The 246,101-nt window shown below is 44.7% G+C and overlaps 2 protein-coding genes across 7 annotated transcripts; one reads left to right on the forward strand and one right to left on the reverse strand.

The window, feature by feature from the left end:
• The first annotated feature begins 206 nt into the window (after positions 1-206).
• Positions 207-108,383, forward strand: CFAP36 (cilia and flagella associated protein 36). Of its 2 annotated transcripts, XM_045011930.1 has the most exons (11): positions 207-580; positions 24,505-24,573; positions 38,720-38,784; positions 42,689-42,790; positions 48,106-48,220; positions 51,641-51,728; positions 59,990-60,041; positions 74,375-74,507; positions 100,938-101,110; positions 101,608-101,760; positions 107,783-108,383. In XM_045011930.1, the coding sequence occupies exons 1-11, from the start codon at positions 454-456 to the stop codon at positions 107,870-107,872; spliced, it is 1,167 nt and encodes a 388-aa protein (XP_044867865.1). In that variant the 5' UTR covers positions 207-453; the 3' UTR covers positions 107,873-108,383. The 2 variants fall into 2 exon arrangements, with proteins under 2 accessions (XP_044867865.1, XP_044867866.1); XM_045011931.1 differs by lacking the exon at positions 24,505-24,573 and having other exon boundaries at positions 209-580; positions 107,783-108,381.
• A 1,122-nt stretch (positions 108,384-109,505) lies between these two features.
• PPP4R3B (protein phosphatase 4 regulatory subunit 3B) lies at positions 109,506-212,496 on the reverse strand. 5 transcript variants are annotated; one of them, XM_045011925.1, is made up of 17 exons: positions 212,478-212,496; positions 204,354-204,600; positions 203,198-203,253; positions 193,742-193,840; positions 182,009-182,632; positions 175,370-175,447; positions 174,339-174,455; positions 163,648-163,764; positions 162,712-162,861; positions 161,187-161,289; positions 153,917-153,958; positions 145,213-145,371; positions 144,063-144,232; positions 136,921-137,060; positions 135,792-135,976; positions 113,491-113,693; positions 109,506-112,246 (listed from the first exon to the last, which is right to left on the reverse strand). In XM_045011925.1, exons 2-17 carry the CDS (start codon positions 204,493-204,495, stop codon positions 112,148-112,150), a joined length of 2,484 nt encoding a protein of 827 aa, XP_044867860.1. In that variant the 5' UTR covers positions 204,496-204,600; positions 212,478-212,496; the 3' UTR covers positions 109,506-112,147. The 5 variants fall into 5 exon arrangements, 4 of the variants coding, with proteins under 4 accessions (XP_044867860.1, XP_044867863.1, XP_044867862.1 ...); XM_045011928.1 differs by lacking the exon at positions 212,478-212,496 and having other exon boundaries at positions 162,730-162,861; positions 204,354-204,786; XM_045011927.1 differs by lacking the exon at positions 212,478-212,496 and having other exon boundaries at positions 109,506-112,243; positions 204,354-204,784.
• Positions 212,497-246,101: the final 33,605 nt, after the last annotated feature.

Here is a 246,101-nt window from a genome sequence, read left to right on the forward strand (position 1 = left end):
GGGCAGAACCTTCGGAGAAAACAGGGCGTCCCACCCTCGCACGGCTGTTCTTGCAGTCCAGGAGCTGCACCGGGACCAGGGAGTCCCACGGGTTCAACGCTCCTCCGTTCCTCGGGCCCTGCGCTCCCGCGCGCCCCCAGCGCCAGCGCGTGGCCTCGCAACCAGAGACCGGCCCTGAGGCGCGGCCCCGCCCAACGTTCCGTCCGCTCAGTGCCTCTCTCCCACCTGGACTGTGTCACAGTGACGCTGCCGCCGCGCGCTTCACACCGTTTAACACAAGGAAGAAAGCGCGCGACGGGATCGAATGCTCCGCGGAGCGCGCGCTCCCTGTGTGACGACCAATGCGATAGTGACCTAACGAAGCCCCAACCGCCGCCGCAACTCTACCCGGGCCTTCCTGGGTTCCCCCGGAGCTTGTGCGCGGGCAGTCGGCGGCGGCCCGGACGCGCCCCGATGGCGGCGGAGGGGGAGGCGGAGGCGGAGGCGGACGTGGAGTGGGTGGTAGACAGCATCGCCGGCTTCCTGCGCGGGCCCGCCTGGACCATCCCCATCCTGGAGTTCCTGGAGCAGAAGTGCGCGGGTGAGAGGCCGGGGGCGGGGACCCTGCAGGGGCTGGAGCGGCGGAGCCTTCCTTCCCCCCCCCCCCAAAGCGCCGTGGCAGGGGCACCCTGGGGAGAAGGGCGTTGCTAGGCCTGTTGAGAGACATTCCGGCCCCAGCTCTTCCTGCGCGCTGCCCACTTTCTCTTTATTGGCAGAGAAGCTAGCGCGGTCTGGGAGGCCCTGAGATGAGGATACCGTTGTGCCCCTCCCCTGGCTCCTTCTCATCCCAGAGAGCGAAGGCAGGTGCATCTACCGCCCCCTGCTCCAGGCCTGGACTCCTCTTCTGTATTCAGTGCCGTCCAACCTTTCTGGAGCACGTAGGGTGATCAGCAAACGTGAAAAATCGGGACGGGGTGGTGGGTAATAGGAGCCTATATAAGAAAAAGACCCAAAAATCTGGACTGTCCCTATAAAATTGGGACATCTGGGCACCCTAGGAGCGTGGGACCTCTTGGCCTGCAGCAGCGTTGGCTCCCCCAAGCGCTGTCACCATGGCTACTTGGGGCGTGGCCTCTCTGCCAAGTCTGGCTACAAGGCCACTGGACAATGGCCACTGGGGATGCGAAGGTTGGTGCCCTGGGATCTCGCCTGCAAATGTCCTGGACTCGTTCTCTGGGGGCATCTCATCAGGCACCATCCTTCTCCCAGGGACTTCTCAGAAAGCACTAAACTGATTCTTAGATCTGCTTCCAGGTAGAAACACTTCACTGAAGTGTGCTCTGCTAGTCTTACTTCCTAGTGACTCAGTGCTGTGCTTTCAATAGGGGATAGTATCAAATAAAGACGGAAATTTTATGTGTTCCATGGAAACATACTTAGGAAAGTTCTTCATTGTAAACTTATAACTGTTGTGACATTTATAAAAGGTAAATGGAGTTGCTTTAATAATTGATAATTAGCATGGCTTTTAATTATTGCATGTTAGAGTCAAGAGTTCATGACAGTAGTTTGGCAGGAATTAAGATTTTCAGGACAGTTATAGACACTAAAAAAAGTTTTTACTACTCTTTGCAGGTTTTACATTACTAACAAATCCATTAAAACATTTTATATCTATTGTTTTGCTCTTGGAAAATTTAATTTACAGTAATTGACAGATAATTTACTGAATCAGTACAAGGAATGAACTGGTCATTTACTGCTATTTACCATCTAGAAATGCTAATTATTATTCAAATTTTTCTTTAATCTAAAGTTTATATAAACAAGTGATTGTGTGGTATAAAGATTTTAGTGGTATGGTATTGCTTATCATGAAGCAGTCACTTCTCTGACCTGTCAGTCCTCATCCTTAAAGAAAATCTGCACAACAGTTTCAGCAGATGAGCCTGGGAGTTTAAATTAATTCCTCTGCTAGACACTAAGGCAGGGGTCGGCAACCTTTCAGAAGTGGTGTGCCGAGTCTTCATTTAATCACTCTAATTTAAGGTTTTGTGTGCCAGTAATACATTAATGTTTTAGAATGTCTCTTTCTATAAGTGTATAATATATAACTAAACTATTGTTGTATATAAAGAAAATAAGGTTTTTAATTTTAATTTAAGCTTCTTAAATATTTTAAATTAAAATGCAGAGCCCCTCGGACTGGTGGCCAGGACGCAGGCAGTGTGAGTGCCACTGAAAATCAGCCTTCAGCACCACTGCACTAAGGCTATGTCTACACTAGAGACCTTACAACAGCACAGCTGTACCGATGCAGCTGCACCAATGTAACGTCTCTCGTGTAGCTGCTCTATGCCAAAGGGAGAGACCTATCCTGTCCACATAATTAAACCACCCCCAATGAGAGGCAGTAGCTGTGCATACTACTACTTATGCCAGCGAAACTTGCATTGCTAGGTTGTTGTTTTTTTTTCCCCACACCACTGAGTGATATAAGTTTTGCCGACATAAGTGGTAGTGTAGACATGGCTTAAAATCAAGAACTGAACAGAGATACTGGATTTGTGGCTTATTACAACAATCTGTAACCCACTACCCCCTCTTTTTGTCCTGTGACTTCAGAGGTGTTAATGGGCCACTCTGCCTTGAATGTATGTGCTAACTACGTATGCTGAACAATCTGTTCCACCTTGCATGTTGCTGTGACACAGGGAGTACCTTTCCCATACCTGAAGAAGAGCTCTGTGTGGCTTGAAAGCTTGTAACTACCCCCTGAATTTCTCCATCACTCCCTCAGTGGTCAACTAGTTACATTAAGTGTTGCCAATTTAGTCCTTGGTTGGAAATTTGAATTGAAATTGAAACATTAATACACACTTTAAAAGCACATACAGTGTATGATAAAATACTTGTACTGGAAAAAGCATAATAGGTTTGAAAATACGAACAAAGACTAGATTCCTCACACAGCTGTTGTCAGTGCATGCTTTTTGGTGACGTTGGCCAACTTAATAATTTCAAATTGTGATTTGTAAGCAAAGTCTGAATGAGCTCTCCCCTGATAGCTAGTTATGAGCCAAGTGGTGGAGAGGAAAGACTTCAGGACTAGACTGTACTTAAGAATGGCCATACTGGTGTGACAGGTTCGGTCACAGAGATGCCTTGGGACTGTCACCTGGTGAGCTGAGATTACCTCTGAGCCCATTTTCCCTGCCAGCTTGGGACTCCAGAATCCTGCCTTGTTGAGCCAGACACACTAGCCTGCTGCAACACAGACCCAGGTCTGGTCCACGCCCCACAAAGCTGCTGACTTTAACCAAAAACTGCTCAGAAGGTCACCTATCTCCAGCACCCAGACCCCCAGTTCCCAATGGAATCCAAACCCCAAATAAATCCATTTTACTCTGTATAAAGCTTATACACAGTAAACTCATAAATTGTCCACTCTCTATAACACTGATAGAGAGATATGCATAGCTGTTTTTTCCCCCCAGGTATTAATGAACAAAGGTGATTTTATTAAGTGTAAAAAGTAGGATTTAAGTGGTTTCAAATAATAACAGACAGAGCAAAGTTAGTTACCAAGCAAAATAAACCAAAAATACGCAAGTCTAAGCCTAATACATTAAGAAACTGATTACAGGTAAAATCTCACCCTCAGATGTTCCAATAAGCTTCTTTCACAGACTAGACTCCTTCCTAGTCTGGGCCCAATCCTTTTCCCTGGTACAGTCCTTGTTAGTTCAAGCAGACATCTTAGGTGGAAAACAGGGGTGTTTGCATGACTTGCAGCCCCTTTGTTCTGTTCCACCCCTTTTAATAGCTTTGGCACAAGGTGGAACTCTTTTCTCTCTGGGTCCCTACCCCTCCTAAATGGAAAAGTACCAGATTTAAGATGGATTCCAGTATCAGGTGACATGGTTACATGTCATTGTAAGACCTCATTCTTCATTACCTACAGACTGGCCCACATGCAGCCAGGAAGATTTGCAAGTAAACAGATCATTTACAACCAATTGTCCTTGTCAATGGGAGCCATCAAGCTTCTAAACCACCATTAATGGCCCACACTTTGCATAATTAAATAGGACCACAGAATTATACTTCATATTTCTACCTTCAGATACAAGAATGAGGAGGAATATATTCAGTAGATTTTAAGCTTTGTAATGATACCTTACAAGAGACCTTTTGCATAAAGAATATTAGTTACATTATATTCACACTTATAAGCATATTTCCATAAAACATTATGGAGTGCAGCATCACAACTGGGTCAGACCAAAGGTCCATCTAACCCAGTATCCTGTCTACCGACAGTGGCCAATGCCAGGTGCTCCAGAGGGAATGAACAGAACAGGCAGTCATCAAGTGATCCATCCCCCGTCTCACATGTCCAGCTTCTGACAAATAGAAAGTAGGTACACCATCCCTAAACCATGTGGTTTCTGGTGAGTATTTGCTTCAGGTTCAGGGGTTGTCTGTAAGCGAGGACAAATACTCACCAGCAACCACACATCACTGAACGAAAACACTAACCCAGGAACCTACCCTTGTAACAAAGCCCGATGCCAACTCTGTCCACATATCTGTTCAAGTGACATCATCATAGGACCTAATCACATCAGCCATACCATCAGGGGCTCATTCACCTGCACATCTACTGATGTGATATATGCCATCATGTGCCAGCAATGCCCCTCTGCCATGTACATTAGCCAAAACGTGTACATCCTATTTATGTCAATGTATCATTCTTGTATCTGAAACTAGAAATATGAAATATAACTCTCAGGTCCTATTGTAATTATGCAAAGTGTGGGCCATTAATGGTGGTTTGGAATCTTTTTGGCTCCCATTAACCAGGACAATTGACTGTAGATGGCTCAGTTTACTTGTAAGTCTTCCTGTATACCTTTGTGCTGGTAAGTGGGTAATGAAGTCTTACAGTGACATGTGCTCATGTCAGCTGAACTGGAATCCATCTTTAACCTGGTGCTTTTCCATTTAGAAGGAGGGGTGGGAACCCAGAAAGGGACAAAGGATTCCTGCCTTGTGCAAAAGACATATAAGGGGATGGAACAGAACAAAGTGGGTTACAGTCATGAGAAATCCCCTAGTTACCACGAGCTGGAACAAGGACTGTACCAGGGGAAAGGATTGGGCCCAGACTAGGAAGGCATCCAGTCTGTGTTACAATCTTATTGAAACATCTCTGAGGGTGAGATTTTATCTGTATTCAGTTTCAGAGTGGTAGCCATGTTGGTCTGTGTCATAAACAGATAGTTAAGGGTTAATGCCTCTTTTACCTGTAAAGGGTTAAGAAGGTCACTGAGCTTAGCTGACACCTGACCAGAGGAACCAATGGGGGAACAAGATGTTTCAAAAGGAAGGAGGGAAGTTTCCTTTGTTTAGAGTCAGTTTCAGTTTTGGCCAGAGTGGAAAAGATCAAGGAATCAGCCTCTTATCAGAGTAGTGAGTATTAAGGAAGGAAATTGAGGCAAACAGGTTAAGTTTTCTAACAAGACTCTGTTAGAAATGGCTTCCAGCTGTGATAGTTGGAGGGTAATTAACACTGCCAGACAAGTTACAAAACGGGTTTTACTTGTTCCTTCTTACTGAGGTTCAAGTTACATTCACAAAGGAATTACAAGCTTTTTTTTTTTTTTTACCTCTCAAACAAAGATAGCTAAGGTAGACCAGGGAGAAAATGTCAGGCAAAGGAAAAAAAAACTATGCAACAGGACCTAGAATTAGCCAAATTCCAGGATGAGGAGAACCAAAAGGAACATGATGGACAGATGGCCAGGGCTGAGGCTCCCCACAAAAGAGCTATGGAGGAGAGGGAAAAAGAAGAAAAAGCCAAAGAGGATGCCCATAAAAAAGCTATGGAGCAGAAAGAAAAAGAGATGAATCATGAACTGCAGTTAGCAAGGGCTAGGCAAAATATACCAGCCAACCCCTTTCCAGGTACCGCTCCCCATCCCAGAAAATTCCCCAGCTACAAGGCAGGCGATGATACGGAGGCCTTCTTAGAACATTTCGAAAGGGCCTGCCTTGGGTACAACATCTCTACAGACCAGTACATGGTAAAGCTGAGGCTGCAGCTCAGTGGACCCTTTGCAGAGCTGGTGGCTGAAATGCCTAAGGAACACATGAACAGTTATGAACTTTTTAAAAACAAGGCCAGAATCAGAATGGGGCTAACACCCAAGCATGCCCGTCGGCAGTTCAGAGCCCTAAGGTGGAAACCAGATGTCTCATTTACCTGACATGCCTACCACATTGGGAAAAATTGGGATGCCTGGATATCAGGAACAAGTGTTAAATCTCCAGAAGAGCTGGCCGTTCTGGGGTGAACAGAACCAAAGACCGTTTGGGGAAGTCCTTCCACTGGGAGGGAATGGGCAAGGATGTTGCTAATTGTGTCCGGTCTTGTGAGGTGTGCCAACGAGTGGGAAAACCCCAAGACCAGGTCAAAGCCCCTCTCCAGCCACTCCCCATAATTGAGGTTCCCTTTCAGCGAGTAGCTGTGGATATTCTGGGTCCTTTTCCAAAAAAAGACACCCAGAGGAAAACAATACATACTAACTTTCATGGATTTTGCCACCCGTGGCCAGAAGCAGTACCCTTAAGCAACACCAGGGCTAAAAGTGTGTGCCAGGCATTAGCAGACATTTTTGCCAGAGTAGGTTGGCCCTCCGACATCCTTACTGATTCGGGAACTAATTTCCTGTCAGGGACCAAAAAAAACAAGCTGATCTCACAGACGACAAATTCAAAACACAGGATGTTCCCCTGGGCAAAAACCTTAGTACACACAAGAATACCAAATTTGATTATCCCCTTAATGCCAAGACAAGTTACAAAAAGAAAAAAAACATAAACCTATTTATTTCCTTCCTTAATACTCACTACTCTGATAAGAGGCTGATTCCTTGATCTTTTCCACTCAGGCCAAAACTGAAACTGACTCTAAACAAAGGAAACTTCCCTCCTTCCTTTTGCAACATCTTGTTCCCCCATTGGTTCCTCTGGTCAGGTTTCAGCTAGGCTAGGTGACCTTCTTAACCCTTTACAGGTAAAAGAGGCATTAACCCTTAACTATCTGTTTATGACAGTCTGTGTCAGCAAAAACAACACAAAGTCATTGTGGCACCTTAGAGACTAACAAATTTATTTGGGCATAAGCTTTTGTGGGCTAGAGCCCACTTCATCAGATGCATGAAGTGAAAAATATAGGAGCAGGTATAAATACATAGAAGGATGGGGGTTGCTTTACCAAGTGTGAAGTCAATCTAATGAGAGAAATCAATTAACAGCAGGATACCAAGGGAGGAAAAATAACTTTTGAAGTGACCCATTACAGAGAGTTGACAAGAAGGTGTAACAGTAGGGAGAAATTAGTAATGGGGAAATTAAGTTTAGGTTTTGTAATGACCCAACCACTCCCAGTCTTTATTCAGGCCTAATCTGATGGTATCCAGTTTGCAAATTAATTCCAGTTCTGCAGTTTCACATTGGAGTCTGTTTTTGAAGGTTTTGTTGTTGAAGAATTGCCACTTCTAGGTCTGTTATGAGTAGGGTGACCAGACGTCCCGATATTATCAGGACAGTCCCGATTTTAGGGGATTTGTCCCGCGTCCCGACCTTACCTTGGTCGGGACACACTTTGTCCCGATATCGAGGGGACTGCGGCAATCCGGCACCGTTGGCGCCACTCACCTCTCCTCCTGGGGGGCCCTGGGACAGCGCAGCTGAGCTCCTGGCACGGCAGCGCCAGCCCGCCGGCCAGCAGGAGTCTGCAGAGTGCAACCCTGCCCCAGGCACACAGAGGGGGCAGGAGGTCTCCGCTCCGCTGCATGCTGCAGCGGGGCGGGGCTTGTAGATGTGGGCAGCAGGCGCCAGCGGGAAAGAGCCCTCCTACCCCCCTTCAACCCGACCTGCACGGCCCTAGAAGCCAGAGGGACCTGTGCTTCCTGTGAGCTGCTCCAGGTAAGCACTGCTGGGACTCACCTGGCCGGCCCCCTCTGGCAGATCCCTCTGGGGGGGCTCCTGGCCAAGCAGGTGTGAAACCCGGCAGCCAAAGGGAGGGACTCCCAGGGTGGGAGGGTTCGGGGAGGAGAAGGGAGTGAGGCGGGCTTGGGGAGGGGCGGGGAGACCAGCACACCAAGCCACTTGCCTTTCTCCCTGTCTGCAACAGAATTGGGTTTATCTTTATATTGAGGAGCGAGTCACACTGAGTCCAACTCAATCTGCAGTGAGCACAACTCCTGAGTAAGAACATGAAAAATTTTATATCATCACTTCTTGGAGTAGTACTATGCTATGAAATTTTACTGTGATCTTATGAAAATGTCTATTTGAATCTGTCTCTTGAACTGAAATATCACACTACTGTGTATGCTACATTTCTGAGCTTGAAATAAAACCATGATAAATTTTCCCTTTTAAAGGAAAACTAGAATGATTAGTTCCGACACCTTGGATAGCTATATAAATATTTATTACACAAGACTATATCAAAATTACTTTTCTTCTGAAATAACTACCATTCTTTCCTTGGCTTTATAGCTCTGATATTAATGACGCCTAGAAAGATTGAATAAAACTTTTCTTCCTGACTGGTTTTGAAGAATTCTGAATGCAAAATATTGGTCACTTTGTGGCTAGGTGGATTCTTCCAGGTTTCAGGAATCCTCTCAAATACCCCATGGCCAAAAAAGTCACCCAAGTAGTAGTATGTTGATGCAGTCTCTGGATTCTAGCAATATTTTTGTTTCACCTCAACAAAGTACAAAAATACATCAGATTTTTACAGTAAACGTTTTGTAAAAGATTTCACATAGATATTTTTTAAAATATGTATAAAAAGTTAAGTGGCATAAAATTCATCAAATTGTATTTAAGTATTTTTAAGATCACCTAACCGTCTTAGTGCAATACTTACCATTTTGGCTTTCCTAGGTTGAGAATCTCCCTTCACATACATAGTTAGCTTTATAAATATATTTAAAAACACTTGGATTATAAAAGAGAGAATAAAATCCCTCACCCAGTGCTCTTTGATTAAGCCTTAATTTCCAAAATATTTCCCTTATGTATTGGAACAGTAATAATGGTTTGCACCACTATATGTCCAGACAGTTACATCACACTCATCACTATATCTTTAAACATGTATAGCATTTTTCTTCAGAGAATCTCAAAACATTTTACAAGGTTTATATCCTCACAATACACCTGAGAAGTAGCTAAGCATTATTAGATCCAGTATCCCAAGCACAAAGGGGCTAGTTAGAGACTCTGTATTATTGCTGTATTACAAAGAATAAATCATAATTATATAGATGGGGAAAGGTAAAGTAATTTCTCCAAGACCACATAATAAATCAATGGCAGAGCCAGAAATGGATTTGAGGAGCCCTGATTCAAATTTCCCTTTTCTAACCACAGCAGCCACTATTGGGGGTGAGGGTTTGCCTTACACTTTCACTTAGAGCTTGTGAAAACAAAATGAACCAATTCTCAAGGAAAGGAGGCACCTGCCTCTGCACATGCTGATTCTACACCGGGCAGGACTGAGCACTGCTAGGCTGCTGCCCTGTTCACTTACCCACATTAGCAAGCAGGGATTGCACCTGGCAGTGTACATCTGCTTAATGTACAATTGGGACACCATTGTCCTGATATTCAGGTACAATTTTGCATTTGGTAGTGAAATAGAAAATTAGTTGATTGGGAATGTCCCATTAAACTCGACTGTGATACATTATCTACTGGCATTTTTGTTTTTTCAGATTGTTTTCCGGTGTAATGCAAATTTACGGTAGTTTACAGTTCTGAACCACAGTGCCGTAGGACAAACTACAGTGGGCACGTAAGAAGCACAGAGACTGCACAGTTGTTTTCAGTGGCTAGCTAGCTAGCTAACAGTCTTCAGCTGAAAACCCCACCTGAAATGTAACGGCAAGGGATGATTCAACTACCAAAAAATAAAAAAGACAGTGCAGCTACAGGACAGAATGGGAAGCCACTTACACCTGGATTCGGAAATCCTATGAGTGTGATTCAAAAGCTTTTTGTAAAGCATGCAGGAAGGAATTTACCATTTGCCATGGCGGTGAGTCTGATGTTAAGCATCATGCTGAATCAAAAAATCATGGACAAAACACCCAGACTCACAAGAGCAATACCCTGGTCTCACATTTTTTCAGCAAGCCAGATGAATCCTTCAATAACAAGGTTATCGCTACTGAGCTAACTCAAATTTACCACACAGTAGTCCATCAACACTCCTATCGCTCATGTGACTGTGAACTTAAACTGGCACCTACCTTGTATCCAGATTCAACAATTGCAAAGCACGTCAGCTGTGGCCATACTAAAGCAGAGGCATTGATCAAAAATGTGCTGTCACCACTCTCAACAGAATGTTTAAAAGACCTCAGCAAGCCAGATGGTCCCTATTTCTCAGTTGCCACAGATGCATCTAACAAGGGCAATGTGAAAACTTTCCCCTTATCACTGAGATACTGGACACCTGAACATGGGGTCCAAGATAAATTGTTAGACTTCTATGAGAAAAGGGAAGAAACCGCAGAGGCAATAAGCAACACATTACTTGAAAAACTTGCAACACACAAACTAGACCTAAACAAAGTGTCTTCCTACTGTGCTGATAATGCAAACGTGAATTATGGAAAGCGACAATCAGTGTACCAGAATTTAAAAAAACAAAATAAAAATATCTTGCCAGCAAACTGCCCTGCCCATGTTGTGCACAACACCGTCAAACCTGGTAGCAATACACTACAAATTGACATTGAGACTCTGGTGATTAAGATGTTCAATCATTTCAGCAGTTCTGCTAAGAGACTTTGACTTTGTGGATATGGAGTATGCCACTTTATTGCGCCATGTTCCGACACTTTGGTTGAGTCTTTTCCCAGCTGTAAACAGGCTTGTAAATATGTGGCAGGCTGTTAAGTTCTACTTCGTTTCTCTGGGCAGTGAGAAGTGTCCAACGTTTCTATGGATGCTGTTCTTGGACAGGGAAAACGGTGAACAAGGTGAGGGGCCTAGCAAAGTTGAGGTTCATCTGTTTTTCCTCTAGAATGTCCTGAAAATCTTCAATGATACTGTGCTCTGTTTGGAAAATGAGAGTATGACAGCATGTGACGTGTATGCCATAATGAATACTCTGAGAATTAAACTTCAGCAATGGAAAAATGACCTATTCTTTGGCATCAAAGTTGAAAGTGCATTAACTGAGATGCTGCCTGTCACTGCTGCATGTCTCCAGAAAGACTTCATGAAATGTTACGATGTGTCAATCCTATATTTGGAGAAATAGGTTGATTTTTCAACAGCTGGATACTTGTTCAATATCCAGTGCCTGAACATCATAGTTAATAGGGTATTCGAATTCAAGGATCTGTCTGCAGCCATGACAGCTGTAAACCTTCAGAAAACAGTGGATCTTGATCAGCTCTATGATGAATACTGTATCATCCAAGACAGCAACTCCAAGTTGGAGCCAGGAAACTGTTCAGTTGGGGAACTCTGGTCTCAAGTGCTGAGAAACAAGGACAGTAGCATTGAATTACTGAACATGGCAAAGCTGGTGTCATACGTGCTCAGTATACCCATAAGCAATGCATACTCAGAACGTGTATTTTCAGTCATGAAAGGGCCTCCTTCCCATGGGTCCAGATGATGAACATGTCATCAATGTAGCGCAAGTAGAGTAGGATTGTAAGGGGATGAGAGCTGAGGAAACGGTGTTCTAAGTCAGCCATAAAAATGTTGGCATACTGAGGGGCCATGTGGGTACCCATAGCAGTCTTGCTGACTTGAAGGTATAAATTGTCTCCAAATCTGAAATAGTTGTGGGTGAGGACAAAGTCACAAAGTTCAGCTACCAGGTTTGCCGTGATGGTATCAGGCATGCTATTCCTGATGGCTTGTAATCCACATTTGTGTGCTTCTACATCTATAGGGGCTAGGATGGTTTTTCTGGAAGATCACCAAAGTGTCTCAAAGATAGCTGAGAGTGCTGGTAGCATAGGGCCCGAGCAGTGACGAGCTGCCAAAATATTAACAACAGGTTCCCTCCTTCTCCCCTCACGAGGGGGTCGTGCCTCTCCCCCGGGGGCTCGTGCCCCATCCAACCCCCCATGTTCCTTGACCCCCCCCCGGGACCCCGACCCATCCCCCCCTTCCCTGTCCCCTGACTGCCCCCCTGCTGCGCCATCCAACCCCTCCTCTCATTCTTGATGGTCCCCTGGGACCCCAGCCCCATCCAACCACCCCTTCTCTCTCTCTGACTGCCCCCCACCACCTCATCCAAACCCTGCTCCTTCCTGACTGCCCCCCGGGATGCTTGCCTCCATTCAATCCCCCTGTTCCCTGCCCTCTGACCGCCTTGACCCCATCCACCCCCCACCGAACACCCCCTCCCTGCTCCCTGCCCCCTTACCACACTACCTGGGGCTGGGACCGGGTCTTCTACGCCGGGACCGCAACTGGCGCCGCGGGACCCGACTCCCCGAGCCGGGCCAGGCCGGAGCCGCTCATCTGGCACTGGGACCGGCGCCGTGGGGCCCAACGTGCCGGGCTGGAGCCGCTCGGCCGGCAGCGGGACCGGCGCCGTGGGGCCCAACGTGCCGGGCTGGAGCCGCTCGGCCGGCAGCGGGACCGGCGCCCCGGGCCGGGACGGAGCCGCTCGGCCGGCAGCGGGACCGGCGCTGCCGGGCCCGACTCGCCGGGCCGGGCCGGGGCCGCCTCGGCCCGGCGCCGCCTCGGCCTGGGGCCGGGGAGCCAGACTCGCCGGGCCGGCCCGGCGCCGCCTCGGCCTGGGGCCGGGGAGCCAGACTCGCCGGGCCGGGCCGGGGCCGCCGGGACCGGGGCCGGGGAGCCAGACTCGCCGGGCCGGGCCGGGGCCGCTCGGCCGGCGCCGCCGGGACCGGGGCCGGGGAGCCAGACTCGCCGGGCCGGGCCGGGGCCGCTCGGCCGGCGCCGCCGGGACCGGCGCCGCCAGACTCGCCGGGCCGGGCCGGGGCCGCTCGGCCGGCGCCGCGGAGCCAGACTCGCCGGGCCGGCACCGGGGGGCCCGACTCCCCGGGCTGGAGCTGCTCGGCCAGCATCGGGACTGGCACCATGGGGCCTGACTCGCCGGACCAGGCCAGAGCCGCTCGGCCGGCGCCGCGGGGCCCGATTCACCTCGCCGGGCCGGGCTGGGCTGGAGCCACTCGGCCGGCACCGGGACCAGCGCTGCAGGGCCCACCGGGCCGGAGCCGCTCGGCCGGCTCCGGGACCGGCGCCGCGGAGCCCGACTCGCCGGGCCGGAGCTGCTCGGCCGGCACTGGGGCAGGCGCTGCAGGGCCCGACTCGCCGGGCCGGCACCGGGGGGCCCGACTCCCCGGGCTGGAGCCGCTCAGCCAGCACCGGGACTGGCACCATGGGGCCTGACTCGCTGGGCCGGAGCCACTCGGCCGGCACCGCGGGGCCTGACTCTCCGGGCCGGGCCAGAGCCGCTCGGCCTGCGCTGTGGGGCCCGATTCACCTCGCCGGGCCGGGCTGGGCCGGGCCGGAGCCACTCGGCCGGCACCGGGACCGGCGCTGCAGGGGCCACCGGGCCGGAGCCACTCGGCCGGCACCGGGACCGGCGCTGCAGGGGCCACCGGGCCGGAGCCACTCGGCCGGCACCGGGACCGGCGCTGCAGGGGCCACCGGGCCGGAGCCACTCGGCCGGCTCCAGGACCGGCGCCGCGGGGCCTGCCAGGCCGGGCCGGAGCCGCTCGGCTGGCACCGGGACCGGCACTGCGGGGCCCGCCAGGCCGGGCTGGAGCCGCTCGGCCGGGACCGGTGCTGCGGGGCCCGAGGTGGGCCAAATCGGAGCCGCTCGGCTGGGACCGGGACCAGCCCGAGCCAGGGGTGCTTGGCCTGGACTGGGCTGAGGCGTTCGGCCAGGGCCAGGGGGAGCCGTTCAGGTAGAGCCGGACTGGGCCGCATGCGCCATCCCCCCCAGCCCGGCTTACCTGCCTGCTGCTTGGTTCAGGCTTCCCGCGAACATTTGATTCGTGGGAAGTAGGGGAGGGGCGGGGAGAAGGAGGGCGGAGCGTTCAGGGGAGACGGGGAGGTGAGCTGGGGCCGGGTGGACAGTTGCCCAAGCCTTTGTTAAATTTAAAAGCTTTTTTAGAACCAGTTGTCCTGGAACAACCGGTTCTAAAAAGGCTTCTAAATTTCACAACCGGTTCCTATGAACCGGTGCGAACCGGCTGGAGCTCACCACTGGGTCCGAGGAGAGAGTCTACATAGCCAGATAATCCTGCTGGCAGGGTGCTAATGCCTGAGATGATGGGGCATCCAGGATTCCCAGATTTATGGATTTTGGGTAGCAGGTAGAATGTCCCTGGTCGGGGCTCTAGGGATGTGTCAGTGTGGATTTGTTCCTGTGCTGCTTTAGGGAGTTTCTTGAGCAGCTAATGTAGTTTCTTTTGGTAATCCTCAGTGGGGTCAGAGGGTAATGGCCTGTAGAATGTGGTGTTAGAGAGTTGTCTAGCACCCTTTTGTTCATATTCTGATCTATTCATGATGACTACAGCACCTCCTTTGTCAGCCTTTTTCATTATGATTTCAGAGTTGTTTCTGAGGTTGTGGATGGTGTTGTGTTGTGCATGGCTGAGGTTATGGGGCAAGTGATGCTGCTTTCCCACAATTTCAGCTCGTGCATGTCGATGGAAGCACTCTATGTAGAAGTCCAGTGTGTTGTTTCGACCTTCAGGAGGAGTCCATGCAGAATCCTTCTTTTTGTAGTGTTGGTAGGAAGCTTCCTGTGTGTTAGTGTGCTGTTCAGTGCTGTGTTGGAAATATTCCTTGGGTTGGAGACGTTTAAAGTAGGATTCTAGGTCACTGCAGAACTGTATCATGTTTGTGGGGATGGTGGGGCAGAAGGAGAGACCCCAAAATAGGACAGATTCTTCTGTTGCGCTAAGAGTATAGCTGGATAGATTAACAATATTGTTAGGTGAGTTAAGGGAGCAACTGTTGTGGCCCCTTGTGGCATGTAGGAGTTTAGATAGCTTAGTGTCCTTTTTCCTCTGTAGAGATGCAAAGTGTGTGTTCTGAATGGCTTGTCAACTGTCATGGGCACTCTTTTACCACTTCAAAAGTTATTTTTTCTCCCTTGGTATCCTGCTGTTAGTTGATTTCTTGTTAGACTTACCTCGCACTTGGTAAAGCAACCCCCATTCTTTCATGTATTTATACCTACTCCTGTATTTTTCACTTCATGCATCTGATGAAGTGAGCTTTAGCCCACGAAAGCTTACTTGTCGTCGTTTTATCTGTATTCAGTTTTCTTACCGTATTAGGCTTATACTTGCATGTTTTTATTTTATTTTGCTTGGTAATTCACTTTGTTCTGTCTGGTATTACTTGGAACCACTTAAATCCTACTTTTCGTATTTAATAAAATCACTTTTTACTCATTAATTAACCCAGAGTGTGTATTAATACCTTGGGGGGAGGGGAATCAACTGTGCATACTTCTCTATCAGTGTTATAGAGGGTGAACAATTTATGAGTTTACCGATTTATTTGGGGTTTGGACCCCATTGGGAGTTGGTCATCTGAGTGCTGGAGATAGGAGCACTTCTTAAGCTGGTTTCAGTTAAACCTGGAGCTTTTGGGGGACGTGGCTCAGACCTGGGTCTGTGTTTGTAGCAGGCTAGTGTGTCTGGCTCAAACGAGGCAAGGCACAGAAGTCCGAAGCTGGCAGGGAAAGCAGGGGCAGAGTAGTCTCAGCACATCAGGTGGCAGTCCCAAAGTGGATTTCTGTGATCCAACCCGTCACAGTGGCGTAGTCGAGCAGGATCTGTGCACAGCTGATTGCTTTGAGATACTGGTAGTGATTTTGAGTGAGTTTGGGTGTTGGGGCTGAAGAACAGACAAAGTTGTTACTGGTTTGTTATTTTCTGTTTGCTTTAAGGGAAATAGGTACAGAAAAGTAAGGAAAATAAGTAAGAGTGAAGATCAGAAGAAGCTAGAACTGCACAAGTTGCAAACTGCCCAGAAAGGATGAACACTGGGCGCTGGGAAAGTCTTTGTTAGCTAAGAAGCCCCTGAGCTGAGTGCAACTCAGTTTCAGTGAACTGCAGAGGGGTGTGGTCCAACCTCTGTGTCTGTTCTGAAGCTGATGGGAATGTCTAGCTCAGCAAGACAGGAGTGGAAGGGCGCCTGTTGTGGCAGGAGAGGGTTCTCAGTGGTATCTCAGCTCATTGAGTGACAGTCTCAAGAGAAGACAAATGGAAATTGATGTGCAATTTGCCTGGGAAAAGGCTGCCCTGGAAAAAGAAAAGGCTGCCCACCAGCAAACCCTGGACTTAAAAGACAAAGCAAATTGAGACCCAGAAGCATGAACTGGCTGTGGAAGTGGAAGAAATGCACAGAGACATGAATCCTGGTGCTGGAAGTTGGGGTCCTGGTGACTGCTGCAGTGGGAACAGACCCCAAGGACTCTGTATCTAGAAGCAAGCCCAACCTGAGTGAAAGGGGAAGGGGGGAATTTGCTGGCCAGTGAAGGGTCTGTCATAGCTGGTAGCTGTGAACCCACACCTGGATCAGGGTCTCCTTCCTTTTTTGGAGGACACAGGAGTGTCTGCCCCAGAGCGGAGCCCAAAAAGGAATTTTAGTTATACTGCTTCCGCCATGAACAGTGTTCAAGTCTCTGGAAGTTCAGGAGTAGAGTGTGACGTTACACTCTATATGATTTTATGAAAATATGCTAATGAGTTTAAATATAATGTAACTGGAATATGCTCCATGCAAAATGTCTCTTGTAAGGTATCATTGCAAAGGTTATGATCTACTGACTGTGTTCATCCTATTTGTATAAATGGATCATTCTTGTATCTGAAACTAGAAATATGAAATACAACTCTGAGGTCCTATTGTAATTATGCAAAGTGTGGGCCATTAATGGTGGTTTGGAATCTTGATGGCTCCCACTAACCAGGACTATTGACTGTAGATGGCTCAGTTTACTTGTAAGTCTTCCTGTATACCTTTGTGCTGGCATCTGGGTAATGAAGTCTTACAGTGACATGTGCTCACGTCAGCTGAACTGGAATACATCTTTAACCTGGTGCTTTTCCATTGAGAGGGAGGGGGTGGGAACCCAAAGAGGGACAAAGGATTCCCGCCTGTGGAACAGAACAAAGGGGGCAGCCATCATGATGAATCCCCTAGTTACCACCTGAGCTGGAACAAGGGCTGTACCAGGGGAAAGGTCTGTGCCCAGTCTAGGAAGGCGTCCAGTCTGTGAAAGAAACTTATTGAAACATCTCTCAGGGTGAGATTTTATCTGTACTCAGTTGTATTACTGTATTAGGCTTAGATTTGCGTGCTTTATTTTATTTCACTTGGTAATTCACTTTGTTCTGTCTGTTACTACTTGGAACCACTTAAATCCTACTTTCTGTATTTAATAAAATCACTTTGTACTTGTTAATTAACCCATAATATGTATTAATGCGGGGGGGGGGGGAGCAAACAGCTGTGCATCTCTCTCTATCAGTGTGATAGAGGGCAAACAATTTATGAGTTTACCCGGTATAAGCTTTATACAGGGTAAAACGGATTTATTTGGGGTTTGGACCCCATTGGAAGTTGGGCATCTGAGTGTTAAAGACAGGAACACTTCTGTAAGCTGCTTTCAGGTTAAGTCTGCAGCTTTGGGGCATGTGGTTCAGACCCTGGGTCTGTGTTGGAGCAAACTGGCTTGTCTGGCTCAGCAAGACAAGCACTGGAGTCCCGAGCTGGCAAGGAAGGCAGGGGCAGAAGTAGTCTTGGCACATCACTTGGCAGTTCCCAAGGGGGTTTCTGTGATCCAACCCATCACACTTGTTATACAAGATCTTGCACAGCTCAGGTCCTTGGAGGTTCTAGCTGCAGCTCTCTTGTAATATCTGATATATTAGCATCTGACAGTGATATGCACTCATTTTTAATTGTGTGGAGTAGACAGAGACTTTCATAGAATCCATAGAATCTCAGGGTTGGAAAGAATCTCAGGGTTGGAAGGGACCTTAGGAGGTCATCTAGTCCAACCCCCTGCTCAAAGCAGGACCAAACCCAACTAAATCATCCCAGCCAGGGCTTTGTCAAGCCTGACCTTAAAAACCTCTAAGGAAGGAGATTCCACCACCCCCCTAGGTAACTCATTCCAGTTCTTCACCACCCTACTAGTGAAAAAGTTTTTCCTCATGTCCAACCTAAACCTCCCCCTCTGCAACTTGAGACCATTACTCCTTGTTCTGTCATCTTCTACCACTGAGAACAGTCTAGATCCATCCTCTTTGGAACCCCCTTTCAGGTAGTTGAAAGCAGCTATCAAATCCCCCCTCATTCTTCTCTTCTGCAGACTAAACAATCCCAGTTCCCTCAGCCTCTCCTCATAAGTCATGTGCTTCAGCCCCCTAATCATTTTTGTTGCCCTCCGCTGGACTCTCTCCAATTTATCCACATCCTTCTTGTAGTGTGGGGCCCAAAACTGGACACAGTACTCCAAATGAGGCCTCCGCAGTGCTGAATAGAGGGGAATAATCACATCCCTCGATCTGCTGGAAATGCCCCTACTTATACAACCCAAAATGCCATTAGCCTTCTTGGCAACAAGGGCACACTGTTGACTCATATTCAGCTTTTCGTCCACCGTAACCCCTAGGTCCTTTTCTGCAGAACTGCTGCCCAGCCATTCGGTCCCTAGTCTGTAAAAGTGCATGGGATTCTTCCGTCCTAAGTGCAGGACTCTGCACTTGTCCTTGTTGAACCTCATCATATTTCTTTTGGCCCAATCCTCTAATTTGTCTAGGTCCCTCTGTATCCTATCCCTACCCTCCAGCGTATCAACCACTCCTCCCAGTTTAGTGTCATCTGCAAACTTGCTAAGGGTGCAGTCCACACCATCCTCCAGATCGTTAATGAAGATATTGAATAAAACCGGCCCCAGCACTGACCCTTGGGGCACTCCACTTGATACCGACTGCCAACTAGACATGGAACCATTGATCACTACCCGTTGAGCCCGACCGTCTAGCCAGTTTTCTATCCACCTTACCGTCCATTCATCCAGCCCATACTTCTTTAACTTGCTGGCAAGAATACTGTGGGAGACTGAATCAAAAGCTTTGCTAAAGTCCAGAAATAGCACATGCTTTTCCCTCATCCACAGAGCCGGTTATCTCATTATAGAAGGCAATTAGGTATTATCCAAACATTTTGTATTCCAAATTGAATAAAACAATTATCTGCATTTTGATTTAACCCTTCTATTTAATTATGAACTAGACTGTCCCATGAAAATATTAAACACAGCAATTTTGGCCACAAGACAGATACCACAAGACAGGACATAGAACACAGAACATAATTCCTGTTGTGCCAGTATATGCATGGTATGTTGATTGCTTTTCAGCTGGCATCAGCTTTCTCTGTTTTTCTGAAAGACAAAAAGAACATAGGTCTACCCCTTCTGGGGCAGTCAGTCATTGCTTAAAATACTTCCTTTTTATACAAATACCCTTATTAATTGCAGGCAAAACAGAGGAATTACCCATATTTTCTTGTAAAAGCAGCAAAGAGTCCTGTGGCACCTTATAGACTAACCAGCGTATTGGAGCATGAGCTTTCGTGGGTGAATACCTACTTCGTCAGGCATCCGACAAAGTGGGTATTCATCCATGAAAGCTCATGCTCCAATACGTCGGTTAGTCTATAAGGTTCCACAGGACTCTGCTGCTTTTACAGATCCAGACTAACACGGCTACCCCTTTGATACTTGACACCATATTTTCTTGTATTTGTTTCATAGGCAGCCCAGGTTTCAATGGCTTCTATCTTTATCATTTAGGTAATTTGCATTAACACAGACTTTCTCGGCTTGCTTTTGGACACAATTAACTTTTAACTCCTGTTTTCAAATGCACAGCGATCTGAAAAAGACAACACAACCTATTGTGGCTCCCTTTGGAGTTCTAATATGATTTTAATTAAATAGCATGGTAGGTTTGCATTTCTCTTACCCCTGTTACAATATACACTGCATACGTTCTGGGGAAAATGCACATTTCCTCCATAATCTGCTATTTTGTTACCCAAAAATAAATTCAAATCTTTTAGTCTCCTGGCTTTGACTACCCTGCTGCAGCCACAACCTTTGGTCTTTATTTAAAACATTTTAAATCTTGTAAAGCATTAGGTCACCTTAAGGATTAAATGCTAAATACCATATTAAACAACACTAGTTTCCTGTGTCTGGCAAAAGTATTCTTGGTTTTGCAACTTTAAAACAATACCAATTCATCTCAAACTTATAAAACACAGATTGTACACAGGAGGAGTGTTCTTCAGCAAATTCGACTAACTTATTCGTAGTCGAATGATTCCACTTAAATAATGTCTTGCCTGGATTACTTACAGATATTCCTACCAAGTTTCACTGCTTGATTTCCTCCAGCAACTACAGAGTTAACTTTTTTCCCTGTTGCCTGCTTGCTTTCTGGGCCCGATCCTTTTTTCTTGTTGAATCGTTTCTTCCCATGGGCTCAGGCTTGTTTCATTACCAATTTAGCAAGGAGGGTGGGCTTCTCGACTAGCCCCTACCCTTCCTGGTCTCTTTTCTTAACAATATCACTCACACAGTGAGTCACCTGAATTATTCCCCGTGAGGCTTGCCACCTGGACAGAATGCACAGCCAATTGGCGTTTAACTGTTCAGTTTTCTCTCTAGCTGTCAGGTATACATCTCTTCCCTTATTCCCCAACTCCTCTATTTCCCAGTCCTGCTACGACTGGGGGTAAATCCACCTGCCACCCTTCCCTGTCAACCGGGGTGGAGAGAGGACTGCTAAACCCCACTCCTGTTCCCAGACCTACTGCGGCTGAGAGAGAACACACCTTTAATCATGAAATTCTTAACATATAATACCAACAATACCAAGCAAAGCAAACAGAAAATAAGAAGGGCAAAACATGATGTGCGTTCTGCAGGGCTCCCCCCTTTCTCAATTTTCCACCAAAACTGACAGATTTCTGTTACCAATCTATCCCTTGTGTCAGGTGATCAGGCTGATACTGCAGGATCGTTGGGGGAAGATGAAGAAAACACACCATATGACTGAATTTTAAAGCTTCATTAATAAAATAATAAAACAACAACAGAGTGTGTTGGGAATGTTCGCACATCACTCAGAGGAAGAAAAACGTTAATGCCACAAGCCCTAAGCCACTTTCATACTCACACACGTACGTCCAGAGTGGCCGCGTCTGTGTGTAACGGCCAGATAAGGTGCTGTGCAATCTCCAACTTGCTTCCGCTCTTGAGAGGGCTGTTCTTTTACGCTCTGGGGTGTCCTGGGGCGTCTCTTTCAGAGAGATTCGGTATTCCAGTCCAGGCTAGTTGACTGTGGCTTCTTCAGTGTCCCCAAACCACATCAGCTCCAGGGTCGCAAAGGCAGACTGTTGGGTCTCACTGAGCAGCCAAGCTTTGCAAATGTAATTTCAGTCCTGTAACTTGTATTGCCTTTGGTTTACCTCTGTCTCTATTTTTCACAGCCAGCTGCGCTGTGTTAGAGAGCTTATTCCTTCATTCTCCCACTTCCCTGGTCCTTCTCGCATGAATAGAGAGCAACAATACCCGAAGTCCGAAAGTGCAAACAGTTCGATGTTTATTGGGGTGAACTTCCAGCAAGCTTAAATCCAAATTCCTTTTTCCTTATTTTCGAATCCCAACTTACTTTCTGTTTGCCCCTAATTTATATAGTAATATTCTTAGCTATACCTTAACCAATCATTCTACTAAAATTTACCTAACCGATCCTAACATATTGTAACATGATTAGCTAACCAATTATATCCCACCACCTTAATTAGTTTACACCCAGCAAAATTAATTATACAGCAGACAGAAACAATCACAGAACCAGACAGAGACCATGCAAATAAATATACAAAACGATACAGAAGTGAGGATTTCACAGCTATGTTTATACAGACATAAGAGTTTTCCAGCTGTGTCTATTGATAAGTGGGTTCTTACCAGACAGAAAACTATCAAACTAAATTTCCTTTTACATGTTCTAGGCTCTTCCCTTTCTCTGGAGGTGATAGATCATGGATCACCTTCCTAACAGCCCCAGATTGCCTTATTTCAATATGACTAAACAGGGCCTTAGACTGTCACAGTGAGAGAAGGCCCTTACACAGATAAACAATGATTTTGATTTTCTTTTATACCTCTATAACTAGCTAAGTGATAAGAATACACCTAAATTCTTAAAATATAGGCCTTTGCAGACAGGCTTGAATATCTATATCCGAACAGGCTGAAAGCAGTTTTTCCTTTGTACTTGGCATAGTCTGTGTTGATTCTTGACCTTAAATGCAGAGCAGCTTTCTCTTTATCTCTGGGCCAAGCTGAATTTTCAAATTAACCCGTTCCTTTCCCTCCTCGCTTTTAGCCTTACCTTACTTGGAGATATAAAGAAGCTGAGGGAGTTAATAAAATGGTTTGGGTAGGGAGGCATCTAGATGCTATAGACAAATTGCTCCCACTACGTGTCAGAGGCTTTTGGTGATGTAAGGGTTCCTCTGAGGTATGTGAGTTTATCTAAATCAAAGGTACCTTCTAGTGGATATTGTTTAGATGGATTATCATGCATGCAAAAATTCAAATTTTCTAAATACCTGCAGGTTCTGGGACCATAATGTATGTACATGTAATATGCTGGGGTACCCTTAGGAGGTGAGGGGGAATGCTTAGACTGTCCCTCACCCATTTTCCAATCACACAGGGAGGGCATCCTGTCCGCTAGCGGCTCATAAACTAAGGGTCTCACCCCACTGGGCACTCAGACAGGAAAGATGAATGAGGATGGCCAACGACCCTCCTACACCTCCTTTCAGCAAAGAGTGTTGGCTAGTCTCAAAGAGATGGCACCACTTACTCTCATTGCTTCCAGTGAGATGGTCAGATCAGTCAGTGGCTCACACAGAGAGGAAAGGGGAGGGGAAGATGGGTTTACACAATCCTAGACCCAGGCAAGCCCCTTGCCGGACGATGCCAGGCAGAGACAGCCCAGCTTGGGTTGGATTTTTTCTGATCATCTAGGTGGAGTCACCGGGCTTGCATTAGAGTATTTCTGGTCACGAGCCTACGACTTCGCAGAATACTCTGGGTGTCTTCTGGTGACTCTCATTCACATTGGTGTACACACACATTCACTAAGCCTCTGTTTCTAAATACCACAATGCATCTGTACTTTATGTCCAGACTCAATACACTTTTCCCTTATCTGAGGCAGACAAAATCCTTCTTGAGGCGGTAAAACCCCTCAGCACCGGTGCATTAACCTAATGCATTTCCCTTATGCATTAACCTTGTTGGGGGCAGCCAGACTATAGTCCCCAGTACCGCATACAACTACCTTAGTGAGGGTGGCAAGCTAAGTCCTCAGTACCACTTCAAACCTTATTGAGGGCGGCAAAACAGTTCCCCAGTACTGCTCTGCATCCTGATATCTTATTTTTCTCACCAATTTAAACTATAGTCTACATTCCATACTCATCTGACTCAAGGTTGCAAGAACTTCTCACACAGTTCTTACCCACTCGCCTCACACAATCCTTGCTTCTACAAATCTCATGTTATTAGGGTTACATCTTAGCCTGACAATTGCTCACAGAGGGGACTGTTTGCTTGGAAATCCCCTTCAAATCCCTGTCAGTTCTTTCTCTACCTCCACATCATTAAAAGGTGAAATCACACCCAACTCTGAAGTCACAGTACTTAGATCTCAGTATCATGTTTCACTAAACCCCCTTTTCAAAATAGGTGCTGGTTCATCATAGTCTACAGAATGTAAGCCTTCCTGTGTATTTTCTTGTAATGGTAAATCATTAATATGGCTTTCCGTGTCTTAGGCCGGGTCTTCGCTGGGGGGGGAGGAGTCGATGTAAGATATGCAACTTCAGCTACAGGAATAGCGTAGGTGAAGTCGACGTATTTTATTTCAACTTACCTCCCGTCCTCACAGCATGGGATCGATGGCTGCGGCTCCCCCGTCGACTCTGCTACCGCCACTCGCCCTGGTGGAGTTCCGGAGTCGACGGGAGCACGTTCGGGGATCGATATATTGTGTCTGGACGTATCCTTCGTTACACCAGTAGAGAGGTCCACCCATGTTGCTTTCTCCCAAAACTGTGTGGAAGAAAGGCTCCTAGGGGTTTAAATGGGGAACACAGAATAGTTTTGTCTTGTATCAATACATATTTAGTATACTGTTTGCCATTTGCCTATTTTTACATGCAAATTATGAAATACTGTAAATTTATTAGGTTTTGGGATGTTGGCTTCAGTCTTCTTGAGGTGAATGGTCACCTCTGCGCCACAAGATTAATTTTCTTCTGTCTGAACATCATGTTTAAGATAAAGTTGATTACATGTTTCTGTTTCTGCAGTTGGTTCAGGACAATGTCTTCTCGTGTCTGGGGGGAAAAGGAAGTATACACATAGTTTTAAAAAAAGACGTAAGTTAGAAATGTTGCAAGTTATTTTATATTTTAAGATCTAGACTTAAAATTCACTGGGCAGGTATGGGTTTTAAACTACTTTTTAGAAGTTGCTACAATTTCCATTCTCACTGGAGCCTCTTCCTCAGGGAAAATGGGCCATAGCTAAAAGCCAGGCCTATTACTTCTTAGCTCCTTGGCCAGCAATTGTTGGATAAGAAGACAGCAACAATTTAAAAAATATATCCCTTGGTGCTACTGAGAGGTGTTCATAAGAGGTGTAGACCTAGACTTGCTGACTTGGGCCTCAGCTACGTTCCCACTGAGTTCACTCAGTGAAACTCAAGAGAGGAGAAGGAAGACACTTCTAAATCTGCTTCTTACACTGTTTGCAGCAGTGGAAGAGGAGAAGACAGCTTGCTAAACATGGCCTTAGTGCTACCTTCTTCAGCTCTTCAACCAATGAGTCCAGCTACTCAGATGTGGATGAACCCAAGAGCTCTACTCTTCTCTCATTTCTCCTGTAACTGCTCGAGACAGGAACAGTACAAAATAAACATCTCTCCAGGAGGGAATTGGGAAACAGAGACATGAAGAGGAAAGGGGGCAGTTAGGGAGTAGGTAGCAGAGTGGATGCAGAAGATATCGGAGGAAGATATCGGAGTGCCCCAAGGGTCGGTCCTGGGACTGGTTTTGTTCAATATCTTCATTAACGATTTGAAGGATGGAGTGAACTGCACCCTCAGCAAATGTCCAGATGACACTAAACTGGGAGGAGTGGTAGATATGCTGGAGGGTAGGGATAGGATACAGAGGGACCTAGACAAATTAGAGGATTGGGCCAAAAGAAATATGATGAGGTTCAACAAGGACAAGTGCAGAGTCCTGCACTTAGGACAGAAGAATCCCATGCACTGCTACAGACTAAGGACCGAATGGCTAGGCAGCAGTTCTGTAGAAAAGGACCTAGGGGTTACAGTGGATGAGAGTTGATAGTGTGTCCTTGTTGCCAAGAAGGCTAATGGCATTTTGGGCTATATCATAGAATATTAGGGTTGGAAGGGACCTCAGGAGGTCATCTAGTCCAACCTCCTGCTCAAAGCTGGACCAATCTCCAGATTTTTACCCCAGTTCCCCCAAATGGCCCCCTCAAGGATTGAACTCACAACCCTGGGTTTAGCAGGCCAATGCTCAAACCACTGAGCTATCCCCCCCCCTCCTATAAGTAGGAGCATTGCCAGCAGATGGAGGGACGTGATCATTCCCCTCTATTCAGCATTGGTGAGGCCTCATCTGGAGTATTGTGTCCAGTTTTGGGCCCCACACTACAAGAAGGATGTGGAAAAATTGGAAAGAATCCAGCGGAGGGCAACAAAAATGATTAGGGGGCTGGAGCATATGACTTATGAGGAGAGGCTGAGGGAACTGGGATTGTTTATTCTGCAGAAGAGAAGAATGAGGGGGGATTTGATAGCTGCTTTCAACTACCTGAAAGGGGGTTCCAAAGAGGATGGATCTTAACTGTTCTCAGTGGTAGCAGATGACAGAACAAGGAGTAATGGTTTCAAGTTGCAGTGGGGGAGATTTAGGTTGGATATTAGGAAAAACTTTTTCACTAGGAGGGTGGTGAAGCACTGGAATGGGTTACCTAGGGAGGTGGTGGAATCTCCTTCCTTAGAGGTTTTTAAGGTCAGGCTTGACGAAGCCCTGGCTGGGATGATTTAGTTGGGGATTGGTCCTGCTGTGAGCAGGGGGTTGGACTAGATGACCTCCTGAAGTCCCTTCCAACCCCAATATTCTATGATAAGCTAGATACCTCAAAAATTCTTAGAATGGGGTGGAGTAATATGATGGAGAATATGGAAGCTGATTTTGTTAGAATGGGGTTTATATTAGTTTCTTTTGGCTCTCAAACTCCCATCATTCAGATGGAATGGTTACTTACTTTACAATAACTGTGATTCTTTGAGTTGGTTTGTGCATGTGAATCCCACTCATGGCACCCCTGCACAAGAGGTTGGATTTTTTTCTCTAGCAGTGTGCTCTGGGGGTCATGCATACATTTCTCATGCTCTCAAGCTCCACCTCCCGAGAGCACTAGCGGCAGAGCGACCCCAACCGCAAACCAGCTTCTTTACTGCCCAGAGCCTCAGTAAGATGCCACTGTGGGAGCGGAGGGGGGGTTGTTGGCTCCACATGCACAGACCATCTTGAAGAATCACAATTACTGAAAAATAAATAACTGTTTCTATTTGGAGTTCCTGTGCACGTGGATCCCAATAACAATGACTGACAATCAGTTTGACTCCTTGGAAGTGTGAGCAAGGAATTTATCAGAACAAAGGTTGTAGGACTGCCTTTCCAATTTGAGCATCCGCTCTGGATGAAGCCTGTAAAGAGTATTGCTTAGACAGTGTGTGAATCGAAGACCATGTAGCTGCTCTATGTATTCGTATCAGAGGGACTTGCTGAAATATGCTGCTGAAGAGGCCAGTTCCCTGGTAGAACAAGCAGAAATGTTCAAAGGAGGGTTCAGTTTATTAATCTCATAGGCTGTTCTAAAACAGATGACAATCCGATTAGACAGTCTGAGATTAGATTGATTGATTGTAGAGTGGCAGAGATAAGGCAAATCTGAGTTTTCCTAAAAAGTCTTGTTCTGTTTATGTAATATAAAAGGGCTCTTTTAACATGCAAGGTATGAAGTTTTGACTCTGACGGAGAACAATGGGGTCTAGGGACAAAAACTGGGAAGTGAATATACTGGTTAATATGAAAATCCAAAACCACTTTTGGGTTGAATTTAGGATGTGACCTTAATGTGACTCTATCAGCATGAAAATACTGTGTATGGAGGGTTAGACATGAGAGCTTGAATCTCCCTAACTCCATGGGCAGAAGTAATAGCCATTAAAAATACAGCCTTTGCTGGTAAGTGGTGAATAGAACAGGCTGATAATGGCTCAAAGAGTGGCTCCATCAAAGCTGAAATCACTAAATTCAAATCCATGGAGGAGGAATTGTTTTAACTGAAGGACACATGAGATGACTGATAGGAAAAACCTGAAGAATCTGATACCAGTGAGCGATAAGCCAAAATTGCTGCCAAATGAACCTTAATAGATCTTAAACATAAACCCAGGTGCTTTAAAGATAATCTTATAAAATAAGTGGAAAAGTAGAGGAAGTAGGAATACATCCTTTTGTTTTCGTCCAAATAGAAAATGTCTTCCATTTTGCCATGTATCTTTTCCTAGTCGAGGGTTTTCTACTTTGTAACAACACTGATTGTACTTCTAGAGCACGCTCCTTGTCCATTGGTGTTAGCCAAACATCTTCCATGTCATCAAATACAGAGATGCTGCATCTGGGTGAAGCACTAGACCTGAGTTTTGAGAAATAATGTCTTTTTGGAGAGGAAGGTTATAAATTGGTTCCTTGAAAGGTTGAGGAGATCTGAAAACCAGAACTGACAAGGTAATGTCAGAGCTATGAGGATGACAGGAGCTCTGTCTTGCTTTCTTTTCCTTAATACTTTTGGGATTAGTGGAAATGAGAGAGAGAGATACTTTAGACATGACGTCCAAGGTATTAGAAAGACATCTCTCAGAGAACCTCAGTTCATCCCTCCTCAAGTGCAATTTACTGACTCCGTACAACTAACCTAATACTTAAGCTTGTCTCTCCTTCCCTGGGCCAAAAATAAATGAAAATATGAAAACATAAACTATCTACCTTAATCTAAAACTAAATAAAGGAGGAGGAGGAACACTGAGAAGTTCACTCTTTGACAGGGTGGTCAGAAGAAACTGGTTGATATTTGGGGTCTCTCTGCCTCTTATGCTTTTGGGAGAGGGCGCTAGAGAGCATGAGAAACCCCCTCCTCCCAGTGGATACCATTAGAGAAAAAAATTCTGAACTCCTCTGAAGGGGTGCCAGTACAGCATGAGTGGGATCCACATGCACATGAGCTCGAAGTACTGTACTAGTATTGGTATCTGAAAATACTCAAAACTTCCTCTGGATTTTTTTTTCAATCCTTTCATTGGAAGAATGTTAGATGGGTGTTCAGGAGCATGGGCAAAAGTGAAACTGAAACAATGTTAATCCTCCTGTTCTGAAAGGATTGCTTAGTCAGAGTGACTAAACTGTTTGACTAGATTCTCATCATTGCATCACTGGGGGTTGTTAGGGGATGATATGAGTAATCTCTCCTATAGGGACAGCCATCTCACATAATATTTTATAAGGGTGCAGTGTGACATTGGCTTAGGGCCATCACAGCTGGAGACATGATTATTTCTTAAGCTACTATTAATTTGGATGAAATTAATACTAATTCTAAGCACTTCTGTAGCACCATTCATCTGTGTATGTCAAAGCACATTACATAAATCATTAATAAAACTTCACATCCCATCAGTGATGTAGGGTAAATAGAATTCCCATTTTTCAAAGGGGGAAATGGAGACACAAATGAGAAGTGACTTGCCCCACATGTCACAGTGAGTCATTGGTGGGTATGGGAGAGAAACTGAATTCCTGACTTGTATGCCCATATTCTAACCTCTAGATACCCTTCCTCTAAACTTTAGAGGAAGGCCAGACTTAGACTTTAAGGCCAGAAGGGACTATCATGATCCTCTAGTCTGACCTGCATATTGCAGGCCACAGATCCTCATCCACCTACTCCTGTAATAGACCCATAATCTCTGACTGAGTTACTGAAGTGCTCAAATCATTAATTAAAAACTTAAAATTACACAGAATCCACCACTTACAGTAATTTAAACCTGCAAGTGACTTATGCCCCATGGTGCAAATGAAGTCGTCCCCCGCCCCAGGTCTCTGCCAATCTGACCCAGGGGGGAATTTCTTCCAGACCCCAAATATGGCCATCAATTAGACCCTGAGCATATGGGCAAGACCCACCAGCCAGACACCTGGGAAAGAATTTGCTGTAATAATTCAGAGCCCTCCCTATCTAGTACCCCATCACCAGCTGTTGGAGATATTTGCTGCTACCAGTTGCAGATTGACTACATGCTATTGTAGGCAGTCTCATCGTACCATTCCCTCCATAAACTTATCAAGCTCAGTCTTGAAACAAGTTAGTTATTTTGCCCCCACTGCTCCCCACGGAAGACTGTTCCAGAACTTCACTCCTCTGATGGTTAGAAACTGTCATCTAATTTCAAGCTTAAACTTGTTGATGGTCAGTTTATACCCATTTGTTTTTGTGCTGAACTTAAATAATTCCTCTCCCTTCCTGGTATTTATCCCTCTGATGTATTTATAGAGAGCAATCATATCTCCCCTCAAACTTCTTTTGGTTAGGCTAAACAAGCCAAGCTCTTTGAGTCTTCACCCATAAGGTAGGTTTTCTATTCCTTGGATCATCCTAGTAGCCCTTCTCTGCACTTGTTCCTGTTTGAATTAAGCTTTCATAAACATGAGAGACCAGAATTGCACATAGTATTCCAGATGAGGTCTCACCAGTGTCTTGTGTAATAGTATTCCAGATGAGGTCTCACCAGTGTCTTGTGTAATGGTACTAACACTTCCCTCTCTCTACTGGAAATACTTTACCTGATGCATCCTAGGACTGATTTGGCCTTTTCCACAGCTGCATCTCTTTGGCAACTCAGTCTTCCTGTGATCAACCAATACACCTTTCTCCTCCTCTGTCACTTCCAGCTGATAAGTCCCCAGCTTATATCAGAAATTCTTGTTGTTAGTCCCTAAGTGACCTTGCACTTTCCACTATTAAATATTCCTGTTTTCAAGGTCATCTAGGTCGTCTTGTATGATATTCTGGTCCTTCTCTGTATTGGCAATACCTCCTAATTTGTATCATCTGCAAATTTAATTAACACACTCCCACTTTTTGTGCCAAGGTCATTAATAAAAATGTTAAATAAAATTGGTCCCAAGACCAATTCCTAAGGAACTCCACCTGTAATGTCCCTCCAACCTGATAGTTCACATTTCAGTATGACCTGTTGTAGTCTCCCCTTTAACTAGCTCTGTATATACCTTTTAATTCTCATATTAATCCCCATCTTCTCCAATTTAACAAATAATTTCCCATGTGGAACTGCAATCAGATGCCTTATTTAAATTCAGATAGATAAGATCTACTGCATATCCTTTGTCTAAAAAATCACTTATATTCTCAAAAAAGGAGGTCAGGTTGGTCTGGCATAATCTACCTTTTGTAAAACTATTTTGTATTTTATCTCAATTACTGTTAGCCTCTGACCTTAACTACTTTCAAAATTTGTTCCAAGACCTTGCATACAATGGAGGTCAAACTAATAGGCCTGTAGTTTTCCAGTTCACTTTTTTTTCCCCATTCTTAAAAATAGGAACTAAATTAGCAATTCTCCAGTCATAGGGTACAACCCCCAAGTTTACAAATTCAGTAAAAAACCTTGCTATTGGGCTTGCAATTTCATGTGTCAGTTCCTTTAATATTCTAGGATGGAGATTGTCTGAGCCTCCTGATTTAGTCCCATTAAGATGTTTGAGTTTGACTTCGACCTCGGAAGTGGTAATTTCTACTTCCATATCCTTGTTGCCATTAGGCACCCTGTTAGTACCCTCACGCTTTCCATTAGCCTTATGAAAAATTGAAGCAAAGTATTTGTTTAGAGTAGGGGGAGGCATAGCTCAGTGGTTTGAGCATTGGCCTGCTAAACCCAGGGTTGTGAGTTCAATCCTTGAGGGGGCCATTTAGGGAACTGGGGGTAAAAATCTGGGGGTTGGTCCTGCTTTGAGCAGGGGGTTGGACTAGATGACCTCCTGAAGTCCCTTCCAACCTTGATATTCTATGATTCTAACCTTCAGCATGCAGCCCATCAGCATAATCCGCTGGCAGGTTACAAGACATTTTGTTTACTTTGACCATCCTCAGGCATGGCCCCCTGCAGCTCCCAGTTGCCGCGGTTCACCGTTCCCGGCCAATGGGAGAGGCGGGAAGCGGTATGGCCTGCAGGCCACTGGGATCTGCAAGGGGCTGTGCCTGCGGACGGTCAATGTAAACAAAATGTCTCATGGCCCACCAGCAGATTACCCTGATAGGCTGCATGCCGAAGGTTGCCTATCCCTGTGTTAGACCATGCTTAGATTATTTTTAGTCTCCACCCCATTCTCAGTACTTAGTGGTCCCACTTTTTTCCCCTTGTTTTCTTTTTATTTATATGACTGTAGAACCTTTTACTATTGGTTGTACTTTCCTTTGAAAGACCAACTCTGCATGACTTTTGGCACTTCTCACTTTATCCCTACACTTTCTGATCTCCAAGAAGTAATTTTCCTTGCTGATCCATCCCATCTTCCATTCCTTGTAGTCCTTCTGCTTTCTCTTAATCACCTATTTGAGATGCTTGCTCATCTAGCTTGCCTTCAACCCTTCCCTACAATTCCCCCTTGCCCCCCCCCCCGTGCTTGGGAGGCAGGCTTCAGTTTGTGCAACTTTCAGTTAAAAGAACAGGAGAAGTTGTGGAACCTTAGAGACTAACACATTTATTTCAGCATAAGCTTTCGTGGGCTACAGCTCACTTCTTCGGATGCATAGAATGGAAGAGTCTAATCTGTTTAAACTAATACCAACAGGAAGAGTCTAATCTGTTTAAACTGTTTAAACCTAAGTTAATTGTATATAATTTGCATATTAATTCGAGTTCAGCAGTCTCAGTGACAGACTTGAAGGTGGCAATTTTGCAACAAAAAAACTTCAAAAACAGAGACTGGGAATGGTTGGGTCATTACACTAATTGAATCTATTTCCTGACGTTAAGTTCTCCTCACACCTTCTATGGGTCATCTCAATTATCACTTCAAAAGGTTTTTTTCTCCTGCTGATGATAGCTCATCTCAATTGATTAGACTCTTCCTGTTGGTATGCATACTTCCACCTTTTCATGTTCTCTGTATGTATAAATATCTCCTGTCTGTGTATTCTATTCTATGCATCCGAAGAAGTGAGCTGTAGCTCACGAAAGCTTATGCTGAAATAAATTTGTTAGTCTCTAAGGTGCCACAAGTACTCCTGTGCTTTTTATGGATACACACTAACACGGCTGCTACTCTGAAACCTTTCAGTTAAAAGTAATTCCAAGCCTCTTCCACATTCAGATCCTTGAATTCTTCAGTCCAGACCACTTTCCTAACCAGTACCCTTAATTTTTTTAAGTTTTCCCTTTTGAAATTAGTGACCCTAATTGCAGATCTTTTTTTGCGTATCCTTCTATTTAGATTAAACTGAATTAGCTCATGATCACTCGAACCAAGGCTGTCCATTACAACCAGTTCTTCTATGACTTCTCATGACTCATCAATACCAAATCTTAAATGGCATCACCTCTTGTTGGTTCAGTGACTGTTTGGTGAAGAAATCTGTCAGCTATCACACGCTAAAAGATTCTTGAGTGACCCTAAGATCCTTGGGGATATACATGTTGGCCTACAAAAGAAAATACTCCTGAGGGAATTCAGTACCAAAAAAAATAAAAATTATGCACACAATATTTTAAAATTCTGTAAATTTTATTTGTCAATAAATACATGTGGCTCCAGCATGGCAATGGGGAGCACAGGCCACTGGCTGCATTGAGGTGGGAGATCACCCTGAAGGCCCCACCTTCTCCAGTACAGAGACTCGGCAATGAGACTGCACCTGACCCTGACACAGTGCCAGGGCTGGGCCTGCCCCAGAAACACCCCGGGCCCTGCCCCTCTGCACCAGGTGTGGATGGGCAGGCTCAGCTCAGCAGAATCCAGTGTGGAGGGGCTTAGTGTGGGGGTATCCAGGTGTGGGGTGATAGGTTTCTGTGTGGGGCAGTCTGGGTGCAGGCGGCTCAGTGGGAGATCTGGATGCACAGAGGCTCATTAGGGGGTTCCTGGTGCAGGGGCAATGGGACTCTGCAGGGGATCCAGGTGAAGGTGGTTGGGATTCATGGGGGGTCTGGGTGTGAGGAGGTGGGGCTCAGCAAGGGGTTCTGGGTGTGGAAGGGTCCAGGTGCTAGGGGAGTGGGGCTTGATGGGGTGGGGTTCTGCGTGTGGGGCTCATCAGAGGGGTCCAGGTGTAGGGGGGTAGAGCTTTTCAGGGTGAGGGTATGATTAGCCTGCTTAACAGGACAGACCCAGTTGCTGCCGAAGGAATGCCACATGCTGGGCTCCCGCTTCCCCCAGCTATTCCTCTATCCCCTTTTCTTCTCCATCTCCCTCCCCTCACTCCCACATTCCTCCTTCCCCAGCCCTATTCCATCCTCCTTCCTTCCCCCCCTTCCCTCATTTCCCCCACCCCCACTTACCCAGCCCCACAATGGGCACTCATTGTTGCACAGAATAGAAAACAGGAAGGCTCACAGCACACAGAAGAGGAAAATGACTAGTACTAGGACCCAGGAGGCAATGTTCAGCTGCAGAATCAGTGGACCTAAGACACAGACAATCTCCTTCAGTTGGGCAGCTCTGCACTTGCAGAATGGGGGGGGGGGCAGTGGCATGTAACCCCGTGTACCTCCCATTTCTCACCTCTGCTTGGAGGGGGACAATCCCCCCCAAAAAACTGTGCCCATGGTTGCCCCCCCATGTGGCTTCCCTTTGCTTCCCTGATGTTTTCTGCAGGGAAACACAGGAAATCTGTGTGGCGGGGAGGACGTTTTCTGTGGATGAGCAGTCCTGCAGAATCCCCCCAGGAATAATACAGCCCTCAACCACAGTTCAAGCCAAGATCGTTGCAGTATATGCTCCAATACCCATTGCAGAGATCATATGAGCTACAGAGAAAGAAATCTAAATTCTCTAAGCACAAACAATCAGGGCCACAATCATCCTCGTCTCAGCCCTCAGCTTCAAAGTGCCAGTTTTGATGGGTTGGTCGAGGTGCCAATCGAACACTCTCCTTACAAGCTCATGCTGGGAAACTCCATTCCTCCTTTTGGAGGCCGCCTTTCCCTGTTCCGCAGCACCTCCAACAATTGGGTGCTGGAAATTGTCCAAAGTTGATAGGCCATCCACTTCTCCTCCCTTCCTCCTCCAAAACACCTCTCCTCATCCCTCTTCAGGGAGCCTTCCCATGAGAGTCTACTACGCTAAGAGGTGGATCATCTCCTCAGTGTAGGAGACATAGAGCCGGTACCCACACATCTCAGGGGCAAAGGCTTTACTCTTGTTACTTCCTTATACCAAAGAAAAAAGGAAGTTGGAGACCCATACTGGAGATTAAAGTGCTCAACAGATATGTAAAAGCACAAAAATTCAAGATGATTACACTGTCAACAATTATCTCAGTCCCCGTTGGAAAAAGGAGACTGGTTCTCGGCCCTTGTCCTTCAAGATGAGTATTTTCAAATCTTTATCATACCAAGACACAGGCATTACCTCAGGTTCACGCTAGGCCAGGAACACTACTAGTACAGAGGACTCCCTTTTGGCCTTGTATTGGCCCTGAGGGTGTTCTCCAAAGTCCTTTTGGTAGTGACAGCCCATCTATGCTCTCAGGGGATCATGATTTTTCCCTACCTGGACAATTGCCTTCTCAGGGCACGGTCCTTTGCAGAGGCCCAATGAGTCGCTCAGACCATGCAAGACTTATTTCTAAAATTGGGCCTACAAATCAACAAACAAGTCATCCTTAACACCAGTTAAAAAGTAGAGTTTATAGGAGCTGACCTCGATTCAGTTCAGACAAAGGCACTCCTACCACATCACAGATTTCTCAGTCTCTTCTTGTTGGAAGAGACAATACAATCCAGCCCTCAAATCTTGGCCAGGCACTGCCTTCATCTTCTGGGGCACTTGGCTGTGGGCACATCAGTCATTGTTTATGCCAGACTACACATGAGATGTCTTCAAGCATGGGTGGGCTTGGTATACATACCAAAGAAAGACAATATAAACAAGCTCCTGTCTATGCCCAGCGTTGCAAACAGTCCTTGAACTGGTGGAAGGACCCAGCGAATGTCTGCATGGGGATCCCATTTGCCTAATCTCCCCCATCCCCTCATCTGGCCACCGACACATCCCTCATAGGAAGGGAAGCGCTCAATGGTTGCACTGTTCAGGGCAAATGGTCTCTCCACACCAACTTACTTGAGCTCAGAGCGGTTTGAAACGTGTGTGCTCAGTTCCCTCCGCTGATCATGAACACGCACATGAAAGTAATTATGGACAACGTGGCCAGTATGTACAACATAAACTGGCAAGGAGCTCCCAGGTCTCATTCCTTATGCACAGAAAGCTAGGGAATTGGTGCATCTCACACAATGTCCTACTATCAGTGGCCTACCTACTGGGAATATACAACACGACAGCCTCAGCTGCAAGTTCCTGCTTGATCACGAATGGGAAGTAGAGTCAACTATTCTACATGATATATTCAGGCAATGGGGGTAGCCCAAGATAGACTTGTTTGCTACCTACCAGAGAAAGAAATGTCCGCAGTACTGCTCAAGACCGGGGATGAGCCGACACTCCAGGGGAGACGTTCTCCTTCTCCCTTGGAACAAGGACCTTCTTTACACCTTTCCTCCATTCCCTCTATTACTAAAGGTGTTATTGAAGACAAAAAAGGAAAAAGCAAATATTCTGATTGCTCCCATATGGCCCAGACAGATATGGTACCCTTACCTGTCCCAGCTGGCATTGTGTCCACCAGTGATTCTACCATCACTCCCTACCTTCTGTCACAGAACAAGAGTCTCACCCTTCATGTCAGTTTATGGATCCTACATCTCAAAATGTGGCTCCTTTTTTGTTTCCAGCACATAGAGACATTCTGCTTGGAGGAAATACAGGAGGTACTATTGCACAGTAGAAAGGGTTCTCCTCATCACACCTACCTGCAGAAATGGAAGATATTCCAGATATGCTGCCAATCCACGGATGTCACCTCTATCCTGGCAGCAATTGCTACCTTCCACCAGGAGGTGGAAGACTATTTGATCGTCTCTCACCTGACTACAAAGAAAAAGGTATAGCAAATCTTTTCCCACAACCCAGGACCCCTACTCAGCAATGGGACCTCAACCTCGTACTAAAAGGACTAACTAGACCGCCATTCGAACCCATGGCCACTTGTTCATTAACTCACCTTTCCATGAATATGGCGTTCCTCATGCCATCACTTCTGCAAGAAGGACAGGGGAGATAGCAGCTTTGATGGCGCATCCCCCTTTTACGGTGTTATTCCCGGATAAGGTCACACTCAGACCAAACCCCAAATTCACTCCCAAAATAACTTCTGTAGTTCAAATGAATCAACTCATTCAACTCCCAATATTATATCCAAAACCAAACATGGACAATAGGGAGGTCATCTTCCATATCCTCGATGTGAGGAGAGCTTTGGCATTCTATTTAGACAGGACATAGACCTTCTGAAAATCTCTGAGGCTCTTCCTTTCAGTTGCAAATAGGTCAAAAGGTGCAGCGATATCCGTTCAGAGATGACTCCTTGCTGTATTGGACTCTGCTACCAATGGCGAGGGGTAACACCCCCACCTTCAGAATGCATGTATTCCACAAAAGCGGTCTCCTCGACTATCGCCTTCTCCAAGGGTATCCTCATACCAGAGATATGCAGGGCAGCTACATGGGCCTCTGCACATACTGTGACAAAGCTCTGAGCCTGTATTGGTGGGTCTTGCACTTCTGGGCGGATTCAGTGGCCTCAGAAGCTTGCTAAGGCCCTCAATGTGACCTCCCTTTCTCAGTGTAGCGGCAAGGATCACAGCCTACTGAGCTACTTTCATCACAGGCCAGTATGGGAGGTGGGAAGGGGGGATACCCCACAGTCTCTGTTGCTCCTTTGAGCTAGTAGGTGCAGTAGGCGTGGTCCTGCCTGGACCGAGGTCTGCTTCCCCTCTCAAAGGGATCTCTGTAGAGCATAGGGCAGGGGAGGGAACCCAGGCCCACCCTCTACTCCCGGGTTCCAGCCCAGGGACCCTAATGGTAGCAGCTGTTCGCAGCTTCCCCTTCACTACTGGAGCTGCTTTGATTCCCTGGGCCACTTCCCCATGGACCCCTTTTTCTAGCTTCACCCTTACCTCAGGCTTCAGCAATGCTTCCTCTCCTCTAGCTCCTTTCACCAGGGCTCTCCTGAGGGAACTGGAAGGAGAGCTTTTAAGCGATATGAGTGGGACCTTGATTGGTTCCAGCTGTCTCCATTAGCCTAACGGCCTAACTGGTTAATTGGCATCAGGTGTCCCAGTTGCCCTGGAGCAGCCCCTGTTTGGCTGCCCAGGGAAAGGGACCTGCTCATCCTGAGGCTGATACACCTGCCTTCCCCCACTCTCCTTCAGGTCTGAGTCCGTCACAATACTTTTGCAGAACACTATGCCATTCTGAGTGATTCAGCTCCAGACGCCCAATTCAGGGCCTCTGTATTATCATCTATATCAGACTTGACTCCGAAATCCCAGCCTCCAGCGGTGGGTTCTGCTTGGGAGTCACCTACAGTAGAGCACCCATAGGGACACTACTCGAAGAAGAAGTTACTCACCTTGTGCAGTAACGATGGTTCTTCGAGATGTGTGTCCCTATGGGTGCTCCATGACCCTTCCTCCTCCCCTCTGTTTTGGAGTTTCCACTGGTTGACTCTGTGGTAGAAAAGGAACTGAAGGAGGAATGCCCATGTACGCTGATTAGCTTTGTGGCAGGTGAGGAGCCATGTGTGCGTGGGTGGGATGGACAGCTATAGAAATGTTTTGATCGACAGTGCGGGGGTGCACACACACAATACTTAGCTTGAAGTCTTATAGCAAACAATATGTGAGTTGTATTGCAAATCATGCCATACATTTTCTTGATAATTGGAAATTGGGCATATTGAACTGTTATCCATCTGAATATAATAAATATTTATAATTTGTAGGTTTTTCTGCAGTTTAACACTGTCATAACATATTTTTCTAGCAGTTGGAAAGCTGTGATATTCCTGTATATCATTCTATCCCTGGATGGCTTGGGGCCATGGCTGGGTATGTGACTTGAGGTTAAATATATATTACCTTTTGTAATAGGTAGATCTTATTTTTTAATTAGGGCTGCATTTAATTGAAGGTCATTAATTTTAATATTTCAATACTTGAAATACTCTTTGTACTATTGACATATACATTTTTAAGAAAAGTCAAGTGTTTTTTTTTAATTTCAGTTTTTGATGATGAAGAAGAAAGCAAGTTGTCCTATACGGAGATTCATCAGGAGTACAAAGCTCTGGTGAGTATTATTCACCAATGGCTAGGGTGTAGGAATCTGGAGCATAGGTATGGGCATATTGAATCAGCAGTAGTTCATTTAGTCCAGGCTCTTGTCTCTGACAGTGGCCAGTACCAGATGTGTCAGGGGGATATGTGAGAACCTCATGGTTATTCCATTTTTGTCCACTAACTGAGAGGTGACATTTCTTCCTAAAACTAAGCCTTAGTAGTTGACTTATACCCTGAAGTGTGAAGGTTCATATACCGTCTAAAAACAGTTTTATTCTACTTAATGTAACTGTGTATGTCTTCACTATTTCTATAAATAAAGAATTCTTTTCTGAATCCTACTAAATTTTTGGCCTTAGTGATCTCTTGTGACAGCGAGTTCTACAAGTTAATTATGCATTATGAAGTATGTATTTCCTTTATCAATTTTAAATTTGTTGCCTTTCAACTTAATACAAGAACAAGGAAATATTTAATTATGGGAGGATAAGTAGAAGGAGCTTATTTGCCCTTTTAAAACTTTATTATTTTGTTTACCTCTCATGAATCATCTTATTTGTGTAGACTAAAAAATACCAAACTTTTCAATCTTTTTTGTTTTTGGAAGTCTTTCTATAACTCATTATTTTCAGTGCCTGTCTCTGAATTCCTTATTTTTTGAGCTAGGGTGACTAGAACTGAACACAGCGTTTCAGGTGAGGGTGATTTATATAATTTCCAACCCTCTGGTTTCACTTTGGTTATGGTAGAGTCCATCTCATCCATATAGGTTCTCTCCAAAAAAGTTTCTCGGTGCCTAATAGATATAATACTCTACTCTGTACACCATGCATTGGGATTCTGAAATTCCTCCTGTTTAGCTGGACATAAGCCGTTTTCATAGTAATCTAAATTTACTTTGTGGGATCTATTTGTGACACCTACTTTTTGTTAATGGCATAAAATGTAACATAACCAGAGGTTCCTTCCCTGCACGCACTAGAAATGTAAGAACATAAGACCGGCCATACTGAGTCAGACCAAAGGTCCAGCCAGCCCAGTATCCTGTCTACCGACAGTAGCCAATGCCAGATGCCCCAGAGGGAGTGAACCTAACAGGTAATGATCAAGTGATCTTTCTCCTGCCATCCATCTCCACCCACTGACAAACAGAGTCTAGGGACACCATTCCTTACCCATCGTGGCTAATAGCCATTAATGGACTTAACCTCCATGAATTTATCTAGTTCTCTTTTAAACCCTGTTATAGTCCTAACCTTCACAACCTCCTCAGGCAAGGAATTCCACAGGTTGACTGTACGTTGTGTGAAGAACTTCCTTTTATTTGTTTTAAACCTGCTGCCCATTAATTTCATTTGTTGGTCCCTAGTTCTTATATTATGGGAACAAGTAAATAACTTTTCCTTATTCACTTTCTCCACACCACTCATGCTTTTATATACCTCTATCATATCCCCCCTTAGTCTCGTCTTTTCCAAGCTGGAAAGTCCTAGCCTCTTTAATCTCTCCTCATGTGGGACCCGTTCCAAACCCCTAATCATTTTAGTTGCCCTTTTCTGAACTTTTTCTAATGCCAGTATATCTTTTTTGAGATGAGGAGACCACATCTGTATGCAGTATTCAAGATGTGAGCGTCGCATGGATTTATATAAGGGCAATAAGATGTTCTCTGTCTTATTCTCTATCCCTTTTTTAATGATTCCTAACATCCTGTTTGCTTTTTTGACTGTGGCTGCACACTGCGTGGATGTCTTCAGAGAACTATCCACGATGACTCCAAGATCTCTTTCCTGATTAGTTGTAGCTAAATTAGCCCCCATCATAATGTATGTATAGTTGGGGTTATTTTTTCCAATGTGCATTACTTTACATTTATCCATATTAAATTTTCATTTTGTTGCCCAATCACTTAGTTTTGTGAGATCTATTTGAAGTTCTTCACAGTCTGCTTTGGTCTTAACTATCTTGAGTAGTTTAGTATCTAGATGTACCTAGATGTTTAAAGAGATCTAGCACTTTCAATCATAGTAAGAAAGACACAAAATGCCTCTCGCAGGCATCACATATAGCTATTGAGGTTGTGATTGCATCTAAGGAATTGTACATTTAAATAAGTAAGGAAATAGTGGTTTTTTTCCTTGCACTTGCAAGACTGTTACTGCTGGCAGTTATAGTGGTGCAAAAGTCTGTTTATCGGACAAAGGAAATTTATATCAGAATGTGTGCAAGTTTTAGTTGTTTGTAATTTTGTTTTACTGGCTCTCTTTTCTCCAATCTTAGTAAAGTGATGATTCTTCCCTGATAACTAACCACATGCAAAATTTGAATTTTTAAAGTTACTTTAATTTTTGAATATTTGAAAAATATCAGAACAATCTCTTAAAGCAGAGAATAAGTATTTCTCCAAAATACTCATCTCTGCATTGTCCCATATTGCCCATACCCTTGCACACAGGCATGGCATAAACTTGTCATACTTTATGGCCTGAGAGTGGATTCCATTCTTCCCACCTCAGCAGATATTCCATGCTCAAATCCCATTGTCTCAGTCTTGAAATAGGGACTAGGATTTGGCAGTTGGCCTATATTTTACTGCCTTCTTGGACCCTGTTCAGGTTACTATTCTTGAAGTACACAGTGTGGTTGTATCATGTTGATGTCCATTTTTAAGATCAATTTAATTTTATCCAAGATCTTTTTCTTTAATTTGGCCATTGTGGGGCATGCCCCAAACACACATACATAGAAATCATGGTGTAAACTGTGTATTCAAATGGTATCAATTCAGATTGGATTCCTTAAGTCCCAGACTTTGAAGTTTCTCCATAATCCAAATAAAGCATAATGAATAAACCTAAAATATATTAGTTTTAAGCATGCATTTAAATTATAGTCTTGTAATTTGTGTGGACATTTATTTATTTATTTTATTTTCTTCCAATTTAGAAAAAATAAAAATTGTCCATTCACAGACTTTGAATGTCCTGTCAGTTGTTTAAAATTAGAAAACCCTAATGCAATACAGTCAGTCCACCCCTTTTAACAATCAACAACACGATCAAATACTAACATCCCCATACACTGGTCTATATCCCCCTATATTTCTTCAGAGTTGAGCTAAAACAAACGGGCCCTACAACGTGCCTTGAAAGTTCAATAAACCTGTGCTATTTTGTACAAGGGGTAGGGGTCTTTCTTGAGTTATGAGCCCTTATGCAGAACACCAATCTAAATCCCCATCTTATTATATCCGGGTGAGAGGCTAGCATCAGTGCCTCCACTAACTGCAAATGAGGCAGTGTCAAAAGTAGGTTGATACATACTGGGCCATTTAGGTCTTTATACGCAAGTACCAAAACCTTAAAATCTAATCTGATATTTCATTTATACTTCTCCATATCCTTGTTCTGTATCACATTTTAGATTAAAATATTGTTCTTATCAAGAAACTTTGATACACAACTGTATCGTTTTTAGTGTTACCACATTTTCTTCAATTACACTGACCTAGTCTCTAGCTAAAATACTCTTTGCATTCATAGACTTGAGAGTTTGGTATCCACTATTTAGTCAAGCTGACAAGCAGAATCCTGGCTGGAATCTGTGATGTATGCCTTCTATTTTGTTCAACAGCTCTGGTAAAGTTTTCTAATTAACTCACTAAACCACTGAGGATTTCTGGAGGATACTACATACCAGCAAGTTTCTGAGATTTTCACTATAACTAATTTTCTTAATAATATTGTAGTGACTTTCAAATGAATCAAGATACTGTAAAAAAAATAAAATTCACAATAGTAAAATAATGTATTGACAATTAGTATGGTTTGACAGATGTTTAAAAGTTTGGTGACTTATATGTCTATGTGCTGAGGTAAAAATTAGTAGAAGGTAAGACTCATAATTTTTTGTAGGTTGAAAAACTGCTAGAAGGTTATCTTAAGGAAATTGGAATTAATGAAGAAACATTTCAAGAAGCGTGTTCATCTCCTCTTGCAAAGTCACATACATCACAGGTATATTTTCCTATGTTATGCTGTTATAGTCCACAGTAATGGCTGGATTTTAATTGATAATCAGTTAATTTTCTATTTCCACTAATATAGCATTACAGGTCCTTTTTTGCAGAAAATTTTTCATTTTCTAAAATTCTATAATAAATTCATACCCATCAGCTATGAATTATGGCTAGCAAACTACTTCTGCAGTTTTAATTTAGATCAGTGGTGTCACTTGAAGGCCATATATTTGTATGTGGCATCAAAAATTTATCAAAATTTGTTTTCTGTGTTTTGTATTTTTTTAATTAATTTTTAAGTTGTATTAACTACACAATACAAATGAATTAAAGTTAACTATGAAAGCCATACAACTATCGCTGTATTTTAGAGAAGCCTTATTGAGGGTGCAGGAACAAACCATCTTGATGTGCAGAAAGAATAGCAAATATGGCAGGCGACCAGCTTCGCTTAACAGTGAAATCTTCAGTGAGCTTAAACACAAAAAGGAAGCTTACAAGAAATGGAAACTTGGACAGATGACCAGGGAGGAGTATAAAAATATTGCTTGAGCATGCAGGAGTGTAATCAGGAAGGCTAAAACACAACTGGAGCTGCAGCTAGCAAGGGATGTGAAGGGTAACAAGAAGGGTTTCTACAGGTATGTTAGCAACAAGAAAAAGGTCAGGGAAAGTGTGGGACCCTTAATGAATGGGGGAGGTAACCTAGTGACAGATGATATGGAAAAAGCTGAAGTACTCAATGCTTTTTTTGCCTCAGTTTTCATACACAGTGTCAGCTCCCACACTGCTATCCTGGGCAACACACTATGGGGAGGAGGTGAGCAATCCTCAGTGGTGAAAGAATAGGTTAAGGACTATTTAGAAAAGCTGTACATGCACAAGTCCATGGGTCCAGATCTAATGCATCCTAGGGTGCTGAGGGAATTGGCTGATGTGATTGCAGAGCCATTGGCCATTATCTTTGAAAACTCGTGGTGATCGGTGGAGGTCCTGGATGATTGGAAAAAGGCAAATATAGTGCCCATCTTTAAAAAAGGGAAGAAGGAGAACCCGGGGAACTACAGACCAGCCAGCCTCATCTCAGTCCCTGGCAAAATCATGGAGCAGATTCTCAAGGAAACCATTTTGAAGCACTCAGAGGAGAGGAAAGTGATCAGGAACAGTCAGCAAGGATTCACCAAGGGCAAGTCATGCCTGAACAACCTGATTGCCTTCTATGAGGAGATAACTGGCTCTGTGGATATGGGGAAAACAGTGGATATGATATATCTTGACTTTAGCAAAGCTTTTGATACGGTCTCCCACAGTATTCTTACCAACAAGTTACAAAAGTATGGATTAGATGAATGGACTATAAGGTAGATAGATTTTCAGGCTCAATGGGTAGTGATCAACAGCTTGATGTCTAGTTGGCCTCCAGTATCAAGCAGAGTACCCCAAGGGTCGGTCCTGGGGCCAGTTTTGTTCAACATCTTTATTAATGATCAGGATGATGAGATGGATTGCATCCTCAGCAAATTCGCAGATGACACTAAGCTGGGGGGAGAGGTAGATATGCTGGAGAGTAGGGATAGGGTCCAGAGTGACCTAGACAAATTGGAGGATTGGGCCAAAAGAAATCTGATGAGGTTCAACAAGGACAAGTGCAGAGTCCTGCACTTAGGATGGAAGAATCCCATGCACCGTTACAGGCTGGGGACTGACTGGCTAAGCAGCAGTTCTTCAGAAAAGTACCTGGGGGTTACAGTGGATGAGAAGCTGGATCTGAGTCAGCAGTGTGCCCTTGTTGCCAAGAAGGTTAACAGCATATTGGGCTGTATTAGTAGGAGCATTGCCAGTAGATTAAAGGAAGTAATTATTCCCCTCTATTCGGCACTGGTGGGCCACATCTGGGGTATTGCATCCAGTTTTGGGCCCCCCACTACGGAAAGGATGTGAACAAATTGGAGAGAGTCCAGCGGAGGGCAACAAAAATGATCAGGGGGCTGGGGCACATGATTTACGAGGAGAGGCTGAGGGAACTGGGCTTGTTTAATCTATAGAAGAAAAGAGTGAGGGGGGATTTGATAGCAGCCTTCAACTACCTGAAGAGGGGTTCCAAAGAGGATGGAGCTTGGCTGTTCTCAGTGGTGGCAGATGACAGAACAAGAAGCAATGGTTTCAAGTTGCAATGGGGGAGGTCTAGGTTGGATATTAGGAAACACTATTTCACTGGGAGGATGGTGAAGCAGTAGAATGGGTTATGTAGGGAGGTGGTGGAATCTCCATCCTTTAGAGTTTTTTAAGGCCTGGCTTGACAAAGCCCTGGCTGGGATGATTTAGTTGGTGTTGGTCCTGCTTTGAGCAGGGGGTTGGACTAGATGACCTCCTGATGTCTCTTCTAACCCTCATCTTCTATGATTCTATGTGATTGGTTGGTTGATCTCAACAACTGAAAATGATGAACAGGTAGACAAATTGGAGGGAGTTCAGACAAGAGCCAAAAAAAAAAAAAAAAGATTAAAGGGCAATAGTGGGATTGATTTTTTTGAGTAAAATTTAAAAGAACCCAAAATATCACTTGGTGAAGTGATGACTAAGAGGGCTAGAAGGAGAGACAGAGTAAGTTTATAAGTAATTTAAAAGCTGTGAATTCTTAAGAAAGGAGAGAGCTTGTTTAGGATGGCATGGGATGTTGAAACTTAAAACCCTTACTGCAAAGGGAAAATAACAAGGACAGTGTAATCCTTATCAATCAGTTTCCTTAAATTTGTTTACAAAATAATCTGCAAAGGAAGATTGACTTGAGCCACAATTCTTCAAATCACTTAAACTTCAATACAAATATAAAAACATCCAGGTTTTAGAAAAGTTTTGGAATGGATATCTGGCCAATTTCTGCCCACATGATTTTTCAATTGGAGAAGGATTAGCAATCACTCTTGTTGGTTTCTAATTATCTTGGACACAGCATAGTCCTTCAACATTATTTTATAGAGCTGAAAAATCAGATTTTGGGAAAGCTCACCAAATTGTAGCACTTAAGTTGAACTGTAGTGTGGAGGAGAAAATGTTGGACATCTTATTCCTTTTAGCAACCATACCATAATGTGTTGGCTGTCATTAGAAAGAGGGCAGGGGATATATTCCAGGTATTTTCCCTTAACCACTAGCTTTCTTCTTCTTTTTTATGGCCTATCCAGAATCTGGAGTCTAGTCTACATTAGAGAAATTTAAGTGTTTGTAATATACCTTTTAACCACACACAAAAGTTGCTACAGAGTAAGACGCACCACCACTGCATCATGCATCAAGTCTCCACCATTACAGTAATGGTGTGGCACTTAGCCAAGTGTAATTCTACAGTCCTCCTACTTACCTTTCAGTCCAACAGCACTAATGACTCAAAGTTCTGTCACCAGCCAAGAAGGAATGGGTATATGGGCTGCGTGTGTTGCCTTCATACCACTCTCCTGTGAGCTTGAGAGGAAAAAGAATACTGATGATAAAATCTTGGCCCCACTAAAATCACTGGGAGTTTTGCCACTGACTTCAGTGGGGCCAGGATTTCACCATGAGAATGGAATCCAGTTCACATAAAATGCAGAGCACTATTATAGGCCAATAGACCAACCAGCTTTTAATGTTTATTATTCCTTTTGACATCCTTAAATATTTTTGTCATGTCTAGAAGAGTTGGGTATAACTATTAAAATATTGATAAGTTTGACAGAATTACAGTCTTGCTATAATTATAATAATGTTCAATTAAAAATAATTAAATATATTAGGCTCCGATATTGCAATGAACTATACATGGGTTACCTTGACATTCATACAGAGTCCCATTGACTTCACTGGGATTCTCTGCTGGTGTAGAGGTCCACCTGCAATGGAATTCATTGAAGGACTGGGGCCTCAATGTTGAATTAAGTCATTTAATATATTTTATATTCCTGGGGGAATTCTGCGCTTCTGCACATGCACATAATTAACGAGCTCCACAGATTTCTAATTTTTTGCACAGAAAAAGCTTCTGCCAAAATGTTGCTGCAGTTCCACCTTTTGCCCACCAGAGGGTATTTTGGCAATAGAACAAAGCAGAAAGCTCACAGCCAGCTAAGGAAGAGAAAGCCTGCCTTCTTCACAGTACCTGTCAGGCCAGGTCAGGAGACAGGGGTTATGGAGAGACAGACAGTGCAGGGTGCTGGGGGGGTCAGATGGGCTCATAAGGGCTAGTGGGGGAGGACAGACTGGGGCAAGGGCTGAATGGGAGTGGAGGCATGGGGCCACGGAGGGGAGGGAGGTGCAGAGACACATGGGGATGGGGGGAGGGCATGCAGAGCTACATAGAGGCTTGGTGAGGGCACAGAGACACTTGGGGATGGGGGAGAGGGTGCAGAGCTACATCGGGAAAGGGGAGTGACTGGGTAAGGGCACAGACACACATGGGGACAGGGGCAGATGTGCCTGACTGAATGGGAGAGGCTAGGGGTCAGCCAGGGTCTGCATGGGGGAAGCTCCCTAACAATCCCTCCTCACCCACCCCACCAAAAACTGTTTCATACTTTCCCCACCCATGCCTAACAACCCTCCAAGTTCACACCCAGGCTCCTTCCTAGCAATTTACTTCCCTTTCCCTCAACTCCTCTGTCACCCCTGACTCTCGCAAGCCTTTGCATTGCTTCTGAGGGGTGCAGGAAATACGGTTCTGTATTGTAGTTTAAATAAATTATTACTTGGAGTTCTGTATTAATATGCCTAGTAAGGAATCTATTTGTCAAAAAACGTTTCCTGAATCTTTTTTTGTTGTCGGTACTATTACAGACCTACTTGCTGACAGGTATTTTGAAATAAATGACCAAAAATAATTGAAACTGGTGTGATTATATTGTTTTATTTTGAAAAATAAAATATGCAGAATTTTGCAGAATTTAAAAATATTGTGCATAGAATTTTTTATTTTTGAGCGCAGAATTCCACCAGCAGTAATTTTACTATATCGTACAGTTTATAAACTGCATTTAGAAAACAGAAAATCAGATCTGTCAGTGATGGATTTTAAAGAGCATAAGACAAGAAAAGCTCTTTGTTTTCCAGGCTCATGAATCCTTGGATAGTTGGCTGTTGTTTCCAGCATTCTTGGCATTGTGTCAGCAATAGGTATTTATTTCAGGGCATAAAACAAAAAAAATTCTAAGTAGACACAACATACAAATGTTGTCTTGCTGTGATAATACACATCTTTTTGTGTTTGGGCTATTTTGAAATGATCAGTTTTTGATTTCTATAAGGTTTTTAATTAATTTGTAGATTTTTTTCCCCCCAAAGGCCATTTTGCAACCAGTGTTGGCAGCAGAAGATTTTAGATTATTTAAGGAAATGATGGTACAGAAAAACATTGAAATGCAGTTGCAAGCCATTAGAATCATTCAAGAAAGAAATGGTAAGAAATAGTAAATGAGAAATTTTAGTTCTCAGTGCATCTTTTCAGCTGTTTTGTGGATAACTCTATGGTCTACCAATCCATAAATACTTAAGGTCACATCCTGGCCCAAATGAATTCAATGGCAAAACTTCCATTGATTTCAGTGGGGCTAGGATTTCACCCTGAGTCTACAACTGGTTCTGTCAGCCACAGCTAATTGTATTCCTTTTAAAATGTATCTAAAACTTTATCTGAAAGCTTATTAGATTATTTCTATGAAACTTGGATTCAAATTTCAGTTTAAGGATTTTCTGATTTAAATGGTGGTATTACAAAAGTAACTAAAATTTGGCACAATGTAGTCGTGATCCAAAGTGCAGCAGCTCTCAAGTTGCCTGTTCCCCAGCTCAGTGGAGGACAAGGACAGATGGATGTTCATAGCATCTGATACATTTGACACCTAACCTTACCGTTGCTCCAAACCTCTATGTATAGCTTCACAAGGAGCTGTAGTCTACACTGTGTAGGGGATGCACATTGAAATCTTCTCACCAGCCCCACTCTCTACCCAGAGGAATCGTACCAATTTATTTGTGTCCTAGGCCCTCAGTATGGGGGAATATTTACCTCATTCTGTATAGCAGTTTTGAACATAATGGCTGTACAGTAAGTTTGATGTGTACTTCCATTACTACTCTCTCATTTTCAGGTGCTGCATCTCAAACTGTAGGAGTTAAATATATGAGAGTTATTATTTAGTCACTCTATTAATATCTATTGACTCGTAATGACTACATACATATATATGTGCAGTAATTTCAGCATGCTATTGTCTGGAGACTTCAACTTTTGTATTTCATACAGTAAGCTTGAAACTTGCTAAATCTAAAGGTTTTGCAATTTTCCTCTGCCTTTTTTGTCTGTACAAGAACTGTGTGTGTATGTAAATAAAATATATAGTTGTTACAAGTAATAGTCTAATGGACATGACTGGGATGTGGGCAATCAGGTCTAACGGTTGGAGCCAAGGGGGTAGCCAAGCTTGGAGGTTAGAGTGGAGTCAAGGATGAGGACCATAGGACACCCAGAGGTGTAGTCAAGAACAGAGCTAAGGGTCAGAGCCAGGGACTAGAAGCTGAATGCCCAAGCCAATGGGTAGGCTGGACACATGCTCAGTTTGAACACACTGACTGTTTCTGTAAGTGGTTTCCTTTTAAAAACCAGCATAAAGGGGCCATGGTGGACCCCAGAATTGGGGCCACAAAAAAGGAAAACAGACTCAAACACATGCACACATATAATATACAAGAAATTCCACTAAAACAACATCAAGGTTGCAAAGTCCAGCACTTAAAAGCTAGGAAATACCAGAATTAAGGTTGTCTGTGCAACCTTAATTTGGCCCCCTTCTGAGTATGCATTATGATAGTCTTTACATGATCACATACTATTTTTTCCACTGGACCCTTGTCTTATTCAGTGCATAGGGTGGATGATGCTCACTTAATAGGTAGCTATTCAATATTTATTTTTATTGTCATTCATTGTGTGGCCCAATGCCATATTTACTGCACATTATCCAAACTATGTACTGAATACAGATTTACTAATTTCCTCATGGGCTGTTTTATTCCACTCATCAACATAATATCTGAGTACCTTTTATATGAGGGAAAATTACTTACAGTAACTCCTCACTTAACGTCGTCCCAGTGAACGTTGTTTTGTTGTTGCATTGCTGATCAATTAGAGAACATGCTTGTTTAAAGTTGCGCAATGCTCCCTGGTAATGTTGTTTCGCAGCCGCCTGCTTTGTCCACTGCTTGCAGAAAGAGCAGCCCATTGGAGCTAGCTGGTGGGGGCTTGGAACCAGGGTGGACCGGCAGCCACCCTATCAGCTCCCCTAAGTTCCCTGTGTGGCAGCCGCCCAGCAGGCTATCAATTGCTGGGCAATTCAGCTGTCCCTCCCCCCACTGCCATGTGCTGCTCCTGCCCTCTGCCTTGGAGCTGCTCCCGGGAGCTTCCTGCTTGCTGTGCGAGGGGGCAGGGAGAAGAAGGGTGCTAATGTCAGGGTGTCCCCCTCCCCTGCTCCTGCACCTCATCTCCACATAGCAGGTGGGGGACATGACAGGGCTCAGGATGGAGGGAGCTTGCTGGCAGCAGCTGCTGTCTCAACTTGCTGATCTACTTTAAAAGACAGTGTACTTAGAGTGGTGTCAATGTACTTAAAGGGGCAATGCGCATCTCTCTCTCTCTCTCACACACACACATGGGGTGTGTGTGTGTGTCTCTCTCTCTCTCTCTCACACTCACACACACACACACACACGGTGTGTGTCTCTCACTCACACACAGACACACATGGTATGTGTCTGTCTCTCTCTGCCATGCTGTGTCTCCTCCTTTCATTCGTGCTGCCTTGTAGAGTGTGAGGCTACATTAACAACAATGTGTTAATCCATGAGGGCTCAGCTGAGTGCTAGTTCATCATTTAGCAGCGAGGCATTCCCTGGGAAATATCCCACCCTCTGACTCCACCACCTCAACCAAGCTTCACAATCATCATTGCTGTGTACAGTATTAAATTGTTTGTTTAAAACTTAGTGTGTGTGTGTGTGTGTGTGTGTGTGTGTGAGAAGTCTTTGTCTGGCGAAAAAAAATTCCCTGGAACCTAAACCCCCAAATTATATTAATTCTTATGGGGAACTTGGGTTAATTTAACATAATTTTGCTTAAAGTAGCATTTTTTAGGAACATCACTACAACGTTAAGCGAGGAGTTACTGTACCTGTAATTGTGCTTCTCTCAAGATCTTTCTGATATGATCCCCATTCATCCACCCATTTTTCTCCTTCAGAGTTTGGGGTTTTGTCGTTTTGTGTTGTTTTTTCCTTCTGTAATACACCTCTACCTCGATATAACGCTGTCCTCGGGAACCAAAAAATCTTACTGCGTTATAGGTGAAACCGTGTTATATCAGACTTGCTTTGATCCACCAGAGGACGCAGCCCCGCCCCTCCCGGAGCGCTGCTTTACCGCATTATATCCGAATTCATGTTATATCGGGTCGCGTTATATTGGGGTAGCAGTGTAGTTCTTAGTCTGCAAGATAATTTTTCACTTTGGCTTGTCACTTGGGAGCTTTGGAAATGTGGGAAATGGCACAGAATAATGGAGAGCCTGGCTCATGCTCTACCAGCTACAGCTGCCCTTGGGGACCAGTCCTTTAGAGCTTTGAGAGTTCTGCCAGTCTCATATTGGGAAGTTGATACCCAAAAATTTAGAATCTTTTTGGAAACATATCTTCTGAGACACAGAATTACAGTTTAGTAATTTCCCCCTACTATTCTCTCTCTGGTTGAAGAATGCATGCAAAATGGAGTGAGAATCCATTTTCTTTAGAGCAATACATGTGTTTTTGCTATGTTTTTTTTATAGGTGTGCTACCTGACTGTTTGACAGATGGTTCTGATGTGTTCACTGAAATTGAACAACAAGAAATGAAAATACTCAGAGAGGTTCTTAGGTAACAAGAAATGGTCTCCTACTTAATATTTATGGTAGTAGATATACATGGATATTCTGCTGCATTTTACTTGGGTGTTTCCTTCATTTTGTAGGTGGCATAAATATTCTTCTTCAACACGTGTCAGTGTGCATCCTAATATAAGTGTACATGTGTGCAAGCTTGGAATCTTTTGTACAACCACATCCAGTGGGGCCGTGCCTCCTTGTGCTCCCATGAGAAGGCATATAGGGCAAAGTGTCCCCAACCCTCTCTTATTTCCTGCTTAGCACCCCTGGCAGTGAGACACAACCTGGACTGTATCTGACCTGCTTCTGAATTTCAGAACTCTTCTCCAGTGAAGAAACTCTTCTTCTCTTTGTTTTATTAATTTCTTCATTTGATTTTTTGTTGTGTGTTTCCATTCCAAAAAAGAAAGAAGAAAGCAGTTAGGAAAGAAAGAAGAGAGATTTTCCCCTGGGAAAACCCCCTATACACCTGGGTGAGGTGCTTTGCGTCTGCCACTGGCTAAGATGAAATCAAAACCCACCGGATTTAAGCCTTGTCATTCCTGCTGTTAGTTTATACTCATCACAGATGAACACAGCAGATGCCTGTTTTGTCTTGGGGAAGCACACATCCCCAACAAGTGTGACTCCTGCTTCTTTTTGTCCTGTACCCTGAAATCTTGAGATATGAAGTTCAAACTGCACCTCTTGGAGCAATTCATGAAGGTAGCTTTAGATCCAGGAGTGGAGATATCCTTCATACAGGAACCGAGGAGATTGTCTTTGGTGAGTATCCTGGCTACTGGGCACAACATCCATGGTTCTAGCAAGGAAGGGAAAATAAAAGGTGTCCAAACCATCAGCATTGGCACCCCCAAACTGACCACATCTAGCTTGGCACCAAAGGCCTTGGTGTGGACTGTGTTGGCATGGACAGTTTCAGCGCAACTCCAAGACAGAGAAACCCGGCTTCACCCTCTGAAGTGAAAAAGTTCCTCCATTAAAATGCAAATGCAGCTTGGAGCAGATAACATATCTGTCCCTCAGAGAGGACTCTAGACCAGGAGAGAAGCCCTCAAAATACTAAGCATCAATGAAGTATAGTGCCAGGACATCGGCAATGACTGAGCACAAGGGTGGTAGGTGCACTGGTATCGACTTCCATGTTGAGATCTCTGGCACTAGCCCCAGAGCCGGAACCATTCCTGGTACCAAGATATGTCTTTGATTAGCCCCCCTTGCTGCTTTTCTCAGTACTGAACCCAACACAGACATCTACTCTGGAACTACTAACATCAGAGCTGGAACTACATGCGTTGGCAATAGCATCCCTAGAGAGTTACCTCTCTTCCCTATGAAAGGGCCATTCCTTCTCCCCTTACTTGAGTAGGGCACCATTGCCTGAAAGCCAAGAATGACAATACCAGCAAAGGTACCCCGAAGGCATGTAATACCAAGTTCCAGTGCGGAACTGGCAGCCAATGGGCCCTCCTTGGTCAGGCCAGTACCAATATAACCCACCACCAAAGCTGTACTGGCTGTACTGGGGCCTGTCCTCTCAGATTTTGGAATGGGGTCTCTTCCAGTGTCTTGGCAAAGAGGAGATCTCCGCCACCTTTGGCATCTCTGGCAAGAGCACCCTCACTAGAACTGGAGGGATACCCAAGAGTGGAAGAACTAGCAAGAGACACACTCCAGTTGTCCTCCCCACCAAAGAAATCTTCCTTGTCCCGAGATGAAGCAGTCACTGTGGCCCCAACACTGGCCATCAGTGACTTCAGGGCATTTTAGAAAGTATCATCGAGGATAGTGGATACAAGGGACATCAAAACAAAGGTGATTCAGTTTGTTTGACATCCTTGGTGCCTGCAAGAATTGCTCTCCTGATCAATGAGAGAACCCAAAATACAGCAAAGTGTCTGTGGCACACCCAGGCCTTGCTTCCCTTGACTTCAGAGCAGCTGAAAAAACAGTAACAGGGTCCACCCAAAGGCTTTGAGTGATTCTACGCATATTCAACACCAGGTTCGCTCATTGTCTCCATCATTCAGGAGAAAAGCAGATCAAACAAAGAAACTCCTAAAGACAAGGACCCCAAGAAGCTGGACATTTTCAACCTAAAGGCCTGCTCCTCAGCACATCCCACCAGTTCCACATCATGATCTACCATGTACTGTTCATGAAATACAACTTACTGATGTGGGAGAGGATGATCCCCTTCCTATCTTGATTCCCACAAGATGGCAGGGAGGAGCTGAGAGACATAATCAAAGAGGACCAAATGATAGCTAGAACTGCGCTACCAGGGACAGTTCATGAATCAGATACAGACACTCACTTGATGGCCATGGCAGTCACCATGTACTGGGCCTTCTGGCTTTAGGTGTCCGGGATACCAAGAGAAGTCCAAGCCACAACTGAGAACTTACGCTTTGAGGGTATGGATCTATTTAGTACAAGAACAGATGAAGTGTGACAGACATTCCCTCAGAGATTCCAAGGCAACACTCAGATCCCTGGACATTTATGCCTGGGACTGTATCATGAACCTTTCTGCAACCACCCCCGAGGCAGAGAATGCTATTGTTCTGTCACAGTCACCAGCCCAAGTATTCACCTAGAAAGCAACACTGATACTTGTGGAGTTGCCTGTTTTCCTCCTTCATATCGCACCAGCCTGCCTTCCAGAGACAGCAGGTTTGATGAAATGGTCAAAAGCCATACCAAGACCACTCCAGAGCTTATACTTGAAAACTGCCTCACTGCTTACCACCAGGCATGGCTGGACATTACAGCTGATAAATGGGTTTTGGACATTATTACTCACAGCTGCACCATTCAGTTGACTTCCTCACTCCCTACCTGCCTCCCTTCCCTATCCCTTTTCCAGAGCCCTTCTCAGGAAAGCCTTTTACAAACAGAAGTGGCTTTGTTGCTAGAGCTGGTTGAAATTCAGAATTTATGGTTTACAGGAAATTTTGACATTTTGAAATTTGGTTTCAGTCTAAATAGGACTGGAACCAAATTTTGTAAAAAATTCTCATGAATCGGGGGTTTTGAAATTTTTCATTTTGGAAACACGGAAAGATGGTGTTTGCAAAAGGAAGTTTGCTCTCTGATCCACAGCAGCTGCTCGGTAAAATTAACATTCATGCTGGACTGTCACCCATTCATGACTCTGTCACCATCCAGAACATTTGTCACAGATGCATCTGATACAGGGTAGCCCACTTGAACCACCTGCAAATTCAAGGGACCTTCCCTTGAAAGATAGGAAACTATATATAAACATTTTAGAGTTCATCAAACTGGCATGCATGGCATTCATCCTGATCCTGCAAACCTTTGTGCAGATACCGACAGACAATATGTCCACTACCCATCAAATTAGCAAGCAAAGGGGAGCATGCTCTTCTGCCCTGTGTAAAGAAGCGATCATTTTATGAAACTGTCACTCCTGTCAGGGCATAACCCCAATGGCCCTACACATTCCAAGAGGCAGCAATGACCTGGCAGACTTCCTAAACAGACAGTCCATCACCAGTCACAGGTGGTCACTACTGAAATCCATTGTTGACTTGATACTTTGCTAATGGGGCACTCTGCTGTTGGCTACCCAGAACAATTCCAAGTGTCTGAACTTTTGTTCCAGAGGAAGCATGATCCTTGAATCTTCACCAGACCCCTGCCTTCTACAGTGGAACCAAATTCTCCTTCACACTTTCCCACTGTTCCCTAGGATGATTGCCAAAGCAAGATGAGACGAGGTGAAACTCATTTTCATAGCCCGCTTCTGGTGAAGGCAGTTCTGACTGAGAGACCGCCTAAGGATGTCTGTATGACCAGAACACCTGATCTACTGTCTCAGAATTAGGGACAACTATTCCACCCGGACCCTAAAATGTTGCAACTGACATCCTGAATGTTGGCTGACTGAGTGCCATGGAAAAGGACTGCTCTTCACTTGTTTGGAAGATCCTGGCTCAGGAGCAGAAAACTGTCTACAAGGAGCATCCTCTTCTAAGCTGAATAGATTCTCTATGTGGGTGGCCCAATTTGGCCTGATACCAAAGAGTCTGGACTACTTGCTTCAATGAAAGCATTCTGGATTTTCTTTCAGTTCGATCAGGTCCATCTGGTGGCAGTATCGTCCACTGATACAATTGCTGTCAATCTTAATCTCATCTGATGGTATCCAAGGTCTTTTAAGGACTTTATGCATATTTACTCACCGATCAAGGACCCTGCTCCAGCATGGGACCTCAGTGCTGCTATTCTTAGGTTTATGGAGCCCGCCTTTGAGCCCCTCTCAGAGTGCTTCATCCACCATCTTATCTTCAAAATGGTATTCCTGGTCACCATCAGTGCAACAAGAAGGGTCAGCAACCTCCAAGTGCTCATGGTAGAACCCCCATGTACTTTCTTTCACAGAGAGATAGTATTCCTGAGATTTCATACAAAACTCCTCCATTTGTATCAATCAACTTGTGTGTACTTTTTTTCCAAAAGCACATACTGTGTAATGGGAGAAGAAGCTCCGTACCCTGGACAATTCCAGAACTCTTTGATACTATACTGATAGTACCAAATCTTCAGAATGCCACCATGTCCGTTTGTGGCTATAACTGGCCAGTCCAAAAGTCAAGTAATTTCTTCCCAGTACTTTCAAAGTGGATAATGCATTATATCTCAGTGTGCTACCAGCTGACTGATAGAATCATAGAACCACAATGGGAGAAGGGACCGCAAGGGTCATCTGATTTAACCCCCTGTGAAGATGCAGGATTTTTTGTGTCTAAACCATCTGAGACAGATGACTCCTTTTGAAAACCTCCGGTGAAGAAGCTTCCACAACCTTCCAAGGCAGTTTGTTCCGTTGTCCTACTAAGAAGTTTGTTCCATTGCCCAGTTAAGAAGTTTTACCTGAGATTTAATTTAAATCTGCTATATTTTCTCTATCTCTTTATGGCAGCCTTTCAAGTATTTGAAGACTGCTATCAAGTTCCCTCTTAATTTCCTCCTTTCCAAACTAAATGTACCCAGTTCCTTCAGCCTTTGCTCACATGACTTACATTCTGACCTTTTGATCATCTTTGTTGCTTTCCTTTTGGATCCTTTCCAGTTTCTCTACATCCTTTCTATACTGCAGTGACCAAAATTGGACACAATACTCCAGCTGAGACCTAACGAGTGCTGAGTAGAGTGGTATTATCACCTACAGAATCATAGAACCCGAGGTTTAGAAGATATATCTTTCCTGCCAACTATTAAAGGTCTTTCCACCAGAGATCAAGTGGCATCCACAGGCTTCCATAACATAAAAATATCCAAAATCTTTATAGCTGCTTGTGATGGGGTATACAGGCCCCACCTTGGGGATGAAGGAGTAAAGGCAGCACTCTTGGCAGTGGAAGCCACGCTCCCTCGCTCCTGCTGGGCATGCTCCAACTGCTGCTGCAGTATAAAAGGGAGCAGCCCAGCTCAGTCAGGCTGACTGGCGAGGAGGAAGGACACACCTTGCCAGCTCCAGCTGAGGAGCAGCAGGAATCCCGGACCACAGGAGCCAGAGGTGCCGAGCCTCAGACTGACACCCAAGTGTCGGTGGATGCCCCAGGGAGGTTGCAGTTGCTGGGAGCAGTGCAGCCTGTGGAAACCAGAGACACTGACACCCAGACCACGGATGACAGGAATCATGATAGAAAGTAGCCAGGGGTGGTGGGGACTAGCCATTGTCTCCACAGCAGTCGGTGTGTTTCAGTCAGACCCTGCCACTGACTCAGTGGTGAACTCACTTGCTATGATCAGGGCCGTGGGCTTGGACATGGTGGAGTCAGGTGGGCCCATGTCCCCCTATTCCCTGTCACCCCACCCTTGGGTGGCAGTTCCCCCATCTGAGGCCAAGATGCCTGCATTTGTCGGCCAGCCGCCAGAGCTGGGATGATAGACTGTTTGCCTTCTGTTCTGCCAGAGAGCTGATCTTCCTAGACCGATTATTGCTCTGTCCAGACTGCAGGCCAGGGCCCCCACCCAAGCCATATTGACTCAGGCCACTAGGCCACGCAGCCCTGAGGCCAAGGGCAGCCACATTAACTCCGGCCACCAGGCCACACAACCTGGAGGCCAAGGGCAGCCACGTTGACTCTGGCTGCTACATCACACAGCCCTGAGCTTAAGGGCAGCCATATTGACTCTGGCCTCTAGGCCTCACAGCCCTGAGTCTAAGGGCAGCCATATTAACTCTGGCCACTAGGCCATGCAGCCGAGAGGCTAAAGGCAGCCATAGTGAAATGACACACGGGGCACGAGTGCCCATTTCCCCACCCCAAAGGGTGACAGTGTATACAGGCCACGTGACACTACTACATGGAGCAGTTTGATCACGTTTGTCAAGCATTACGCACTGGGTTTGGCTGCCAGAGCAGATGCAAAGTTTAGGAGAACTGAACTTCCATCTCTATTCAACTGATGCTTCTGACTCTTCTGCCCACCTCCTGAGGAGGATACTGCTTGCCAGTCATCTACAGTGGAATCCACACTGATACATACTCAATGAAAGAACAGTTATTTACCTACAATAACTTTGGTTCTTCAAGATGTTTTACTCAGTATGGATCCCACAACCTGCCCTCCTTTCCTGTTTTTGAAGTCCTTTGCTGTGATGGGCTTTGAGTTGCAAGGGAACTGAGGCAGGGCTGGGACCATGGTGCCATCCAGGAGCATGAGGGGAGGCACAAGACACATGTTCAGCCCCACTAGACACTGCTGTGCAAAAGATTTCAAGTTCAGGTGCATGTGCACGTACAGAAGGATCCACACTCACTACATCTCGAAAAACCAGTTACTGAAGAGTAAGTAACTGTTCTTTCTTGTTAAAGGCCTAATCATGAGAGGATGTAATTACTAGTTGCTAATGGGGAAGAAACCCCACAGATGTTTGTAGAGGATAAGGGTTGAATCCTCAGCTCTGGCTAATCTACTTTAGTGGTGCCACTTTAATATTCCTCCCCCTTCCCATCCCATTCCATCCCAGCCTCCTGAGCCAGGCGTCTTTAGCTTGCACTAGCTAGTAAGGCATCTTCCATCATCAAGGGATTGCCAGAATATAGGAGCACTCTTGCTATGCCCTCTTCTTCTGGGCACTCCCTTAACAGTTAACTCCCTTAACTCCCAATGGTTGGGACAATTCTTGGCTGCCTTGTTAGAGCGGCATTATGGCTCCTTTGCTTCGACAGAATACCGTGCTCCTCTCTGTGTCCATGTTTGGATGGGATACTGATCCCTTAGATGATGTGAGTTCTGTTTTTGCACCATGCTTTCCTCTTTCCCACAACTTATTGTAGCTCCTGTGATGGGGCTTTTGCAGAGCTCCAGCTCAGTTGAGTTGGCATGGGAGAGTTGATATGGCTCCTCTAGATCATGCCCCCTCCAAAAAACAAAAAAAAAGTGGCAAGCAACTGGATCAACAAAAACCAGCACAACTAGTCTGAGGCTGTATTACTATATGATGTTTCCCCTCTGTGTTGTGGAAACTCCCTACCTTCTGCCCTTCAGAGAGTGGTGAAGGGCATCCATGATCATAAAAGAGAGCAGATAGTGCCCATAAGCAGATGGAAGCAAGAGGCAATGTATATTTTTTGAGAGGCGCCTTGTCTTTTGTGTGGCTCTCAGGTTATCTGTGACTAAAAGGAGTGGAACCCCCATCTTCTTGCTTGGGTAATATGCTGGGGGAATCTATCACCCAAAGGAGGAATTCCCAGGAAACTCTCCTATGCAGATTAGTTCTGCACAGAGGAGAGAGGCCTATAATTTCTCAGGATGTCTGTCTGTCTGTCTGTCATAGCTCTCTATTTCTATTGAGGGTACCCTTTTAATCAGGGGTCGGCAACTTTTGGCATGTGGCCCATCAGGGCAATCTGCTAGCGGGCCATGAGACATTTTGTTTATGTTGACTGGCCACAGGCACGGCCCCCCTGCAGCTCCCAGTGGCCGCAGTTCACCATTCCCGGCCAATGGGAGCTGCGGGGGGTCGTGCCTGCGGACGGTCAATGTGAACAAAATGTCTCATGGCCCGCCAGTGGATTATCCTGATGGGCTGCATGCCGAAGGTTGCCGACCCCTGCTTTTAATTGAAGTCATCAAAGATTTTGGAGGCTTTGGTGGTTTATCACTGTTAGCCTTAGATTGTTCCTTGAGTGTTTAAGCAGTGCTAAATCAATATGAATCACTTTTATATGTAGGACTCTTGCATATTTACTCAATTTTTTTGTTTTACAGGCAGTCTAAGGAAGAGTATGAAATGGAGCAAGAAAGGAAAAGGTCTAAAGAGGTGAGTGCATTTTTTACATATATATAAAATCAGTTGTGATGATTAAGTAATAAGGTCCTCAATATTTTTGTCCTTGATAGCAACTTTCAGTCATGGCAAAGTCTCCTTGTTGCCATTATAAATTAAACTATCTTTGCTTTTGAAGTTTCTATGTCTCTCCCTTTTATTTGAGTGCATTCTCATGACATTATTAACATCAGTGATATGCATGATGGTTTTAACATCATGGGGGAAGCAGCCCAATGACATCTCCCTTCCGTGTTAAAGAAGAAGTGCAAATAGAGCATGTGTTTCTATCAAATGGCCAACTGAGAAATGTGGTGTTTGGAGAAAACGAACAAATAGTTCACCCTGTCTACCCACTACAGGAAGAGGAGAGGGGCACTGGTGATGCCATTTTTTATTCTCAGTTGCAGTTATCCAGTTTGAAAAATGGTTTTGATGTCCATTATGTAATATTTATGTTGTAATAGTGCCCAGAGATTCTAATCAGAATCAAGGCCTCATTGTGCAAGATGCTGTACAAACACAGACAAAAACATAGTCACTGTTCTGAAGTGTTTACAATCTAACTGTGTGCCAAAATGTTTATAACTATGGTTCTTTGATACTTTATTTCAGTACAGGTAAGCTTTAGCAGTTGTATCGTACTCATCTTACTGTCTAGTAGGTGTGTGCATAACCAGAGTTGCACAAAAAACAGCTTGGCACAAAAAACAGTTACCTACCTTTCGTAACCGTTGTTCTTTGGAATGTGTTGCTCATGTCCATTCCATTCCATATGTGTGCGCGCTCATGTGCATAGTTGTCGGAATTTTTTGTCTTAGCGGTATCTGTAGGTTTGGCTGTGGCATCCTCTGGTGCTCCACACTCATGCGCTGGTATATGAGGTGCCACTGGCCCTATGCCCTCTCAGTTCCTTATAATAATAATAATTGGAGATATACCAATCTCCTAGAACTGGAAGGGACCTTGAAAGGTCATCAAGTCCAGCCCCCTGCCTTCACTAGCAGGACCAATTTTTGCCCCAGATCCCTAAGTGGCCCCCTCAAGGATTGAACTCACAACCTTGGGTTTAGCAGGCCAATGCTCAAACCACTGAGCTATCCCTCCTTCTTGCTGGCAACCCCGACAGAGGGGTAGAAGGGTGGGTAAAGGAATGGACATGAACAACACCTCTCAAAGAACAACAGTTACGAAAGGTAGGTAACCGTTTTTTCTTCTTTGAGTGCTTGCTCATGTTGATTCCATTTTAGGTGACTCACAAGCAGTATCCCTGGAGGTGGGCTCGGAGTTTATGGTCATGCGGTTTGCAACACTGCTCTACCGAAGCCAGCATCGTCCCGGACTTGCTGGGTGATCGCATAATGGGACATGAACGTATGGATGGATGACCAAGTAGCATCCCTGCAGATGTCCAGAATCGGCACCTGGGCCAGGAAGGCTGCCGACAAGCTTGCTCTCTGGTTGAATCGGCTGCTACAGTCGCCAGTGGTGGCACTTTCGCCTGTTCATAGCACAAATGGATGCAGGTGGTGATCTGTGATGAAATTCTCTGGGCAGATACAGGAAGGCCCTTCATTCTGTCTGCTGCCATGACGAACAGCTGTGTCGACTTACGGAATGGCTTAGTCCTTTTGAGGTAAAAGGCTAGTGCTCTCTTGATGTCCAGAGAGTGTAATCTCCACTCCTCATATGACTTATGAGGTTTTGGAAAGAAAATCAGGAAGTATATATCCTGGTTGGTATGAAACTGTGAGACTACATTGGGCAGGAAATCTGAGTGTGGCCGCAGCTGAACCTTGTCCTTGTAGAACACCGTGTAGGGCAGCTCTGAGGTAAGTGCTCTAATCTCAGAGACCCTATGGGCTGATGTTATTGCCATCAAGAATGAGACCTTCCAAGAGAGCAGAAGAAGGGAACAAGCAGCTCAAAGTGGGGCTCCATGAGCCTTGACAGCACGAGGTTCAGGTCTCAAGGAGGGATGGAGTCATGGACCTGCAGGTAGAGCCGCCTTCAGACCTTTTAGAAACCGGACCATCATGTCGTGAGCAAAGACTGACCTGCCCTGAAACGGAGGGTGGAAGGCCGAAATGGCTTTCAAGTGGACCTTGATCGACGAAAGAGACAGGCCCTGGAGCTTGAGATGCAGAAGGTAATCTAGGATCAACTGCAGTGAAGACCGTGTTTCAAGGCCCAACATGTAAACCATTTCCATTTGGCCAGGTAGGTTGCCCTGGTGGAGGGCTTCCTGCTGCCCAACAGAACCAGTTGGACATGGGCCGAGCACCCCTGTTCCTCTGCATTCAGCCATGCAGCAACCAAGCCGGCAGGTGCAGCGCAGCTAGATTCAGGTGCAGAAGCCTGCTGCGGTTCTGGGATAGCAGCTTCAGCCAGAGTGGCAGCTGCCAAAAAGGTCCAGTCGCTTGGCATCCTTATTCTTAGGCATGTCCCTTTGGTTGATACAATGAGCGACCCAGGGGGCGGGTGGGCATACAGGTACTCAAACCCCTTTGCAGGGACATAATACTTTTCTGCCCATTTGGAAGTGGGTGGAATGGATGAGGGGGTTTGTCATAGCACTTTAGCAATCTTGAGAACTCCTTGATGGACTGGCAGCGCAACCCATGCTGGGATAGCAGCCGATAGCACGTCAAAGAGAGTGTCCAATTGCTCTGCCAGCTCCTCGACTTCCAGGTTTAGGATGGAAGCCATCTTTTTTAGGAGAACCTGGTGCTCCTTAGTCATCGGGAAGGCTAGCATGGGAAGGGCTCGCCACCACCTCATCTGGTGACAAAGACAATGAAGGCATTGCGGGGGGGAGGAACCAGGGCACCTTCCCCTTCTGGGGATGGCAACCTAGGCATCCACACCTGCTCTCTTAACTCTGTGCTGGAGTCTGCACTGTGCTCTGAGCCTGGCACTGGCATGAGGTGGCTTATCCGCAGCAGCCTGGGAGGAGTGGTGAGAGTATGGCACCGATATCATTGATATGCCCCAAGAGTTTCATTAGGCTGGCACTGGCATGGTGAAGGGCACAGAGTCAGATTGGAAGGCTCCAATGCTGGGTGAAGTGCAGCCTCTATGAGGAGGGCCTTTAGTCGGATATCCCACTCTTTCTGAGTCCTGGAATTAATGTTTTTACAAATTCTGTACTTCTCATTTATGTGTGACTCTCCCAAGCACTTCAAGCAGCTGCTGTGGGTGTCACACACATTGGCCTGTTTCATGATTAACTCGGTTTGAAGTCTGGGGAATGGGGTATGCCCTGCCCCAGGGCACAGTCCCTGCCAGAACTCTAACTAACTAAACTAACACATAACATTTAATGACTAATTAGCTGACAACTATATGTAACAAAGAAGACCGTCAACAGTCTGTAAGAACTGCTATCACACTTGCAAAGCAAGATGAAGGCACTCCATCCAACTGTCACCGGCAGTAAGAAAGAACTGAGAGGGCGTAGGGCCGGTGGCGCCTTATATACCAGTGCATGAGTGCAGAACTCCAGAGGGTGCCACAGCCGGCTCAACAGATACCGCTAAAGGCAAAAAATTCCAACAACTGTGCCCTTGGGTGCACACGCATCTAAAATGGAATCGACATCAGCAAGCACTTGAACTAACATTGATCTGATTAGAGAGAGTGCATACATCTTTGCAGGACAGAAACTTTGTCCCCTATGACCTGAAAATTTGGTAAAGTTTCCCTGTGTTTGCAAGTACAGTGTTTGTGTTGACATTGTTAATCTTTTAATAGCTTTTATGAAAACTTATTTTAACCCTGGCTCATACAGGAAAACAGCAGCTTTGGGTAGAAGAATTTCAGATATCTTAGTATCCAAGCAAGATTCATGTAGTTGTGCTTCATTTTATGCTAGTTAAATGCTCTTACTCTAGCTATGAGAAGATGAAATATCAGATTACTTTTTTAGTTTTTGCTAAATTACATATCAGTGGTTTACCACTTTAATGATTCCCATAGCAAACACTGTTGAATTCAGCAATGGCCTGACCACTGAGGGAAGCTATCTAAAGAAAAAAGCTAGGAGAGATACCACTAGAAAAATAAAAACTAAAAAGAGCATATATAATATTTCAGGAATATTTAGCCACAAAACACCAATTGAAATTCATATTGAATGTTGGAAAACTGGTACTAACTGGTAACTGCAGGAAGGTTTTTGTAAGATTAAAAGGAATGCCGGCAACAATTCTATAAAAGGACATGGGAGAGTGGATAAATAACACAAAGTGTTTTGATCTTATTCTTTTTTTGGGGGGGAGGGAGGGACGGGGAGGGAGCGGGGGAATCTTTCCTAGCCAGGGAATGGTTTAGTTACCTCTGATGAAGTGAGTTAAATGATTTGATAATACTCCTAAATATGCTGTATTTGTCCTTTTAATTAAAATCAATTACAGTAGAACCTCAGAGTTATGAACACTCGAGTTACAAACTGCCTGGTCAACCACACAGGTCATTTGGAACCGGATGTACACAATCAGGCAGCAGCAGAGACCAAAAAAAAAAAAAAAAAAGCAAATACAGTACAGTATTATGTTAACTGTAAACTACTAAAAAAATAAAGGGAAAGTTTTAAAAAAAAAGATATGACAAGGTAAGGAAACTGTTTCTGTGCTTGTTTCTTTTAAATTAAGATGGTTAAAAGCAGCATTTTTCTTCTGCATATTAAAGGTTCAAAGCTGTATTAAATCAATGTTCAGTTGTAAACTTGTGAAAGAACAACCACAACGTTTTGTTCAGAGTTACAAAATATAAAAATATAATTTAAAGAATTTGAAGAACAGCTAGCTAAAGACTCAACAAGTAATAGCAAAAAAATTTTTAAGTACATCAGAAGCAGGAAGCCTGCCAAACAACCGGTGGGGCCACTGGATGATGCTAAAGGAGCACTCAAGTATGATAAGGCCATTGTGGAGATGCTAAATTACTTCTTTGCTTCGGTCTTCACAGCTGAGGATGTGAGGGAGAATCCCAAACCTGAGCCATTCTTTTTAGGTGACAAATCTGAGGAACTGTCCCAGATTGAGGTGTCAATAGAGGAGGTTTGGGAACAAATTGATAAACTAAACAGTAATATGGCACCAGGACCAGATGGTATTCACCCAAGAGTTCTGAAGGAACTCAAATGTGAAATTGCAGAACTACTAACTGTAGTTTGTAACCTATCATTTAAATCAGATTCTGTACCAAATGATTGGAGGATAGCTAAAGTGATGCCAATTTTTAAAAAGGGCTCCAGAGATGATCCTGGCAATTACAGGCCAGTAAGCCTGACTTCAGTACCAGGCAAATTGATTGAAACTACAGTAAAGAACAGAAATATCAGACACACAGATGAACATGATTTATTGGGGAAAAGTCAACAGAGTTTTTGCAAAAGGAAATCATGCCTCACCAATCTACTAGAATTCTTTTAGGGGGTCAGCAAGCATGTGGACAAGGGGGATCCAATGGATATAGTGTATTTAGATTTTCAGAAAGTCTTTGACAAGGTCCCTCGCCAAAGGCTTTTAAGCAAAGTAATCTGTCATGGGATAAGAGGGAAGGTCCTCTCATGGATCAGTAACTGGTTAAAAGGTAGGAAACTAAGGTTAGGAATAAATGGTCAGTTTTCAGAATGGAGAGAGTAAATAGTGGTGTCACCCAGGGTCTGTACTGGACCCAGTCCTATTCAACATATTCATAAATGATCTGGAAAAAGGGGTAAACAGTGAGGTGGCAAAATTTGCGGATGATACAAAACTACTTAAAGATAGTTAAATCCCAGACAGATTACGAAGAGCTATAAAAGAATCTCTCAAAATTGGGTGACTGGGCAACAAAATGGCAGATGAAATTCAGTGTTGATAAATGCAAAGTAATGCACATTGGAAAACATAATCCCAACTATACATATAAAATGATGTGGTCTAAATTAGCTGTTACCAATCAAGAAAGAGATCTTAGAGTCATTGTGAATAGCTATCTGTAAACATCCATTTAGTGTGCAGCGGCAGTCAAAAAAGCGAACAGAATGTTTGCAATTTTTAAGAAAGGGATAGCTAATAAGACAGAAAATATCATATTGATATTCTATGCCATTCTATATAAATCCATGGTATGCCCAAATCTTCAATACTGCATGCAGATGTCGTTGCCCCATCTCAAAGAAGATATATTGGAAATGGAAAAGGTTCAGTAAAGAGCAACAAAAATGATTAGGGGTATGGAACGGCTGCCATGTGAGGAGAGATTAATAAGATTGGGACTTTTCAGCTTGGAAAGAGACGACTAAGGGGGGATATGATAGAGGTCTATAAAATCATGACTGGTGTTGTGGAAGTAAATAAGGAAGTGTTATTTACTCCTTCTCATAACACAAAAGCTAGGGGTCACCAAATGAAATTAGTATGCATCAGATTTAAAACAAACAAAAGGAAATATTTCTTCACACAATGCAGTCAACCTGTGGAACTCCTTGTCAGAGGATGTTGTGAAGGCAAAGACTATAACAGGGTTAAAAAACAAACTAGATAAGTTCATGGAGGATAGGTCCCTCAATGGCTATTAGCCAGGATGGACAGGGATGGTGTCCCTACCCTCTGTTTACCAGATGCTGGGAATGGGCGACAGAGGATGGATCACTTGATGATTACCTGTTTTGTTCATTTCCTCTGGGGCACCTGGCATTGGTCACTGTCAGAAGACAGGATACTGGGCTAGATGGATCTTTGGTGTGACCTAGTATAGCCTTTCTTATGTTATGTTCTTACGAACATTTCAGAGTTACAAACAACCTACATTCCCAAGGTGTTTGTAACTCTGAGGTTCTACTGTAAAATAAAGTTGTAAAGTGGAATTTAAATTGTATAAATTCATGCTGAAAATGCTTCATGTCCATTAACTATCTTATTTTTTAATATTTAAATTTTCAGTGTCAAAAGTGGAATAAGTACACTTCAGGCTGGATGCGTCTTGTTATATATTGGCACACTTTTGGTGCTGGAGGCACTGAAATCTTATCCTCATTACTCACTTTGCGCCAAACTTTTTCCTACCTCCACAAATAGTGTTGTTGAAATCAATGGGACTATTATATTTCCCACCTGTCAAACTTTTCACATATTTTCAAATCCTACAAAAGACACACTCTCCTTCAAAGGAGAACTTTCCTTGGAAACATAAGGCTATCTTTTATCCTGAAGGAACTGTCTGGCTTTTCCTAAGCTTTTAGATACTTTGCTGACTTTATATTTACTTTCTTAGGTCAGTGGGTTCTTGTTTTTCAAAGTTATATGCCTGACTTCTTGGAAATTAGAGCCTAGGGGTGAGATTCTGTTCTGCCCTGTTAAGCTGCTAAACTCTACGTTGCCTTTGCACATTTCCGATCCTGGGCTGCTCTGGGCATGACAGTGGCCCCCAGAATAATTTAGATGTTCTTGGGGTCTAAGTTACAGCAGCCTCTGTGGGCTGTCCTAATGGCTGCAGTGCTACTCAGCTTTATCACTGTGCTGTGCTCCAACCACATTCTGACATGCATTTCCTGCCTCTGGTCTTGCCTCCGCTGTGACAGGGTTGGGGGCGGGGTGGGGTGGTGTCTTTGGAAAGCTGTCTTACAGCTGTCTTCTGCTATGCTTGTGCCAGCGAATTTTTTCATGGATAGATCCACAGGGTATTTATAGCCCTTTTATAGTGCTTTAGCCATTTTACCCAGTGTTAAGGGGCCGTAGTGAGACTCTTACCCCATACGTCTGACTCTTCAGAATGGTATATGTTGTACATAATGAACATCTTAGGCATTGTAGCCTATAGCTCATTCTGAGAGGCTACAAAACAGTCAACTCAGTAGCAGTGATTTATGTTGATTAAAAGAAGGAGAGGCTTTCCATTGCAGAAATTGTATAGGCTATCATTTTTCTGGGGAAAGGACTCTCAAGCTCAGTTTTTTCTGCATGTGGTAGAGGCAGTGAGGAGACAGTGTCAAATATAGAAAAGCATCTAAGTCCCATTTTGGGACTTAGTGGTTTAAGTCTCATTAAAAGTCAATGACATTTTTATATCACTTTTGAAAATGGGACTTTGGCTCCGAAGTCACTTAGGTGCTTTTGAAAATGTTAGCCAAAATATTTATTGGGTCATAGAATAGAGTGATTCAGTCTGTCACTTGGTGGAAATTGAAAGCCCATATGGTGGCTGCATCCTCTCTTTGCTATCTGGACTCCAAAATCTTGGCAATGGATGCCAGCCTCTCAGTATCTCAGTATGGGGAGCACATCAGAGACAAAACAATACCTAAGGATTTCGTCATACTCAAACAGGCTTCAGAGCACAAGCTTCTTAGAAATTAGAGCAGTCACAACCCTTCAGGACTTTCAGGATCACTTGAGGAATGAGCATATCCTGATTCAGTAAACCAGCAACAGGATACTGTTAGAGGGGAGGAAAGTGATCAGGAACAGTCAGCGTGGATTCACCAAGGGCAAGTCATGCCTGACTAACCTAATTGCCTTCTATGAGGAGATAACTGGCTCTGTGGATGAGGGGGAAAGCAGTGGATGTGTTATTCCTTGACTTTAGCAAAGCTTTTGATACGGTCTCCCACAGTTTTCTTGCCAGCAAGTTAAAGAAGTATGGGCTGGATGAATGGACTATAAGGTGGATAGAAAGCTGGCTAGATGGTCGGGCTCAACGGGTAGTGATCAATGGCTCCATGTCTAGCTGGCAGCCGGTATCAAGCGGAGTGCCCCAAGGGTCGGTCCTGGGGCAGGTTTTGTTCAATATCTTTATTAATGATCTGGAGGATAGCGTGGACTGCAGCCTCAGCAAGTGTCCAGATGACACTAAACTGGGAAGAGTGGTAGATACACTGGAGGGTAGGGATAGGATACAGAGGGACCTAGACAAATTAGAGGATTGGGCCAAAAGAAATCTGATGAGGTTCAACAAGGACAAGTGCAGAGTCCTGCACTTAAGACGGAAGAATCCAATGCACTGCTGCACTAGGGACCGAATGGCTAGGCAGCAGTTCTGCAGCAGAAAAGGACCTAGGGGTTACAGTGGACAAGAAGCTGGATATGAGTCGACAGTGTGCCCTTGTTGTCAAGAAGGCTAACGGCATTTTGGGCTGTATAAGTAGGGCTATTACCAGCAGATCGAGGGACATGATTATTCCCCTCTATTCAGCATTGGTCAGGTCTCATCTGGAGTACTGTGTCCAGTTTTGGGCCCCAACACTAAAAGAAGGATGTGGAAAAATTGGAAAGAGTCCAGCGGAGGACAACAAAAATGATTAGGGGGCTGGAGCACATGATTTATGAGGAGAGGCTGAGGGAACTGGGATTATTTAATCTGCAGAAGAGAAGAATGAGCGGGGATTTGATAGCTGCTTTCAACTACCTGAAAGGGGGTTCCAAACAGGATGGATTTATCGGGTAGGGATAGCTCAGTGTTTTGAGCATTGGCCTGCTAAACCCAGGGTTGTGAGTTCAACCCTTAAGGGAGCCACTTAGGGATCTGGGGCAAAAATCAGTACTTGGTCCTGTTAGTGAAGGCAGGGGGCTGGACTCAATGACCCTACAAGGTCCCTTCCAGTTCTAGGAGATAGGTATATCTCCAATTATATATTATAGACTGTTCTCAGTGGTACCAGATGACAGAACAAGGCATAATGGTCTCAAGTTGCAGTGGGGGAGGTTTAGGTTGGATATTAGGAAAAAAAATTTCACTAGGAGGGTGGTGAAGCACTGGAATGGGTTACCTAGGGAGGTGGTGGTATCTCCTTCCTTAGCGGTTTTTAAGGTCAGGCTTGACAAAGCCCTGGCTGGGATGATTTAGTTGGGGATTGGTCCTGCTGTGAGCAGGGAGTTGGACTAGATGACCTGAGGTCCCTTCCAACCCTAATATTGTATGATTCTATGATACCAGAAGCTAAAGACCAGAGCACTTCTCCCAGGCAGAATGTCACTTAGTCTCCATCAGGGCAAACCATATAAAAGGGACACTGGTGTCATGGAGTCCCCGGGCGATGCTCTGGAACTGCTCCGCACAAAGCCAGTCAGGACTTTGGGGAGCCTCCTCTCCCTTGGAGCAGACTATCTTTAGGGCAGGAAGCTCACATGTAGCATTCAGCATGTGCCCCTCCATGTGCTTCCCACAGCGAGTCCACCCAGTCGGGGTCCTGGGGAAGCCAGAGGGTCCTGCACCCCCACCTTGCAGTCAGACGTGACTCTCAGCCAGCCAGTAAAACAGAGGTTTATTTAGATGACAGGAACACAGTCCAAAACAGGTCTTGCCAGTACAGACAGCAAGGACCCCCCTTAGGTCCATTTGGGGCCCCAGGGAGGCCACAGCCTCGCTGAGAGGCCCGAGCCTCCTCGGAGCTCCCCTCCATTTTCCAGCCAGCTTCCAAAAACTACCAAACCCCCTCCAGCCCCTCTTCTCTGGGCTGTCTCTCTTTCTCGGGCCAGGAGGTCACCTGATCTCTCTATCTCCAACACCTTTAGCATCCCCTTGCAGGGGGGAAGGGCCTGGCCATTAGTTGCTAGGCAACAGAGGGTCGGCCAGAGCTGAGGCCCCCACACAGTATTCAGAGGGAACATTAAAACCAGTCCCACTTCGTCACAACTGGACACAAAAGTGGACTGGCTAAACTGTGAGCTATTAGCCAGTTGAAATGTGACAAAGTTCTTCACCAAGTAAGCAGATCCTAGATATCTGGGAACAAAGGCTTTGGCACAGAGATGGCTGAATTTGCTTTTTTATGCTTTCTCTCTTTTAATGCTATGAAGAGTGAGCTCAGTAAACTGGAAAAGGGGAAATGTGGATATTTTCATCACCCCACACTGGCAAAGGAAACTGATTCACATACCAAGTGGAAGTGTCATAGAAGTCCCCAGTCTGTCTGTTCAGCAGAGAGGATCTTCTATTGCAGGCCTTGCTTCTGCATTCCAACCCAGAGTAACTGAATGTGACAGTTGGCTGTTGAATGGCAAGTCTTGAACAAGATCCTTCCAAAGTATGAGACTTTCCTAGTCTCTTGCAAGCCTTCCACCGTTTTGGCTTCCACAAAAGGGGGACAAAATTCTGTTCCTGTTGTCACTATTAGTAAGATCAACCCTCAGAAACCAATCATCCAAATTCTGCTGGATTTCTTACTAGATGGCCTTGATTTTGACATAAAACTTCACACACACTTGCAATTTACATCTTAGTTCTAAGAACAATCTCAAATGCAGGCTCATCCAAGTCTCTGGTAGATCATTCAGGGACGTGAGGGTTCCAATACATCTGTCTAAACCAAGTCATCATCATTATTTGTATAACAATAGTACCTAGAGGCCCTACAGAGATTGAGGCTCCATTGTGCTAGGTACAGTACAAACAGTTGAGCCTCCAAAGGACTTAAAATCTAACTATACAAGACAGACAACATATAAGCAAATCTTGAAAAGTATACAACTTGTTTGTTTTTGTTTACTGTTTTCCCCAAACTATTTTCCAACTCCTGCCCTGTACAGGTGCCCCAACCATTCTGTTTCCCACTGTTGACCAAAAGTACTCTACTCTCCAGCTGCACACCCCACAAAAAGTCCCCTTCCCTAGTTAAAATGGGCGAGAACATGCTGCCATCACAATGTATTTTCCACCTCCCCAACCTGGAACCTGTTCGCAGTGCTTGGACATCCCATCCATTCAAACTTATGGCATCTAATTTCCTTTATTGCCTCTTCTTAAAGACGTGCTTTCTGTTCACAGTCACATTGGTGACAAGAGTTACAAATCCTCTGCTGTTAGAAGACACATACCATACTGCGTGTTTCATGAAGGTGTATTCTTTGTACTCCAGAGTAATTTGTTACAAAATAATTTCTCTTTCCTATATCACAGGAGATCATTCTTCCTAGAGTCCAAAGAAAAAGCATCTCACATGCTAGATTTGAAAAGAGCTATTTAAATTTACCTTAGTGCAACTGATCATTTCGGGAAATCATCCTTATTTGTTTTTGCGCCTAAATGTGTGGCCTAAAAGCATCTAAATCCTTCATATTTTGCTGGATTAAGTGCTACATCATCAACCAGTATGCAGCTGCAGATAAACTGGACCCAGGAGGAATAGGAATCCACTCAGTACATTCCTTTGCTGCTGCCTGGACAGAAAGGACAACAGCCATATCTGAGTAAATCTGAAATTGGACACCCAATTGTCCATCAATACCTTTATAAAACATTACAGGATTGGCCTTCCATTCCTAGTAGCAGTAGCATTTGTCAGGAAAGTGTTCCACCCAGTGGTCCCAAAAGATTAAAGCTGCTAATTTTAGGAAAGGGAGAACCTTCTTTCTTATCCCTTCATTCCAGCTATCTTTCCTTATAGCTAGCTACATACCAGATATCTGAGAACTGGGGTTGACATCAGGAGCCAGAATGGAAAATTTGTTACCTGAAGATTTTTCTTTTGGGGCTCCATTTCTACCTCAGTCTGCCCCACTTGAGATATGTTCTTCAGGTATCAGTACAGCAGTCTTTTTCCAGATCCATATATATACAGTATGATTCCAGTTATTTGAACTTACCTTTTTTCAAAAATCTAGTTACAGAATCCACAGTGTGTTGCTCATGTAGGTTTATGTTTATTACCTGCCAGTCACTTCTCAATTAGTTAATAACAACTTTGTATTTGTATAGTGGTTCTGAATGATTACTTGCAGTTACTGTGACCTAATCCTATTTCAGCAGCAGCTGGGCAGGACAATTTTGAAAAGAAAAAGTGCTCAAAATAGCTTTTCTATTTAACTGAACACTGGTTATCTGAAAGTTTTGGATACCCTCTAGGCCATTGGGATAAATGGGAGTGTGCTGTATATAGTTTCATAGTTCAAGAAAGCATTTCTGTTTAGAGTTATCTACTAAAAAGAATTTAGTGTTTCTGTACAGCTTTTCTGGCCTGATGATGGTATGGATGGGGTAAGCCTTGCCGTTCTGTGGACAAATCTGAACTGCCTCTAGCAGATGTGATGTGTAGGGGGGGCGCATGAGGTGAAATGTCCCCCCAGATTGGCTTGGTGGAGGGAGAAGGGGCTCTGTCCTTCTCCTTCTGTGTCTGCCTTCTGTCATGCTTGGTCCCTGTCCCTGGAACCTGGGCCCAGACAGGGAACAGAGAGGGTGGGACCAGCTGCTTCTCATGCCAGGCACTGTGGGTTGCTGCTCTGTGCAGCACAGCTGCTGCCTGAGAAAGAGTCTGGCAATGGTGGGCCATGTGCCCCTCCCCTTTCCCTCCGCCCCACCCCTGCCCAGGCCCAGCTGCAGGGATAGGGGCCGAGCAAGCCGGAGTCCCCTCTTCTCCCTGGCACGTTTCTGGTTCACTTGGCCCATTTCCAGCAGCTGGCCCAGATTGGGGGGTGGCCTGCTGCCACCGCTAGACTCTTTCTCAGGCAGCTGCTGTGCTGCACAGATCAGTGACCTGGAGCAGTTACCTTGAGCCATGTGAGAAGCAAGCGGCTCCCTCCCACTCCCTGCCCAGGCCCAGCTGCCAGAGACAGCAGTCAAACAAGTTGGGGAAGGGGGTGGCGCAGCGGGAGAAGGACAGAGTCTCCCTCCCCACACAGATAACTCTGGTGGGGCAGAGAGTGAGTGATGGCCCCAGCCTGGGCACAGGGTGGGGGGAGGGGTTGCTGGGCACAGGAGACGGTTGGTCACATGCCCCCCCCCTTTAGATTGTGCCCCCCAGTATGGAGAATTTGCAACGACGGAGAGTGTGAGAGGCAAGCCCAAATGTCTCAGAATGGAGGAGAGATTATTCCCAAAAAGGATATCATTGGGTAACAGATTTTCCTTTCCATTAACTAAAGTTCTGCTATTGTGGTATCTGCTATTGTGGTATCTTTTCTACAGACACACACACATGCCCCTATCTCCTGATTCAGGTTCATATTTCTCTGATATACTGATGGTAGAACAGCAGAAATCTGCCCACATAGTCACACATGAAGTATGGCATCAAATCTCTTTATATGGCATGGAGGCAAACACCAACCTACCTGAAATTCTAAATTTCAGTGGTTCTGGGTTAGAAGGAACGTCTTGAATCGTCTCAGGTCTTTTAATTTATGGTAGTGAATCAGCAGGAGACTTCCTGTTAGTAGTGAGTAAAGCGTTTTCTCTTTTTGACCTCCATAGTATAGCACATGGGCGCGACAGCATTAATAATTCATCAAAAAGTTAATAACCATCTCTGACAATCCAACAGTTCATATTTTATTCTTGTTTGGTATTTTAATGCCTAAGATACATTATTAGAAAATGTAACAAACTCTTTTGTTTTTAATTCTAAGACATATGATAAATTGAAGTCATCAGATGTTACATACGGCTGTCCCGGATATTCAAGAGAAGCAAAAGTTAAGGAATCCACTGAAGATATTGAGAGAGTTGATGATTTTGAAGAAATTGCAAAATTATCATTAGGTAATGTTACTTGAAAGTATTTTATGTATTACATTATAATTAGCCTGCTCATATCTACTCCTTATAGAGAAATAGGAGTCTTAATTTTTCAGCAAAGAAGTTTGCCTTTCACATACCTGGAAAAAAAAAGAAATAAAATGAAAAAGAGAGGTTATAAAACAAATTTATAATTTGTATAATTAATATAATAATTTAATTAACCAGTTACCTCTACTAGCTTTCTTACTGTACTTTGGATCTGTGCTCCTTGGCTAATGAACAGACTAGAAAATTATTATAATTTTATGAGTTGTCTTAGCCAAAATAGCTTTTAAAGTAAATAAGAAATTGCAGAAAGCAAAAGATGATTAGATGTTCACAATGTCAAAAATTGACCTCAGTGTGGAATGTTACAATTTTGAAGAGATAATAAATCAGTTGAGTTAATTCAGAGTCATATCACAATCTTGTTACAAAGGCAAACTTTTAACCTAATTCTGTGCTAGTCTTGGTGGGTGACTTTGCTATCAACTTGGAACTATGGATCCTTAGACATAGATTCTTCAATCAAGTTTATATGCCAGTGGAATTATGGAACTGCTCATGTCTGTTCATCCAAACAATTCTGCAGTAGAATTTAGAAATTTAGATAAGTTACCTAATTGTCAATGAATGTTAATTCAGTTCAAAACTACCTTGCCCAGGTAATATTCATACCCAGGCTTTGCCACTTACACCACACAAAATTCTCACATTAAAACCAAAACATAATATGCAGATTCTAATTTCACTGGAATTTCACCAGTGATGGTGGGCTCTTATACCACTTTAACCAAAGGTTCAAATAGTGATAAATTCTCTAGTTTACAAGCCAATTCAAAGCTGCTGCTGCTTTTTGTCTAAGAAGTTGTCAGTTGTCTTGACAACATCTGTGTGACTTCTAGGGGTTTCTCACAGTAACTTTTGCTATTGGGAAGCAAAGTTACCTATTACAAGTAGTAGTAGGCTTAGTTGGGCAAGAACCCCTACAACGTATTGAGTTACCATCAAGTATCCTTGCTGTCAGTGTATTTCAAGGTGTTTGAGCATTTGATCCTCCAACAAATCGCTCCGTATTTGGACGATGTCTTGAAAGTTGAGCAGGCAGGGGTTAGAAAAGGATGCAACACCTGTGATCAAATCCACCACCACCTTTATCGAAAATGGTTTTCTACAAAATCTAAAGATGGAAGCAGTCTTCCTGGATTTGACTGCCGCCTATGATACAGTTTTGCACAGAGGCCTTTTGTTTAAACTCTCTCAAGTTGCCCCGCATTGGGTGGTTCAAGTACTAGAGCTCTTTCTCCAAACAGGCAGTTTAGAGTACACATGGGCAACTGCTGTAGTTTCTGGAATTGTCAGATCAACAGCCTTTCTCGAGGCTTAGTTCTTTCACTGATACTGTTCAACCTGTACTTCAACAACGTGCCAGCTACACGCTCGTGCAAGTTTATCTATCCAGCTAAAATTGACACGGTTTTGAATGAAGTTGTGAAGCTCATGGCAGATTATTGTAGTCGATGGTGCCTGCAACTGAGCATTTCTGAGACTGTTTCTAGTGTATTCTGTCTGCACAATGCAAGTGCAAGCCAGGAGTTAAACATTTTCCTCAATGGCCAACACCTGCATGTGATGGAGTGCCTGCCCCCACACTAGGCTCTAAGGGGTTAATAGAGCCTTTGGGAGGCTGCGCAGGAGGCGGCCAATCAGAGAGGGACCGTGAGGAGCAGCCAGTCAGGGCCGGGCTGCAGAGCAGAGCGGCTTCAGTTACTCCAAAGGCAGCTCCTCACGGGCTGCAGGGATCTGCAGGCTGAAGCCTGGAGGCAAGGGCAAAGAGGGTGTCGGGGCTGTGGGGAACTGGCCCAAGGAGATCTACTGAGGAGTCAGAGGGGATGCAGCAAGTGGTGGCCATCTACAGTAGTGGGCGGGACCCAGAGTAGTGGGTGGGCCCAGGTCCCCCAATCCCTCACTACTGAGGAAGTTGCCAGACATTGGGCTGTAGTTGCCACTGAGGGAAGTGGCTGCACAGCTGATTGCAGATCCCCCGGAACTGGGGACCATGGAGTGTGGCACAGGCGGATGGCTATGTCTTGAAGAGGATGCCACAGTTCTGGGAGCAGAAGTGACGGCGGTGAGATGCCACCAGAAGAGGGTGCACTGGTTAGCAGAGTTGATCCCTAGGACATCCAGCAGGGGGTGCTGCAGTGGTCATTCACATCCTGTCACACTGCGTCATAATCCAAGTCCATTTTACCTTGGTGTGACATTAACATGCCGCAACCACTTGAGGAAGACAGCAGCAAAAGTCAGCACTTGGAACAACCTTCTCAGAAAATTGGCCAGTTGAACCTGGGGTGCGAGCATCTGGACACTTAGATCATTAGCTATTCAACAGCAGAGTACTGAACTCCTGTCTGGTGTCACTCTTCTAACACGAGGCTGGTTGATGTAGAGCTTAACAAAGCTATTCGTATTGTTACTGGGACTTTATGGGCAACTCCCTTGCCATGGCTACCGATACTTAGCAACATAGTACCACCCCATAGTTGCCATGAAAACACCTCTGTCATGCTGCTGGCTAAGATCTGTGAGAATAGTGACGTGCCATTGTATACAGACCACTTTGATCTATCACCAGCTCACTTGTCTTTTAGATGCCCTTTATGGTCATTTATGCCACCAAAGGACATGATGGTGGAATCTGCTTAGCACAACGAGTGGTCAACGATGACAGTCATTAATCACTCTCTCATCACTGACCCAACCATCTGTCCACCAGGTTTTGATCTGCCAAGGCACCTGTGGTCATCTCTGAACTGGTTTCGAACAGGACAGGGCAACTGTGTGGCCAATCTCTTTAAATGGGATTTTTCTAATGACCTGCAATGCAGCTGTGGTCAACTTCAGACTGTCATATATCATTGTTGAGTGCCTGCTATTTATTTCAATGGCAGGCTGCTGGCTCTCCACTTGAGTGATGATGATTCCATTAAATGGCTGGGCACATTGCGCATATGCCAATAATGAGTAGGCTTAGTTTAAGTGTAATTAGTTTCTCCCACCTCAGTGTTCTTAATTACTTATTGATTTAGCATACCTTCTAGATAACTAAGACTAAACTTGTTAGTGAAACACAAATACGCATCATACATTTTAGTCATTCAGAGGATTTTAACTTAGGTTTGTACTTTCTGAGAAGCATTTAGCTAAACATAACCAAGTCACCACTTAGGAAAACAATACATGTATAAAAGTTATTTTTCTACTTATCAATTGGTCTGGCATGAAGGTGGGTTCTCCAGCTCAGCATCACAGTTGCAGTGACTGGTTTCTCAAGATTGATGGAGTGCATTCAGGTTATTCACTCAACTTGTTCTGTCAGCAGTATTCTTATTCTCTTTCCAGATTTCTCAACAATCTTCTCTGACAGAACTCTCAAAGACAGAATTAATAGGGTGTTAGCGACAAGACTTAAGTTGTTGCCAAGCTGGGGGTGCTCTTGCTGGTCAGTCCAGTTCAGTGTGTCTCATCCAAGTGTTTCTGCTTCATGAAGCAATGTGTTGAACAACTCAGGACATTTTATACATTTTTCTGCTGAATGCATGGCCTTGTTCCTCTTCTTGATATAGCTGATGTGGGCCAATGAGAAAGTGACCCAAGCTTCTGGTGAAGATTTGAAATGTCCAGCCAGGATACAAGTTCTGTCCCTAACCATTGTCCATTGAGGAAACAAGGCATCTCCTTTATGACTACTTGCAATTTTGTCTGGGAAACTCCAGTATCTTCATACAAAACATCTTCTGTTTTACCAGTTTGTGAGATATACATGGGACCATATGTTGATCATCTGCTCTCTTAGTGCCAGTCATTGATCTACTTCCACAAGTTACTTTTCTTGGCCCTTTGTGGAGGTGTCCTTTGGCCAACTTTGCACAACTCCATGCTCTTTCATCCGTATTTTTAGCTGTCTGCAGAAATGTCCAATTTGACCTTAGAACAGAGGCTTTATGTAAAGTCTCTTCACATTGTTCAATGATTCTGTCTTGTTTAGTAGTTAATCATGCAGCAGTATAAAGTTATTTGACTCATTTGCTTGGTCAGTCACCAGTTAGAGATAACATTTAATGAAATAGTACAAAACAGCTGTACACACCTCTTTACCAGTACTTGATTATCCCCTACACTTCAGTTATGAAGTTAATGATTGCTTCATGTACAAAACTCTCTCTATGAAACTGCCAGACATACATTTGACCATACCTCATTATCTTATACACTTCATTTGGTTCACTTTAAAGATTTATACTTCACATTTGCTTTTCAAGATGCCATTTAAATGTATCAGCTTTTTAAATTCAAAACAAACACCTGGCAATTATACCTAGTTAAAGATTAGTTATATTATTGCTCACATTTCTATTTAAAACAGGCAGCACGGTCTGAACTATTTTTCAGTACTTTCTGGTCAAGTTGCCTAGGCATTGAAACTTCCTTCACATGATGGGTTCTGTTATAGAATTTTACCTTGTGATACAACATCAAATAGTATAGCTTGATCTATTAGATTTCTATAATGTATAGGGATAAAGCATATAAAATAGATGAAAAAAGTTACTTTATAATTTAGCAAAAGCTTGTAGTTACTCAAGGCTGTAGTTACACTACAGCTCCTCTGAGTGAAACACAAAACGGCATCTTCTGTTTAACATGTTTTAAAGGCTTCATCCTAAATTATGCCAAGATTCTGGCCTCTGTGTGTGTATTTATATAACATGTTTTTTATTAATAAACTCTATATTTTCACTACAGAATCAGTTTTTATAAAACTGCATTGATTCTGTCTCTCTGATGTTACCAGATTTGCCTGTTACTTTGGGGTATGCTAATTTATTAGAGTTACTCTTCTGTGTGGGGGGGAAGGGGAGAGGTTCTATATTTCTACCAATGTACTGCTTATGTCATGTGTGTTTTCATGTGGAGCTCTACTTCTCCCTTCTGCAAGTCTCCTCCGAATGGAGCTATCCTGCAGGACCTAGGACACACACACACACACACACACACACACACACACACACACACACACACACAGTCTGAGCAGACCCCCCCACACACACAGAGTCTGAGCAGACCGTGTCAAGCAGCACTTTCAAGCTGCCTCCCTTATATGACCCTGGGCTCAAGAGGCTGGACCAAGCAGCACTTTCAAGCTACTACCCTCATATGTCACAGGTTCAGCATGTCCCTATCCCCACTTTCACATCACAATTGTACTGGTAGTAACCCACTTGATGAGCAAACCCCACAGTGTTTTTGGGCACTACTTAGCTTAGGTAAAAGAAGCGTTGCTGCAGAGTAAATGGGGAAGATAAAAACACCAAAGAGTTCAGAGAGAGAGAAGCAACCACCTTAACCATAAAAGTTATTTATTGAATAATAATGATAACTACACAAGGAGAGCCTAAACCAACATAACAGTTACCTTATTAAAGGTCAATACCTGAGGTAGAAAGGAAAACAGAGAGAGAATGAGAGAGAGAGAGAGGCATCTCACTGCTCCACGAAGCTTGAACTGGTCGGGGTTTCCAGGTGATGGTGGTAGTTCAGGGTCCTGAGTGCTGGAGACAGGCAGAGTCCCCAGCACTATCAGTCAGGAGAAGATGAAATCCCAGTGGAACGGATGCAGACTTTGGGTCCATGTATCAGAACACTTACTGGAGTGTGAGTAGGGTTTTTTTTGTAGGGAAAAGACATTGGTTCAAGGGAGAACACTAGATTTGTTTATGGGTAAACTGATGATCCAAGGGTTTCCTTTAGGCTAGACAATAGGAGCTGATCACTCCTAGCTATGGGTGATGTTTCTTGCAGGGAGCTCACAGTGCAATTAGGCAACTTCAGTATTTTGGATATCAATCAAGGATTTATTACTAGAATTGGTCTGATAACTGCTGAGCTGGCTGTGTGCAGGCGTAGGTTCATTAACATCTGGAGCAGAGATCCCCCATGATGCAGTGCTTCCCTGCTTTTCTGGTCCCAGAGTACAGTGCAGTTCTTGCCTTGGAATCTCTGTTCTCCATTCTGTACGCTAATGGAGATGCTTCCCTGTCCCATCTTTGATGCAGATGAGGCATGGGGAGTTTCCTTATCTTGTCACCCTTGTCAGAAGGGGTCTAGGTGTGTGTCTCTCACCACCCTTCACTGCTCTCTGCAAGTCTTTGATCAGTTTTGGTTCAAGCAGAGGCAGGCGGGGGGTGGGTGTCTTTCATGAGTCAGACAGACTGGATACTGTGCCCTGTTTCCCCAAGAACACAGAACTGACTGGTATCACTGATGTGTGTCAGCATTACACCTTTCATTGCTAATTATACAGCATTTCTATATAGTAGGAAAATATCCCTTTTAAAGAACCAGGCATAACTGTTGATCACTTGTTCAGAGTTCACTCAGTCTTAGCTGTGTTTTCTCCAAAGAGAATCATTCTGCGTTGGTTCAAGATCAGTTGGTTTGCTATCTCTTTCTTTATCTCTTAATTTTACTTTTTGAGCAGGTTTATGATTTTTGGCAGCATAATATATTTACCTCCTTGAGTGCTCCTCTAGGTAGACTTGAAGTGTGCACAAGATACACAATGAAAAATGGCTGGATCATTTAAAAAAAAGGACTATGTTTATTAAAGGTCATGATGTATGTGTTGTCTGATCAAGCCAGTGTTATTTGCTATAGAATGTTAACAATTGTGATGTGAATCTTTGATGGAGTGTTTGTATTGCAACCAAAGCAAGAGGATGAAGAAACCAGCGACCTTTCACACTGAGGAGGAAAATTACCTGCCATACCCTAAAAAGAGTTTCAGCTGTCAATATTGGAGGAAGGATCTGAGATCTGGGTCTCAGAAAGGAAGCTGGTATTTGGGTTTTGGAACAGGTTTTTGGTTCCAGTGAGGAACATATTCTGTCTACCCCTTGGGCTGAGAAGGTGTAGAGCTGAACAACACGGATCATGATGGAGAAACACATTGGGGAGACTTTGTATACTTTGAACTCTGGGATTGTTGTAGCATTCCCTACAGAATGAGCACATTTGTTGTGAGTTATACTCGCTTAGTCCCTGCAACTCTGCTGTCTTGTAGTATTGATCCTGAAATTGGATGAACATTGGTGACTCTGCTAGGGCTGCTGCAAGCTCTTTGCTAACAATGATTGGGGTGGACCAAAATACTAATTTATTTTAACTGTACTCACAGTACTGCTTTCACAGCTTGAGGTGTAAACACAATATGTATTGTTCAAAGATTTTGTAAGAAATCCCTACTGTTGGGATCCATACCCTTGTATGAGACCTGGTAGGGAATTCTGCTAGCTTAAAGTTTCAAAGCCATTTACTCCAAAGACAGTTCCAACAGGGAACAACCTCTACTGCCTTCAACTATCTGTTTCTTTTTCTTAATCATAATGTTGACTGTAGGGGAACTCTTTGGCGTTTATTGTGCGTCTCTCATCTGTTGCTAGGATATCTTTGTCTTTCCTTTGTCTATTCAGCAATTTTTTCTTGAGCTAAGAATCCTGTCCTAACACAATATCTATTTAGTATGCCTCTACTTCACTTAAAACAATCTACTGATGTGATTATAGGTGCACTGAGGCTTGATTCTCACACAGCTTTATTTCAGTGAAATGAACTGTTCTTGAAATCAGTGTGGATAAAAATCTATCAAAAAATAAAAATTGGATTTTTTACTTAAATTGGACTTTTAAAATACAAGTTTATTTTTTAAAAATAAATGTATTTAAAATTAAATTTGAAATTGACAATCTATGTTAAGGCCAAAAGTTATTATACTATATTAAATCATTTAAATTAAATACAAAAAATAATATTAAGCAGTACATGTTTGTTGCCAACTTTTAAAGAAAGTCAGACTACTGATGCGGTGGAAATCTCTGGGTAAGAATCTGGAACCAGAGTTTGAGGAAGTGCTGAGCTAGCTTTGAACTCCAGTAGCCTCTTCTGTAGATGCAGAAAGAATTTTTTTTTTCATTTCAGTTTATTCTACTAGATCAGTTCAATTACTATTTCATTAAAAGTTAAGAAACAATTGGGAGCTGAAAAAGCAGGAAATATTGTTTTCCTTTTCCAATCTATGAATAAAAAGTAGGTGTTAGGGGGTGAGATCTACTAGAGCTAAAGTCTACTAGAGTTAAAGTCTGGCACTATGAAGGACATGGTGCCAGAAACAAATGAGTTCAGTATACTAACTACAGATAATACTGTGTTTGTATAAAAATAATCATTTTAAATGCAAAACATGTTTTGATAAACTTTCTGATGAACTTTTTTTTTATGTACCCAGCACTTTTAAGATAGCTTTATCTCATTAAAAAAAATAAAATGCTGTTTTTGTGCATTTTTTCATTTAATCTGAATTTCCATCCAAATACAGCTTGACACAAATAACAAGTAAAATTACTTATCTAGTAAATAAGAAATGAATCATTCTTCTTTGAGTGATTGCTCATATCGATTCCAATTAGGTGTGCGTGCACAGTCGTTGGAAAGTTTTCCCCGTCGCAGCTCCCGTCGGGTTGGCTGTGGATCCCCCTGGAGTGGTGCCTTCATAGTGCTCAATATATGACCCTGCCGACCCGGCGCCTCCTCAGTTCCTTCTTACTGCCAGTGATGGTCATCCCTAGCATTGATTGTTTGTTCTTTGTATTTCTTAGTTAGTTCTTAGTTGTTATAGTTAGTTTGTTAGCTGTTGGGCTGGCAGGTTTACCATCCACCCCGACTGTGTTTCCTTGGGGGGCTTACATGCCCAAGTCTCAGGAGTTCAAGCCCTGCAACAAGCCCATGTCAATGGGCGACTCCCACAAAGCTTGTTTAGAGTGTCTGGGGGAGGCTCCTCAGACAGAAAAGTCCAGGATTTGTAAAGTGTTTCGCCCCGAACAAAAAAGGAGTGAAACTTTCATCTCAAGCAGCTCCTTATGGAGGCAGCACTCAGACCACAACCTCTAATGGTGTACCAAGCTCATTGGTGTGCAGCGCCCCGGCGACAGTGGTGGAAGCAGCACTGCAGAAAGACTCTGGCAGAGACCCGTGGCACCACTGCTCCCTGGTGCCGAAACCAGCAGGATCAACCCGGCACCACTTCCACTCCCCGGCGCAGAAGCGGCACTGGAAGCAAGAGAGGAGTGGATATCTGTCCCAGAGACCCACCCCTCTGGAGCCGACCAATGGGGCACATCCCAGAGAGGAGCACCCAGTGCCAAAGTCTGTGGAGATGGCACCGTTGACTTTGACCCCACAAGTTGGACTCCCCGGCCCAGGTCATCAAGGAGGTGGAATTGCCATCCACCCTGGACACCTTTGAAGCTGCGAGGGACCTCATCGCCATGACAGCACCGAGGACACCCATCCTTTGTGCCAAGCCTCTGGTACCGCATTGTGTGGCACCGTCTCAAGGCAAACTGGTGATGCTCTGTCCCTCGGCACCGCTGATGGAATCACGGCGCCACTTGCAGTCCCGGCGCTGGTCGTACTTGCGGCACTGGTCAGATTTGCGGCACTGCTCCAGGTCACACCAGCGCTCCCACTTCGACACTGATCCTCACATTGATCCCCACTGCGTAGCTCCCAGCACCAATCAGCAACCCCCTGCAGCTCCAGATTGTGGCACCGCTCTCCAGCCTCACGACACCGTTCCCCAGCACAGCGCCGCTCACTGGACCAGCTCCATCATGGTCCCGGTCCCCGTCCTCACACTCAGAGATGGGGTCTAGATACTCGGAGTGGAGCCAACACCGATCAGGCCATGGAAGGCCTGAGGTGGGGGCAGGGCCGTGGCCTGTGCAGTGGCAGGGACCAGCGTAGTGGCCATTTTGGACTCTGTGGGCATATTACCAGGCACAGAGTACCCAATCTGAAGGTTCCTGGTCGGCCACCTCTGAACCACGGGTGCCGGAGGCTTCTGGCAGTTGCCCTGCCCCTAGGGGTGCTGAGCAGGTAACATTCCCTTGCCCCCCCGGAACCAACCCCAGTTCCTGAGCCCAATCCAGGTTTGCCTGGCCCAGGCAGTGAGACAGTACAGGAGGTTCCTGGAGAGCAAGAGGGACAGCAGGACCCTGTTCTTCCATTAGCCTCCTCATCTCTGGACTGCCCCCCATAGACAGACGCACCCACCAGGGCCTCCTTCATAGGGCGGCCTGAAACATGGGTTTTCAGGCCAAGGAGGTGATGGAGGACCTGATTGTCGACATCCTGGCCCCGGAAGGTCCATCCAGGGTAGCTGTTCCCCTCATCAAGACCATACAGGCCAATGCTAAGACCATTTGGCAGATCTTTCCTCTTCCGCGAAGGGCATGGAGAGGAAGTACTTTGTCGCATCTATGGGGTACGAATACCCCTTCATGCACCCACAGCTTTGCTTGTTGGTGGTGGCTACGGTGAACAAGAAGGAAAGGCAGGGTTAACAAGCCCCAGTGCCTAAGTCCAAGGACGCCAAGCGCCTGGACTTATTTGGGTGCAAAGTGTACTCTACGGGGGGGTTTAACTCAGGATTGCCAACCAGCAGGCAATTCTGAGTAGGTACAGCTTTTACTCTTGGAACTCGATGCTCAAGATTAAGGAGCTGGTGCCAACTGAGTCCAGGGAGGAGTTTGGAGCTATAGTGGAGGAGGGCAAGGCAGTGGCACAGACCTCTTTACAGGCCTCAGTGGATGCTGTGGACTCAGTGGCACACATTTTGTCCTCCGGTATTGCCATGAGGTACAACTCCTGGCTGCAGGCCTCGGGACTTCCACCCGAGGTTCAACAGACCATGCAGGACCTGCCTGTGACATTGTTGACATGAACTGTGACCCTATAGATCAAGGTTGCAACCAGGGTCCTATGTTTGCATCAGGTCTTGTACAGAGGAGGTCAAGTGGGGTGTCTATGGAAAGGTTGTAGTTTGCTGGTTATGATTATGCTGGCGCTGTGTGTGTATCATTTTTGTATTTGAAGTTATGAATATTGGCTATATACTTGTATCTCAATGTGTAGTGAAGCATTTGATCAGCTTCTTGAGAAAGGACTATTCTCAATAAATGCCCGATCAAGAAACACTTAACTGACAATGGACTTTGGGAGACGCCAATCCACATCTGAGCTTTCCTGGGAACGTTCAAACTAACATGTAAACAATGGCGTCGGCCTGCAAAAAGCTGAATCATTCATGGACATGTGACTTGCCCAGGTTGCTACAAACTCCATCTTGTTGCTGTGACTTTGCACAGAAGAACAAAGGGGTTTCTGCCCACAAGAGAGAGAAGATAAAAGGCCCTGGAAACCTCTCCATTTTTTCTTCAGCTGGCTCAAGAGATGGCTTCTCCACCCCAAAGAGAGTCCTGAAAGAAACTGGAACAAAGGACAGTAACTACAGGGGTGTGAGTGATTGCTGGACCCAGACTAGGAAGGAGTCCAGTCTGTGAAAGAAGCTTATTGGAACATCTCTGGGGCTGAGATTACATCTGTAATCAGTTTCTTAATGTATTGGGCTTAGACTTGTGTGTTTTGTTTTATTTTGCTTGGTAGTTTACTTTGTTCTCTCTGTTATTACTTGGAACCTCTTAAATCCTACTTTTTATACTTAATAAAATCACTTTTTGCTTATTAATTAACCCAGAGTAAGTAATTGATATCTGGGGCAGCAAACGGCTGTGCCTAGGGACCGAATGGCTGGGCAGCAGTTCTGCAGAAAAGGACCTAGGGGTTATGGTGGACGAAAAGCTGAATATGAGTCAACAGTGTGCCCTTGTTGCCAAGAAGGCTAATGGCATTTTGGGTTGTATAAGTAGGGGCATTTCCAGCAGATCAAGGGATGTGATCATTCCCCTCTACTCAGCACTGGTGAGGCCTCATTTGGAGTACTGTGTCCAGTTTTGGGCCCCACACTACAAGAAGGATGTGGATAAATTGGAGAGAGTCCAGCGGAGGGCAACAAAAATGATTAGGGGGCTGGAACACATGACTTATGAGGAGAGGCTGAGGGAACTGGGATTGTTTAGTCTGCAGAAGAGAATGAGGGGGGATTTGATAGCTGCTTTGAACTACCTGAAAGGGGGTTCCAAAGAGGATGGATCTAGACTGTTCTCAGTGGTAGAAGATGACAGAACAAGGAGTAATGGTCTCAAGTTGCAGAGGGGGAGGTTTAGGTTGGATATTAGGAAAAACTTTTTCACTAGTAGGGTGGTGAAGAACTGGAATGGGTTACCTAGGGAGGTAGTGGAATCTCCTTCCTTAGAGATTTTTAAGGTCAGGGTTGACAAAGCTCTGGCTGGGATGATTTAGTTGGGTTTGGTCCTGCTTTGAGCAGGGGGTTGGACTAGATGACCTCCTGAGGTCCCTTCCAACCCTGAGATTCTATGATTCTATCTCTCTATCAGTGTTATAGAGGGCAGACAATATATGAGTTTACCCTATATAAGCTTTATACAGAGTAAAATGGATTTATTTGGGGTTTGGATTCCATTGGGAGCTAGATGTCTGGGTGCTAGACACAGGAACACTTGCTAAGCCATTTTCAGTTACGTCTGCAGCTTTGGGGCGCGTGGTTCAGACCCCAGGTCTGTGTTGCAGCAGATTAGCGTGTCTGGCTCAACAACAAGAAAGGGTTATGAAGTCCCAAGCTGGCAGGGAAAACAGTCTCAGAGGTAGTCTCAGCACTACAGGTGACAGTCCCAAGGGGGTCTCTGTGACTGAACCCGTCAACTGCCTTTTGATGGGGCGGATCTGTTCGTGGAGTAGATTGACTCTAGGCTGTATAGCCTAAAAGACTCAAGGGCTACTATGAAAACCTTGGGTATGCACACTCCGGCAACCTAACGAAAATATTTCAAGCCTCAGCAGCAGCAGCAGCAACCCTAACATCCTCGGCCAAGGAAGGATTTTTATAGGAGAAGGGGCATTTATGGCAGAAGACACCCTTCCAACCCCCCTTCCAGACAGGGCCAGGGCCTGACTAAACCATCGTCTGGTTCCAAGTAGGCCTTTTGAAGGGGCACCCGAAGACGGTGCACCAGTCTCACTTCTGGATCTTCCTTGTCCTTTTTAAATCATCTGTCCCACTTCTACCATGCTTGGTCCCAAATAACTTCAGACCGCTGGGTCCTCCATACGGTGGAAGTGGAATATTCTCTCCAGTTCTGCTCCTACCCTTCCTCCCACCTCCCTTCCCCATCCCTCTTCAGGGACTCGTCTAATGAGCAACTCCTTTTCCGGGAGGTGCAGGCGCTCCTCACCATGGGAGCAGTGGAGTAGGTTCCTCAGGAGCAAAGGGGCAAGGGATTCTACTCCCAATACTTCCTAATCCCCAAGGCGAAGGGGGGTCTCAGACCCATTCTAGATCTGTGCAGACTCAACAATTACATGGTAAAGTTGAAGTTCTGCATGGTCTCCGCGGGCACCATTATTCCCTCCCTGGATCAGAGAGACTGGTACGCTGCCCTCGACATGAACGACGCATACTTCCATATAGCGATTTGACCTGCAAACTGGTGCTTCCTACGCTTTGTGGTCAACCACAAGCATTATCAATTCACAGTCCTATAATTCAGCCTCTCAGCAGTCCCCTGAGTATTCACCAAGTGCATGGCCGCTTTCCTCCATCAGTGGCAAGTGCAGGTCTAACCCTACCTCAACGACTGGCTACTCAGGGGCCGCACCAGGGGGCAGGTGCAATCCCAAACCCAATTAGTCAGACACACATTTGAGTTTCCGGGTCTCTTCCTCAACTTGGGGAAGTTGACCGTGGAACTGACCCAAATAATAGAATTCATTGGGGTGATGTTAGACTTGGTTCAGGCACGAGCACTTCTGCCAGAGGCCTAATCCCAAGCCATCATTCAGGGCCTCTGGCAATTCCCAATCACAACAGCAACGGGGTGCCTGATTCTCCTCGGCCACATGGCTGCCTGCACTTACATGACCCGCAGGGCTGGCTCTAGGTTTTTTGCCGCCCGAAGCAAAAAAATGAAAATAATAATTTAAAAAACCCTCATAGAGCAGAACCGCCGAAGCAAACAAACAAACAAACAAACAAAACCACCCGGAATGCCGCCACTGGAATTGTGCTGCCCCAAGCATGTGCTTGGTTTGCTGGTTCCTAGAGCCGGTCCTGATGACCCGGCACACTAGAGTGTGGCTCAGGCCGCTACAGACATGGCTGGCTTAGGCCTACCGCCTGGGATGCAACAGCTTGAATTCATAGAATCATAGAATATCAGGGTTGGAAGGGACCTCAGGAGGTCATCTAGTCCAACCCCCTGCTCAAAGCAGGACAAATCCCCAACTAAATCATCCCAACCAGGGCTTTGTCAAGCCTGACCTTAAAAACCTCTAAGGAAGGAGATTCCACTACCTTCCTAGGTAACCCATTCCAGTGCTTCACCACTCTCTGAGTGAAAAAGTTTTTCCTAATATCCAACCTAAACCTCCCACATTGCAACTTGAGACCATTACTCCTTGTTTTGTCATCAGGTACCACTGAGAACAGTCTAGATCCATCCTCTTTGGAACCCCCTTTCAGGTAATTCAAAGCAGCTATCAAATCCCCCCTCATTCTTCTCTTCTGCAGACTAAACAATCCCAGATCCCTCAGCCTCTCCTCATAAGTCATGTGCTCCAGCCCCCTAATCATTTTTGTTGCCCTCCGCTGGACTCTTTCCAATTTTTCCACATCCTTCATGTAGTGTGGGGCCCAAAACTGGACACAGTACTCCAGATGAAGCCTCACCAATGTCGAATAGAGGGGAATGATCACATCCCTCGATCTGCTGGCAATGCCCCTATTTATACTGCCCAAAATGCCATTAGCCTTCTTGGCAACAAGGGCACACTGTTGACTCATATCCAGCTTTTCGTCCACTGTAACCCCTAGGTCCTTTTCTGCAGAACTGCTTCCTAGCCATTTGGTCCCTAGTCTGTAGCAGTGCATGGGATTCTTCCATCCTAAGTGCAGGACTCTGCACTTGTCCTTGTTGAACCTCATCAGGTTTCTTTTGGCCCAGTCCTCTAATTTATCTAGGTCCCTCTGTATCCTATCAGTATCTACCACTCCTCCAAGTTTAGTATCATCTGCAAACTTGCTGAGAGTGCAGTCCACGCCATCCTCCAGATCATTAATGAAGATATTGAACAAAACCAGCCCCAGGACCGACCCTTGGGGCACTGCACTTGAAACCGGCTGCCAACTAGACATGGAGCCATTGATCACTACCCGTTGAGCCCGACGATCTAGCCAGCTTTCTATCCACCTTATAGTCCAATCATCCAGCCCATACTTCTTTAACTTGCTGGCAAGAATACTGTGGGAGACCGTATCAAAAGCTTTGCTAAAGTCAAGGAATAACACATCCACTGCTTTCCCCTCATCCACAGACCCAGTTATCTCCTCATAGAAGGCAGTTAGGTTAGTCAGGCATGACTTGCCCTTGGTGAATCCATGCTGACTGTTCCTGATCACTTTCCTCTCCTCTAAGTGCTTCAGAATTGATTCCTTGAGGACCTGCTCCATGATTTTTCCAGGGACTGAGGTGAGGCTGACTGGCCTGTAGTTCCCCGGATCCTCCTTCTTCCCTTTTTTAAAGATGGGCACTACATTAGCCTTTTTCCAGTCATCCCAGACCTCCCCCATTCGCCAGGAGTTTTCAAAGATAATGGCCAATGGCTTTGCAATCACATCCGCCAACTCCTTTAGCACCCTCGGATGCAGCGCATCCGGCCCCATGGACTTGTGCTCGTCCAGTTTTTCTAAATAGTCCCGAACCACTTCTTTCTCCACAGAGGGCTGGTCATCTTCTCCCCATACTGTGCTGCCCAGTGCAGTAGTCTGGGAGCTGACTTTGTTTGTGAAGACAGAGGCAAAAAAATCATTGAGTACATTAGCTTTTTCCACATCCTCTGTCACTAGGTTACCTCCTCGTTCAGTAAGGGGCCCACACTTTCCTTGACTTTCTTGTTGCTAACATACCTGAAGAAGTCGAACCAGCTTTTCAGCAGACCAGATGGAAGGACTCCCAGTCTCATCTCAAAGACCATCCTCCATGTCATGCATCCACACGTGCTAGGAGCTGGCCAAAATACCAGCCCTGGCTCTTATGGCGCACTCCACAAGGGTCCAGGTCCTGTCAGCAGCGTTCCTGGCCCGGGTCCCGATGCAAGAAATCTGCAGGGCCACAACTTGGTCCTCGGTATATACATTCACTTCTCACTACACCATCATCTGGCATGCCAGAGATGATGCAGCTTTGGGCAGAGTGGTGTTCCAATCAGCGTTTCTATAACTTCGACTCCACCACCTGGGTAAGGCTTGGGAGTCACCTAATTGGAATCGATACGAGCAATCACTTGAAGAAAAAAAAACAGTTACTCACCTTCTCATAACTGTTGTTCTTTGAAATGTATTGTTCATATCCATTCCAAACCCGCCTGCCTTCCCCTCTGTCGGAGTAACTGGCAAGAAGGAACTGAGGAGGCGCCGGGTCATCAGGGTCATATATTGAGTACCATGAAGGCACCACTCCAAGGGGCTCCACAGCCAACCCGATGGGTGCTGCTAGGAGAAAAACTTTCCGATGACTGCATGCGGCGCACCCACATCTAATTGGCATGGATATGAGCAACACATCTTGAAGAACAACAGTTATGAGAAGGTGAGTAAAGGTTTTTCACCATTTTCTTACATTATAAAAACTAAGAATCTGAATACATGTAAGTTAAGATCTAAAAATGCTTAAATAAATGTGTTTACATATAGTTTAAGAACATAAGAACAGCCATACTGGGTCAGACAAAATGTCCATCTAGCCTAGTATCCTGTCTTCTGACAGTAGCCAATGCTAGGTGCTTCAGAGGATCAGAACAGGTAATCATCAAGGGTCGCCCATTCCCAGATTCTGACAGAGGCTAGGGACAGCAGCCCTGCCCATCCTGGCTAATAGCCACTGATGGACCTATCTGCCATTCATTTATCTAGGTCTTTTTTGAACCCTTCACAACATCCTCTGGCAAAGAGTTCCGTGGGTTGATTGTACATTGTATAAATAAATACTTCCTTTTGTTTGTTTTAAACTTGCTGACTGTTAATTTCATTTGGTGACCCCTAGTTCTTGTGTTATCAGAAGGAGTAAATAACACTTCCTTGTTTACTTTATCCACACCAGTCATATTCCCCATATTCCTCTTTTCCAAGCTGAAAAGTCCCAGTCTTATAAATCTCTTGTCACATGGAAGTTGTTCCATACCCCTGATCATTTTTGTTGGCCTTTTCTGTACCTTTTCAAATTCCAAAATATCTTTTTTTGAGATGGATTGACCATTTCTGCACGCAATATTCAAGATGTGGGCATGCCATGGCAATATGATATTTTCTCTTTCCTAATGATTCCCAACATTCTGTTAGCTTTTTTGACTGCTGCTGCACATTGAGTGGATGTTTTCAGAGAACTATCCATAATGACGCCAAGATCTCTTTCTTGAGTAGTAACAGCTAATTTAGACCCCATCATTTTATATGTATAGTTGGGATTATGTTTTCCAATATGCATTAATTACATTTATGAACACTGAATTTCATCTGCCATTTTGTTGCCCAGTCATCAGTTATGTGAGACTCCTTTGTAACTTTCTGCACTCTGCTTTAGACTTAACTATCTTGAGTAGTTTTGTATTATCTGCAAATTTTGCCATCTTACTGTTTACTCCTTTTTCCAGATCATTTATGAATACGTTGAATAGTACTGGTTCCACTACAGACCCCTGGTGGACACTACTATTTACCTCTCCTACCTGAAAACTGACTGTTTATTCCTAACTTTAGTTTCCTATCTTTTAACCAGTTACTGAGCCATGAGAGGACCTTCCCTCTTATCCCCATGACAGATTGCTTTGCTTAAGAGCCTTCGGTGAGGGACCTTGACAAAGGCTTTCTGAAAATCTCTGTACACTATATCCACTGGATCCCCCTTGTCCACATACTTGTTGACCCCCCTCAAAGAATTCTAGTAGATTGGTGAGGCATGATATTCCTTTACAAAAACCATGTTCTCTTCCCAAACAAATCATGTTAATCTATGAGTCTGAAAATTCTGTTCTTTACTACAGTTGCAATCAGTTTGCCTAATACTGAAGTTAGGCTTACTGGCCTGTAATTGCTGGGATCGCCTCTGGCGCCTTTTTAAAAATTGGTGTCACATTAGCTATCCTCCAGTCATCTGGTACAGAAACTGATTTAAATGATAGATTACATACCACAGTCAGTAGTTCTGCAATTTCACATTTGAGTTCCTTCAGAACTCTTGGATGAATACCATCTGGTCCTGGTGACTTCTTACTGTTTTATCAATTTGTTCCAAAAACCTCCTCTAATGACACCTCAATCTGTGACATTTTCTCAGATTTGTCATCTAAAAAGAATGGCTCAGGTTTGGGACTCTCCCTCACATCCTCAGCCATGAAGACCAATGCAAAGAATTAATGTAGTTTCTCTGCAGTGGCCTTGTCTTCCTTGAGTGCTCCTATAGCATCTCGATCATCCAGTGGCCCCAATGGTTGTATAGCAGGCTTCCTGCTTCAGATGTACTTAAAACATTTTTTTGCTATTACTTTTAGAGTCTTTGGCTAACTGTTCTTCAAATTCTTTTTTGGCCTTCCTAATTGTAATTTTATGCTTCACTTGCCAGAGTTTATACTCCTTTCTATTTTCCTCAATAGGATTTAACTTCCACTTTTTAAAGGATGCCTTTTTGCCTCTCACTTCTTCTTTTACTTTATTGTTTAGTAATGGTGACACTTTTTTGGTCTTCTTTCTATGTTTTTTAATTTAGGGTATAAATTTAAACTTAGCCTCAATTATGGTGTCTTTAAAGTTTTCATACAGCTTGCAGGGATTTCACTTTTGGCACTGTACCTTTTAATTTCTGTTAACTAACTTCCTCATTTTTGTGTAGTTCCCCTTTCAGAAATTAAATGCTACTGTAGTGGGCTGCTGGTGTGTTCTCTCCCCCGGCCCCCCCACCAGGATATAAAATTTTATTTTATTATAATCAGTTACCAAGCGGTTCAGCTATATTCACCTCTTGGACAAGATCTTCTGCTCCACTTAGGACTAAATCAAAAATTGCCTCTCCTCTTGTGGGTTCCAGGACTAGCTGCTCTAAGAAGCGGTCATTTAAGGTGTCAAGAAACGTTATCTCTGCATCGTGTCCTGAGGTAATATGTACCCAGTCAATATGGAGATAGTTGAAATACCAATTATTATTGAGGTTTTTTTAATCTTTATAGCCTCTCTTATCTCCCTGAGCATTGCAGTCACTATCACCATCTTGGACAGCAGTATATTCCTACTGCTATTTTGTTATTATTCAAGCATGGAATTACTATCCATACAAATTGTATAGTACATTTAAGATTTTTACTTCATTTGACTACTTTCTTTCACAGATGGTGCCGTCCCCCCACCAACATGGCCTGTTCTGTCCTTCCAATATATTTTGTACTCTTGTATTATTGTGTCCCATTCATTATCCTCATTCCACCAAGTTTCTGTGATACCTGTTATATCAATATGCTCATTTAATATGAGGCACTCAAGTTCACCCATCTTATTATTTAGATTTCTAGCATTTGTATATAAGCAATTAAAAACTGTCATTTTTTAGCCATCCGCCATTATGTGATATAATTGAATGGGAATCTTTTTTTCATTTGACTGTTTCTCATCAGATCCTACTTGTATTTTATCATCTTCCATCCTCTCCTCTTTACTAGGACACACAGAATCTCCATTAATAAATTTTCCCCTAAGGGATGTCTCTGTCCGAACCACATGCTCTTCCGCACCTATCGGCTTTCCCCCAACCCTTAGTTTAAAAACTGCTCTACAACCTTCTTAATTTTAAGTGCCAGCAATCTGGATAGGCTCCCCATTTCCCAAAAGTTTCCCCAGTTCCTAATAAATCTAAACCCCTCCTTCCTACACCATCGTCTCATCCACACACTGAGACCCTGCATTTCTGCATAACTGGCCCTGTGTGTGGAACTGGAAGCATTTCAAATAATGCTACCATGGAGGTCCTGAACTTCTATCTCTTACCTAGCATCCTAAATTTGGCCTCCAGGACCTCTTTCCTATCCTTCCCTATGTCATTGGTACTTACATGTGCCACGACCACCAGCTCTTCCCCAGCTCTACATAAGTCTGTCTAGATGTCTTGAGAGATCTGCAGCCTTAGCACCTGCCAAGCAAGTCACCATGCAGTTTTCCCCATCATCGCAAACCCAACTATTTCTAATGATCTAATCACCCATTACTATTACCTGTCTCTTCCTAATAACGGGAGTTCCCTTCCACGGAGAGGTATACTCAGTGTGAGCGCATACCATGGCATCATCTGGAAGGAGGGTCCAAACTATGGGATTGTTTCCCTCTGCTCCAATTTGATGTTCTCCTTCCCTGAGACTTTCATCTGCCTCAACAGCATAGAAGCTGTTGTATCCTCCAAGTTAGCAAAAAGAACCATCAAATTTAGCACAAAGGCTGTATTTAGTTGCAAATCACCATGTTTCGATGGGCATCAGCTAATGAAAATAAACTTTTCCTTAGAAAAATAATTAAAAGTACAAATGGAAAACATTTTAAAATCAATTATTTAAATCAATGTTTCCGATTTATTTAAATAATAATAAAGATCAGTGATTTAAATTGCTTTGATTTAAATTAAATTAGTCTACCCAGCTTGAAATTGACTTACATTACATATTTCTTGTGCATTTTCTTTACTTTGCAGGCCGCTCCCCCTTTACCACTTTTTTTAGATATCTATAGTACAGAAGCAGCACAGCAACTTCAAAAAAGTGTTCTAAATGATTTAACTATTGATACAAGTGACTGGTGTCTGGTCTGAATTAGATTGGACCATAGCTATGATGTTTGTGCCACATATTATTATGGACTGATGGGTTCCAGGGTGAGCACCTGAAGGCCCTCCTGCCATAATCCTTGTAAGTCTGTTCTGAAATCAACATAGCATAAAGGCTACAAAAGGCAAAAATCTTAAACAAGCCTGGCATTACAGCTGAGGGTTGTGATTACATTGGCACTGTCTGTCTCAACATAGGTCTTATGTGGTTAGTGTAAAAACTGTGATTTGAACACTTTGAAACTCCAGTTACATTTGATACTCTCATGTTGACAGACTGCTTCAAAACATCACTTTCTTTGTGGCCTCAGTACACCGCCCTATTCATGTTTGACACCAGCTCAGAAGACAGGGACTCACCTCTCCCCAAGCACAGGTTTATCTCAGGAGGAGCCTATTTCACTTTGAAGACATCCCACTCTGTCCTCAGTGGCTGGAAAACCTATGGAGACTCCAGTCACAGTAGCATCGATACTGCCTCAGTCACCTTAGAGCATACTCTATAGATTCTTGTTTTCTTTCCACCACATTATGTTGGCTTATCAGATGCACAGGGCCGACAAGAGGGCGGGGAAGCCGGTACAAATTACCGGGGCCCGGCAGTCCGGAATGGGGCCCGGGGCCTGGCTTCCCTGGCTTCGTCAGCCCTGTTTAGCCAGTCCACCCTTGCTGGGGGGACCGAAATTTTTTTTTCACTGGGGCCCGAACCCGCTCTCGGCGGCCCTGCAGATGCATGCACCCAATATCAAACTAGTTGAAGTTTAGTTGATGCTAGACTTTGTAGGAGCTCTTGGCATTATGAGTTTACAAAGCGTATTGGAATTGAGAGTTGTGACTTGATCAATCCATGACACACTTGGCTCTGGGGCCTACACAGACATATGCCAGCATTGCAACTGGAATCAATTCCTGCTCCAGTGGCACTATTCTCTTTTCAGCATGGTCAGCTGTACAACATTCTGCATCTCCTGTCCAAGAAGAAAGAAAAAGGTGAACATGCAAGACTGCTATCTTGACACAGATATCAAATATCTATCACTTGGCCAAAGAAGGAAGAAAACCAATTTTTCAGCTTTTTCAGCATATATGAAGACTTTTTTTTGCCAAACTTTTCATTGCTTTTCCTAAAAAAAAAAAACCAACAGAATCTCAAAATTAGTGCACAAGTGTAATGTAGTAGAAGAAATATTTGGACTTAGTAAAGCATTTGACACTGTCTTACATACATCACTTGAAAATTAATTCACATTGGCTTTGAGTGGAACACTGCCTTGTGTACTGAAAACAGGCTGAAGGGCCATAAACAAAGACTAATGATAACAATGTATCAAGTAGCAAAAAAAGTTGAGATAGGATGGTACACAACTAGGATTAATGAGATGAAATTGAAAACGAGAATGAGGCTGAATATCGGAAAAATCTAAATGACAACAAAATAGCCCTGAAATGCTAGAAACACTCTCGCTTGAAATATTGGAACTGTAGAAAATACTAGAAAATATTCTGTAAAAGAGTATTCTGCATTTGCGGAGAGATGGACTGTAAGATCTAGTAAGTCTTTAATCAGTTCCTGCTACGATTGTATGAAAATGGCTAGGGTTATTCCTTTTTCTTTGGAAACCGTCCATAACTCTGGCATATGTAAAGTAAGTGGACACTGTTCTTCCTCTAGAAAGGTTGGCAGTGTTTGTTTTGATGGATCCTTATTAAGTAGGTGAGAGGGACATTTGGCATCATGAAGATACCATCCAAGCAATCTGCAAAAGGGCAGTAGTTGGAACACAGGGACACTGCTGACTTTCTGCCACACTCACCATGAAAACCTGGTAAAGGCTACAATGGCCAGAGGAGAGTGATAAGATATATGTTTTGGCACCCCTTGTCTTTGATTGTAACATTAAGATGACTGTTTACCAGTCTTCAAAGCTTACACTGTGCATTCGGGATTACTGATCATTATTGTCAAGTATTAGTTGATACACAAAAAGATTTGTGAGGTGGAAGAAGGCTCCCTTCCAAAAACAAACAAAAAACCAATATTTTTTTAAATCAGTCCATAAGTGAGCTAGTTAATGTCCATGTTGCAACAATAAGAGCAGCGGTCACTGGGATAGGTGTCCGCTGCCAATATCTAGGAATCAATGGGGATGATAACAGAAGCACAAGGGCCTGCTGCGTGATGGCAAAGTTAAGAAAACTAAAGCCACTCTTGTTCCCTAGCATGTGTCATGGGAGGGGGTCTGGTGGGGAAAAATAGGATATGATCATTTAATTACAGGCTGTATCATAATGCATATGCATAGCGGTCTGGATTAAGATTGGGTGAGCAACCTTAATTCTGGCATTTCCAAACATTTGAGTGCTTGACTTTGCACTTTTACTTATTGTAATTTGTGTGTGTAATGTTTTATTTAGGTGGTGATAAAGGAAACAGAGAAACCCATACGGGAAGAAAATTATGCTCTTACATGGGAAATATCACTATTAATTCAGACTGCTTCCTTTTTGGGCCAGTGTAGGCATAGTGTAATTCTTGATGGCTGTAGTAGCTGTTTATATATGATGGGATTGTATATTTTCCCTAAAATGGAGGATTAGCTGATCATGGACATCATTTTAAAAGGGATTCAGTGGAGGCACAAGTGGATCCTTGAGGTTCTGAAGTCAACAGAATTCATGAGAAAAACTACCTGGAGTCCCACCTTGTTCCTTATTACAATTGGAGTACATAATAGTCTCTTCTAGACACAGCTCATTTTTAAGTCTTTGTGGCCTAGACCAAGGTCTGGAACACTGGATGTATCAGAGAGAATTTGTCAGGTGGCTACTGTCAACAAGTTGAGACCATTGAGCCTCATGTCTTTAGCAGTGTTCATTACTCATGGCACACCTTTTTATGATGCAGCCTCAGTAGATCCCCAAAAGTCTCAACATATGGCTCCATGTCTAGTTGGCAGTGGAGTGCCCCAAGGGTTGGTCTTGGGGCCGGTTTTATTCAATATCTTCATTAATGATCTGGAGGACGGCGTGGATTGCACCATCAGCAAGTTTGCAGATAACACTAAACTAGGAGGAGTGGTAGATACACTGGAAGGTAGAGATAGGATACAGAGGGACCTAGACAAATTAGACGATTGGGCCAAAAGAAATCTGATGAGGTTCAACAAGGACAAGTGCAGAGTCCTGCACTTAGGACGGAAGAATCCCATGCACTGCTACAGACTAGGGACCGAGTGGCTAGGCAGCAGTTCTGCAGCAGAAAAGGACCTAGGGGTTACAGTGGCTGAGAAGCTGGATATGAGACGACAGTGTTCCGTTGTTGCCAAGAAGGCTAAGGGCATATCGGACTGCATTAGGAGCATTGCCAGCAGATAGAGGGACATGATCATTCCCCTCTATTTGAGATTGGTCAGGTCTCATCTGGAGTACTGTGTCCAGTTCTGGGCCCCACACTACAAGAAGGATGTGGATACATTGGAGAGAGTCCGGCGGAGGGCAACAAAAATGATTAGGGGGCTGGAGCACATGACTTTTGAGGAGAGGCTGAGGGAACTGGGATTATTTAGTCTGCAAAAGAAAAGAATGAGGGGATTTGATAGCTGCTTTCAACTATCTGAAAGGGGGTTCCAAGAGGATGGATCTAGACTGTTCTCAGTGATACCCGATGACAGAACAAGGAGTAATGGTCTCAAGTTGCAGTGGGGGAGGTTTAGGTTGCATATTAGGAAAAACTTTTTCACTAGGAGGGTGATGAAGCACTGGAATGGGTTACCTAGGGAGGTGGTGGAATTGCCTTCCTTAGAGGTTTTTAAGGTCAGGCTTGACAAAGTCCTGGCTGGGATGATTTAGTTGGGGACTGGTCCTGCTTTGAGTAGGGGGTTGGATTAGATGACCTCCTGAGGTCCCTTCCAACCCTGACATTCTATGATTCTATGTGATTTAAAGACAACCGTGATGCTATGGCTTTAGTAGCTGTGTATTTCAAAATGGACTAAACAAGTAATTATGGAAAAAACTGCATGTTACCCAGAGTTCTGGAGCATTCATTCCTGCTATCTAGGAGGATCTATGGGATTTAACAGGGGAGACTTTGTGAGGAGGATAGTAAATGTGACTAAGTTCACAAATTAGAATATTTTGGCTCTCTCCATAGCTTCTACTGACTGTGGAACGTTGCCTGTTTAAAAAAAAAATCAGACAGGTCTGGTCAGGACCATAAGACCTTTTGGCTGCATTATACCTAACTGCCTCCATCTTTCCAATACTGAAGTAATTATTGGGGCTTACAGGTGGACAAGTCCTGTGAGGCAGGCTGCGTCTCCAATGGTTTTCTTCTGGTCTGACGCTTCCTCTGAATCCTCCTTGAAAGCCCACCTCTACAAAATAAATAAATAAAAGAGGCAAAAGACAGTAAAGACTGCAGCCCTATCATTTCTGTGTGTTTTGTTCAGTATGGCCACTAACTGAGGATTGAAGGAGCTGACCAGTAGACTGAGGGGAATCAGAAAGCTTACAATCTTACCTGGTTTGAAATATGCTACCCACACTTCCCCTATGACTCATCGAGCCAGCTCTGTGACTGGGAGGTCTGGGTGCGTCCTAAATCAGAAATCTGGCAGACCTGCCTCCTGTTCTAATGCATGGGCAAGATTAGCCCTGAAGAGCTCTCTCTGGTCAGATTGTTCACAATGAATGATCAAACTCCACACTGAACAAATTGATCTCCCATTCTTTAGGGTCAGCCTGTGCATATGAAACATTTTTTATCCTTTCAAGAACCTTTTTCCCTCCTATCAAAACATTGATTTTAAAAGAGCATACTGCTGTTGCCAGGCTCTTTGAAGCAGGGAAAAACTGCACAGTACAAGTGCGTTTGGAGCTGGCCAGAAAGTTCCCTATCTCTCTCAGCAGTGATTGGCTCTGCTGACTATAGTGTTAACAACTGAAAGGAGAGCCCAGATGTCATGAACTGGTCTTGTGGAAGTGAAGAATTTGAAATAGTATTCCTTATAATTTGAATATCAGAGGGGTAGCCGTGTTAGTCTGGATCTGTAAAAGTGGCAAAGAGTTCTGTGCATCCGACGAAGTGGGTATTCACCCACGAAAGCTCATGCTCCAATACGTTTCTTAGTCTATAAGGTGCCACAGAAAGCCTTATAATTTGAGTAACTGTTAGTAATTTATAGACTAACATACAAACCAATGATGTTGCTCCCCATACTTGTTTCCTGTTCCTTGTGTGTAACAGAAATATAGTGATATTAGTCTGAAAAGAATGCTTCATCAAAATACATTTTTGAAGGCAGCTGTTTTTAATTAAGCCATAAAGATGAAATCTCATTTCAGAAAAGTTGTTTTAACTGACAATGTTTTTATGCATTGGTGCAATATTTTTTTCATCTTACATTTGTTAGTTTGTATATATAATGTTTCTAATTTGTTTCTGTGCAAAATTGCTGTCTAGAAGAAACAAACAAACCTACTAAGGAAGATTTAAGGCCCGTGCATCCTCTACTAAGAGTGATAGAACCTCCTCCGCAGCCTTCTGAGCCTACCAAAGTGAAAGAAGAAATTAAGAAAAAGGGAACTGGAAATTGTTCAGAGAATGCAACAAGAGAAGCTGGGCCTGAGGGATTTGTAAGTAACAGGTTTATTCCACTTAATTTGAATAAGATATCCACTTAATTTGAATACAGCTAAGGTATTAGAATAATTATTATACAACTAATACATATTTTCATGTTGTTATAACATTTTATTGGCTAGAATTCTCTTACGTTAAGTATCCGTATGCAAGTAATTTTTCAGTGAATCCAATGATCTAATTTGCAGAAAGCTACCATTCAGTATAAACTGGACCTTGAGATCCCAACCTTGGAATAGAATTAATTCATTTTCCAGGAGTTTATTGCCATTCTTCTAACAATTTGTTAGTAGCATCTGTGTGTATGATGTAATATGGACAACTGAGTTAAACACCTTAACTCAAATTCATTAGTTTGTTAGACCGGTAGTTCTAGAGCCAAATATCTAGGTATGAATTAGGTGAACTCCATATCCCTTCATTTATAAATACATAACTGGTACACTCTGAAATGAGTTTTCTAGTAAATTTGCCTTTTAAATAATTCCAGAATTTATCAGAGCTTGAACCGCACCACCTCAGACAACGAGAAGACTATTTAAAACAGAAGCGAGATACACTGATGGCTATGAAGAAGGAATCAAGAAATAATCTACCAACACCAAATATAGATCAGAAAGAAGAGGCATTATCTTCTAAAGAGGTGAAGGATGAACACTTTAATCAGCATGACTAATCTTGTTTAGAAAAATCACAGACCACTTCAATGAAGATATGGATATTGCAGCTGAATACTGAAAAAGGACAAAAGAACAAGGAAGTGGTAGAATTTAATGGCAAAACACACTCAGTTACAAGTTATTCATTGTGCAGAAATTAATTCTGCAATCTAAAATCAGTATAGCTAAGAAGCAGAAAGCTCAGTGATTGTGAGCATTAAATGATTTTTCTACAATGGTAAATCTTCATAATAAACCCATGCTCTGTGCTCTTGCATTGCATGAGTTTGCTCCTATCTGCTAGTGATATGTGATTTTGCATTCTGGTTCCCTGAAATGTTAGCTCCTAACACACACAGAAAAACAACGTTCATGGTCAACACCACTAGCTTGAATTTTCTGAGAAGTGTTATTTTACAGAAGGGTTAAGTTTGATAACTTCCTTTATTTTGAGACTTTGTAAAGTGTTTCTCTTGTATTTCAAGTGAGGAAATGCCCTATAGCCTCAGCTACTGGTGGAGGAGGCAGCAGTATTAAAGCAAGGAGGCCTGAAGTTTGGGTGCTACCACCACCTTTTTGCCTTGCACAAAATCTAGGCTTTTGTGCTGAACGCAATCTTCCTGTGAGAGAGTTAGGACGATGGAAAAGCAAAATGATCACTACTTAACTGGCATATCCTTGATGGCTCTAATCTCTCCTGTCAATAGACAGTTGTAGTGGTGACCTGGAAAATTCACTACTGTAGCCTTGAAGAGGCAGGAATAGGTGTGCATTGCCCATTTAGCACAATACAAAGTAGACCAAACTGCTTATGAATAGCAACATCACCAACCAAGAGAATGAATGTTTTCTTTGTGATTTTTTTTAAAATTTAAAATACAGACAAGACCAGTTGGTCCCTTATGAAGGGGGAATGAGTTCTGTGAGTTTGTAGGGGAACTGAAGAGATTAAGATGCCAGAACACTTGTTTTTGCTGTTTGCTGCTGTGTCCAAGCAGAGAAGGATTGAAACCTTCATTTTTGGATTAGGGATTTTAAATTTACATAAATTAAACCTCAGGCTTCCTTCCTAGGGCATCTGATTCATAAGTATTCAGCAATGAGTTCCATGAGATTTTTAAAAATTACTTAATTTATTTTATCAGAGGTAGTGTACAGAACTATCACTTATTATTATCTGGGGTCAGTCCCTGTTGTGTGGTAAAAGTAGCATGCTTAGAGTATATCTACACTGCCATTAGACACCCATGCCTGACCAGAGCCAGCTGACTCTTGTTCAAGAGGTTTGGGATAAGGGGCTGTTTAACTGGCATGTAGATGTTTGGGCTCAGACTGGAGACCAAGCTCTGGGACCCTCCCACCTTGCAGGGGCCTAGAGCCCTGGCTCCAATCTGAACCTGAACATCTACACATTAGTTAAACAGCCCCTTAGCCCAAGCTCTGAGAGCCAAGTGGCACGGGCCAACCACGGCTTTATAATTGCAGTGTAGACATATCCCTAGGTGCTAATATATTGCATTAGCTTTTGTCTTCTTCTGCAGCAACTGTTAATGACCATTTTTAGACCGGAAGCTGGCCTAAAAGGACCACATGTCTGTTCTGGTACAGCAATTCCTATATTTCTAAGCCATTTACTTCATCCTGTCATAATCAGATACTAGAAGTTGCCTTGCAAAAAGAGATCTGTGTCCCATTTGAATGCACACAACCTGAGTTATTTAGTGGTGTAAGGATGGTTGAAAGAAGGAAATCACTGCAGTGTGATTCAGAAGAGACTTAAGGATAAAGTTTAGAAAACTCCTAAAAGTAGGACAGAGAAATTAATCTGATGAGACCAATGATGCTTGACATCAAAACATCATGCCTCCCTTACATGTAAGCATTGAAGCTCACAGTTCAATAAACAAGATGGAATTCAGTACTCTCTGTACAGCTGCTTGCTTAGACATATTGGTGGGAGTTAAAGAATCCATAACCATGTTTGTTCCTAAGCTAGGACCATAGTATTGGTCAGTGGGTGCTGTATTTCTGAGTTTGCTTTCAAATGGTCTTCTATCGACAATCTGCCCCATTTGCTTCCCTAATTTTTTGGAAACACAACCCCTGAAGAGCAGAAAGCAGGAAAACTTTTTTCCTCTAATTGGAATTGGTGAACAGGATCTAGTGAACCTGGTGTGGACCCCATCCTCCAAGACAACAGCAAGCACTGTAAGTCGGTGTAGTTCTTGGAGAAAACTCAAAGGCAATATCCTTGCAGTGTTACAATAGAGTCTAATTTAGATGATACAGTACTCTGAGCAATGACTCAGGTGCAGGGAGGTGGAGATGAGCTCAACATGGGAAGATTTCAAGAAGTGAGCTAAGGAATTTATAGGTAGACCCAGAATAAAATGGAAGCATTTCCCCTATATAAGTGGTTACTGAACAAGGGGCCTGATGCCTTGCATTCCCTCCCTCTTGCTAGACATACCCTACCAGAACAAGAAACTGGAATTAAAAAAAAGGTATTGGTGCCAGGATCAGGCCCAAAATGTATAGAGGAAATTTGGTCAAAAATTAAAGTCAGACAAAACATTTCCAACCTACTTTTCTGGTAGTTCATCTTTAGGGTTTAGTATATTGGCATGTCATACAAATGGAAGATTTGATCTGCACTGATGTAATAAGCAGGAAAAAACATTTTGATGACTGTCTTCCCTGTCAGAGCGGGTCAGGGAAATTCTAATTCTTATCGAAGGGCACTTTTGAAAAAAATGTGTGTGACATTAATGGAAATTACATCTGATGGGGGAAGCTGTACATATATATCTGTAGCTAATCTCCAGTATGCAACCTACAGCTCTGAAAGGTGACCTTCAAAACTGAGTTTGTCATTTTTCCCCAACTTAGGAGACTTGTGGTCCATGAAGATCCACTTTTGCTGTATTTATTCTTGGCAGTGCTCATTTATTTTTAAATTTAAGCTACTGGCTGACTTCTCAAGGGAAAACTTCTCTGAGAGGGACTTAAGCTTCATTTCATGCTGATATCACTACTATTTGTATATAAAGCACATACAAACAACAGTGCCTGCTCTGCCAACTCATTAACTGACTATAATTAAAGCTGGTACATTGCTGCCTGTCAGCATAGTAGGTGGGAGGGAAATACCCCCCCCACCCCCACCCCACAGCCTAAGAGCAGTTTAATGTGTGTTACTAGTTCACAGAAAATGAATTTATATGGGCTTTGAGATCAAAGATGTGTTTCCAAGACAAACTTCAGGGGAAAATAAGACATAAAAGTTGTTAAACATATTGAGAGTACTTAAACATATGCTACCATGTGGTCTAATAGAAACATAACATTTCTAAGGCCACACGAAGGGAAGATATGGGAAACAATGGAGATATAAATAAAGCAGTACTGTATGACCTTATACAACAACTGTGTCAGAGATTGATGAATCAATACTATGGGGCAGAATTGAGCCCAATGAGATATCCTTGGAGAGTGTCTGTGAAAGAAAACAGTACCTTCCCCCCTCCTCCACTCACTCACTTCTTTGCCAAAGATAAGATCATAGTCGCTAAAAGATTTTGGTACGTTCTCTCCTAGCAGGATTTAAGTGCTAGTGTAGTCATAAAAGCATCGTGGTGTTCTCTGAATCACTTCAATGTAAAACTTATTAGAAAAAATTTCTAAAAAAAGGCAAGTACTGCAACCACCACCTTTAATTGTAAACTCAGGACATGTTTTGCTACTGGTCTCTTGTATCACGCCAGTAATATAGACTCTGCAATAAGAATTTCGATGACAACTGCACTGATTTCTGAGAGTACAATTCACCTAACACTTCTGTAGCAGTATTGGCTCTGTGGTGCTAAGCACAGAGAAAACTTGGGTCAAAAAGTAAGCAGACATGGTAAGGGACCATTACTACACAATGACTTGTAAGGATTAAAAGCTGATTTAACTGATAGTAAAGGAAGTCATCATAACTTGCTGCAGATCAAAGTAAATAGGGGGTATAAGTCAGCTTTCTTATAAAGACCTTTCTAAATTCTTTTAATTTAAAAAAAAATTGAGTGTTTTATTATACTTGGAAGATTGAATTGCTCTGCCCCTCTAAAGAGTTAAGGAGCAGCACTGACTGACTTCAAAGGAAATCTAGGCCTCCTCTAGGAGGATTATTACATTACAGTAGGGGGAGGGCAGAGCCATACGTGCTCAGGGAAACAGAATCCTTCTCCCCAAACCATTAAAATACTTTTATATATCTAATAGAGAATAATGGGTTTGAGGAATCAGGTACCATAGCAGGGCAAGGTCAGAATCATTAATATTCAGGGTCCAGCTCGTCTGCTGCTAAGCCTCTAACAGTGATCAACACCAAATACTTCAGAGGAAGGAAAAGAGTACTCTGAATGTTTACACTATTAATGATTGTTGCGCTTTATGGGGAAGAGGGAGTTGCTTTCTTCAGAGCTTAATATGGAATGTTATCAATATCATTGTTTTAAAAGAGTAAATATTGAGTTAAGCACACAGCTATGTGCCAGAAAGCCCCACTAAGTAGCTGCTCAAGCTACTACAAACATTTGTTAGCCTTCAAGTCCCCCCACCCCCACCCCAGACTCCTCCTGTTTGAAGCTATCACACAATGCATCATGTTGACATCAACACTGGTTTACAATGAGTTAGCATTTAATGCTGTACAATGGGATAGCTTCAGCAAAGCTAAAAAGTTTCCAAATTGACATGAAGGAGGTACAAAATAGCTTACAAATTATTAAATTATTTCAGTACCATAAGATCCCATATTCTGGTAATGTAAGAAGATATCTGCAGATGTGTACTAAAGACAATTTTTATTATTGCTTTGTAATTCACCTTTACATACCACTATGCTATACAAAACTAACGTGTTAGGGTCTGGCTGAGGAACATGGGGTGCATCATGCTCTCCTTTGTGCTTGGACAGTGTGGTGTCGGCAGGTGTAAATTACAGCAAGTATCATAGAAGATTAGAGTTGGACGAGACCTCAGGAGGTCATCTAGTCTAACCCCCTGCTCAAAACAAGACCAACCTCCACTAAATCATCCCAGCCAGGGCTTTGTCAAGCTGGGCCTTAAAAACCTCTAAGGATAGAGATTCACCACTTCCCTTGGTAACCCATTCCAGTGCTTCACCATTCTCCTAATATCCAACCTAGACCTCCCCGACTGCAACTTGAGACCATTGCTCCTTGTTCTGTCAGCTGCCACCACTGAGGATGGAGCTCGGCTGTTCTCTTTGGAACCCCCCTTCAGGTAGTTGAAGGCTGCTAGCAAATCCCTCCTCACTCTTCTCTAAATAAGCCCAGTTCCCTCAGCCACTCTTTGTAAGTCATGTGCCCCAGCTCCCTTATTTTCATTACCCTCTCCTAGACTCTCTCCAACTTCTCCACATCCTTTCTGTAGTGGGCCCCCCAAAACTGAACACAATACTCCAGATGTGGCCTCACCAGCACCGAATAGAGGGGAATAATCACTTCTCTTGATCTGCTGGCAATGCTCCTACTAATGCAGCCCAATATGCCGTTAGCCTTCTTGGCAACAAGGGCACACTGCTGATTCATCTCCAGTTTCTCATCCACTGTAATCCCCAGGTCCTTTGCTGCAGAACTGCTGCTTAACCAGTTGGTCCCAAGCCTGTAGCAGTGCATGGGATTCTTCCGTCCTAAGTGCAGGACTCTGCACTTGTCCTTGTTGAACCTCATCAGATTTCTTTTGGCCCAATCCTCCAATTTGTCTAGGTCTATCAAACCTATGTCATTATCATCAGCCATCCTGCCAAGATTTCAATTTTTTCAAGTAATTTCCATTTCAATATTATTTAATGCTGAGTTTAGAGAATAATCTCTCTTCATTGTTTATGGTCTGAATCAACTTATAAAGTTCCAGTAGATTTTTATTATTGAAGTCAGATTTTTCTATGCAGTCAGAGGTTATATTGTAATGTAATAATTTTAATTTTGTTTTTAGGAAATGTCAGAAGAGGAGCAGCAAAGACTACTGCTAAAGAGGAGAATGCTTGCAGCAAAACTTAAAGAAGAAGTTATTAACAAACGCTAAGTTTTAAGACTCTCATTGTAAGAATACTTGTGGACAAGAATTGAATTTCTTTTAGAATAAATTATTTAACCATAAACTGCTTACTTTCAAACGCAGTATACTGTTGATTTTCCACAAGACATGAGCAACTCATTTATTCATATACATAATATTTAAAACTAAATTGCATCCACAGTAGTAAAAATTTGATTTCTCACACTAACCCAGTGAGCCAAGATTTTCTAAAGTGCTGACTTCTCTGCGGTCTGCTAGATGCTTAGCTCTTTAGAAAACCAGGCTACCTATTTAGGTAGCACCTAATAATTATGATGTATTATATTACCATAACACCTAGGAACCCTAGCCATGGACCACATTGTCCTTGTGCAGTAAGGACTTAGGATCCTACCTTTAGGCACCTGTTTTTGAAAAGCTTTGCCATAGCCACTTATTTAAAATTACACCTTTGTTCTATTTAATATATAAAAAATTCAAACACTTCTACATCTAGATGGATACTTCCTTTTTTGAAAAAACACATACCGTATTGTCCCGAGTATAGGCCGCACTTTTTTCCCCTAATTTAAGTCTTTAAATTAGGGGTGCGGCCTATAATCAGGAACTTAAAAAAAAAAACAATAAAAATACTTAAAATCCCAGCCGCGGCCGGGAATCAGAGCGCTCTGGGCTGCCCGCCGCGGCGGGGAGCCCAGAGCGCTTTAAATCCCAGCCGCGGCCGGGACTCAGAGGGCTCTAGGCTGCCCGCTGCGGCGGGGAGCCCAGAGCCCTTTAAATCCCAGCCGCGGCGGGGAACCAGAGCGCTCTGGGGAGCCCAGAGCCCTTTAAATCCCAGCCGCGGCAGGGACTCAGAGCGCTCTGGGTTGCCCGCCGCGGCGGGGAGCCCAGAGCCCTTTAAATCCCAGCCGCGGCGGGGATTGAAAGAGCTCTGGGCTCCCCACCGCAGCGGGCAGCCCAGAGCCCTCTGAGTCCCGACCGCGGCTGAGATTTTCTTTAAGTTAAAAAAAGTTAAAAATTTATTTTTTTTAAAATAGCACCAAACTTTAAGGGTGCGGCTTATAATCAGGAGCGGCCTATACTCGGAACAATACGGTACTAGAAATGTTCATAACATGGAAAACATCATCTAAAGAATTCTTATACCAGTTCTCTAACAGAGAGGTAAAAATACAGAACTTGGTTCTTTTCCTTTTATTAGTCTGTCAAAAAATATTACTCCTTTCAAGTGTCAAATATGATAAAGTCTAAACAGGGAAGCACCATCTTGAGAATTTTGTTTGAGACACAGGAAATGAAAATGAGGCTTCTGAAGTCATGAGACACAAACTTCATAGTAACTGTATATTCCATTGTTTTTATAAATCTTCTGGGCCAATTTAACAGTAACTAAGCCTGTGTTTTGTGGCAAAGTACAACTTTTAAAAGTAAACATTTGTCTCAGTTAAATAAAATGTGAAAGCACAATTCAAAATTCTGAAAACAATTTTTTTGCCATTTTGTTCACTACAATTCACTGCTGTCTGGTCATAAATCCTCCTTAGAACATTTGTCTCAGCAAAGAGGCTGTAATCTGTAAGGTTTCATCACTAACAATGCTTGATTGGCGCAGTAACTGATTAAAAAAACACCCAACCAATCAAAATTTCATGTAACTTTTTATTAAAATAGTATTTATAACCGATACATGTTGGCAGATGTAATTTTTTTTTTAAATCTGTAGTGGAGGGGCCCCAGGCATTAGAATGTGTCTGTCCCCTAGCCGAATGCAGACAGCATATAATAAATCACAGATAAAAGAATCTTTGCCTGAGGCAGGTGACCCTGGATATTAGCTAGTTTGAGGGGGAGCTCCATATGTTACACTCCAAAGGGGGTTTAAAAAGTTTTAATAAAAAAATGTTCAAACCTTAAGATGACATCAAATGTCTCTTCATATAGTTTTATTCTTCTAGAGTAACTATACAAATTTCACAACATTCACATATTTGCTATAGAATAAAGGCTCATGAACTGGTCTGAATGTATCAAAGCTCTTGGCACTTCTTCAGAAAGGAAAAGTTACAGGGGAAAAAATGAAAAACCAACACTTTTTAATCAAAGAACTTTGTTTAGGATAATTTTTATTAGAAAAAAAATTGGGTTGAGGTCAGGTGATGTTTTCAGCCTCTGAAGGAGAAAGGCGCACACACACTGCATCACTTTGGAGCCTTCTTAGTGGTAACTATAACGTTGTAGGAAATTGTCATCTTTAAGCATGGAGAGACACGACTTGTCAGGAAAAAATAAAATGAAGATCTGGAGAGCAAGCATATGGTGATGATATTCCACTCACACTTGAACCAGCTTCCCTAGTCACTGCCTTTGAGTTGGAGGCTCTCTTACCAAATGGGTAAGAGGAGAGGCCACATTCTTGATTGCCTGGAGCCCATAAGGGGCAACAATAATTCCCCCAGGTCCACCCGTATTAATTATCATCAATCAGAATGCTTTGTATCTAGGTTACTGGTTGGTAAGAACGCCTGCATTCTGGTTGGTATTTGATCTAGTGGTATATAATTTTTTTTTAAACTGCATGAATAGTTTGTCTTATTAAAGAATACTTTAAAATGGCCACATTCCAAAATTATGAGTTAACTTACCATGTACAACAAACCAAACAAAAGCAATAATTATGGAATTACAGGGTCACATTTTAATTCCTGAATGTTACAGTTCAGCATTAATATCACCACATGTATACAAATGGTGTAAAACAAGTACAGTGGTATTTTAATACAAAATAAACTTCTGTTTTATGGAAAAAACTATACTTCATATCTACACAGACAGTCCATATTTTCCAAACAATAGCTAAACTTAAAATTAACTACAAAATCTCCAAAACAGGTAAACCTGTTTCAGTTTAAACTATTCCAGGAGAAATGGACCCATAACACATATTACAAGAGTGATCTATGTGGTGGTTTGCAGCTGGTTTCATAGTTTAACATCTCTGACATTAATTGTAGTTTGGTGGGTTTTTTCCCCCTCACTTCAGCATGATCTCAGATCATATAGGGGCAACTAACATTAAAATATTTACAATTCACTTGCTGCTCTTTGAAAATAAAACCTCTTAAACTGTTTACCTCCATCAATTTTTTTTTTTTGGTTGCAATTAGTTTACATACATGGAATGTGCTTTTACTCTTTAAAAAGCAGCTTTCATATTACACCCGAGTTCAGATGCTGCATGTTGATTCTGCCTCAAACATAGACTGGTATATTGTTAGTAATAATTCCATCTTGGTCCAAAATGGCTTCTGGGTGTTAAATGCCACTTTTCAAAACCCTTGTTAGTGTTTCTTATAACCACCTCAATTACACAATTTAAACCTACAAATGCAAAAATGCACCTGCTGCTCAAGGAAAAGAGCTTCACTAATAAAGCAGAAAGTGACTCAATTCAGTATCTTCTATCACCTGAAAAACTGCTAGCTGTACTTAGTGTGTAGTTTAAAGTACTAGTTTATTGATGTTAGCAGTTTCTGGAGATCTTTTTCGAAGCTACCAATCCTTGGCATAGATATTGCTGGATATCCAGTTTAAAAAACAAACAATCAAATTAACTGAACTGTCCATTATCCAGCTTGCTTTTTTCCTCCTCTTCAAAATGTGAGTTGAAAAGTTCATGTTTTTTACAACTCAACATGCACTGTTATTCCGGAAGCTCCCCACTCCATCTGTCAGATATTTCATTAAATTTGCAACTAATGGTCCCAAAATCTGAATTTATTTTTATGGAAATAGAATTATTTTCCCTTCATTTTTTAAAAAAAGAGGCAATTGCTAAAAGAACAAAATGGACAGCACCATTACAAAATTAAGATTACTGGGTTTACAACTGAAGCTTTACATTTTTTTTTCTAGATCTGTTACACACTGGAGAAACCCTGCAATATTAAAAATTGTTAACCACAACTTCCTCCCTCCCAGTACCCTCCCAAAACCTGAGACTTTCCTTGCTGAGAAGCTGTCATCCAGGTTCTGATTACTAACCCTCCCCCCCAACCCCTCCCAACTGAATGGCAGACTCCTTATTTTACTAGAAAGAGATTAAGTTCCTTGGAAGCCTGTTTGCAGAACTAAACCTTTCTCACTGATATACTGAGTTTCTTTTGCTACTCCTTGTATTATCTTATATATTCAAGGGAGAAAGCTCTCTGATTCAGACTCTTTTTAGCTCTTTGAACAGTTGCAGCATTTAAGACCTCACAATATAAATTTATTTCAATGTTTTTATGAACCAAGACGAGGTCTTTTCCTTGGGGATGTCTCCTCTTCTTCCTCTTCCTCTTCATCATCTGGATAATCCACTAGGCCAACTAGAGTTCCCTGCCGATTTAAAAAAAAGAAAACCTCATATTTGAAAAAATTCATCTCCCAGAAATGCACAGCTGTAATGAAAATACCAGATCCCCCTTGATCAGCTGTCTAGGAAACAGCTTCAGAAGATTAGTGTATTAGGATGGCGTGCAGTAGGTTTACAGACTTCCAACTGCAATAAAAAAAAGCTTACAGAGTGTCTGAACATATGAAACAGAAAATGATAAGATGTCTAACAGTCATTTGTTGAGGAAAGTTGTCAGCAATGAAGTACTTGGACCCAGGCTGACCTATAATGTAAGTCTTCCAACATATCGAAGTAGGATTATATTTTCTGTATAAAATCAAGGAAAATACTAGTATTGAAAACTGTTTTTCCACTGTGAATTTAAACGGTCTCACACTATTTAAAAATCTTTAATCCTACTATCTTTTATGAGTGTCCATTATTTCCTTCTTAGAGTCCTGAGGATCCCCATCTCACCCCTCAATCCAATTTATACTTCTCCCTTTTTAAAAGCCATATAAGCACAGTGATCTATCCTCTAGGCGGAGGGTCTGATGAATTCTCATTCTAAAAACACTCCTCTTCCTCCACCTAAGGTGAATAAGTGAAACTGGTGAAAATGATGCTACTATTTGCCGCAAGAGCTTGGGGATAAGGTAATGAGTTGACTAGAAATTAACCACTGGTCTCTCACTGTAATATGAGTCTTCAACTAAGTACCATCCAAGTCCTGTGTGTGTCTGCTTAAAGGTATTAGCATGAATTTCATAACTGTGGTTCCATTGTTCAGAGGAAACAATCAGAGTGTCTTGTTAATGCCACATCTCAAAAAACAATAAGAAAAAATGTTTCCGTTGAGACAAAGGAAATCTGGTTCTCTCAATATCTTAAGACTCCTGCCATGACTAACAGCTTGTTTAATACTTGGGAATTTGAGCCCCTCGTGTCAGCTGGAAATGCAAGATTGGTGATTCTAGCTGGTAAAATCTACAAGAGCTTGGAATTGCTAAAAGAAAGTGTTTTTACGCTCCCCAAAAATTAGTAAAATGTGACTGGACTTGAAATATTTTATCCTTAACTGGTCCATCCAAGAGACTGCCCTCAGCCTTGTTTCTATTGTCACACAATATAGGACTTAACAGTACAAATAAGTATGGTTTCATTAACGTGTTACAAAGATGAAAAACTCATACTCTTACTCTTTCTGGAGTAGGGGGATGTCTGCTTTTACAAATGCAAGTTCTCTCACCTTAGCGGCTGTTACTGCTGTAGTCAAGTTTGTGTTCTTTGAAGAGGAACCATTAGAACTTGCTGGTGATGTCTGAGCTGCTACAGATTTATTGTTTGTACTATTTGCTCCATTAGCTGCACTGGCAGAGTGGGAAAAAGTGAATTTGAATCCACCCGCAGAAGTCCTTTTTGGGAGATTCTCTTTGTCTTCACTCTCTTTAGCTGAAGGACAAACATTTTAATATACATCAATTATACACAAATCTACACCCCCTTTGAAAAAGTCACCTTACAATATGTTGCGCACACACACACTGCAACCCAGAAAACAGAGGAATTTAAACTGAACAGCTGCTGAAAGGCATCTTCCAAAGAAGGGGGAATGGAATCAATGTCCTAAATATAGGACCAGACTAAGCAGGTCAAGCAAAGGTAAATCTGGCCAATCAGGAGTGTTTGGTAAGAATATAGAAATGAGTCTAATTCACCCTGCAAACATGAAACTTCAAATCAACAGCATCTTTTGGAGAAAATTAACCAAACTGGCAATTGAAGGAGTTTCTAGTTCTAATCTTGTTCTCAAAAGCTATTAACATTTTATTTACCGATTAGAATAAAAAAAATATATTTTTGCTTAGAATTTAGAGAACAAAACAAATGGTTCTTAAAGGTATTTTGTCCCTATGAGTGCTCCACTTTAGGTACATACATGCCTGTGCACTTTCAATTGGAGATTTTTGGTTCATGGGTTCTGCACCAGTGCCCTATATAGCCTTGTGCTCTTATCTGAGGGCATATAGGGGAGGGTGGACTTCCTGTTCCCTCTCCATCACGAAATCTGGCCAGAGCCAAGAACTTCGAAGTAGAGGGGATGGAAGACAGGTGGAAGAACACCCACAGGAACAAAACATCTTGAAGAACTACAGTTACTGTACAAGTAAGTAACCACTCCTCCTTCAAGTTGTTGTTCCTATCAGTGCTCCACTTTAAGGGACTTCTGAAGAGTGCCCAAACTAGATCTAGTACTGATTCAAGAACAGATCCATCAAAGGCTGCATCTGCCCTGGAAGCACGTCCGATAGCACAGTGCTGGGGAAAAGTATGCAAGCACAACCAGGTGGCAGCTTTACAAATGTCTGCAGCAATGGGTATGATTTTAGGCAGAGTAACAGAAGTTGCCTGGGCAGTCACCCTCCTTCGGTGTGTGAGTTCACGCACTCAAAAAGCTTCATAACATGCCAAAATGCACCCTGAAACCCATTTTGACAGTCTTTGGGTGAAAAGGGGCTCCCATTGTCCTATATGTGAAAGAGACAAAAAGACTAGGAGAGGCTCTGAAGGGCCTAGTTCTTTTGAGGTAGAATGTGAGGGCTCTTCTTAAGCCTATAGTGTGAAGACTAGGTCTTCCTTTGAAACGTGAGGTCTGGAGTGGAAGATTTGCAACTGAACATCCTGGTTGATGTGGAAGTCTGACAACACCTGGGGCAGGAAGCAGGAATGGGCATGTAGAGTCACCATGTCCCAGTAAAAATACTGGGCAGGCTGGATCTGCCACAGGGGTTCCCAACTCCCCTAACCTTTCTAGTCAAAGTGATGACTGCGACAAATGAGGTTTTGAAGGACAAATGAGGAAAGTTCAGTTTGGTATGGGCTGGAAGAGTATTTTCTCTAGTTAAGAGCTATGTTCAAGGTCCCAACAGAGAGCAGGACCTCTGGTATGAGGAAAAAGTTTGGTTAAACCCTTAATAAACCTTGAAATAGTAGGGAATGAGAATACTGAAAACCCCTCAAATCAGTATATGAAAAGCTAAAATAGCAGCCAGGCGGACTTTGATGGAGCTCAGTGACAAACCCAAGGTTTTTAAATTCAGTAGGTACTCTACTATAAGAGTGAAATGTGAATTAGAATGAGATGATGCCTGCTGCAGCAGGACTAAAATTGCTTCTACTTTTGCAGGCAAGTCTTTCTTGCACAGGGCTTCCTACTATTCAACAGCACATTCTGTGTTTAAAAAGAACAATCCATTTCTACACCTGAGAGCCATTGAGGACCCAGGGCTTGAGATGTAACATGGAGAGATTGGGACGAGTTATTGTCCCCAATTCTTGGGACAGTAGGTCTGCTGTCAGAGGCAAGTGGAGAGAGGGACTCAGGCAAGTTCAGCAGCCCTATTACTAGAGAAATTCTCCAGCCTCCATTTTGTCTGCTTGATCTGTATTCTGAGTAAGCAGGAGCTAATCTACTCTAAGATGAAAGCTGCAGATCTTGAGCAGGCGCAGTCCTAACACAGGATGAAAAGTTCAGTTAATTGGCAGAATGTTCAGGAGTGCTAGGATGGCGCTCTGGCAAAAGGCCCAGTAGGTGAGTGGGTCAGCAGAATCATAACTCTGAAGTAAACAGCAAAATTGAGCATGTGCAGAACAAAAGGGGGGACAGAAAGGTCAAGCTGCCTCAGTCTGATCTGACTTAGGCCAATTTGGGGCTGCCTCTTCTGAGAGAGGAAGATGAGTAATGCGTATTAGAACAGTATAAAAAGACTGTGCTGGCAGTCAGTCAGTCAGTCAGGAGCCGTCGAGGAAAGCGGTCAGGGGAAGACGGATGAAGAAACTGGAAGCCAGCAAGGAGAGCTGCTAAAGAATGATCAGAAACTGTGGGCTTGTCTACACTTACCACGGGGGATCGACATGCAGCAATTAATGCACTGGCAGTCGATTTAGTGGCTCTAGTGAAGACCGGCTACATCGACCGCAGATCGCTCTCCCATCGAATCCTGTACTCCACCAGATCGAGAAGAGTAAGGGGAGTCAATGGGAGAGCGTCTCCCGTCGACATCGCGTAGTGTGGCCCCCGCGGTAAGTAGATCTAAGCTACTTCGACTTGAGTTATGCTATTGACATAACTCAAATTGCGTAGCTCAGATTGACTTTTCCCTGTAGTGTAGACAAGGCCTAGTGTAGAGACAGAGAAGACGACCAGAACAAAACGAAGCTGACTGACCAGAGCAGAGCAGCAACCATGATTAAAGAACTCCAAAAGATTTATAAAAAGTAGTAACAGCAATTAAAGGATACCAAAGGATTTATAAAGTAAGTCTGCCAGCTTTTAAATATAATTTTTAGTGTAGTGTAGTCTAGCATAGTATGTAATGTGTATGCTTGAAATATATGTGTGCGTTAATAAGAATGCATGAAATATTGTTATTAAATTTTACATAAGTTGCAATTAATGTATAATTTATGAGCAGTCAGCGATTTGTTACAAATTGGCCATTTGTAGCAAAGTGCTTTGCTTAGAATCATTTAAATTGTATGCTAATTTGCAATTAGGGATTTGTGTCTGACTTCTATTTTTAGATTACCATATATACTCGTTCATAAGACTAATGTTTTTGGTAAAAAAATGACACATCAAAGAGCAGGGGTCGGCTTATAAACGGGTCTACTCCAAAATTTGATGGTTTTAAACTCTATGGCAGGGGTTGGCAATCTATGGCACGCGTGCCAAAGGCAAGCACACGAGCTGATTTACTGTGACATGCTGCTGCCAGCCTGGTGTCCCCGCCGCCGGCCTTGATGGATGGAACCCGAGGCCGTCAGCACGCTGAATGGGGCCAGGGGCCGAGACCCCATCTGGCAGGAGCTGGCAGACGGAACCCCAGCCGGGGTCCCGGCCGCTGGCCTCGCTCAGCCCGCTGCCGGCCAAGGGTCCCAGCCACTGGTCCGTTCAGCCTGCTGCCAGTCTGAGGTTCCATCCACTGGCCCCTGTAAATGTAAAATGGACTACTGGCACACAAAACTTCAAATTACCGCGAATAAATGAAGACTTGGCACACCACTTCTGAAAGGTTGCCGACTCCTGTTCTATGGAATCATTGAATTGAATATCTAATACATTGTCTTTTTGTTTACCTGGAGTGTCTGCAGGCATGGAGCCTCTCCGCTCTCTGTGGCTACAGTTCGCCATTCCTAGCCAATGGGAGCTGCGGGAAGTGGTGCCACTTCGTACAGCTCCCATTGGCAGGGAATGGTAAACTGCGGCCACAGGGAGCTGAGGGACTCCATGCCTGCAGACACGCCAAGTAAACAAAACGTCCCGACCCGCCAGCGCCTCACCCTGACGGGCCGGGACCCAAAGTTTTCCAACCCCTGAAATATAGGGTCAGCTTATGAAAGGGTCATACAGTTTCTGCTATTTTTATCTATCCATTTTGGGGGGCCGGCTTATAAACAAATAGGCTAATGAACGAGTATATATGGTATACTGCAGTAGGATTAGTTACTTTAATAAGACACTTTGTTTTGGAAAATATACCTCCGGTGTCAATCACCTTATTGGAAAGTTATATCTGCGTCCTCGGAGTTTCCTTAACAACCCTGGAAACTCATACTTTCGGAAGAACAGACTAACGGGGTATTAGGGAGGTTATTACAGGAGTGTCCCAAAATCCATTTTGGGGGGGGTAACAGCCCCAAAGAATGTTGGTTGCTGATTGTACCTCGGGGAAGGAATGACCTTTGAGAAGCCATTCGTCCAGACGGGAGGACTACTATTCCCTTTTGCTGCAGATGGGTTACAATGACCGAGAGGACCTTTGTAAAGACCCTTGGCACAGCTGAAAAGCCAAAGGGAAGCACTCAATACTGATAGTGGTCGCTACCAATGACAAACTGAAGTACACATCTGCGAGCTGGATGCATTGCTATATGAAAATACACATCCTGAATGTCAAGGGCCACAAACCAGTCCCCTGATATGACATCGTATTATTGTTGCTAGGGTTACCATTCTGAACCTCTGTCATAGAATGAATGTGTTCAGAGTCTTGAGGTCCACCGTTGGTCTCCATCATCCTTTCCTCTTGGGTACCAAGAAGTACCTGGAGTAGAACCTTTTCCTGATGAAAGATGGGGAACTAGTCTGATCACCTCCAGCAGGAGGGATTGTAACTCCTGCGTTAGGAGTCCCTTGTGAGAAGGGTCCCTGAAAAGGGAAAAGAAGGGGAGTGGAGGAGGATGGATCTGAAGAGATGTAATGTAATGACTTCTAGCATCTGTCTAATGTGATGTTCTCCCAAGAAAGTCTTTCCTTTTTCAAGCTATCACTGGGGGAGATGTGGGGAGGAGTATAGCAGGAGGGTGGTGAACATATGACCCAGATGATGGAAGAACTCATGACCTTCAAATGAACAGCCAAAACAGATTGTTAGAAGTTGCTTACTGAAAGATGACAGAAGATGATGGGCCCTTCTTGTGGAATCCAGGCCTCTTCTTGGACAGTTGTATGATTCTTTGAAAGGTTTCGTATTGGACTGGGTGAGACAGTTTGGCTGTGACCTGATGAATTTTCTCTGCACAGATGTCCAGGGAGTAGAGAGTTACTCTAGAGTCCTTCAATTAGTGAAGGGAATCATCCATGGCATTGCTGAAGAGCTTGGGGCCTTCTTGTTGTGAGCAGTTGATCTGGAGCAATGTTGTCTGTCTCTCTCATTTATAGCATTGACTACCATGAAATTTGGGGTGGCATGGGAGCAGTGGTATTCCGAGCCGTTGGAGGGTACATAGTATTTAATCATAAAAGTGTAGGACTGGAAAGACCTCGAGAAGTCTTCTAAGTCCAGTCTCCTGCACTCACGGCAAGACTAAGTATTATCTAGACCATCCCTGACAGGCGTTTATCTAGCCTGCTCTTAAAAACCACTACCAACAGAATCCACAACCTCCCTAGGCAATTTATTCCAGTGCTTAACTACCCTGACAGGAATTTTCTCCTAATGTCCAACCTAAACCCCACTTGCTGCAATTTAACCCCCTTACTTCTTGTCCTATCCTCAGGGGTGAACGAGAACAATTTTTCACTGTCCTTCTTGTAACCACCTTTTACATATTTGAAAATTGTTATGTTCCCTCTCAGTCTTCTCATCTCCAGACTAAACAAAGCCATTTTTTTCAATCTCTCCTCATAGGTCATGTTTCTAGACCTTTAATCTGGACCTTCTCCAATCTGTCCACATCCTTCCTGAAATGTGGGGCCCAGAACTCAACACAATACTCCAGTGAGGCTCTCTCAGCGCAGAGTAGAGCGGAAGAATTACTTCTTGTGTCTTGCTTACAATACTCCTGCTAATGCATCCCTGAATGATGTTTGCTTTATTTGCAACAGTGCTACACTGTTGGCTCATTTAGCTTGTGATCCATTATAACCCCCAGATCCCTTTCTGCAGTATTCCTTCCTAGGCAGTCATTTCCCATTTGTATGTGTGCAACTAATTATTCCTTCCTAAGTGGAGTATCATAGAATCATAGAAGACTAGGTTTGGAAAAGACCTCAGGAGGTCATCTACTCCAAGCCCCTGCTCAAAGCAGGACCAACACCAACTAAATCATCTCAGCCAGGGCTTTGTCAAGCCGGGCGTTAAAAACCTCTAAGGATGGAGATTCCACCACCTCCCTAGATAACCCATTCCAGTGCTTCACCAGCCTGCTAGTGAAATAGTGTTTCCTAATATCCAACCTAGACCTCCCCCACTGCAACTTGAGACCATTGCTCCTTGTTCTGTCATCTGCCACCAATGAGAACAGCCTAGCTCCATCCTCTTTGGAACCCCCCTTCAGGTAGTTGAAGGCTGCTAGCAAATCCTCCCCTCACGCTTCTCTTCTGCAGTAAGAGCCCAGTTCCCTCAGCCTCTCCTCATAAGTCATGTGCCCCAATCCCCTAATCATTTTAGTTGCCTCTGTTGGACTCTCCCCAATTTGTCCACATCCTTTCTGTAATGGGGGGGGGGAGACACCAAAACTGGACACAGTACTCTAGATGAGGCCTCACCAATACTGAAAAGAGGGGAATGATCTGCTGGCAATGCTCCTACTTATACAGCCCAAAATGCCGTTAGCCTTCTTGGCAACAAGGGCACACTGTTGACTCATATCCAGCTTCTCGTCTACTGTAACTCCTAGGTCCTTTTCTGCTGAACTGCTGCCTAGCCATTCGGTCCTTAGTCTGTACCAGTGCATGGGATTCTTCCATCCTAAGTGCAGGACTCTACACTTGTCCTTGTTGAACCTCAGATTTCTTTTGGCCCAGTCCTCTAATTTGTCTAGGTCCCTCTGGACCCTATCCCTATCCTCCAGCGTATCTACCACTCCTCCCAGTTTAGGGTCATCTGCAAATTTGCTGAGGGGGCAATCCACCCCATCTTCCAGATCATTAATAAAGATATTTAACAAAACCGGCCCCAGGACCGACCATTGATCACAGCCCATTGAGCCAGATGATGTAGCCAGCTTTCTATCCATGTTATAGTCCATTCATCCAGCCCATACTACTTTAACTTGTTAGCAAGAATACTGTGGGAAACCATATCAAAAGCTTCGCTAAAGTCAAGGAATAAAAACGTCCACTGCTTTCCCCTTATCCACAGAGCCACTTATCTCATCACAGAAGGCAATTAGGTTAGTCAGGCATGACTTGTCCTTGGTGAATCCATTCTGACTGTTCCTGATCACTTTCCTCTCCTCTAAGTGCTTCAAAATTGATTCCTTGAGGACCTGCTCCATGTTTTTTCCATGAACTGAGGTGAGGCTTAAAGGCCTGTAGTTCCCCAGATCATCCTCCTTCCCTTTTTTAAAGATGGGCACTACATTAGCCTTTTTCAAGTCATCCAGGACTCCCCCAATCGCCATGAATTTTTAAAGATAATGGCCAATGGCTCTGCAATCACATCCAACTCCTTTAGTACCCTCGGATGCAGTACATCTGGCCCTATGGACTTGTGCTCGTCCAGCTTTTCTAAATAGTCCTGAACCACTTCTTTCTCCACAGAGGGCAGGTCCCCTCCTCCCCATACTGTGCGGCCCAGTGCAATAGTCTGGGAGCTGAACCTCTCCAATTTATCAAACTCCTTTTTGAATAGTAGGAACCAGAACTAGACACAGTATTACAGCAGCAGTCATACCAGTGCCAAATATAGAGGTAAAATAATTTCTCTACTTCTACTCAAGATTCCCGTTTATGCATCCCAGGATCGCATTAGATTTTTTGGCCACAGCATTACACAGGGAGCTCATGTTCCCTACAATACCCAAATCTTTTTCAGAATCACTGCTTCCCAGGAGAGAACATTTTTTGTTCCTAGATGTATATATTTACAATAAGGTGTATTAAAATGCGTATTGTTTGCTTGTGCCCAGTTTACTAAGTGATTCAGATTACTCTGAATCCTGTCCGCTTCATTATTTGCCACTCCTCGAATTTCTGCGTCATCTGCAACTTTATCAGTGATGATTTTATGTTTTCTTCCAGGTCACTGATGCAAATGTTAAATAGCATAGGACCAAGAACTGATCTCTGTGGGCTCCCACTGGAAACAAGTTTGACAATGATTCTCCATTTACCATTACATTTGGACACCTTTCAGTTAACGAGCTTTTAATCCATTTAATGTGGTCCATATCAATTTTATATCGTTCTGGTTTTTTAATGGAAATGTCATGCAGTCTATCATGTCAGCACTATTACCTTTATCAACAAAATTTGTACTCTCATCAAAAAAAAGTTATCAAGTTAATTTGACAGGATTTATTTTCCATAACTAGTGTTGATTTACATTAGTTACATTAACTCCCTTTAATTCTTTATTAACTGAGTCCCATGTCAGCTGCTCCATTATCTTGCCCAAGATAGATTTCAGGCTGATAAGCCTGTAATTACCAGGGCCATCCTATTTACACTTTTTAAAACCTAGCACAGCATTAGCTTTCTTCCAGTCTTCTGAAACCTCCCCACTACTCCAAGACTGACTGAAAACAAACATTAACAGTCCAGAGACAGCCTCAGCCAGCTTTTAAAAAACTCTTGGATCCAAGTTATCTGGACTTGCTGATTTAAATATGTCTAACTTTAGTAGCTTCTGTTTAACATCCTCCAGAGATACTAATGCAATGGAAAGTTATCACCACATGACAAGACTATATAATCTGTTTTCCCTCCAAATAAAGAGCAGAAATATTTATTGAATACTTCTGCCTTTCCTGCATTATTGTTGATAATTCTACAATTTCCATCTAGTGATGGACCAATGTGACTAGAGGATTCTTTTTGTTCTTAATATATTTTAAAAATTCCTCCTTACTGTCCTTAATTCTGCTGGCCAGAGTTCTCCTTGTGTCCCTTGGCTTCCCTTATGAATTTTCTATGATGCCTAACTTCTGACATACTCATTACTATCAACTTTCCCTTTCTTCTATTTATCTGTGAGTGTATAGATATATATCTATATATAGCTGCCTTCACTTTCCCTCTAAACCATGTTGATTTTTTAACCAGTATGGCTTTTTCCCCTCATTTGTGCTGTTTGGACATCTAGTAAAATGTTCTTAAATTATTCCAAATTACTCGTTTTCCTGATTAAATTCTTCCTCCCAGCTGATTTGGCTCAACTATTTTCAGCTTTGTAAAACTGGTTCTATTAAAGCATCAAGTATATATATTACTGGTCAGGACTTCATTTTGCTTGCACGTTATAAATGTGATCAAGTCATGATAAGAAGTTATTCACATTGTGCAGTGATGATGGTTCTTTGAGATGTGTCCCCCTATGGGTGTTCCACTGTAGGTGTGTCAATCCTGCTGATTGGAGAACTTCGATAGCCGTGTCCATTGGGCCTGTGCCTGGACCTGGACTGTCTCTCCTCGTGCTGCACCACGAGGCTAGACAGCGCTAGCAAGCTAACTGTCCTCAGTTCCTTCTCTATTGCAGTCATAAAAGGAGAACTCCAAAGTAGAGGGGAGGAGGGTGGATTGTGGAACACCCATAGGGACACATCTCGAAGAACCATCGTTACTGCACAAGATAACTTCTTCGAGTAGTGTCCCTATGGGTGCTCCACTGTAGGTGACTCCCGAGCAGCACCCCTTTTGAAGGGGCTTTGGAGTTGGGTCAAGTCCTGTAGAGCCAAAGATGGCATCGGGGGCCGAGTGTCCAGTGATCACATAACGTTCTGCAAAAGTATGGACTGACACCCTGTCGCCGCTCTGCAGATCTCTGTGAGAGGAACATCCTTGGAAAAAAGCGACGGATGAGGAGACTGACCTTGTGGAAAATGTACAGATTGAGTCTGGGGGTGTGGGGGGTGTCACATTATGAATTTGGTAGCAATTCAAGACCCACTTAGAGAGCCCTTGGAGCTTTTCACCACAGAAAGGAAAAGTCTCAGACTTCCTGAAGACTTTTGTCCTATCCAGGTAGAAGGCCAAGACTCTCCTAACATCTAGGATATGTAGTATAGCCTCCCTATTGTCACAGTGAGGCTTGGGGGTAGAAGACTGGAAGGTGAATCAATTGAATCATGTGAAATGGAGAGGTTACGTTAGGGATGAATTTTGGATGTGAAAGGGGGGGGCGCCCTCAAAGCTGCTCTCTCTCCTATTCTTCTGGCTGAGGTAATAGCGATCAAGAATGCCATTTTAATTGATGTTAGTGAACAGGTGGCCATGGGTTCAAAGAGGGGTCTAGTCAGCCCTTTCAGTATCAGATTTAGGTCCCACATGGGGTATAGAGACGAGGTTGAGGGAAGAGGTTTATTATAACCATAATGAACCTTTTAGTGGTTGGGTGTGACAGCATCAAGTATCCCAGCTATAATAGCTACTAGAAAGACCTTTAAGAGATTTTAGGGATAATCCTGACTTTAAGGGTCAGAGCATATTCTAGATTATATGGAAGAGTTGCTGATATATTTGTTGGGATGTGCACCATATCCGAGACCTGGACCATTTCTGCAGGTAAGTATGTAGTGTGGAGGACTTTCTACTGTGTAATGTAGCCTCTTGTATTTTCCTTTGAGCATGAACTTTCTAGATCAGGGGTCTCAAACTCCTGGCCTGCAGGCCATCTGCCTCCCAAGAACCTCTACACTGCAGCCTGTGAAGGAGAGATGGGAGGAGAGACGCAGGCAGATACGCCTCAGACAATGTCCAACGTATGCACTGCCCCCCACAGCTCCCATTGGCTGGGGGAGAGGGACAGAGATATCATTAGTTGTCAGGCAGAGGCAGCCGTGGAGGCATCACTTTTTCCCCCACAATGAATATAAACAAGTCAAAATACCGAACACAACTATCTGATGCACACCTTGCTGCAATCCTGAAGGTTTCAACTGCTCAGTCACGGAGGCCAAACGTCAATAAACTGACAGAACAACTTTATTATTTTTTAAGAAATTAAAAATAAATACAATATAAACATTTTCTCTTCTGAACACCATCTTCAGTGACATTATTGGCTGACTGGGAGGATTTGAGGACTGGCACTGGCTCTAAGGCAAATTGAGTTTGAGACCCCTGTTCTAGATGCTGGAACTAAGCAGGAGCCATGCTTTGAGGCAGAGAATCCCCAGTTGGAATGTAGGGTACACTCCTGGGCTTGTGAAAGGAGGTGCAGAAAAGTTGGGAGAGAGACCTTTGGCACGTTGCGAGCTGTGTCAGGTCAGGATATCAGGTCTGTCTCAGCCAAGCAGGAGCAATCAGGATGACAGGAGCTCTGTTCCTTTTTATTTTTAACAGGACCCTCAGCAGAAGAGGAAAACAGAAAAAAGGCATAAAGGTCCTTGTCCCAAGCAAGAAGAGGAGCATTGTCCAGAGAGTGCTGTCCCATCCCCACCCTGGAGCAGTAGCATGGACATTTCTTGAACAAGTTGTGCAGGAATCTGCGACTGAGGTTGTCTACTATAGAGTTTTGCACGTCCAAAAGGTTAGCCGCGAACAAAGTGACGTGAGAAATGCACCAGTTCCATAGTCTCATTGCCTCCACGCATAGAGAGGGTGACATGCTTCCCCACCCCCACTGATGGTTGATGTAGTACATGCAGGCTACGTTGTCTGTTAAGATCTTTGTATTTGATCCTGCAATCAGCAGGAGGAAATGGGTGTAGGGATTCGTGACCACACTCAGTTAGAGATTGAGGTGTAGAGACATCTCCATAGGTGACAATTTACCTTGAGTCGTGAGGCAATTTAAATATGCACTCCACCCTATGAGTTATGTGTTGGTGGTAAGGAGCAACAATAGTGACGTATGAGAAGGGGATCCCTTTGCACAGATTGGTCAGGTCCTTCGACCAGTTTAAGGAGTTTTTAATTATGGTGGGTAGTGACAGAGGTTTGTCCAGCCCGTCCCTGTTTGGTCTGTAAACCGAATTAAACCATAGTTGGAGGTATCAAATATGGAGTCTGGCATGTGGTATCTCTCCCATGCCTGCTGCCATATGTCCTAGGAGTTAGAGGCAGAGTCTGGCTGGTATCCATGGACTGTACTGAATGGTGCCTGTGAGTGAAACCAGAGATAGGAACTTATGTTGAGGTAGGAGGGCTTTGGCCTGTAGGATGTCTAAGTTAGCCTCTACGGATTCTAAGTGTTGAACTGGAGTGAGAGTTGACTTCTGGGTGTTGATCTGTAAACTCGGTTCTGTGAACAAGTGTATCATAGTGTCAACAGCTTTGTGGGCCCTCCTGGAGATATCAGGCTCTGAGGAGACAGTCTCCAGGTATGGGCAAATCATTATCACTTGCAAGCGTGAGTAGCTACCACAGAGAACTTTGGAAAAAGGTCTCGTGGCTGATGACAGACACTGTATTGATAATGGCCATGTCCAAGAGTGAATCTGAGAAATCGTCTGTAAGCCGGTAGGATCGAGATGTGAAAACTGGCATCCTGGAGGATGAGGGCCAAAAATCAGTCTCCCTGTTTCAAAAGTTGGAATGACCATCTTGAACTTCTGAGCCTTGACAAACTTGTTGACAGCTCTGAGGTCCAGTAAGGGTCTCCAACCTCCCTTTCTTTTGGATATTATGAAGAGTAGAATCTCTTGCCTCGCAGATACTGAGGTACTGATTCTATGGCTCCTAACTGGAAGAGGTGATCTATCGCCTGTTGTAGTAAATTCTCATGAAAAGGGTTCCTGAAGAGGGACAGGGAAGGAAGGTGAAATGGATGGAACCACCAGATTGGGCGATCTGTAAAAGCCATTGATCTGACATTATGCGTTCCCAAGAACTGCGGAACACTATCAGTTGGTGGACAAATGGGTATACAACCAGGGTCGATTGCGTCAGTTGTGGAGAGTGGTCTCACAGTGCCTCAACCTGCCCATCAAAAATGTTTAGATGCAAGAAGTTGGGACAAGTTTTGTGGACCAGACTGTTTGCACTTTGGGAATTTCCCTTTTCCTCTCTGCAGTTTGTAATGGTGCTGAGGTTGATATAGAGCCGCATATGGTCTGTGTTGAGATTGGGAACTAAAACACCTTTTTTGCCCCAGAGTATACATTCCAAGTAACTTTAGGGTAGTCCTGGAATCCTTATGGGTAATGAAGGGAGGCGTCCATCTTTTCGGTGAAGACTTTTGTGCCCTAAGGAAGAACTTCCACTGTGGACTGCACCTCTTTTGCAAATCCCAACAAACAGAGCCATGATGTCAGTCGCATCACCAACACTGTGGAAATAGACCTAGCTGCTGTATCAGCAGTGTCAAAGGACGATTGTAACAAAGTTTTTGATACTAACTGTCCCTCTTTAAAGGATTCCCGATGCAGCTCTAGCAGTTTTTCAATACAAAAATTCAACCCAACAGTTGACAATACAGAATTACAAGGGGGCCGAGAAAAAAAACGGTTACCCACCTTTTAGTAACTGTTGTTCGAGATGTGTTGTTCATGTCCATTCAAAGTAGGTGTGCGCGCGCCGCGTGCACGCCAGCTGGAAGATTTTCCCCTAGCAGCATCCATAGGGTCGGCCCTGGCGCCCCCTGGAGTGGCGCGACTACGGCGCCCTATAAAGGGGCCCGCCGACCCTCCACCCCCTCAGTTCCTTCCTGCCAGCACTCCGACAGAGGGGCAGGAGGGTGGGTATTGGAATGGACATGAACAACACATCTTGAAGAACAACAGTTACTAAAAGGTGGGTAACCGTTTTTTCTTCTTCGAGTGGTTGTTCATGTCCATTCAAAGTAGGTGACTCACAAGCCTAACCTTAGGTGGCGGGGTCGGAGATCACTGCTGACTGGAGTACTGCACGACCGAAGGCTGCATCATCCCTAGCCTGGTGCGTGATGGCGTAGTGTGACGAGAATGTGTGGATGAAGGACCACGTGGCCGCTCTACAAATCTCCTGAGTCACGATCTGAGCCAGGAACGCCGCAGAGAAGGCCTGCGCTCTAGTGGAGTGGGCCGTGACTGGAGGGACAGGGGTCTTAGCTATACGGTAGCATTCCCGGATGCAGGTCGCGATCCACGAAGAGATTCGCTGACAGGAGACCGGGAGCCCCTTCATCTTATCCGCCACTGCGATGAAGAGCTGAGTTGAGCATCTGAACGGCTTGGTACGCTCGATGTAAAAAGCCAAGGCCCTGCGGAAATCCAGGGAATGTAACCTCCGTTCCTCATTGGAAGAGTGTGGTTTCGGATAAAACACCGGGAGAAAAATATCTTGACCCATGTGGAACTGTGAGACAACCTTGGTTAGGAAAGCCGGGTGAGGTCTAAGTTGGACCTTGTCCTTACAGAAGACAGTGTACGGGGGCTCAGGTGTTAACGTCCTGAGCTCCGACACCCTCCTGGCCGAGGTGATCGCCACCAGGAAGGCGGTCTTATACGACAAGTACAACAGGGAGCACGAAGCCAGAGGCTCAAAGGGAGGTCCCGAGAGGACCAAGTTCAGGTCCCAAGTGAACATGAATCGAGGAGAGGGAGAGGCCCAGTTGTCTGTGGTGGAGCAAATAGTCTAGGACAATGGGGATTGGGACCCCCAGCGGATTGTGACCTCGCTGACCCGACCATATGGAGAAGCGCTTCCATTTGGCCAGGTAGGTGGCCCTAGTTGACGGTTTCCTACTACCAAGCAGCACTTGTCTGACCTGCTGGGAGCACTGCATCTCCACCGGGTTCAGCCATGGAGCATCCATGCTGTGAGGTGAAGGGACTCGAGGTTCGGGTGGCAGAGAGAGCCCCGGTCCTGCGTGATCAGGTCCGGAAGCAGGGGCAGCGTCAGGGGCGCCTGAACGGACATGTGCAGGAGTGACGTGTACCAATGCTGGCGTGGCCACGCCGGAGCTATCAAGATTACCCGTGCGTGATCCCTGCGAATCTTCAAAATCACCCTGTGTATCAGGGGGATCGGAGGAAAGGCGTAGAGCAGACCAACCCCCCCAAGACTGTAGGAAGGTGTCCGACAGAGACCCCTGACTGCGGCCCAGGAGGGAGCAAAACCGTCGGCACTTTGTTTTCCCTTGAGGCGAACACGTCTAACAAAGGAAAGCCCCAGAGCTAGAAAATTGAGCGTACCACATCCCATCGGAGGGACCACTCGTGACCCCGGAACGAGCGGCTGAAGGTGTCCGCCAAACCGTTCTGCTCCCCCGGAAGGTAGAACACCGTCAGGTGGGTAGCATTGTGGACGCAGAAATCCCACAGCGCGAGGGCTTCCCTGCACAGGGGAGAGGAGCGTGCACCCCCGTTTGTTGATATAAAAGACTGCCGACGTGTTGTCCGAGAGGACTGAAACACATCTGCCGGCCAGGTGGGACCGGAAGGTCAAACAAGCCAGGCGAACCGCTCTCAGCTCCCTTACATTGATATGCAACTCGAGGTCCTCCGGCGACCACAAGCCCTGCGTCCTGAGGTGTCCCAGGTGCGCTCCACAACCCCGATCCGAGGCATCCGTTACCAGGGAGATGGAGGGCTGAGGGGCAGCGAAGGGGACACCCATGCACACTTTCTGTGGGTCGAGCCACCACCGCATCGAGTTAGCACCAAGCGGGGAATGGACACCACTGAGTCCAAGGGGTCCCTGGACGGGCGATAAACTGTCGCTAACCAGGACTGTAGCGGGCGAAGCCGGAGTCTGGCATGGTCTACCACATAGGTGCACGCTGCCATGTGACCCAACAGCCGGAGGCAAACTCGCGCCGTGGTAATCGGGGCGCGGTGCAGTCCGAGGATGAGCTCGGAAATCGCACGGAACCTGGATTCCGGCAGGTACACTCTGGCGTGGGTGGAGTCCAGAACTGCTCCTATGAACTCTATTCGTTGCATCGGAGACAGGGTGGACTTGGCTTCGTTCAAGAGGAGGCCGAGATCGAGAAAGGTCCGCCTGATGAACGACACCTGGGTCTCCACCTGCTCCTTGGAGCAGCCCTTTATGAGCCCTTTCGCCTTCACTATTAGGAAATACCAGGAGTAGAAGACTTTGCCCCTGAGCTGACATGGAACCATTGATCACTACCCGTTGAGCCCGACCATCTAGCCAGTTTTCTATCCACCTTACCGTCCATTCATCCAGCCCATACTTCTTTAACTTGCTGGCAAGAATACTGTGGGAGACTGTATCAAAAGCTTTGCTAAAGTCCAGAAGTGTTCTCCTACAGGTTTTTGTATATTGCCATTCCTAATATCTGATGTGTCCATTTATCCTTTTCCGTAAGGACTGTCCAATTTGGCCAATGTACATAGCAGAGGGGCATTGCTGGCATATGATGGTGTATATTACATTGGTGGACGTGCAGGTGAATGAACCGGTGATAGTGTGGCTGATCTGGTTAGGTCCTATGATGGTGTCGCTGGTGTAGATATGTGGGCAGAGTTGTCATCAAGGTTTGTTGCATGGATTGGTTCCTGAGTTAGAGTTACTATGGTGCAGTGTGCAGTTACTGGTGAGAATAAGCTTCAGGTTGGCAGGTTGTCTGTGGGCGAGGACTGGCCTGCCACCCAAGGCCTGTGAAAGTGTGGGATCATTGTCCAGGATGGGTTGTAAATCCCTGATGATGCGTTGGAGAGGTTTTAGCTGGGGACTGTGTGTGATGGCCAGTGGAGTTCTGCTGGTTTCTTTCTTGGGTTTGTCTTGCAGTAGGCGGCTTCTGGGTACACGTCTGGCTCTGTTGATCTGTTTCCTTATTTCTTTGTGCGGGTATTGTAGTTTTGAGAATGCTTGGTGAAGATTTTGTAGGTGTTAGTCTCTGTCTGAGGGGTTGGAGCAGATGCGGTTGTACCTCAGTGCTTGGCTGTAGACAATGGATCTTGTGGTGTGCCCGGGATGGAAGCTGGAGGCATGAAGGTAGGTATAGCGGTCAGTAGGTTTTCGGCATAGGGTGGTGTTAACGTGACCATCACTTATTTGCACCGTGGTGTCTAGGAAGTGGACCTCCCGTGTAGACTGGTCCAGGCTGAGGTTGATGGTGGGGTGGAAGCTGTTGAAATCATGGTGGAATTTTTCCAGTCTCTCCTTCCCATGGGTCCTGATGATGAAGATGTCATCAATGTAGCGTAGGTAGAGAAGGGGCGTGAGTGGACGAGAGTTGAGGAAGCGTTGTTCCAGGTCAGCCATAAAAATGTTGGCATATTGTGGGGCCATGCGGGTGCCCACAGCAGTGCCACTGATCTGGAGGTATATATTGTCATCAAATTTGAAATAGTTGTATGTGAGGATAAAGGCACAGAGCTCAGCAACCAGTTGTGCTGTGGCATCATCAGGGATACTGTTCCTAACAGCTTGTATTCCATCTGTGTGTGAGATGTTTGTGTAGAGAGCCTCTACATCCATGGTGGCTAGGATGATGTTTTCTGGAAGGTCACCAATGCATTGTAGTTTTCTCAAGAAATCAGTGGTGTCACAGAGATAGCTGGGAGTGCTGGTGGCATAGGGTCTGGGCAGAGAGTCCACATATCAAGACAGTCCTTTAGTGAGAGGGCCAATGCCCGAGATGATGGGGCGTCCAGGATTTCCGGGTTTGTGGACCTTGGGTAGTAGATAGAATAACCCTGGCTGGGGCTCTAAGGGTATGTTGATTTGTTCCGGTGTTAGTGTAGAGAGTGTCCTGAGTAGATGGTGCAGTTTCTTAGTGTATTCCTCAGTGGGATCTGAGGGAAGTAGCCTGTAGAATTTGGTATTGGAGAGTTGTCTGGCGGCCTCCTTTTGGTAGTCAGACCTGTTCATGATGACAACAGCCCCTCCTTTATCAGCCTCTTTTGATTATAATGTCAGGGTGGTTTCTGAGGCTGTGGATGGCATTGCGTTCTGCAGGACTTAGGTTATGAGGCAAGTGATGATGTTTTTCCACAATTTCTGCCTGTGTAGTCAGTGGAAGCACTGTCATTTCGACCCTCAGGAGGAGTCCATGTGGAGTTCTTCTTGTGCTGTTGTGGGAAGGTGACTGTATCAGTGGGCTGTTCAGTGTTATCCTGAAAGTATTCTTTGAGTCCAAGACGGCAAAAATAGGCTTCCAGATCACTGCAGAACTGTATCATGTTTGTGGGGGTGACAGGGCAGAAAGAGTCCCCGAGATAGGACAGACTTTTCTGCTGGGCTGAGTGTGTAGTTGGATAGATTGACGATATTGCTGGGTGGGTTAGGGGTACCACTGTTGTGGCCCCATGTGGCAGGTAGGATTTTAGACAGCTTACAGTCCTTTTTCCTTTGTAGAGAGGTGAAGTGAGTAATGTAGATCTCCTGTCTTATTTTAGTGAAGTCTGTTTGTATGGAAGTTTGGTTATTTATGAGAGTCTCCAGGTTGGAGAGCTCTTTTTTGATGTTTTTCTGTTTGCTGTATAGGATGCTGATCAGATGGTTCCTCAGTTTCTTTGACAGAGTATGGCATAATCTCTCATTGTGGTCTGTGTAGGATGTAGATAGCAGTGGATTTTTCAACTTTAGTCCGTTTGGTATGATGTCCATCCGTTTGCATTTGGAAAGGAAGATGATATCTGTCTGTACTTGTGCAAGTTTCTTCATGAGGTTGATGGATTTTCACTCCATACGGCTAAATGCAGTGCCTTGCATGGTGTCAAGTATCAGAGGGGTAGCCGTGTTAGTCTGGATCTGTAAAAGCAGCAAAGAGTCCTGTGGTACTCTTTGTATGAGTGTACAGGGAGAAATCCCCAAGGATTCCAGTACTGCCACTGCATCAAGCAGTGGCCTGGTGGCCAGGCACTGGCAGAAGGGTTTTTAGGCCCAGTACCCACTTGCTCCTCCAGGCAGTGCTGGGGAACTGGGGACCGGCAACGGGCTGGTTGGGAGGGCTTGTCCCTAGATGGTGCTGCGGAGGAGCTTGCCGCATCTTGCCCCTTTTTGTCCCTAGTCACGTTGGCTCATGAAAGGCCTTGAGGGGTTGGTGGGATTGGGAGGTAAAGCAGGTCCTTTGCCACCTGGAAAGCCTCTGGGTGGAAAGGGGCCTGCAGATACATGACCTCCTAGCTGCTCCTGGGAGTCGGTGGTGGGTCCCTTACTGGACTCAGCACCCTAGGCAGAGTTATTGGCGCCATCAGAAGCTCTGGAGAGGGGAAGTGGCCTCACCTGGGTCTCACTATGCTAATCATACCCTGCTTGTCTCTCCTTTGCACTGGAGAATGCCATCTCTCAGTGCATTGTCTCTTATGCCTCTTCCTCTGCACCAGCGATGGAGAGCGGTGCTAGGAAGAGCCCCAGCCCAGGGAGCACTCCACATGGATGTCAGGGTGCTTGGCACTGATTCAGAACAGCTTGGCTCTCCACAAGAATGGCCTTCAGTCGAATATCTCTATCCTTTCTTGTGCAGGGTTTGAAGTCTCTACAGATCTGGCACTTTAACATGAGACTTGCCTAGACATTTTAGACAGCTAGTGTGTGAGCCACTAACTGGCATCGGTTTGCTGCACAAAGGACACAGCTTGAAGCCTGGGGACTGGGGCATGCCCAGCTCCTGGAGCAAAAAGTCCCGTGACAAGAGGAACAGCTACTAACACTACTATATATACACTAACTCTAACTAAGAACTATATACATTGACTACAATAACGATATAAAATACGAACAGAGAAAGTCCAAACCACTGGGAAAGGAGCCTTGCTTAGCAAGAGTGGTCATTCCAGCAACCGTCATAGATGGTAAAAAAAACAAAAAAAAAACAGAGGACGCAGGGCCTGCAGCACCATTTATACCAGTGCATATGTGCACAACTCCAGAGGGCAACAGAACCAGCCCAACGGATACCACTGAGGAAAAAATCTCCAGCAACTGTGCATGTGGCGCACACACATACCCCCACCCACACACCTAGCATGGAATGGACATGAGCAAGCACTGGAAGAACTGCAAACTGAAAAACAATAGCCTTAACTGACTGCTAATGGCTCCATCTCTAGCCAGGGGCAGCTGAGAAGGACCTGAGGACAGTTAGCTCATGCACATTGGCTAGCCTCGTGGCACAGCATGAGGAGAGACAGCCCAGGCACGGGCCCAATGGACACTGCCACTAAAGTTCTCCAATCAGCAGCACAGGGACACAGACACATCTACAGTGGAGCACCCATAGCGACATCACTTGAAGAACTTGTACCTAAGCTCTCATTAATTTTTAGTTCTGTGATCAGTATCTGTTTATTTGGTAGGACAAGACCTAGAAGAATTCCTCCGTGTTGGCTGCAAACACTTGAGTTAGGAATTTTTCATGCATGTTTAGAAATTCCAAAGATGTTTTAGTACTAACAGCATGAGACCTGAAGCATGTATCACTAAAACTGAAGTTCCACATGATCACGCAGCTTCTCCCATCCCCACACACACATTAGAGACAGATGTGTAAGGAGGTGGTCATTCTGTTCCCTAGTGTGATCTGGAGGTCTATAGCAATCTCCAAGTAATCTTGAGCTTTAAGGACATTGATCTGGAAGCATTCAAGGTCATTTTCTTCCAAGTTATTAGTGACTCAAACAGGTAATGCCATTTTTTTTTTAACTTAAAAGTACCACTCCCCCTTCCCTTTTATCCACATAATACTTCCAAATTATTGTCTAATTATTGAGTCTAACATTCCCATAGTGTGAATCATCGCACTGGGTTTCAGTAATACCAACTAGATCGAATTTATGCTCATAAATGAGCAATTCCAATTACTCATTTGCTACTGAGGCTCCTAGCACTAGCCTAGAGGCAATTCAAGAATTTCTTCTCTTCATGTTTTTGGTTCCTTGATCAATTTTGTTCTCCACATTTCCCCCCTTTAGTATTAGTTTAACCCCTCCTGACTACTCTAGTTAGTCTATTCCCCGAGGAAATTGGTCTCCATTCTACTGAGGTGGAGACCATTCAAACTATACAGACCCCTCTACCCACAGAAAGTGGACCAATGTTCCACAAAATCGACACCCTCCACCTTACACCACTCACCTAGCCAGCGGTTCACTTCGAGAATCTTCTGCCTTCTGTCTTCCTTTCAGGAAAGAGCTCAGAGAAGACTGCTTTGACATTCCTTTTCTTCAGCATGCTTCTGAGCACCCTGAAGTCATCTATTATCAGCAAGATATCAAACGACACAGGATGGGAGACGAGGCATAATTGCTCATCTGAGGAGGATCACGACTTGTTCAATGGCACTGTCTCTTCTTCAGCTCTCATTCTTCTAGAGGATCCTGGGGTACCAGTGGTTGCCCCTCTTGGAGGGTCCTCTTGAATAAGGGTATCCTCTATAGAACTGGTCTCCCTACAGGACACAAGGATTCTAGAAAGTCCAGTCTTACGGGACATAAGGGAAGGGGGAGGGACCCCATGAGTGCTCCTGCCAGAGGTGGTGTTGGATCAGTCATTGGTTCCTGGAGTCTCTTTCTAGGTATACATCTCAGGGGAGGGATATTCAAATGGAAAGGTAGTGGAACCTTGAGCAGAGATCTCAAGCGCCTGAGGAGGTGGTATCCCCTGTTTTAAGGAGTGGGGGGTTAATGGTGTCTGTAATGGTGTTTCATTGGGACTAGCAGCCACGCTTGCATCTGCGGGTTTGGCAGCAGCAGGGTACATGTCAGTACTGCCAGGAGCTCCCTCTTGGTACCTCTCAGTAGAGGGGATTCAGGTTCTTCAAACATTTAGAAGTCCTCTTGCAACAGAAACCTAGTTAGCACTGGTGAAGCAGGGCACTCAGTGGCTGGTTGCAAAACACAAAAACAGGGCAAGCCACGCAAAAGCATACAGCATATGTGGAAAATTAAATAAAACAAAATGAAAAAAGGTAAGAATAAAACAAGCAAGCTGGCTAAAACTTTGAGACTAATGTACACAGAAACACTCAGTCTCTAACCACAGGCAGTTGAGAAGGAACTAGGAGTTGCGTCTGCCCACCCCCATATGCCCTTGGATTGGACCATGAAGACATAAACAGGGTGCAGGTGCAGGCCCGGTTACCAAAAATCTCCAAACAAAATCGCACTGGTGTGTGCACACCTAAAGTGGAGCACCTGTTTATCTCAAGTCACACGATGTATGATATATAACAGTTTTGTACTGCAGAACAGAAATTATAAATAAATTACCTTTTTTAGTTTCCATAAACTTTTCATAACTATCTGGAAAGTCATCCTCTTGTTTTGATTTCTCTATTGGAGGTACAACAGCTTCACCTTCTTCCTCTTCATCTTCATTGAACCACATTTCTTCATCCTCCTCTAAGGCTCTTGCATCTCGGCGAAATCTGTTACTACGCAATATGGATGGGACGCTGTAAGAGACAACCACAAATGATTCAAGCCTTGTTTGATTAATTGTAAACCAGCGACAAGGAACCATGAAGGGTTGACACAGTGTGGCTAAAGAGCAGCACAGAAGCAACCTGAAAAAGTATAACTCACTATGAAGCACAATACTCAGACTGTACTAGCTCATCCTGGAAATAATTTCTTGATGCCTTGAAATGAATTTAGTGGGTTGATGAAGGCAGTCTAGATCAGGCTAGTTATTTAGACTGTACATTCTATCTGGACACTTTTAAGAATCAAAGTGCCCAAAAGGCGAACTCTGCATGACAATGTCAGTAGTAAAGATTTCATAGAGGATTCTACTCTTCACCCTACCCAAGTTCTAGTAACCCCCGCTCCAAATTACAGTTTAAGTTTAATGTCAAATATGTCAGGAGGGTTTTAGAGCACATGCAAGATGCATGTGTGTGTTATGAACTATCCAACAGTGGCTTAGGCTGTACCGATTCAGCTGTGCCGCTGTAAGACCTCTCATGTAGCTGCTCTATGCTGTCAGGAGAGAGCTCTGTCATCAACATGGCGCTGTGTACACTATCATTTATGCCGGCAAAATATATGTCACTCAGGGGTGTTTTTTTCCACACCCCTGAGGGACGTAAGGTTTGCTAACGTAAGTGGTAGTGTAGACATGGCCTTAATCGAATTTCTCTGATAGAAAATTTCTTAAAATGAGCTAACAGAAAACATTCCTTCCACCCTCAGCCACCAATTTACTATTCAAGCTGGTCAGCTCTACAAGTCAGATTATTGTGTAAATTTAACATGGAAACAAGAGAACATGAAAAATAAAGTAATTCCACACACATCTAACTACTCTGGGGAATCCTCTGGAAAGAATATCCAGAAATGCTATTAAAATATTTTATTACAAAAGTTTGAGTTTCAAGATGTGCAAATAATACAGTACCTGTTCAATTTCTGATTTTGTCTGTCTTTTTCTTGCTCGTATTTAGTCTTCAGCCCCTTGAATGTCTGAACATATTCAATAGATTCAAGTGCCTTATAAAAGTTTTCAACTATATGTGCAGTAAGTGACTTGATATCTTCCTGCATAAGCACAAAACAATATTTAAATATCAAATGTAATAGTAAGATACAGAAGATCAGAGGTTTTCAGTAAAGGCTATTAGCTTTATCTGACTCAACTCGTTTTTCCAAAATGAAAAAAAATTATTGCAAATGACAGATGAGAAAGTTACTTCATTTCTCTTCATGGAAAAATTTAAATAAATAAATCTTTGAGATCAGCAGAATTGCTTCTAATGTAAATGGAAAATGGATGCTTAAATTTATCTGCTCCTTATTCTCACTTGCTGTACCTTTTATCTGTATCAACATGAGTTTCTGTGGAGATGAATGTAGCGTTTTATACACGATTACACCTTCACATGAAAAATACGAGGCAAGAGCAAATACATATATAACATTCATATAAGAATCAGAGTTTTAACATCCACTTTATATGTAATGTAGTTAATGTAGAACAGTTACCTCTAAGCCAGTCTCTAATAAGTCCCACTTTATGGGCCTGATCATTTCTTTCTGTACTAAAATGGGCAAAGGGGGAAGAGTCAAAAAATGCCCATGTTTGAATGAACTGAAAACCCAATGCATTTTCTCTTTTTGTGGGAAAGATGACAGCTAGAGGTAGAAGACACTTCTCTCCTTTGGACAACCCAAAGATTCACCTGACCCCAACCCTATGGATCTCAAGGCACCCACACTAAACAAATGTCATCCCAGGTATTCCTGCCAGTCCCCTCCTTCCTCTCCAAGCAGCCCAAATGACTTGGTGGTCATGATGCCATTGGTGCCATTTTCCCATACCTTTCCCTACAAGGGTAGTGGATAGAAGTAGCAGGCCTAAGCAACACACACCTCTTTACCCAGGCTTTGGGAGGGAAGCTGAAGTAGGCTGTATCTACTTTGTTTTTCAGCATGTAATTTATGTTAAATTGACTCCTTTAGACCTATATTCACACCCACTTGCTGACATGCAATTTATGCCACATTAACGTCTCTGAATTTCACCCCATAACTATGCAGTCAATTAGTTAGAAGGATGTCTTTCTAAAAGATACAGGTTTACATCCTTTGTAACTTGTCTATTTTGGCCTCAGTCTGGAAGTACAATTTACATGTGGGTGAGAAATAGGGATTAGAGGGGAGTAAAATGGTAGTCAGAATAAAGAAGTGTTTAAACTTCCTCTTTCTTTGTTACACAGCCGGTAACAAGTAACTGCCCATGGGTAAGTGGAAGGCCTTTCATTTCTGACTTGTCTCATCAGAGAGCTCCCATATTAGGTATCTAAAATGTTCATTTAATGAAAAAAAGGAAGTTAAACTCAAAAAGTCCCCATGCATGCTGGTAACAGTTGACATTTACTCAACAAAAGCTATTGTGATAGCAACTCTTACACGAGACAGCTGACTGATGAGAGCGCTATTACTCGTGCTGTTTTTACTTCATGACAATAGCAGGATCACTATCACTACATGTATTCAAAGTTGTTCAACCACCTATTAGGAATGGTTTAGGAAAAATAAAACCAAACCTCCTGAGTTGCAAGGAGACTAGAACTCCCTTTTCATTACAACACTTTGATTATAGAACAAAAGCACTTTTTCCAGTTTAGATGAATAACAAATTATAGTTTTAGTCTTAGAAGACATTATTTTACTGATTTAGATACCATCTTAGATCCAAAGTAATATGCAAGACCTATAAATATAGGATAGTCTTGTGAGGAAAGATTAACAGCTACAGGTAGAAGATAGACAATCTTCTCATCTCCAAAAGATTCACCTGACCCCAACCCTATGGATCTCAAGGCACCCACACCGAACAATCATCATCGCAGGTACTCCTGCCAGTCTCCTCCTTCCTCCCCAAGCAGCCCAAATGGCTTGGTGGTCGTGATCCTATACATTTCCCTAGTCAGTGGGTAGAAGTAGCAGGCCTAAAAAAGACGGTTACACACCTTTGTAAAGGTTGTTCTTTGAGATGTGTTGCTCATATCCATTCCAATTAGGTAGAACTTTTACCTTAGCAATACCCGGTAGGTCAGCTGTGGAGCCCCCTGAAGTGGCGCCTTCATGGCACTAGATATATATCCCAGCCGACCCAGCACCCCCTCAGTTCCCTCTTGCTCTGACAGAGGGGAAGGAGGACAGGTTTGGAATAAATATGAGCAACACATCTCAAAGAACAACAGTTACAAAGGTGAGTAACCATCTTATCTTCTTCGAGTGCTTGCTCATATCGATTCCAAGCCTTACCTAGGCGATGGAGGAGGAGTGAAGTACCGTGGATTGTAGGATTGCCCTACCAAATGCCGCATCGTCTCTGGCCTGTCTAACGATGGCATAGTGTGAGGCAAACGTATGCACTGAAGACCAAGTAGCAGCTCTGCAGATCTCCTGGATTGGCACCAGGGCCAGGAAGGCTACCGACGAGGCCTGAGCCCTTGTGGAGTGAGCGGTGAGATGGGGGGTCGGGACCCTGGCCAAGAGACCTTCTAAAAACGTTAAAATGTATTACTGGCACGCAAAACCTTATATTAGAGTGAATAAATGAAGACTCGGCACACCACTTCTGAAAGGTTGCCGACCCCTGGGTTAGGGGTTTGTTACAGGGGTGGGTGAAATTCTGTGGCCTGTGTTGTGCAGGAGGTCAGACTAGATGATCATAATGGTCCCTTCTGACCTTAAAGTCTATGAGATCATAGCAAGCACGAATACCTGACATGATCCAAGAAGAGATCCGCTGGGAGGAGACCAGAAGACCCTTCATCTGGTCTACTACCGCAACCAAGAGCTGCGTCGTTTTCCGGAACAGCTTCGTACATTCAGTGTAGAAGGCCAGAGCCCTACGAACATCGAGGGAGTGAAGCCATTGTTCCTGACTATTGGCATGAGGTTTCGGGAAGAAAACCGGAAGGAAGATGTCCTGGTTGATATGAAAAGACAGGGTGAAGTCTAGCTGCACCTTATCCTTATGATTGTGTACGGTGGTTCCAATGTAAGAGCCTTGAGCTCAGAGACACGCCTCGCCAAAGTGATAGCAACGAGGAAAGCTGTTTTCCAAGAGAGGTACAAAAGGGAACATGTGGCCAAGGGTTCAAATGGGGGTCCCATAAGTCTGAAGAGGACCAAGTTGAGGTCCCACGTGGGTACAGGCTGTCGTACCTGCGGCTATAGATGGTCCAGGCCCTTGAGGAACCTACCAACCATGGGGTTGGCGAAGACAGATGGGCCATTCACTCCCGGGTGGAAAACTGAGATGGCCTCCAGGTGAACTCTGATAGATGATATTGCCAGGCCCTGCTGTTTCAGATTCAGGAGATCGTCCGTGCCTCTCATTCTGGACTCTTGGAGGGGAAGCGTGTGATGGTGAGAGCACCAGCATGAGAATCGCTTCCATTTAGCCATAATATGTAGCCTGAGTGGAAGGTTTCCTGCTGCCAACAGGACCTGCTGCACCAAAAGAGAACAGAAGAGTTCAGAGTGGCTCAGCCATGCAGCATCCATGCCGTGAGGTAGAGGGACCACAGGTCGGGGTGACAGAGGCGGCCGCGATCCTGCATGATCAGCTCTGGAAAGAGAGGCAACGGAATCGCGGCGTCCACTGAGATCTCCAACAGCGTGGTGTACCAATGCTGCCTGGGCCATGCCGGGGCCACCAGAATCGTCGTGATCTGTCCCTGCACGCCTCAATCAGGACCTTGTGTACAAGGAGAAACAGCAGGAAGGTGTAAAACAATCGGCTCGTTCACAGGAGTAGGAAGGCATCTGTGAGAGCCCGGGGAGCGGCCCTGGAGGGAGCACAACGCCAATCACTTCGGTTGCTGCACGAGGCAAACAGGTCGACCTGGGGAAAACCCCCACTTTAGGAAGATGGAGTGGATGACATCGGGGCGAAGCGACCACTCATGGGATTGGAAGTACCTGCTGAGGTGGTCCACCAACGTGTTCTGGACCCCTGGGAGAAATGACGCCACCAGGTGAATGGAATGGGCTATGCGGAACTCCCACAGTTGAATGGCCTCTTGACCGGGGGGGGGGGGAGGAGGAGGAGGAATGAGCCCCCCCTTGCTAGTTGATGTAGAACATGGCCATGGTGTTGTCTGTGAGGACCGCCACACAACAAAACATGCAACCGCTCCTGAAAGGCTTGGCACAGAAGACGTACTGCCATCAGCTCCCGTACGTTGATATGGAGAGAGAGAGAGAGAGAGAGATCGCACAGGGCCCATAGACCTGGCGTCTGGATGTCCCCAAGGTGGGCACCCCATCCTAGGGCTGACAGGTCCATGACGAGGGACAAGGAGGGCTGAGGGGTGTTGAAGGGGACTCCTTCGCATACCACCCTTGGGTCTAGCCACCATTGGAGGGAGGCCAGGACCCCTTCCGGGACAGTGACCACCAGGTTCAGGCAGTCTCGACCTGGGCGGTGGACAGATGCCAGCCAGGTCTAAAGCGGTCGGAGCCGAAGTCTGGCATGTTTGGTCACGTATGTGCAGGAAGCCATATGACCCAGGAGACTCGAGCACGTTCTTGCCATCGAGTTTGGGAAGCTTTGAAGGCTCCGGATGAGGCCCGTCAGATCATGGAAATGAGCGTCCGGCAGGAGGGCTCGGGCACGCACAGAATCTAGGACTGCCCCGATGAATTCTATTCTCTGGGTTGATTCTAGAGTTGACTTCGCCACATTGATGAGAAGACCTAATCAAGAAAACGTGTCCATGACCACTTGAATGTGGGACTGCACCTGTTCTTTGGTGTGATCTCGGATGAGCCAGTCGTCGAGATACGGGTAGATCTGTATCCGTCTCCGACAAAAGGAGGCTGTCATGACTGCCATACATTTGGTGAACACCTGGGGGGCCGGGGTAAGGCCGAACGGAAGGACTGTGAACTGGTAGCGTTCGCAGTTGACCACAAAGTGGAGGAAGTGTCTGTGAGCTGGATGGATTGCTATGTGGAAATACACGTCCTTCATGTCAAAGGTGGCGTACCAGTCTCCAGAATAGGTATAATGTTGCCCAAGGAGACGATGTGGAACTTCAACTTTACCATGGATTTGTTGCGTCTGCGCAGGTCCAGGATAGGTCGAAGCCCGTCCTTTGCCTTGGGAATTAGGAAGTAACAGGAGTAAACCCCATGCCCCTTAGCTCCCTTGGAAACTCCTCAAATCGACCCCATGGATAGGACCTCCTGAATGAGGAGTTGCTTGTGAGAAGGGTCCCTGAAGAGGGACGGGGAGGAAGGGTGGGGAGATGAAAATTGGAGAGAGTATCCCCTTTCCACTGTGCGAACAACCCAACGGTCCGTGGTTATAAGAGACCAAGCACCGTGGAAACAGGATAAACGATTCAGGAAGGCTGGGGTAGGGTCCTGACTGAGGTCTGGTACATCGTCCTCGAGCTTCCCTTCAAAAGTTTTGCTTAGGGCCCACTGAAGGTTTGGAAGGGCCCTGGCCCTGACCTTGGCCAGGTTGGTGGGTTTCCTCCTGGTATTGCGCCCCCGCCTCCTATAGAAGTCCTGCCTCAGCAGAGGATAGGATCGTCGGGGCTGAGGCTTAAATGACTTCCACTGGGTAGCCGGTGTGAGCATCCCCAGCGACTGCATTATGGCCCTTGAGTCTCTGAAGCCTCGAGTCAGTTTTGTCTGAAAACAGGCCCTCTCCTTCAAGGGAAGATCCTGTAATGTTTGCTGAAGCTCCGGTGGTAAGCCAGTAGCTTGCAGCCAAGATATGTGTCTCATTGCAATGCCTGAAGAGTGGGTCCGAGCGGCAGACTGCGGTGTCCAATGAGGCCTGTAATGAGGTCCTCGCCGCCGTCTTGCCCTCTTCCACCAGGGCCCCAAACTTCTCTCTGGACTCCGAAGGAAGCAGCTCCTTGAACTTTAACATGGAGTTCCAAGAGTTATAGTTGTATCAACTGAGGAGCGCCTGCTGGTTTGCAATCCAGAGCTGAAGACCGCCTGAGGAGTAAACTTTGTGCCCAAATAAATCGAGGCACTTGGCCTCTTTAGATTTGGGTGCTGGGGCTTGCTGACCATGGCACTCCTTCTCATTCACCAAGACCACCACCAGTGAACAAGGCGTTGGATGTGTGTACAAAAATAGTCATATCCCCTGGAAGGGACGAAGTACTTCCACTCCACCCCTTTAGCAGTCGGAGGCATGGATGTGGGCGTTTGCCAGATTGTCCTGGCCGTGGTCTGAATGGTCCGGGTGAGATTCCCCCAGACACTTAAGGCAAGAGTCATGTGGGTCGCCCATTGGCATGGGCTTGGAGCAGGACATGCAGGGTTTAAAGCCCGGAGCCTTGGGCATGAGCCTAAACTACCGGCGGGGAGCAGGGAAAGATCCCCTGCCAACCCTGCTAAATGGAACTATTTACACTATAACTATAAACTATTAACAAACTATTAACATTGTTGAGAGAAAAAACGCTAGGAAGAGTGGAGAGCAGAAAAAGCCGAGCTCCACAGTTCCAACGACAGTCACGGGCGGTAAGAAGGAACTGAGGGGGCGCTGGATCGGCCGCGGTATATATTCAGCCCCATGAAGGTGCCACTCTGTGGAGCCCTCTGGTCGACCCACCGCGTGTTGCTAGGGTAAAAGTTCTCTGACGGCCGTGCACGTGGCACACGCACAACTAATTGGAATCTATATGAGCAAGCACGCGAAGAAGAATTAACATTGCTCTAAGCAACACACACCTGTATGTTTTTACAGCTATTACACGCTGATTTCAAGAGGAGAATGTTAACCAGTTCCTACCCCGCCCCAACCCAACTTCGTGGCCAGACATGCTCTCTAAAGTTATAGGAAAAGGATAGTCAAGCAAGATGCAAACACAAGACAAAACAAAGGACTTTTATACCCGAGTATTATAATAGCTAAACTTTTGTTATTGGTACTATCCTTTTTAGTGTGAAATTTTCTAAACTGCATTTTGTGTTCAATACATAAGATGTTACATGCCTAAAACTTAATGTTTTAAACAAAACTTGCTAAAAAAATAAACAAAAAAAACTTACCACTCTGATGAATTCAAACAGTTCAATTACAGCCGAGTTCAGCAGATTGTATCTAGTTCCATTATCCAAAAGAGCATTTATAACTGGCTCAAACAGGTTCCCCTTGGTGATATAACGGTTATAAAATTCATCCTTCAGGCCAATGATCCTCCTCATAAAGCGAAGAGCACCTATAATTTAAAGAAAATTTAGAAATCTTTGATAATCATTGTACAATCTCCATTCTGCTCTTATTGAAATCAACAGAAAACCTAAGATTGACTTAAGGGGGAGTGAGACCAGCCCAGAGATCAACAACATCTGTTAAAAGGGCTGCAAAGTTCTTTTCAATACTTTTTTGCTTGCAGTTTTTAAAACACCTTTTTGAAAAGTTCAAAATAAGCATCTATTGGTTTGTCTTTTTCCTACTGGGCAAACTTTTCCTTTCACATTTCTTGTTGCACACAAACCAACAAAACTCTGGTTCCATTATTTTCTTGTTTATATGAAGCAGCAGTAAGTGTTAGCCCATCTGATATATAGATTTTATTGGTTCATTTGTATGCTCTTTCTACTGTCTAGCTCTGAGAGGCGAGCACAAAACATATTAGGTCATTCCTTATGTACCATGGCGCACAAAATAGTAATTTAATTAATTCCCTGCCAATAATAGTGGATTTTATGATTTTATAATGATATCTCAGTTTAGGTCAGACTAGATACCTAATCATGGTTTATTCTTACTTCCCAATTCCAAAATGATTCATCCCACGGGGTGGAGGGGGAAGAGAATTACCAACCTCTCCTTCCACCGCACAGTACTTGGGAATATTGGCAGGGAGTATCAGGTATTTTCACCTTCCTTTGGAGCACTAAGCAGGTGGGTTTCCTGCTTTTGCTGGTTCCTTAAGCCTTCTACCTTTGTGTTTCTGTTAATTTGACAGTTGTGTCACATTTTGGACCTAAATTACATGACAAGATAACTTCAGTAAAGAATAGCAACTTTGGTGGTTCACTGGATTTTAAAAAAATTTGGATATTTACACACTTACAAATTAATCCAAGGCATTGCATGTAAATTCAACAGATTCTGAGCATGAAGTATTTCATTGCTAAACGTATACACACAATCTTTAAAACAACGGAAACGACAACTAAATTTACTACTTACACAAGGCCAAAAATGTGTGTTTTGAATTCATCAATACCAATACCCTTCTTAGCAAATCTTTGTTCATAATATAATTCTTGATGTGATATGTGTGGTGTTCCACACAAAAGGTGAGCAGCTCCAATATCAAGGCAAGCAGCTGTGCTGTTTGATAATTATCTACAAGAAAAATAAAATGAACTAAATCAGGCACATAAAAACAAGCCAAACTTTTCTACTCATCCACAGTTTACGACAAAGTAGTTTCAGCCTATTAACAGTTGAAAGTGAATAGAGATTTATCAATTTGTTAATCTGACTTCTTAAGGAGCTTCCTATACCAGCCTAGACACCTAGGTTATGCTTCTTCTCTATCAATAGGTGAAGACTGAAAACCTACTTGAAATCTTTGGCAGAGAACAGACGCCATGAAAAGACAGTTACCTTTCCACAACTGGTGTTCTTTGAGATGTGTTGCTCATGTCTATTCCACAATAGGTGTGCATACTCACCACGTGCACCAGTGCCGGAAATTTTCCCCTTAGCAGTACCTGTAGGGGAGCGCCCCTAGCAACCCCTGGAGTGGCACCTCCATAGCGCACTATAAAGGGCACTGCTGCGTGCTCCCCTCACCCTCAGTTCCTTCTTGCCAGACAACTCCAACAGAGGGGAAGTGGCGGGATATGGAATAGACATGAGCAACACATCTTGAACACCAGTTACGGAAAGGTAACTCTTTTCTTCTTCGATTGATTGTTCATGTGTATTCCACAATAGGTGATTCCAAGCTATATCTGTTGGAGGTGGGAAGGAAGTCACAAACTCTCGGGACGGAATATGGCCCTGCCGAACCCGGTGTCCTCCCTGGTATGGGAGACGATCGCATAATGCGAGGTGAATGTGTGAACTGAAGATCATGTGGCAGCCCTACAAAGGTCCTGAATAGGGACATGGGTCAAAAAGGCAGTGGACAAGGCCTGTGCCCTAGTCGAGTGTGCCTTCACAATTGGCAGCGGAGGGATTCCCGCCAGGTTATAACAGGTATGGCTGCACAAGGTGATCCAGTTGGAGAACCACTGAGTGGAGACTGGCCAACCTTTCATGAACAGCTTAGTCCACTCCAGGTAAAAAGCCAGAGTCGTCTCTCATCCAGTGTGTAGAGGCAGTGCTCTTCACTGGACGCATGGGGCTTGAGGCAGAGGACCGACAGAAAAATATCCTGACCCATGTGATAGGCGGAGACCACCTTTGGGAGGAACGAAGGGTGTGGGTGGGGCTGGACCTTGTCTTTATGAAACACCATGTACGGGGACTTGGAGGTCACGACCCTGAGTTCTGACACCTGCTTAGCCAAGTGATCGCAACCAGGAAGGCCACATTCCACGAGAGGTGTGATTGCAAGCATGTAGCTAGCGGCTCAAACTTGGGCCCCAAGAGACGAGCCAACACCAGGTTTAGGTCCCACTGCAGGACTAGGGGCCTAACATATGGGAAGAGACGATCCAACCCCTTAAGGAATCGGCCAGTCATTGCATGGGAGAATACCATATAGACCTGGACCGGCAGGTGGAAGGCTGATTTGGCCGCCAGGTGCACCTTGACTGACGAGGGCGTCAGGCCCTGGGCTCGAAGGTGAAGGAGATAATCCAGAATCAGCTGGATCAGGGCAGCCACCAGGGAAACGCCCTGCTCTTCCGCCATCTGGAAAACTGAGACCACTTTGCCAACTAGGCTCGGTGCGTGGAGGGTCGCCTGCTTTCTGAGAGGACGTGCTGAATCCCTTCTGCGCACATCCTTTCCTCCTGGCCTAACCATCGAGCAGCAACGCCATGAGGTGGAATGCCGCTAGGCTGGGGTGGAGGCGGCGGCCCTGGGAGAGTAGGTCTCGGTGGGACAGCAACAGCTACAGCGGGGTGACCGCCGGGCCCGTGAGGTCCCGTACCAATGCTGCCTGGGCCATTGCCAGGGCAATCAGAAGGACCCGGGCCTTGTCCATCTTTATCTTTTCCAGGACATTGCCGATCAGCAGGAATAGGCGAAAGGCAGAAAGAACATGGCCTGAGCAGGACAGGAGGAAGGTATCAGAGATAGCGTCCCGGCCCGGCCCCTCCCGGAGCAGAACCAGGGACAGCGACGGTTCTGCTGAGTTGAGAACAGGGCCACCTGTGGAGTTCCCCACACTTGGAGAAGTCTGTGCACTACCTCTGGGTGGAGACCACTTGTGATGAGAGGAGAAGTCACTGCTCAAGCGATCCACCCTCAAGTTCCAGGCACCTGGTAGATGGAAGGCCTGTAGGCAGATGATGTGGGCTATACAAAAGTCCCACAGCCTGAGGACTTCGTGGCAGAGGATCGAGCCCCACCTTGCCTGTTGATGTAAAACATAGAGGCCGTGTTCTCCGTGAGAACCCTGACCACCCAGCCTTCCAGGTGCAAGCGGAAGGCCATGCATGCCAACCACACAGCCCTGAGCTCCTCGATGTTTATGTGGAGAGTCAGATCCTGGGTCAACCACAGACCTTGGTCTGAACGTTCCCCACATTGGCCCCCCATCCCAGGTCCGACGCATCGGACACCAGTTCCAGCAATGGGGCCCTGCCCCTGAATGGGACCCCTTGGAGCATGTTTCTCGGGGAATACCACCACCGTAGGAAGTGATCACTGGCTCAGGCACCGTGAGGACTTTTTCCATCCTCTCCCCAGACCAGGGACAACTCCGAGGCCAACCAGAGCTGGAGGGGCCTCATCCTGAGTCTGGCGTGATGGACCACATCCGTGCACACTGACATGAGACCCAAGAGCTGGAGGTATGCTCTGGCTGTTGTCACCAAAAACCTTGTAACCATGTCGATGAGCCCCTTCAGGGTCTCCAACCTGTCCGGTGGGAGGCCGACGAGGTGTCCAGGACCACCCCAATAAACTCTATGCAATGTACCGGGACTAACGTGGACTTGGTGTTGTTTACCAACAGGCCCAAGGTGGTGCATGGGGTCAGAAGGAGCATCACATGATCCCGCACCTGCAACTGGGAGCTGCCCTTGACCAACCAGTCATTCTGATAGGGGAAGATCTGGACCCCCACAGCGCCTGAGGTAAGCCGCTACCACCGACATACATTTCGTGAATACCCTGGGGGCAGTGGACAAGCCAAACAGGACGACCGTAAATTGGTAGTGTTCCCGCCCCACAGTGAAACGGAAGAAGTGTCTGTGCCCCTCAAATATATGAATGTGGAAGTACGCATCCTGCATATTGAGGGATCCAGGGAGAGGATGATGGAGGACAGGGAGACCATGCGGAACTTGAGCTTCACCATGTACTGTTCAGACCTCACAGGTTCAAGATGAGCCTGAGCCCCTCTTTGGCCTTCAGGATAAGGCAATAGCAGGAGTAGTACACCTTGCCTTTGAACTGCTCCAGCACCGTTTCCACTGCTCCTAGGCCCAGGAGCTGCCCCACCTCCTGCTTGCGCAGAGCCTAGTGCAAGGGATCCTCCAGGAGGGACGGGGGCGGAGGGTGGTTGGGCGGGGTGGAAATAAACTGGAGGGTATAGCCCCAGGAGATGGTGTTGAGGACCCATCGGTCCGGAGGTCAGCCATGACCACTCCGGGAAGAAACACACAACAGATTGGAGAAGGGAAGCTTTATTGAGGGTGGATCCCTGATGAGGACTGGCAGGGCACACCAGGCATCCCATCAAAACTGCCTTTTCCCCGCCTACTTGCCCTTAGAGGATCCAGGCTGAGACTGCCTCTGTGGGTGCCTCTTATAGTCCCGCGACTTTTTATAAGCGGTCTCGTATTTTGAATGGGTGGCCTGGGTGGGAGCCTGCTGCACTTGAACTTAGGTTTAGCCGGATCCAGAACACAGAGACCTAGAGTTTGGAGTGTCGTGCAGGAGTCTTTCAGGGCATGCAGCTTTGTATCCATTTGTTCTGCAAACAGAGCTTTGCCATCAAACGGGAGGTCCTGCAGGGAGGTCTGCGCCTCGCTGGACAGCCCATTGAGCAGGAGACATGACACCCTTCTCGAGGACACTGCGGAGGCCAGGGACCGCGCGGCAGTGTTCACTGCATCCAAAGCTGGCTGCAGGGTTGCCCTGGTAGCCGTTGCGCCCTCCTCCACCAGCACTTTGTACTCCTTCCTGTCACGCTCCTGGAGGGAGTCCTCAAACTTGGGCAGGGAGCCCCACAGATTGAACTCATACCAGCCCAGGAGAGCTTGGTGGTTTGTCACCTGCAACTGGAAGCTCAAGGACGAATACATTTTTCTTCCAAAATGAGTCCAGCCTTCTTGAATCTTTATTTTTTGGGGTAGGGACTGGTTGGCCCTGCCGTTCCCTGTGGCTGACCAACTTGACCACCAGGGAGTTAGGAGCAGGGTGGATGTACATGTATTCATGCCCCTTGGCACGTACAAAATACTTGCGTTCCGCTCTCTTAGAGATGGGGACCAATGAGGCCGGGGTTTGCCACAGGGCATTTGAAATTTTCACCACCCCTTCATGGAGAGGCAAGGCCACCCTGCCAGGTGCCGAGGACAGTACATTAAACAGGGAGGCTCCTCCATCTCCTCTGCCTGGAGGTGGAGACTTGATGCCACCCTTTTTAAGAGTTCTTGGTGCACCCTAAAGTCTTCCTGGGGGAAGGAGGGACCGTAATTGCCTCATCAGGGGAGGGTGAGGCGGCCAGTGCCGTACTTTGTGTGTCCGGAGCCTAATGTCCCTTTCTCTCTTGAACCGAGGCTTAAATGACTTGCAAATCTTGCAGAGATCGCTGAGACAGTGTAAACTACAAGTCGCCTACAAGTGTTGCACGACTTAAAACCCGGAGCACGGGGCAGGCCCTGGCCTGGCTGCTCTAAACTAAACTAACTAATCAACTAACTAACTACAGGTACCACACACTGAACAAACAAGCAGTTCTGGGGACGAGCTACAGCAAAGTTGGAGCAGAGCAGTTCCGAAGCATATTCACTGGTGGCAAAGAACTGAGGGTGAAGGGAAGCGCGCAGTGCCCCTTATACTGTGCCATGGAGGCACAACTCCAGGAGTCGCTAGGAGCACTCCCCTATGGATATTGCTAGGGGATAAACTTCTGGCACAGGTGCAAATAGCAAGCACACACACCTATTGTGGAATATACATGAGCAATCACTCGAAGAATAGATATTTAGAGGTCTACGCCAACAGGAAATATAAAAACTGAAATTATAAACAGTCTAAAGCCAAAATGGAGCTTTTATGAACCTTTATGAATGGGAGACAGGGGGGTATCAGAAGACAGGATACTGGACTAGATGGACCGTTGGTCTGACTCAGTATGACCATTCTTACGTTCTAGATGCACCTCCTGTAGCAGTAGTGTTTTCCTAAAGGTCAATCCAATTAAAAAAAAATCCAGCTCAAGAAAGAATCCAACTCAAATCTCAGACAAGTATCTTCCTTAATAAAAATGTCAACCAACAATCATCTGAACTTCAGCAGCACTTTTTCCTTGATAGAAAATAATTCTCTGTTCAATACAGTAACGCCTCACTTAACCTCGTTCCGATTAATGTTGTTTCGTTGCTGATCTATTAAAGAACATGCTCATTTAAAGTTGCAGAATGCTCCCTTATAATGTTGTTTGGCAGCCGTCTGCTTTGTCCACTGCTTGCAGGAAGAGCAGCCCGTTGGAGCTAGCTAGTGGGGGCTTGCAACCAGAATGGGTCAGCAGCTCCCAATCAGCTCCCCTAAGTAACCTGTGCCACAGCCACCTAGCAGGCTATCAATTGCCAGGCAGTTCACTCTCCCCCCACTGCCATGTGCTGCTCCTGCCCTCTGCCTTTGAGCTGCTCAAGGGAGCCTCTTGCTTGCTGTGTGGCAGGGGGAAGAAGAGGGGTGCTGATGTCAGGGTGTCCACCTCTCCCCGCTCCTGTACCCTATCTCCACAGACCATGGAAGGACGGACGCAAAGGGCTCAGGACAGAAGGAGCTTGCTGGCAGCAGCTGCCATCTCAACTTGCTGATCTACTTAAAAAGGCAGTGTACTTAGAGGGGGGTGAGCGTACTTAAAGAGGTAATGCGCATCTCTCTCTCACACACACACACCCCCAACCCACCCACCACTTTGGAAAGTGGAGGGAGTGATGCGCTCCAGTGGGTTCATCATCATGTTCAGTTTCCGCAGGGAATGTTTGCAGACATTGCCATGCATTTATTGTGCCTACTCCCTCCATTCATGCTGCCTTGTAGAGTGTGAGGCTACATTAAAAACGTGTTAACTCTTAAGGGCTCAGCCGAGTGCTAGTTCAGCATTTAGCAGCAAGGCATTCTCTGGGAAATACAGACTATCAGGGTTGGAAGGGACCTCAAGAGGCCATCTAGTCCAACCCCAACTAAATCATCCCAGCCAGGGCTTTGTCAAGCCTGCCCTTAAAAACCCCTAAGAAAAGAGATTGCACCACTTCCCTAGATAACCCATTCCAGTGCTTCACCACCCTCCTAGTGAAAAAGTTTTTCCTAATATCCAACCTAGACCTCCCCCACTGCAACTTGAGACCATTATGCCTTGTTCTGTCATCTGCTACCACTGAGAACAGTCTAGGATCCATCCTCTTTGGAACCCCCTTTCAGGTAGTTGAAAGAAGCTATCAAATCCCCCCTCATTCTTCTCTTCTGCAGACTAAATAATCCCAGTTCCCTCAGCCTCTCCTTATAAGTCATGTGCTCCAGCCCCCTAATCATTTTTGTTGCCCTCCGCTGGACTCCTTCCAATTTTTCCAGATCCTTCTTGTAGTGTGGGACCCAAAACTGGACACAGTACTCTACATGAGACCTCACCAATGCCAAATAGAGGGGAATGATCACTCGATCTGCTGGCAATGCTCCTACTTATACAGCCCAAAATGCCGTTAGCCTTCTTGGCAACAACGGAACACTGTTGACTCATACCCAGTTTCTTATCCTCTGTAACCCCCAGGTCTTTTTCTGAAGAACTGCTGCCTAGCCACTCGGTCCCTAGTTTGTAGCAGTGCATGGGATTCTTCCATCCTAAGTGGAGGACTCTACACTTGTCCTTGTTGAACCTCAGATTTCTTTTGGCCTAGTCCTTTAATTTGTCTAGGTCCCCCTGGACCCTATCCCTACCCTCCAGCGTATCTACCACTCCTCCCAGTTTAGGGTCATCTGCAAACTTGCTGAGGGGGCAATCCACCTCCTCGTCCAGATCACTAATGAAGATATTTAACAAAACCAGCCCCAGGACCAACGCTTGGGGCACTCCGCTTGATTCCGGCTGCCACCTAGACATGGCGCCATTGATCACTGCCTACTGAGCCAGATGATGTAGCCCGCTTTCTATCCACCTTATTAGTCCATTGAACCAGCCCATACTACTTTAACTTGCTGGCAAGAATACTGTGGGAGACCATAACAAAAGCTTTACTAAAGTCAAGGAATAACACATGCACTGCTTTCCCCTCATCCACAGAGCCAGTTATCTCATCATAGAAGGCAATTAGGTTAGTCAGGCATGACTTGCCCTTGGTGAATCCATGCTGACTGTTCCTGATCCTTTCCCTCTCCTCTAAGTGCTTCAGAATTGATTCCTTGAGGACCTGCTCCATGATTTTTCCAGGAACTGAGGTGAGGCTGACTGGCCTGTAGTTCCCCAGATCATCCTTTTTTTTAAAGATGGGTACTACATTAGCCTTTTTTCAGTCATCTAGGACCTACCCCAATCACCAGGAGTTTTCAAAGATAATGGCCAATGGCTCTGCAATCACATCCGCCAACTCCTTCTGCACCCTCAGATGCAGTGCATCCAGCCCAATGGATATCCATGCATATCCCACCCTCTTACTCCATGCATATCCCCATACATATCCCACCCTCTTACTCTACCACCTCAACCAAACTTCACAATCACTGCTGTGTACAGTATTAAATTGTTTAAAACTTATACTGTGTGTATATATATATTTTTATATATTTATTTATTTTCCCCTGGAACCGAACCTAACACCATATCTATCTCACAGCAGCCAACTTTCACGTGGTAATTAAGCACCTCAGCCTTCACAATAAGCCAAAAATCAACCTAATCCCATTTCAAAACTAGGCCAAAACAAGCTAATCCTGAAGACCCCCAATACTCTATGTGACTAGATCCCCCCGGCGTGCAGTTTGGGACTGTGGTGAGCTGCTGTGCACCCCGACTTTCTCTACCCCTTGCTTCTGCTTGCCGAGAGCTGATTAAAAAAAAAGTAGTAAGCTACAAACCAAAAACTAGCCAACAAGCAACTCAAGTTAATTAAGCCAAAACCAAGCCCAATTTCTGCATTTTTTTCCACGGGTTTGGCATGTCTGACATAGATATTTATTTTTCCCTGGAACCTAACCCCCCCGACCCCCATTTACATTAATTCTTGTGGGGAAACTGGATTAGCTTAACATTGTTTCACGTAAAGTAGCATTTTTCAGGAACATAACTACAACATTAAGCGAGGAGTTACTGTACAATTCTGTAAGACAGCCTGAAGCAAAGAAAAACAAAAATGAAGGTTCCTTGTATCTGTTGGCTGGGAGGAAGTAGAACGTGTAATCTAAACTAATAAAGGAGATTTAAAAAACAAAACATTCAAGTTTGGAAATATTTTATTTTACAGCCTTTTCCTAATATATACTGAACAAACCCCATGACGACAAAATAAATTTCAAAATATAAAAATAGACTATCACTTACCAGGACAAATAGTGTTGCTCTTGTTGGACCCAACTACTGCATCTGATATACAAATAAGTGTCAATACAGATTTTCAAAACACTGTAAAGTGCCTATTTAATAATGTAGATAAATCATCAATTCCATTACTAGCATCAATCAGCTGATGGCACAATTTCATGTGTTAATAAATTATACAAAAGTATTATAAACAAATTTATATGCCAGGCAAGATTTCTATGTTATGTTTTCTAATTACAAAACACAACAAAAACCCAACCACACTTAACTGAGTGCTTGTTATACTTAATTGAACATTTAGGAGTAGTGTTAATCTTTAGTCAAAATACCTATCTAAATCAATATTTCTACAATAAAAAAATGTTATAATTTAGATACGTCATATAAGAAAATTTATAAAATACACAGAAATAGATAAAGAATTCCCTTTTTAATATTTGCCAACTATCTAGCTAACATTCCTCATTAGATAGACTACAGTCATTTTAAGTGAGATAATGGACAGTCTCAAAACATATTTGAAAAGTAACTGTTATTCAGTTTCCCCATCTTTTAAAATGGGGATCGTAAGAATTACATACCTCACAGAGGTATTATGAGAAGACATTTCTCTTTGTGAAGTACTTCGGAGACAAAAAGTGCTGAGTATTATTATTATTATTATTATTATTTCAGCAATATTTTATGTGGCCTGTAGAATTCAAATACTTTTTTTTTTTAAAACCAAAAGAAAAAGGAGAAAAGAAGTCTCCAAATTCTGTTACTTACAAAGACATTTAAAGAGAAGGTTCCTCACCTTGTGCAGTAACTGAGCTTCTTCGAGATGGTTGTCCCTGTGGGTGCTCCACTTTAGGTGTCTTGGTGCCCTGCGCTTCTAGTTGTGAGACTTGTGGTAGCAGTGCCCCAGGGATAGCCGCTCAGAGTGGCCAACTGAGCACAGCCAACCGCCACCCAGTTCCTTCTCTACCCCAGAGGATCGAGCCGAAACTCTGAAGAGTGGGGAGGAGGGTAGCTAGTGGAGCACCCACAAAGGACAACCATCTTGAAGAACCTCAATTACTGCACAAGGTGAGTAACCTTCACTTCTTCTTCAAGGAGTGTCCCTGTGGGTGCTCCACTTTAGGTGACTGAAGAGCAGTGCCTCTCAGTGGAGAAGAGGGGCTTCAAAGTTGATGTATGTACGGTGGAGAGTATCAATAGACTAAAGCGAGCGTCTACAGTTGACTGCTGTTACAGGGCATAATGTTTAGTGAAAGTAAGGGGCGATGCCCAGGTAGCTGCTTTACAAATACCCGTGATGGGTACACGTTTGAGAAAGGCTATGGATGTGGACATAGTTCTAATGGAGTGTGTGCAAAGTCCAGAAGGAGCTTGCAAACTGTCATTTTGGTAACAGTTTGATACAATTAGAGATCCATTTAGAAAGTCTGTTTGGAAATGGTTTGGCCTTTTGATTGTTCTTTCATGGATACGAATAGCCGGGACAATTTTCTGAATGTTTTTGTTTTATAGAACACCAGCGTTCTGCTGACGTCTAGTGTGTGAAAGGATGCCTCCCTGTAGCTGGCGTGTGGCTTGGGAAAGAATACAGGTAAATGAATGGGTTTGTTGAGATGCAAGAGGCAGGCAACCTTGGGTATGAATTTAGGGTGTGGATGTAGGATTACTTTGTCCTTGAGGAATGTGGTATAAAGTGGGTGTGCCATTAGAGCACCCAACTCTCCCATCCTTCGTGCTGATGTGATAGCTACTAAAAAGGCAACCTTCATGAAGAAGTGTAGGAACGAGCAAGTTCAAAGGGTTTGCCCAGGAGGGCACGGAGAACAAGGCTGAGGTCCCACAAAGGGGGCGGGTCCCTTATTGTGGGGTAAGTGTTCTCTATACCCTCGAGAAAGCGCTTAGTCAGTGGATGGGTGTGTGGGCCATGTTGGTGCAATCAAGATGACTCTGGATTTGTCTTCTCTGATCTTGTGTAGGACACGACTCAACAGGAGGATCGGGGGGGGGGGGGAAGGCATACAGGAGCAGGGCCCCCCCATTTGATGAGGACGGCGTCTCAGAGTTGTGTCCCAGTCCCACTCGGGAGCAGTATTGTGGACATTTGGCATTGTGGGTCATGGCAAAAAGGTCTATTGAGGGGAATCCCCATTGTCGGAATACAGTTTGCAGAATTTGTGGGTCTAGTTTCCACTTGTGCATCTATGAGAAGTTTCTGCTGAGGTAGTTTGCTGTGGCATTCTGGTTTCCAGGTAGATAGGATGCCATGATGTGTATATGTTGTTGGAGATACACCACTGCCAGAGGCAGACTGCTTCTGTGCAGAGCAGGTAAGATTGGGCCCCTCTTTGGCAATTTATATAAAACAGTTACCAAATTGTCCAAAAGAATCTGGATATTTGTTCTGTGGCACCTTATAGACTAACAGACGTTTTGCAGCATGAGCTTTCGTGGGTGAATACCCACTTCTTCGGATGCAAGTGGTGGAAATTTCCTGGGGCAGGTATATATAAGCAAGCAAGAAGCAAGCTAGAGATAACGAGGTTAGATCAATCAGGGTGGATGAGGCCCTGTTCTAGCAGTTGAGGTGTGAAAACCAAGGGAGGAGAAACTGGTTCTGTAATTGGCAAGCCATTCACAGTCTTTGTTTAGTCCTGAGCTGATGGTGTCAAATTTGCAGATGAACTGGAGCTCAGCAGTTTCTCTTTGAAGTCTGGTCCTAAAGTTTTTTTGCTGTAGGATGGCCACCTTAAGATCTGCTATTGTGTGGCCAGGGAGGTTGAAGTGTTCTCCTACAGGTTTTTGTATATTGCCATTCCTAATGTCTGATTTGTGTCCATTTATCCTTTTCCTTAGAGACTGTCCAGTTTGGCCGATGTACATAGCAGAGGGGCATTGCTGGCATATGATGGCATATATTACATTGGTGGAAGTGCAGGTGAATGAACCGGTGATGTTGTGGCTGATCTGGTTTGGTCCTGTGATGGTGTTGCTGGTGTAGATATGTGGGCAGAGTTGGCATCGAGGTTTGTTGCATGGATTGGTTCCTGAGCTAGAGTTACTATGGTGCGGTGTGCAGTTGCTGGTGAGAATATGCTTCAGGTTGGCAGGTTGTCTGTGGGCGAGAACTGGTCTGCCACCCAAGGCCTGTGAAAGTGTGGGATCATTGTCCAGGATGGGTTGTAGATCCCTGATGATGCGTTGTAGGGGTTTTAGCTGGGGACTGTATGTGATGGCCAGTGGAGTCCTGTTGGTTTCTTTCTTGAGTTTGTCTTCCAGTAGGAGGCTTCTGGGTACACGTCTGGCTCTGTTGATCTGTTTCCTTATTTCCTCGTGTGGGTACTGTAGTCTTGAGAATGCTTGGTGGAGATTTTCTAGGTGTTGGTCTCTGTCTGCGGGGTTAGAGCAGATACGGTTGTACCTCAGTGCTTGGCTGTAGACAATGGATCTTGTGGTGTGTCCGGGATGGAAGCTGGAGGCATGAAGGTAGGCATAGCGGTCGGTAGGTTTTCGGTATAGGGTGGTGTTGATGTGACCATCACTTATTTGCACCGTGGTGTCTAGGAAGTGGACCTCCCGTGTAGATTGGTCCAGGCTGAGGTTGATGGAGGGGTGGAAGCTGTTGAAATCGTGGTGGAATTTTTCCAGAGTCTCCTTCCCATGGGTCCAGATGATGAAGATGTCATCGATGTAGCGTAGGTAGAGAAGGGGCGTGAGTGGACGGGAGCTGAGGAAGCGTTGTTCCAGGTCGGCCATAAAAATATTGGCATATTGTGGGGCCATACGGGTGCCCATAGCGGTGCCACTGATCTGGAGATATATATTGTCAGCAAATTTGAAATAGTTGTGTGTGAGGAGAAAGCCACAGAGCTCAGCAACCAGGTGTGCTGTGGCATCATCAGGGATACTGTTCCTGACAGCTTGTATTCCATCAGTATGTGGGATGTTTGTGTAGAGAGCCTCTACATCCATGGTGGCCAGGATGGTGTTTTCTGGAAGGTCACCAATGCATAGTAGTTTCCTCAGGAAATCAATGGTGTCACAGAGATAGCTGGGAGTGCTGGTAGCATAGGGTCTGAGTAGAGAGTCTACATATCCAGACAGTCCTTCAGTGAGAGTTCCAATGCCCGAGATGATGGGGCCAGAAATGAGAAGTTCAGGGTGTGGGAGGGGACTCCAGGCTGGGGCAGGGGACTGGGCTGCAGGCAGGGGAGGGACTCTCACTCGGGGTGCAGGCTCTGGGGTGAGGAAGGGGTTTGGGGTGCAGGAGGGTGCTCTGGGATGGGATCAAGGGGTTCGGAGGGCTATCAGGACTGGGACAGGGGTGGCACTCACCACAAGCAGCTCCCAGAAGCAGAAGCATGTCCCCCCTCCCCCCGGCTCTTACACAGAGGTGCGGCCAGGGCGGCTCTGCACACTGCCCCGTCCTTGCAGTTCCCATTGGCTGCAGTTTCTGGCCAATGGGAGCTGCAAGGATGGTGCTTGGGATGAGGGCAGCATACTGAGCCCCCTGGATGCCCCTACACATAGGCGCCAGAGGGGGGACATGATGCTGCTTCAGGGAGCCATGTGGAGCTGTGGCATGTGCGCACAGAGCAACCCCCGACCCTGCTCCCCAGCAGAAGCTCGAGGGCCAGATTAAAATCAGCTGGTGGACCGTACGTGGCCCACGGGCCGTAGTTTGCCCACTCCTGTCTGACAAGAAAGTGGGGCCATGGCTGGAGTCTGCAATACAGCTTTTGCTGGGTCCATAATGGCAGCATTAATGGGTAGTGCTATTTTGGCTGACAGAAAAACTTGCAATATATCTGTCAGCTTATGTTAGTTGCTGGTAACTCAACCAGTGAGATGTATAATGAATCAGCTACTCTTTTAAACAAATCCTGAAAGGATTTGAAGTCATCTTCTGATGTGGGGGGAGGTGGCATTATTGTTTCGTCCAGAGACCAAGTTGGGATGTGGGTAGGTGGGAGGGTGTCACCCTCTGTCCTGTCTGCAGATTCGTCAGCTTCCTCCTCCAGTTCTGGGGAAGGTGGATCAGATGGTGGAGGCAACCGCTGTGTCCTCGACCTAGGTGGATTGGATGGCTGGGCGTTTTGGGCTCTGTATAATGCCATGGGGTCCCAGTATGCCCACTAAGGTGGGAAGGTCATGGGAGGGGGCACCCAAATGGGGGTTGCCAACCCACGCCTTGTGACTGAGCAGGTCCAGGTTTAGGAGAAAGCTGGTGAGGTGTGCCCACTCCTGTCTCCACTTCATCATTGGAGAGAGGAGGGGCCAAGCCAGCGGGTGTAGTGATAAAGCTTGGCCCTGACCTGGCTGGGGTGTCATCTGTGCCAAAGAGCGAAGTTCCCAGTGTGGAAGCAATGAGTAGGTCCACATGGCTGACAAAGTGTGCCAGCAGTGCAGGCAAACTCAGGCAGGGAACCAGACTTGTCATATTGTATTGGTGCAGCAGGTGGCGCCATAGTGCTGCTCTGTGCCTGAAGTTTCTGTTCCCTGAATTCCAAGCTATGAGAGTGAGACCGCATAGGGTCTTTTGCTCCTCAGGACGTATCGGTACCGGATAGTCCCAGTGCCTCGCAGTCCGGTGCTCTGGGTGCTGTCGGTACCGGGGCAGTTTTTGCAGTCGGGAATTGCTTTTTTGGAGGCGAATCCCGATATGGCGGGGAGTGAGACCACTTTTTTGTGACTTTGATAGGACCAGGGTCCTTAATAGCCATTTTTTGCATATCTGAGGCAGCTGCAGCTGAGGTTTGGCGAGGTGGTGTCCTGGACTCCGGGTCAGAGGCAGGTCAGAGGGATCTCTCCATCATTAGAAGTTTTAATTGGAGATCCCTGGCCTTTCTTGTCCACGCTGTGAGCTTCTTGCAGTGGGTACACATATTACCCAACGGATACACTGCGAGTGGCTATCTGTAACTTGTATCGAGAGTCCTCAGGTCAGACAGCACTTGAAACCTGGAGAGCCAACCAAGCATGTCTAAGAAGCTAGCTGAATGAAGAATGGGAATAATCCGGGTCTAGTGTCTCTTCAATGGCTGCCTGCCTGAGGCAGGGAGAAAAACGCGATAATTATTTTTTTAAACGTGAAAAAGAAAAATGAACGGAGAGAAACAATTAGGAAAACTAACATACAAAAGGGCAGAGATTAAAGGAATACGAGAGTAGATAAGGGCACTGCTGTCATTCCGACTGAAACCAAGGGCGGTAGAAAAGGGACTGGGTGACGGGAGGGATGGGGGGAGGGATAGCTCAGTGGTTTGAGCATTGGCCTGTTAAACCCAGGGTTGTGAGTTCAATCCTTGAGGAGGCCACTTAGGGATCTGGGGCAAAAATTGGTCCTGCTAGTGAAGGCAGGGGGCTGGACTCGATGACCTTTCAAGGTCCCTTCCAGTTCTAGGAGATTGGTATATCTCCAATTATTACCTTTATTATTACCTTTATTACGGCTGGCTGCACTCGTGGGGGAGCGGCGCAAGACAGCTGCCACCCATGCACGGCTACCAGAAGTCTCCGACTAGAAGCCAAGACACCTAAAGTGGAACACCCACAGGGACACTCCTTGAAGAAGAACTATGACTTTCAGCATTTCTGTATCACTGGAAATTTCGAAGGAACACTAATCTCTGGAATTAATACCCTGCAGATAGCCAAACCCCAGGATTGTGTTTTCTTTGGTAAGTGACAAAGCAATTTGTAAATGCTCTGAAACACTTATGAAGTTGAACACATTTGCTGCTACACATCAACATTTCTAAAAGTTACTAAGAAAAACTGTCTGCTGCTACCAACAGAAGTTGTGATTGCAGTTTTACATCAGCTGCCAACAAATGTACCAAATACCGAAACTTTTAGAAGTGTGTATATTGGGAGTTACCATGGATATGCAGTTTGAGCAGGAATTATATAGCAATACTTTAGCCTTTATTAAAGATCGACAAGTTAATAAATTAATATTTCAGATTTGGAAGGTACTACATTTCCATGATTCTGCTTATTTTTCTATGACCAAGTAAGCACAGTCCAGGCTCCCAAGGCTGTGGAGCACAAAAGGCAAATTACCACCACGCATAGCAGTAACTTAAACACTTTTTGAGGAATCTCTGGACTAGTAATATTTTTGTATATCTGCTTATTCTTATCTGAGGAGCAACAATAGCCTCCAGCAAGCACATTTTGTTCTCACACTACAAATCAGTGACATCATTTGTCTAGATGACTAGTTGGTAAACATGGCAAGATAAAAAGTCAATCCAACATTTAATCCTACCTTTTTCACATTTGTCTTCTGAAGTATTAGCCAAGAGTGGTGCGGTGAGAACATGCATACAATGGTTGTAGAAGAAATTGAGAAATTCACTTTTCTCTGTTTTCTGAAACAAACATTTATTTATTAAAACACTGGTGTGAATTTAGTGTCTTTGCTAGTGAGGGCTAATAGCACTTAAGTAAAATACAGAACAAGCAAGACATAAGCTACCTCACATGGCGTTGATAGTACCTTTTGATACCGATTTGCAACACACCAGGTGTTCTCTAGAGTAGAATGTACCCATCACACCCAAAGATGTAGAGCAGAGTGGGAGGGACTAGGATGAGAACAACCTTATGTAACTTGTGATTAAAGCGAAAGCATGAACTCAAATCTCTCCAATGGAGAAAGACAAATGAACTGACACGAATGCATCACACAGTGCCTTTAACCAACAATTTAAAAAGGAAAAAAAGAGTGACAGTAATTTTGCATATATTGCTTGAAGCTTCTGTATGTATTTAAAAAAAGAGAGAGAGAGAGAGACCACTCTCCTCACCAGTGCACACAACATTTAAGGATTGCTGTATGTACATAAGGTTACTAGATTTTACTTTAAATACTTCTTTTGGTGACTAGAATTCCAAACCATCTAACACAGGCATATCATACTTCATATACTATAGTTTAAATATTTTTTTCTTAGAGAGAAACCATAACATAGCAACGTCCAATTTGATTCAAATCCCAGAGACCTAAACTTTATTGAATATTTTAATCCAAAGGCAATGTTTGGATTCAATGCAATGTAAATTAAATGGAATTATCAGAACTCTGGGCAGAGTTTTAAAGCAAATTACAAGAAGTCCTGGATTTTTGTTCATTTGTGACAATACACCTCTACCTCGGTATAACGCGACCCAATATAACACGAATTCGGATATAATGCGGTAAAGCAGTGCTCCGGGAGGGCAGGGCTGAGCACTCCAGTGGATCAAAGCAAGTTCGATATAACACGGTTTCACCTATAATGCGGTAAGATTTTTTGGCTCCTGAGGACAGCGTTATATTGAGGTAGAGGTGTATAAACAGAATCATACGTACGGCCAAGTATTCTATCAGGATAAAGTACATTCTGTAACATGGGAATGGTTCTATCAAGTTGGATCTGCATTATGCTGTAGGAATTAAACATTGTTTTAGCTACATGCAGACACACTGGACTCTTTTTTCAATGTTTTGATGTGGTCCACCCAGCCAATTGGAGCTAAGACTAGTCTAATACCCATGTGTTTGGGGAGAAGACTGCCAATTTTAAGAACTTCTTAGACAATGCCATGTTTCTTAGCATTAATTAGAGACAGTAAATACAGATCAGTGCCTTTCATTAGCAATAATTTTACTGAAATTTTGCAGCTGCCAAAAAACATCAAGCAAACAGGACAATGCCAAAATGCTTTTCCTTCCTACTATCCTCCAACCAAAGATGACAGAAAGAGTAGGACGACTTTTTAAATGTGCATAGACAGTAAAGTTTCATTACCCCTTTGCATTTTCTTACATTAGCTGTGGCCAACATATTCTCTGGATCAATCAGAGTACGTAAGAGCCCCATTAATTGAACAGCCCCACCAAGCTCAGGGTCAGTATCGCAGATCATTTGCTCAATAACTACATTGATGAGGAGGATATCCTGCAACAAAGCAAATCAATTACATATAAGTTTTCAATAATACAAATACTACTAGATTTTTTTTAAAAATACAAATTGATTTTTATTTGGTCTCTAGCTGCTATCACTGAAAGCTCACATGTGAAAAAATATAAGTGAAAGCCAACGCAAAACCTGAGTTTCAAATATTAAAACAGTAAAGTGGAATGGAAAAAATAAAATTACTTGAAAATGAGCCTAGATGCAAAAAATCAAATGTCTTTAAAAATCAAGTGCACTTTTCTCCCTCAAGGTGTCACTCCAAGGCAGCGTCTTAACCATAAATTTCCATACTTAACCTGTTTGTATTTCTTTTACATTTAATGTTAAGTCTTCTCCCAAAAACAAGCATTACAAACTCAGGAGGGTTAATTATAACATCCCTCTAATGTTTCATATTCTATGTAACTATATGTACTCTCAACCTTAACTCCATCGTAATGTTGTTTTTGTCTAGTAATATGATACCTAGTACCCTGGATTTCACCTGGCAATTGATGGGAACCCATTCTATAATGAGCAAAAGACAGGTTTTATGTGCTCACATCTTCCCACACCCCGACCCCAATCAGAATGCTGTTGCCTGTCTTTTTCCTACATTTCCTGTACTCTTACAAAAAAAAGTAATATTTAAGAAAAATTATATTTAGACTGAAAAGATCTTAATTCTGCAAAAAGCACACAGTACTGTCCTTTGCAAGTATAATCAGCATATACAGAAGCTTCAGTATGTAAATTATTAGATAGTCCTGTAATATTCTTACTTACATCATCACTCTGTTGGGCTTCTTGCATTACAAATTCTCGGACCATGGATGGACTAAATTCTACTAGATAAGAAAATATATCTGTAGCAGCTGATCTAACTTGCAAGTCATCCATACCCTAATAAAAGTAAACTCAGTTTATTACAGATGAACCATTTGAGGTACAGTAGCACAGGACAATGATAAAACTAACATTTGATTGCAAGGTCATATTATACATTAAGCAAATCCAACGGTCCCAATATAAAATTGGAAGAAAACTTCCCACACTATCCAGAAAGAACGTAAAGATTTGTGTGAATTTGACGGCCATAATTTTGACAGCAAGTAAAATCCACATAACAGTACTTATGCCAATATTCTATATTTATTACCACAGATGAGTTACTTTAGTACAAAAGGGCCAGTATAAAGGTTTACAAACGTATCCCAATCACGTACAACTGTTTACACTTACTGTTTAATCACCTACAGCATAAATACGTTTCTTCGGGGAACGTTTTTCTTTCTTTCTGGTAATTGGTCCTGGACCCAAGTCAAAAAGATTCAGATCTAGAAATATTTGTACTGATCTACAAAGGCGCATTACAGCCTTGAAAGATCATGAGATTTTAGGACTTCAATATTGTGTTAGTCTGATGTTTTCGTGTCCACTTAATTTGTGATGTGTTTATAGTAGCTAATGTCTACTGATCTGCTAAAGTGAGAGACATTTGAAAGTTGGGATTCAGAATTTTTACGTGGTACAAAGCATTGTTTTTAGCTAGAGTGGTAACTGCTAAATCACATAAGAATTGAAATGAAGGAAAACAAATTGGAAAACAGTATTTATGCTCTAACATCTCAATCTGTCATGATTAAAAATGCTTCATACCAGTAAAAAGATGGAAAAGACGGTTACTCGCCTTTGTAACTGTTGTTCTTCTTCCATTCCAATTAGGTGTGTGCACGCCGCGTGCACGTTCGTCGGAAGATTTTTACCCTAGCAACACTCGGTGGGTCGGCTGGGTCACCCCCTGGAGTGGCGCCACTATAGCGCTGAATATATACCCCTGCCGACCCAACGGCCCTTCAGTTCCTTCTTGCCGGCTACTCCGACAGAGGGGAAGGAGGGCGGGTTTGGAAGGGATATGAGCAACACATCTCGAAGAACAACAGTTACAAAGGTGAGTAACCATCTTTTCTTCTTCGAGTGCTTGCTCATATCGATTCCAATTAGGTGATTCCCAAGCCTTACCTAGGCAGTGGGGTCGGAGTGAGATGTTGCACAATGCAAAACTGCTGAGCCAAAGGCTACATCATCTCTGGACTGTTGGACCAGCGCATAATGTGAGGCAAAGGTGGGGACCGAGGACCAGGTAGCTGCATGACAGATTTCCTGTATGGGAACGTGAGCCAGGAAGGCAGCAGAAGAAGCCTGAGCCCTGGTAGAATGTGCAGTGAGGTGGCTCGATGGAGCATGGGCCAAGTCACAGCAGGTGCAGATGCACGACGTCACCCAAGATGAAATCCTCTGGGAGGAGACAGGTAGGCCCTTCGTTCGGTCTGCCACTGTGATGAAGAGTTGGGGCGTTTTACGAAAGGGCTTTGTCTGCTCGATATAAAATGCGAGCGCCCTACGGACGTCTAGGGAGTGCAATTGTTGCTCCCTTCACGATGAGTGTGGCTTCGGAAAGAAGACCGGAAGGAAGATATCCTGGTTCATATGAAAGGCCGACACCACCTTAGGGAGGAAGGCCGGATGTGGTCGCAACTGCACCTTGTCCTTGTGAAATTCAGTATACGGTGAGTCCACCGTGAGAGCCCTAAACCCGGAGACTCGTCTGGCCGATGTAATGGCTACGAGGAAAACTGTCTTCCAGGACAGGTATAGCAGCGAGCAGGTTGCCAGTGGCTCGAATGGGGCAGTCATAAGTCTGGTTAGAACCAGGTTGAGGTCCCAGGTTTGGGCAGGGCGGCGAACTTGGGGGTATAACGCTCCAAGCCCTTGAGGAACCTAGAAACCATAGGGTGCGAGAATACGGAGCGGCCACTCTCCCCTGGGTGGAAGGTAGAGATGGCTGCCAAGTGCACTCTCAATGATGATACCGCCAGGTCCTGCTGTTTGAGAGACCAGAGGTAGTCCAAGATGGAATGGATCGGGACCTCGGAGGGAGTAACATTATGCGTTTCGCACCAGCAGGAGAAACGCTTCCACTTGGCCAGATATGTTAACCGAGTGGAAGGTTACCTACCACCCAGGAGTACCTGCTGTACCGAGGCAGAGCAACGTAACTCGGATCGGTTTAACCACGCAGCAGCCATGCTGTGAGGTGCAGGGATTGCAGGTCTGGGTGGTGAAGTCTGCCGTGATCCTGCGTTATGAGGTCTGGGCGAAGAGGCAGGGGAATCGAGTTGGCTATCGACAAGTCTAGCAACATGGTGTACCAGTGCTGCATGGGCCACGCTGGAGCAATCATGATCAGGTGCGCTCTGTCCCTGCGGAGTTTTAGCAGGACCCTGTGAACCAGCGGGAACGGTGGAAAAGCGTATAGCAGATGGCTCGTCCGCGGCATCAGAAAGCGTCCGAGATCGAGCCCGGGGAGAGGCCTTGGAATGAGCAGAACGTCTGGCACTTCCTGTTCTCGTGAGAAGCGAAGAGGTCTATGCAGGGAAATCCCCACTTCCGGAAAACGGAATGGATAACGTCCGGACGAAACCACCACTCGTGAGACAGGAAGGATCTGCTGAGGCGATCCGCCAGAGTGACCCCTGGGAGAAAGGACGCTACCAGGTCTATCGATTGGGCTGTGCAGAAGTCCCAGAGCTGGATAGCTTCCTGGCAAAGAGGGGAGGACCGTGCTCCTCCCTGCTTGTTTATGTAATACACGGCTGGTGTGTGGTCTGTGAACACAGACACAACGGCCTTGTAGGTGCTGCTGAAACGCCTGGCATGCAAGGCGGACTGCTCTCAGCTCTCGGACATTGATGTGCAAGGCCAGCTCTTGAGCTGACCAAAGGCCCTGAGTGCGAAACTGACCAAGGTGAGCACCCCAGCCGAGAGATGAGGCATCCGTCGTCAGGGACACCGAGGGGTGAGGTGGATGGAATGGCATCCCTGCACGCACCAGGGAGGGCATCGACCACCAGTCGAGGGAGCCTAGGATGCTCGGGGGGATCGTGACGATCATGTCTATGATGTCTCTGCTTGGGTGGTACACCAAGGTGAGCCACGACTGGACTGGACGGAGGCGAAGCCTGGCATGTTTGGTTACGAACGTGCAGGCAGCCATGTGACCCAGGAGACCTAGGCAAGTGCGAGCCGAAGTTGTCGGGAAGTTCCGTAGACCTTGTATAATTGTTACCATCGCCTGAAACCAAGGCTGAGGTAAGCAGGCTCTGGAGAGATTGGAGTCCAGGTTGGCCCCAATGAATTCTATTCTCTGTGTGGGAATCAGAGTGGATTTCTCTGTATTGATCATCAGGCCTAGATGCAGGAATAGGTCCTTGACGATGCCCACATGACAGGTAACTTGGGCCTCGGAGGTCCCTCAAGTGAACCAATCGTCTAGATACGGAAAAACGTGTATCCGACAGCGGCGGAGGGAGGCGGCGACTACAGCCATGAACTTTGTGAATACTCTTGGGGCTGTAGAGAGGCAAACGGAAGGACCATAAACTGGAAATGTTGACGGTTGGCCTCAAACCAGAGGTACCTTCTGTGTGGAGGATAAATGGCGACGTGAAAATACGCATCCTTCATATCGAGGGCGGCATACCAGTCTCCGGGATCCAAGGATGGGATGATGGGCCCCAGGAATACCATGTGGAACTTCAGCTTTATCATGAACTTGTTGAGTTCCCGCAGGTCTAGGATAGGTCTGAGACCTCCCTTCGCCTTGGGGATTAGGAAATAGCGGGAGTAGAACCCCTTGCCCCTGTTCGTCCTTTGGTACCTCCTCTATAGCTCCGATGGCGAGGAGCATCCGCACCTCTTGCAAGAGGAATTGCTCGTGAGAGGGGTCCCTAAAGAGGGACGAGGATGGAAGGTGGGAGGCGAAATAAACTGGAGGCAGTACCCAGATTCCACCGTGCGAAGGACCCAACGATCTGAGGTTAGATGGGACCACGCAGGGAGGAAAAAGGAGAGGCGGTTGTAAAAGGGAGGGAACGGATCCTGGGTAATAACTGGTACGCCGTCCTCGGGCGTGCCTTCAAAAGTTAGGCTTTGGCCCACTTGGTGGTTTAGAGGGACCCTGATTTTGGTCCCCTTGGGGTCCTGACTGATGCCTACGACCGCCTTGGCCACGCCTGCTGGCAAAGTCCTGTCTTTGTCTAGGCACGGGTAAGGGAGGTGAGGCTGGGGACGGAAAGGTCGGTGCTGAGTCACCGGCGTGTGCATGCCGAGAGAGTGCATAGTGACCCTGCTGTCCTTTAGGCTTTGCAGCCTAGGGTCAGTTTTTTTGGAGAACAGGCCTTTGCCATCGAAGGGCAAGTCCTGTATAGTATGCTGCAGCTCCGGGGGAAGGCCCGACACCTGGAGCCATGAAATACGCCTCATGGCAACACCCGAGGCCAGAGTCCTGGCAGCGGAGTCAGCTGCATCCAATGAGGCCTGGAGGGAAGTTCTCGCCACTTTCTTCCCTTCTTCCAGGAGGGCAGCAAACTCTTGACGGGAGTCCTGAGGAACCAACTCCGTAAATTTGCCCACCGCCACCCAGGTGTTGTAATTGTAGCTGCTAAGCAGGGCTTGCTGGTTTGCTACGCGGAGTTCCAGGGCCCCTGCCGAGTACACCTTATGGCCCAGTAAGTCCATTCGCCTAGCCTCCTTCGATTTAGGGGCTGGTGCCTGCTGGCCATGGCATTCCCTCTCATTGACGGCCTGGACGACAAGGGAGCAGGGGGAAGGATGTACATATAGGTACTCGTACCCCCCGGAAGGTACCATGTACTTGCGTTCGACTCCCCTGGCCGTGGGCGGGATAGAGGCTGGAGACTGCCAGATTGTATCCGCATTGGCCTGGATCGTCCGAATGAACGGTAGGGCCACTCTAGTGGGGGTGTCAGCCGACAGAATGTCTACGACCGGATCCTCTATCTACGAGACTTCCTCCACTTGGAGGTTCATATTGAGTGCCACCCGTCTCAGGAGGTCCTGATGGGCCCTCAAGTCGATTGGAGGAGGGCCCGAGGAGGATGTTCCTGCCACCGCCTCATCTGGGGAGGAGGAAGAAGAAAGGCCGGGGACAAGCGGGTCGTGTGTGGGCTCGTGCTCCTGGACGACCTCCTGTTCCGGTGGGATCTGGGAGTCCGGTGGCTGAACCGGGGCTTCCTCTGTACCGGTTGGAGGGGGACGGCTAACTGTCGCCTCTGGCACCCAGTGCTCTGACGGAACAGAGCGAGATGAGATCACAGGCACGCCTTGGGCCCGGTGGTATGACCAAGGTGTCCAGAATGATCACTGATGGGGGCCAGGGTCCTGGGCCTGGGGCTCCTGGAAGACTCTGGTGGGCACATCCGAATCACGGTCCTGCGCGTATGAACTGCCCGCCTGGGACAACACTGATGCACGTCTGGATGGCCATGGAGGAGCTGAAAAGCACTGGGCAGAGTCTCCCTCTCTAGCTGACGTCGCTCGACGTGGCACCAGGGATCGGTACCGGGAGCGAGACGGGACCTGCGACCGGAGCAGTGCCGGGAGGTCGACCGAGATCTCGAGGCTCGACATCGGGAGTGGCTACAGGAGTCACAGTACCTGGAGCGGTGCCGGGAGCTGGATCGGTGCCAAGTGTACCGGGCCGACAAACGGGACGCTGACCGGTGCCGCGAGTACGACCGGTACCGAAATGGAGAACGGTGCCAGGACTGCGAGTGGCATCGGGACCTGGATCGGTGACAGGACCGAGAACGTCTGCGGGACCGCGATCGTGAACGGTGCCGCTCTGCAGTGCTGACGGAGGATGGTCTGATCAAGGCAGGCTTGCCGATCGACTGTATAACCCGCACCGGCGGTGCCGGGGGTTGATACAGCGCAGACTCCGTCATTGCAATCAACTCCCTCACCGTGGAAAATGTATCCGGCGTGGAGGGAATAGTGAGCTCAACCACAGCTCGCATCGGGGAGCTTCCAGGCACCGGACTCGACGGCTCTTGTGTGGCCGGAATCGACGGTGCCGATATTGTCGGTGCCACGGCAGGTATCGGTGCCGGGAGGTCTGACTTAGTCTAGCGCTCGGGCGGCGGAGCAGGCGGCTCGGACGCAGCAGGAGTCTTGTGCCTCTTCGCCCTCGGGGAGAGGGATCGGTGCCAAGCGGACGACAGTGAGGGCGACGGCTGTTGCCGAGAGGCCTTGGCGGTACTGGCGCGATCCGGTGCCGAGGGAGCGCTTCTTGAAGACTGTCCAGCTCTCAGTGCCCAGTGCCCAGGGCGGAGAAGTAAGAGCTGCCTCCATCAGGAGCTGCTTGAGACGAAAGTCCCGCTCCTTTTTTGTTCTCGGCTTAAAGGCCTTACAAATGCGGCACTTATCTGTTAGGTGAGATCCCCCGAGGCACTTAAGACAGGAGTCGTGGGGATCTCTTGTCGGCATCGGCTTTGGCAGGCCGAGCACAGTTTGAAACCCAGTGAACCGGGCATAGGCAACGGCACCGGGTGTGGGAAAGGGGATAATCCCCGAACCCCTCTGAACTATATACACTAACTATACAACAAACGAATAAAGTTAAGAACATAAGAAAGGCAGTACCGGGTCAGACCAAAGGTCCATCTAGCCCAGTATCTGTCTACCGACAGTGGCCAATGCCAGGTGCCCCAGAGGGAGTGAACCTAACAGGCAATGATCAAGTGATCTCTCTCCTGCCATCCATCTCCATCCTCTGACGAACAGAGGCTAGGGACACCATGCTTACCCATCCTGGCTAATAGCCATTTATGGACTTAGCCACCATGAATTTATCCAGTCCCCTTTTAAACATTGTTATAGTCCTAGCCTTCACAACCTCCTCAGGTAAGGAGTTCCACAAGTTCACTGTGCGCTGCGTGAAGAAGAACTTCCTTTTATTTGTTTTAAACCTGCTGCCTATTAATTTCATTTGGTGACCCCTAGTTCTTGTATTATGGGAATAAGTAAATAACTTATCCTTATCCACTTTCTCAACATCACTCATGATTTTATATACCTTTATCATGTCCCCCCTTAGTCTCCTCTTTTCCAAGCTGAAGAGTCCTAGCCTCTTTAATCTTTCCTCGTATGGGACCCTCTCTAAACCCCTAATCATTTTAGTTGCCCTTTTCTGAACCTTTTCTAGTGCTAGAATATCTTTTTTGAGGTGAGGAGACCACATCTGTACACAGTATTCGAGATGTGGGCGTACCATGGATTTATATAAGGGCAATAATATATTCTCAGTCTTATTCTCTATCCCCTTTTTAATGATTCCTAACATCCTGTTTGCTTTTTTGACCGCCTCTGCACACTGCGTGGACATCTTCAGAGAACTATCCACGATGACGCCAAGATCTTTTTCCTGACTCGTTGTAGCTAAATTAGCCCCCATCATGTTGTATGTATAGTTGGGGTTATTTTTTCCAATGTGCACTACTTTACATTTATCCACATTAAATTTCATTTGCCATTTTGTTGCCCAATCACTTAGTTTTGTGAGATCTTTTTGAAGTTCTTCACAATCTGCTTTGGTCTTAACTATCTTGAGCAGTTTAGTATCATCTGCAAACTTTGCCACCTCACTGTTTACCCCTTTCTCCAGATCATTTATGAATAAATTGAATAGGATTGGTCCGAGGATTGACCCTTGGGGAACACCACTAGTTACCCCTCTCCATTCTGAGAATTTACCATTAATTCCTACCCTTTGTTCCCTGTCTTTTAACCAGTTCTCAATCCATGAAAGGACCTTCCCTTTTATCCCATGACAGCTTAATTTACGTAAGAGCCTTTGGTGAGGGACCTTGTCAAAGGCTTTCCGGAAATCTAAGTACACTATGTCCACCGGATCCCCCTTGTCCACATGTTTGTTGACCCCTTCAAAGAACTCTAATAGATTAGTAAGACACGATTTCCCTTTACAGAAACCATGTTGATATTGCTCAAGAGTTTATGTTTTTCTATGTGTCTGACAATTTTATTCTTTACTATTGTTTCAACTAATTTGCCCGGTACCGACGTTAGACTTACCGGTCTGTAATTGCCAGGATCACCCCTAGAACCCTTTTTAAATATTGGCGTTACATTAGCTAACTTCCAGTCACTGGGTACCGAAGCCGATTTAAAGGACAGGTTACAAACCTTAGTTAATAGTTCCGCAACTTCACATTTGAGTTCTTTCAGAACTCTTGGGTGAATGCCATCTGGTCCCGGTGACTTGTTAATGTTGAGTTTATCAATTAATTCCAAAACCTCCTCTAGTGACACTTCAATCTGTGACAGTTCCTCAGATCTGTCAACTACAAAAGCCAGCTCAGGTTTGGGAATCTCCCTAACATCCTCAGCTGTGAAGACTGAAGCAAAGAATCCATTTAGTTTCTCCGCAATGACTTTATCGTCTTTAAGCGCTCCTTTTGTATTTTGATCATCAAGGGGCCCCACTGGTTGTTTAGCAGGCTTCCTGCTTCTGATGTACTTAAAAAACATTGTTATTACCTTTGGAGTTTTTGGCTAGCCGTTCTTCAAACTCCTGTTTGGCTTTTCTTATTACACTCTTGCACTTAAGTTGGCAGTGTTTGTGCTCCTTTCTATTTGCCTCACTAGGATTTGACTTCCACTTTTTAAAGGAAGTCTTTTTATCTCTCACTGCTTCTTTTACATGGTTGTTAAGCCACGGTGGCTCTTTTTTAGTTCTTTTACTGTTTTTCTTAATTTGGGGTATACATTGAAGTTGGGCCTCTATTATGGTGTCTTTAAAAAGGGCCCACGCAACTTGCAGGGATTTCACTTTAGTCATCTTTTAACTTTTGTCTAACTAACCCCCTCATTTTTGTATAGTTCCCCCTTTTGAAATTAAATGCCACAGTGTTGGGCAGTTGAGGTGTTCTTCCCACCACAGGGATGTTGAATGCTATTGTATTATGGTCACTATTTCCAAGCGGTCCTGCTATAGTTACCTCTTGGACCAGCTCCTGCGCTCCACTCAGGATTAAATCTAGAGTTGCCTCTCCCCTTGTGGGTTCCCGTACCAGCTGCTCCATGAAGCAGTCATTTAAAGTATCGAGAAATTTTATCTCTGCATTTCGTCCTGAAGTGAAATGTTCCCAGTCAATATGGGGATAACTGAAATCCCCCACTATTATTGGGTTCTTAATTTTGATAGCCTCTCTAATTTCCCTTAGCATTTCATCATCACTATTACTGTTCTGGTCAGGTGGTCGATAATAGATCCCTAATGTTATATTTTTACTAGAGCATGAAATTTCTATCCATAGAGACTCTATGGAACATGTGGATTCGCTTAAGATTTTTACTTCATTTGAATCGACACTTTCTTTCACATATAGTGCCACTCCTCCCCCTGCACGACCTGTTCTGTCCTTCCGATATATTTTGTACCCTGGAATGATTGTGTCCCATTGATTGCTCTCAGTCCACCAGGTTTCTGTGATGCCTATTATATCTATATCCTCCTTTATCACAAGGCACTCTAGTTCACCCATATTATTATTTAGACTTCTGGCATTTGTGTACAAGCACTTTAAAAACTTGTCCCTGTTTATTAGCCTGCCTTTTTCTGATGTGCCAGATTCTTTTTTATGTGACTGTTTATCATCTGATCCGGCCCTTACATTATACTTTTCAGTCCTCTGCTCCTGACTATAACCTGGAGATTCTCTATCATCAGACTCTCCCCTAAGAGAAGTCTGTGTCCGATCCACACGCTTCTCTGCAACAGTCGGCTTTCCCCCATCTCCTAGTTTAAAAACTGCTCTACAACCTTTTTAATGTTTAGTGCCAGCAGTCTGGTTCCACTTTGGTTTACTACAACTATATAAATCTGAACTATATACACAAGAATTAACGAGAGAACTACGAGTAGCTAGGGAAGTGGAGGTCAGCTAAGCCGCGCTCCACTGTTCCAACGACCGACACGGGTGGTGAGAAGGAACTGAAGGGCCGTTGGGTCGGCAGGGGTATATATTCGGCACTACAGCAGCACCACTCCAGGGGACGACCCAGCCGACCCACCGAGTGTTGCTAGGGTAAAAATCTTCCGACGAACGTGCACGCGGCGCGCATGCACCTAATTGGAATCGATATGAGCAAGCACTCGAAGAATTCGCAGCTTTCCAAAGGAATATAAATCATTTGTTTCTAGTCACAAAACTGTCACTAATATCTTATATATTGTGGTAGTGGTTCAGGACTGAGCATACCAGAGTTTAGTCAAGAGATCAAGAACTAAATGTAATTTTTAATTCTGCACTCATTATCAAAACCATATTATTCACCACTTACTTCTCCACCATGCAAGTTTAAATATATTTTTTAAAATTATGACCAAAATTTTCAAAAGTAGTCACTGATTTTGGGTGCTCCACTTGAGACACCTTGATTTTCAGAAGTGCAAAGCTCCAACTGAAGTCAAAGGGGCTGCAAGTGCTCAATACGTCTGAAAAAAATCAGCCCAGAATGTCAAAACAGGCCTTTTTAAAAACCAGAATTCAGTGCCCTTTTAAAAAGCATTTGGCTGCAGGTGATTCACTTACCATTACAATTTCAAGAGCAGGAAGAATTCCCAACTTTGCCAAAGTTTTGAAAAACGCATCTCTGTTTTGAGGTTGTAATGTCTGAGAAAATGCACAGAACTCCTTGAAAAAGTTAACCTATAACATTTGAAAGAAACATTAACCAATAAAACATTTGTGTAATTAAATTTGTAGTATATCAAAGAAAAATAGTGAACTATATTGGATAAAAACACTTGAGAAACCTGTCATTATACTTAGGTAATAATGGTAAAAGGCAGGTAGGAAAAAATCTGACTTATACAACTTGAATCTCAAATTTTGTTATATGACAAAGAGAGAAGAAAAACCCTCCTGAAAAAGTGAGAAAGTGAACACCTAGTTATCTTACTGAACTGAATACATGAAGAATTTAAATTGTCTGGCATATCTATTGTTTAAATACAACAATAACTATTTTTCTCCAATATGTTCTTGTCTCTAATACCGTAGTTCATTCTAGTGAGAGGTAAACAGGTTCAAGGAGAAATGCTGGCTATGCAACATGGTGTAGAGAATCAGGGTGGCAGCTATAAATACAAAAATAAGGGACTCCAGAGGTCATCCTTCCTTCAGTTACAAATAAGTCCAAGATTTTTAAGTACAAATCAGCAGGCAGTCCCAGTAGCCTTTAAATCATTCATAAATTTGTTCACAGTGACTTTTCAGCAATCTCAGGACTTCTGACAATAGGCCCTTGGTGAAGGATGCATCGATACAGCCAGAATTGTGGAACTCAGCAGTACTGCGTACGATAAACAATATTACATCTACATAATGGTGAAGAAAATTTTTAAGTGTCTACATTCTAATGTCCTAGTTGATACTGTCAACAGTAAAATAAAGAAAACCTCAATTTACTCTTTACTAGAGTTTGAAAACTCAATCAAGAATTTGTTGCTTCATTTTAGAAATACCTTTTTGCAGTCATTAATAAGTAACTGAAGGGAAGGTTCGCAGTACAAATTTAATATTTAAGTGTCTGAAGTTTCACATGCAAAGCAAGGACTCACCAATTCACGTCTTTTGTCATCATCTGTAGCTTCATCTGTTAATTGTGCAAAAACTTCAGACAGAAACTTCTCGTCTTCCTGCACAACACATTATATAACAATTACTATTACATCATAATAGTCAAAACTAAAAAAAGGCATTCTATTATACAGTGCCCAAGACAAGAGTTATATATAGGCATAAAATAAAATTCTCCACTTAGCTATGTGCTTCTGCTTTAGAATCTAGCATAGAATCTTTGCTGGTCTTGCTAGCTAAGTTACAGGTCACGTACTTTGACATTTTCATCTTAAATAAGGAAATCCAAGCATGCAGATTTGAAAGTGTGTGTTCCAATGGATTTTACTGTATTAAAGCATTATTTGATGTGAAATTGAGAAATGCCTTATATTAAACTTATAGTATTTCACAGAAACTAAACGGGTCAAATTTTGCCCTCAGATACATATACTTGTAAAACGCCTACTGATTTAAGTGAGAACAAAATTTAGAGCTAATGTTTTAGCCTAGTAACAGCATACCTTTATTCAGTACAGTAAAAACATCTCAAGTTCTAATGCCAAGCTTTTTTAATCCTGTTGTTTTGTAGAATAAGACTGGCCTAGAAAATCAAAACCATCTCTTAACATGTTACTGCAGAAAATAGAAGATACGAAGCTTGCTTCCTGAAGTGTCAAACTTACATAAATACCATCTCCCTTATTCCACACTCTATCCCTCACTTCTCTTCCTAATGCTCTTTTCATGGCTCATGCCTCCCAACCCATCCGCATATACTCAATTATACTGGTATAACCATGTTCACACAAATAGAGTTTTGCCAGCCATTTGGTCTGCTTTTTCTCCTTTTATATTGAAGAGTTTTTTTTAAAAAAGAACTTAACTAACTAGAAAAACCCTCTAGGATTATGCCCTGGCTTAATCCCCAAAGAGCAGAGAGTGTGAACAGTACCATCCCTCAGTTGTTCAGCCATTCCCTACTCTCCCTCTACACACTGTTCTCTGTATTTTTTGGTATGAGAAACAAAGTCCCGAGGAATCATGATACCACTGTGTCACTTCGGTTTAAAAGTACTAACCAAGGTTTTAAATATACAGTGACAACATCAGAGCGTTTACAGAAGTTATAAACCAGTACACTGATTTAAATATAAAAGCACTTTACTATGTACCAACCTGTAAAAAGCAGCATCTTTCCAAGAAACATTTACGCAATATGAAATATACACTTGTATTTAACTGTGCTACCAATTTAATAACTTGCCCTATGTACTGATCTGAAAGTTTACTTACTGGTAATTACCCGCTTAAGATAAAGATTATTAAAAAAAGAATAACATTTTCTAATGATAGTAATTAAATAGTCTAACCGTAGTCTTAAGAAATTTCATTTAAAAATTATTACAAAAAGCCTGTGAAATTCCATACGGCACAAAGGTACTCCACCTAAGGTCATCTCTACACTACAGATAATATAGTGGCAAAGCTACACCACCATGGCTATACTATCATAACCCCATTGAGTGGATGCAGACTACAACTATAATATGGGTTTTTGCATTATTGTAGGAATGCTAGGTTGACAGAGGTATTCTACTCCAGGGGTTAGGCTGGCCTAGCTACAGTGCTATTTTTTCACACCTCAGAGCCATAGCTATGTCATCCTAAATGTTAAGTGTAAACTGGCCTGATGCCAGCCTGCTTTTTGGAAACCTATGAAGACACCTGAAAAAAAAAAGTTTAAATGTCTTCCAAATATAACAGGCACTATGGGCAAAATTCAGAGGAAAAGCGTACCTTAGGCTTTTTTAAAATTGGAAAGGGTTTGCTGGTATAGCTATTCTGGCAAAGCTCCCCCTCCAGCTTATACCCATAGGCAGAAGAGTGTTTTGTTTTGTTTGTTTTTTTTACTGGCATAGCTTATATCAGTTCCCCAAATGAAATAAGTTATGCCAGCAAAAGGACTTTTCTGATGGTATGACAGCCTCTACCGTAGGGCATAGTACAACTATGACAGTTAGGGGTGTGATTTTTTTCCACACTTCTAACCAAGGCTTTGCTGGCATAGCTGTTTAAGTGTAAACCAGGCCTTAGAACCCCTTAAAGTTATGCAACATTAAAGTCATCTCCTCTGACATAACTAGCTAAGTAGCCAGTTAACCTTCTAACACCTTTCTCCAGCTCCTCTGCATGCAAGTTGTATAACTCTTCTGAGTTTGACCCTGTGAGCCTAAGGGAGACTTAAAGAGTCTAAACAGGTAAAACATTGAGAAAACTAATAATGTAAGTTTAAACAAAACAAACCTTGTACTGTTACACTTGATTGACTCGCTTCTGAATTTGGCCTCTTGTATTAGGACCCCTTTTACTAAGAAATATATTAGATCCAAATTATTCTCCAAGGCCACTGACTTACACAGTACAGCAGTACTGATTACCCACCAACGTTTACAAAATCATTTGATAACTGAAGGTTATCAAATGATTTTGTATTGAATTAATTCTGAAAACGCACCACAAAAAAGATGACATAACTAGTGCATGTTATCTGCACTATAACTGAGCAATACCTAGTATCTGGTGGTATTTCTATATTTAGCAAAGTTCTACGCAAAGTGAATAAATAATTCAAAGACAACTTCAATAAACACCATTTATAATTTTTAATTTAAAGTTTACTAGGTTAACCAGAAGGAGTAAGGAAGGCCGCTGGAACCGCTTCTATGATTAGCTTTAGAAATTAACTCCTGAATTTTAAATCCTATTCACTCTAATGAAATTCAAACTTCATTCAAGTGAATGAGGCTATCTGAAACTCAGCACTGGATCAACTTATAAAGAAAAAAAAAGTGTTCTCCAGAGCAGGCACAGTAAAAGAAAAAATCATTTATTAGTCCTCTCCACTACTGGGAAAGGCCTCTCGTCTCTTAAAGAGAAAGGTGTCCAACCCCCTGCTCAAAGCAGAACTAACCCCCAGTAAACCATCCCAGCCAGGGCTCTGTCAAGCCAGGCCTTAAAAACCTCTAAGGATGGAGATTCCACCACCTCCCTAGGTACACCATTCCAGTGTTTCACCATTCTCCTAGTGAAATAGTTTTTCCTAATATCCAACCTATACCTCCCCCCACTGCAACGTGAGACCATTGCTCCTTGTTCCGTCATCTGCCACCACTGAGAACAGCCGAGCTCCATCCTCTTTGGAACCCCTCTTCTGGTAGTTGAAGGCTGCTAGCAAATTCCCCCCTCACTCTTCTCTTCTGCAGACTAAATAAGGACAGTTCCCTCAGCCTCTCCTCATAAATCATGTACAGCAGCCCCCTAATCATTTTCACTGCCCTCCGCTGGGCGCTCTCCAATTTGTCCTCATCTTTTCTGTAGTGGGGGGCCCAAAACCGAATGCAATACTCCAGATGTGGCCTCACCAGTGCTGAATAGAGGGGAATAAATACTTCCCTCGATCTGCTGGCAATGCTCCTACTAATGCAGCCCATTATCCCGTTAGCCTTCCTGGCAACAAGGTCGCACTGTTGACTCTCATCCAGCTTCTCGTACACTGTAATCTCCAGGTCTTTTTCTGCAGAACTGCCGCTTAGCCAGTTGGTCCCCAGCCTGTAGCAATGCATGGGATTCTTCTGTCCTAAGTGCAGGGCTAGGCATTTGTCCTTGTTGAACCTCATCAGATTTCTTTTGGCCTAATCCTCCAATTTGTGTCTCAGTCACTTTGGACCCTATCCCTACCCTCCAGCATATCTACCTCTCCCCCAAGTTTGGTGTCATCCATGAACTTGCTGAGGGTGCAATCCATCCCATCATCCAGATCATTAATAAAGATGTTGAACAAAACTGCACTCAGGACCGACCCTTAGGGCACTCCGCTTGATACCGGCTGCCATCTAGACATCAAGCTGCTGAACACTGCCCATTGAGCCAGACAATCTAGCCCGCTATCCCCCTTATAGTCCATTCATCAACTTGCTTGCAAGAATTCTGTGGGAGACTGTATCAAAAGCTTTGCTAAAGTCAAGGAATATCATGTCCACCGCTTTCCCCGTATCTGCAGAGCCAGTTATCTCATCACAGAAGGCTTGGTCAGGGATAACTTGCCCTTGGTGAATCCATGCTGACTGTTCCTGATCACCTTCCTCTCCTCCAAGCGCTTCAAAATGGATTCCTTAAGGACCTGCTCCATAATTTTTCCAGGAACTGAGACAAGCATGTCTTTACTACAGGGGGTAATACAACAATTTAGATTTTCCCTTCTGTGTGAAGGGATTACTTTCATTCACATACATTTTTAGCAGCAGCAGCCACCGTCACCATCCTAATGTGGAATAGGTGGCTTATGGAAAGTAGCTTTTAAAATATAAACATGTCAGTGTGCCCCACTTGCACAAGTAGCCAGGTTTTGAAATGTGTGCAACTACAGCTATCATCTAATTTTACTTAAAAAAAAAACAATCAAGTAAACTTAAGACTGCAAAATTTTCATTAGAGTAGTTAAAAGTAATGAAGTAGTGACACAACATATCAAGGCCTCAAGCACTCTTCAGGGGCCAGTTAAGAAAGGAGTTAATCAGAACAGGGATAAGAGTTTTCTGTTAAGATGCAATCAGACTTTCACAAATAAGTTGATGAAATCTAAATTGGAAAAACAGCGCACAAACAGAGTTTGGAGGTGGGGGAAAAAAGAAATACAGACACTCCCCGACTTATGCAAGCATTCCATTCCAGAACATCTTGCGTAACTTGACTTTTGCGTAAGTCAGAATCATATCTCCCACCATTACACAAAAAAACACTCCTTATTTCTAGCTTACGGAACTTTTTCCGTAAACTCGGATTTGCGTACGTCGGGTTTACGTACTTTGGGAAGCGTCTGTAAAACAAACCAAAAAAAAAAAAAACCCCAATGACCCCAATGTCCTGAGATGGTGTCTCAGAAAATAAAGAGCTTTCATTTCATTTTTATCTGTAGCAAGATCCCATATAAACAAAAATGAGGGAGAAACCTCTCTCTTTAAGAGAAACCTGTCTCAAACCCAAATTCTTCTATTAATTTTGTTAGTCAGCAGTTTTATTTTTGAGTTTCTTTAGGCTATCAAATCAGTTAACTAATGTCAAACTTAACTAAGTACGAGACGTTCATACAATCCACAACCTAAAAGCAAGCAATTCCCTTTATATATATATTCTTTTCTCTCAGTGTTCTGCTTCACTTTCTGGGAATTTCACTCCTCACACCATCCCTTATGCCTTCCTCCCTCTCTGCTCACTTTCTGGGATTTTTATTGATCCCTCACTTTCATTAGTATATCTTCTGAATCCCTTCACCTTTCCTGGAGACTACCCATGCCCAGAGATTAACCAGTTTCACCCTTTGAGAAAACCCTCTCTGCACAATGGCCTAGAGCAGGAGCAGAATAAAATCAATTAGGTACCTGTCAGTTTTACTCTGGTGCTAGCATAAAACAACAACAGAATTTGGGTTGGAAAATAGAGACTACCCATAATTTCATGTGAAGCATAAATGGCCTTTCACCAAAGCACTGTCTCTGGTACTTCCTGGTGGTGCTCCAAGCTATTCTTCTAGTACTTCTGGCTAGTAAGTGTCTGATAAATGTTTTTAAGCCCAATAACAGTTTTGCTTTTATTATTAAATACCACCATGGGGCACTGATGTCAAGAAGCACTAATCAAATTAAGTTGGTTGTTATAAAGCAGTGGTTCTCAACCAGAGGTCTTTCAGGAGGTACATCAACTCATCTAGATATTGGACTAGTTTTACAAAAAAGCATAAAAAGCACTAGCGAAGTCAGCACAAACTAAAATTTCATAAGACTTGTTTATACTGTTCTATATACACTATACACTGAAATGTAAGTAGAATATTTATATTTGTCAATTTATTTTATAATTATATGGTAAAAATGAGAAAATAAGCAATTTTTCAGAATACTATGCTGTGACATTTTTGTATTTTCATGTCTGATTTAATAAACAAGTAGTTTTTAAGTGAGGTGCAACTTGGGGGTACGCAAGACAAATCAGACTCCTGAAAAGGGTACAGTAGTTTGGAAAGATTGAGAGCTACTATTGTAGAGCACTTGGTGCCACAAATGAATAGCACTAATGTAGATAACATGCTCAGAAACATTCCTGCTATACCTATTACAAATGAGGGATTAATGATCTGCTGTGAAAATATTTTGTCACATTGAAGCGTTGCTATCCATAAATATAAGAGAAATAAAACTGCATGCTGTCTGATGAAAACAGTTTCAAATGCATTGTAATTCACTCACAGACTGAAGACTACATTATAGATGTGTGTAGGTTATTATGGTACTTCTAGTCTATTCACCATTTTCCATTGCAGCATTTTGCTATTTATAATCAGGTTTTTGAAGTCTATGATACATTTCAGATGGTTGTAATGTATTTTAAACTCAATTTTTATGCTTTTATGTCATATAACTAACATCTGTTTCAAGTGTGGGGAAGCACCAAGGATACTGTGCAAACAGAACTAAAGATATACATGATTAAATGACACTGAAATAAAGATGTACAATTAACCTCAAAATCACAATTGGAAGTCTCAATTTACAATCCCGTCCCACCTCCTTCTATTCACTTACCTGCAACATACTGACAATCTCAACTTTGTTGAAGAAAATAAAGGAAGTGAGGGTAGAAAGAAAATTCTCTTCAAAAACTGACGGTGTTGGCAAGATGATGTCCTGAATGTATTGTACCCGGTAAGTCTGATGAATCTTTTGCCTAAGTTCAGAGTCTGTTATAGGTATAACCTCTTTAAATTTTGCTGTTTTGGTCAAGAACTCCCTGTGCCTTTTTGGCTGAGCCAAAGCAGGGTCGTACTCGAGGCATCCCACAACATCCATAATACACTCATCAGAAAACATTACCTCAAACAGAGTTGCTTTATTGAGGAACAAAATTCCTCTAATAATTTCATACAAATGATGTAAACCTTCAGTGTTCTCTAGATTCTCGCAAACCTGGAAAAGCTGCAATAGTTTTTTAACGTAGCCTTCATTTTCCAAGGCAAGCGCTAACTTTTCTCTACGGATGGGTGAGGAGAGAACAGAGGTAACTAGGTCAGCAATCTCTTCAAGTTTGTTGAGTTCACAAGTAGGAAGATCAATCAAATGACTAGTTTCAGGCATTTCTTCAAAGCGTTCTTCTTCTGATTCATCAATAAGGTCCTGTGTGACTTCCACTGACGGATCTTTACCTTGAACCTAAAAATGGAATGGAAACAATTACTGTCTTATCCCAAAAATATACTAGACATAGAGAAAACATTGAAGTTGGTAATTTATATAACTCATATAATTATATAAGTTAGAACCTCAGAGTTACAAACACCTTGGGAATGGAGGTTGTTCATAACTCCAAAAAAACATGCTATAGCTGTTTTTTCAAAAGTTTACAATGGAACATTGACTTAACACAGCTTTGAAACTTCACTATGCAGAAGAAAAATGCTGCTTTCCTTTTTTTTTTAGTTTATGTTTAACAAAATACTGTGCTATAGTTGTTTTTTTTTTAAATTAAAAAAAAAATTGTTGCTGTCTCTGTTGCTGCCTGATTGCATACATTTGGTTCCAAATGAGGTGTGTCATTGACTGGTCAGTTCATAACTGTTCAATTTCTACTGTAGTGCCAACAGCCTGCTAGGCACTTTACAGCCATGCATGAAAATAAGGTCACTGCCTTAAATAATGATCATTAAAAATTCTATACTTATTTCAAAACAAGGTAACTTTTTAACCTTTACAAAAAGTTCTTTGCAATTCCACTGAATAGTAATATTATAGAATTAAAATGTTCAAGAAGATAGAGATAGTGAAGTTTATGCAGTATTCATATAATGAATATCATAAAAAGAACAATCCTTTTTTGTAAACTGGGCTAGCAGAAGCACTAGGGAAACCCAATTATTAAAAAACAACTGTTTCCATTCCTATTTTGGACACTGGTGTGAAAGTGACTTGAAAAACAAACAGAAATAAAGTCCTAAAAATACAAGTGCAATCTCAGACAGCATTTGGATTATATAACTAGGAATACACTTCGAATATTTAAAGTGAATAGTTCTAGTTAAAAAAAAAATACTCAGCAGGGGCTCAGCAGAAAAATACTTAGCTAAACAAACTCAGGGTATCCAAGATATACAAACTGAAGTTTTATGGAAGAGCTGTAAATCCTAAAAACCTCAGTGTTTAAAATGGAAATATGGAAGGTCAACCACAGCAGCACTATGAGATGCTGTGAAGCAAAACTTAATTTGTTCATTATCTACATAAAAACTTACATAGGACTGTTTTATACTAAACCTAATTATAATAAACCTAAATAACATAGCACAATTCTTCCTGCAGTATTTTACAAATGGTTTTAAAACATGTGTGAAGCAACTAATAAAGAGACCAACAAATTCAGTTGTTGAGAGGAAGTCTTCTAATAAAGGTGGAGCAGAACTGTTCTCAACAAATGTATCTAAAAGCAATCATTTTACTGGTTTTACCTGATATCAACATGACAGCCATCCCTGGAGTGGCAGCAACCAACTATTCCTTGACAGGCTACACAATATGAGGGGAAAAGGAAAGAAGGAAGACCAGGGAAAGCAACTTTTTAAAAAGTGCCACAGAATGCTTAATATTAATTGAGAATGGATAGGAGTTCTGTTTTTAAATGTTCTCATTCAAAAGGTCTAAGACTGATGTTAAGTCAGTGGGTCCAGATTTATTTCCAGTGGAAGGTCAGTGATTCCAACTTGACTTTTTGTGCCTATGATCCTGGAAACCCATATGAGCTAATGTTGACCACTGCTCAACTTTTGATAAATCATCCAGTAAGTTATTAGTCATAAGTCTGATCCCACTTGCCACCAGGGATCACATAGCATAGAATGTTTGAGATGGGCAGAATAGAGAGAGAGCAATTTTAGAAGGTATAAAACTAAAGGATTGTCCACACAGGAAATTTACTGGCATAATTATACCAGAATAATTCCCTGTGTGGACATTCTTATTCTGGAAAAGTGTCCACTTGGGGAATTATACCAATAGAACTATAGCGGTATAATTATATTGATAAGTTTCCCCATGTAGTCAAGCCCTAAGACACAAGTGAAGCTTCACTTAACACTCATTAAGATGAAGGGATGCAGTTCACATCTCTCTTGGGGTAAAATCCTGGTCCCTCCTTGCTAGGGATGGGAGATCCTGGGAGAATTCTGTGCCACTGTGCACGTGCAGAATTCATGTCCTGCACAGAATTTTTTTCCTCTGCAGAAAATACATTCCAACAGAGAGGTACTAGTTACGCCTTTCGCCCACCAGGGGCTGCTGTGGCACCAGACCACAGGGCAGCCGCTCCAGGGTGGGATCAGCCCCAGCTGTGGATAGGAAAGAAAAGAGGCTGCATTCCTCACAGCACCCTGCCTGTTGGGCCAGGTCAGGACGCCTGGGATAGGAGGGCGGGGGGATGAACAACATGGGGCACACGGGAGTTCTGGAAGGTCACAGACTGGGGTTCAAAAGGGCTAGTGGGGGGACAGATTTGGGAGAGGGCTGAATGAGAATGGGGGTACAGGATAGGGATGTAAATGGTGTTTAAAAAGTTAAGCATTTAAATGATTAAAAATATGTTGCTTAAACAGTTAACTGATTAAGCAGCTGGCACCTGCTCCAGCCGGGCAGCGCTGGCTCTGGGGTTAATGGTTAAGGCGGGTTAACCGGTAAGCATTAGTCTTACTGAGTAACCTTTTACATCCCTAGTACAGGGCCACATGGGGACAGAGGAGAGGTGGCAGACTTGGGGTGTAGGGACATATGGGGCCAGGGGGCCGGGGTGTAGGGCCACATGGGGGAAGAGGGTGGCTGAGTGGGTGGGCAGGGCCACATGGGGAGGAGGGCAGATGTACCTGACTGAATGAGAGAGGTTAGGAGTCAGCCAGGATCTGCATGGGGGAGGCTGTCTAAGAATCACTCCTCTTCCCCCCAAAAATCTGTTCCATACTTCTTCCCCCCCACACATACACACGCCCAACAACTCTCCAAGTTCAAACCTAGACTCCTTCCCAACAATTACTTCCCTGACGCTCAGCACCTCCGTTACCCCTGATTCCCCAAGCCTTTGCACTATTAAGGGGTGCGGGAAATATGGTTCTGTATTGTAGTTTAAATGCATTATTACTCAAAAGTTCTGTATTAATATGCCGAGTAAGGAATCCCATTGTCAAAAAACATTTCCTGTATTTGCTATCTGTATTATTACAGATACATACTTGCTGACAGGTATTTTGAAATAAATTACCAAAGTAATTGAAACTGGAGTGATTATATTGTGTAATTTTGACAATAAGCAGAATTTTAAAATATTGTGCACAATTTTTAGGTGCAGAATTCTCCCAGGAGTAACCATTTCATACCACTGAACATTTAAAGTACTTTGTAGTCACTACTAATCTGATCCCACTCATGTAACTAATTTCTTTTGCAACAAAAGCCAAGAATGGTACTCTACTATTTTGAGAGTGCAAAGTCAGTAGTACACTAACCCCTGCCCTTTCCATGAACATAGAAAAACCCAAAAGCTCTATCTATTCAATAAGTTGCAATATTAATTTCTGCCCGTGTACTTACAGTAATATTTGAGAACCATAATTATACTGAGAATAAGCCTTAAAACACCAAAGATAATGAGCTCAGAAAACTAAACCCAACCCCATTAAACACAATTTTGCCCAAACACCGCATCACTGGTCAGATTGCAGGGGGAGAGATGGTTCCCTTTCACTCCAACATATAGTCAATAGCAGGCACAGCGGATACTTAAGTCATCTTAAGCCTACAAACACAAAAAACCTAGATAAGCATTATTCTAAGTGAGTATTAACTTTACATCATTTTATTTCACTTCCACATTGTAATAGGATTTCTATAGATTTTCACTGTAATCTGACTTTGTAGCACACACGCAAGTTACAAAACCGGAGAGGGCTATTGTGATCATCTCTAGTCTGACTTCTTGGGTAACACAGACCATAAGACCTCCCTGAATTAATTAACATTTGAACTAGAGCATCTCTTTTGGAAAAATATCCCATCTTGATTTAAAATATGTAACTAGGAGGTTACACATTTTATGTTTCTGTAGGCTGAGCAAATTGCACCCTAGGCACTCCTAGTACCCTCCATTCTCCCTGACAAGATTGCTGTGAGCTACTCTCCCCTCCCCACTATTTCAGGGACTCACTACAACCCTCCCAGCCCCACTTCTCATTCCAGGGCCTCTGTGTATATCCCATTCACCCCTCCCCATTGTTCCTCCCAGGTCCCCATCCCCCCCCCCCATGCCATGGGCTCTGATCCCGCCCTTTCAGGGCCCCTCATTCTTCTCCTCCATAGCTGAATATATATATATATATATATATATATATATATCTCGACATGGGCAGAGATAAAATGAGGGGTATTCTTATGCTGGAATGTGTTAATTTATACCATCAACTGATTCTTTGATCTATAGAGAATTACAGAAGAGGCTGACATTGTGGTTGTGCTAACCAGATGTCAAGGACTCAGTGTGCCCCCTCATTTCCCCCCTTTACTTTTCCCCCTGGATTTTCATCAAAATAAATAGGGTGCTCAGAATAATCCCTGAAATTTTGGAATTGATCAAATACAGCATCCAAAAGTTACTATGTTACATCAGAGAAATACTATCTAGTTGACTGTAAAGAAAAAGATTAATAAAATTCAAATCACATCATAACATGGTCTCTTATTAACTTTATCAAATTGATGCAACTGAAAAGTGTATGTATGAAAAGTGAGATGTAAATCTCAATCTCAAAACAGGTTTCTGATGTAAAGTTTGCCTCTTCCCTTGTATTGATTTTACAATGGTGTAATTCCATTATCTTGTTACTCCTGTCTTATAACTGTAAGTGACCAGAATAAGTCCTGCAAAATCTAAATGATCTATGTATGATAAAACCCCACTATCAAGGATTATGAGTAAAATACCAAGTGTTTAATTCACATTTTCAAAAGTAACTTCCGCAATTATGAGTCTAAGTCTCACTGAAAAAAAACATGGATCTTAGCCTAAGTGTCTACATCATTTTTGAAAACGCAACTTAGGTCCCTTTAGAAGTTTTACTCTACATTTACATTTGAATAATGCTGTAATAGCATCAGCCACCTTCCCTTCCCCCCTCATGACCAGAGGTGGCTCTGCGCTGCCCTGACTCAGTTTCCCCTCTTGCTTCCTCGATAACTCAAAAAGAGGCTTCCACAAGCCCAATAACAGCCCTTACTGGGCTCTGGTTTTAATAACAAAGTTCCAAAATGAACATAGAAAGGCCTTAGCCTGGGCATAGCCCTTTCTCCGTGAGATACTCTCTCTTCCTCTATTTTCTAAACCTTTGGAGAAGACAAGTCCTGGCCTGTCTTCCTTACTTTCTCCCCAGAAGAAAACTAGAACTTCCAACTAGTTTTTTCTCCCAAGCCCCTTCAGGGAACACTTTCTCTCCATGGAACTTCACTTACTCTGTAGTTCCCCCTTGGCTGTCCAAAAAGGATGTTATGCTATTACCTCAGAGGCCTGGTTTAGTGACATGACTTGATCCACCTGGAGAGGCAAATCAGCTGTGTCACAGGTAGGCAGAGACCCACCTCACTTTAGTAGGGCCAGCTACCCAGCAACATTTACAAAAATATGGACTTCCATCATGAAAAATAGACACTTTGCTCAAAATAGTAACAAAGACCTAATAAATTTGGCATGTTACACACTTTTGACTTAAGTTACAATGGCATAAATAACTTGTTAGTATGGCATTAAAAAACCTGAAAGCTTAGCGGTCTTTTATTTTTAAAAACATTTTAGTATGTGCTCTTTAGATATCAAGTTTCATAATTAAAGATTATTATAATATGAGGCTATCCCCCTCTGAGCCTGATCCTGAGACAGAAGTTAGACACACAGAATGTAAGTTAATGAGGTAATACACAGAACACACCTCTGGATGAAGATTGGTGGCTAGCTCCTCTGATCTTTGTTATAAAGAACAGTTAAACAAAAGCCAGTGAGTCTACACTGAACGGATCCAAAAATTAACACGGTTGGCTCATTATTTGTTATTGTTTCATTTACACCAAGAAGAGAACTGAAAAGTAATCTGAAAGTGGACTGAAAGGTTGCTAATACTTTTAAAGACTATTACATCGCCAAAATATTCTCTTCTGCAGTAACATTTAGGGTCTAATCCTGCAATGTATTGAACTCCCTCAACTAACAGGACACTCCCTCAACCCACAGTCAACAGTCACTACAAGAATTATTTTCTCCTCTTTCTCCAGAAATGGTAAACAGCACTGTCAAAATGCTGCATCTCCCACACTGATATTAATGCATTTCTGGGGGAATTCTGCACCACTGAGCAAGTGCAGATTTCATGTCCCCCACAGAATCATCGATTCTGCTGGGGAGGTGCTGCAATTACACCTGTCACCCACCAGGGACTGCTGTGGTGCCAGAAGAGAAGGCAGCTAGCTCACTGCTGGAGCAGCCAGCTGCGGAGAAGGAGGGGATAGAGGCTGCCTTCCTCATAGCACCTTGCCTGCAGGCTCAGGTGAGGAGGCAAGGGACATGGAGGTGTGGGGATGTGGAAGAGGACAGAGAAGGGCACAGGTGCCTGCTGGGGGGACAACAGCAGGCCTTCAGAAGGGTTAGTGGGGGGACAGACTGGGGTGAGGCCACAGGAGCTAGTGGGGTGACAGCATTGAACAAGGAGCTGAGTGGGGGTGCAGGGTTAGATGGGGGAGGGAGAAGGAAGTGAGGGACACATGGTGATGGGAGCAGATGTGCCTGACCGAATGGGGGAGGCTTTCCAACTCCCTAACAATCCCCCCACTCCATACACACAACCCCTAAAAAACAAACATTCTTCTCCCACCCATAACCAACAACCCTCCAGGTTCACTCCCAGGCTCCTTCCCAGCAATTACTTCCCACTCCATCTCCTCTGTTACACCTGACTCCCCCAAGCCTTTGCACAGCTTCTGAGGGGTGCGAGAGCTACTTTTTTTAATTGTAGCTTGAATTATTATTCAGAGTTCTGTATTAATATGCCTAGTAAATAATCTATTTGTCAAAAAACATTTCCTGAATAATTTTTGTTGTCTGTACTGTTCCAGACATATTTGCTGACACATTTTGAAATAGATTACCAAAATAATTGAAACTGGTGTGATTATAGTGTGTTGGTTTAATAAAATATGCAGAATTTAGCAGAATTTTAAAATATTATGCACAGATTTTTTAATCATAGAATCTCAGGAGGGACCTCAGGAGGTCATCTAGTCCAACCCCCTGCTCAAAGCAGGACCAATTCCCAACTAAATGATCCCAGCCAGGGCTTTCTCAAGCCTGACCTTAAAAACCTCTAAGGAAGGAGATTCCACCACCTCCCTAGGTAACCCATTCCAGTGCTCCACCACTCTCTGAATGAAAAAGTTTTTCCTAATATCCTCCCCCACTGCAACTTGAGACCATTACTCCTTATTCTGTCATCTGCTACCACTGAGAACAGTCTAGATCTTTGGAACCCCCTTTCAAGTAGTTGAAAGCAGCTACCAAATCCCCGCCCCCCTTTCTTCTCTTCTGCAGAATAAACAATCCCAGTTCCCTCAGCCTCTCCTCATAAGTCATGTGCTCCAGCCCCCTAATCATTTATGTTGCCCTCTGCCGGATTCTTTCCAATTTTTCCACATCCTTCTTGTACTGTGGGGCCCAAAACTGGACACAGTACTCCAGATGAGGCCTCACCAATGCCAAATAGAGAGGAATGATCACGTCCCTCGATCTGCTGGCAATGCCCCTACTTATACAGCCCAAAATGACATTAGCCTTTTTGGCAACAAGGGCACACTGTTGACTGGAAAAAAAGGTAATGTATTGCCCATCTTTAAAAAAGGGAAGAAGGAAGATACAGGGAACTACAGGCCAGTCAGTCTCACCTCAGTCCCTGGAAAAATCATGGAACAGGTCCTCAAGGAATCAATTCTGAACCACTTAAAGGAGGGGAAAGTGATCAGGAACAGTCAGCATGGATTCACCAAGGGCAAGTCATGCCTGACTAACCTAACTGCCTTCTATGATGAGATAACCGGCTCTGTGGATAAGGGGAAAGCAGTGGATGTGCTATTTCTGGACTTTAGCAAAGCTTTTGATACAGTCTCCCACAGTATTCTTGCCAGCAAGTTAAAGAAGTATGGGCTGGATGAATGGACGGTAAGGTGGATAGAAAACTGGCTAGATGGTCGGGCTCAACGGGTAGTGATCAATGGTTCCATGTCTAGTTGGCAGCTGGTATCAAACGGAGTGCCCCAAGGGTCGGTCCTGGGGCCGGTTTTGTTCAATATCTTCATTAATGATCTGGAGGGTGAAGTGGACTGCACCCTTAGCAAGTTTGCAGATGACACTAAACTGGGAGGAGTGGTTGATATGCTGGAGGGTAGGGATAGGATACAGAGGGACCTAGACAAATTAGAGGATTGGGCCAAAAGAAATATGATGAGGTTCAGCAAGGACAAGTGCAGAGTCCTGCACTTAGGACAGAAGAATCCCATGCACTGCTACAGACTAGAGACCGAATGGCTGGGCAGCAGTTCTGCAGAAAAGGACCTAGGGGTTAGGGTGGACGAAAAGCTGAATATGAGTCAACCGTGTGCCCTTGTTGCCAAGAAGGTTAATGTCATTTTGGGCTGTATAAGTAGGGGCATTGCCAGCAGATCGAGGGATGTGATCATTCCCCTCTATTCGACATTGGTGAGGCCTCATCTGGAGTACTGTCCCCAGTTTTGGGCCCCACAGTACAAGAAGGATGTGGAAAAATTGGAAAGAATCCGGCAGAGGGCAACAAATGATTAGGGGGCTGGAGCACATGACTTATGAGGAGAGGCTGAGGGAACTGAGATTGTTTAGCCTGCAGAAGAGAAGAATGAGGGGGGATTTGATAGCTGCTTTCAACTACCTGAAAGGGGGTTCCAAAGAGGATGGATCTAGACTGTTCTCAGTGGTAGAAGATGACAGAACAAGGAGTAATGGTCTCAAGTTGCAGAGGGGGAGGTTTAGGTTGGACATTAGGAAAAACTTTTTCACTAGTAGGGTGGTGAAGAAATGGAATGGGTTACCTAGGGAGGTGGTGGAATCTCCTTCCTTAGAGGTTTTTAAGGTCAGGCTTGACAAAGCCCTGGCTGGGATGATTTAGTTGGGTTTGGTCCTGCTTTGAGCAGGGGGTTGGACTAGATGACCTCCTGAGGTCCCTTCCAACCCTGAGATTCTATGACTCATATCCAGCTTCTCGTCCACTGTAACCCCTAGGTCCTTTTCTGCAGAACTGCTGCTCAGCCTGTAGCTGTGCATGGGATTCTTCCGTCCTAAGTGCAGGACTCTGCACTTGTCCTTGTTGAACCTCATCATATTTCTTTTGGCCCAATCCTCTAATTTGTCTAGGTCCCTCTGTATCCTATCCCTACCCTCCAGTGTAGCTACCACTCCTCCCAGTTTAGTGTCATCTGCAAACTTGCTGAGAGTGCAGTCCACTCCACCCTCCAGATCATTAATGAAGATATTGAACAAAACCGGCCCCAGGACCGACCCTTGGGGCACTCCGCTTGATACCAGCTGCCACCTAGACATGGAGCCATTGATCACTGCCCATTGAGCCAGATGATGTAGCCAGCTTTCTATCCACCTTATAGTCTATTCATCCAGGCCATACTACTTTAACTTGTTGGCAAGAATACTGTGGGAGACCGTATCAAAAGCTTTGCTAAAGTCAAGGAATAACACACCCACTGCTTTCCCCTCATCCACAGACCCAGTTATCTCCTCACAGAAGGCAATTAGGTTAGTCAGGCATGACTTGCCCTTGGTGAATCCATGCTGACTGTTCCTGGTCACTTTCCTCTCCTCTAAGTGCTTCAGAATTGATTCCTTGAGGACCTACTCCATGGTTTTTCCAGGGACTGAGGTGAGGCTGACGGGCCTGTAGCTCCCCGAATCATCCTCCTCCCCTTTTTTAAAGATGGGCACTACATTAGCCTTTTTCCAGTCATCCAGGCCCTCCCTCCCCCAAATCTCCATGAGTTTTCAAAGATAATGGCCAATGGTTCTGCAATCACATCCGCCAACTGCTTTAGCACCCTCGGATGCAGCGCATCCGGCCCCATGGATTTGTGCTCATCCAGCTTTTCTAAATAGTCCTGAACCACTTCTTTCTCCACAGAGGGCTGGTCACCTTCTCCCCATGATGTGCTGCCCAGTGCAGCAGTCTGGGAGCTGACCTTGTTCGTGAAGACAGAGGCAAAAAAGCACTGAGTACATTAGCTTTTTCCACATCCTCTGTCACTAGGTTGCCTCCCTCATTCACTAAGGGGCCCACACTTTCCTTGACCCTTCTTGTTACTCTTAACATCTCTTGCTAGCTGCAACTCCAAGTGTGATTTGGCCTTCCTGATTTCACTCCTGCATGCCTGACCAGTATTTTTACACTCCTCCCTAGTATAAATTCTTGGTGCAGAATTTCCCCCAGGAGTAATTAATGGTTCCTACATTTAAGGAAAACTCCAGGGTAAACAAATAATTTGGTATATAAAAGATATTTTAAGCCATATCTAACCACAAGGAGGGTAAACCACTGAAGACAACAGTTAAATGCCAAATATAAAAATGGATAATTAACAAAGATTCCAGCTTGACAATCTGATATGCAAACTAAGAGTGAAAGACTTAGCTTTCAACATTAGAAAGTAATGGATATCAGAGTTTCAATGATGGAAGGTAAGTTCTATAGTTTTTGCCCATTTATTTTGTTGAACTTTGAAATAGACTTCAACTTTTCCATTAGAAACCTTTGATTTCAGTCTTAATTTCAAACTTTACCTCTTCTAGGAAGTATAATTAAAATGGCAGCTGAAAAGAGACAACAGCCCCAATCACTGAAGAGAGATACTGGAAAGTGGAAAGTACAGAATTTATATTTTATTTAATATGTGCTGTCTTTAGAAAAAATCTGTACTTTTATCAAACCAAAGCTGCCTTCTGGGAATTAGCTGGAACTGAAAAGATGGCTCTAATGGGCCACTGAGCAGCTACAGGCATCCGTGTCAACAGCAAAGAATCACAATTACTGTATCAGAAAAATTAATCCTAAGAATGTAAACATGCAGTAATACACTTAATTTTTAAAACAAAGCATGGCACACAAAACAAGCAGACAGGACACATCAAAATTTGAAAATTAGAATTTTAAAAATTAACTGTACCTGGCAGATTTTTTCCCAAATTTCATCGCAGCCAGCTTTTTCTTGAAAACTCAGCGCTAAATCATAATTCTCTGCTTCTGACCAAACAATCAAGGTGTCCTATTTAAAAATAAATATTTGTGATTTTCAAAAAAAAAAAAAATATATCAGGTGCAATACAAAATAGACTGAATCCCATACAAGGATGCAATTACTACTTCAACTGGTATAAAAACTGTCAAGACAGAATGACATATCACATCAAGGAGGATGAAATTACCAGTTCTGCTACAAGTATAAAACTCTGTACAGTCTGTGAGAAATGAAAGGGGGGGGCTCCCTTTTATGGACACCCACCCACCCAGCCAGCTAGCTATAAAATCCCTGTTAGTAGCTACTTGCTTTACCTGTAAAGGGTTAAAAAAGCCCATAGTAAAAGGAAGGGAGTGAACACCTGACCAAAAGAGAGCCAGTGGGAGGGCTAGAACTTTTTCAAATGCGGGGGAGGGGGGGGAGAGAGAAGAGAGAGAGAAAATCTTTGTCTGTCTGTGGTTGTTCTCTAACCCTAAAAAGCTTTAAACCAGCTATGAAAAATCATACCCATCTGAAACCACAGGTAAGTAAGTACGTACATCAGGGAATGTCTAGGTAAACGTGATTAGATTTCTCTCTCTCATTTCTTTATGGCTTGTGGACTCCTCTGTGCTAACCCCCAAATGCTTTTGTTTTGCTTGTAACCATTAAGCTGGACCTCAAGAAATCCATTCTTGATGATTAATTATTATATTTGCTCTTTTTAAATCCAGCAATAGCCTAAGTTCCAGATGTATTTTATTTTTGTTTTTAATAAAATTTACCTTTTTTAAGAACAGGATTGGGTTTTGTGTGTCCTAAGAGGTTTGTGCATATGTTGTTTAATTAGTTGGTGGCAACAGCTGATTTCCTTTGTTTTCTTTCTCAGTTCTTCTCCTGAGGGGTGGGGGGTAAAAGGGCTTGAGGGTACCCCACAGGGAGGAATTCCAAAGAGCATATTCCTAGGAGTGGGTTTTTTGTTTTGTTTTGTTCCCCCGGATGGTGGCAGCATCTACCCACCCAAGGTCGGAGAAAACCTGTAACCATGGGAGTTTAATACCAGCCTGGAGTGGCCAGTATTAATTTTTAGAATCCTTGTGGGCCCCCACTTTCTGCACTCAAAGTGCTAGAGTGGGGAATCAACCTTGACAGTCTCTTTCATGTTCTAGCACCCAAAACATAATTTGATGAAATCTTGTTACTCTTAAACATTCAGAATATTTACATGGAAGAAGACGTAGTATTCCTCCTCTCAACAGAAATACCCTGGAGGTAGTTGTAAAGATGAATTATACATGATAGTAAACAATGTATTTACAATATGGAAATGAAAAAATACACACACAAATATGAGATTTCAGAGAACATTTAACACAATTTGGGAAATAATTCCACATGTTCCAAATTTATAACTTTAAACCAAAGAAACAAGGTAGATAAAAGATATGTTTTTTAAAAATCGGATTTAAATACTTCTTTTTAAATAAGCCTATTTAAAATTAAATTTGCAATTACAGCAACCTTTGTTATAGCTTAAACTCACTCTATTAAAATAACTTTAATAAAAAAAGCAGTAAAGTTTTAAAGAGAATTAAATCACTGAACTAGCAGAAGCCCCCGTCTCCTGAAGTGCTAAACCAGCTTTTGACAGCAACAGCCCTTCTTCTGCAGGTTCAAAGAGAATATTTTCTTCATTTCAGTTTATTTAATTAGTTCAGTTCAATTAGCTCATTCAACATTGAAAACTAATAAGAAATTGAGAAACCTGGAAAGCTGGTTTTCCTTTATGAATAAAAGACTAGTTATGAGAGAATGAGAGCTACTAGTTCTAAAATCTCAAAGCACACAGTGGCAAGAAACAATCAGTTCAATTCATTAACTGCAGATAAGACGTCCTGTGTTAAAACATGTTTTTCATTTAAAAAATTAATAAATCTTTTTTTAAATGGATCCAGCACATTTAAGATATTTTAATTTAGCTAATTTTAAAGTTTAAGATTTTCTTTTGCATTTTAATTGCATTCAAATTCCCAAATAGTGCTTGACAAAAAGCACAAGTAAAAATTAATCTAGTAAATTAGAAATGCATTATTCATTGTTTTCTAACAAAAAAATTAAGAATCTGAATCCATGAAATCAACTGTATAATGACAAATAAATGTGTACAAATATAGTGTACAAATATAGTGTTTCTTCCTGGTTTGCAGAAAGAAACACCATATTTAGCACAAAGGTTATATTTAACTGCAACTTAACATATTTTCATGGTTACCAAGAGAACCAACCTTTCTTTAGGAAAATAACTAAAAAAGTACAAATGCAAAATACGATTAAAACTAACCATCATTTAAATTATTAAAATTGCTTTGATTTAAATCAATCCACCTGTGAAGAGGCAAGCCTTTTAGAACCAGAAGTTTATAAATTGTATAATTTTTTTTTTTAAAGTTAGTCATTAAGTTACAACAAGATGATACTGGAGTTATGTATTTTTATTCAGGACTTGTCTATACAAACATCAAGTTCATGGCAGTCTGCAGTGTAAATCTACCTCACACTAGCCAGCTGTGCCAAGCCCTAAGTGCCCATGTGGACCCTGCTACTGCACTCTACAAGTTCCCTAGTGTGCTGGCAGGTTAAAGTGCATTAGAAAGTTGATAGTATGAGGCAGTTCAAGGTAAATTTACACCCCAGCTTGTTGCTAAGTATTCATACAGATAAGCCTCAAAGAGTACTACTTGATTTTTTTTTCCTTCATAATTACTCATCCTGCCCACGTGTCGGCAAACAGTGAACTCAAAGGAGTAAAGGGATCCTTTGAATTTACTGGACAGATTTAAGGAAAAATAATCCTTGCAAAAGTTTCTCGTTATGAAGAAGACAAACTTTGAAGAGGGCCACATCCAGCCCTAGCTAGGATCAAGCTCAACTCCACTGACATCCATTTACAAAAATGCTAGCTAAGGAGGCAATGCCTAGTTTTGCTTGGTTTTTTTTTTTTGGGGGGGGGGGGGGAAGGTGCTGTGGTGATGATAAATATTTTATGATGTGGAGATATATATTAAGAAATTGCAACTTTGAAGACCAGGAAAAAGAAACAGGCCTTCTAACGGTAGGCAAAAAGAGAAACTTATGCAAAAGAAAATAAGTAGTTTTGCAGTGTAACTACATACTAAAATTTAGGGAACTGACTAGATCAAGAGGCTGGTAATACCATATAAAGTCTCATCTCTGAATTAATGGTGACCAAAACTCATACCAGGAAATTGAGGCATCTTATAGCATTTCTCCCTAGTAATTGCTTGGGGCAAACCAACATGATGTCTCTCTCAGTAAAACAGGTTGATTGTTTGGCCCACAAATAGATGCCCCAGCAGAGACAGATTACCAGCCACAACTCTTAGACCAGACTAGACCTGGCCTCCATTCCATGGCAGCACAGATCCCTGTGAAGCCATGGCAGCTCCCCCTCCTCTGGTCATTAAGCACTTTCCAAAACCCTATTTGTGAGGTGTTCCAGTATAAAGTGGAGCCATCACCACAAGACACTGCTGAATGGGTCAACATTATTTTTGGTACACTATTCTCACAGGGCTAAAGTAGATGTTTGCCTACAGTGTGTTTGACTTCAATAGACTTTATTGCCTTGAATTAGGGCTTCTCATTTGGGGAAGTTTACCAGTTAAACTGGTATAATTCAGACCAATACAGTTAAACCAGTATAGTTATAATGGTATAACTCTCTGTATGGACACACTTATTCTGAAAGCTTTTTCCTGTTTGGTTTAAATCACTTCCAAAGTGACATTAGCTAAACCCAAAAAGCCGCTTTTGCTCCCGAGAGGCCACACACGGAGTTATACTAGTAGAACTATATAAAGGGCTTACCTACACTGGCAAGTTTCTGCACAGTAAAGCAGCTTTTTGCATTCTAACTGCAGAAGTGTAAACACTGCCAAGCCACTTTGTGTGCAGAAAATCCTCAGCTGCAGCGCTGCAAAAAAAACCAAAACCCCCACCTCACTGAGAGTTGTAAAGCTATTTGCTCAGAGGCTCCAGCGCACTACTGCCAGTGTAGACCTTGATTGCTTTCTGCACTGTAAGGGGCCTCCTGAGCTGTCTGATAATGCCTTAAATGAGGGCTCTGCTCATTGTTTTAAACTCGGCTGCCCTGGAGACATGCACTCCTCCCCTTTCAAAGCATTGTTTCTGACAGCCCTTGTGTCCTGTGCCGATCTGCTCCGGGACACAAAGCAAACTATTAATGTGGAATGCTCGTGCTGTTGAACACAAAAGGCATGTGTATATAACCCTCCCACATCTCAGGACTGGTTGCTTCCTGCCGCTGTCTGAACTTACAAGACAGCACACTGTCCCCCAAAACACACTCCTCCCCCCCTTCATACATACATACACACACACACTTCCCCTTCCCACACTTCAGTTGAAAAGCAGCTGGCAATGTAGTAGGATGCCCACGGAACAATGGGCTTGGGAAACCTGAATCATGTGACACTGTGCCTGCCCCATGAGGCAAACCCTTCCCAAAGCACCCTGCAGTCAGTTGCACAGTGGGATAGCTACCACAATCCACAAAGACAGCGGTGCATGTGCTCCAGCGTCACAAGGACCATGGTATGGACAGTAGTTTAGTTCCAGTGTTTTAATAAAAATGGTATAACTTGTGGTGCAGAAACTTGCCAGTGTAGACATACCCTAAGTTTAAATTTACACCTTTCCTTAGCTTATACCAGTATAATTTTATTGTGTAGACAAGATAAACATTGCCAGTTAACTTGAGGTACTTCGCACGTTTCTAAAGGCTAGTGTGGACACCCCACACACATCTGACCAAGGCTCTAAGTGTTTTTTCTTCATCCTATGGATCACGTGTAGCCTGAATTGTCCAGGGAGTTTACAAAAAAATCACTTAGCAATTAACTCATGGTTAAAAAAAAAGGGCGGGGGGGGGGGCGCAATGCATCTCTGGAGAGTCTTCCATGGGAATAAAAAGGAGAAAGGGAAAGAATGTCATAGAGCTGGCACAGCTCCTCCCTGCCTTCATGTCTCAGAAGCACCTGATCTAGCTCTCCTCTGTGCATAGAATAGAAAAATGATCAAGCCCATCACCATTTAACAGGTGTTCATTATGTTGAAGGCCACCTATTTAGTCCCTGACAGAGATTCCTCAAAATAAAGAGAGCACACAACTACCATTCTTAGGCCACGTCTACACAGTGAGTACTACAGTGGCATAGCTATGGTGCTGCTTTTATGTAGAATGTTTTTTTTCTGTTGCTGTATTTATTCCAACTCCCTAAGAGGCAGTCACTAGGTTCACAGAAGAATTCTTCCTAGCTGCATCTATATCAGAGGTTAGGTTGGCATAGCTCTGGCTTTCAAGAGTGAGAATTTTTCTCACCCCCGAGAGCCAGCTATGTAGACCTAACTTTTAATTAAGGGCTTAGCATAGTTGCTAAAGACTGAAGAGGCACAGAAACTTAACTACTTTCTCATCTTAAGAGAGGGTTTGCCTTCAATGCAAAGTTAATTCCTGCTGAAGCTTGAGTGTTGCCCCTAAATTTGGCCCTGATTCACACACACAAAATCCTTCACTCAAGTACAGTGCTGCCATTAACTTGAGTTAGCGGGCACAACAGGGAGTATAGGTTAAAACCCAAATGAACACAAATTGTCAGTTGCTAACATGACCACTTTGGGCTTGGCTACACTTGCAAGTTGCAGCGCTGGTAGAGGCTTTCCAGCGCTGCAATTAGTAACTGTCCACACCTGCAAGGCACATCCAGCGCTGCAACTCCCTGGCTGCAGCGCTGGCTGTACACCTGGCCAGGTTGGGGTGTAGCGATTGCAGCGCTGGTGATCCAGTGCTGCTCATCAAGTGTGGACACACACCAGCGCTTTTATTGGCCTCCAGGGAATAAGGAGATATCCCAGAATGCTTTAAACTAAATTACTCCCTTTGTTTTGTTATGCAGCCTCTCTTTGTTTTGTTGTGAACCTCCGGAGGAGCTCCGTTTCGCTCGGAGCTGCTTATCAGCTCCTGTTTGCTGTGATCATCTGTACCTGGCTGTAAACAATCAAATGAGAGGCAGGCAGGGAAACAGCGGGGAGTCGTGTTGCCTACATGCTGTTTGCAATTAAGAGTTAAGACTAAGGGGTCGGAAAAATGTTCTGATTTTTCAAGTCAGGAAGCTAAACACACAGTGTTGGCTCCAAAAATCCACTCTCTCTTTCCCCCCGCTCCCTGTCACACTAGACCCCACTCCACCCCCCTCTTTTGAAAAGCACGTTGCGGCCACTTGAATGCTGGGATAGCTGCCCATAATGCATCACTCCCAACAGCGCTGGAAATGCTGCAAATGTGGCCATACACCAGCGCTGGTAGCTGTGAGTGTGGCCACACACCAGCGCTGCTCCTACACAGCTGGATGACCAGCGCTGCAAACTACCAGCGCTGCAAACTGTAAGTGTAGCCAAGCCCTTTGAAGTGTGGATACAGGCTAGTGCCACTCAAATGCAGCTAGTCTTCCAACACTTTCCACAATCCCCCAGCTATTTCCCCTCCACCTCTGTATGCAGCCTGTGGGCTCTTCTTAGGGGGAAAAAAAACCCAAAACACACTGCTGCTTTCTCATGGGAAAAGTCAGTACAAAAATGCCCAACACTGCATCTTATACCCTAGATCAGCCTCCTTCCAAAATGAGAGTCCCATGCCCAACCTTTGGCATAAACTAATTTTAATTTAGTGTTGCCAGACTAACACCACTTCTGCTATATGCCCAGAAATAACAAACAAGTTATCCTACAATACAATGAAAAAGAATTTAGAGAGTGACTCAGCATACTGCAGCACTAAGAACCATAGGATGTGCCCCTAGAAGCCTAAGTGCCACACACAAATACTGTGCCAGTACAAACACAACAACTCAAGTGTTATTTCACAATGTGGTCACTCATTAGAGCTAACTTGAGAGGAGTAACTTGAGTGCAGATTACTCAATTTAACTCTATTTGAACGACATACCCCACATCATGCTTAAACACACTCTTGCAGCAGTGTGGAGAACTCTACATTGCTGATGCCTATGCTGTTTCAGATTCTGTAGTCAAGCTGCACTTTTCACGAGATAAATTATTTTTTGTGAAGAGAAAATATCCTTAAATATATTAAATGCAATGATTCCTCTAAAATTTTACCTGGAAGTGTTTTTTAAATTTTATTTTAAAATCATGTTTACATGTGTTATTTTCAGGAAAACTAGTACTGCGCCTTTCAACTCAAGTCTACAATTTGTTTTTGCTTGCTGCAGAAAAAATTATCTTCAAATAACAGTATGTGTGTCAATACAAACTTAGGCACATCCACACCACAAATGCAGGTGTAACTATAGTGTGGGTAGGGATATCACTGCTAAATTTAATCTAGCTAGTTCAGGTAATAATTGCAATGAAGACCTGGACCCTGGCATAGGGTTACAACTTAGGTACATACTCAGGGTCCATATGTCAGGCTTGTGCTTGAGTGGCTAGGCGCACTGAAACCCATGCTGCCACACATTCACTACTATTGTTACCCAAGCTAGCATAGGTATGCCTACCTGTGCTACAATTATACCTTAATTTGCAGTACATACATACCCTTAGAAGAAGAGGCAGAAGGTTAAATATTTTATTTGTATATTTAACAGATTAAGAGTTTGCAAATATTTTTACTGTACAAGAAGCAAACAATTGTGCATTAGTATATTCCAGCAGTTCTCAAACTGTGGGTTGGGGCCCCAAAGTCAGCTGGTGTGTAGACTTGCCCAAGCCTGAGCCCTGTCACCTGAAGTCCTATTGATTTTATATGGAAGGTTCTCAGACGCCAGAGTGATAGGTGGCAATATGAAATCTTAAAGAGAGAATTCAGAACAAACCAACACACCTGTTCAGCAACACAATCTATATTTGATATACTGCATTCAGTATTAATTCTCTGTGCACTATTACCACTGAACAGAGTCCAGTCCAAGGCTATCTTGATTTTCAAAATGCAGCACAAAAATGGACTCAACTATCTTAACCATCCCTCTCCTCTGCAATTATGACCTCCCCATGACAGCTATACTCTACTGAAGCAATTAAACCACCATCCAGTAGGTATCAAGTATCAGAGGGGTAGCCGTGTTAGTCTGGTTCTGTAAAAGCAGCAAAGAATCCTGTGGCACCTTATAGACTAACAGACGTTTTGCAGCATGAGCTTTCGTGGGTGAATACCCACTTCTTCGGACCTCACTGCCAGATCAAATAATGTTGATCAATAATCTTGCTGCATTCAGAACTAAATGCAAACCTGTTTACTAAAGTTCTCTTGCAACAGGACCCCACAGTCTCATTTTTGTATTAACTAGAAAACCTGCACAGAAAACAAACATCAGCAGCAAATCTGTACAGTAAACCTTTGTGGCAAGGGTGGAAAAGTATTACTGTTTTTTACTGGTGGGAAGTGCTCAGAAACTATGGTAATGGATACTAATATAAGAACCTGGATAAAAGAGATAGAGAATCTACTGTGGAAAAAAAGGGAATGGATAGAAAAAGAAAAGTAGCAAAAAAAACAATGAGGACAACTTACTTTGTTTTTCTATAACAGATAGGAAAAGACAAGAGAAACATAGTACATGAGCAACAAATAGTCCTGTGGCACCTTATAGACTAACAGATGTATTGGACCATAAGCTTTCGTGGCCGAATACCCACTTCGTCAGATGCATGCATCTATAAGCTGCCACAGGACTTTTTGTTGCTTTTTACAGATCCAGCCTAACACGGCTACCCCTCTGATATAGTACATGACTTTTTTAATGGATTACTAGAAGGTTGACAATATGTTACATTCAGTGCTGTTTTATTCTTTTGATTTACTGAAAGCATGCCCTCAAAAGATGGTTGTGTGCAAGTGTATTCAACCCTGGCTAGTCAGCTTAGTTAGGTTAGGCTAGCAGGTGCGCCTGAACGATAATAATAAAAGCCACATTGTACAGGCGGATTCCTTGATGTCATTTTCAGGGAAAGAACTAAAGAAATAACCAGTATGTTAATGGGTTAATAGCAGAAATAAAAAGGAATCAATTACATGTATACTACTCCATATTTAAGTATTCTTCCTTTCATGAGTTCAAGATATTCCCCAAAATACCTAACAGCCCTTTTCAGACACCTTAAATTATAGCACTAATAGAAGTACAATTTTTCAAAGTTTGCAAACAATTTTTCAACCTGCACAGAAAACAAACATCAGCAGCAAATCTGTACAATAAACTTTTTGCCCTTTTCTGTAAATTAGCATTAATTTTTGTGCCAAATTCAGTGCGAAATGATAAGACAAAAGAAGCTGATACTTGCCTGCTGTTTTTGATATGCAGTGTTTGGATTTATCTTTGATTCCAACAATAGAGAACCTGAAAAGGTGATAAGGAGTTATATTTAGGAAGTTTAATAAAACAAAAACCTCCATGGCTCTTAAAACTTGCCATGTGTCAATAAATATATTTAATTAATCCAAATCTTCTAGCCAGTCCAAAAGAATATTTTGCATTTTAATGGAAATCTCTACACCTTCTGAATAAGCCAGGTAACGGGCAAAGTACATTTTTTTTGCTCTCATCTCCTTGAGGTGCCCTTCAGAAATGAAAAATCTAGACTCTATAAACCCAAAAACTTTATTTTGTGTAAGTAACATATGTATCCTGGCAACAAGTCTGGCGTAATCTATACCAGACATCAGAAGGTTTATTTAGCACATTAGCACCTGTCGGCTGACAAAGTTGTCACTATGATTTTTTTCTTTTTTTTCCCCTGAACTTAAACACACAAATAAAAACAAAAAGCAAGCAAACAAACAAAAAACACACCAGCAAGAGTTTCACCTTTCCAAAACAGAGAATTTCCAAGAAGAAATTCCCTGCACATACAAGAAAAAAGGAAAACCACATTCGGAAAAAAACAAACACACACAGAATATTGATTAATCTGGGAATGCTTATGAAAAATTTTGGAGAAGGGGTGTCACTTAAATAGACTTCATCCTCACTCACTGCTAGGTAAGGGCTGGCAGACTCAGTCACTGGTGGTAACGTTAAGGATGCGTTTGGAGTCACTTCAGTGCAGACCACACTCGGCCTCACTGGGTGAGAAGGAAAGTTTGGAGGAAGAAGCCCCCCTAGAGACGCTGCCTCTCAGGGAACGGGGGAGACTCCCTCTCATAAGCTCGACCCATGGAGGAATGGAGTGTCAGTGCCTGGGGCTTTGCTGGGGCAAGACAAGGCCAGACTAGGAGGCTGTGGTGGGATCAGTATTTGCGGGTCGCTGGGCGGGGGCGTTGTCACATTATCTCCCCTTCCCCGGACCCGTTGTCCCAGCAGCCAGGCCCAACCCTGTGAACGTGTGAGCCGGGTAGCGACCGGCCGGGGTAGGAAGGGCACCACGGGGGCCAAGCCGCAGGCCACCTTCCCGGCAGGCAGGGCCTAGGCCTGCCCGCAGCTCCTGGCTCCGTTCTCACCGTCCGACTCGGCCCGCACCAGCAGCGACATCCCCTTGAGCCGCTCCACGTAGGTGGAGGAGACGTGGCCGGTGCCCCTGTCGTCCCATTGCCGGTCCTCATTGAGGGTATAGACCTTCACCCGCCGCCGGGTGTCCGACATGGTGCAGCCCGACCAGGGCCTCCGCGCCGGCCAGCCGCCTCCGCGGGGTCGGGGAGTCGCTCACGGGCAGCGCGGGGTCTTTAACACGCCGCTTTTCATGGCTCCCTGAAGGCGAGAGGGGAAAGTTAAGCCCCCAGCCCGGCCCCTTCACTCCGCGCCGCCGCCTCAGCAGCTACCACAGCGCGGCCGCCATCTTGTAACCCGACTCTCCTGCCTTTCTCTTCCTTTCAGCAGCGCGTGCCACGGGCTCCACTCGCAGGGGCTACGGTGGCCGAGAGCCCACGCGCTAGTGCTGAAAGGACGGAAGAGGCGGGCTATAAATACCCGCCCTGAGTCCGCCTTCCCATCTCCCACACACTATAACACCCTCCTGCCACTCACCTCAGCTCCTCGCCCCCTCCCCCCTTTCAGAGTCCAGGGACAGAATCCACCCCCCTTTCAGAGGTGCTGGCACTAGGCATGCAGTAGCATCCCTGGCTTGGAGTAGTTTCCATCACAAAGGGTTCACAATTTGGTTCAGTGGCTCTCAGCACACATACACACACCCCATACAAAGTATTCCAGCATCCACGGACAGAGTGCAACCACTGCCCCTGACTATCACAATTCTGCTATCCCCAACAGCCACCACTATCCACTCCAGGGCCCCGAGCCTACTGTCCCCATGAACTAAGTCCCCCACTGGCCCCCACCAGCATGGACCCCAACAGAATCTTACACTAGCCCCTGAGACACCCCAACATTTGCTGACCTGCCTCTCTCCACTTTATTGGTGTGGGGGCAGGGGAAAGAGATCAGAAACTCTAGGGGCTTATTGAAGGGGGCTGGAGGATTTGGTGGTTTGTTTGTATGACCCAAACCTCTCTGATGGACCATAACCTTGTCGTGGTGGCGAGGGTTGCGTGGGCTAAAGACCATCAGAGCTACATCGACCAGAGCTTTCATACTCCTGGTAGGGTCTCCCTTGGCGAGCGGGTCTGAGGCGAGGCTCTTGACTATCCCCGGTCCAAACTTCAGACCCCAACAGTGGATCAGGTGCATATAGAGGACCTTTTAGTACTCTGCATCTGTGAAGATGAATGAGGGCTGCAGCAAGAGGGAGGTCCCTGGTTGTCTTGGATCTCCTTGCCACTGGGTCAGGGTTTTCCTCCTGCCAAGTCTCGTGGTCACCACCTGCACACTGGTTTCCCCACATTAAAATATTTCACATGCAGGCTTCTGCCAAAGGGCTCATACCCACACAATCTCTGTGGTGACGGACAAGTGGCGGTGAAGACAAGAGCAGTAATCTCTGGGAGTCTTTAGTCATAAATCTGCACATAGGCGGCAGCCATGTGATGGTTGTTTTGTGCTTGGATGAGACAGAAGTGCATTTTGGCAGCAGAGACAGATTGAGCAGGCCTTTTTAGGATCCCCTCTGCACACCCAAACATAGGCTGTCTCATACTCTTCCGACTGGATGGATGCATCCAGTGGGATCACTCAACTCTGCAGCCAAAACAAGAGATATAAGACAATGAATTTCACCACCTGGAATGTCCACACCCTTATAGACTCTTAGCAGAGTGAAACGCATAATTGTCATAATTGCCAGAGAACTGGCAAGACTTAACATTGACACTGCAGCTCTTAGTGACACCCACCGAGCTGATGAGCGCCAATTAAAAGAGGATGGAGGTGGCTACCTTGTCTTTTGGAAAGGAAAAGCAGCAAAGAATCCTGTGGCACCTTATAGACTAACAGACGTTTTGGAGCATGAGCTTTCGTGGGTGAATACCCACTTCGTCGGATGCATGGAAAGGAAAGTCACTTGAAGAGAGACGCATTCATGGGATTGGCTTTGCCTCAAAAATAATATAGCCAGTCAGCTTTTGGAGCTTCTCAGGGGGATCAGCGAGCGTCTCATCACTGTTCGGCTCAAGCTCAGCAACAACCAATAAGCCATAGTCATCAGTACATATGCCCCAAGACTTGATGATGAGGAAAACAACAAGGAACAATTTTATAGTGCCCTTGATGCAGTCCTCACCGCCACACCTAAGGCAGACAAACTCATCCTTGGGAGATTTCAATCCCAGAGTCAGACAGGACTCCCAACTCTGGAATGGCACAATAGGCAAAGAAGGGGTGAGAAATGTAAACCCCAATGGTATTCTCCTCCTCAGAAAATGTGTGGAGCATGACCTGCTCATTACGAATACCATCTTTAGGCAGAGTAACAAATTTAAGACCACCTGGAAACATCCTCGGTCCAAACACTGGCACCTCCTTCACTATGTTATAGTCAGACCTTGAAATTATGCCGATGTCCGCGATTAGTAAGATCAATAATGTACCTGCAGCTCACTCGACCACACCACAAACACCCAAAGACTAAATGAAAGCAGTGTAATATCAAAGCACTTCAGGACCAAGCCAGCTACGAGATGCAACGGCTCAGAGACCAAACCATTCATCATTCACACTGGTGTCAAGCAGGGCTGTATCATAGCTCCAACACTCTTCTCCATTTACCTTGCTGTGGTCCTGATTCTTATCCGTGACTGCCTTCCCGATGGAATCAGGATTGAGTATCATATGGATGGCGAACTCCTCAATCTCTGACATCTCCAAACAAAATCTAAGATCACAAGTATTGGCATCACTGACCTTCAATATGCAGATGACTGACATTCTCGCAAACACAGAGGCCGACCTGCAAAGTACCCTAAATCTTTTTGCAGATCCCTATCACACCCTAGGTGTGTCTCTCAACAATCGGGAAAACCAAGGTACTCTACCAGCCCTCACCTGCACAAACTATTCTTCATACTCCACAAATCACCATCAGTGGAGAACTCCTGGAAAATGTGGACCATTTTCCATACCTTGGCAGCCACCTCTCCCAAACAGCCAGCTTTGACATAGAAATTGAATACAGGCTCTGTTGTGCCAGCAAATCCTTTGGAAGACTACTCAAATGAGTCTTCAATGTTAGGGATCTGCAGACAACATGTCAAGCAGCTGGAGTGGTTCCAACAGCACTGCCTCAGGAGGATTCTCAGGATCAGCTGGGAAGACTGATGCACTAACATCAGTGTTCTCTCTGCAGCCAACATCAGCAGTATAGAAGCACAGGTCATGCAATTCTGCTGGGCTGGCCACCGTGTATGTATGTCTGACACTCACCTCTCGAAGCAAGTACTCATCTCTCATTTAAGTCAGAGAAGAAGGGCTCGCAGAGGGCAGCGGAAGCGCTTCAAAGACATATTGAAAGTACACCTTAAAAAGGAAGGCATCAACTGAACAAACTGGGAGTACTCTGTGTGGAACAGAACACAGTGGCACCACGCCATACACCAAGCCACAGCTCACTTTGAGAACAGACATGCTCATGAGACAGAGAAGTGACAAAGGAGGAAAGAAAGGGCACAACAGTCTAGCCAACAACTATGTCTCCTCCAAGATTACACCTGTCACATATGGGGGGAAATCTGTAGGGCACGAATTGGGCTCTTCAGCCACTTAAAAACCCACCAGTGAACCCCCTAGGTAAGCAGACATCCTCGCATCAAGGAATAGTTGAAGAAGCATAAGACCCAAACTCTAGTGCTTTTGCTCACTATTTAAAAGGTCACCCACAACAAGGAACCATTTTAGATTGTAAAGAACCTCAGTAGATGCCCAGACTTTGGTACTGATACTAATTAACATCAATAAATATTCCTTGTAATACAATAAAAGGACTGTTCATTCCACCTTGAAACATATATAAGATGCCTACCAGCAAATGTAATAGAAATAAACCCCAAACCCCATCAATCCTCAGCCCACCTCTTCTGTAACAGCCTACCCCAGTGTATACACAAACTTCAACAAAAATGACTAAAATGGTTTAAACCAATACTTTTTGTTATTTCAGGGTGTCTGTGGATACTAGGCCATGTCTAATCTACGGCTACAGCACTGCAGCTGTATAGCCACAGCATACATATTTCCTACATTAATAGAACGGTTTTTTCCATTGATGTAGTTAATCCACCTCTCCAAGAGGAGGCACCTTAGCCATGTGTACATAAGGGGTTAGGTCAACCTAACTACTGGGCTCAGGGTGCAAAATTTTTCAGAACCCTGAGTGACATAGCTAGGTCAATCTAATTTTTAAGTGTAAACCAGGCCTTACTCTGGAATAAACAGACTTAAACAAAAACAAAATAGGATACTTGTTCCAAAATAGGAATCTGCACCTTTTGTTATTTTGGGGCAAGTGTGTGCACAAATCAAAACCAGTTACATTATTTTGGGACAAATATGTATGCCGATCAGCCCACAGCTTGTCCAGGAAGTAAACAAATCCAGACTCTTGCTGACCCAAGGGAAGAATGGATTGCAAAGTCACTTGACCCCCATGGAGAACATGCTGCTGACAGCTCCCTCAAAAAGGCTCTAGCTTGAGCCTCTCCACTGATCTCATCTACATTAGCATGCCTCTGTCCCCATGCCAATCTCTTTGCTAACTAAGGTCCAGTCTACACTACAAAGTTAGGTTGACATAAGTCACCTTGCATCAACCTATTTGTGTATGTCTACACTCAAATTTGTCTCTGGCCAATACCCTGCTAGTGACTCAGTAAAACCACCCCCTCAAATGGTAGAGCCACAGTCAACCTATTGAGGTCAATGCAGTGCAAACGTAGAGACACTGAAATCCTGTGTCTACCCTACCAATCCTCCAGCATCTGTCCCACAATGCCCCATTCCCTGCCACAGTGACCAAGCTGGTCACAATTTTAAACTCCACTGCTCAATGATCACAGAGACAAGAAGCCACTCTTTCAATCCCCGAGAATGTTTTTGCAATACTTTTTCCTGATTGGCAACTTGGTAAACACACCTAGCAGCTCATCTTTGTTGTGTGCAAATACCCAACCAACCATGCTGGCTCCATGCAAACAGAGCAATGATATTACATGGACTCCTGCCTGGAGTAGACAGGAAGTATTGGATCTTCTGGGCCTACGGAGAGAAGAGACTGTGCAAGCACAGCTATAGAACTGTTAACATCTACAATAAGATTGCATGAGGAATGCAGGCAAAAGGGGAAGAAAGGGATCAGCAGCAGTGCTGCATTAAAGCAAAAGAACTTGGCCATGGATGCCACAAGGAAAGTGAGCACAATAGATTTGGTGCTGTGCCAGAGACCTGCCACTTGTACCACGAACTACATACCATAGTTGGTGGAGACCCCACCAGCACCCAGCAGACCACTGTGGATACCTCAGAAGACCCTGAGACAAAGATCCCTGCCATGAACGGTGAGAAGGAAGGTGGAGGGGAGACACAGTGGGGGACTCCAGCCATGCTGTGAGCAGGGACTTGCTTGAGACTCCGCCACAATCTAACCAGGCCTGGATGAGCCTGATGAAGGCAAAAGGAAAGCATGAAAGTGCTTTCATGCACTTTCCTTACAATGTTTACATTTAATGATGGCACCTGGCCGATTGCCAAGTTAACAAGACAAAAGGTATCAACTTTTCATTGTTTTACTTATACGAGGAGGAGGTATAAGAAACAGAGGTAGAGTTGGCATCTGCTTTTCATTCCCCTGTTACGTTAGGCCGGGGTGGCCATACAGAGCATAAGAACATAAGAAAGGCCGTACCGGGTTAGACCAAAGGTCCATCTAGCCCAGTATCTGTCTACCAACAGTGGCCAATGCCAGGTGCCCCAGAGGGAGTGAATCTAACAGGCAATGATCAAGTGATCTCTCTCCTGCCATCCATCTCCATCCTCTGACGAACAGAGGCTAGGGACACCATTCTTACCCATTCTGGCTAATAGCCATTTATGGACTTAGCCACCATGAATTTATCCAGTCCCCTTTTAAACATTGTTATAGTCCTAGCCTTCACAACCTCCTCAGGTAAGGAGTTCCACAAGTTCACTGTGCGCTGCGTGAAGAAGAACTTCCTTTTATTTGTTTTAAACCTGCTGCCTATTAATTTCATTTGGTGACCCCTAGTTCTTGTATTATGGGAATAAGTAAATAACTTTTCCTTATCTACTTTCTCAACATCACTCATGATTTTATATACCTCTATCATGTCCCCCCTTAGTCTTCTCTTTTCCAAGCTGAAGAGTCCTAGCCTCTTTAATCTTTCCTCGTATGGGACCCTCTCTAAACCCCTAATCATTTTAGTTGCCCTTTTCTGAACCTTTTCTAGTGCTAGAATATCTTTTTTGAGGTGAGGAGACCACATCTGTACACAGTATTCGAGATGTGGGCGTACCATGGATTTATATAAGGGCAATAATATATTCTCAGTCTTATTCTCTATCCCCTTTTTAATGATTCCTAACATCCTATTTGCTTTTTTGACCGCCTCTGCACACTGCGTGGACATCTTCAGAGAACTATCCACGATGACGCCAAGATCTTTTTCCTGACTCGTTGTAGCTAAGTTAGCCCCCATCATGTTGTATGTACAGTTGGGGTTATTTTTTCCAATGTGCATTACTTTACATTTATCCACATTAAATTTCATTTGCCATTTTGTTGCCCAATCACTTAGTTTTGTGAGATCTTTTTGAAGTTCTTCACAATCTGCTTTGGTCTTAACTATCTTGAGAAGTTTAGTATCATCTGCAAACTTGGCCACCTCACTGTTTACCCCTTTCTCCAGATCATTTATGAATAAATTGAATAGGATTGGTCCGAGGATTGACCCATGGGGAACACCACTAGTTACCCCTCTCCATTCTGAGAATTTACCATTAATTCCTACCCTTTGTTCCCTGTCTTTTAACCAGTTCTCAATTCATGAAAGGACCTTCCCTTTTATCCCATGACAGCTTAATTTACGTAAGAGCCTTTGGTGAGGGACCTTGTCAAAGGCTTTCCGGAAATCTAAGTACACTATGTCCACCGGATCCCCCTTGTCCACATGTTTGTTGACCCCTTCAAAGAACTCTAATAGATTAGTAAGACACGATTTCCCTTTACAGAAACCATGTTGACTATTGCTCAAGAGTTTATGTTTATCTATGTGTCTGACAATTTTATTCTTTACTATTGTTTCAACTAATTTGCCCGGTACTGACGTTAGACTTACCGGTCTGTAATTACCGGGATCACCCCTAGAGCCCTTTTTAAATATTGGCGTTACATTAGCTAACTTCCAGTCATTGGGTACCGAAGCCGATTTAAAGGACAGGTTACAAACCTTAGTTAATAGTTCCGCAACTTCACATTTGAGTTCTTTCAGAACTCTTGGGTGAATGCCATCTGGTCCCGGTGACTTGTTAATGTTGAGTTTATCAATTAATTCCAAAACCTCCTCTAGTGACACTTCAATCTGTGACAGTTCCTCAGATTTGTCACCTACAAAAGCCAGCTCAGGTTTGGGAATCTCCCTAACATCCTCAGCCGTGAAGACTGAAGCAAAGAATCCATTTAGTTTCTCCGCAATGACTTTATCGTCTTTAAGCGCTCCTTTTGTATTTTGATCATCAAGGGGCCCCACTGGTTGTTTAGCAGGCTTCCTGCTTCTGATGTACTTAAAAAACATTTAAAACATATAAAAGCACTTTGTTTATGTGCATAGAGATGTCCTTTTTAGCCTCCTGAGAGATCTTGATAAAACTTTTATAGAGACACTTTGTAATTCACTCCTGAAGCTTTCTAGGGATGGCTGCTTTTTTTCCTCTGCGGTAGGATACTTTGCTATGCCACTTTGAGGAGTTTGGCTAGCACCATTGCAGTAAACAGGCTAGGAGCATAGAGGCCTGGGAGGCTTTGGAATGCCAGTAGCAGCCAGGTTTTCTGTGACTTTGTGTACCTCAGGAGTAAGATATCAGCTAAAACCACCACCACCTGAGGAAAATAGTGCCAATATTCACTGCCATTGCACTATACTTCTATCCATGGAACAGATATTGAAATGTTATTAGCTTCATACAACAAAATCCTCCCCTACCGCTCATCCCTGGCAGGCTGTACTCACCATGGCTGGGGCTTGAGAGCAATGTTCTGCTGAGGCGCTCAAAAGCTGAAAAGTCAATAAACATTTGTTATTAAAAGCATTTATAGGAATAAGGGAAGGGATTTTTAAAACTTATCTTTCCATTATGATGTAAATCCAGTGGCACACCTTTTTTGATCAGCACCTTCTGGCATAGTGGCCTTGAGGGGGGCACCCTCCATGGCTGCAGGATGCCTGACCCTGATGAGGAAGAGAAAGGAGAGGACTAGGAAGGACATTCTGTGAGATTCTGCAAGGCAGTGCTGCATCATATTGTGACCGACGGTAACGAGAAAAAGAGGACAGGAAAAAAAGCCAGGAGTCCCAGCAGGACAAGGAGCAGGAAATTTGGGGTATTCTCAGGCCTCAAACCAAAATGCTGCAGACTGTGGTTGATCTACGGGTCCAAAAATCCCAGACTCTCCAATCATTTGCACTCCTTGGATAACTCCATGGTTGCTTCTCCCTACACCCCACAAAATACCATATGGCATCATGGGGCGCATCATTGCCTCTAGAACGCCACACTTGGGGACAGCAAGAGTTAAAGGGGGAAAGGAGCGAAAGACAAAGGAGTGTGTGTGATAAGACAAGAGACCCTTATGCTTTCTGTCTCCCTAGGTTCGGCCTCCCTGTCCAGCATCTGTCATCTGGTAGGATCCCTTCTCCGGCAAAGAGGAGCACTCCCACCCTAAATAATGAGGAATCAATCAGTAAAGGTAAAATCAAATAAAATGTATTGAAGGGTTTATAACAAAGAGTGGGACAAATAAGAAGGGGAATAAACAGCAAAATATCGCAATACAAACTACAAAACAGATATAAAAACCTTCTTCACAGATCAAAGCGACAGCAGGTGCTTGGGACCTCGATCCTCTGGCTAATGGTAAGCCTTTGGAGAGGAGCTCCAAGGAGTCCCTTGATGTTCCTTTGGGACCACGGGAAGCAGAACAGATGGTACACTCAGGAGAACAGCGATGGATGATGACAAAGATAAGTATTGTTTCTTCTCCTTCTCTCTCTTCTCTTTACAGATGAGGAAGCTGCTGGAGGAAAATCCCTAACCCTTCTATCACTAGGATAGATAGATGTCTGCAGGTAAGACCCATGACCATCCCTGGCTGCCACTCAGATGGACAGCCCTGAGGCCATGTTCGGTGCAGCCTTTTATACACTTGCCTGGGAAACCCCTTAGAAAAGGCGGGAAGCCTCTTCTGGGAAACCCCTTAGGAAAACCAGTTCTGACTGGAAGTTGTTTACAACTCCAGGAAAGATTAAAGAGCGTGAAAATGGACCTATAACTCACTTGGGTACAAAACTCCATTTTGGAACCAACATAGATTCCTGTAGTCACAAAACATATGAAAGTGAACCCAACCTAACACAAGGAAAACCACAGCTTCACACACACACACACACTGACCTGTGAGAGCCATGACTGGCATATGTGAAGCCACACTGGACTACGTTTGTTTGCTCAGAGGGACAAATGTTGACTTCCTTTATCATTTTAAATTTTGACTCCATTAAGCTATGTTAAAAGTTTGTATAACATTGCCTATGGGGTTTTTTGCACATTAATTTTCCAAAAAAGACGGTTACTCACCGTTGTAACTGTTGTTCTTCGAGATGTGTTGCTCATATCCATTCCAGTTAGGTGCGCGCGCGCTGCGTGCACACTCGTCGGAAGATTTCCCTAGCAACACTCGGTGGGTCGGCTGGGCGCCCCCTGGGGTGGCGCCGCTATAGCGCCGGATATATACCCCTGCCGACCCATCCGCCCCTCAGTTCCTTCTTGCCGGCTACTCCGACAGTGGGGAAGGAGGGCGGGTTTGGAATGGATATGAGCAACACATCTCGAAGAACAACAGTTACAACAGTGAGTAACCGTCTTTTCTTCTTCGAGTGCTTGCTCATATCCATTCCAGTTAGGTGATTCCCAAGCCTTACCTAGGCAGTGGGGTTGGAGTGAGACATTGCAGAATGCAAAACTGCTGAGCCAAAGGCTGCATCGTCTCTGGATTGTTGGACCAATGCGTAGTGAGAGGCAAAGGTGTGAATCGATGACCAGGTAGCCGCCCGACATATTTCCTGGACGGGGACATGAACCAGGAAGGCGGCAGAAGAGGCCTGCACCCGCGTAGAATGGGCGGTGAGATGGCTAGCGGGAACGTGAGCCAGTTCGTAGCACGTTCGGATGCAGGATGTCACCCAAGATGAGATCCGTTGGGAAGAGACCGGCATGCCCTTCATGCGGTCTGCCACCGCTACAAAGAGCTGAGGTGAACGCCGGAAGGGTTTTGTTCTCTCTATATAAAAAGCGAGAGCCCTACGGACATCCAAAGTATGTAGTTGTTGTTCCCGGCACAATGAGTGCGGCTTCGGGAAAAAAACTGGGAGGAAGATGTCTTGATTGACATGAAAAGCCGACACCACCTTAGGGAGGAAAGAGGGGTGTGGCCGCAGGTGTACCTTGTCCTTATGGAAGACCGTATACGGGGGATCAGCCGTCAAGGCACGAAGCTCCGAGACTCGCCTCGCCGAGGTGATAGCGACGAGGAAAGCCGTCTTCCAGGAAAGGTACAGCAGGGAACAGGTGGCCAGAGGCTCGAAGGGGGCCCCCATAAGCTTCGTCAACACCAGGTTTAGATCCCAGGTGGGGGTTGGGCGTTGGACTTGAGGGTACAACCATTCCAATCCCTTAAGGAACCTGGAAAAAGGAACCTGCTCGGAGGAAAGGGGCTACTCCCCCAATCCCCCGCTCAACTATATACACTAACTATGAATATATGTACTAAAATTAACTATAACTACGAGAACTTGAACTATATACATGATAAAGAGTAAATAACTATGAGAAGCTAGGGATGTGGAGGTCAGCAAAGCCACTCTCCACAGTTCCAACGACCGTCATGGGCGGTAAGAAGGAACTGAGGGGCGGATGGGTCGGCAGGGGTATATATCCGGCGCTATAGCGGCGCCACTCCAGGGGGCGCCCAGCTGACCCACCGAGTGTTGCTAGGGTAAAAATCTTCCAACGAGTGTGCACACAGTGCGCGCACACCTAACTGGAATGGATATGAGCAAGCACTCGAAGAAGAAGTGTTATTTTTGGAGAATCAAATAATCAAATAATCTTTATTAGTTCATAACAAATATTGCTGAATGCATAGCATTAGTCAAAGCACACCAAGGACCACAGAATTCATAGCTTCAGGAAAACACCCAGTCATTTATAAATGTACAGCAAGCACTACACAGTTCTTAGCAGCACCCAAAACTCCAGGCCCAGAAAATACTCCAGGAAAAAATACTACTGTGGCTGACTGTGAAAGTGCTCTTTTCAAAGCCTCCTTCAACTACATAATCTATGTTGGGCTCTTGTAATAACCCTGGTGTCTGGCTATTCAAAGTCAGACCTCCACTCCATCGCCAACCTCAACCCTGATGGCAGCTTTCCTCCCCTTGCCTCACAGATATTATGCAGGACAGTAGGCAACCTGGGATATTTTCTCATTGAGTTCAGACTAGTAAGCATGGGTGGCAAGTGACTTCTGCATTTGGGGAGGCTGGGTATGAGCACTTGAAGCTCCCTAGAAGGGAGTGGGCATCAGCACCTGAACCATGGCCCCGCCACTCTGCTCCACCCTAACGCCTGCCCCTGGCTTGGCCTCCTCCCACTGAGACCCCACCTACAATCCACCCCTGCTCCACCCCAGGACCTGCTCCTGCTTGGCCCCCCACCCATGCCTCCCCACCCCCTCCACCCAAGGGGAGATGGGAAAAGGTGGAGCAGGGAAAAGGAGTAGTGTAGGCGGGGCTACAGGGGAAGAGGAAAAGAGGGAGCAGGGTCTCGGGATGGAGCCCAGGCACACTTTTGGTGGCAGCACTCCAAAGGCAGTGGGCCAGTGCACATCCTGTTTGGGGAGGCTTAGCATCCCCTGGCCTTTTATACCCACCACCCATGCTAGTGCATAAACACTGCCAGTCAGGGCTGGCCTTACCATGAGGTGAACTGAGGCGGCCACCTCAGGTGCCAGACTGTGGGGGGGCGTCACTAGGACCCAGAGTGTAGAAAATTGTGTCTGCTGCTGGTGCATATGTATTCTCTCTGCTCTAGATGCACAGAGATGGTGGAGTGCTCTGCTGGAGGAAGGAGGGCACAAGGGACATAATAGGCAGGCAGGAGAAAAGGTGAGAAGAAATAACAGAAAGCAGCAGGAGCTGCAGGGAGAGGAGGAGGAGCCCCTTATGTACCTCTACAGCACCCCCAGGAGCTTGGACTGATTAACACCAGCTTCTCAGGGAGCTTCTTGTTTCCTGCTGCTTCCCTGATCCCTGAGGAGAACAGGCAGTCAACTGAAGTAGTAGGAGCCAGTTAGGCCCTTAAGACTCTGATATCTTCCCTCACTCAGGCCCTGCTATCAGCCTGCTTATTTGTTCCCTTCAAGTGAGTGTTGAGAGCCACTATAGCTGGCACAGAACCGCAGTCATGAGTGAAAGAAGAAAATGCCCCTGTGGGGCAGCATTCAGAAAAAGAAAGAAAGCAAAGGAAGCTTTTCTATCTAAGCAGGAAGGAGCTCTCCTGAGAGACAGACACAAATGTTCACGGTGAGCCTTCCGGTCCCAGTGAGGATGTGAGTGGTGAGGAGTTGCCTGATCTTCCAATAGTCAGAGTGCAGGTGACCTGCAGCTTCTGCAGCATCCATATCTCCATCTCAAATGGATGTAACCATGCACATTCCTGAAGAAAAGTGTAGATCAGAGAAGAGTGTGGTGGAGGCGCAAGAAATAGCTGCTGCTGAGTTAAGTTCCTTAAGTCTAGATGATCCAGGACTGTGGACCCACTTGAGCAGTAGCCTGAGGGACTTCCTTGTACTGCATGGGCCACAGCAAGTGAAAAACTTCATATTCCCCAAAGACAATGAAAATAGAAGTTTCCATCCAACACATTACTGGTGTGAAATCCCCAATCGTGACAAAGTGGAGAGGCCATGGCTTATGTACTCAGAAACCCAGAATGCTGCATACTGTTTTTGTTGCAAACTCTTCCAGTCTAATGTTCCAGCCACATTGGGTTCTACAGGAACAAAGCAGGGATTTGGAGCAATCAAATTTTTGAATTGCTCTGCTCCGGCTCCAGCTCTGGGCTCTGCTCCAAAGCCTGGGAACAAAGGACTGGAAAAATATGGCTAGAAATCTGGCATGCCATGAGAAGGCAGCAAATCACCAGAGAGAATTCCATAGGTGGAAAGAGCTTGAGATGAGACTAAGGTTAAAGGCCACCATAGATGATCAGCATCAAGAGAAGATTGCATCAGAGACCCTTTACTGGCAAAATGTTCTGAAAAGGCTCATTGCCATTGTGAGGATGCTTGCTACCCAAAACCTAGCACTGCATGGCACTTCAGATCAGCTGCATGTGCCAAACAATGGAAATTTCCTTAAAATTGTGGAGCTGATGGCTGAGTTTGATGCGGTACTCTGGGAGCATCTAAGAACAGTCACCATCCAAGAAATGTGCACACACCACTACCTTGGAAAAACAATTCAAAATGGGATCATACAGTTACTGGCAACAAAAGTCAAACAGAAGAATGTGGCAGATCTGAAGTCAGCAAGATATTACACTGTTATTCTGGACTGCACACCTGATATCAGCCATACGGAACAAATGACTTTAACGGTGCGTTTTGTAACAACAACAGAACCCAGTGAAGATGTCCCTGCAATGGTGACTGTCAGAGAGCATTTTCTAGAATTTATTGACATTGATGATACTACAGGATCTGGTATGACAAATGTGCTTCTTAAAAAGCTGGAAGATACGGGAATTGCGATAGCTGACATGAGAGGTCAGGGCTACGATAATGGTGCCAACATCAGAGGAAAGAACAGAGGAGTGCAGATACGGATCCAGGAGTTAAACCCTTGAGCTTTTTTTGTCCCATGCAGTTCTCATTCATTGAACTTGGTGGTCAGTGATGCAGCATCAGCTTCTAGTGAGGATGCAGAATTTTTTAATGTAATTCAAAGCATCTATGTATTTTTCTCTGCATCAACTCATCAATGGCAAATCTGGGAACATCCTCTCTGACACTGAAACCATTGAGTGCCACATGATGGGAAAGTCAAGTGGAGGCAATAAAGCCTATCAAACACCAAATTGAGAAGATACATGATGCCATAGTTGCCATTATGGAGGATAATGCTATGACAGGAACTGTTTGTGGGAGAACAGTGGCAGAGAGAAATGGAATCACCAGAAACATACATAACTTCAAATTTCTGTGTGGCTTAGTGTTGTGGGATGACATACTGTTTGAAATAAATGTTGTAAGCAAGAGACTCCAAGGTGTTGACCTTGATATATTGGGAACAATGGAACAGCTGGACAAAGCAAAGTCATAGCTACAGGTTTACCAGTCAGATGAGGGATTTCAAAACATTCTGAAGAGTGCACAGAAGTTGGCAGAGGAACTTCACACTGAAGCTATTTTCCCACCCATTCAAGAATACAAGAGTCACCAAAGAAGACGACATTTTGATTACGAGGCCTGGGATAATCCCATAAGACACCCCAAACAACAATTCAAAGTTGAATTTCTTAACCAGGTGCTAGATTGTGCAATACAGTCAGTTGAACAATGTTTCATGCAGCTCAGGGAACATAGCAGTATATTTGGGATGTTGTATGATATTCCAAAACTCCTCACTATACCTGAAGAAGACCTACACCAGCAATGCAGGGCACTAGAGACAGTGTTGACACATGATGACATGCGCGATATTGATGCAAATGATTTAGGTGATGAACTGAAAGCCCTTTAAAGATACATTTTAGCAGGATCAACTCCAAAGGTTGTTCTGGAATATATGTGCACAAATAAGATGACCACCCTCTTTCCAAATGCTTTTGTTGCTCTGCGCATACTTCTAACACTTCCTGTAACAGTTGCCAGTGGAGAATGCAGCTTCTCCAAGCTGAAGTTAATAAAAACACATCTATGCTCCACAATGACACAGGAGAGGCTGGTCGGCCTTGCAACCATCTCAATATAGCATGAGCTGGCCCAGACTGTGGACCTTCAGGACGCAGTTCAAATCTTTGCAACCAAGAAGGCCCAGAAAGCACCACTTTGATTATTCAAACAGATAAAAATGCCAGTGTTTACTATGTAGACAAGAAAAGTTACATTTGCTGTCAGGCGTTTGAAAGTTAAGTGTTACTTACAAATTTTTAACAAGGCATTTTAAGTTGCTAGTTCTCCTTTATTGGGGTAGGTAGCAGAGCAGTACCATGAGAGGAGTAGAACAGGCAAAAGGCAAAATTGAGACCTTTCAAAGTTTTGGCCCAAGCGAGGGGGCATGGGGGCATCATTTGAGCTCCCTGCCTCAGGTGCCAAAATGTTGTGGGCCAGCCCTGCTGCCAGTGTCCCTTCATTCTACTACACAATCTACAAACACATTCAACAGTGATTCTGCACCTGCTGAGCCAGTAGCTGAATCTCTCTTTTGGTGCTGTCAAGGTGGCCAGTGTACAACTTCAAAAGCCAGGGGAGAAAGGGATAAGCTGGGTCCACCAGAATCACTATTAGCATTTCCACATCACCAATAGTAATCCACCGGTTGGAAAAGAATGCTCCTACTTGTAGCTTTCTAAACAGTCTGGTGTTCTTAAAGATGAGAGCATCATACACCTTCTCTGACCAGCCACATTGATATCAATGAAGTGTCTTGAGTGATCTACTAGTGCTTGCATAACCATAGAAAACTAGACCTTTCCTGTTGATGTATTCTATACCATGGGGAGCTGGTGCCAAATAGATCTATGTATGGTATATATTTCCCCATCACTTTAGGAGCCCCATTATGGCAAACACATCCACTATTTCTTGTACACTGCAGAGTCACAGTTCTGCATAGCAGGAGACAATTAATGGCCCTACACACTTGCATGACAATGGCCCTCCTCTGTGGATTTTCCAACTCCAAAATGATCTCTCACTGACTGGTAGCAATCTGGTGTTACAAGCTTCCAGAACACGATTGCAACTTGCTTCTCTTCTGTCAATGCAGCTCACATTCTGCTGTCCATGCATTAGAGGGTTGGGGCGAGCTTACCACACAGATTTCGGAGTGTGGCCTTTTGCATCCAGAAGTTCTGCAGCCTACTGCTCATCATCCCAAAAATGCACTACCATGCAACCCCACCACTCAGTGCTAATTTATCAAGCCCAGAAGTGGTGCTCCACTGTCTGCAGTTACTCCATGAATGCCCAAAACCTTGAATTGTTTTTTGCTATGTCCCTCAGCAAACTGTCCTTGAATAAATCCTCATGTCCTCCATTGTTGAGGTACTTCCTGAGAGTCTGCAAATACAGGAAAATCATGCATCCTGTATTTGCAGTTTTCATAAAAATAGTGCATAGCTCTGCAGGCTCCATGCTTTCAGTGGCATTGGAACAATTTTTATAATGGGGGTGCTGAAAGCCACTGAACAAAACTATAAACTCTGTACATGATGGAAACCACTTCAAGCCAGGGGGTGCTGCTGCACCCCCAGCACCGCATCATGCTTTTGTCAGAGATGGCAAACACTGAGAAGGACCATGTGAGTTCGCGGGATTTTTTTTTTTAAAGGCATGAAAATTATGGGGTCTGGATGCCATAATGAGATGGAAAAAGTTGCATCCTGGGACTTCGATCCCTAGCTCCCAGAGATCACTGGGCAACTTATTACTATCCTACAAAACACTGCAAAAATATCCCAAAAGACACTGTGCTGGACAGTGTTGTGTGACACACTTGGGATACTTACTTTATGTCGATACAAGCATTCTTGGTGAGTATGCACAGAGTCAACACAAACAGCCAAGTATGCACATACCCAAGCAATATACAAACTTCAGCAGCTGTATACAGAAGTAACTTGCATCAGCCAAAGTTTGTAGTGCAGACCTGGCCTAGATCTCAAACTTTTTATAGCTTTATAGTTTAACACCAGAATCTTGAATTGCACCTGGAAACCTAATGGTTGCTAGTACAGATCCCAGACCAATAGTGTAATGTGTTCCCCAGGTGGAATTTTGCTTGATAAGCATGCCACACCCTTTTATGCTAGCACCAGTGTCACAGTGGCTTGAGGGATGCCCTCATAGACCACATAACAGTCTAATCTTAAAATGACAAAAGCATGGATAAGTGTGTCAAGGTCTGCACGGGAGAGAAAAGAGCAAAGGTCATACTTCTTGCAATGTACAGATGGAAACGAGCACTCTTTTGGTGACATGTACTGTGAAACAGATATTGCGGAGCAGCCCAAAGTCAACCACACAAGTGATGCACCACACCTGTATAAAAAATGGCAGTCATTCCAATTATTACTATCATTATTAAATTCCAATTCTTCCCACTGCTTCCCCAAACCACCACCATTATTTCAGTTTGGTCTGGACTGAGCTGCAGCCAGACAGCTCTTATCCACTCCCTAAGTTCATACGTACATAGGGTTATTCATTCCAAATCAGCCCTGCAGCAAGTTGTGTGCCTTTTTAATATAAAAAGGTTTAAAAGGCTGGTTTACTTCTTTGTTTATGTTAGAAATTCAAGTTTTGTCTACTCGGATTTCCTGGAAGTGTGTGGATGACTGGAGAGCTAGTAGAGTGCCATCACCAATAGTGAAACTTGACCAAATAAAGAGATGAATGGAGCTTTAGTGATGTTTTGTTCTGTTAACAGCTGTTTAACTCAAATGCCAAACAAATGATTTGGAGGAGTGATCTGAGTTCAAGATTAAAGATCCCAACCCTTCAATTAAAAACTCTGTTCCCATTTTAATTCTCAGGTCCTCTAAGTAAGTCTGCAACAAAAATAGGAAAGATAAGGCTTGGTATTATTGCTATTTTTTCCCCCCAAAACTTTTTATTCCTACTGTTTCTAAGGCCTGGGGCTGGTCTACGCTACAAAGTTAGGTTGGTTTAACTACATTGCTCAGTGCTGTGAAAAATTTCACACCATGTGCCATGTAATTAAGACCTCTTAAGTTCCAGTGTAGACACTGCTAAGTCAATGGAAGAATTCATTCGTCGACCTAGCTACTGTCTCTTGGAAAGATGGATTTCCTTAGCAACTAAAGAACCTCTTCTATCACTGTAGTAAGTGTCTGCACTACAGAGGTGCAGCTGCAGGGCTACCACTGTGTCACTGAAGTGCTTCTAGAGTAGACATACTGGCTTACATTTGAAAGTTTTATCAGTATAACTACGTAAGGTAGGGGCGTAATACTAGTTTAAAGGTGTAGTTATTCACCTTCCTGTATGGGAATAGCTATACCCGTATACCCTCTTTTGAGGAGGAACTTTTTGTTCTGTTTGTACAACACCTAGCACAACAGGGGTCTGGTCCACAACTGGGGCTCCTAGGTGCTACAATAATATACATAAATAATACATAATGATAAAACACCTTTATACTGATATAACTGCATCCACACTAGGGCCTGGTCTACACTACAAGTTTATATTGAATTTAGCAGCGTTAAACTGAATTAACCCTGCACCCATCCACACAATGAAGCCCTTTATATCGATATAAAGGGCTCTTAATACTGGCATCTGTAATCCTCCCCGACGAGGGGAGTAGCGCTGAAATTGGTATTGCCATGTCGGATTAGGGTTAGTGTGGCCGCAATTCGATGGTATTGGCCTCCGGGAGCTATCCCACAGTGCACCCTTGTGACTGCTCTGGACAGCAATCTGAACTCAGATGCACTGGCCAGGTAGACAGGAAAAGCCCCGCGAACTTTTGAATTTCATTTCCTGTTTGCCCAGTGTGGAGCACCGATTAGCACAGGTGATCATGCAGTCCCAGAATCAAAAAAGAGCTCCAGCATGGACCGCACAGGAGATACTGAAGCTGATCTCTGTATGGGGAGATGAATCTGTTCTATCAGAACTCCGTTCCAATAGACGAAATGCCAAAACATTTGAAAAAATCTCCAAGGCTATGATAGAGAGAGACCACAACAGGGACTCAGCACAGTGCTGCGTGAAACTTAAGGAGCTGAGACAAGCGTAACAGAAAGCCAAAGAATCAAATGGATGCTCACGGAAGGAGGGAGGGGGGACTGAGGACTCTAGCTATCCCACAGTTCCTGCACTCTCCGAAAATCATTTGCATTCTTGGCTGAGCTCCCAAAGCCCGAAGGGTCAAAAACATTGTCACGGGTGGTTCAGGGTATATGTCGTCAGCCCCCTCCCGCCCACCCCCGTGAAAGAAAAGGGGAAAAATTGTTTCTTGCCTTTTTTCAATGTCACGGTATGTCTACTGGATGCTGCTGGCAGACGTGGTGCTGCAGCACTAAACAGCAGCATCCCCTCCCCTCCCTGATGGCAGATGGTGCAATATGACTGGTATCCGTCATCATCATCCCGTGAGTGCTCCTGGCTGGCCTCGGTGAGGTCAGCCGGGGGCACCTGGGCAAAAATGTGAATGACTCCTGGTGATTCCCTTCTTTAGGCTTTGTCTAATGGAGATTCAGTCCTGCCTAAAATATCATAGCAGCTGTAGGCTGCCCTCCCGCCCCCCTTTAATGTCTAATGGAGATTCAGTCCTGCCTGGAATATCATAGCAGCTGGAGGCTGCCTCTCCCCCTTTATCTCTGATTGCAGACGCAATAAAGTCAGTTTCTTATTCATGCATTCTTTATTACTTCATCACACAAATGGGGGGATAACTGCCATGGTAGCCCAGGATGGGTGGGGGAGGAGGGAAGCAATGGGTGGGGTTGTTGCAGGGGCACCCCCTAGAATGGCAAGCAGCTCATTTCTGCGGGATGTCTGGGGCTCTGACCTGGAGCGGCTGTTTGCCTCTCTGATTCTTTAGTAGACTTGCCTGATATTCTAGGCAAGACTGACTCTACTTTTAGACAAAATTTAAAGAAGGGAATGACCTGGGGAGTCATTCCCATTTTTGTCCATGCACCCCAGGCCGACCTCACCGAGGCCAGCCAGGAGCATCCATGACAGCAGCAGACGGTACAATATGACTGGTAACTGTCATTGCAAATTTGCAAAGCAGCAGACGGTACAATATGACTGGTAAACGTCTCTGTTAACTTGCGAAGGCAAGTGAATGCTGCTGTGTAGCACTGCAGTACCGCGTCTGTCAGTAGCATCCAGTAGACATACGGTGACAGTGAAAAAAGTCTGAACGGGCTCGATGGTTGCTGTGCTATGGCGTCTGCCAGGGCAATCCAGGGAAAAGGGCGCGAAATGATTGTCTGCCGTTGCTTTCAGGAGGGAGGATTGACTGACGACATTTACCCAGAATCACCCGTGATACTGTTTTTGCCCCATCATGCATTGTGATCTCAACCCAGAATTCCAATGGGCGGGGGAGACTGCGGGAACTATGGGATAGCTATGGGATAGCTACCCACAGTGCAACACTCTGGAAATCGACACTAGCCTCGGTACATGGACGCACACCACCGAATTAATGTGCTTAGTGTGGCTGCATGCACTCGACTTTATACAATCTGTTTCCAAATACCGGTTTCTGTAAAATCGGAATAATCCCGTAGTGTAGACATACCCTATGTGAACTATACCACTAACTATACTGGTATAGCTAACATTTTACAACTTTCTAGTATAGACAAGTTCTAAAGTAACAAAAAGAATGGTTTTGAAATAAATGTTCAGACCTTTTTTATATATCATATCATATCATACAGCAGCAAAAAAGGGCACTACTTTTTCTTTTGCATGTCTGTAACGGGTCAGACTCTCCCCTGCGGCGCCTCCTACTGGTTGCTCTGGGGAATTAGCTCTTTCCAGCCCAGGAGCACCCTCTGCAGGCCGGTGATCCACCTGTCCTCTGGCCCGAGTCCCTCCCTGGACCCCGGTGCCCTTTCACATGGCTGCCCCCAACAGTAACCCCTTTTCTCTCTGGGTTGCCCCTGCCTCGGGAACCCCCCACCCTACTATCCCCACTTCGCCTCAGTAGTGGCTACTGCCCAGTCTCTATCTAGCCCCCGTTCGCTGGGGCAGACTGCAGTATCCAGTACTCATCATCGGCAAAGGGGGTTTGGACCTGCTGCCTTGGCCTACCCCTAGGTTGCCCCCTGCAACCCCAGTACCTCTTGACCTATAGCTAGGCTGCAGCCTGGGGCTGTCCAGGCTGGAGCTCCCCAGCTCCTCAGCCTTTCCCCAGCCCTGCTTCACCCTAGGTACCTTGTCTCAGCTCCTAAGCAGCCAGGCCCATCTCTCTCTGAAGGCAGAGAGAGACTGTCTGGCTTCTGGCTTCCCTGCCTTCTTATAAGGCCCTGTTGCTCTGTTTGGGGCGTGGCCCCCAGCTGCAGCCACTTCCCCAATCAACTCAGCCTTGAGAGCCACTGCTCTCAAGCCCTGCCAGGCCACTTTTTAAACCTCTTCACAGCAGGAGCAGGGTCCACCCTGCTACACCCCCCCCTTAAAACCCCCATCCCAGGGGATCATGGGGCCTTCGGGCCTGTGCGACCCGGAGGTGTCCTGCCAGCCGTGCCTGCACCTCCTCACTGTCCTTCAGTTTGCAGGCCAGGGCTTCCTTCTCCTGGTGGACTTTTTGGAGCTCTGCTTGGGCTGTCTTCCAAGCCTGCTCTGTGGCGTCTAGCTGCGCCCACAGATCCTGGTCCCCCAGGCAGTCTTCCTGACCCTTCGCACTCAGGGTCTGGGTTCCCACAGTCATCTTGTCCACCCCCACCTGGGTCCCGGCCTCCTGCTGGGCCCAGTGCATTTGGGTCTCCTTCTCCACGACCTCCCTGGCGATGCTTTGGGTCTGACCCTCTCGCAGGGTCCCCACCGTCCCAGTTGCGGTCCTCACCACCTCCCCTGGGTGGCCCAATGGCTGGTCAGCCAATCTCTTGGCTGCCTCCAGCTGCGTTGCCCTCCCCAGTAGGGGGCAGTCTTTCTTCAGGTGGCCCAGCTCCCGGTAACACCAACAGGCTCCCCGCCGCGGTGTTGCCTGGGCCTCCTGCTTCTTCCCATTGTCCCTCCCTGGGCCGCCCTGGGTCATGTTCCTTGGGGCCAGGCAGTCCCGCCAAAGGTGGCCCTGCCTCCCACAGGCCCAACACGCCCGCAGCCGCCTGGGTTCCTTTACCCAGGGTGCTGTCTGAGGGACTGGGTGTTGTCCCAATCTGGGGTGAGGCACCCTGCCCCCAGCCCCATAGGGACAGTCTCGTTTTATGTGCCCGCTCCTGGCACAGACGAAACAAGTCCTTCTTTCTGCCTTAGGCCTCCTGGCCTTAGAGCCGGGCTCCTCCCTTGGCCCTTGGCGGTTCCTCCTGAACACCTGCCGCAGGAGCTTCCGCAAGGCCTGCTGTTCCTCCACCAGCTGGGCCATCTGTCCCTGGAGGGTCCATTGCGCCTCCTGCAGTCCCTGTGGGTCATCAGTCCCCTTCCACTGGGGTGCTGACTCCAAACCCCACCCATGGACAATGCCTGGAGACTCTGCAAAGAAGCCCCCGGTGTAACAGGGATCCATCACCCCCTGCCTCAGTTTCTCCACCGTCTCTTAAGTCGCTGCTTCTGGGCAACTGTCCCACAGTCCTTGCCCTGGCCCCTTGTATCAGGGGCGGACCGCTATGCCCGCATTCTCCACCACGTGTAACGGGTCAGACTCTCCCCTGCGGCACCTCCTACTGGTTGCTCTGGGGAATTAGCTCTTTCCAGCCCAGGAGCGCCCTCTGCAGGCCGGTGATCCGCCTGTCCTCTGGCCCGAGTCCCTCCCTGGACCCCGGTGCCCTTTCACATGGGGTGCTGCCCCCAGCAGTAACCCCTTTTCTCTCTGGGTTGCCCCTGCCTCGGGAACCCCCCACCCTACTATCCCCACTTCGCCTCAGTAGTGGCTACTGCCCAGTCTCTATCTAGCCCCCGTTCGCTGGGACAGACTGCAGTATCCAGTACTCATCATCGGCAAAGGGGGTTTGGACCTGCTGCCTTGGCCTACCCCTAGGTTGCCCCCTGCAACCCCAGTACCTCTTGACCTATAGCTAGGCTGCAGCCTGGGGCTTTCCAGGCTGGAGCTCCCCAGCTCCTCAGCCTTTCCCCAGTCCTGCCACCCTAGGTACCTTGTCTCAGCTCCTAAGCAGCCAGGCCCATCTCTCTCTGAAGGCAGAGAGAGACTGTCTGGCTTCTGGCTTCCCTGCCTTCTAATAAGGCCCTGTTGCTCTGTTTGGGGCGTGGCCCCCAGCTGCAGCCACTTCCCCAATCAACTCAGCCTTGAGAGCCACTGCTCTCAAGCCCTGCCAGGCCACTTTTTAAACCTCTTCACAGCAGGAGCAGGGTCCACCCTGCTACAATGTCATTCCTCTAACCTCCCTCTCCTTTTGCTCATGTAGTGTTATTGTACAATTTAATTGTGCTGTCATGTACAACAGCTTCCTTTACTAAAACAAGTTTCAAATACAACTTTTTAGTTACATTTTCCTTACAGTGAGTATAGCCTCTGGATTTTTTTTAATAGATATATTACTTAAATACAATGTTGTTCTCTTAAGTAGTGACAGGTCTATTCAGTCTATATAAAATTGTTTTCATCACTGAAAAGTCTCAAATTGCCTGAAAGATTCTGAAGTTACCAGAAACTAGAGTTAATTTTAAAAATAGTTCTATTTCACAATGTTTCCTCCCTGTAATACCTTCCCCCAAAAAATTACGGACATAGCTATGGCTATACAAGTTTTAAATGTAGACCAAGCCTGAAAAAAGCTACTCTATACTGAAGTGTCTAAGTGGGTTTTATACTGGCATAAGTATATTGGCTTTAATCCGCACCTTAGTTTATAAAAAAAAGTCCATGTAGACAACACCTTAGTAGCAGCTCTGTAGTAAATATCTACACATCATAACTAGATGTTCAAGCAATATTATCCTTTCTGCTCTGACATACCTTCTTTATGTCTACAGCAATTATATTTTAGCTCCCACCCACTCCCATGCTCTAATTACTCTAAGGCTATGTCTACACTATGGACCTTACAGCAGCACAGCTGTACCACTGCAGCTGTGCCACTGTAAGGTCTCCTGTGTAGCCGCTGTATGCCAGCGGGAGAGAGCTCTCCCGCTGGCATAATTAAACCACACCCAACGAGCGGCGGTAGCTATGTCAGCAGGAGACACTCTCCCACCAACACAGTGCTGTACACAACCAAACCTTTTGTCAAGGTTCCTCCCCCACTCTGAACTTTAGGGTACAGATGTGGGGACCTGCATGGACTCTTCTAAGCTTAATTCCTAGCTTAGATCTGGTAACGCTGCCACCAGCGAGAAATCAGTGTCTGGCACACTTTCTGTCCCCCTAAAACCTTCCCTGGAGAACACAGATCCAAACCCCTTGGATCTTAAAACAAGGAGAAATTAACCATTCCCCCCTCCTTTCCCCCACCAACTCCTGGTGAGTTCTGACTCAATTCCCTGGATCTTAAAACAAAGAAAAATCAATCAGGTTCTTAAAAAGAAAACTTTTAATTAAAGAAAAAGAAAGGTAAAAATCATCTCTGTAAAATCAGGATGGAAAATGCTTACAGGGTACTTAGATTCATGTAGCCCAGAGGAAACCCCCTCTAGCCTCAGGTTCAAAGTTACAGCAAACAGAGGTAAAAATCCTTCCAGCAAAAGAAACATTTACAGGTTGAGAAAACAAACATAAGACTAACATGCCTTGCCTGTGCTACTTACAAGTTTGAAACATAAGACTGATTCAGAAAGATTTGGAGAGCCTGGATTGATGTCTGGTCCCTCTCAGTCCTGAGAACGAACAACCCCCAAAACAAAGAGCACAAAACAAAGAACTCCCTCCACCAAGATTTGAAAGTATCTTGTCCCCCGATTGGTCCTCTGGTCCAGTGTCAGCCAGGTTTACTGAGCTTCTTAACCCTTTACAGGTAAAAGACATTAACCCTTAACTATCTGTTTATGACACCTTTGTTGGTGAAACTTTTGTTGGTCTGGGGTGTGTTTTTCTCACACCCCTGACTGACAATTTTTACCAACAAAAGTGCTGGTGTGACATAGTCTAACATGCTATAACTAATTGTTGAGATGGTGGTTTCTATCTAGCCACTGGCAATTTCTTGATGGGCAAAAAAAAAAAAAGTGTGGTTTTCAATCATTTTAACTCAGTGAAGTTAGTTTAACACAAATTCAAATGCCCTTTTTGTGCCCGTTAAGATGAAGGCTAACACATGTGAAGACACAAGATGGCCAGTTACCACTTCTTCAAATGTGTTAGCCTGCATCTTAACGCACATAAAAAAAGACTTTTCAAATGTGTTAAGCTAACCAGATTGAGATAACATGAATCAAAACCACATTTTTGCCTTTCAAAACAGGGCCTCTGCAAGGCCTTATTGTATTTTCAAAGGAAGGACCATGATGCAGCAGTCATTAAGTTTTTTAATTTATTCTGCCTTCTCCTGCAAAAGAGTACAAATGTAATGCTCAATTTTGAAGAATATGTTTGTAGTCAGCTGTAAAGAATGTGAAAACGTTTGATGGTATAAGCATAATATAAAACAAATAATTTTTAACCTTTAAATAAAGACTACATTATCTTAGATAGTGCATAGGAAGGAGAGGCTTGTAGCATACCAGGTCTGACCAGCCTGCTACAGTTTAAATATAGTAATTATTTGTACTAGTGTGCTATGATGAAGAGTTCAGCATGTGTACCAAAACATATAGGGGCATAAAAGTGACAGACTGAATAGTTGAGGTGGGCAATGGGGAGATTCACAGGGACAAAGAGGGTGGAAATGGAGAGAGGAATTATGCCCCCTCACCTTAAATCAGAGGTAGGCAATCTATGGCACAGGTGCCGAAGGCGGCATGCGAGCTGATTTTCAGTGGCACTCACACTGCCCGGGTCCTGGCCACCAGTCTGGGGGGCTCTGCATTTTAATTTAATTTTAAATGAAGCTTCTTAAACATTTTAAAAGCCTTATTTATTTTACATACAATAATAGTTTAGTTTTATATTATAGACTTATAGAAAGAGACCTTCTAAAAACGTTAAAGTGTATTACTGACATGTGAAACCTTAAATTAGAGTGAATAAATGAAGATTTGGCACCCCATTTCTGAAAGGTTGTCAACCCCTGCCTTACATTGTGGAGAATCCAGGGCTGCACAGCAATCTTGAGGCTGTACTAGGCCCTATGGCCCCAAAACAACCCCCTCCAAGGGGAAGTTCCACACTGGTGGCAGGCGCAGGTGTTCTCACAATATGCCCCCTAAAATTTTACTCCTCTTTGCACAGCAGAACTGCACTAGTTCCAAATAGTGCTCCACAGCTTCACTGGAGGGGCCAGAATTTGTCCCCAGGTTATTAAAACTGTGGGGCCTGTTCCTGCAGTCCCCATTCTGGCAAAACTCTTATTGTATGGAATGAAAATGTAGCCACAGTAAGTCTGCAAGATTTGTCCTAAAGATTTTTATAAATCTATCAATGTAATAGGAATGGGTTGCAGAGGATGGAGAAGGCACCTAACTGTAAAATACTGCACAAAAAATGAAGTTCACTGAAGCCAGGGAACATGGTTTAAAAACAAATCTATTTCCCTTGATGTAACTAGCCCACTTCTCTGGCTGCCACTGAGCTGTATCTGTAACATGGAGCATTTACTGTCAATCACCAAGAGGAAAAACTTTGGTATAGTGGGCTCAAAAGCAGCAGGGCAGGGTGTCAACTATCAAGCAATTAAGCAGTAGGGGGCTCTAACTTTTAAAATATATTTTAAAAAAGCAATTAACTCTTATTGCTGAATGTAGCTGAAATTTCTTGGGGTGAAGTAATTTTGGTCCATATCATCACCGTCATGAATATAAATCTATAAGACCACTATTGCCAGCTCTCACAAATTAATCAAGAGCCTCATGATACTTGGTATCTTTTTTTAAAGTCCCAACTCATGGAGTACTGTGCCTATGTAAGAATCATTCTGGAGAAATGTTTGAAAGTGTTAACCCTTGAGTCTCAAACGCTATAAGGCTTTTTAAAATAAGCACTAACATTTTGAAATCTACACAGAAATTTCTTAACATTTGAAGGAATATAATTGCTCACTCCAATATAACGCTGTGAAATGTGTGAATTTCTATGTTACCAGTGCTGAAATAAAGATTTCATAAAAATTATAAGTTATAGTACTCATGTTAATGAAACAGTAGGAACAATGTGAAATTAATTCTCATTTTATGCAAAGACTAACCTGGGTAGATGGCCAGGAGGGATTTCTGATATTTATCTTATTTGTCCTATGTAAATCATGTTATTGTTGTTATCCGTGTCAATCCTCTGCTGTTTCTTCCAATTGTTAGTAACAGCCTACCTTGCTTTATCCTCCTCTATTCCTTTTTATTGTTAGTTACACCCATATGGTGCATCTTGTCTTAGGCTGCAAGCTCTTCAGAACAAGGGACATCTTTTATTCTGTAAAAAGAACAGGAGTACTTGTGGCACCTTAAAGACTAACAAATTTATTGTAGCATGAGCTTTCGTGAGCTACAGCTCACTTCTTCGGATGCATAGAATGGAACACACAGACAGGAGATATTTATACATACAGAGAACATGAAAAGGTGGAAGTATGCATAACAACAGGAAAAGTCTAATCAATTGAGATGAGCTCTTATCAGCAGGAGGAAAAAAAACTTTTTGAAGTGATAATTAAGATGGCCAATAGAAGGTGTGAGGAGAACTTAACATAGGGAAATAGATTCAATTAGTGTAATGACCCAACTGTGTTTCTACAGTACCTAAGAACATAAGAACAGCTATACTGGGTCACACCAAAGATCCATCTAGCCCACTATCCTGTCTTCCAACAGTGGTCAATGCCAGGTGCCCCAGAAGGAATGAATAGAACAGGTAATCATCAAGTGATCCATGCCCTGTCACCCACTCCCAGCTTCTGGCAAACAGAGGATAGGGACACCATTCCTGCCCATCCTGGCTAATAGCCAATGATGGACCTGTCCTCCATGAACGTATCTAGTTCTTTTTTGAACCCTGTTATGATCTTGACCATCACAACATCCTCTGACAAAGAGTTCCACAGGTTGACTATGCATTGTGTGAAGAAATATTTCATTTTGCTTGCTTTAAACCTGCTGCCTATTAATTTCATTGGGTGACCCCTAGTTCTTGTGTTATGAGGAGTAAACAAACACTTCCTTATTTACTTTCTGCATACCAGTCATCTCTTTTCCAAGGTGAAAAGTCCCAATCTTATTAATCTCTCCTCATACAGAAGCTGTTCCATATCCCAAATCATTTTTCTTGCCCTTTTCTAAACCTTTTCCAATATATCTTTTTTGAGATGGGGCGACCACATCTGCATGCAATATTAAAGATGTGGGCATGCCATGTATTTATTGGAGCACCTAGCACAATGGTGCTCCAATAAGGAGGTATCCTAATATGAATAATAAATACAAAATACTAAGATACCATGGTACCTGCATACATTTTCTGACCACCACTAAGGTTAAATTATTTCATTAGATCCACTGTGTAGATCTCACATAAGCAGCTTACCTTAATTATCTTGACTGCAAAATGTAGAAAGTAGTTGTCAGACTCCTATCTACTGGAATATTTTTCAATGGCTCTATCTGTACTAAAGCAGACCAAAACAATTTCTAAAAAGAAGAAGGGTTTGATCAAAAAAGGCAAAAATTTTATATCAGTGCACCTGCACCACTAATTTGGATTCAAATAGCCAAATACTAGTTTATAAAATAAGCCAGTTAAGGTGAAATTATCCCTACCTTCAGATAATAGATATGCAGCCACCTTTTCAAAACGGGTGCCACTAGGGAGCTGGACAGATCCTGTACGTGTATCAAAAATCATTTGCAAAAAATAAAATGGCTACTCATCTTTCTGTAACTGTTGTTCTTCGAGATGTGTTGCTCATATCTATTCCAGTTAGGTGTGTGCATGCACTGCGTGCATGGATGTTGGAAACTTTTTCCCTAGCAGCTACCCGTCGGGCCAGCTGCGGAGCCCCCTGAAGTGGCGCCAATATGGCATTCTATATAAGACCCTGCCAGCCTGACCCCCCTTCAGTTCCTTCTTGCCGGCTACTCTGACAGAGGGGGAAGGTGGGCGAGAATGGAACAGATATGAGCAACACATCTCGAAGAACAACAGTTACAGAAAGGTGAATAACGTTTTTTTCTTCTTCGAGTGGTTGCCCATATCAATTCCAGTTAGCTGACTCCCAAGCCTTACCTCGGAGGTGGGGTCGGAGTCAAGGAACCGCAAATTGGAGGATCACTCTGCCAAAGGCCACATCATCCTGAGAGTGCTGGATGATGGCATAGTGGGACATGAAGGTGTGAACCAAGGCCCACGTGGCAGCCCTGCAGATTTCCTGGAGAGGAATGTGTGCCAAGACGCCTGAGTTCTCATGGAGTGCCCGGCCATGCCTGGGTGAAACGCAGAGATGGCCGTGAGGTGGACCTTAAGGGATGCAAAGGCTAGGTGCTGGTCCTTTAGGCACATCAGGTAGTCCAAGATGCATGGAATTGGAGCCTGAAGGGGGGGCACCTGCCACTGAGCGCACCAGCTGGAAAACCTTTTCCATTTGGCTTCGTAGGTAAGCCTGGTTGACTGTTTGCGACTTCTGAGAAGCACCCGCCTTGCCGAGTCCAAACAGGCGCCTTCAGCCTGGTTTAGCCACGGATCCTCCAGGCTGTGAGGTGGAGCGACTGAAGGTCCGGGTGCAGGAGATGAACGCGGTTCTGAGAGATGAGGTTGGCGCTGAGAGGGAAACGCAGAGGAGCCTGGATTGACAGGTCCAGCAGGATCGGGTACCAACACTGATGCGGCCAGGCTGGGGCTACCAGAATGACATCTTCCTTGTCCCAGTGGACCTTGAGGAGCACCTTGTGTATCAACGGGAACAGAGAGAGGCATAAAGCAACTGACCCGACCACGTGATCTGGAAGGCATCTGCTATCAAGCCCGGACTGTGACCCCGGAAGGAACAGAAGGCTGGGCACTTTCTGTTGGACTGAGAAGTAAACAAGTCAACTCGGGGAAACCCCCAGGTGTGGAAAATGGAATGAATGATATCCAGATGTATCAACCATTCGTAAGAAAATGCCTGCTCAAGCTGTCCGCCAGAACGTTCTGGACACCCGGCAGGTACGAGGCCTGAAGGTTGATGGAGTGGGTTAAGCAGAAGTCCCACAGAAGGAGGACTTCTTGGCAGAGCAGCGATGACCGGGCTCCGCCTTGCTTGTTCAGGTAGAACATGGCCATGGTGTTGTCTGTTAGGACTGCTACGCAGTGACCCTGCAAGTGGAGGAGAAAGGCTCGGCACACAAGGCAAATCGCCCTGAGCTCTTTAATGCTGATGTGCAATGACAGCTCGCTCTCGTGCCATAAGCCCTGTGTTGTCAGGTTCCTGAGGTGAGCCCCCCATCCCAGGGCAGATGAGTCTGTGACCAGGGTAAGAGGGGTTGGGGGGGATGGAACGGGACCCCGGAACCCACCATCCAAGGATCCAGCCACCATTGAAGGGAGTCGAGTGTGCACTTTGGGACCGTGAGGACCATTTCTAGACTGTCGCATGCAGGTCGGTAGGCTGAAGCCAACCACGCCTGTAGTGGCCTGAGTCTTAGTCTGGCGTGCCGCACACGTAGGTACAGGACGCCATGTGACCCAGCAACCTGAAGCACTGCCTTGCTGTGGTGGTGGGAAACTTGCAGAGGCTGGTAATTATGCCTGCTATAGCCAGGTACCGTGTTTCTGGAAGAAAAGCCCTCGCTTGGTTTGCATCCAGGACTGCACTTATGAACTCTATTGTTTGAGTAGGTGTGAAGACAGATTTGCTGACGTTTACCCCTGATACTCAAATGAGTGAACATGTCCATGATTAGATGTACCTGAGACTGAACATGATGGTGAGACCGGCCCCGTATAAGCCAGTTGTTGAGGTACGGGAAGACGTGCACATGGTGTCGGCGAAGAAAGGCTGCCACAACTGCCATGCATTTGGTAAAGACGTGAGGGGCTGTGCACAAGCCGAATGGGAGGGCTGTGAACTGATAGTGCAGCTTGCTCACCACGAAGCGGAGGAAACGTCTGTGAGGTGGAGTAATTGAAATGTGAAAGTACGCATCTTTCATATCAAGGTGGCATACCAGTCTCCCGGATCCAGTGAGGGAATGATAGTGGCTAAGGAGACCATATGGAACTTCAGGTTGACGATGTACTTATTGAGCTCCCTGAGGTCCAGAATAGGTCTTAGGCCTCCCTTTGCCTTGGGGACAAGGAAATAGTGGGAATAGAAACCCTTGCCCCTGAGCTCCTGAGGAACTTCCCTGAAGAGGGACGGAAAGGAAGGCGGGAGGGCGGGATGGTACGGAAATGGATGGAATATCCCATCTGCACTGTGCAGAGGACCCAACGGTCCAATGTGATACTGGACCAGGCATGGTAGAAACGGGATAGATGGTTCAGAAAGGGATAACTGTCCGGGGTAAGAGCTGGTGTTCCGTCCTCTGGCACACCTTCAAAATGGGCGCTTAGGGCCCGGGGGTGGCTTGAACTGTCCTTGACCTTGCCCGGAGAGGGGGCAAGATGGTCTATGTCAAGAGTATCTACTTCTTCGATGAGAAAAGTCCTGCCTCAGTCTAGGAGTGAAAAGGCATTGCTGGGTGGTCTGGGGTTTAAATGGCTTCCTTTGGTTAGCCAGGGTATGCATACCTAAGGATTTAATAGTATTCCTCGTGTCCTTTAAGGTATGCAGGCGGGAATCAGTTTGTTCCGCAAACAAGCCCTGGCCATCAAAGGGGAGGTCTTGGATAGTGTGCTGAACCTCGGGCGGGAGGCCTGAAGACTGAAGCCAGGCATTCCGCTGCATGGCGATACCTGATGCCAGAGTGCGTGCAGTCACGTCTGCAGCATCGAGGGAACCTTGGAGGGCCGTCCAAGCAACCAATTTACCCTCCTCAGCAATGGCCCCCAGTTCTGTACGAGCCTCTGCTGGGAGAAGATCTTGAAATTTGAGGACCACAGACCAAGAGTTAAAATTGTACCTACTGAGGATCGCTAGCTGGTTTGCGATCCGTAGCGAGAGACCCCCAGTAGAATAATTTTTTCTCCCAAAAAGGTCCAGCCACTTAGCGTCCTTTGTCTTGGGAGCAGGCCCTTGTTGGCCCTGCCTTTCCTTGGCGTTCACCGCGTCCCCCACAAGCGAGCATGGGGCGGGGTGGGAAAAACGGTATTCATAACCCCTGGTGGGGGCAAAGTACTTTCTTTCTACCCCCTTAGCTGTGGGAGGGATGGAGGCCGAGGTTTGCCAGAGAGACTTGGCGTTGTTCTGAATGGATTTATTCATGGGGAGGGCCACTCTGGAAGGCCTCTCCGGGCCCAGAATGTTCACCATAGGGTCCTTCTCTCCACAATCTCCTCAATTTGGAGGTTCACATTGAGGGCCACGTGCCTCAACAGTTCTTGGAGGAGGGATAGCTCAGTGGTTTGAGCATTGGCCTGCTAAACTCAGGGTTGAGTGTTCAATCCTTGAGGGGGCCACTTAAGGATCTGGGGCAAAAATCAGTACTTGGTCCTGCTAGTGAAGGCAGGGGGCTGGACTCGATGACCTTTCAAGATCCCTTCCAGTTCCAGGAGATATAATAATAATTGGAGATATACCTATTATTATTATTAAGTCCATTGGGGGTGGACCAGACGTGAACATGCCGGCCAAAGCCTCATCAGGGGAGGACGAAGACAACTCCACTGGAAGGGCTAGTGCGGAGATAGTCTCCTGGTTGGGCATGGGTGGTTCCTCCTGGGCTCCTGGGGTAGCCCCTACCACAGGCGCTGGCTCCGCAAGTTGGTCGAGGTCTGGAGGGGGGCGGCTGAAGATCACCTTGGGGGTTCTGGGCGCTCAATCCTGACGGTGGCCGGGCAACTGGGGGGGCACCTTGGGCCTGGTGATATGCCCAGGAGGTCCAAAATTGCCACTGGGGCTGCCAGTTGGGTCCTGGGGGATCTTGGCTGAGGCTCCCCGGGAATGTCCGAGAACCCTGAAGCTCTCTCCGACCTGCCAGAAGGGGACCGAGATCGCGACAGCCAAGAGGAGCAGTGCACAAGTGAAGCAAAGGGGGCACTGAGTCCTTTGACAGGTGCGGGTCATGTGGGGATCGGTGCCGGGAGGCTGATCGCGACTGTGACCAGTGCCACGATAAAGAGCGGTGCCGGGCAGTAGAGTGGTGCCACGCTGGTGAACGGTGCCGTGCTGGTGAATGGTTCTGCGACGGAGCGCAGTGGCGGGCCACGGGCCGGTGTTGTGGCGACAGTTGACGCAGGGATCGGAGTTCCACACTGCGTCGGTCCAAACGGTGCCGCGAGGTCGCCGATTGTGACCTGGATCTGGAGTGGGACCTTGATCCAGCAGTCGATAGCGACCTCGAGCAGGAACGGCTCCGAGGATCGGGACTGCAAAACCAGCGCCGCGAGTCTAACTGGTGCCATGAGTCAGACGGTGCCGGGACTTGGAATGGTGCCGGGACTCTGAGCGGCGTGGAGATGTTGGTCTGAGGGCTGCCATTCCGAACATCGTCAATTTACCCTTGGATGGTACTGGGACTCAGGTTGAGGCTGGTGCTGGGGCTGGAGGCACCGGAGCTGTCGTTTCGATGAGCCCTCTGGTGGCCTTGAAGGTATCCGGTGTGGAAGGTAATGTGATCTCTTCCACTTGCACTGTCCCTTGTGCAGGGTTGGGATGAGCTGATCTAGGCCTGGCGGCCTTGTTCTGCTTAGAGGCCTGGTTAGAGTCTTGTTTGGTTGGGACCGGGACAACTGCTTCAGCCCTAACAGGGGGTCCTTCCAAGGCTTGCTTCTTCCTAGCAACAGGGGAATAGGAGCGGTGCTGACGTGGGCGTTTTTGGGGCCCGGGAGATCGCCAGTCCCGAGATGAGCACGGTATCTTCCACAGTGCCAAAGACCGTACTGCAGGAGGGGCACTCCGCACCGAAGCACTCGGGCTCGCGTCTTGAGAGGGCCGCAAAGCAGCCTCCATTAGGAGTTGCTTGAGTCGAATCTCCCTCTCTTTTCTTGTCTGTGGCTTGAAAGCCTTACAGATTTTACACTTGTCCTCCTGATTGCCCTCCCCCAGACACCTGAGACAGGAATCGTGGGGGTCACCCGTAGGCATGGGCTTGTTGCAAGGCTTGAAGCCCTGGGACGGCATGCCTCAGAGCCCCGCAGGGCAGTCGTTGATGGGACTGCCCTCAACTACTAAACTATGCTTAATACTATAGGAAACACTAAACACTAACTAATAACTAATCGACAATCAAGATAAGAGAAGCTAGGGATAAGTGGAGCACTTGACGAAACAAGAGACCACTGTTCCAACAACCGGCACAGGTGGTAAGAAGGAACTGGCAGGGGGTCAGGCCGGCAGGGTCTTATATAGAACACCATATCAGCGCCACTCCAAGGGGCTCCCCAGCCGGCCCGATGGGTAGCTGCTAGGGAAAAAGTTTCCGACATCCGTGCATGTAGCGCATGCACATACCTAACTGGAATTGATATGAGCAATAACTCGAAGAAGAATGTAAAGATTCTACTGCAAATATGAGTTTTCAAGAATAAGATATAAATTTGAGATACTGAGGAATTTAATTTACATATAAATACTAGCAGCTTCAAACAGATATAAAACTTCTCTCTTATTATACGTTTCATGGACTTTTAAAGGGAACATCACCATTTTCCTCAGACCACCCTGTTAAAATGAATTAACACAGAAATTTCACATTATATATCTGAAATTTAATCTAGGCTCATTTTTGGAAATTTCAGGATTCTGAAATGAGCAAAATGGACCTTTTTTATTTGAACTATTTTTAATATAATTATGTACTGAGAAGTGTGGCACCATTTACCATAACTATGGTTGAAAGTCAATTTCTATTATAATTTCTTTTTTTCAGTTGCTCATAACTTTGGTCAACAAATGCTTTGGGGGCTAAAATTTTCCAAGATTGGTTTTAATTCAGACGTAATTTTCCATGTGTGTGTAAAACGTGAACAAAATTTGTGTAGCAATTTAAGGTGTGTAATTTCTGCTCCCTCACCCACACTTTCCCTATATATTTCAGCCAGAAATTTTGCATACACAACCCTTTTCAGTGATGCCCTTTCCTAGTTGCCCACCTTGGGAAGCACACCTAGCAACTTATCTTTGTTGTTTGCGTCCAACCGACCAGGGCCTCCCTTAGGTATACATAGCGTATGCATTGCATAGGGGCACCTGAAAATTTGGGCACCCCTGGGTCTTAGCCTCCACCCTTCTGCCTTTACCTATCCCTGTTCTGACCCTTCCTGCAGGCTCCCACAGTTAGCTGCTGCAACCTGGTGAGTCTTCCTCCAGAGGGAATCTAGTAACTTAAAATGAAAAAGCCTTCCAGCCTGATAGACCTATTAGCACAACATTGAAACTATTAAAGAACCTCTCAAGTGGTAATGAAGCCATTTAACAGGCATTTGCCAAGCCCCAGGTATATACTGTCAGTTTCTGAACTGACAAAAAACAGCTGTGCATTACTGTAATATTTACTCAGAACATGTTAGTCTACAGGACCTTAGTTTTAAATTTTTCAATATTTCATTAGTGTGTTGGTGAAGATGATAAAATCACATCTCTAAAAAAATCCTTGCATAGATTTTTAGATGCACAATCTGAGTATTCATCTTTAGTCTTAAATGCTTGGATCTTCAGACATAGTTTTTTAAATAAATCCTTCAAAAGACCACCCTTATCTAAAATACATTTTAATTTTAATTACTACAGTACAAAAAACTTGCTTCCAAAGTCTTCCTGTCCATTCCTTTCTCCCTTCACCCTGTTGAAGAGAGCCCTTAAAGGGACAACACCCCTTTCCTGCCAGATAGCTGGACAAATGAGTTTCCCTTTCTTTATTTCTATTTGATGAACTAGTTTTAAGAGAACCCTCTAGCAAAATCAGTACCTTAGTAAGATATAAAATTCTTTGTTATGCCTAAAATCTTTGGAAACATTTTTTTTTAAAGTTGGTGAAATTTCATAAACATATCTATTGTTATAGAGATCACACAAAATAAATTAGTGTTCCCTTTTTCTAAAAGCAATGAACATTGTTATGAACACACTAAACCTTTGTGACTGATTAATTTAAAATAATGTCTGTTTTAGTGAGTTAAATATGTAGTAATCTGGAATGATTACTTTATGAAGGCTTAACAGTACATTTAAAATATAAAATCAGCTTAGAAATACTGATTAAGAAAATGTGAAACAGAGAAGAGCTGCATCATGTATTCCATAATGTTTAATGTTGTATTCAGCAAGACAGCTGATTTGCCCTTACTACAAAGTTTTTGCAAATAAATCTCTGAAACTTCAGGGTATATTGAAAAACCTGTCACTGACATATTTTATTCCCAAGTTTAGTGCTTTTAATTAGGTACCTTCTGCATGTCCAGTCTTCACCATCTGGCATGCAGTGGAAAACATGCTCCATTTGCAGAAATTGCAGAAGAGTGTTTTTTTCAAATGTCATTTGCTTCATTTGGGTTTAGAGATTTGGCTGGAAGAGGGTGAGCTGGGAGGGGGAGGGATGAGAGGCGGGAGACAGTGGGGAGAGGGCGGGGCCTGGGTGGAGTATGGGCGGGGCCACAGGCAGAAGAGGTGGGCTGGGGAGATAGCCTTCCCAAGTGGCAGCTTCACCCACTGCCCATGAGCAGGTCGGCTCCCGCACACCCCGCGTGCACTGCAGTCTCCTTAGGCAGGTGCTGTATTCACAGAGCAGAATGCACCGGCGCCATGCATTCTGCATGAGAGAGAGAGAGAGAGAGAGAGAGAGAGTATGGGGGTCTCTATGGGGAGCTATGATTCTCCACCGCCATGAAGCAGGCCAGATGACTCAGTATCCTTTGCTGCCTCATTCCCCTCCCCTCCCACCCCCGGGCTGTGAGCCCGGGTTGCCGTCAGGCATAGGGGCACCAGTTTAATTATACTGCTTAGGGCCCCATAAATCCTAAGGACGGCCCTGCAACCAACCTTGGCTCTATGCACACAGAGGTACTAGACACACTCCTGCCTGAAGCAGGCAAGACTTATTGGCTTTCCTGGGTTTGTGGGGACAAGAGGCTGTGCAAGAAACAGCTATGGAACAGCTGTAGAAAGATGGATATCTATAAGCAAATTGCACAGGGATGCAGGATGTATGACAGGGAACAGCAACAGTGCCGCATGAAAGGAAAGGAATTTCACCAGGGATACCAAAAGGCAAGGGAAAGCAACAAGAAATCTGGTGCACTCTCAGACCTGCCGCTTTTACAATGAACTGCTTGACATCCTTGGCATTGACCTCACCAGCACCCCACAGATTACTGTGGATACCTTAGAGGGAGAGGCAACAGGGGACTCCAACCATAACACAAGCTAGGGCCTGTTTGAAACTCTGCAGGAGTCTAGCCAGTCTCACCAGGCAAGCACAGATTAGCTTGCTGATGAAAGGGAAGGAGCTTGGATGAGTGTGTATGCATTTGTGCTTACAATATTTTATTTGCTTTTCCCTCCCTCCCCGGCCATTTAAAGATACTACCCGGACCATCCTCAAAGAGCACCAGACAAAGATATTGATTTTTCGTTTTACGGGTTCATTGAGAGAATATAAAAAGTTAGGAAATACATTCAAAACAATTCCTGTGCTTAGATAGAAGTAGAACAAACAGAAGTAGAGATGCTATCTGCTTTCAATTCCCTTGTTGGGCCAGACAGTGGGAGAACTGTGGAGCACCTTATTTCAGTGAGTAGGGATTTCCCTTTTATTCTCCTGAGAAATCTCAAACTTCTCTGGAGATATCTTCAAGAGAGCACTGCAGAGTTTCTAGGGATGGTGAACTTATTTCTTCCTCCACATTACAATACTTTCCCCAACTCTGCAAACAGCTTGGCTGGCACTATCACAGCAAACAAGCCAGCAGCACATGAACAGTGTGGCTTCGGGACGCTACTGGCAGCTGGATTTTCTGTGCCCCTCAGGAATGAGATATCAGCCAAAATCATCAATGTCTATGAAAAATAATACCAATATATATTGCCATGTGATGGGGGTGTCCCCACAGGACTGGAAGGGGTTAAGGTGGCCAGGTAGACTCATTAACTCCATAAGCTGCATCTGGAGGAAGAGCCAGGGAGCAGGAATTTGATAGCAAGCACACTCTGATGGGCAGGAAGAGGTGTGGCCTATCATGCCAGGAAGCTGGCAATAGGCAGGGCAGCAGTCACTTCCTAGGAAGAGGGTTTGGAGGTAGTACATCAAGAGAAAGGGGGGAACCAGAAGAGTAGGAAGCAGTCCAGGGAATGAGCAGTGAGGGCTGACAGAGTAAAGCCCAGAACTGCTGGGTTGAAGGTCCCTGGACTAGAAACCACAGTAGAGGGTAGGCCCGGGTTCCTTTATCTGCCACTGGGGAAGTGGCACTGGTGAGGCAATGAACTGGAAGCCTACCTGGGTTACTGTAAGAGTGACAGAGAATGTGAAGGACTGTATCCCTGAAGGGGGGCACACGGAGTGATCTGGCCAAAGGGCCAAGTCACGAAGAGGACACTGCAGTTCTTAAGAGTGAGAATGGGGCTGCAGACCAGAGAGAGATATGAAGTGATGGCATAAAACAGCAGGAAGGGGTATCAACCTTGTAGAGCTAATCCCCACAGTGGCCAGAAGGAGGCACTATACATGCAGTAACTGGAGCACCTTGTCACATGCCACTGCCCCATATCATGGAATCGGGGCTGGAATTCTATAGCTTCATGCAACAGAAACCCTCTCTCCCATCCTCCAGGCCAGGCTGCACTCACCATGATTGGAGCTGTGGAGCGGAGCTCCAAAGCTGAAATGTCAATAAGCATTTCTTATTAAAAAGTATTTTTGGGAATAAGGGAAGGGTGTTTTGAAAGTTATCTTTCCATTTCTGTTGTGACTATAAATCTAATGGCATAGAATCATAGAATATCAGGGTTGGAAGGGACCTCAGGAGGTCATCTAGTCCAACCCCCTGCTCAGGCATATCTGTCTGTTTTTATCAGCAGCTTCTGGAGTGGTTGCCTTAGGTGCCCCTCCGTGGCCACAGACCACCTAATCCTGATGAGGAGAAGGAAGACTAGGGAGGATATGTTTGGTGAGATCTTACAAGCCAGTACTGCACTGGACCAGGAACAGACTGCCTGGAAGGCCAATATGACCAAGAGCATGGAGAAAAAGAGAGAGAACCAGCAAAAGGCCCAGGGGTCCCAGGAGGACAAGAAGTGCACCAGAACCTAATTGGTCTTCTCAGGCAGCAAACCTAAATGGTGCAGATCCTGGTTAACCTACAGGTCAAAAAATCCTGGAATCAGCCTTTGCACTCCTTGGAGAACTCCACAGTAGCTACTCCCTACACTCCATCCCTACAGTGCATCCAGCATACTATGTAGCATCACAGACCCTACCACTCTACTTCTCATCAAACAAAGCCACAGCTGCTGTGACGGTGCTGCCCGTGGGAGCCAGCTGAGGTCACTCAATTAGGGTGAACTGCAAACCAAACAGGGCAGACAAACCCCAAATGCTGGTGGTTATTCCAATACTTAGATTTACCAACCAGCACAAAACAGCTTCTACAGTACCTTACTGGTCACTTAGAAGTCCAAACCATGCAGTTCCCTTAAAGTGCCCAGCCTCAGGCCTCCGTCCAGACACACCTGTCAGATATGATGATGATTCCTAAGAATCTTACTTCATCATATAAAAGAAAAGGTTCTTCCAATCCCAAAGGATCAGCCACATACCCAGGTTCAATTATAATTTAGATCTTACCCAAAATACACGCTATAGCCAATTCTTATTAACCAAGCTAAAATTTATTTTAAAAAGAAAAGAGAGAGAGCGTTGGTTAAAAGATTAATCTACAGACAGACTTGAATTCAATTCTTGAGATTCAGATACACAGCAGAGATAAGCTTGTAGTTGCCAAAAGTCCTTTTAGAAATAGTCCATAGGTTATAGTCCAATTTCCATATTCAGGGTGGCTCCAGTCAATGACTGGGGATCTCAATCCTTATGGCTTAAGGTTTCCCCCTCTTGAAACCCAAAGCAGATCTGAGATGAAGCAGGATCATGTCCCAGGGTTCTTATACATTTCCAGCAGCCTTTCGGCCTGAGAAAACAATAGGCTTAACTCCTTCTCCCAAACATCCTGGCACTTAGCAGAGTAATTTATCCATTAAACAGTTCAGATACAGGTTAGCACAACCTTCAAAGAGATACATAGACAATAATACTATTTCACTCAAGTATCATTATAAATGTTAATATTCCCTTTTTTGATCTTTGAGTTAAAACTATAGCAATAGACAAGACTTGTTTGCTGACATCACAAGACCTGAGCAAACATCTCCCCTTCTACCTCTAACAATGCAGACTTGCATTTCAAAGCTCTATTCATTTACAGATCTTCCTAACCAGTCCTCAAGGTTCACCCATGGGTCAGGTCAGTCTATGAGTTAATTAACTCTTTCTGGCCCTTTCCCCTTTCAATGAGATATTATATCACAGTCATAACGTCACAGCTGCACATACACTGACCTGTGAAAAATCAGATTGGTGTGTCTAGTCACAACAGATTACACTGAACTACCTTTTCGTTTACACAACTGGACATTACTGTTTACTTCCTTTTCAATAGGAATTTTAAAAGTTTCATCCTATTATGTTAAGTTTGTATAATATTGTATGTATGTGTTTATTTGCACTTTGATTTTGTGAGCTGAATTTTTGCACTCAAAGTTGTATTTTTGGATAATCAAAGTACCTGATTATTTCACAACAAATATTACAGAACACAACGTGGCAGCAAAGAAATCAAACAGAATTTATAAATGCACATGAAGCACCACAGAATTCAGATCATGAAAATACCCAGCCATATTTATAAATGTGCAGCAAGAACCATAGAATTCATAGTGGCAGGCAAAGCTACAGGCCCAGCAGTATTTAAAATTTGCAGACGGCACTAAAGACTAGATAGCAGAAGGCAAAAACCAAAAAATAAATGACTTAAGTTACGCAAGACATACACTATCTCAAGCCATTAAGAGAGAACACAACTGTGGATGACTGAAAAACAATCCTTAAACACAGACCCATATTGGGCTCTTTTAAATCAGGCTATTCAAACTCAGAGAGCTGGCTCCCCCACCCCAACAGAAATGCAAGACACAAAAGGCAGCTATAATCATTGGGATATTTTTCTCACTGAGATTCAATCTAGTGAGTAAACCCTGCCAGCATCCCTTCAACCTACCAAAAGCACATTCGGCTGTCATTCTGCATTCAGGATCACAACTGGCACTTCCAAATCGCCAATGATAAACCACTGGTCAGGAAATAATGTCTCTGCTTGCAGCTTCTTGAACAGTCCTGTGTTCTTAAAGATGAGAGCATCATACACCTTCTCTGACCACTCACATTGATATCAGTGAAATATTCACTGTGCTCCACCACTAGTTGCAGA

This window comes from Mauremys mutica, chromosome 3, assembly GCF_020497125.1.
Source record: "Mauremys mutica isolate MM-2020 ecotype Southern chromosome 3, ASM2049712v1, whole genome shotgun sequence".
Lineage (NCBI taxonomy): Eukaryota > Metazoa > Chordata > Testudines > Geoemydidae > Mauremys > Mauremys mutica.

What these genes read in the sequence shown, in the direction of transcription:
- PPP4R3B (XM_045011925.1), bottom strand. Translation starts at nt 204,495, where the DNA reads ATGTCGGACACCCGGCGGCGGGTGAAGGTCTATACCCTCAATGAGGAC. An exon ending in GAGCAACACTATTTGTCCTG is followed by an intron (nt 145,372 to 153,916) that starts GTAAGTGATAGT and finishes TTTTTCTTGTAG; the next exon opens with ATAATTATCAAACAGCACAG. An exon ending in ACACACATTTTTGGCCTTGT is followed by an intron (nt 144,233 to 145,212) that starts GTAAGTAGTAAA and finishes TTTAAATTATAG; the next exon opens with GTGCTCTTCGCTTTATGAGG.
- CFAP36 (XM_045011930.1), top strand. Translation starts at nt 454, where the DNA reads ATGGCGGCGGAGGGGGAGGCGGAGGCGGAGGCGGACGTGGAGTGGGTG. An exon ending in AATTGCAAAATTATCATTAG is followed by an intron (nt 74,508 to 100,937) that starts GTAATGTTACTT and finishes ATTGCTGTCTAG; the next exon opens with AAGAAACAAACAAACCTACT. An exon ending in AGGCATTATCTTCTAAAGAG is followed by an intron (nt 101,761 to 107,782) that starts GTGAAGGATGAA and finishes TTTTGTTTTTAG; the next exon opens with GAAATGTCAGAAGAGGAGCA.